The sequence below is a fragment of the Salvelinus fontinalis genome, chromosome 28, assembly GCF_029448725.1.
Source record: "Salvelinus fontinalis isolate EN_2023a chromosome 28, ASM2944872v1, whole genome shotgun sequence".
Classification (NCBI taxonomy): Eukaryota; Metazoa; Chordata; class Actinopteri; order Salmoniformes; family Salmonidae; genus Salvelinus; species Salvelinus fontinalis.
This window is the reverse complement of record NC_074692.1, coordinates 12,622,759-12,844,881: the sequence shown is the minus strand read 5'-3', so window position 1 is coordinate 12,844,881 and position 222,123 is coordinate 12,622,759. Positions and strand designations below refer to the sequence as shown.

The 222,123-nt window shown below is 43.5% G+C and overlaps 9 protein-coding genes and 1 pseudogene across 18 annotated transcripts; 6 read left to right on the top strand and 4 right to left on the bottom strand.

The window, feature by feature from the left end:
* Nucleotides 1-14,284: 14,284 nt before the first annotated feature.
* Nucleotides 14,285-19,745, top strand: LOC129826205 (4-hydroxyphenylpyruvate dioxygenase-like). Its single transcript, XM_055886661.1, has 15 exons — nucleotides 14,285-14,356; nucleotides 14,656-14,779; nucleotides 14,961-14,987; nucleotides 15,235-15,297; nucleotides 15,650-15,754; nucleotides 15,883-15,925; nucleotides 16,054-16,136; nucleotides 16,353-16,442; nucleotides 16,533-16,636; nucleotides 16,764-16,841; nucleotides 17,577-17,739; nucleotides 17,927-17,998; nucleotides 18,104-18,226; nucleotides 18,412-18,528; nucleotides 19,051-19,745. The coding sequence occupies exons 2-15, from the start codon at nucleotides 14,777-14,779 to the stop codon at nucleotides 19,159-19,161; spliced, it is 1,182 nt and encodes a 393-aa protein (XP_055742636.1). The 5' UTR covers nucleotides 14,285-14,356; nucleotides 14,656-14,776; the 3' UTR covers nucleotides 19,162-19,745.
* A 12,386-nt stretch (nucleotides 19,746-32,131) lies between these two features.
* Nucleotides 32,132-40,550, top strand: LOC129826204 (rho-related GTP-binding protein RhoF-like). The gene is made up of 6 exons (XM_055886660.1): nucleotides 32,132-32,221; nucleotides 38,351-38,486; nucleotides 38,738-38,825; nucleotides 39,168-39,277; nucleotides 39,570-39,704; nucleotides 40,170-40,550. Exons 2-6 carry the CDS (start codon nucleotides 38,364-38,366, stop codon nucleotides 40,323-40,325), a joined length of 612 nt encoding a protein of 203 aa, XP_055742635.1. The 5' UTR covers nucleotides 32,132-32,221; nucleotides 38,351-38,363; the 3' UTR covers nucleotides 40,326-40,550.
* Nucleotides 40,551-40,730: 180 nt separating this feature from the next.
* On the bottom strand, nucleotides 40,731-56,859 carry LOC129826203 (calcium release-activated calcium channel protein 1-like). Its single transcript, XM_055886659.1, has 2 exons — nucleotides 56,591-56,859; nucleotides 40,731-43,568 (listed from the first exon to the last, which is right to left on the bottom strand). The coding sequence occupies exons 1-2, from the start codon at nucleotides 56,702-56,704 to the stop codon at nucleotides 43,011-43,013; spliced, it is 672 nt and encodes a 223-aa protein (XP_055742634.1). The 5' UTR covers nucleotides 56,705-56,859; the 3' UTR covers nucleotides 40,731-43,010.
* A 1,270-nt stretch (nucleotides 56,860-58,129) lies between these two features.
* Nucleotides 58,130-82,096, top strand: LOC129826200 (lysine-specific demethylase 2B-like). Of its 3 annotated transcripts, none has more exons than XM_055886654.1 (10): nucleotides 58,130-58,951; nucleotides 73,907-74,131; nucleotides 74,677-74,820; nucleotides 75,644-75,732; nucleotides 76,154-76,439; nucleotides 78,185-78,981; nucleotides 79,135-79,298; nucleotides 79,428-79,589; nucleotides 79,845-80,063; nucleotides 80,327-82,096. In XM_055886654.1, exons 1-10 carry the CDS (start codon nucleotides 58,898-58,900, stop codon nucleotides 80,506-80,508), a joined length of 2,322 nt encoding a protein of 773 aa, XP_055742629.1. In that variant the 5' UTR covers nucleotides 58,130-58,897; the 3' UTR covers nucleotides 80,509-82,096. The 3 variants fall into 3 exon arrangements, with proteins under 3 accessions (XP_055742629.1, XP_055742628.1, XP_055742627.1); XM_055886653.1 differs by having other exon boundaries at nucleotides 58,131-58,951; nucleotides 75,644-75,730; nucleotides 76,161-76,451; XM_055886652.1 differs by having other exon boundaries at nucleotides 58,132-58,951; nucleotides 76,154-76,451.
* Nucleotides 82,097-82,499: 403 nt separating this feature from the next.
* Nucleotides 82,500-93,446, bottom strand: rnf34a (ring finger protein 34a). 4 transcript variants are annotated; one of them, XM_055886657.1, is made up of 8 exons: nucleotides 93,385-93,446; nucleotides 90,508-90,726; nucleotides 88,371-88,748; nucleotides 85,704-85,766; nucleotides 85,329-85,530; nucleotides 85,164-85,193; nucleotides 84,840-84,884; nucleotides 82,500-84,115 (listed from the first exon to the last, which is right to left on the bottom strand). In XM_055886657.1, the coding sequence occupies exons 1-8, from the start codon at nucleotides 93,385-93,387 to the stop codon at nucleotides 83,928-83,930; spliced, it is 1,128 nt and encodes a 375-aa protein (XP_055742632.1). In that variant the 5' UTR covers nucleotides 93,388-93,446; the 3' UTR covers nucleotides 82,500-83,927. The 4 variants fall into 4 exon arrangements, with proteins under 4 accessions (XP_055742632.1, XP_055742631.1, XP_055742630.1 ...); XM_055886656.1 differs by lacking the exon at nucleotides 93,385-93,446 and adding an exon at nucleotides 93,093-93,260; XM_055886655.1 differs by lacking the exon at nucleotides 93,385-93,446 and adding an exon at nucleotides 93,110-93,260.
* Nucleotides 93,447-98,568: 5,122 nt separating this feature from the next.
* On the top strand, nucleotides 98,569-108,654 carry anapc5 (anaphase promoting complex subunit 5). The gene is made up of 16 exons (XM_055886651.1): nucleotides 98,569-99,138; nucleotides 99,227-99,306; nucleotides 99,413-99,522; nucleotides 99,662-99,908; nucleotides 100,398-100,566; nucleotides 100,705-100,895; nucleotides 101,005-101,086; nucleotides 101,239-101,331; nucleotides 105,266-105,447; nucleotides 105,687-105,822; nucleotides 106,025-106,099; nucleotides 106,289-106,410; nucleotides 107,356-107,463; nucleotides 107,555-107,702; nucleotides 107,923-108,085; nucleotides 108,221-108,654. The coding sequence occupies exons 1-16, from the start codon at nucleotides 98,938-98,940 to the stop codon at nucleotides 108,430-108,432; spliced, it is 2,319 nt and encodes a 772-aa protein (XP_055742626.1). The 5' UTR covers nucleotides 98,569-98,937; the 3' UTR covers nucleotides 108,433-108,654.
* A 3,997-nt stretch (nucleotides 108,655-112,651) lies between these two features.
* On the bottom strand, nucleotides 112,652-119,462 carry LOC129825814 (glutathione hydrolase 1 proenzyme-like). Its single transcript, XM_055885953.1, has 12 exons — nucleotides 119,290-119,462; nucleotides 119,033-119,163; nucleotides 118,856-118,945; nucleotides 118,309-118,501; nucleotides 116,982-117,142; nucleotides 116,687-116,836; nucleotides 115,812-115,948; nucleotides 113,843-114,030; nucleotides 113,464-113,591; nucleotides 113,204-113,316; nucleotides 112,952-113,065; nucleotides 112,652-112,798 (listed from the first exon to the last, which is right to left on the bottom strand). Exons 1-12 carry the CDS (start codon nucleotides 119,460-119,462, stop codon nucleotides 112,652-112,654), a joined length of 1,725 nt encoding a protein of 574 aa, XP_055741928.1.
* A 2,619-nt stretch (nucleotides 119,463-122,081) lies between these two features.
* Nucleotides 122,082-153,599, top strand: LOC129826198 (leucine-rich repeat-containing protein 75B-like). Of its 2 annotated transcripts, XM_055886650.1 has the most exons (5): nucleotides 122,082-122,235; nucleotides 122,568-122,704; nucleotides 142,963-143,091; nucleotides 145,101-145,216; nucleotides 151,139-153,599. In XM_055886650.1, the coding sequence occupies exons 2-5, from the start codon at nucleotides 122,582-122,584 to the stop codon at nucleotides 151,716-151,718; spliced, it is 948 nt and encodes a 315-aa protein (XP_055742625.1). In that variant the 5' UTR covers nucleotides 122,082-122,235; nucleotides 122,568-122,581; the 3' UTR covers nucleotides 151,719-153,599. The 2 variants fall into 2 exon arrangements, with proteins under 2 accessions (XP_055742625.1, XP_055742623.1); XM_055886648.1 differs by having other exon boundaries at nucleotides 122,082-122,704.
* Nucleotides 153,600-167,458: 13,859 nt separating this feature from the next.
* LOC129825897 (glutathione hydrolase 5 proenzyme-like) lies at nucleotides 167,459-195,102 on the bottom strand (annotated as a pseudogene).
* A 21,267-nt stretch (nucleotides 195,103-216,369) lies between these two features.
* Nucleotides 216,370-221,295, top strand: LOC129826197 (aspartate beta-hydroxylase domain-containing protein 2-like). 4 transcript variants are annotated; one of them, XM_055886645.1, is made up of 4 exons: nucleotides 216,370-216,629; nucleotides 218,559-219,767; nucleotides 220,045-220,158; nucleotides 220,317-221,295. In XM_055886645.1, the coding sequence occupies exons 2-4, from the start codon at nucleotides 218,903-218,905 to the stop codon at nucleotides 220,424-220,426; spliced, it is 1,089 nt and encodes a 362-aa protein (XP_055742620.1). In that variant the 5' UTR covers nucleotides 216,370-216,629; nucleotides 218,559-218,902; the 3' UTR covers nucleotides 220,427-221,295. The 4 variants fall into 4 exon arrangements, with proteins under 4 accessions (XP_055742620.1, XP_055742622.1, XP_055742619.1 ...); XM_055886647.1 differs by lacking the exon at nucleotides 216,370-216,629 and adding an exon at nucleotides 216,667-217,099; XM_055886644.1 differs by lacking the exon at nucleotides 216,370-216,629 and adding an exon at nucleotides 216,667-217,131.
* Nucleotides 221,296-222,123: the final 828 nt, after the last annotated feature.

The window sequence follows — 222,123 nt, the reverse complement described above, 5'->3', positions numbered from 1 at the left end:
TAAATCAGGAGGGGTGGCACTTCTAGCAGAATTCTGATCATTGACATTCTACAGGAAATTAAAATACTCCACATTGTGAGTCGCATACTCTACATTTTAAGTAGTATCATAACCTGAGCAATAATACTACCTATTTCGGTCAAGCATGACAAGTACCAGACACAGCAGAGGGTACAACATGTGTATTCCTGAGAGACAGCTGTGTTGTAGCAGAGACTGATGTAAAAACAGAGGGCGTGACACTGACTGACCCCAAAATGGGTTGACTTCCTTCCTTATTGCCCTGCTAATGGTTGAGATGTAAAAATTGGACCTGATCATCCATTTGTGGTGTGTGGGTGTGATCATTAGTAATGTCCAAATTAGATATGCATTGAATAAAGCTTGATTTATTGATGATCTGTGTCCTTTATTGATAATCTGATATATTTGGCACCTTTCAGACATCATCAGGGGGATCTTATTGATGGGACAGCAACTATTTTATGAAGAAAACAACATTCAGTTAAAATGAATCTTACAAATGGCAGTGTTGGGCGATCTGAAAAGACATAGCCAATCAATAAATAATATAAGAATACTCGTAGGAAAGGTTTCCATCTTTAGATCACAATCTGTGGATAACAAACGATTAGAAAGATTCAAACATTTTGTAAAACATCACAGCACATTTGAAAAATATATGGAACATGGAAACCAAACAAGGGCGGTCTATGGTGATAGGTGGGATGGGCTGAGAGTGGCTGAAGGGTGGGATTAAAAAGTCTGCTTGGTAATGTATTGTTGTTATATATAAAAGTACCATGTATGTAAAATGTATAGTTAAAATGTACGTATATGTAAGAAAAAAGCTGTAAAAAAATAACTACAATATTTGTCGTCCGAAGAGGGGGGTGGTGGAGGGGTAAAAAGTAAATAAATAAATATATATATTTTATGAACAAAGGGAGCAGTAAAATAACTGTGCTCCCATGTCAACACCAAGACAACAACGATAACTTTGTCATCGGTTTTAACTGTGCAATAAACATCAATAAGCAGTTAGGCAGGTTCAAAAAGGAGGAAGTGCATATGTGTTTTGAAGGAAATGAACAACGGCAATGTGGGGTAAGATGGATAGACAGACAGACAGCCACCTGGATCCCTCATCCTGTCCGCTACTGACTATGTGTCGCAGAGCGTTGGGCCAGTAACCGACAGGTCGCTGGTTTGAATACCCAAGTCGACAAGGTAAAAAATGTGCCGATGTGCCCTTGAGCAAGGCACTTAGCCCTAATATTCTCCAGTGGCGCTGTACTACTATGGCTGACCCTGTAAAACAACACATTTCACTGCACCTATCCGGTGTATGTGACAATAAAACAACCTGGTTTTCAGAATCATTGGGCAAGGATGGATGGGCATGTGAAAAATAAACCTGGCCCTGATGACTTTTACTAAACTAAACTGAACTGAATGATGACTAGATTCCTTATAATATTGAGGAATTTCAAAACAACCTATCACAGGAGAAACCAAGGCATATTAGCAGTGCTTTTGGGTGGACATCGTTATGTGATGCTTCCGATGACAGTGTGCCTTGGCCAGAGCTGAATGTGCTTCGTTCGTGGCCCTCCGGATTTGGGCGCTCAAGGCTCATCCTCCCTGGGGTACAAAGCTCCTCTTCACAACATCCTCTATCCCATCCATTGTGAGAGAGTGGTGCCTCTGGGCACACTGCCCCCATGCCCATTACAGACCTAAATGCATCTCCTGTCATTGCCCATACCCAGTGCCAGTTCAGCTGGATGCATATACAGGTGCTCAGATCCTGCAAAAAATAAAAACTAATAAAAACAATGACCAAAAGGGCACGTTGTATTGAATCAATTATCACCAAACTCAAATAATATGTTCTGACATGATAAGAATTTGACTCATTCAGGTGATCTGACATGACTTAGATAGTCCCAGCTCATTGATGTGAGAAGCCTGGGCTTCCAAGGCTATGACTTAGTGATGCTCACACAGGAACATTTGCATTATAATATCAGTGATGTTCTTCCATATTTCTCACCATGTCTCACCCTGTAGACCTCAGCAACGCCATCAAACATTACTGCCCCTAACCCTTGCCAGGTGCCATTGACAGCTTCCTCGATTTGAGCACACATATCAATAGGGGCCATTGCTGCACATATAACAGAACAAAGCTGCCTCAGTGATTACTTGGTGTGATGCTGTGCTCTGTCTGCACCTCCTTCCTGTCACATACCCCTCCCATTCTCCGGCATCGTGAATCCTAGGGCCTGTAGAGACCCCCCCCCCCCCCCCCCCCGTTCTTCCTGACAGGTGCCCCCAGTGTTAGTTGGCTTGCCTTAGCTTTGCACTGGAATCTTTCAAAGCCTGGCTGGGCTACGAGGGCAAGCAGGGATCTTGGGACAGATGCTGGTGACGATCAAGAGATGCCTGGCTGTTTTAAAAGTTGCAGTTGTGTATTCTATTGTTGTAATATAGAAACAATTGTTAAAGTTGCAAATACAAAGAACAAATTGCAAGCACCTACTCCAATTAAATTTCCAGCACAAACGTTTGCTGTTGATGAGAAACCAAAAAGCCAAACCATGGTTGACCAAAACGGTGACCTTTAACTCCGTCATAAGAAGGTTCATAACCATTCTTGTTCATGCCCATTCTAGGATCTCTATGGTTGTGCAGAAGGGTCTCTCTCGCTCTCTCTTCTACTTCTTTATGAAGCTGCCATCTGCTGACCAAAAAGAGGTAACATTCATCACTTTGCAATTTCTCAGTTTGGTCAGCAGATGGCAGCTTCATAAAGAAGTAAAAATCTGGTGGGAAGTGAGCTGGCAACGAGGGTTGCAGGTATCAAATCCTAGATGTCATTGCCTGCTGTTGTGCCATTGAGCAAGGCACGTAAACAGCTCTCTAGGTGCCCAGTGTGGCAGCCCCCCGCACCTCTCCAAAACCTGTGTGTCTCCAAAACCTGTCTTTCAAGAGGTTTGGTTTAAAGCGGAACAAAAATTTTGGTTGGCAATTGACCAATAAATTGATCTTAATATTTGCAAGTTAAATTGTCATGGCCATTGGGATGCAAAGTGAAAGTTTGACATCTTTGGTGTAAGATCCTGCCATGTATCATGTTGTTTATTTTCTTTTCAGTGTCTTCCACTGACTTCTGTTATAGTGATAACTATCGAAGTAAGTACTATTTGTGATATTTATTTTTCAAGTCGTTTGTATGACATTTTATGGAATCGTTGACATTTAAATACCTCCATTATCTATTGCAGGTATATACTATACTACTTGCCCTCAGAGCCAACAACATGGCCAGACACATTTCTGACTTGTTTGCAGAAGGTTGGTGGGTTCCACTCTCCTATAAACTTGGATACAAAAATGAAAAGAGATGAGAATCTGGAAAGTTTCACTTTTGAGGGCTATGACATTGCTCAAGCTGATCCAAGGACCATTGCAAACACTCGAGATAGCATTTTAAATTGGGAGAGAATAAGTCAATTGTTATGGAATTTGTGTAGCTTTTTATAGCAGTAAAATCATTAGGTAGATAATGTACTGTGGTTATCCCTTTGATTATGTGTTTGATATAATGTGACTTATGCTTATAAACTTACCTATAGACTTATAAAAACATACTGTACATACAGATGGTATTGCACGTAGCTAAGTAGATTATGTCCTGTAGAAATGTCCGGTAGACAGTTTCTGTTTGCCGGGTGACACTAGTGTTTGTAGGTTGTTGTCCTCAGATCCTCAAAAGGTTCGACAGCTGCACCATCGAGAGCATCCTGACTGGTTGCATCACTGCCTGGTATGGCAACTGCTCAGCCGACCGCAAGGCACTACAGAGGGTAGTGCGAACGGCCCAGTACATCACTGGGGCCAAGCTTCCTGCCACCCAGGACCTTTATACCAGGCGGTGTCAGAGGAAGGCCCTAAAAATTGTCAAAGACTCCAGCCACCCTAGTCATAGACTGTTCTCTCTGCTACCGCACGGCAAGCGGTACCGGAGCGCCACGTCTAGGTCCAAAGGCTTCTAAACAGCTTCTACCCCCAAGCCATAAGACTCCTGAACACCTAATCAAATGGCTACCTAGACTATTTGCATAGCCCCCCCCCTCCCTCTCTTTTACACCGCTGCTACTCTCTGTCACTTTAATAGCTCTACCTACATGTACATATTACCTCAACTAACCGGTGCCACCGCACATTGGCTCTGTACCGGAACCCCCCTGTATATAGTCTTGCTATTGTTATTTTACTGCTGCTCTTTAATTACTTGTTACTTTTATTTCTTATTCTTATCCATATTTTTTAAACTGTATTTTGGTTAGGGGCTCGTAAGTAAGCATTTCACTGTAAGGTCTACACCTGTTGTTCTGCTGATTGTTCTCAACATTTTACATCAATAACTAGGGTATGGGTAGGGCTCGGGTATCACTAAATTGATCATTAACATTTTGAAGCTGAGCCATTTGTTTGTGCTCAGCTGTGCAATACATATCAAGGTGTCAGAAGTGCTTCGACCTCATCAAATATAAGACCAGAACATTGTCCAAAATGCACATTGACAAGTTGCACAGTGAAAGAAGGCCGGCCCAGCGTTATCCAATGAGGTTGCAGGGCGGGCCCAAGAGAGATCAATGACATACTGCACATATATGACATAGTACATCATTTCAGGGACCCATTTCTCTCTTGAGCGCTACTTTCAGAACTACTGTCTAAAAAGTATGCAATCTTCCGAAAAGTCTCTTTAACTATCCACAAGTGACTGTTTGAGATGGATTAAAGCTGCTTAACAATCTATACATTTTTTTGTGGAGTACTGCACTTTAGAACAGAGACATTCAGAAAATGGAACAATGAGCTTCAGAACAGTGGATTGAAAGGTGACTGCACTCTTTACATGCAATACGCCACACAGCTTCCAGAAAACAATCACTTTCAAACTAGGGATTTCGTGTCCAATTGAGGTAAGACAGTAATTCTGCATGTATGAACTACACATTGACACCCGGTGTCACGTTCTTTGGAATAAATGGACCAAGGCGCAGCGTGCATAGAGTTCCACATGTTTTAATAAATGAAACTCACCAAAAACAATACAGAACAAACGAAACGTGAAGTAAATGCGGTGATCACAGGCACTACACAACAACAAGATCCCACAAACAACAGGTGGGAAAAGGCTGCCTAAATATGATCCCCAATCAGAGACAACGATAAACAGCTGCCTCTGATTGGGAACCATACCAGGCCAACATAGAAAAGGAAAAACAAGACTACCCACCCTAGTCACACCCTGACCTAACCAAAAGAGAAATAAAAGGTCTCTAAGGTCAAGGCGTGATAGTGGCGGTGGCGGCTCCGGTGCGGGATGTAGACCCCGCTCCACACGCGGATCCGCCAGCTTTGGTGGCGCCTCTGGTGCGGGTATCGGCGCCGGAAGCGCTGGACCGTGGATCGTCGTCGGAGGGTCCAGACCGTAGATCGTCGCCGGGGACTCCGGACCTTGGATCGTCGCCGGAGGAACCGGACCGTGGATCGTCGCCGGAAGCTCCGGCCCGTAGATCGTCGACGGAGGAACCGGACCGTGGATCGTCGCCGGAGGAACCAGACCATATATCATCGCCGGGGACTCCGGACTGTAGATCGTCGCCGGGAACGCCGGACTGGGAACCCTCACTGAAGGCTCCGGACCGGGAACCGTCGCTGGAGGCTCCAGACCGGGAACCGTCGCTGGAGGCTCCGGACCGTGGATCGTCCCTGGAGGCTCCGGGCCGTGGATTGTCACTGGAGGCTTCGGGCCATGGATCTTCACTGGAGGCCTCGGGTCGCAGACCGTCGCTGGAGGCTCTGGACTGCAGACCGTCGCTGGAGGCCTGGTACGTGGAGCTGGCACAGGACGTACCGGGCTGGGGAGATGCACTGGGTCCAGATTGTCTAGCCCAGCTGATTTGTATGGATCCAGATTTTGCAGGTCTTTCAGAACATCAGCTATCTGGATTTGGCTGAGGGAGAAGAAGGGGGGGGGCTTGGGCAAGTTGCAGCGGGGGTGCAGAGCTGTTGGCCAGAGTAGGGTGAGCCAGGTGGAAAGCATGGCCAGCCATAGAAAAATGCTTATTGAAATTCTTGATTATCGTAGATTTATCGGTAGTGACAGTGTTTCCTAGCCTCAGTGCAGTGAGCAGCTGGGAGGAGGTGCTCTTATTCTCCACGGACTTTACAGTGTCCCAAAACTTTTTGGAATTAGTGCTACAAGATGTCAACTTCTGTTTGATAAAGCTAGCCTTAGCTTTCCTAACTGACTGTATATTGGTTCCTGACTTCCCTGAAAAGTTGCATATCGCGGGGGCTATTCGATGCTAATGCAGTACACCGCAGAATGTTTTAGTGCTGGTTAAGGGCAGGCAAGTCTGGAGTGAACCAAGGGCTATATCTGTTCTTAGTTCTACATTTTATGAACGGGGCATGCTTATTTAAGATGGTGGGGAAAGCACTTTTAAAGAACAAGCAGGCATCCAGGAGTTTCTGCCAGAATATTGATCTTGTTTTTTTGGAAGCAGGGTTATTATCTTCACATGCTTTTTTTTCAATGCTGCTCTTATTAATTTATTAATGTAAACCCAATAAATCATATTGTCACGTTCCTGACCTATTTCTGTTAGTTTGTTGTATGTGTTAGTTGGTCAGGACGTGAGTTTGGGTGGGCATTCTATGTTTTCTGTTTCTATGTTGGTTTAAGGGTTGCCTGGTATGGCTCTTAATTAGAGGCAGGTGTTTGGCGTTCCTCTAATTGAGAGTCATATTTAGGTAGGTTGTTTCACAGTGTTCGTTGTGGGTGGTTGTCTCCTGTGTCAGTCGCACCATACGGGACTGTTCGGTTTGTTTTTACATCGTCATTTTGTGTAGTCTATTTTCCCTGTTCGTGCGTTCTTTGTGTTTAATGTAAGTTCGTCGTCCAGGTCTGTCTACTCCGTTTGTTGTTTTGTTAGTTTATAGTGAAGTTCGTGTTTTCGTTTTTTTTAAATAAATTATGTATTCACAACCCGCTGCGCCTTGGTTCAATCACTACTCCTCCTTTTCGGTTGAAGAGGAGGACTACCGTTACAGAACCACCCACCAATCCAGAATCAAGCAGTGGTGTAATCGGAGGAAGGGACAGCGCAAGAAGGAGGAATGGACTTGGGACGATGTTTTGGACGGTAAAGGTTGCTACACATGGGAGGAGATCCTGGCTGGAAGGGATCGCCTCCCATGGGAACAGCTGGAGGCACTGAGGAGAGCAGAGGCAACCGGAGAAGGGAACCGGCATTATGAGGGGACGCGTCTAGCACGGAAGCCCGAAAAGCCCGTGAGTACCACCCAAAAATTTCTTGGGGGTGGCTAAGAGGTAGTGGGCCAAGGGCAGGTAGGAGACCTGCGCCCACTTCCCAGGCTAACCGTGGAGAGCGGGAGTACGGGCAGACGCCGTGTTACGCAGTAGAGCGCACGGTGTCTCCTGTACGTGTGCATAGCCCAGTGCGGGTTATTCCACCTCCCCGCAATGGTAGGGCTAGATGGAGCATTGAGCCAAGCGCCATGAAGCCGGCTCTACATATCTGGCCACCAGTACGTCTCCTTGGGCCGGCTTACATGGCACCAGCCTTACGCATGGTGTCCCCGGTTCGCCTACATAGCCCGGTGCGGGTTATTCCACCTCCCCGCACTGGTCGGGCGACGGGGAGCATTCAGCCAGGTAAGGTTGGGCAGGCTCAGTGCTCAAGGGAGCCAATACGCCTGCACGGTCCGGTATTTCCGGCGCTACCTCCCCGCCCCAGCCCAGTACCACCAGTGCCTACACCACGCACCAGGCTTCCAGTGCGTTTTCAGAGCACTGTTCCTCCTCCACGCACTCTCTCTATGGTGCGTGTCTCCAGTCCGGTGCCTCCAGTTCCGGCACCACGCACTAAGCCACCTGTGCGTCTCCAGAGCCCTGTACACACTGTTCCTTCTCCCCGTACTCGTCCTGATGTGCGTGCACTCAGCCCGGTGCCACCAGTGCCGGTACCACGCACCAGGCATATAGTATGCTTTGAGAGTCCAGTGTGCCCTGTCCCTGCTCCCCGCACTAGGCTTGAAGTGCGTGTCTCCAGTCCGGTGCCTCCAGTTCCGGCACCACGCACCAGGCCTACAGTGCGTCTCAGCCGGCAAGAGTCTGCCGTCTGCCCAACGGCGCCTGAACTGTCCGTCTGCCAAGCGCCGCATGAACTGCCCGTCTGCCATGAGCCTACAGAGCCTTCCGCCAGACAGGAGCAGCCAAAGCCTTCCGCCAGACAGGATCAGTCTGAGCCATCCGTCTCTGCAGCGCCATCTGAGCCATCCATCTCCGCAGCGCCATCTGAGCCATCCGTCTCCGCAGCGCCATCTGAGCCATCCGTCTCCTCAGCGCCATCTGAGCCATCCGTCTCCCCAGCGCCATCTGAGCCATCCGTCTCCCCAGCGCCGTCTGAGCCATCCGTCTGTCCCGAGCCATTAGAGCCGCCCGTCTGTCCCGAGCCGTCAGAGCCGTTAGTCAGTCAGGAGCCGCTAGAGCCATTCGTCAGTCAGGATCTGCCAGAGCCGCCAACCAGACAGGATCTGCCAGGGCCGCCAACCAGACAGGATCTGCCAGGGCCGCCAACCAGACAGGATCTGCCAGCGCCGCCAACCAGACAGGATCTGCCAGAGCCGCCAACCAGACATGAGCGTCCAGAGCCGTCAGCCAGCCATGAGCGTCCAGAACCGTCAGCCAGCCATGAGCGTCCAGAGCCGTCAGCCAGCCATGAGCGTCCAGAGCCGTCAGCCAGCCATGAGCGTCCAGAGCCGTCAGCCAGCCATGAGCGTCCAGAGCCGTCAGCCAGCCATGAGCGTCCAGAGCCGTCAGCCAGCCATGAGCGTCCAGAGCCGTCAGCCAGTCATGAGATGTCCCTCAGCCCAGAGCGGCTATTTATCCAGAACTGCCCCTCTATCCTGAGCTATCCCTCTGTCCTGAGCTATCCCTCTGTCCTGAGCTATCCCTCTGTCCTGAGCTATCCCTCTATCCCGGTGCTGCCCCGTGTCTCGATGTTACCCAAAGGATTAAGTGGGTGTAATATGAGGGTGGTCATTTGTAGGGGGAGATGTAAGCTGGGATTGACTATGGTGGGATGGGGACCTCGCCCTGAGCCTGAGCCACCACCGTGGTCAGATGCCCACCCAGACCCTCCCCTAGACTTTGTGCTGGTGTGCCCGGAGTTCGCACCTTAAGGGGGAGGTTATGTCACGATCCTGACCTATTTCTGTTAGTTTGTTGTATGTGTTAGTTGGTCAGGACGTGAGTTTGGGTGGGCATTCTATGTTTTCTGTTTCTATGTTGGTTTAAGGGTTGCCTGGTATGGCTCTTAATTAGAGGCAGGTGTTTGGCGTTCCTTTAATTGAGAGTCATATTTAGGTAGGTTGTTTCACAGTGTTCGTTGTGGGTGGTTGTCTCCTGTGTCAGTGTTTGTCGCACCATACGGGACTGTTCGGTTTGTTTTTACATCGTCATTTTGTGTAGTCTATTTTCCCTGTTCGTGCGTTCTTCGTGTTTAATGTAAGTTCGTCGTCCAGGTCTGTCTACTCCGTTTGTTGTTTTGTTAGTTTATAGTGAAGTTCGTGTTTTCGTCTTTTTTAAATAAATTATGTATTCACAACCCGCTGCGCCTTGGTTCAATCACTACTCCTCCTTTTCGGTTGAAGAGGAGGAGGACTACCGTTACACATATTTTAAATGACATGTTATGTTTTTTTGGTGTTTTCTGGGTTTCTTTTGGAAAATCGTCCACCATCAGTCCTTTACCACTGATGAACCTTCTACCTAAAAACAACCTGACTCAATTGATCAATACCTCTGAGGTGTGACGCCCCCTTGTGCTACAGTTGTTGATTGGTCTATGTTTGAAGTAGCCATTGTCATCTCTCATGATCAGGTATTTGTATAAATATATTTAAACAATGATCATACACAACATAATTTACAAAACCCCTGCAATTCACAGCACCTGTTAATCACTTATAGATTGCATCAGTCATTTCATGCTGTCATATGAACCTTTATTAATTTGTGTTCGTCTTTATTACATGTTTCTTGTTGTAGTACAATATGTTCACTACGGCCCTACGACCCGATCATCCAGTGCCATCCCCTCATTTGTACGTCTTCTTTTCCCTCTGACATCTGTTGCAGCCTAAAAACTCCATCAATCAAGTATGCTCAGTTGTTACTCAAAATTCTAAATGTGACGTGTAGCTGCACTTGAACACAAGGATGCAAAGCAGTGAGGGAGCAACGGGTATCCCTGTTTATTATTCACCTTGTGAAGTGTATTGTTCTAATGATATTGAAGTGTTACAGTCTTATTTGACTCATTTTGAGGTTCAACCCAGACCCCTGAGGAGTAGAGTTTGAGTTCACATCCAGTTCTCTAGTCTCACTCAATTATGCAGATATTTCATTTTGTCATTTACATTTTAGTAATTTAGCAGACACTCTTATCCAAATCAAATCACATTTTATTGGTCACATACACGTGTTTTAGCAGATTTGATTGTGGTTCTAGCGAACTGCTTGTGTTTCTAGCTCCGACAGTGCAGTAATAACAAGTAATATCTAACAATTTCACAACATTACCCAATACACAGAAATCTAAGTAAAGGAATGGAATTAAGAATATATAAATATATGGATGAGCAATGTCAGAGTGGCATAGACTAAGATACAGTAGAATAGGATAGAATACAGTATAAACACATGAGTACAGTATAAACATATGAGATGAGTAATGCAAGACATGTAAACATTATTAAAGTGACTAGTGTTCCACTTATTAAAGTGGCCAGTGATTTCAAGTCTATGTATATAGGCAGCAGCCTCTAATGTGCTAGTGATGGCTATTTAACAGTCTGATGACCTTGAGATAGAAGCTGATTTTCAGTCTCTCGGTCCCAGCTTTGATGCACCTGTACTGACCTCGCCTTCTGGATGATAGCGAGGTGGACAGGCAGTGGCTCGGGTGGTTGTTGTCCTTGATGATCCTTTTGGCCTTCCTGTGACATTGGGTGCCCTGGAGGGCAGGTAGTTTGGCGACCGCAACACCCTACAGGAGCAATTAGGGTTAAGTGCCTTGCTCAAGGGCACATCGACACATTTTTCACCTAATCGGCTTGGGATTCAAACCAGTGACCTTTCGGTTACTGGCCCAATGTTCTTAACTGCTAGGCTACCTGCCGCCCACTATTTAACATTCTGTATCACTTTTTAAAGTTACATTTCACTGTATCCTTCGCAATAATACAATTGTTTACTGCAATCTTGAGCATGGTTCTTTGGAGGCTCTAGACTAGAGAGAAGTTTTCAGTGTGATTTGTGAAGCATATTGTAAATCTCAGCTGTGATCCTAGTGCAGGGTTGTTTTATTTATGTTATCTTTCCATACAATCATATACCATGTGAACTATTTATATGATTGAAACATGGGTTTTTGAAACAAAGTAGTTAGAAATTCACCCCGTTTCTATTAGCTGATTTTATTGGCCAAACCGAGGGGGATTAAATTGTTGCAGCCCTTTCAGGAGGTACCTCTTAAAACAAGTTAAGAATTAGAAATAAAAAAGACTGAAAATATTAACAGATCTAACATAGCCATATAGTTAATATGGAACAGAAGTAAAAGTAGTATTTCACTTAATGTGAAAATATCATGTAAACAACAGCATCCCACCTGATTTTGAGCCTCCAACTCAGCATGTCTGTGTGGCTGGCTGCACTGACTTCAGATAAGGCATCTTATGAGAAGGTAACATGTAGCCTATGACAACTCCCCAAATTCCTTTTGGGTCAATCTATTATCTCGGTGTCAGCAATTACATTTGATCCAATTCAATGCAATTAACTGTTTGAGTTTCCTGTCTGAGCTTTGGTGCGGAGAGGCTTTTTGCAATTGAGACGTGGGGGGCAGCTAGGTGGCAGAGGTCCACAGGACTGATGGTACTTGGGGCTCCGAAAAGAGAGAACATGGAAGTGTGGATCCTTGAAGTGAGGCAGAGAACTGTTATCCCTCGAGGAGCTCAAGGTCTCTGATTTAGAGCGAGGCCCGAGGACTATAGGGGGACATGTCTTCGGGGTGAGAGTTGTCATGGTTCGGCTTAGAACTCTGGTCTTACCAGAGCCCAGTAAGGGTGCTGCTGGAGACTTCTTCTTCTTCTCAAGATTCCTGGTCTCTGACTGCTCTGCTTGATACATCCGCTGGAGTATACTGTGGGAGTATGTTTGCCTGTTCGGCACCTTGGACTCAAGACTCTTCAGAGCCTGGTCTGTGTAGGCTTGCATTTCTATCTGCAGTTGGGTGATCTGCTCTTTAAACTCCTCCCTCAGTGCCTCATTACTGGCCTCCAGCTCATGTTGAAAAACCGCTATAAGCTCCTCCCTTTTGACATCCATCTCACCGGTAAGCTTGTCTTCCAAAATCTCTGCACCTGCTTTCTCTGTGTTTTTTGGGACGTTCACCGTTGCCATCTCCAGCTCTCTGCTTTTGACCATCTGAACTATTTCCAGAATGCCGTTCCTTGGGACGTTCATGCCCACCTGTGATTTGACTTGCTTGCGCACCTGCTGGAAAACAGACTGCATCTTTGTTTGAGTTGTCCTCTCTGCAGGGATGCGGTCCTCCGCGCTTTCGTCACTGAGACTGACAGAATTAATCAGGAGAGAGATGGGTTGAGAAATGTCCACTGCTTTGTCAAGAGACTCTTTTCCATCCTGTTCTCCTGGTGTCCCTGCATCCAGTTGCTGTGGTGGTTTATATAAAGATAACTCACTCATTGTTATCCCTCAACTTTCTGCTTGGTCCGTGCTGCTGTATTGTTTTTCCGCACTGAGTAGTGATCTGTAAACTCTGTGACTATACACTGTTCTGTAAGCCCTGCAACTAGGAGGGTCTTAATTGCCTGAGGTGTTGCTTTTTTCCCCTAAGGGTGCTATTTGTCATGGGAATACACTGCAATCTGCCTCATATTCAGTTATATGAATAGTTCTTACAAACCGTTTTCACAGGCCTTTGTGTTTATAGTGTACAATCACTTTTGTATTTTCTAATAGCTTGTGTCTAGACCATGAATAATCATACTTTCTTTTAATATACAGAATGTAAAGATCAACCGTCTACCACTCCAACATCACACTGTTGTATAAGCAGCACCATCTTCATTTATTGTCTCTAATTGCGTCTCTTGACAGCAAAAAGTCCCCTGGTAACAGCGAGATAAACAAACCTCATCAGGGACAGTTGCTGAAGGAGGGTGTCAAATGCTCATTACTGTGACATTGCACTTTCATTAGTCTGTGGTGCTAAAAGAGAGTTGATAGAACAATATCTGTTCTACAAACAGTATCTGTGTTTTACAGAATATCTGGGTATATATTGTTACACCAGAGAGCGTTCATGTGATAGTCTTGCATGGTAAAGTGTCACTTATGAATACAGGGGGTCAGTCAGTGTAAAGACCCTGTGTTTGAGGGAAATTACAGGGTTATGAAATGCATTGCGTTCGTTGATTGATTTCATCTTATTCACTCCCATTGGAACATAAGGACACACACATATCTAATGACCACTGTGACAAGGTACAACCTATTGTTGTGTTGATGCTGTTGAGGCTGTCAAACTTAAGCCGCTTAAAATCTAAGAAGCAAAGAATAGCTCGAGAGGTGTTTCTTTCTGCAGTACAATCTGTCAAATATCTTCTTCTTTAGGAATAATTAGCTTTTCGGCAGCCTTTCTGTTCCATTTCCACACTAGGGACACATGCTTTACTCATTTATGCAGGAATTTAACCAATTTGTTGACATCACTTTCATAAGACACAGACTACTAGTTCAATTGAGGAAATGAGCTCTAGTGTAGTAATGTATCATATTCACTACTATGTAAATCAGTCGGGAGGGCTGTCAATATTGTCACATTGGGCAAAAGTACATCAGGCAACATTGTCATTCACACACAACAATAGATCAATTAAAAACCTCTGGAATAACCATGCTCATACAAATGTTGATGATGAAGGATTTGTAAAGAATGATACAGAAGGTATAAAATATTGTCATACATTAACAGATGACTAATTATGAAGAGGGGGAGGGGAGACTATTGAAGCCTACCAATAGTTTGTTTCTACAATTTCAAAATTGTGGCGAATGCTCCATACATATGTCCAAATAAACAGCCAATAGGAAACCTGCACGAGCGAACCTCCTCTCGAGACTAAATACAAACACATGGCCTGACTAGAAAAGATTGTGAGTGCATTTTCTGTCTTTGCATAGTTTCATTTTAAAAATAAATAACAATTTAGTTTTTAATATAACTTTTCCGGTATTTGAGAAGAGATGTTAAGTGTATTTTTTTTCGCATATCACTTTTTGTTATATGTGATGTATGCACCTAATTTATGTGATGCACCTTAGATAAACTTATAGTATGAAATGTATTCCAAGCGTAGAGTCAAGCGTACCATTACTTGTATTTTTTTAACATATATATTTGGATGATAAATTATTGTGTAACCTCTCTCTCTATATATCTCCGTATACTTCAGTGTACTCTCCTCCTCGAACAGCGGCGGGGCGTGGAACTTCGAACTTCATTCTGAACGTTTAAATGCTTTCCTTTATTGTACTGAGTTTATTTTCAAGCAGTTGAAAGCCTAAGGGTACAAGATGGTAAGAGAAAATATATATTCATTCGAAAATTGTTACATTTTTATTATTTAGATACATTTGTCAGTTGTGATTTGTCAGTTGTTATTCAATTTATAATTACAATTTCACATTCCAAGATTTATTAGCCATTGGAATGATGATCTTAAACGTTATGCTGATGTGTAGTTTTGTATCTATTTAGACTACCTACACAGACAGAGGTGAACATGTAAGTCCTTCAATTAATACTCTTCGTGAATAGATATTTTAATGAACACACAATTATTTTTTATGGATATGTCTTTTAACTAGTTCAAAGTATGATTTAAAAAGTGTAACTAGACTACCAATATGTTTAAATATGCATAATCGTTCTCTTACATTTAATATTTTCTAATTGCTGTCATATGGACTGATGTATGCTAGATGTATCCCCCTCACATACCAGTATTAAATTGTTCTGGTTTTGTTCGAAGCACGACCATGGCAAGTTCATCTGTTTCGACCACATCACATTCTGGGTTGGAAATGCCAAACAGGTATGAAGCTCATATGCTGATTTTCAATTGTTTTGCATGTTGTTACATTTTTCCTGAACAATCTCAAAGTTAGAGGACTATTCACTGAGGGGGATGGCTATTGGCTCTTTTAAGGGGTGGAGGGGCAATAGGCATGAAACCTCAGAGTAGACCCCATCATCCTCTAATTTGATCCAGACGCTTTTCCACTCCATCACCAGGGGGTGGCGCTCCCAGCACACCAGTCTTTTACAGTACAACAACACACTGTATAGAAATTGTAATTATGAAATTATGGTTATGTGCCTAAACAGTAAATGTACAAGTGTTTGGTTGTGAGTGCCAAAAGGTGTTTTTTCTTCTGTTTCAACAGGCAGCATCTTACTATTGTAACAAGCTTGGATTTGAACCGTTGGCCTACCAGGGTTTAGAGACAGGCTGCCGTGATGTGGTGTCTCATGTGGTCAAACAAGGCAAGGTGAGCAGAGCATTGCAGCATTCCGAATTAATTATGGCACATGTTAATAATAGATCGTAACTTGTTACAAGTGATGGAAGTTCCGTGGTTGTCCATCATGTAACTTTTGGGCTTTTTGTCTTTCCCAGATTATGTATGTTTTCGCGTCCGCCCTCAATCCTGGAAACAAAGGTACAGTATGACAAAAACGTCACTGTTCATATGGTTAAATATGATGAGATTGGTTGTCACTGACTAGTGTGCTACTTCACTCACTTTGATTTTAATATACTGCACTTTTGTCCATCTCCCTTATTCAGAAATGGGGGAGCACTTGGTGAAGCATGGGGATGGAGCCAGGGACATTGCATTCACTGTGGAGAACTGTGATTACCTTGTGCAGGTACCAAAGCATGCTTGCTATTTAAACCAAAATATCAGCTTTTTCTGGAATGAGGAGAATGCTTCTTTCCTAATGAGATGGGTTGAAAATATTATTAAGGATTGCAATATTTTTCTTGGATTTATTGAAAAGACACATAGCCATAGGATAATTATTTGAATCTTCCTGGATCTTTATCATATGTGCATATGTTTATCTGTTTATTATACTCTTTAGAAAGCCAGAGAGCGTGGTGCCATCATAGTGAAAGAGCCGTATGTATTGGAGGACAATTATGGCAGGGTAAAGCTAGCTGTTCTCCAGACGGTAAGTCAGTCAACATCTGCTGAAACTGAGCAGAGGAAAGTAGATTTACAGTATGCTCTAGATTTGGGATTTTCTCTTATATCACTATAGTATGGGGACACCACACACACATTTGTGGAGAGGACAGCCTACAAAGGGCTTTTCCTCCCAGGGTTCCATCCTCCTCTCCACCGGGACCCCTTGTTGGCCAAGCTGTGAGTACGAGCAATTTTACCTGGTGTTAGAGATGAGAGTAACTTTTATAGATCATTGTAAACGAGTTTGAATGACTGTTTCAGTTAAGCAGTTGGCGTCACTGTGAACCCTTATCTAACATTACAGACCCAGTGGATTACTGAACTTCATTGACCATGTTGTGGGGAACCAGCCGGATGATGAGATGGTGCCTGTGGTGGAATGGTAAGGCATTGTCTAGGTCTAGATTAGAGGATTTACAACATTTACATTTGAGTCATTTAGCAGATGGTCTTATCCAGAGTGACTTACAGGAGCAATTAGGGTTAAGTGCCTTGCTCCAGGACACATCAACAGATTTTTCACCTAGTCATGGATTTGTACCAGTGACCTTTCGGTTACTTGCCCAACGCTCTTAACCGCTAGGCTACCTGCTGCCCTACTATTACACATCCTGGCCAGTACATTTTGTTCCAGACAAAAACATCCATGGATATCAGTTTCCTCTTCGATTAAAAAAACTCTACCACACACTAATTGCAATATAAAAAAACAGCAGCCTATAGACAACATTTTAGGGATCACTTGACATTCTCTAGAATGTTTTCCATCCAATGCAAGTAAAGCCAAATTGACTGCTCTTCACGTTTCTCCATACAGCAGTGGTTAGGTTGGTGGTTAGATGGGTGGATGGGGATGTGTCAGTATTACGTAACCCAGGCTGTTTGGCATAGGTCAGGGACTAATATTACTTAGCAGTTTTTGAGCTGGGTCCCTGGGGCTCCCCACATCTGGAGTCAATTAGAGGTCCACCATGCAGCTCTGAGATGAAAAACAGGGATGGGTTTGATCTCTAAAGGGAAGGCCCAGGGATTAGGGCCGAGGGATAGATAAAGTGTAGTCTCTCACCTATCCATTCAACACACAAAGATTCCTGAGTAGTAGGTTCTGTTTCCATAGGTACCAGAAGAACCTGCTCTTCCACCGGTTCTGGTCGGTGGATGACAAGCAGCTGCAGACAGATTTCAGTGCACTGCGCTCCATCGTTGTGGCCAATTATGAAGAGACAGTGAAAATGCCCATTAATGAGCCAGCCATGGGCAAACGCAAGTCCCAGATCCAGGCAAGTCATATGCCTTGTTATTCAATATATAATATATTAAGTATATCAAGAGGTATTTACTTATGTAACAAATACATACCAATGTCCTCCATACACATATATTTAGTACTGTACCATTAAGAAACTTAGCATTACAAAAAAGTCAAGTGTAGAGCTTGTACCTTGCTAAACTCACTGGATTTAACAGGAGTATGTGGAATACTACGGTGGCCCAGGTGTCCAGCACATTGCCATGAACACATCAGACATCATCACTGCAGTAAGTCTTTTCACAAATAAAGGCTAAGCTCAACCTGGTCACTATTATATACACATCAATGGAAGATGAAAGCTTGGTGTGGTTAGTGTATTCTCCTTGTTGTAGATCCGTAACCTGAAGGAGCGTGGCATGGAGTTCATGTGTGTGCCAGACACCTACTACCAGCTGCTGAGAAAGAATCTCCAACACTCCCAAGTCAGGATCACTGAGGACCTGGACATTCTGGAGGTCAGAGACACAACTTTCCCTGCTGTTTGAATACATTTTCCAATTATTTATTATATTTAATTTATCCAAATACCTGATAGTTAAATGCATAATGATGGCAATTACAATCAGTTAATTTGAAGTTCCATGCTCGGTTCTTAGCTATTCAGCCTGATAAGCACTTTTATGTCCTGTTGCTTTGACAGGAGCTGAAGATCTTAGTGGATTTTGATGACAATGGCTACCTGCTCCAGATCTTCACCAAGCCTGTTCAGGACCGTCCCACGGTGTTCCTGGAGGTCATTCAGAGACACAACCATCAGGTGAGAGTAGCAAATAAAATAAAATAACATTTTATTTGTCACATACACATGGTTAGCAGATGTTAATGCGAGTGTAGCGAAATGCTTGTGCTTCTAGTTCCGACAATGCAGTAATAACCAACAAGTAATCTAACCTAACAATTCCACAACTACTACCTTATACACACAAGTGTAAAGGGATAAAGAATATGTACATAAAGATATATAAAGGAGTGATGGTACAGAACGGCATAGGCAAGATGCAGTAGATGGTATAGTGTACAGTCTATACATATGAGATGAGTAATGTAGGGTATGTAAACAGAAAGTGGCATAGTTTAAAGTGGCTAGTGATACCATTCGCATGAGATATCATAGAGCATTACCAATGAAATGATATAAAACCATTATGATTTTAAGAATATGAGATTTCTTAGTTTATTGAAAAATCTATTTGCAGTATGTAGTGATGATAAAGGTGGATGTGCAGGTCTACATTTAGACTGAAAACGATGTAAAAACATGTCTTTGTACTCTTCCAAGGGCTTTGGTGCAGGAAACTTCAAGGCTCTTTTCGAAGCCATCGAGGCAGACCAGAATGCTAGAGGGAACTTGACTATCCTGACCCCTAATGATGTGTCTAACCATATTTGAGCTTGCATATAATTTGTTCAATGATTTATTGGAGAGCTGTATCTACACACTATATATAAATGGAGTTATGATTGATATGGCTTGTGGAGTCAAACATAAGGAACGATTGTTCATTGTTAGAATAATATAGTGATGCTAAAAGAACATACTAAATATATTTGGCTTGAAGCCACATTTTTATATTTGTTTTTGTGACTGATCAGAATCAGATTTGTTGATGTACAATACATAGCAACAGCAACAAAGCAGACATCATTATACAATTTTAGCCAGCTCTATAATCTAGCATTCTGGCTTTATTATTTTTTTATGTGACCTCACTCTGTAGTCTTAGCTTTATATTGTCTTATTTGCTTTACTTCTGAAAAAATAATAACAAATGAACCACAACCTAACCAGGAGGGAGGTAATAAACCACAACTGAAAATAATGCATAATAAGAACACACAAATGTCAGTTTATTGTATCCTTTCACTTCAAACTGTTACTTTTAGCATTAATATTTAAGAGCATGTAATAAAACAATAGAACTGCATTGAGACTCATTCATCAATCACAGTGTTTGTTTGTGTGTGAGAGTGAACTTATCAAAAATATGTAATAAATCAATTATAAATATACAGTTCCACTCTGTCTTAAAAAAAACTACCTGAGAAAACAATTACCATAAGAACCCAGTAAAAGGCTTGACACAAACTGAATACATCGCCATTAGCTCTCATGTACACATAACTCATCATGTACATGTTTGCACAACAAACCATCTTTCCAGGTCAAGGTATTTTCATACCCCACCCGGTACTTTTAAATGCTAAAGGAGAGGAACACAGAGCCCACCCCTGGTGCAGGTAATGTGTGTGGTTATGTCAGGAACTCTTTTAAATTATTATTATTTTAAAGTTAGCATTTTGTATTGCTTGTCATAGCGCCACCATGTGGCCAATTGTCATGCTATTCCACGAGAGGGTGTGGCCTTTGGCCCTTTACCATCATGCAAGGTTGCAAACTCCTAGGCCTTACCATCTCATGGGAATTTGCTTTTTCTTTGCTGCTTGAACCCCTAATAACAGTCCCACCCCAGTGACAGTATGTTAATAACAGCTCTTTAGTAAAGGATATGCCAGGCGGTGTCAGAGGAGGGCCCAAAATGTTGTCGAGGACTCCTGCCACCATGGTCGTGGACTGTTGTCTCTGTTACCGCACGGCAAGCGATACCAGAGGGCCACGTCTAGGTCCAAGAGGCTTCTGAGTAGCTTCTACCCCCAAGCCATAAGACTACTGAACATCTAATAAAATGGCTACCCAGACTACTTGCACCACCCCCCCTCTCTCTTTCACGCTGCTGCTACTGTCTGTAATTATCTATGCATAGTCACTTTAACTCTACCTACATGTACATATTGCCTCAATTACCTCAACTAACCGGTGCCCCCGCACATTGACTCTGTATTGGTACCCCCTGTATATAGCCTCACTATTGTTATTATACTGCTGCTCTTTAATTATTTGTTACTTTATTTCTTAGTTTTTTAGGTATTTTTCTTAACTGCATTGTTGGTTAAGGGCTTGTGAGTAAGCATTTCACTGTAAGGTCTACACCTGTTGTATTCGGCGCATGTGACAAATAACATTTCATTTGATGTGTTATGAGGGGGAACCCAGAGAGTGTCACTGAGACAGCTGAAGCCATTGTCCTGCAGCAGCAGCCTGTCATAGGTGGCATGCAGCAGCTTGGCGTCCCCCTCACCCAGGCCCTCCCTCCAGACACTGAGGAGGACAGCCAACTCCTCATGGTGAGAACGATGACAGAGGCAGGGACTGACCGAGGAGACAGGGGAGGGCGTGGCTCTCTGCAGTGACCTCATCCCTTGTAATCGCTTCACTTTTTATTCATTTTTTAATTTCACCTTTATTTAACCAGGTAGGCTATTTGAGAACAAGTTCTCATTTACAACTGTGACCTGGCCAAGATAAATCAAAGCAGTGCGACACAAACAACACAGAGTTACACATGGAATAACAAACATATAGTCAATAATACAATAGAAAAAGTCTACATACAGTGTGTGCAAATGAGGTAGGATAAGGTAGGTAAGGCAATAAATAGGCCACAGTGGCTAAATAATTACAATATAGCAATTAAACACTGGAGTGATAAATGTGCAGAAGATGAGTGTGCAAGTAGAGATACTGGGGTGCAAAGGAGCAAAATAAATAAAATAACAATATGGGGATGAGGTAGTTGGATGAACTATTCACAGATGGGCTACGTACAGGTGCAGTGATCTGTGAGCTGCTCTGACAGCTGGTGCTTAAAGCTAGTGAGGGAGATATGAGTCTCGAGCTTCAGTGATTTTTGCAGTTTGTTCCTGTCATTGGCAGCAGAGAACTGGAAGGAAAGGCGGCCAAAGGAGCAATTGGCTTTGGGGATGACCAGTGAAATATACCTGCTGGAGCGCGTGCTACAGGTGGGTGCTGCTATGGTGTCAAGTGAGCTGAGATAAGGCGGAGCTTTACCTAGCAAAGACTAATAGATGACCTGGAGCCAGGGGTTTGGCGACAAATATGTAACGAGGGCCAGCCAACGAGAGCATACAGGTCGCAGTGGTGGGTAGTATATGGGGCTTTGGTGACAAAACGGATTGCACTGTGACAGACTGCATCCAATTTGCTGAGTAGAGTGTTGGAGGCTATTTTGTAAATGACATCGCCAAAGTCAAGAATTGGTAGGATAGTCAGTTTTACGAGGGTATGTTTGGCAGCATGATTGAAGGAGGCTTTGTTGCGAAATTTTAGATTGGAGATGCTTCATTTGAGTCAGAAAGGAGAGTTTAATGTCAAACCAGACACCTAGGTATTTGTAGTTGTCCACATATTCTAAGTCAGAACCGTCCAGAGTAGTGATGCTGGACGGGCAGGCAGGTGTGGGTAGCGATCGGTTGAAGATCATGCATTTAGTTTTACTTGCATTTAAGAGCAGTTGGAGGCCACTAAAAGAGAGTTGTATGGCATTGAAGCTCGTCTGGAGGTTAGTTGACACAGTGTCCAAAGAAGGGCCAGAAGAATACAGAATGTTGTTGTCTGCGTAGTGGTGGATCAGAGAATTACCAGCAGCAAGAGCAACACCGTTGATGTATACAGAAAAAAGAGTCGGCCCGAGGATTGAACCCTGTGGCACCACCATAGAGACTGCCAGAGGTCTGGATAACAGGGCCCTCCGATTTGACACACTGAACTCTATCTGAGAAGTAGTTGGTGAACCAGACGAGGCAATCATTTGACAAACCATCTTCCGCCTCATTCTCCACCTCATTCTCCATTGTACCCTCCTCCAGGAGCACTTCCCCATCTCTCTCTGGTTCTCCACATCTACCAGCCCTGGCTGGTTCTCCAGGCCATACAAGGACATCTTCCTGTGGTACCCAGGATTAGGATTAAGCCAAACATCCGCACGGTTAGGAGTCTCTGCTGATGATAGACAGGCTTCTAGGAGAGGAAGCTAGAATAGAGGAGCACCATTGTCCTCTGTGAAGAGGCCACACTAAGAAAGAATGGGTCCAAAAGGGTTCTTCGGCTGTCCTCATAGGAGAACCCCTTTGGGTTTCATATAGAACCCTTCTTAGCTCCAAGTAGAACCCCTTTGGGTTTCATGTATAACCCTCTGTGGAAAAGGTTCTACATGGAACCCCAAAGAATTATTTTTGAAATTATTTTTGATAATTTTACCCCTTTGTCTCCCCAATTTCGTGATATCCAATTGATTGTTACAGTCTTGTCCCATTGCTGAAACTCCCATGCGGACTCGGGAGAGGCGAAGGTTGAGAGCCATGAGTCCTCAGACAATGGCCCTGCCAAGCCGCACTGCTCACTTAACCTGTAAGCCAGCCGCACCAATGGGTCGGAGGAAACACTGTACAACTGACAAACGAAGTCATCTTGCAGGCTCCCGGCCCGCCTCAAGGAGTAACTAGAGCGCGATGGGACAAGAAAATCCTGACCGGCCAAACCCTCCCCTAACCCGGACAATTCTCCCGGCCGGCTGTGACACAGTCTGGGATCGAACCCAGGGTTGTAGTGACGCCTCAAGCACTGTGATGCAGTGCCGCAGACCGCTGTGCCACTCGGGAGGCCTAACCCCAAAGAGTTCTACCTGAAATCAAAAGGGTTCTCCCTGGAACCCAAAAGGGTTCTTCAAATGGTTCTCCTTTGGGGAAAGCCAAAGAACTCTTTTAGGTTCTAGATAGCACCTTTTTTTCTAAAGTGCTATCTAGCGGGAATTTCCTGTGTTCTCTTAGTCGGGATTAAGTCCCTCTCGGGTATCCGTGGGGTCCAGGGAGCGGGAAGGATATCAAAACATTTCTGCAGCATTGAAGGTCCCCAAGAACACAGAGGAACTCTGGAGCTTTTTAAGAGTGAGCATCGGGTTCTTTGTCACCTCCCTGACAAAGGCTCTTCTCCCCCGATTGCTCAGTTTGGCCGTGCGACCAGCTCTATGAAGAGACTTGGTGGTTCCAAACTTCTTCCATTTAAGAGTGATGAAGGCTAATGTGTTCTTGGGAACCTTCAATGTTTTGGTACCCTTCCCCAGATCTGTCAACTGTGTGACCTTGGATAGACAGGTGTGTGCCTTTCCAAATCATGTCCAATCAATTGAATTTACCACAGGTGGACTCCAATCAAGTTGTAGAAAAATCTCAAGGCTGATCAATGGGAAACAGGATGCACCTAAGCTCAATTTCAAGCAAAGTGTCTGAATACTTATGTACGTAAGGTATTTCTGTTTAATTTTTTATAAATGTGCAACAAAAAAAATAAAAGTTTTCACTTTGTCAGATGGTACACGTGAAAGCCCCTCCTCCGGCCTCCCTGAGCGCAGCACCTCCCAGCTCCATAGGCACCGGAGCAGTGGTGCTCGGAGGGGGAATTAATAGAGCCCTCTCTGGACGTCCGCGGGTGACCAGCAGATTATCCAACCGAATGGACAGGTCCACCAGCTGGTCGAAGGTGAGGGTGGTATCCCTGCAGGCCAACTCCCGACGGACATCCTCGCGCAGGGTGCAGCGGTAGTGGTCGATAAGGGCCCTGTCGTTCCATCCCGCTCCTGCGGCTAGGGCCCGAAATTCCAGGGCGAACTCCTGGGTGCTCCTCGTCCCCTGCCTCAGGTGGAAGAGACGTTCACCCGCCGCTCTACCCTCGGGAGGGTGGTCGAAGAAGCGGCGGGTGAACACCTCGAAGTCGTCCAACGCCGCATCTCCTTCTTTCCACACGGCGTTAGCCCACTCCAGAGCTCTCCCCGAGAGGCACGAGGCGAGGACGGACACCCTCTCCCTTCCCGAGGGAGCCGGGTAATCGGTGCCCAGGAATAAGTCCAGCTGTAGCAGGAAACCCCGTGCCGCCGTCCCATCATACTCCCTAGGAAGGGCGAGACGCATCCCACTGGGACCGGGTACAAGTAGTGGTAACCCCTGTTGTGCTGGTGGAGGCGCAGGAGGTACTCTCTGTCTCTCCCAGCGGTCCATGGTCTGAACGACGCGGTCCATCGCAACGGCGAGATGTTGTAGCATCACCGCGTGTTCTCTGACGTGCTCCTCGACTCCTATAACCGGGGTACCTGCTCCTACTGACTCCATGGTCAGGTGTGCAATTTTGTTAGGTATGCATAACTGGCTGTAAGGGAGTCAGGCGCAGGAGAGCAGAAGTTGGGTAGCCAAAGGAGCCTTTTATTTCGGCGAACAAAACACATGGCACTAAGAACACTAAACACAATATGGATTGACATAACCCAGCACAAACCAGTCTAGCGTGCACATACATGAAACAACAAAAATTCCACACACAGACATGGGGGGGGACAGAGGGTTAAATACACGTCTAATACTGAGGGAATTGAAACCAGGTGTGTAGGAAAAATCAAAGGTGGATCGGCGATGGCTAGAAAGCCGAACGCCGCCCGAACAAGGAGAGGCACCGACTTCGGAGGAAGTCGTGACACAAAGTGCCATACTGACACCCATTCTAAAATCCCAAACAGCAAGCAATGCAGATGTATAAACATGGTGGCTAGGAAAAACTCCTTAGAAAGGCAGGAACTTAGGAAGAAACCCAGAGAGGAACCAGGCTCTGAGGGGTGGCCAGCCCTCTTCTGATTGTGCCCGGGTGGAGATTATAAGAGTACATGGCCAGATTGTTCTTCGAGATGTTCAAACGTTCATAGATGACCAGCAGGGTCTAATAATAATCTAAGTGGTTGTTGAGGGTTCAACAGGTGGGTGCAACCTCAGGAGTAAATGTAAGTTAGCTTTTCATAGCCGAGTATTCAGAGGTCGAGACAGAAGGTGCGGTAGAGAGAGTGAGGTCCACTTCTGATTCCCGGGATCGTCCCTGTGGTTGGCGTCCGGCGGCTGGAGCCGCGCGCTGGGGAGGGGGTAATGTCACGAATGCTCTCTCTCCAGTGCTCTAGGTCGCCATGCTCTCACGCCTCAGCCAGATCGACAGGTTCCTGCGCCTTAGGAGACGTGACCAGTCCTCTCCTGATCCCCGGGATTGTCCTTTTGGTCGGCGTCCTGCGGCTGGAACCGCGCGTCAGGGAGGGGGTACTGTCACGTGTGCTCCCTCTCTGGCTTCTAGGTCACCAGCCTGCTCGTTATGGCGCACACCTGTCACCATCGTTACGCGCATCAGTGCATAATGACACTCACCTGGACTCCATCACCTCCTTGATTACCTGCCCTATCTATGTCACTCCCTTTGGGTCCTTCCCCAGGCGTCATTGTTTCTGTTTTAATGTCTGTGTGTTGTTCGTGTTTCTTGTTTTGTATTATGTTTTCATTTTTTTATTTAATGATTCACTCCCTGAACTTGCTTCCCGACTCCCAGAGCACACATTACAGTAGACCTTTAAACTGGTTAACCGTCAGGAACCCTGAGGGCTTTCTAGGCCTTCAGAGAAGTTACTGTTCAATCAGTCAATTTAAATAAATAAATTAGGCCCTAATCTATGGATTTCACATGACTGAGAATTCAGATATGTATCTGTTGGTCACATATGCCTTAAAAAAAAGGCAGGGGTCTGGATCAGAAAACCAGTCTGTACCTGGTGTAACCACCATTTACCTCATGCAGCGCAACACATCTCCTTTTCATATAGTTGATCAGGCTGTTGATCGTGACCGTGGAATGTTGTCCCACTCCTCTTCAATGGCTGTGCAAAGTTGCTGGATATTGGCGGGAACTGGAACACGCTGTCGTACACGTAGATCCAGAGCATCCCAAACATGCTCAATGGATGGCATGTCTGTTGAGTATACAGGCTATGGAAGAACTGGGACATTTTCAGCTTCCAGGAATTGTGTACAGATCCTTGCAAAATAGAGCTGTGCATTATTATGCTGAAACATGAGGTGATGTTGACAGATGAATGGCACGACAATGGGCCTCAGGATCTCGTCACGGTATCTTTACCATCCACCTATCCAAGGACACCGGAGTAGAAGAATTGGTTAACTACCTAACTGAGGATATTAATTTAACCTTGAGTAATACCAGTGGTGTAAAGTACTTAAGTAAAAATAGTTTAAAGTACTACTTAAGTAGTTTTTTTAGGTATCTGTACTTTACCTTACTATTGATATTTCTGCCAACTTCTACTTTTACTTCATCGCATTCCTAAAGAAAATAATGTACATTTTACTCCAAACATTTTCCCTGACACCCAAAAGTACTCGTAAAATTTTGACAGGAAAATGGTCCAATTCACACACTATCAAGAGAAAATCCCTGGTCATCCCTACTGCCTCTAATCTGGCGGACTCTCTAAACACAAATGCTTCGTTTTTAAATTATGTCTCAGTGTTGGAGTGTACCCCTGGCTATCCGTCAATAAAAATTTAATACAAATTGTGCCGTCTGGTTTGCTTAATATAAGGAATTTGAAATGATTTATACGTTTACTTTTACTTTTGATACTTAAGTACATTTGAGCAATTCCATCTACTTTTGATATATTTAAAACCAAATACTTTTAGACTTTTACTCAAGTAGTATTTTACTGGGTGACTTTCACTTTTACTTTTCTATTTTGACAATTGAGTACCTTTTCCACCACTGCATAATAACCTAGATGCAGTCGCACCCCTAAAAACAAAAAACATTTGTCACAAGAAATTTGCTCCCTGGTATACAGAAAATATCAGAGCCCTGAAGAAAGCTTCCAGAAAATTGGAACGGAAATGGCGTTACACCAAACTGGAAAGAACTGAAAAGATGTGGAAAGACAGCTTGGAAAGACAGTACCGTGCAATATCGAAGAGCCCTCACTGCTGCTCGATTATCCTATTTTTCCAACCTAATTGAGGAGAATAAGAACAATCCAACATTTATTTTTGATACTGTCGCGAAGCTAACTAAAAAGCAGCATTCAACAAGAGAGGATAGCTTTCACTTCAGCAGTGATAAATTCATGAACTTCTGAGATGAAAAGATCATGATCATTAGAAAGCAAATTACAGACTCCACTTTGAATATATGTATTTCTCCAAAGCTCAGTTGTCCTGAGTCTGCACAGAACTGCCAAGGCCTAGGATCAATGGAGACACTCAAGTTTTTTAAAATCCTGTATCTCTTGACACATTCATGAAAATAGTAATGACCTCTAAACCATCAAGCTGCATACTGGACCCTATTCCAAATAAACCACTGAAAGAGCTACTTCCTCTGCTTGGCCCTCCTATGTTGAACATAATAAATGGCTCCCTGTCCACCGGATGTGTACCAAACTCACTAAAAGGGGCAGTAACAAAGCCTCTCTTGAAAAAGCCAAACCTTGACCATGAAAATATAAAAAACTATCGGCCTATATCAAATCTCCCATTCCTCTCAATTTTTTTTGAAAAAGCTGTTGCGCAGCAACTCACTGCCTTCCTGAAGACAAATAATGTATACGAAATGCTTGTCTGATTTTAGACCCCATCATAGCACTGAGACTGCACTCGTGAAGGTGGTAAATTACCTTTTAATGGTGTCAGACCAAGGCTCTGCATCTGTCCTCGTACTCCTAGACCTTAGTGCTGATTTTGACGCCATCGATCACCACATTCTTTTGGAGAGATTAGAAACCCTAATCAGTCTACATAGACATGTTCTTGCCTGGTTTAGACCTTATCTGTCGGAAAGATATCAATTAATCTCTGTGGATGATTTGTCCTCAAGGTTCCGTTTTAGGACCACTATTGTTTTCACTATATAGTCTACGTCTTGGTTATGTCATTCGGCAACACAATGTCAACTTTCACCGCTATGCGGATGACACACAGCTGTACATTTCGATAAAACATGGTGAAGCCCCAACATTTCCTACCCTGGAAGCATGTGTTTCAGACATAAGACAGTGGATGGCGGCACATTTTTTAGATGCTAGAGATGCTAGTTCTAGGTCCCAAGAAACAAAGAGATCTGCTGTTGGATCTGACAATTAATCTTGATGGTTGTGCAGTTGTCTCAAATAATACTGTGAAGGACATTGGCGTTACTCTGGACCCTGATCTCTGTTTTGACGAGAATCTGAAGAATCTGAAACTTTTTGTCCAAAAATTATGTAGAAAAGCGAATCCATGCTTTTGTCACTTCTCGATTAGACTACTGCAATGTTCTACTCTCAGGCTACCTGGATAAAGCACTAAATAAACTTCAGAGAATCCCCTCTCTCCACTGGGATTCTCTGCCTCTGACCCTATTACAGGGGCAGAGTCATTGGCTTACTAGTGCTCTTCCATGCCATCCCTAGGAGGAGAGCGTCACTTGAGTGGGTTGAGTCACAGACGTGATCTTCCTGTCCAGTTTTGCGCCTCTTCGGGCTCCTGCGGTGGAGAAGATCTTTGTGAGCTATACTCAGCCTTGTCTCAGGGTAGTAAGTTGGTGGTCTGTTGATATCCCTCTAGTGGTGTGGGGGCTGTGGTTTGTAATATGGCTTTTTTTCCTGACTTGGTTCCCCGGTGATCTGCACGCACCGCTACTGTTGATGTGTCACTGTTGTGTCTGTGTGAGCTGCAGCCCGAAGTACAGCTCAGGCCTGTTTGATTTTGTCATCAAAAAGCATTGTTTCTAACCTGAAGGCCAAGGTCGAATAGTCACAGTTTGCCACTGCAGGTTAACATTCACAAGGCCGCTGCGCCAGACGGATTACCAGGACAAAATACTCGGAGCATGCACTGATCAGCTGGCAACTGTTCTCACTGACATTTTCAACCTCTCCCTGAGCCAGTATGTAATACCTACATGTTTCAACCAGACCACCACAGTCCCTGTACCCAAGAACACCTAGGTAACCTGTCTAAATGAATATCCCCCCGTAGCACTCTGTACACATCTGTAGCCATGAAATGCTTTGAAAGGCTGTTCATGGCTCACATCAACACCATCACCCCAGACACCCTGGACCCACTCCAATTTGCATACCACCCCAACAGATCCACAGAAGACGCAATCTCTATTGTACTCCACACTGCAAACTTCCAACTGGACAAGAGGAACACCTACGTGAGAATACTGTTCATTGACTATAGCTCAGCATTCAACACCATAGTGCCCTCCAAGCTCATCACTAAGCTCAGGACCCTGGGACTGAACACCTCCCTCTGCAACTGGATCCTGGACTTCCTGACGGGCCGGCCCCAGGTGTTGAGGGTAGGCAACAACACATCCACCACACTGACCCTCAACACGGGGGCCCCTCCGAGTTGTGTACTTAGTCCCCTCCTGTACTCCCTGTTCACCCACTACTGCATGACTCCAACACCATCATTACGTTTGCTGACGACACGACGGTGGTTGGCCTGATCCCCGAAGATGATAACATAGCCTATAGGAAGGAAGTCAGTGACCTGGCAGTGTGGTGCCAGGGCTACAACCTCTCCCTCAACTCAGCAAGACAAAGGAGCTAATTGTGGACTAATGGAAATGGAGGGCGGAGCACGCCCCCATCCACAATCGACAGGGCTGTAGTGGTGCGGGTCGAGAGCTCTTTTGACTCATCACATACGCTGCTGCTACTGTTTATTATCTATCCTGTTGCCTAGTCACTTTAACCCTATCTATACAGTGCCCTCAGAAAGTATTTACACCCCTTTACTTTTTCCACATTTAGTTGTGTTACAGCCTGAATTTAAAATGTATTAAATTGAGATGTTTTTGTCACTGGCCTACACACAATACCCCATAATGTCAAAGTGGAATTATGTTTTTAGAAATGTTTGCTAATTAAATAAAAAGGAAACGCTGAAATGTCTTGAGTCAATAAGTACTCAACACCTTTGTTATGGCGAGCATAAAAAAGTTTGGGGGTGAAAATGTGCTTAACAAATCATATAAGTTGCATGGACTCTGTGTGCAATAATAGTATTGAACATGATTTTTGGAGGTCTACCTCATCTCTGTATCCCAAACATACAATTATCTGTAAGTTTCCTTAATCGAGCATTGAATTTCAAACACAGAGACCAGGGAGGTTTTCCAACCAATGCCTTGCAAAGAAGGGCATCTATTGGTAGATGGGTAAAAATATAATACCATTCCACTTATACCAGTCCATCTATTACCACAAGCCTGTTCTCCCCAATTAAGGTGCCACTAGCCTCCTGTGGCAATACACCCAGTCACTACAAAGATACAGGCGTCCTTCCTAACTCAGTTGCCGGGGAGGAAAGAAACCGTTGAGGGATTTCACCATGAGGCCAATGGACTTTAAAACAGTTAGAGTTTAATGGCTACTTGTAATTACAGGAGGCCTGTACAGAATAAAACATATTCCAAATCCAGCACAACACATCCATATTTTCAAGCATAGCGGTGGTTACATCATATTATGGGTATGCTTGTAATCGTTAAGGACTGGGGAGTTTTTCAGAATAAAGCTAAGACACAAGGCCAAATCTACACTGGAGATTCTTACCAAGAAGACAGTGAATGTTCCTGAGTTGCCAAGTTACAGTTTGATTTAAATCTACTTGTAAATCTATGGCAAGACCTGAAAACAGTTGTCTAGAAATGATCAACAATCAATTTGATTGGCAAGCGTTGCACAATCCAGGTGTGGAAAGCTTTTAGAGACTTACCCAGAAAGACTCACAGCTGTATTCGCTGCCAAAAAGTGTTTCTACAAAGTATTGGGAGTGTGAATATTTATGTAAATGAGATCTTTCTGTATTTCATTTTCAATACATTTTCCAACATTTCTAACAACAAATTCACACTCCCAGCACTTTGTCATTATGGGCTATGGAGTGTACATGGGTGAGAAAAATGTCTCCCATTTTATATTCAGGCTGTAACACAACAAAATGTGGAGTAAGTCAAGCACAGGAGGTTGGTGGCACCTTAATTGGGGAGGATGGGCTCATGGTAGTGGCTGAAGCGGAATGGTATTGTAACAAGTGCGCTAAGAGTCTGGAAGATAGTTCAGAGAGTTTTAATAAATTAAATACAAAACAAGAAACACAAACAACGCACAGACATGACACTGGAACAGAAACAATGACACCTGGGGAAGGAACCAAAGGGAGTGATATATATATAGGGAAGGTAATCAGGGAAGTGATGGAGTCCAGGTGAGTCTGATTTTTTTTTCTTTTTTCCCCCACCTTTATTTAACCAGGTAGGCCAGTTGAGAACAAGTTCTCATTTACAACTGCGACCTGGCCAAGATAAAGCAACGCAGTGCGACAATAACAACAGAGTTACACATGGAATAAAGACATGTACAGTCAATAACACAATAGAAAAGTCTATATACAGTGTGTGCAAATGAGGTAAGATTAGGGAGGTAAGGCAATAACGTAGTGGCGAAGTAATTACAATTTAGCAATTAACCACTGGAGTGATAGACGGTGATGATGACGCGCAGGTGCGCGTAACGATGATGACAGGTGTGGGCCATAACGAGCAGCCTGGTGACATAGAGGCCGGAGAGGGAGCACATGTGACAGGTATCAAATACATTCCATTCGCTCCGTTCCAGCATTTTATTATGAGCCGTTCTCCCCTCAGCAGCCTCCACTGAAGTCTAGGGGTAAGAATACTTTCTGAGGCACTGTATTTACCTCAATTACCTCGTACCCCTGCACATCGACTTGGTACTGCTAACCCGTGTATACTGCTAACCCGTGTATAAACAAGTTATCATTACTCATTGTGTATTTATTCCTTGCGTTATTATTTTTCTCTTTTTTTCTCTCTCTCTGTAATGTTGGGTAGGGCCAAGTAAGGATTCCCCTGTTGTCTACACCTGTTTACGAAGCATGTGACAAATAACATTTGGTTGTCAACACTACCAAATATCAACATTTGTGGGCTATGTACTGTATCTTCTGCTTCCATCTGTGCCACTGACTTAGTCTGGCATTAATTCCATTTTGTCTACGAAGGAATATTTAATAGCCCCTTATACTCATGGGAATTGGATATATGGATAGGGCTAAATTGAAATGTTTCTTACAGAAATAAATATGAAATGCATAAGCATGGTAGCAATTGAAAAATAAGTTTGAAGATTATGGGAAAATTATTAGACAAGTTCAGTACACAACAGTTCACCTGAATCCAAACATTACACTGTTGATTTTATGTGCATTTGAAATGTACTGTACTTTTTTGCCACATTTGTTGATTTACAAAGTTTTTAAATATTCTGGATACATTCTGTAACATGATAAGAATATTCTTGGAAAATAGGGGATAAGTGCAACACGAGACACAAAATGTTTCAGTGAGGTCGAACTGGTGTATTCAAGTGGTCACACACCTCTTCAAAGTGTTCACAGTTCCTAAATAATTTTAATGCACTTTTATGACTCAAAGAAGCGTCTTCAACTATTAGGTGGTTTTCTGAGCTCTCCTAGATGTGCCGTTGAGGAACTAAAGAAAACACTTTTCTTTAAACACAGCTCTGCATCCCCGCCTTTACACAATTATTGTTGAAAAAACAGGGCCATTTAGAAATCGCAATCTGGATCAGGTGGGCATAGTTTGAAAGCTGGTTCTATTGCCAACATCCCAGAAAACAGGGGATGTCCTGAGGACCCTTAAAGGTTTTGACGCGAAGTTATCCCACTGACGTTCTGAGAACATTCTAAGAACGTTGCGAAATGATCCCAAGGGAATGTTTTCTGGGACACCTTAGTGCAGTTCCCTGTAAATTACCAGGATGTCACTGAGGACCCTGTCATGACCTTTTAAAGGACGTTCTCGGGACTTTAATTTTACTAGTCCTTAGGACGTCGCGTGATGGTCCCAAGGGAACGTTCACTGTAAGTTACCAGGCCGTCACTGAGGACCATGTCAGGATGTTCTCAAGACTTTCATTTTACTAGTAGGAAGTCATGTGATGGTCCGAAGGGAATGTTCTCTGGGAGACCTTTTTATAGTTCCCACTTTGTCCCCTGAACATTCTTGTGATGTTGTGTCATGGTCCCCTGGCGGTTTTGTCTCGTTCCTGGTTTGTCCCGGGGACGACTAGAGGACGTTTTTTAATGGTCCCTTGGAGGTCACCTAAACAGTCTTGGGACTTTGTCATGGTCACCTTGAGGTTTTGTGTAGTTCACGGTTTGTCACGGTGACGTCCCCAAGGATGTTTTTAGGACGTTGTGTAATGTTCCCCTGGAGGTTGTTGTCATGTGATGGTCCTAGGTGTCCCCTACCATCACAAGTAATGAAATGGTATGGGGGGTTTAACGTAAGTGGTACGCTGTTCAGCTAAAATAGTGTAGAAACCTTTCATCAATGACAGTATGAATACATGATCACTTAGTACTGATTTTTCAATATGACCACACCTGGGATTTGAACTCACAACCTGTGGATTTGGGTTATGCTTTTCGTAGTTCTGTGCCACAAAGTCTGTAGAATTTCAGAAGTCTCCTACACATTCATTACCTATAATGCCTCTCTGCACTTAGCTTTGCAGCTTGCACTCTTTTGCTACACTACATGACCAAAGGTATGTGGAAACCTGCTTGTCGAACATCTCATTCCAAAATCATTGACATATGGAGTTGGTCCCCCCCTTTGCTACTATAACATATAACACCCTCCACTCTTCTGGGAAGACTTTCCACTACATGTTGGAACATTGCTGCGGGGACTCACTTCCATTCAGCCACAAGAGCATTAGTGAGGTCTGATGTTGGGTGATTAGGCCTGGCTCGCGTTCATAATTATTCCAAACTTGTTCGATGGAGTTGAGGTCAGGGCTCTGTGCATTTCAGTCAAGTTCTTCCACACCGATCTTGACAAACCATTTCTGTATTCCTCGCTTTGTGCATTGTCATCCTGAAATAGGAAAAGGCCTTCCCCAAACTGTTGCCACAAAGTTAGAAGCACAGAATTGTTAAGAATGTAACTGTATGCTGTAGCATTAAGATTTGTCTTCACTGGAACTAAGGGGTCTAGCCCGAACCATGGAAAAACAGCCCCAGACCATTATTCCTCCTCCACCAAACTTTACATTAGGCACTATGCATTCGAGCAGGTAGCATTCTCTTGGCATCCGCCAAACCCAAATTCGTCCGTCGGACTGCCAGATGGTGAAGCGTGATTCATCACTCCAGAGAATGGGTTTCCACTGCTCCAGAGTCCAATGGTGGTGAGCTTTATACCACTCCAGTCAAAGCTTGGCATTGTGCATGGTGATCTTAGGCTGCTCGGCCATGGAAAACCATTTCATAAAGCTCCCGATGAACAGTTATTGTGCTGATGTTGCTTCTAGAGGCAGTTTGGAACTTGGTTGTGAGTGTTGTGTAGCCTACAACTTCGTGGCTGAGCCGTTGTTGCTTCTAGAAGTTTCCACTTCACAGGGCAGAAATTTAACGAACTGTTGGAAAGGTGGCATCCTATGACGGTGCCACGTTGAAAGTCACTAAGCTCTTCAGTAAGGCCATTCTACTGCCAATGTTTGTCTATGGAGATTCATGGCGGTGTGCTCGATTTTATACACCTGTAAGCAACAATGTTGCTGAAATAGCCAAATCCACAAATATAAGGGGTGTCCACATACGTGTGTATTTAAGTTATCTGTTAATCTGACACTCATCTCATTGATTTAATTTACTTATTTCAGCAGTGGTGTAAAGTACTTCAGGACAAATACTTTAAAGTACTACTTATGCAGTTTTTTTGGGGTTATCTGTACTTTACTATTTTATATTTTTGACAACTTTTACTTCACTACATTCTGAAAGAAAATAGTGTACTTTTTACTCCATACATTTTCCCTGACACCCAAAAGTACTCGTTACATTTTGAATGGCTAGCAGGACAGGAAAATGGTCAAATGCATGTACTTATCAAGAGAACATCCCTGGTCATCCCTATTGCCTCTGATCTGGTGGATTCACTAAACACAAATGCTTTGTTTGTAAATTATGTTGGAGTGTGCCCTTGGCTATCCATAAATAGAAAATGGTGCCATCTGGTTTGCTTAATATAGAGAATTTTAAATTATTTATACTTTTACTTTAAATACTTAAGTATATTTTAGCTATTACATTTACTTTTGATACTTAAGTATATTTAAAACCAAATACTTAGACTTTTACTCAAGTAGTATATTACTGGGTGACTTTCACTTTTACTTGAGTCATTTTCTATTAAGGTATCTTTTACTCAAATATGACAATTGGGTACTTTTTCCACCACTGCATTTCAGTTAGATATATTCAGTTAGATATATTCGTTTTTATTCAGTGTATTTTAAGAGCTGAGATGTACTTTGAAGTGCAAAGTATAGGAAAATGCCTACAGATGAAATCAGTCAATGATACAGACATGGTGGTGTAGCAGGAAGATTGACATGCTGTGAACCAAGAGGTTGTGAGGTTGAATCCCAGGCAAGGACATGTAAACATACACAATGTAATCATGTGTGTCAAATATGTAAGCAGAAAACACTATGTTAAAAGCTGGATCAGTGGTTCACCAATCAGGGCCTTGATAGACTTGGTGACAGTAACGAGGGGTGATGTCTAATGAAACTAGAATGTGCGTGCCCTGGGTAAAACTTTTTTTTTTTGGTGGGGGGAGAACGTTTCTTTGCAACCATCAGGGGACGTCCCTGGGACAAACCGGGAACTAGGACAAAAACCTCCAGGGGGTTATGACACAACATCCCAAGAATGTTCTAAAAACCTCCCCAAGACAAACCGGGAACTAGACAAAACCTCCAGGGGACACAACATCCTGATGACTTTAGGTGACCATTTAGTGACGTCCCGGGGACACCCTAATGATTCATTATTTTTTGCAGGGAGGACGAGCTAAATAAAATAAAAATATGATTTTACAGTGCTAGGCTTTCACAAGGCAATTCAGAGAAGCAGTTCTGAAGAGAATTCAGATGCGTGGGAGCGACATAGGCGCGTGTCAGTGTCCAAGTCTGACATTTTCAATCCACATATGGGTACGAGTGTAAAGGGCTACAGAATAGGACTAAATCAAATTTTCTTCACCATACTACAAACACAGGATCATTCTGTTCAGGACAACTCAGTGTATAACCCCATGTCATCTTGTAACTGTACATCAAACAGAGATCATAAATGTTGACGCTGTATACTAGATGAGTTTTATGATGTGGAAATGTAAAGTGCAGATTTGGACTCACAGGGGTTTGGCTTGCTTGTATGACATCAAAGTGGTATTTATTGTAATCCTCAACGTCTCATCTTTCAAAATACATTGATTCCTCATAATTTACAAAAATTTTCCTCACTCAGACAGCAAACATTTTGCAAAAGTTGACCAATTAGCGGCAGGGATGGTAGCAACTTCTTGTCATGAACGGTGCTCAAATTCAGAACTGCTGTCAGTCAAAACCCATACAGAGCTGTGAAGCGCAGAGCCTGAGCTCTGGTGTTTATATATATAGCATGTTACTGTGCAGCCACTGCACTCCAATTTAGGCGCGTATTAGTGTCCAAGTCTGCCATTTTCAACCCATATATGGGTACGAGTGTAAAGGGCTACAGAATAGGACTAAATGAAGTTTGATTTGATCCGGTCCTATTCTTTGATTCTAGGTTGATCATTTGTAGACAAACTGGAAATTGTTGACAACCAAACACAATTCAAAATCACTTTTACAATTATTTGTCACATGCACCGAATAGAACTAGTGTGGACTTTACCGTGAAATGCTTACTTACAAGCCCTTATCCAACAGTGCAGTTCAAGAAGAGTAAAGAAAATATTTACCAAATAAACTAACACCATAAAATAACAAGGCTATATACAGGGGGTACCTGTACCAAGTCAATGTGTGGGTGTACAGGTTAGTCGAGGGAATTTGTACATGTTGGTGGGGTGAAGTAACTATGCATAGATAATAAACAGCGAGTTGCAGCAGTGTACAAAACAAATGGGGGGGGGGGTCAATTTGATTAATTGTTCAGCAGTCTTAAGGCTTGGGGGCGGAAGCTGTTAAGGACCTTTTTGGTCCTAGAATTGGCGCTCCGTGTGGTAGTAGAGGAAAACAGTCATTCATCAGGTGGCAAAATGAGAACAAACATCTTACAGTGAGGTGGGATCACTGTTTTTTTATTCGATTTTATATAAGATAGAAATGATTGGATTCTACAAACAAGTACACTATGCATTAGACATTAGCACATAAAGGATCTACTATCTGAATAATGTACATCATCCCTTAACATTTGATCCACTAGGTGACATATGATTTCAATCTGTTTTGAAAGGGAGGAACAGTGCCAATTCTACCATATAGCCATAATGCTACTTGGCTGGTTTCCAGGACATAGATTAAGTGTTTCCACTTGTTCACTCTCCTGCTAACAGTTGATTTAGTTCTGCAGCTAATGAACAAGAGATTGTCAGGTAGATAGGTTAATCTTCCTTTTGATTAAATCTTTTCTGGCTGTTGTGTTCCTTGATGAGGCGTTGGTAATGTGTCCATTCAGGAATGGAAAGAAGGGGGGTTTTTTTCATAGGAGGGGTAGGTACTCAATCAAGAGGAGCCTCCTTAAAACCACTGGTAGAAGGTGACAATGGACCGGTAGTCCAGTGCTATTAACTCACTAGGTTAAGCTAGTTTTCTTACTCAGGTTTTTCTGCCATTTATTGTTCTCAAGTGTCTGCCTCCATTATCTCCTTCAACAAGTGGAGGCTTTTTTGCCACATTTTCATCTAGCTTCTCAGAGAAGATGTCAGGGGGGAGCAGTGGGCATACCAGGACGCGAGAGGAATTTAAGGTTGTGATAGTAGGTGATGGTGGATGTGGGAAAACCTCTCTACTCCAGGTTTGCACTAAAGGAGACTTTCCAGAGGTAAGACAACTGACAAAGCTGACTGCTTCTCTTCTCTTATTACACTTTTCAGGGAAAAGGGTATCTATTTACATTATTTATTCAGGTACTATTATTACTCTGCATGTAGACAAATTACTGTGAGGAATGTAAGTGACAACACAATTTTATATATGCACATGAAATGACCAAAAGAGCAAATTTAACTTCAACCTTTTTAGCTACCATCTCTGAAATAACTGGCCTTAACTCAATTTGTCTATATCTTTCAGAAATATGTTCCATCTGTGTTCGAAAAATGTGTCGCCAACGTGAGGTACAGAGGCGCTGAGTTTCGTCTGAACATCTACGATACTGCAGGTTAGGTCTTACATATCCATGCTTTTGAGAGCACCAGTGCACTAACACTTGGCTGAACAGGTATCCTGAGTTTTTAGTGGGCGTGTTGTGCTCATAAGTAGTCAGATCTACAGTATCTTAGAAATGCAATAACAGACACCCTCTGGTTGATAAAGAATTATAATAATGTACTGTACTTTAAGTGAGGGTGACTGAGTCATAGTAGATTTTAAAAAAAGATAAAGGAATAACAGATAAGGCTGGCATTGATTTAAGTAGCCAACTAGTCTTGAGTTTCTATTTTTTTTGCTATGCGATTTTCGTGACAGATTAATAATACACATCTATTTCTGTGTATTCCAGGTCAAGAGGACTACGACCGATTACGCCCTCTGTCCTATCAGAGTGCCAACCTGATATTGATCTGCTATGATGTCACTTGCCCCTCAAGTTATGACAATTTGCTAATCAAGGTACTGCACTCACTTCTCTTCATACTTTACTACTCATCTGTCTGTTTCAGTCCACAGGAGGAAGAAACTTGAACATAGTGCCATAAATTTCATGACATCTACAACATAATTAATGTACCTGAAGATAGGTGACAATGTCAGCTGACAATCAGACATGTATTTGAAGTAGATGCAGTCACCCTCACAGGGATTATTCTATGGACTGTACAAAGATCCCACTGACTATACATGTATTTTCACTGCATGACATAGAATGTTTTGAATATCTAACTCTGTTTAGCATATCTTTCAGTGGTTCCCCGAGGTGCATCACTTCTGCCGTGGCGTGCCCATTATCCTGGTAGGATGTAAAACAGACCTGCGGAAAGACAAGGTCTTGGAAAAGAAACTGTGGTCTTCAGGCGAGAACCCCATCACATACATTCAGGTAGATCTCCTACATAGCCTTATGTATAATTTATACAGTATATTCAATGTCTATCTGCCGTACAATTTACATATGTCATTAGTATTGAGTTTATTGAAAATGCAATACAAGTGGTTTGTTGGGAAAGGTAGACTTTGAGCAGAAGGATTGAATCAAAAACACCTTCAAAAGATCAATAGCAGTAATGGGATGATGTTAATGACAATGCAAATCCCCACTCACCCCAAATCTGTGAGTGATAATCAAAATTCTGAATCACCCTTTCTCCTGGACTAAATTTATTTCTGACATTTTATTTTTGGCTAGTTCGTGTCAGGCAGGGAACCTTTATGTCATGCAATATTTTCCATTTGAAATCAGATGAAAAACTCAACAGGAAGAGTTAGCTCAGAATAGTCATGTAATGTTTTGTTGGCCTCTCTCAATTAAAAATATCACTTTTTTTTCTTCCCTCCATCTGAGCAGGGTGAAGAGACCAAAAGGAAGATCAACGCTGACCTCTACTTGGAGTGTTCAGCCAAATACAAGGAGAATGTGGAGGACATATTCAGAGAGGCTATCAAACGAGCCATTGCAGTAACAAGGAAGACAAAATGGAAAAGATTCTGTGCCTTTCTGTGACCCAAGAGATAATGCTATCCACCACCGTGAGCTCCTGATAGACAGTGCTCTAGGCCTATACTCTCAGGGAAAACACAGATGACTCCTCCCTACGACAAGTCCTCTTACACTTTTGATGCTGCCTGTCCACTGCATTTTCCCCTCTGCTAACCCACTTCCTTTGTGTGGTTTTCCTTCCTGCTATTTCTTGACATATCTTCAAAATGTATTTCTTTAAAAGAAACGGACACTGCCCTCAAGTTATAGACCCACAAATGAGGAAATTGGGTCTTCAACAATTTGAGCATACATGAGCAGGACATTGCAAATAATTGAAGGTACCATTGTTTTCCATATTGATGCATCCAATATTTTTCATTCAAAAGAAGGTTGACTCAAACAGTAATTCAAAGTACATCTCATAAGTATTTTTTTAAAACTTTAATATGAATAAATGAAGCAACATAAGATGGATTTTCAGTAGGCATAGGGTTGTTATGCATAACGTAATCAAATATACAAAATGTATAATGATTGTCTAATAAAGAGGTCATTCCAATCCTCTGCCCTTTGGAGTCTCACCACAATGTAACAGATTTACAGTATAAGACAATGATTTGGCACCAGACAATGCAGTGTATTCATATGGTAAACATAACTGTGTGGGGTTTCATAAGCCCCAGGCACTCAAAGACCTCTTACAAATCTTGGCCTCAAATGGCATTTAAGGGGGATGTTACAATCATAATACAGTATACACTGAGTACAAAATATTAAGGACACCTTCCTAATATTGAATAGCACCCCCCCCCTTTTTCCCTCAGAACAGCCTCAATTTGTCGGGGCATGGACTCTACAAGGTGTTGAAAGCGTTCCGGGTTGACTCCAATATTTCCCACAGTTGTGTCAAGTTGGCTGGATGTCCTTTGGTTAGTGGACCATATGAAATAGAGAACACTTATTCACAATTGACTCATAAATAATAAAAACAGAAGATCATGTGCCGTTATTTGATGAAAGTAAATATGTGCACTTGGATCACATTAAAAGGTCGAAGACAAAGATCTGAATATTTTGCCTCCATAAAAATGCATTTATTAATTTGACCTCTAGTTTTAAGTATTTTCTCTAGAAGCTACTTGTAATTTGTCATAAATGCAAAACAAACAGAGCTTTACAATATCTTTAAGAAAAGTACTTCACATTGAAGATGGTATTTCAACCTGACATGAGGAACTGGGAACCATATCCCAACCAGTCTAATAATTACATAATGTCGGGGAAAAGGATAAACAAATACACTACCATTCAAAAGTTTAAGGTTACTTAGAAATGCCCTTGTTTTTGTGAGGCATCGGTTTCTCAAACTTGACACTAATGTACTTGTCCTCTTGCTCAGTTGTGCACCGGGGCCTCCTACTCTTCTTTCTATTCTGGTTAGAGACAGTTTGCGCTGTTCTGTGAAGGGAGTAGTACACAGCATTGTACAAGATCTTCAGTTCCTTGGCAATTTCTCACATGGAATAGCCTTACGAGTTTCAGAAGAAAGTTCTTTGTTTCTAGCCATTTTGAGCCTGTAATCGAACCCACAAATGCTGATGCTCCAGATACTCAACTAGTCTAAAGGGCAGTTTTATTGCTTCTTTAATTAGCACAACAGTTTTCAGCTGTGCTAACATAATTGCAAAAGGGTTTTCTAATGATCAATTAGCCTTTTAAAATGATAAACTTGGATTAGCTAACACAACGTGCCATTGGAGCACAGGAGTGATGGTTGCTGATAATGGGCAGATGTTCCATAAAAAATCTGACGTTTCCAAGTCATCTGACGTCAATCTGACGTTTTCTGATCAATTTGATGTTATGTTAAATGGACAAAAAATTGGCTTTTCTTTCAAAAATAAGGACATTTCTAAATGACCCCAAACTTTTGAACGGTAGTGTACATTTCAAATTCCACACTTGTATTTGTCTATCGTGTAACAGTAGCGTGCTTAAAATACATTAACTCATCAAATGACCATCAGAGCAAATCTGATCAATTGTACTGACTTTAAAATATTAAAATATATAAGGTATATATTCCAGACTGACTAAAAATCTAAATTCTGCTCTTCCCTTGCACCAGCAGTATTACAGCAGTTATTACATATTATGCTCCCCTGACCAGTTTTCCTTTCATGAAAATTGGCCGGTTATCATTTTGTTAAATTAAAATCCAACTACTTCACAAAATGTTATCTTACAGTATGTTCATCCCACACTTTGTGTTCCCCAGCCACCATAGACAGAACTTAGTGTAGTTGTGTATGTGACATAACTACAAATATCATCTATGTAATGAAGATTACAAAACATTTAAAAACCAATTTCACACAGATGCTCACTCACATTCAGCTATTCAGATCTGTTTCTGAAGCCATAAGGAAGACAATAGACATGCAGCAAAGTAAAAAAAAAAGTGGCTTGAGTCCAAACTAGTGAACAATACAAAGCAAATTCTTCTGACCTCTCCCCAACTATTTACACAAGTAGAAAAAAGCCTAGAGCAGAGTCCAAATCCCAATACAAAACATCTGAAGAAATATATTACTATATAAAGTATCCTTTCATGGTGCTCATGCAAATAGATACAAAAAAAACGAGTCAATAATACATTTCTTACAGCTGTGTACTGCTCCAACTCCCTACTTGTGTGTGCTCCCGTTAGGGGAAGTCGGCGGAGGAGGGCTGCAGACTGGTCGTCTCTGCCCTGTAGTCCAGCTGGTTCTGCAGCCGGGTGATATTGGACAGCTCCTCCAGCTCCTGAAACTGACGGTCAGTTTTGTGACTGACCAGAGAGCGGTAGAAGTGCACAGCGAACACAATAAAAACCAGTCCAAACGGCACCATAATGGAGGTGGAGACAATGGCTGCCTGCCTCCCATAATTGTCGGTGCTATTTTTAACAGTTGAGGGACTGAGAGGCAGGAACTTGACCCAGCACAGCAGAACCACCTCAGCCAGGAAGAGAAGGGTGCCGATGACAGTGGAGAAGGCCCAGGCCAGCTCAATGTAGCAGTGCATGCGCTCATGGGGCGACTCGTTGATTGAGTTCAAGTTGTGAACGTTGCTGACGGCCTCCAGGTTTGGCAGGATGCAGGTGCTGATCATCAGGGCGAAAAGGTGCACTGCCACAAGGACAGTGGTGCAGGCGCTGAAGGCTATCAGCAGCCCTTTGGGATACACATGATCTTCTTCCAGCTGCACCTCCACCATAGCCACCTGAAAGAGACATGATTTCACACAGTTACAGCTTGACTGAAAGAGCAACGTGCAAACAGAATGAGGAATCAGAACAATCTGAACACAATGAAGACAATGATGTAATTTAAAGCTCAACAACTGCATGTGACAATTCCATGTTTTTTCTCTATATGAGGGGTTGCAGTTGTGTTACAAATCACCTAGCAACCACACCGGGCGCCATGTTGGAAGACCAGTCAGTCTGGTGGAACTTTTGCCCTGTGTCCCCCAATTGTCCACATGGCTGGCTGTGTTTTGCTACCACTGAAAAACAACTCAGGAAGATTTCCCATTATTTAGTTTTTTTCCTAAGCACCCAGAATACAGAGGCAGTGGAAGAACCTATTCAAGTTAGTAAATATATTTCGAAAATTATAAAAAATGATGTACTGTATTATTAGCTAGTTAACTTATCATACTGAATAGCTAGCTAGTTAAGTGAATTAAATGTCACCACTCAGCTAGCTAAATTCGTATTAGCTAGCTAGCTGTCTTGTAGCCAACCGTTGCCTTGATGACAGCTTTGCACACTCTTGGCATTCTCTCAGCCAGCTCAACCAATGCTTTTTCAACAGTCTTGAAGGAGTTCCCACATATGCTGAGGACTTGTTGGCTGCTTTTCCTTCACTCCGCGGTCCAACTCATCCCAAACCCACTCAATTGGGTTGAGGTCAGGTGATTGTGGAGGCCAGGTCATCTGATGCAGCACTCAATCACTCTCCTTCTAGGTCAAATAGCCCTTACACAGCCTGGTGGTGTGTTTTGGGTCATTGTCCTGTTGAAAAACAAATTATTGTCCCACTAAACGCAAACCAGATGGGATGGCATATCGCTGCAGAATGTTGTGGTAGCCATGCTGGTTAAGTGTGCCTTGAATTCTAAATAAATCACAGGCAGTGTCACCAGCAAAGCTTCAAGTGGGAACCACACATGTGGAGATCATCAACTCACCTACTCTGCGTCTCACAAAGACACGACGGTTGGAATCAAAAATCTCAAATTTGGACTCATCAGACCAAAGGACAGATTTTCACCATTCTAAATGTCCATTGCTTGTGTTCTTGGCCCAAGCAAGTCTCTTCTTCTTATTGATGTCCTTTAGTAGTGGTTTCTTTGCAGCAATTCGACCATTAAGGCCTGCTTCACGCAGTCTCCTCTGAACAGTTGATGTTGAGATGTGTCTGTTATTTAACTCTGAAGCATTTATTTGGGCTGCAGCAGAGGTAACTGGGTCTTCCTTTCCTGTCGAGGTCCTCATGAGAGCCAGTTTCATCATAGCGCTTGACTGGTTTTGCGACTGCACTTGAAGAAACTTTCAACGTTTTTGAAATTTTCCGGATTGACTGACCTTCATGTCTTAAAGTAATGGACTGTCGTCTCTTTGCTTATTTGAGATGTTCTTGCCATAATATGGACTTGGTCTTTTACCAAATAGGGCTATCTTCTGTATTCCTCCCCTACACAACCGATTGACTGAAATGCATTAAGGAAAGAAATTCCACAAATGTGACTCACCACCTGGTTTCGGTCTTACGTAGCAAAATTTGATGTTTTTTTTAATTTTTTTTTTTTACATTGGATAAAAGTAGACTCAGAGATACAAAATGGTATATTATACACAGCATGCATTTTGGAACAATGGGAAAGTAATTTGCTTTTAAAGTTGATACATTTGTAAACTCACTTTTGAGAAAAGGGCCCTTGAATGTTTTGGTACCTACTGGAGAGCTCTCATTTGTCTACGCCCATTCAGCATTGTTCACACCCTCTTAAGCAAGCCCCACCCATCTCTTTAAGGATTCACATGAGGTCATGCGCTAAACAGTGAGTAGTGTAGTAAAGATTAAGACTAAAAGTGTTAGTAGCCTACAAGAAAAAATTCCAGGTAAACAGAAAGTGTCCAGATAAAAACAGTTTATAAATATTAGATGACGCTTACCCAGACACACTTGTCTGAATTGATGGGTCATGTGAAATAAATGCTATAACCCCCCAGCCACATCATGTTGTGGAAAAGTACAAAAATTGTCATACTTGAGTAAAAGTATAAATCATTTCAAATTCCTTATCTTAAAACAAGACGGCACAATTTATTATTATTTTTTTATTGAAGGATAGCCAGGGGCACACTCCAAAAATGTACAAACAAAGCATGTGTTTAGTGAGTCTGCCAGATCAGATGCAGTAGGGATGTTCTCTAAGTGTGTGAGAATTGAACAATTTTCCTGTCAAAATGTAACAAGTACTTTCGGGTGTCAGAGAAAATATATGGTGTAAAAAGTACATTTTCTTTCTGAATGTAGTGAAGTAAAATTTTCCAAAAATATTAATAATGTACAGATAACCTCAAAAAATACTTTAAAGTATGCCCAAATGCCTTCACACCAGTACATTAGCATACTTTATACTGTTGCACATATCACATAGTATTCCATACATAAGTTAAGGCAAACTGAGTTGAAACCAGAGTGAGGTGCACATGTACAGTACATAAACAGATGCATGCGCCATATATGTGGATGCGCCATATGTTTGTGTGGTGGACACTTGATACCGCAACGATATCATGTGACCGTATGTCACAAAATGTTACGACCACATATCAAGATTCATTTTTATATATACAGTTGAAGTCGGAAGTTTACATAAACTAGTTTTAATGACTCTAACTTAAGTGTTTCAACCACACCACCAATTTCTTGTTAACAAACTATAGTTTTGGCAAGTCGGTTAAGACATCTACTTTGTGCATGACAAGACATTTTTCCAACAATTGTTTACAGACAGATTATGTCACGTATAATTCACTGTATCGCAATTCCAGTGAGTCAGAAGTTTACATACACTAAGTTGACTGTGCCTTTAAACCTGCTTGGAAAATTTCAGAAAATTATGTCATGGCTTTAGGAGATTCTATTAGGCTAATTGACATCATTTAAGTCAATTGGCGGTGTACCTGTGGATGTATTTCAAGGCCTACCTTCAAACCAAGTGCCTCTTTGCTTGACATCATGGGAAAATCAAAAGAAAATCAGCCAAGACCTCAGAATTGTTTTTATGTAGACCTCCACAAGTCTGCTTCATCCTTGGGAAAAAAATCAAAACTCCTGAAGGTACCACGTTCATCTGTACAAACAATACTACGCAAGTATGAACACCATGGGACCACGCAGCCGCCATCCCGCTCAGGAAGGAGATGCGTTGTCTCAGAGATGAATGTACTTTTGTGCGAAAAGTGAAAATCAATCCCAGAACAACAGCAAAGGACCCTGTGAAGATGCTGGAGGAAACAGGTACAAAAGTATCTATATCCACAGTAAAACGAGTCCTATATCAACATAACCTGAAAGGCCGCTCAGCAAGGAAGAAGCCACTGCTCCAAAACCGCCATAAAAAAAGCCAGACTACGGTTTGCAACTGCACATGGAGACAAACATCGTACTTTTTGGAGAAATGTCCTCCAGTCTGATGAAACAAAAAAATAACTGTTTGCCCATAATGACCATCATTATATGTTTGGAGGAAAAAGGGGGGGGGCTTGCAGGCTGAAGAACACCATCCCGACCGTGAAGCACAGGGGTGGTAGAATCATGTTGTGGGGGTCTTTTGCTGCAGGAGGGACTGATACGCTTCACAACATAGATGGCATCATGAGGAAAGGAACATTATGTGGATATATTGAAGCAACATCTCAAGACATCAGTCAGGAAGTTAAAGCTTGGTCACAAATGGGTCTTCCAAATGGACAATGACCCCAAGCATACTTCCAAAGTTTTTGCAAAATGGCTTAAGGACAACAAAGTCAAGGTATTGAGTGGCCATCACAAAGCTCTTACCTCAATCCTATGGGAAAATTGTGGGCAGAACTGAAAAAGTGTGTGCGAGCAAGGAGGCCTACAAAGCTGACTCAGTTACACCACCTCTGTCAGGAGGAATGGGCCAAAATTTACCCAACTTATTGTGGGAAGCTTGTGGAAGGCTACCTGAAACGTTTGACCCAAGTTAAATAATTTAAAGGCAATGCTACCAAATACTAAGTGATTGTATGTAAACTTCTGACCCACTGGGAATGTGATGAAATAAATAAAAGCTGAAATAAAGCATTCTCTCCTATTATTCTGAAATTTCACATTCTTAAAATAAAGTGGTGATCCTAAGACAGGGAATTTTTACTAGCATTAAATGTCAGGAATTGTGAAAAACTGAGTTTAAACGTATTTGGCTGAGGTGTATGTAAACTTCCGACTTCAACTGTATATCAAAGTCTTGCTAAGTGGATGGGTCTCAACAGAAGGTGTAAACGGTACAGCCAAATGGTTACTTGCATAGTAGCAATATCAGAAATAGATAGTCAAAATAAAATATACAGTATGTACAAGAACAATATCAATAACGATATCAGTGATAGACGAGGTAGTTACACGCATACAATCAGGGGTAAAGTGGTGGAGCAGCAGGATAAAAAAAATAGCAGCAACGTATGCGTGTGTGTTAGGAGAGTGTCATGTGAATAGAGGCACTGCAGATAGTGCTGATGACTGGTCCGCCCGAACCACGCCATGAACAAGGGAATCTATAGTCGGAGAGGCCGTTTCTGTTCTGCCCTTGACTTTGGTGAAGGTCATGTGATGTCCATAGCCTCTTCGTCACAAAACTCCTTGATCTTCTCAAAAAGATAAGTTTGTCTAGCTGTGTCCAGTCCAGGTGGTGCTTGTACAGGCAGACCTACGGGAGGAAGGATGTCAGCGTTGCGCAGCAGTTGAAACGTGGTCGTGACAGTCTGAATGCTCCTTATCGACAACACCAGGCTCCAGAGCATCGAAGCTGTAAAACGGGGAATACTAAAAAAAAAAAAAAAAAACAGAAGACATTACAACATCAATTAACCTCCCAAGAAGAGCAACCTCATGCAATACAATGAAAATGACATTCACCTGAAGTGCTGGTACTGCTTGATCTGTGGCAGCGACCTGAAGTATGGAGTCAGGTGTTGTTGTCAGACATAGCTTTCCACCAACACCGTACCGTCCTCCAGTCCAACCAGCTGTTGGATGTTGACCCGTGTCACAGTGCTGTCCTTCACAACACCAGCAAAGTGTTCACTCTAGTCTTTCTGAAGCCCTGCTTGATGAGGCCGAAGCACCAGTCGGGGGCAAACTAGGTGTGGCCCGTGATCAGGAAGTGAAGGTCCAGACTGTGATGGAGTTCGTGCATGGTCTGCCAGGCACAATACCAGAGCACAAATGTGTTCATGGTTTGGCCACTGCAGTTATCACAATTCAGGTCCACCCGTGTTTCCCCAACTCTGTAGTTGGTGAAGAAATGGTGCATGTAGTTGATGACTGCGCTGCTGCCTTTGCTTGCTTGGGCCAGCTCTCTTTTTGATGGGAGGCATTAGACCATTCTCCTTGTATGACTGGTGGAGGAGAGGCAGTCGTGTTCTACTTATGCTTAAAGACAAATTCCCGAAAAAAATATTTTTGCATTATTATACAATAGATGCGAAATGGCATTCTGAGAACATCACTACACACACATCATACACGTAATGTTAGCTAGCTAGCCAGCCATCTAACATTAGCTAGCTAGCTAACAGCAAGCTTTAACTAGCAATACAAACAGATTGTCATAGCTACCTAATGTTAACCAAATAGGTTCAATGTTAGCTAGCTAACATTAGGCTATAATTAGCAATGCGAAATGGCATTCTGAGAAAACACACACAGTTCATACACATAAATTAATATTAGCTAGCAAGCCAGCCAGCTAATGTTAGCTAGCTAAAAATGTAACTATAATCCCAATCCATAGAGTAACATTACTAGCAATACAAACTGATTGTCATAGCTAAAGTTACCCGAATAAACTAGGTTCAACGTTAACATCAGCCATCAAAGCCAGCTGGCTAGCTAACAGCAAGCCTTAACTTGCAATAAAAACAACTTTCTGACAAAATTAGAAATGTATAATAGCTGAAACTGTAGCTAGATTCTTACCCATATACATGGATGAAAGCTTCATGGCAGACTGCAACCCCTTTCATTAAATAAGACATCCTGTGTTGTTTCTGTTTAGTTTGCACAGCTTGTTTGGCCCGTTGTGTTCCACGGATTTCAAAACTTGGTCAACTTCTTCCGTGACAAAAACACTGTTGATCGCCGTTTCGTCCCCATCACCGTCATCAGAAGACTCTACAATGTCTTCTTCAAATGAAAATGTTTTTACCTAAAATCAGGGATTTCCTCGTCGTCTGATTCATTTTCAGAGTCAGCATGGCACAATCGTCCTCCAGGAAGTAGTCCATCACAACTTTTTCCCACTGACCTTTGTCGATAGCGCCTGATAAATTCAGGGCAGCAATGTTATTGAGAGCAGTAGCAACATATTTGCAGTTCTCCATTGCTAACATTATCTCTTTATGAAAAACTGCAGTAGAAAGAATTATCTACGCATAACGAGCAGCTCATTTTATAGACACAAGATGCTACACCGCTGAACAATCTGAAACTTCTCTCGGCATGTCCAACCCACTCATTATCTCAGCCAATCATGGCTAGCGAGAAGGTTACTGGCTTTTTCTTTGGCTTACCCAACTAGGATCGTAATTTAAATTCTTTATTTGTATTTACAGATGGCATAAAAATTGTTAAGGCACCTGAATGTTCACATGTTCGAGAAGGCATTTCTGCCAAAAAACACATTTTGATAAGAAAATATTTTTTACGCTCAAACAGCTCTCCTGTGAAGTCGTGACTTGCGACATACACCTAGTTTCCTGAAATCAGGTCACAAATTAACTTAAGGCACACCTGTTGATTGAAATGCATTCCGGGTGACTACCTCATGAAGCTGGTTGACAGAATGCCAAGAGTGTGCAAAGCTGTCATCAAGACAAAGTGTGCCTACTTTGAAGAATCACTGATATATTTTGATTTGTTTAACACTTTTTTGGTTACTACATGATTCCATGTGTTAATTCATAGTTATGTCTTCACTATTATTCTCCAATGTAGAAAATAGGAAAAATAAAGAAACCCTAGAATGAGTAGGTGTGTCCAAACTTTTGACTGGTACTGTAAGTATTCCGACCCTTTGCTTATGAGACTTGAAATTGAGCTCCGGTGCATTCTGTTTCAATTGATCATCCTTGAGATGTTTCTACAACTTGACTGGAGTCCACCTGCGGTAAAGTCAATTGATTGGCCATGATTTGGAAAGGAACACAAAATTAAATAAAAGCACATTTTATTTGTCACATACACAAATTTAGCAGATGTTATTGCGGGTGTAACAAAATACTTGTGTTCCTAGCTCCAACAGTGCAGTAGTATCTATCAATTCACAACAATACACATAAATCTAAAATTAAAATAATGGAATTAAGAAATGTATAAATATTAGATTGAGCAATGTTGGGAGTGGCATTGACTAAAATACAGTAGAATACAGTATTTAGTTGTGAGATGTGTAAAGCAGTATGTAAACATTATTAAAGTGACTAGTGTTCCATTAATAAAAAGTAGCAGTGATTCCAAATCTATGTATATAGGGCAGCAGCCTCTAAGGTCCAGGGTTGCGTAACCGGGTGGTAGCCGGCTAGTGATGTCCATTTAACAGTCACCTTGAGATTAGAAAAAAAAGCTTATGTCTCTCAGTCCCGGGTTTGATGCACCTGTACTGACCTTGCCTTCTGGAAGATAGCGGTGTAAACAGGCCGTGGCTCAGGTTGTTGATGTCGTTTTTGACCTTCCTGTGACATCGGGTGCAGTAGGTGTCATACAGAGCAGGTAGTTTGCCCTGTCTATACACGGTCCCACAGTTGACAGTGCATGTCAGACCAAAACCAAGCCATGAGGTCGAAGGAATTGTCCGTAGAGCTCCGAGACAGGATTGTACTGAGGCACAGATCTGGGGAAAGGTACCAAAACATTTCTGCAGCATTGAAGGTCCCCAAGGACACAGTGGCCTCCATTCTTAAATGGAAGAAGTTTGGAACCACCAAGACTCTTACTAGAGCTGGCCGCCTGGCCAGACCGAGCAATCGGGGGAGAAGGGCCTTGGTCAGGGAGGTGACCAAGAACCCGATGGTCGCTGACAGAGCTCCAGAGTTCCTCTGTGGAGATGGCAGAATCTTCCAGAAGGACAACCATCTCCGCAGCACTCCACCAATCAGACCTTATGGTAGTGGCTAGACAGAAGCCACTCCTCAGTAAAAGGCACATTACAGACCACTTGGAGTTTGCCAAAAAGCACCTAAAAAGACTCTCAGACCATGAGAAACAAGATTCTCTGGTCTGATGAAACCAAGATTGAACTCTTTGGCCTGGATGCCAAGCGTTCACATCTGGAGGACACCTGGCACCATCCCTACGGTGAAGCATGGTGGTGGCAGCATCATGCTGTGGGGATGATTTTCAGAGGCAGGGACTGGGAGACTAGTCAGAATTGAGGGAAAGATGAACAGACCAAAGTACAGAGAAATTCTTGATGAAAACCTGCTCCAGAACGCTCAGGACTTCAGACTGGGGTGAAGGTTCACCTTCCAACAGAACAGCAACCCTAAGCACACAGCAAAGACAACGCAGAAGTGGCTTCGGGACAAGTCTCTGAATGTCCTTCAGTGGCCCAGCCAGAGCCCGGACTTGAACATGATCAAACAGCTCTGGAGAGACCTGAAAATAGATGTGCAGCGATGCTCCCCATCCAACATGAGGGAGCTTGAGGGGATCTGCAGAGAAGAATGGGAGAAACTCCCCAAATACAGGTGTGCCAAGCTTGTAGTGTCATACCCACGAAGACCTGAGGCTGTAATCGCTTCCAAAGGTGCTTCAACAAAACACGGACTAAAAAAGGGGTGGGCAATTCCAGTCCTCGGGGGGCCTGATTGATTATTGGAGCAAAACTGTGATACCAATCACCTGACTCAAATAATCACCTAATCATGCTCTTCACTTTAGAATACAATTTGATTAATCAGCTGCGTTTGCTAGAGATGGAGAAAAAGTGTGACACCAATCAGGCCCTCGAGGACTGACGTTGCCCACCCCTGGACTAAAGGGTCTGAATACTTATGTAAATTAGATTTCCGTTTTTTTTATTTTCATAAATTTGCAAAAATTTCTAAAAAACTGTTTTTGCTTTGTCATTATGGGGGTATTGTGTGTAGATTGTTGAGGGGGGGGGGGGGGACAATTGAATCAATTTTAGAATAAGGATGTATCGTAATAAAATGTGGAAAAAGTCAAGGGGTCTGAATACTTTCCGAACACACTGTATTTATCATCATCATCATCATCGTCGTAAATTAAAAACAAACTCGAAAGCCATTTGTAGCTAGCTAGCTAACAGCCATGGCATGGAAGAGGATGAAAGGATTAACAGCACCAGTTGTCAAAGGGATAGAATAGGCTACTCTGGATAGGGTATGTACTGTTGTAGGAGGACATTATGAAAAGATTCTCCAGCTCCAGTCCCTAGCGAGAGAAACTATGAGGAAAGAGAGATATAGAAACATAATATTCAGTACCGTCTTATTTGAGTATGATTAAGCCTGTTTCTTTGTGATGTTTTCTGTCGTCAGATAAAGCAAGCTGCGAAACCCTGTATGCAGATGAAGAGGTCCCAATGAATGTCCCAAGAGAATAACGGTACATCCTTGTATACCATGTGTTGTGTGTAAATGTTGAAAATAAAAATAGTTTCAAAAAAGTCAAACACGAATAAACCTATTACAATTGGAGCAGCCAACCCTTCTATTCCAGCCCAGCACTAATACACCTGATTCAACTTCTCAAAACAAATTAGTTGATAATCAAGTGCGCTATTGCTGGGCTGGAATAGAAGTCTGCTCACCAAGTAGATTGGGGATCAGTGGTGTGAGGTTGGCTACCTCTGGTATTGACTTTTTTGTAAAGATGAAATTATGCTTTCATAATAATAGCCTAGGTACTTGTTACTAAAATGTCTAAACCTTTACATACGAGTTAGCTTACCTGTACACTTTTTATTTCATATAGTCAAAGTATTGATTCTTCGAAGTGAAGTGTTTAAATTTAACTTAAAACTATTATACAAGATGAACTAGTGTCAGTGTTGATTAATCACAGATCACAATCCTGCAATAAAGAGGGGAAGGGAATCTGTCTCTGATTTGTCTGTTGCTGTGTTGTATTCTCAAATGAACATGACCTTTTTGATCAGTTGTAAGTGCCCCAAATAGTTTTATTTGATTGATATCCAGAGAGAGTGTCAGCCATGTGAACCCATTTTGCAGCTGATGATAATGGCTATGTCATTGCAGCCATAGGCCTACAGCAGTGTTTCCCAACTCCAGTCCTCGAGTGCAACCCTACAGCACACATACCTGATTCGGACAAACATACTTGATTCAACTCATTGAGGGCCTGACGATTAGTTGACAAGTTGAATCCGGTGTGCTTGTTCAGGACATCAATAAAAAGGTGTACTTTTGGGGTTACTTGAGGACTGGAGTTGGGAACCACTGGACCATCAGTATGATGACATTAGCCTTATGGGCATTTACAAAGGCCCCTTGGCATTGTGGAACTGAAGCAGAGATTAGCTTCTTCCAATGATGAAATGATCAGAGCAGCTCCTGTACTAACAGCTGTCTGAGTTCAGGTCTTGACGGGAAAAAGGGGTCTTTGCTTTTTGACAGTTCTTGAGTCTTATCTCCTTTGTTTCCTGATCTGTAAAAATATTTTTTCACGTCGTCTTTCCGGCCTTGTTAGAGCAGCCATACTGCACAAAAATTTACCATGGTGATGAATGAAGTAGTTTTAGGCACTGTTATCATGCAGCTTGGGGTAGCCACTCAGCTGTTATTGTCAGAAGAACTGATGCGGTGGTCTTCCAAACATGGCCGCCAGGAGGCGTCGTACATCACCTAGCAACCCTCTATTGGGTGCAGGACTGTACAGGAAGATGTAGCCTAGCGTTTGTGACCAGCTGACAACTGTACTGGGTCTAACTTTCTGGTGGGTGAGTGACTGTCAGATTTGCTGCAGTTTATTTGTGGTAGGTTAAGTTTTAGATATGACTCACTAATGCCATCCTTAATTTGCATCTGGCCTTGCATAGTGGTTTAACTTGCAGAGACATTTAAATGCACTCAACTATGCATATGCAAATCTATGCATCAAAATTGCAATGTAACCAGCTTCATACAGAACTACATTTAATTGTAGGCCTAATGCATATCGTTAAATATGTTTGCCGGTTATTTTCAATCAAAACAGTCTTGGTTTATCCAGCATTGTAGTCAAATACTGGTAGGATGCTGCAACCTGGACTCAGGGGTAGACATTACATAGTAAATGTAAATTGAGGACTCTCCAATTAGTATGGTATGTATTCATTTGTGGCTGTCCATCATATGATATGATACAAATTACAATTGCAAACTTATGATATGTTAAGAATTCAAATTTGTTATGCTAACGTTAGCCACAGCGAATTGGAATAGGTGCTAATGTTAGTTAGGTGGCTAATGTTTGCTAAGTTAGGGGTTAGGGTTAAGTTTAGGTGTTAGGTTAAAGGGTTAGGGTTAGCTAAAAGGGTAAGGTTAGGGGATGGGTGAGTTAACTTCTCTAGGACAGGGGGCAGCATTTTCACGTTTGGATGAAAAGCATACCCAAATTCAACTGCCAGCTACTCATCCCCAGAAGATAAGATATGCATATTGTTAGGATATTTGGATAGAAAACACTCTGAAGTTTAAAACTTTTTGAATAATGTCTGAGTATAACAGAACTTATTTAGCAGGCGAAACCCCGAGGACAAACCATTCAGATTTTTTTTTTTTTGAGGTCACTCTCTTTTCAATGGATTTTCATTGGGAATACAGATTTCTAATTGACCTTCTTGCAGTTCCTACCGCTTCCACTGGATGTCAACAGTCTTTAGAAATTCGTTGAGGGTTTTTCCTTTGTGTAATGAAGAAGTACAGCCATTTTGAATCAGGGTCACTTAATGTGTCCTGTTTGTTAGAGGCGCATGACCAGAAGGCTAGCTACAGTTTGTTTTAATCCTGTAATATACACAGATCATCCAGTCTTCAATTTTATTGATTATTTACGTTAAAAAATACCTAAAGTTGTATTACAAAAGTAGTTTGAAATGTTTTGGCAAAGTTTACAGGTAACTTTTGAGATATTTTGTAGTGACGTTTCACAAGTTGGAACCGGTGTTTTTCTGGATCAAACGCGACAAATAGACATTTTGGATATATATCGACGGAATTAATCGAACAAAAGGACCATTTGTGATGTTTATGGGACATATTGGAGTGCCAACAACAGAAGCTCGTCAAAGGTAAAGCATGAATTATATTTTTATTTCTGCGTTTTGTGCAGGGTTGCTATCCTCAGATAATAGCATCGTTTGCTTTCGCCGAAAAGCCTATTTGAATTCTGACATGTTGGCTGGATTCACAACCAGTTTAGCTTTAATTTGGTGTCTTTCATGTGTGATTTCATGAAGGTTTGATTTTTATAGTAGTTTATTTGAATTTGGCGCTCTGCATTTTTACTGGCTTTTGGCCAAGTGGGACGTTAGCGTCCCACATATCCCAGAGGAGTTAACATGCTAAGTAGTTGCAAAGTAGTTCAAAAGTTCCTAATTGACTAAAATGCTAAAGTTGTCCGTAATAAGATTTAAACTTGCACCCACCCATCCAACAACCCTACTTTCATTTTTGCCTTAGGTAACCAGCTGTCTTATAACTATACCAAACATAAAATATCATACTATTTTGAATGTCTCTGATTTATTTGACTATATTACATCTAATCTGAGACCAGGTTACAAATCATACTAATTTCAGTTTCTAGAATTTACGTTTACTATGTTACGTCGTCTATGAGACCGGGCTGGTAGGATAGTCTACCGGTGGGTGTAGTTTTAAGAAATAGTGCGTCATAACTACATTTTGTCAAAGTTGTCATCCGCTCCAACCCATATGACTGGGTCCTGGTACTCACCATTGCGAAACCCGACAGGAGAGCTGAAGTTCTGCTCGTAGCCTTCAGCTTTGCTCGACTCAAGTAAAGTTTTCTCCAAGACAGAGCTTGCAAAGAATGCTCGTTCAAACTCATTGCTGGCTACTGGTAATAACTTTTCAAGCAGTCAACCTGTAGTTCTTCCAAGTGGAAGAGTCGACTAAAAATACACGAGCTGCGGACTCATGCGACTTGACATACAACTGTACTTCTAAACGAATTCAGGAAATGACACGATACTACCCACAATCCAATGCTGTTTCTGTTTGCCTTCTTGCGGAAGTTGTAGTGCGCCTATGAACATTTCTTTGTGGATTGTGTGTCTAGTCTAGATCTGTATGGGTGCATGTTTGAATAGCCCACGTCAACTTCGTCTAAATAATGCATACAATGTGTTAAATACCATGGGATGATTATATTTGTTTGTCCATCCATAGTCTATAGAATTGCACAAATGTATAACATACTTTTTCACTTCTTGCATTTCAGCCATAGAAGATTGACAAGATTCTAGTACCAGAATTCCATCTGCAACAGTTCGATGCATCTGTGACTTTGGACGTGTTGTAAACTGTCTCAATGTGCTATTGGCTTGGTCGTGTTCATTAGTGCACATTTTATTAATGTTTTATTCAATTACTGGATTCGATTGGAAACATGCTATTGAGCAGCCATCTTTGACTCCCACCTAGTGGAGGCCATATCCTATATTATGACAAATCAATGAAGCCTGAGAATGAAGGCTTAGAAATAATTCTGTAAGGACTGCTTTTTTATCAAATAGTTTAATGTGTTTAACTTATCTTTATTGGTCTCCCTTTTTAAGCTAGTTGGTGTGCACATTTATACTAGTGCAATGTGTTCTTCCATTTTATATTGCTTTGATTGTATGTGCGCTCTCACACTCATCTCTCACCTCACACAAGTGCTGCTGCTGCTGCTGCTGAGCATATCTGCCAGTTAAAATTATTCTAATTGGTTTTGGTGACAGGTTTATGCACTGACCAAGTACTCAAGACAAGGTGGGTGAGGACACACTCATGTACTATTTCCCTGATGTCAGAGAAGACAAGGCTCAATTAGGTATGCAGAACAATCTTATTGTATCTGTTAATGCCAGTTGTTGGGGGCAGTCTGCAGCCAGTCAAACTCGGTGTCGAACTAAATGTCCTGGCAAAGCTCCTAGAAACAGAAAGTAGATGAAGTCCCTTGTGACCAGAAAAGGACAACAGCATATACTGCCTCATTTTCAAGAGTTTCATATGGACGTATTTAAAGAGTGTGACTGATGGCTATGGCAGTAAATGCGTCATTTCAGTCTCCTATGACAATAAATGTTTCTGAACAAGCAGATGAGAAAATCAAAGGCTCGTGAGTCTTTCTCACCTAAACAAACTCTTCAGAGGTTTGTAGAATCGTTTTCCAGTATAATGCGCATTGCGCAGTAGTTTCTATTTTGTGGGGTACTCGGTGGGATGGGGGGGGGGGGCGTGTGCAGCTATCTCTTTTAATCTAACAATTGTATTGTAATATTCCATTTCATTTGTTCATATGCACAGATGCAAGAAATGAATTGAACAACAACAAAATAAGGTTATTGACATTATTAGAACAGACTTACAGTATAACGTTGATGATGACACACTTTTGTGAAATTGGCAATACTTTTGCAGCAATTCATTTAATTATTCCAAAGAAAGTACTCAATGTCCTACATTAGTACTTACTGGAACACCAAGAAATCACGAGATAGTCAGAGGAGCAAATGGCCTATCCGTAGACATTAAGAAAGAGCAATCAAACCCAGAGCAGCTGATGGCTTCCTGTATCTGTCACCAAGTAAAATACATCCTCAATCATTATAAAAAATATTGTCTTAGAACATGCAACCGCCCTCATCATTCCCAACGACCAGGATGTCGTACCCTTGCCCCTGTCTTCTCTAATGACCCTCGGTCTGTGCTATTCCTGACCATTCCCTCCCTACACCCTCCAGTTCCACCACCATTTCTGACTCTGGTCGTCCTTTCTGGTCGCCCTTATAACCGAATGCCATCTGTCTCTCCATTGGCTTGGCCTGTTCCCCCTGACCTTCCCAACGCATATTCATGAGGCTTCCTGCCGCCTTGTGTATGCCTATGCAGCTGCCTGTTCCTGTGTGTGAAGAGAGGGAGAGGGGGGCGACAAAGAGAGAGCGGTGAACAGAGAACAGAACAGCAGCCGGGCTGGAGGCTTCAGCCATGTCAGTTTTCTCTACAACGCTGGACAGACGATGAGAAGAGAGGAACCATGGCCTTGTCACTGAGTGCAGATGAAGAGGATTATGAATCAGAATCTGAACAGGTTAGACAACAGAACATTAACACATTGGGTTTCTAATCGGCACGCTGTTGTTTTTCTTCAAGAAGGGCTTTACTTTAGAGCTGTAATCGTGAGTAGAACGTATTTTCTCTCCCCCCACCGTCCTCTTTTTCTCTCGATCTCCGCTCACTTGGCATCATGAGCAGGAATAGGGTAGTAATTTGATTAGGGGAATGGAGGGAAAATGAAAACATATTTTGTTTCGGTAACTAATCCACTGGGCAAGAGCTAGCTTAGCTATTTCACAGGTTTTAGACATAGGCCTTCTCCTGTCCCTGGCTATTGTATCCAGACGACTTATGTCAGACAGACCCAAGAAAGAAAGGAATGAGCTACCCACCAAAGTAGTTCTTTGATCTCCATACTTGATTTTCTTATGTGTTTCAGTATCCTAAGAGCTCAGTTTTTGTGTTTTGAATAAAACCTGAAGAGGACACAGTGGATATATACATGGTCTCTCTGACTACTAGATGTTTTTGTCACACACTGATCTGTCAGATTGTGTTCTTGGTCAAGCGACTGTGATTATGGAAAATGATGGGCCATTGTGACTGGTATTTTTGTGTGAACAGTGAGGGTGTGGGAGAGTAGTGTAGGAGGCAGCATGACTACATTTGGGGCCTTTCACTCCACTTAACCTCAGGCTTGGTTTGTTACTTAAACTAAAGTAAATCGATTACATTTCCTCAGACCATGCCTGCTGTAGCTCCATTATGTCACATTCAGGTTTAGCTTGCTTTACACACATACATATTTCTTCCATGTCTCAACTATTTGGATCACTAAGAAAATACTTTATATCCTGTGAATTGTTCTCACATAAGATGATTTTCTTGACCCTCATTGCTCAAATAACTCAGGCCTCACCATGTTCTGTGCCTTTAAAAAGGGGGTTTGGGAGAGGGAACAATGAGGAGTCAGTGTTTACCCTGTATTCATTTAGCAGAGGCGCACCGCACATAAACAAAATATACATTTTCGGGACAGAAAAATGTTTTCAGTGTAAACTTGAACGACTCAAACCACACAAAGAATGTAGAAAATATCATTCTCAAAGTGTATTCACACCCCTTCACCTTTTCAGCATTTTGTTATGTTACAGCCTTATTCTAAATTGTATTAAATTGTTTTTTTCCTCAACAATCTACACACAATACCCTATAATTACATAGCAAAAAACTGGTTTTTAGAAATGTTAGCAAATTTATTAAAAAAAATAATAAAGGAAATATCACATTTACATAAGTAATCATATCCTTTACTTAGTACTTTGTTGAAGCACTTTTGGAGCGATTACAGCCTAGTCTTCTTCGGTGTGACGCTACAAGCTTGGCACGCCTGTATTTGTGGAGTTTCTCCCATTCTTCTCTACAGATCCTCTCAAGCTCTTGTCAGGTTGGATGGGAGGTGTTGCTGCACACCTAATTTCAGGTCTCTCCTGAGATGTTAGATTGGGTTCAAGTCCGGGCTCTGGCTGGGCTACTCAAGGACATTCAGAGACTTGTCCCGAAGCCACTCATGTATTGACTTGGCTGTGTGCATAGGGTTGTTGTCCTGTTGGAAGGTTAACCTTTGCCCCAGTCTGAGGTCCTGAGCACTCTGGAGCAGGTTTTCATCAAGGATCTCTGACTAGTCTCACAGTCCCTGCTGCTGAAAATCATCCCCACAGCATGATGCTGCCACCACCATGCTTCACCGTAGGGGTGGTATTGGCCAGGTGATGAGGGGTGCCTGGTTTCCTCCAGACGTGACGCTTAGCATTCAGGCCAAATAGTTCAATCTTGGTTTCATCAGACCAGAGAATCTTGTTTCTCATGGTCTGAGAGTTCTTTAGGTGCCTTTTGGCAAACTCCAAGCAGGCTGTCATGTGCCTTTTTACTTTGTAGTTGCTTCCATCTGGCAACTCTACCATAAATGCCTGATTGATGGAGTGCTGCAGAGATTGTTATCCTTCTGGAAGGTTCTCCCATCTCCACAGAGGAACTCTGGAGCTCTGTCAGAGTGACCATCGGGTTCTTGGTCACCTCCCAGACCAAGGACTGCCCTTCTCCCCTGATTGCTCAGTTTGGCTGGGTGGCCAGCTCTAGGAAGAGTCTTGGTGGTTCCAAACTTCATCCATTTAAAAACGATGGAGGCCACCGTGTACTTGGGGACCTTCAATGCTGCAGAAATATTTTTGTACCTTTCCCCAGATCTGTGCCTCGACACAATCCTGTCTCGGAGCTCTACGGACAATTCTTTCGACCTCATGGCTTGTTTCTTTTGCTCTGACATGCACTAACAACCGTGGGACCTTTTATATAGACCAGTGTGGGTCTTTCCAAATCATGTCCAATCAATTGAATTTACCACCGGTGGACTCCAATCAAGTTGTAGAAACATGTCAAGGATGATCAATGGCAACAGGATACACCTGAGCTCAATTTCTAGTCTCATAGCAAAGGGTCTGAATACTTGTGTAAATAAGGTATTTGCATTTATTATTATTTTTATACATTTGCTAAAATGTCTAAACCCGTTTTCACTTTGTTATAATGGGGTAGTGTGTGTAGATTGAGGAAAACAACATGTATTTTAGAATAAGGCTGTAACGTAACAAATTGTGGAAAAAGTGAAGGTCTGAATACTTTACAAATGCACTGTATTTGTGTGTACAATCTTTGAGAATTAGAAATCACGAAAATAAAAGCTTAACAGTCAGGGAGAATAGACGTTTCTAAAAATGTTTGCATTTGTTTCATTGACTACTGATTCAAACACAACCCAGCTTCTAACTGCTTGCTCTCTCAGCTTGAATTGAAAGACAAATGCTGTTTTCCTGGGGGGATATGAGCTAGGAAGCACAATACATTAAAGGGAAATGTAAATAACATGGAACTTCATATTCATCATCTCCAGCACAACGCCAACATTAACATATGTGATGTAGTAAAAAAGATGAGTGACATCCAATTCCAATGACCTCAACCAATTAGTAGGCAATGCCTACTTATAATTGGTTAAAATCACATGATGCCCACCGACATCATTGGAAACATTTCTCTTCCTCCATCTTTTTTAAAACACACAGAAACGCACCATTTTCACATTGGTGATTTTGGGGTGGTGCTGAAGATGATGATGAATATGAAGTAGAACAATTTTGACATTTTCCCTTTAAACACCCACTCACACAGTCATTGTTCATGAAGGAGATGATTTCAATCTTATTCTTTTGGTACAGTTGTAAAGATGTCCTAGACGTTCCTCCCCTTTGTGGCGTCCTGGGGTCCACTGGAGCTAGGCAGATGGTGAACCATGTGACTTCCTACCATAGCACTGATATCCACAGTGAAACTGTGAGTCAGAGGGCCTTACTCAGATCAGGCCCCCATCTAGGCCAAGTGTTTGAGGGCCTCAAAACAAACCTACCTAACATTCCTAGCACATTAGTCAGCCAAGTTACAGTAAGTGCTGGTCAGTTGTTTTGTTTCTGTTCCTTGTCTGGAACTATTAATGGTCAAGACTCTGTAGACAAACACATTAGTCTTTGAACTTTTGACTAGATTCTGTAATATTTCATACCAGCGAGAAAAAATACTATACAAATGTCTTAAAGTCCAAATGCAATAAAATAATTATGTTATTTTGTTTCTTGAATTAGTGGTCAAAAGGAAACAAAAATAGCTTCTTAGCCAAGAGCAATTTCTCAAGCAAGAATTTTGCTAGGACTGTCTAGCAGTGGTCTGAGTGAGGGGCCTAATTGGATGAGGGAGTGGGATCTGTAACCTGAAAACTAGCTATTATTGGCAGAGAGGAATGAAACTCTTTAATTAAACCTTCAGTCTAAGCCGGTGGGAGGGGGGGGTCAACTAAGCTTTATGGAATTGTTGTAAGAAGGTTATACCAATGGTAATTTAGTTATTTGATTTATAATTTTAATTCTCCATGATGAAAAATATATAGAATTATTTGATGAATATTATTTTGGAAAGTATTCAGACTCTTTGATTTTTTTACATTAGACTTATTCTAAAATTGATTTAACAAAAATTGATTTAACAAAAATCCCTCAATCTACACACAATACCCCATAAAGCGAGAACAGGTTTTCAGACATTTTTGCAAATGTATTAAAAATTAACAGAAATGCCTTATCTGCATAAGTATTCAGACCCTTTGCTATGAGACTCAAAATTGAGCTCAGGTGCATCCTGTTTCCATTGATTATCCTTCAGATTTTTCTACAACTTGATTGGGGTCCACCTGATTTGGAAAGGCACACACCTGTCTAGTTGGTACCTCAGTTGTTAGTGCATGTCAGAGCAAAAACCAAGCCATGAGGTCGAACGAATTGTCCGTAGAGCTGAGAGACAGGATTGTGTCGAGGCACAGATCTGAGGAAGGGTACCAAAAAATGTCTGTAGCATTGAAGGTCCCCAAGAACACCGTGACCGCCATCATTCTTAAATGGAAGAAGTTTGGAACCACCAAGACTCTTACTAGAGCTGGGCACCCGGCAAAACTGAGAAATCAGGGGAGAAGGGCAACACCCACCCGTAGCACGCGCTCCAGCAGGTATAGCCACCTTTCCTTCCAGTTCTCTGCTGCCAACGACTGGAACGAATTGCAAAAATCACTGAAGCTGGAGACTTTTATATCTCCCGTTCTAACTTTAAGCATCAGCTGTCAGAGCAGCTTACCGATCACTGTACCTGTACACAGCCAATCTGTAAATAGCACACCCAACTACCTCATCCCCATATTATTACTTACTGGGGTGCAAAAGAGCAAGAGGGTATCTCTACTTGCACATCATCATCTGCACATCTATCACTCCAGTATTAATGCTAAATTGTAATTATTTTGCCTCTATGGCCTATTTATTGCCTACCTTCCTACTCTTCTACATTTGCACACAATATACAAAGATGTTTTTTCAATTTTTCTTTTCTATTGTGTTATTGACTGTACGTTTTGTTTACGTGTAACTCGGTGTTGTTTTTGTCGCACTGCTTTGCTTTATCTTGGCCAGGTCGCAATTGTAAATGAGAACTTGTTCTCAACTGGCCTACCTGGTTAAATAAAGGTGAAATAAAAAAAGGGCCTTGGTCAGGGTGGACAACTATCTCTGCAGCACTCCACCAATCAGGACATTATGGTAGAGTGGCCAGACGGAAGCCACTCCTCATTAAAAGGCACGTGACAGCCCGCTTGGTGTTTGCCAAAAGGCACCTGAAGGACTCTCAGACCATGAGAAACAAGATTCTCTGGTCTGATGAAACCAATATTGAACTCTTTGGCCTGAATGCCAAGTGTCACGTCTAGAGGAAACCAGGCACCGCTCATCACCTGGCAAATACCATCCCAACGGTGAAGCATGGTGGTGGCAACATCAAGCTGTGGGGATATTTTTCAGCTGCAGGGACTGGGAGACTAGTCAGGATCGAGGGAAAGATGAACGGACCAAAGTACAGAGAAATCCTCGATGATAAACCTGCTCCAGAGCGCTCAGGACTTCAGACTAGGGTGAAGGTTCAGCTTGCAACAGGACAACAACCCTAAGCACACAGCGAAGACAACGCAGAAGTGGCTTGGGGACAAGTCTCTGAATGTCCTTGAGTGGCCCAGCCACAGCCCGGACTTGAACATAATCGAACATCTCAGGAGTGACCTAAAAATAGCTCTGCAGCGACACTCCCCATCCAACCTGACAGACCTTGACAGGATCTGCAGAGAAGAATAGGAGAAACTCTCTAAATACAGGTGTGCCAAGCTTATAGCGTAATACCCAAGAAGACTCAAGGCTGTAATTGCTGCCAAAGGTGCTTCAACTGAGTAAAGGGTCTGAATACTTATGTAAATGTGAGATTTCAGTTTTTTATTTTTAATACATTTGCAAACATTTCTAAAATCCTGTTTTTGCTTTGTCATTATGGGGTATTGTGTGTAGATTTTGATGATGGGGGGGGGACAGTTTAATCAATTTTAGAATACAATGTGTAAAAAGTCAAGGGGTCTGAATACTTGTCGAATGCACTGTATTAGCCAATATAAACACATTGAAGAACAGATTCACTACATGGAACAGATAGTCTCAAAAGGAAGTTTGTTCTGAAGTGTCTCTCCAATATCAGAGAGATATATGAAAGACCAGAAAGAATTTGTTGCAAAACAACCGACATGTTCATGAGCGTCTCATCTTTCCATAATACTTTGTGCGCCAAACCGTTCGGACTCTACAAATCAAATCAAAGTTTATTTGTCACGTGCGCCGAATACAACAGGTGTCGATCTTACAGTGAAATGCTTACTTATAGGCTCTAACCAATAGTGCAAAAAAAGGTATTAGGTGAACAATAGGTAAGTAAAGTTATAAAAACAACAGTGAAAAACAGTAGCGAGGCTACATACAGACACCGGTTAGTCCGGCTGATTGAGGTAGTATGTACAGTCGTGGCCAAAAGTTTTCAGAATGACACATATTAATTTTCACAAAGTCTGCTGCCTCAGTTTGTATGATGGCAATTTGCATATACTCCAGAATGTTATGAAGAGTGATCAGATGAATTGCAATTAACTGCAAAGTCCCTCTTTGCCATGCAAATGAACTGAATCCCCAAAAACATTTCCAACTTTCAGCCCTGCCACAAAAGGACCAGTTGACATGTCAGTGATTCTCTCGTTAACACAGGTGTGAGTGTTGATGAGGACAAGGCTGGAGATCACTCTGTCATGCTGATTGAGTTCGAATAACAGACTGGAAGCTTCAAAAGGAGGGTGGTGCTTGGAATCATTGTTCTTCCTCTGTCAACCATGGTTACCTGCAAGGAAACACGTGCCGTCGTCATTGCTTTACACAAAAAGGGTCTTCACAGGCAAGGATATTGCTGCCAGTAAGATTGCACCTAAATCAACCATTTATCGGATCATCAAATAATTTCAAGGAGAGCGGTCCCATTGTTGTGAAGAGGGCTTCAGGGCGCCCAAGAAAGTCCAGGAAGCACCAGGACCCTCTCCTAAAGTTAATTCAGCTGCGGGATCAGGGCACCACCATTACAGAGCTTGCTCAGGAATGGCAGCAGGCAAGTGTGAGTGCATCTGCACGCACAGTGAGGCAAAGACTTTTGGAGGATGGCCTGGTGTCAAGAAGGGCAGCAAAGAAGACACTTCCCTCCAGGAAAAACATCAGGGACAGACTGATATTCTGCAAAAGGTACAGGGATTGGACTGCTGAGGACTTGGGTAAAGTATTTTTCTCTGATGAATCCCGTTTCCAATTGTTTGGGGCATCCGAAAAAAAGCTTGTCCGGAGAAGACGAGGTGAGCGCTACCTTCAGTCCTGTGTCATGCCAACAGTAAAGCATCCTGAGACCATTCACGTGTGGGGTTGCTTCTCAGCCAAGGGAGTGGGCTCACTCACAATTTTGCCTAAGAACACAGCCATGAATAAAGAATGGTACCAACACATCCTCCGAGAGCAACTTCTCCCAACCATCCAGGAACAGTTTGGTGATGAACAATGCCTTTTCCAGCATGATGGAGCACCTTGCCATAAGGCAAAATTGATAACTAAGTGGCTCGGGGAACAAAACATAGATATTTTGGGTCCATGGCCAGGAAACTCCCCAGACCTTAATCCCATTGAGAACTTGTGGTCAATCGTCAAGAGGCGGGTGAACAAACAAAAACCCACAAATTCTGACATATTCCAAGCATTGATTATGCAAGAATGGCCTGCCATCAGTCAGGATGTGGCCCAGATGTTAATTGACAGCATGTCAGGGTGGATTGCAGAGGTCTTGAAAAAGAGGGTCAACACTGCAAATATTGACTCTTTGCATCAACTTCATGTAATTGTCAATAAAAGCCTTTGACACTTATGAAATGCTTCTAATTATACTTCAGTATTCCATAGTAACATCTGAAAAAAATAACCAAAGACACTGAAGCAGCAAACTTTGTGGAAATTAATATTTGTGTCATTCTCAACTTTTGGCCATGACTGTACATGTAGATATGGTTAAAGTGACTATGCATATATGATGAACAGAGAGTAGCAGTAGCGTAAAATAGGGGGTAGTGGGTGGCGGGACACAATGCAGATAGCCCGGTTAGCCAATGTGCGGGAGCACTGGTTGGTCGGGCCAATTGAGGTAGTATATACATATGTACATGAATGTATAGTTAGTGACTAGTGACTATGCATATATGATAAACAGAGAGTAGCAGCAGCAGCGTAAATGACGGATTTGGGGGAGGTGGGCACACAATGCCCATCATCGTGGCAGATGTGTTGCTACCTACCCTCATCACCTGGGGGCAGCCCGTCAGGAAGTCCAGGATCCAGTTGCAGAGGGAGGTGTTTAGTCCCAGGATCCTTAGATTAGTGATGAGCTTTGAGGGTACTATGGTGTTGAACGCTGAGCTGTAGTCAATGAATAGCATTCTCACGTAGTTGTTCCTTTGTCCTGGTTTGGAAAGGGTGTGGAGTGGAGTGCAATAGAGATTGTATCATCTGTGGATCTCTTTGGGCGGTATGCAAATTGGAGTGGGTTTAGGGTTTCTGGGATAATGGTGTTGATGTGAGCCATTACCAGCTTTTGAAAGCACTTCATGGCTACGGATGTGAATGCTACAGGTCTGTAGTCATTTAGGCAGGTTGCCTGTGTGTTCTTGGGCACAGGGACTATGGTGGTCTGCTTGAAACATGTTGGTATTACAGACTCAATCAGGGACATGTTGAACATTTCAGTGAAGACACCTGCCAGTTGGTCAGCGCATGCCCGGAGCACAAGTCCTGGTAATCCGTCTAACCCTGCAGCCTTGTGTATGTTAACCTGTTTAAAGGTCTTACTCACGTCGGCTACGGAGAGCGTGATCACACAGTCGTCCGGAACAGCCGATGCTCTCCTGCATGTCTCCGTGTTGCTTGCCTCGAAGCGAGCATAGATCACTGAACAAAAATATAAACGCAACATGTAAAGTGTTGGTCCCATGTTTTTAAGAGCTGACATAAAAGATCCCAGAAATTTTCCAGATGCACAAAAAGCTTGTTTGTCTCAAATGTTGTGCACAAATTTGTTTACATCCCTGTTAGTGAGCATTTCTCCTTTGCCAAGATAATCCATCCATCTAACAGGTGTGGCATCTCAAGAAGCTAATTAAACAACATTATCATTACACAGGTGCACCTTATGCAGGGGACAATTATAGGCCACTCTAAAATGTGCGTTGTCTGAAGTTTGAGGGAGTGTGCGACCGTCCTTGCATCCGCAGACCACACGTTTGGCGTTGTGTGGGCGAGCAGTTTGCTGATGTCAACGTTGTCAACAGTGCCCCATGGTGGGGTTATGGTATGTGCAGGCATAAGCTACGGACAATGAACACAGTTGCATCTTATCAATGGCAATTTGAATGCACAGAGATACTGTGATGAGGTCCTGAGGCCCATCTGTGACCAACTGATGCATATCTGTATTCCCAGTCATGTGAAATGCATAAATTAGGGCCTAATGAATTTATTTCAATTATTTGTTTTCTTTATATGAACTGTAACTCAGTAAAATCGTTGAAATTGTTGCATGTTATTTGGTGTGTGTGTGTGTACAGGTGAAGTCGGAAGTTTACATACACCTTAGCCAAATACATTTAAACTCAGTTTTTCACAATTCCTGACATTTAATCCTAGTAAAAATTCCCTCTCTCAGGTCAGTTAGGATCACCACTTTATTTTAAGAATGTGAAATGTCAGAATAATTGTAGAGAGAATGATTTATTTCAGCTTTTATTTCTTTCATCACATTCCCAGTGGTTCAGAAGTTTACATGCACTCAATTAGTATTTGGTAGCATTGCCTTTAAATTATTTAACTTGGGTCAAATGTTTCGGGTAGCCTTCCACAAGCTTCCCACAATAAGTTGGGTGAATTTTGGCCCATTTCTCCTGACAGAGCTAGTGTAACTGAGTCAGGTTTGTAAGCCTCCTTGCTCGCACATTCTTTTTCAGTTCTGCCAACACGTTTTCTATAGGATTGAGGTCAGGGCTTTGAGATGGCCACTCCAATAAGGACTTTGTTGTCCTTAAGCCATTTTGCCACAACTTTGGAATTATGCTTGGGGTCGGTGTCCATTTGGAAGACCCTTTGCGACCAAGCTTTAACTTCCTGACTGATGTCTTGATGTTGCTTCAATATATCCACATCATTTTGCTTTCCTCATGATGTCATCTATTGTGAAGTGCACCAGTCCCTCTGAATCTGGGTTTAGCGGATGCCAGGAGAACGCTACCGGCCCGACTGCATAATGTCAACTGTAAAGTTTGGTGGAGGAATAATGGTCTGGGGCTGTTTTTTCATGGTTCCTGCTAGACCCCTTAGTTCCAGTGAAGGGAAATCTTAACGCTACAGCATACAATGACATTCTAAAAAATGTTGTGCTTCCAACATCTAGTGGAAAGCCTTCCCAGAAGAGTGGAGGCTGTTCTAGCAGCAAAGGGTGGCCCAACTTCATATTAACCTGTCTAGGATGAGGGTGCCGCTAGCGGCACTCCCCCCCCACCCCCACTGAAAAACCAGTGCCGCGAAATTCAAAAAAAATATTTTTTTTAAATATTTAACTTTCACACATTAAAGTCCAATACAGCTAATGAAAGACACAGATCTTGTGAATCCAGCCAACATGTCCGATTTTTAAAATGTTTTACAGGGAAGACACAATATGTAAAGATGTACATCTATTACCTAAAAACACATTAGCATAATCCACCATCTTTTATTTGTCCACCAACACCAGTAGCTATCACCAATTCGGCTAAACTAAGATATTTATAGCCCCTAACCAAGAAAAAAACTAATCAGATGACAGTCTGATAACATATTTATGGTATGGGATAGGTTTTGTTAGAAAAAAGTGCATATTTCAGGTAGATGGCATAGGTTACAATTGCACCCACCGTCACAAATGGACTAGAAAAACTACATAGAGCAACGTGTTTACCTACTTACTAATCATCAAACATTTCGTAAAAATACACAGCATACACTAATCGAAAGACACAGATCCTGTGAATACAGACAATATTTCAGATTTTCTAAGTGTCTTACAGCGAAAACACAATAAATCGTTATATTAGCATAGCACATAGCAGCCCAGCATTGATTGTAGCCAAAGTGAGCGATAACGTCAACATCGCCAAAATATATAAATTTTTTCACTAACCTTCTCAGAATTCTTCAGATGACACTCCTGTAACATCATATTACACAATCCATATAGAGTTTGATCGAAAATGTTTATATTTAGCCACCAAAATCATGGTTAGACAATGTGAAATGTAGCCCAGCTGGTGAGAAAATGTCCGTGCGCCATATTAGACAGTGATCTACTCTTATACATAAATACTCATAAACGTGACTAAAAAATATAGGGTGGACAGGGATTGATAGACAATTTAATTCTTAATACAATCGCGGAATTACATTTTTTAAATTATCCTTACTTTTCAATACAGTTTGCGCCAAGCGAAGCTACGTCAAAAAACATGGCGTCCTAACCCACTAACATTTTTCGACAGAAACACGATTTATCATAATAAAAATGTCCTACTTTGAGCTGTTCTTCCATCAGTATCTTGGGCAAAGGATCCTTTCTTGGGTCTAATCGTCTTTTGGTGGAAAGCTGTCCTCTTGCCATGTGGAAATGCCAACTGCGTTCGGGATGAACTGGAAGCGTGCCCAGCAATTCACAGCGTTTCAGAAATAAATGTCCCAAAATCGCACTAAACGGATATAAATTGCTATAAAACGCTTTAAATTAACTACCTTATGATGTTTTTAACTCCCATAACGAGTAGAAACATGACCAGAGTAATATTACTCCCTCCACTAATGCTTGGAACAAGTGCGGGTCGATGTCCTCCAGGCGCATTACGCAGCAAGAAATGAGTTCCTAGCTACAGGGTTTTTTAATTTTTAGTGCCTGTGAACGCGCAATCGACCCCATTCAAATCGTCATCACGTAAAGGCATCCAGGGGAAGACGTAAGCAGTGTCCGTATACTCATAGCAATAACTGCGGCCTTTTAACTGACTCCAGATCAGGGGCCAAAATTTCTGAAATCTGACTCCATGTCAGGGAAATTGCTGTAGAATGACTTCTGTTCCACTTAGAGACAAAATTTCAACTCCTATAGAAACTATAGACTGTTTTCTATCCAATAATAATAATAATATGCATATTGTACGATCAAGAATTTTGTGGGAAGCCGTTTCAAAAATTACACGATTAGCATAAATAGTGACAACAGCGCCCCCATCCTCAACAGGTTAACGCCCGTGATTTTGGAATGAGATGTTCGACAAGCAGGTGTCCACATACCTTTGGCAATTGTGTGTGTGTGTGTGTCATAAACACAGCAAAATCACGTTGGATGGCATTAGGTCGTTAAAGATTAAAATTACACTTGTGTTTCTTGGAAGAGGGTCAAATGAGAAGGAGAATAACTTGGCTCAGGGAATACCAGTTCCCCTGACTCTTGGATGTGTCATCCAGAGAGGATCACTCGTCATTTAGCCACACTGTTTGCTGCTTTCACTTGTAATTTAGATGTTTTACATAACATGGCTTATATAGACTATACTCACCCACTTGTTAGGTAAGTACTCATTTTATTTGTTTTAACCAACACAAACTCATGTCCCCTTGGTCGAACAGAATTGTGAAGAAAGTTGTTTATTTACATCAAACACAGAAGACTTTGTCAAGCATTTTGTCATGCTGACGCTGTTGCACACATCGCTTGAATATTTGGAGTAAGAGAGTATCAGATACTTTACTCAAGGACTCTGTCAGGGTGGAGATGAGGGTGTCCCAGGGGAAAAGAGGCCATGCAGCACACATGGGATTCTAGTGGGCCTACACGTTGATCCTGTGGCTCTATTAGTGCCGTTTGATGTTAAGGATCTGTTGTGTTGGATACCATTTTGTGGAGTTCTGCTCAAAGGTCTCAAATGATCTGTTCTAGGAAGTTCAACAGTTCAAGACAATGCCAGGAAAATGTTGCAATCACACTTGAATCTTGTGCAATCCTGATAGTCACAGCGTTTTTCTGATGTCTTCACATACACTTATTGGTCAATCCTATTTATTCTGAAAAGCATTGTAGTCTGTGTTTCCCAATCCCTGTTCGATGTTGTGTTGTCAACAACGGTATACGTTTGAGAATCTGTTTGGATCTGGAAATATGCTTGAGGATGGCCAAAGATGAAATGTCATCAAAACAACTCTCTCTCCAAACCTGAAGAAAAGCTTCCTGATAAAGAATGTTCTTGTGGTATGTCTCCCGTCCCCGGTGAAATGTTATTTTGGTATTCATGAAGGAACACTTTGTTCTCAATGACCCCGTTGTAGGGTTTTTGTTTGTTTTTCTCTCTCTCTTTAAGCCCTCAGCAAGAATTCCATCTGCTTTTATAAAACGGAGGTTTTTGTCCTTATTAGCCAGGATAGTCCAGGAGGATGATTATGTAAGGGCTGTGACGTGTTTAGTTCAGGGGTGGAAGGTTTTCACTGTTGTGGATTCATCCTTAATTGAGGAGCATTGCTAGGTGGTAAGATGTTTTCGGTGAACCTGTGTGTGTTGCTGTCTTGTGATTCATATTTATTTTCATTGATGGACTTACTGGCTAATACAGTAGCAGATATTCTTGGGCCATAAATACACAAGCATGCAGTGTTGACATGTGTGCTTAAGCCTAACAGGAGTGTGATAGCCTTCTGATTTTGCAGTGCTTGATAATAGATTGTGGTTGTTTTGGATTTCTGCAGTCAACTGTCCTCCCACCCCTCCCTGTGCCTTGAAGTTCTTGTTACTGAGCTTGTGCTATTTCATTATTTGTGTTTTCTAATTGAAAAGCATTGATTATGTCATCAAGAGTCATGTTCTGTATGTTCAACAGAATATATTTCCTCCAAACCTCTAGATAAAAACTGATTTGGTGTCTATTGATTTTAAAGCTGTCATATTTGACACCATGCAATTGGTAGGTTGTTTTAAACGTTGTATAGGCCTTATAGATGAGCTGTGCTGGTCACTGATGTCCTTTGCAGGAGATAGTAGGCAGGACACCATGCTCGACTGGGACTGCGGGCTCTTTGTGACAACCAGCAGATTCTACTTGAGGTGTATTTCTATTTGGTTTAGTTTCCCTTCAGGGATCACTATAGGTCCATATCCACCACTCCCGATGCTATAGCCTGCCAGGGAAGGAGAATGGTCCTTTCTTAGGATCTACCTGCTCTTTCACTCATCGATCCCACAACAAAGTGTTTTTAGTGCCAGTAAGATCAGCCACCAGGGGAATGAATAACCCAATCTACAACACATTCATCTCTAACTTTTTTTCCCCAGCATATCTCCCACGGCCTCCAGATGTGTACTTTACTGCTGCAAGAGGAGTCATGAAAATGATCGATTTCAAAATAATCCTAACCCCCCCCCCCCTCCCTCCTGTTAAAGTATAGTATGTCTCTGCTAGTTTCCACCTTCTCTCATTATTCTATTCAAATGGTTAGGAAAAGCAGGGGGACTGTGTTTCCAAGGAAACACTCACCTCTGCAGCACAAAAATTCTTCTCAGTAATTGCATAGGGAATCTCTCATTTGGATGGTTTTATTGTTCTGGTGGCTCTAGGCTTGGGTGAAGAGCATTGGGAGAATCTTTTTTGTTGGGGGGGACAAACGCTGATTTACAGATTTGGCATTGTCATTTAGAAACGTTTGTGGCTCACAGCCGGTGGCCTCTGCACTACTGTCTCACTAGCTTTATGAATGTCAGAATTAGACCATACGGTACTAGATGTTTTGTGTTCAGTAATGAAGTCGAAGGTAGTTTACTGTCTTAGGCAACAGTGTCCATTAAATTGCCCACCTCAACTTGAATTGTATAATTTTTCTCTCTGCAGCAGCATGCAGCCAACCGGCCAAAGCCCAAGATGGGGACGTCAGCAGCCGTCAAGCTGCCGTCCAATCGCAGTGCGTCTGGCGCCAGACGCAGGAGAACACGCTGCCGAAAGTGTGAGGCGTGCCTCCGAACCGAGTGTGGAGACTGTCACTTCTGTAAAGACATGAAGAAGTTTGGAGGACCAGGGCGCATGAAGCAGTCCTGTATCATGAGGCAGTGCATTGCAGTGAGTAAAGCCAAAGAAACCACACAGGCTTTTCATTATCCATACTATTTAGCAGAGAGTTCAGTTAGCCAATATTGTCTTATTCAATGATGCAGTGCAGGCCTGCACAACAGGCCTGAGCCAGTTATCACTTTTGTTTTCTATTCTTTTTAAAAACGTTTTTTACATGCAAGACTGTGCATTTGACATACAAACCATAATGATAGGTTCAGGGTTTAAAACAAGGGTCAGCGTAAGAGAACCAACCAGAAGTACAATGATACAGAGTGAGACAACAGGAAGTGAGAGCTAACATTTTTATTTGGCACAGTATGACTCATTCATGTGTCTACTGTCTCTAGATTCTGTTGAGTCCAATCAGTGGATATTTGTCTACGGCTTGGCGTCGTCGCCGATGTCTGTTAATGATTCTCCTAAAACAGGAAACATAGAATGACCAGTTGCAACTTATGGACACCATTTCTGAATTCTATTGCACACTGGCATAGTAGACCCAATGTGTCTGACTCAATGAGTTTCACTGAATGTGTGTTTGTTCCCTGCAGCCTGTCCTGCCCCACACGGCTGTGTGTGTTGTGTGTGGAGAAGCAGGTAAGGAGGACTCCCTGGAGGAAGAGGAGGACAAGTTCAATATCATGCTCATGGAGTGCTCCATCTGCAGTGAGATTGTTCACCCCAACTGCTTAAAGGTGAGCTAGGATGAGCATGTCTAGTCATGACTGAACACGAGGCCAAGCCTCCACTTGATGAGTTTGATGACTCATCATTTGTGTGAGTGAGATTCACCTGAATGTTTTATATGCTTTGTGACTGAAATGAGGGCAATACTATATCCTGGAATGTTTGCTGCTGTACCAGTGGTAGGTGATTCACTGTGTTTGACTTTCAGACAGTTTTACAAGGCAGATTGAGGCGTTGGTGTGGTGGGGACTTCCTGTTGTTGTTTGACACTGACTGAACCAGCTCATCAATTTCCTTCCTCCAAATTGACTTACAGAAGGCTAATATAGTCTCTGGGAAGGAGAAGTGTCCAGCTGAAATCACATGGCATAAGAATACAACTTTGCAGTGTTGTTGACATTGCCAGGTCGAGCCGGATGCAAATAAAATGCAAAGTGACTCATGCACTCTTAGGAACCATTCTGCCAAACCATAGCATGATCTTGCTCAAACCTGTTCTAATGAAGGGAAGTTGTGACTGCCTTTGGTATTCCATGCACATAATACTCTAAGTGATAGGTAAAGTATTCCTGAAGAAAATACATTTTTCATTTTGATAATAGGAATTTGTGTGAAGGTCTTTATATCAGATGTTGGAGGTTGTCGGTTGTCCAGAGATTCTCACTTTAATTGTCTGAGGGAAAAATTACTTGTTTTTCACCGCCTCACATTAAGTGGACACGGTCATGCTTTCAGTTCCCGCTTTCTCTCTGTGGTGAAAACATTGTACTTTAGTCTTGACTCCCTGTCTGCCCTTCTTGTCAACTAGCTCTTTTACTTCATGGTTTTCAGGTTAAAGATGCGTCTGGCGTGGTGAATGATGAACTTCCCAACTGTTGGGAATGTCCCAAATGCAACTCAGCTGGGAAAACAGGAAAAGTGAGTACCTATATGAATTCATAATTTCTCCTCAAGTATATGCAGAAATATAAAATGTACATGTTACTGCGTATATTACTGATTTCAGTTGCCACAACATATTTTGTAGTGTGGTGTTGGATTTGCATTAACTTAATAAACAGCGCTGTGAACTTTGGAAAACATTCCCCAAAGAGTTAAATTCTTTCAAGTCTGAGGTATTTCATAATGCATTTACTTTGTGGTTTTTACTTCCTGTTCATTTACTTACTGTGCTACTTACCAATTCCCTTTCTGTTACAGGGGAAACCAACACCTAATTCTCTAGAAGTGGTAGTCACAGTCTATCTAGTTTAACTCTTGTGAAACAGTAGCTCAGTTTGTTGACAACGTTGTGATAAGCAAAAGGTATAAAGTTCTCTCCTGTTTTTTCCTCCTTTTGGTCTGCAAGCAAAAAAGGGGACCAGGGTTCAAGTACGCGTCCAACCTCCCTGGCTCTCTGCTGAGGGAGCAGAAGGCGGTCAAGGAGGAGGGCGAGTCCACCTCTACGTCTACAGTCAAGAGGAAGCCTGAGAGGGATGAGACTCCCAGACACAGACCTGAGGAATGGGAGACCCTTCACAGACAACCCCCTGTCCTGACCCCCAGCACCCTGCCTCGGCCCAGACCTGAGGACAAACTGAGGAAGAAGAGAAAGCTCTTCGACGATGACTACGAAGAGGACTTTGATGTGAGGAAGAAGGTAGAGATACTCCGATTTCATCATGTGGTTTGTGTTTGTTAGTACACTGCTCAAAAAAATAAAGGGAACACTTAAACAACACAATGTAACTCCAAGTCAATCACACTTCTGTGAAATCAAACTGTCCACTTGGGAAGCAACACTGATTGACAATAAATTTCACATGCTGTTGTGCAAATGGAATAGATAAAAGGTGGAAATTATAGGCAATTAGCAAGACACCCCCAATAAAGGAGTGGTTCTGCAGGTGGTGACCACAGACCACTTCTCAGTTCCTATGCTTCCTGGCTGATGTTTTGGTCACTTTTGAATGCTGGCGGTGCTTTCACTCTAGTGGTAGCATGAGACGGAGTCTACAACCCACACAAGTGGCTCAGGTAGTGCAGCTCATCCAGGATGGCACATCAATGCGATCTGTGGCAAGAAGGTTTGCTGTGTCTGTCAGCGTAGTGTCCAGAGCATGGAGGCGCTACCAGGAGACAGGCCAGTACATCAGGAGACGTGGAGGAGGCCGTAGGAGGGCAACAACCCAGCAGCAGGACCGCTACCTCCGCCTTTGTGCAAGGAGGAGCACTGCCAGAGCCCTGCAAAATGACCTCCAGCAGGCCACAAATGTGCATGTGTCTGCTCAAACGGTCAGAAACAGACTCCATGAGGGTGGTATGAGGGCCCGACGTCCACAGGTGGGGGTTGTGCTTACAGCCCAACACCGTGCAGGACGTTTGGCATTTGCCAGAGAACACCAAGATTGGCAAATTCGCCACTGGCGCCCTGTGCTCTTCACAGATGAAAGCAGGTTCACACTGAGCACATGAGCACATGTGACAGACGTGACAGAACGTTTTGCTGCCTGCAACATCCTCCAGCATGACCGGTTTGGCGGTGGGTCAGTCATGGTGTGGGGTGGCATTTCTTTGTGGGGCCGCACAGCCCTCCATGTGCTCGCCAGAGGTAGCCTGACTGCCATTAGGTACCAAGATGAGATCCTCAGACCCCTTGTGAGACCATATGCTGACACATGCACATTTTGTGGCCTGCTGGAGGTCATTTTGCAGGGCTCTGGCAGTGCTCCTCCTTGCACAAAGGCGGAGGTAGCGGTCCTGCTGCTGGGTTGTTGCCCTCCTACGGCCTCCTCCACGTCTCCCGATGTACTGGCCTGTCTCCTGGTAGCGCCGCCATGCTCTGGACACTACGCTGACAGACACAGCAAACCTTCTTGCCACAGTTCGCATTGATGTGCTATCCTGGATGAGCTGCACTACCTGAGCCACTTGTGTGGGTTGTAGACTCCGTCTCATGCTACCACTAGAGTGAAAGCACCGCCAGCATTCAAAAGTGACCAAAACATCAGCCAGGAAGCATAGGAACTGAGAAGTGGTCTGTGGTCACCACCTGCAGAACCACTCCTTTATTGGGGGTGTCTTGCTAATTGCCTATAATTTCCACCTTTTGTCTATTCCATTTTCACAACAGCATGTGAAATTTATTGTCAATCAGTGTTGCTTCCTAAGTGGACAGTTTGATTTCACAGAAGTGTGATTGACTTGGAGTTACATTGTGTTGTTTAAGTGTTTCCTTTATTTTTTTGAGCAGTGTATAACGTTACACTCTCACTATGGGTGGCAATTTTCATGCTATGCCAAGCAACTCCTTTTGTTAAATGTCTGGATGCTATGTGCTCTGGTATACATAGTTGAACATACTCTATAACTAAACCTTCCTATCTCCCACAGGGAAAGTCAGATGGACATCTGTTCATTAATCAGATCAAGACTGAAGAGGAGGTAGATGAAGAGGAGAAGGCCTCTCTGTACCGGCGAGGCCTGGAGAGGAGAGGGCGTTTAAGAGATACTGAGGAGGAGGCAGAGGACGGGGATGACGAGGACACAAAGACAAGCCTGCCCAGGCCTCCTCTCAAAACTTCTGTTCTAGACAGTGACCAGTCTCACTGCAGCTCTCCATGGGCTGGCCCCAGTAGCGAGGGGGGCAGTGAACCCCAGGAGAAGGGCCCACGTCCCAAAGCGTGCCGCAAACGCCGATTACCAAACAAAGAGCTGAGCAAAGAGCTGAGCAAAGCACTGAACCAGGAGATCCAGAAGACCGAGGACTGCCTTGCCAATGAGAACCGCCAGCCCCTGAAGGTGGAGCCAGAGAGTGAGAATGAAGAGCCAAAGAGGAGCTTCCGCAATGGCAGTGACCTAGGAGGGGAGCGGCCACACCTCTGGACCAAGGAAATTAACGGCACTCCCTGGGAGCTGCGCCACTTCTACCCCAGCCAAATCACCCCTCTGGGCTTCAACAGGAGCTCCCCTGGCACCCGGCCCCTGCCCCCACGCTCCCCACCCAAGTGTGTCCAAATGGAGCGCCACGTCATCCGGCCGCCCCCCATCAGCCCCCCACCGGATAGACTGCCCCTGGTGGACGGGAAAACCCACGCGGTGCAGCGAGAGGTCTGGGTGAAGATCTTCGGACACGTCACACACAAGGAGCTGTGTGTCTGCATGCGTGTCTGCAAGACATGGAACCGATGGTAAGAGCTCCATTCTACTCAAACTGTGTTACTTCACATTGCAGGCCTTTTAAAAACATAAACACTTGGTATATTTGAATCTAGGTATCTAAAACCTTCATCTGTCCATTACAAATAGTGAGTGTGTGTCTCCATTGTCTCTATCTCTGACAGGTGCTGTGATAAAAGACTGTGGACCATAATTGATCTGAACCGCTGTAAATCTATCACTCCCCTTATGCTGAGTGGCATCATCCGCAGACAGCCCCTCTCACTGGACCTCAGCTGGACCAACATCTCCAAGAAGCAACTAAGCTGGCTTATAAACCGCTTACCGGGTATGTACCATGGCCATGTCACACTGATCTATGGGAGCGAAATATGGTTTGGGTCGAGATTAGAGACTGTCCACCCCTCTCTGTCTCGGCGTTGAAACTCTTCTGACGTTACTCCACTCTGTCCTGCAGGTCTGCGGGTGTTGCTGCTCTCAGGTTGCTCATGGGTGGCTGTGTCTGCCCTCTGCACCTCTAGCTGCCCTCTGCTGCGCACCCTTGATGTGCAGTGGGTGGAGGGGCTCAAGGATGCCCAGATGAGGGACCTGCTCTCGCCTCCGACCGACAACAGACCAGGTAACCACCGGCAACAGGAGGGGGGAGTTATATGAAATTGACGCGGCTACCTTATAACCACCCCCTGGTGGTTATCCTGGGTGTGACAGGACTGTGTGGCTCCTCTTTTTAAAACCCATTAGGAAGAAAATGTGAGGGGATCTTTAGATAGTTCACATGTGTTTATTAAAAGGACCAAAATTAAGGCCATTACTTGCCATGTTTGACTGCGAGACAGGAAATCACTCATATTTTATTCCTCCTCTCCACCCTCAGGCCAGTTGGACAACCGCTGTAAGCTGAGGAACGTTGTGGACTTGCGTCTGGCCGGACTGGACATCACAGACGCCTCTCTGCGTCTGATTATCAGACATATGCCGGTACTTTCACAACTGGACCTGAGCTACTGCAACCACGTCAACGACCAGTCGGTCAACCTGCTGACGGCCGCAGGGACCACAACCAGAGACTCCCTCACAGAGATCAACCTGTCAGGTAGGAACCGTCAGCCAGTCAGTATGAGCAATGGGGGCGAAGACAACAGCACAGAGGATGCTTTTAGTTACTCTGCTATTTCCATTTTTATAATGTCTGTTAATATTAGAGGGTATACAAAAGGTATTTATTCTTAAACTGTTATCTCGATTTTATATTAAGAGTTTAACTGTAGTCTTTGTTGCATTTTAGAGTACATAATATTCAATCCGGCTCTGTACACGTTTCCTCATGCCTGGCTCTGTTTTTGTCTCCGCCTCCAGTTTGTAATAGGGTGACAGACCATTCCCTTACCTTCTTCAAGCGCTGTGGGAGCATCTGTCACATTGACCTACGCTACTGCAAACAGGTGACCAAGACGGCCTGTGAACAGTTCATAGCAGAGATGTCCGTGAGTGTACAGTTTGGCCTCAAAGAGGACAAATTACTGCAGAAACTCGGCTAGTTCATTGAGGGACACTTACACGGGCCAAAATGTACACAACATAATAACTACCGTTTGCACTAAATGGAGCAAGACAAGGTTTCCCCATCAAGCCTGGACTGGTTGGTTTTGTATGTTTATTTCCTCTTCATGGAGAATATACCGTGTTAGATTTCTGAACGAACAATGTCACATGAGTCGATGAGAGAAGCAGAGGTGTGTAAATGGACTGGGCAGATTTTTGCATCGATCTTTCTGGATGTTGTAGAATCCTTGTACTGAAAGGGGAAGATGTAAAGCTACTGGACAGAAGGAGATGGTGAAGGAAAACATCCTGCGGGAGTGTTTCTTTTTGTGTTTGTAAAAACAAAAATATTTTAAAGGTTTGTTATATTGAATTTGTTGGGGAATTTTTCTATTATTTAGGTTTGTTTTATACAACAATTCATTCATTGGGCAAAACATTTTTAAGTTAGTGAAAGTTTATGTATGCAGTACGAGATACACTCCAGATTTCAACCTAATGAACAGACCCCAGATGACATGTCATAGAACTGAATATTGACCTACAGTTCCTTTATATCATTTTGCCTTGACACCGATGGTAATATATATTTTTGGATGCTGTGTTTTACCTGATATGTGCCAATTTCTGAAGTTGACATTACAGTTTAACGGTAGTTACTGACTTGGACTGGATTTACTTTACATAAAACATGGAAATAAGACCATGATAAAATACATGTTATAAAAGTCTAAAGCTGCAAAATGTAACTTTTGGGGTGACCTGACCAATTTCACATAGAAATGTGAGTTATAGACCTGTCATTGAAAGCAAGTCTAAGAAGCGGTAGAGTTCAATTCTTTCTATGCTTCCCGTTCTTAAGTTTTGTTTTTGTCTTTTGCTTTCGGTTTTGTGCACCAGCCTTAAACAGCTGAAAATACAATATTTTTGGTTATGGAAAATATATTTCACAGTGGTTTAGATGGTATTCTAGACTATACTTGCTTATTTTGTCACAAACTAAAATTTGTGTGAACTATTAGAATTTTTGCAACCAGGAAATGGCGGGGCGATTTCTGCATCTTTAAATAAATGTTGCACAAGTGATTAAATTAATACAGCTTGAAATTAATCAGTCAATCAATATTGACATAAGGAAAGTTAGTCAAATGTATTTTTAAATCTCTGTGATACATTTTGAAATTTGTTTGAAACAGGAAAATGCAATCTCGTGTTTAACATGTTTTAGCAAGAGCCCATAATGTGAGTGTGTAAATTAATTGAATCCTTTTTCACCCATGCATACAATAAGTGGCCTCCAGACTTGGTGTGCAGTACGTTTCTTTTGAAAGAGCATTTGCTCATCCAATCATTAATTCCAAGATTGACAGATCTACTCATTGTTTTAAATTTTCTTTATTTATATTTGAGTAATCATCCATAATCATATCTGTGGTTTTGTGCAAATAATATAATTGTCATTATTTATGTGTTGTGATTGTGGCATACAATGTCAAGTAAATGCTATTGGCCACACAGATGCACATGATGTAGTTTTATATTTGTAATGATTGTCATTAAAAGTATATTTCTCTGTATAAAATCTGACTTTTCATACTATGACATTTTTGACCATAAGTTGTGACCTTTTTGATAGGGCACAGCAGAGTATTTCCTAAATGCCAGGGTCACTGGTGACCTCGGGTGGCTTCGCTTTCAATGAGCAGGAAATAACATTGGCATGTGGACATATTTTTGGAACCCCCTCACCCAACTCTGAGATCATATATCAACCATGCTTGTATTTTTCCATTCAGCATTTGTCACATGGAAGCTGCTCTCTGCAGCTGTCTTCTCCTAGGCAACGGAATAATCTAGCACTCAGCACTAGTTCACCCTACAGGATTGCATTAATTTTCCCATTTATCAAATTGTTAATTGCATTTTTCAAAGGCCTGCCAAGAACAGGTGGTCTGGGCATCACAACATACCAGACAAGTAGATGAAGTCAAACTAATATAATTCATCTTTAATTACCAAAATAAAAGGTTAAACATTCCCAAATACAAAGACCAGACCTTGCACAATTTATTTAGCATACCCTTCCAAAGGGTAGTTGACTGTGTGATACAGGAAACCTCTCCACCCAATCTCAGTGTCTATGTCCAAAATGGAACCCTATATAGTGCACTACTGTTCAAAGCCCCATAGGGCGCCATTTTGGACGCAACCATAGACTGTCATCATGCTCTGCTTCTCATTTGAGAACAGACCACTCAAGCAAACCAATGTAGTAACACATTTCAATCCACCTGACAGTGAAACCTTACTCTTTAATAAACTAATCTGAGGGAAATCTTCAATTCAATTACACATTCAAATCAAATGGAAAAAAATAGATATCTACATCTTATACTGATATGAAACATTATATGCAACTGTACAGCAAGTCACTTTTCCTCAATATACTTTATATTCCACAAGTGGCAGTTAACTTGCAGCTATATATTTGATTAGTTAACTACAACAATGTATTAATTAAAAAGACAATATTCCCTCCACTTCCAAGAAAAGATAACAGAAAATATTCTATGCATATTTTTGCTGTCTGATGGAATTACATGCTCATAATGCATAAAAAAATAAAGTGTTATGTTTTTCATCTATTGAAAGCAGTAACTCCCCTCAATGTTGTACTCTAGGACCAAGAAAATGTATTCGAAATAGCTTCTGAAGTTTCATAATGGTATGTTCGTTAATGGGAAAATATGGTCATTTCCTGAAGTTTGTTTTGGAGGTAAGGTTTTCAGACAGTGACGACATCCACAATTTAAGTTGGTATACTAACAAACGGAAAACAGGAAAAACATTTGAACCTATTTAGCACCCGTTTTCTTATCTTAACATTCAGTGCTAAGACGTTATGACAGAATTAAAACAAATGTGAGACTTCCTTCCAAATCAAAACAGACCTCTATATGGGCAGACTTTACATGATACGGTTTGTTCATTGGGACAGGGAGTTAGTTACCAGTCACAATTAGTGGTTCACTCTGTAGGTACCTGGGAACGATGGTACGCACACACAGCTCACATTCTTGTTTAAAAGTCAACATAAGTAAGCAAAAGCATAACATCAAATACGGTAGATGAGAAAACGTCAAGGATGTGTTTAGAAATGGAATGGGTTAATATAAAGGGTAGACTGCTGCCCTTCTTTTCATTGGTCAAACAGTGATTAGTCCCAAGAAAAAAATTAAGTGGGAAAAAATGAACACACTGCATTTCTCAAATTCATGATCAAGTTTACAAATAATGTAAGCGTTTCAGGGGATGACAACAGAACACCCACAACTAGGACAGAACAACACAGATCTGTTTCTCTGGAGGTGAATGTTTTGAAGATGGGACATGGTGGAAGTGGTGGGTTGAGACATTAAGACTTGAAGACGTGCACGGCTCTCACGACGTACTGCCTGCAGATGGGACACTCGCTCATCCGCTTGCCGCACTTGGTGCAGGTGACCATGTGACCACACTCCAGGAGGACGCAGTCGATCACGGAGTCCATGCAGATCCTGCACAGGTTGTCATCCACGTTGGTCAGCTGGGCCTTCTCCACATCTGAAGGAAGACAGAGGGGAGGAATCAGAGAAGAAAGCAAAAGAACAGGACATTCCATACAGATCAGAGTGGAGGAGAGCAATGATGATGTCAAGCCCTGAAGAGGTAGAAGAGACTGGCACTGTCAGTGAGAGAGCTCACTAAAATATCTCCTCGCTCTTGTATCCAGAGTGCCTTATCTTAGGAAGGTCTGGTATAAACCAGAGGGCAAGCATCATACAGGGTCCTGGAAATGTTCGCTATGAGGGGTTTCCATGACAATGAGACCCCCTTCATCACCTGACGGTGTATCAGTGAATTCAGACCCCAGACTTCTTGCAGCTGTATAGATTTAGCTTTATTAGAAATGTGTGTGTGAAGTTATTAACAGACATCATGGCTTTCTAGGTAATAAACTTAAAGATGCCACTTGGGTGACTGGTTCTTACTTGGCAATGAATAGGGGCAATGAGAACCTCCAACAACTAGACACGCTCAGATGGCATGAAGGTACCTTTGGTATGGATGAGATACAAAGACAGCACGATGGATGTGCAGTAGTAGTAGTGGGACCACATGTAATAAGTAACGTGATACTTCCTGCATGCATGGCTGAGGGCTGAGGGCTGTGTATGAGGTTGGATGCCGGTGTTACATGCAGGCTGAGGGGCCATGAGATGGTAGGAGTGACCAGGTCAACAGTAAGAGAGACCAGGGGAAAATGTGCCCTTTTCAGATACCTTACCTCCAATCCCTCCATTGCAGATGGGAGGAGGGGGCAAGGCCACCACTTGTGTGGAAGGAGTAAAGCAACAGTCAGTAAATACTGATGTTATTTTTGTACTAAAGAAATCAACTCAGCATCTACCCCTGGTACAAAGCATTGATGGGATACAGGAACTCTGATGGTACAATTTTACAATACAGTAATGAAGATACTGTACATCCTGAGCTAGAATATCATTGACGAGGACTGAAGGGTTTACATGTCAAGTAGCTGTACTTTCCATTCCTGTTCCACAGACTATACATATCATCACAAAAGACAGACAGAGGAGTGACATTTTACCTGCAGTTATAGCTGTGTTCACGTTTTCCACTAAAGGAAAGAAAGAAACATTTAGATAAAAGAACTACTGCACACCATTTTGATGGGCAAACATGGTGTGGTAGTGACCATAGCAGTTGGCAAGCCAGCTCAAACGGATCTGGGACCAGGCTCACTGCTACTCACATGACTTCATGTTCTCCTCAGTCTCTCTGTACAGGCGGCTGACGCGCTCTACCAGCTCCCACTTCTCACAGCAGCCTGAATAGTTGACAAAGTTCCTGGCCAGGATCTCCTTCAGCTGTCTCACGGACAGGCCCTCGATGTCCCTCAGGCTGGAGATGTCTGAGAGAGAGGCCCGCGCTCGCGGCCGCGTCTGAGGGCTCACCTGCAGGAGAGAGAGGAGAGTCATAAGCCATTCCATACATGACACATACTGCACTGGAGAGAAGGGGCAAATAGGACAGGAGAATGTCGCACCCCTCTGAATAAGCTCCAGATGCTGTGAGAGGACATTTGTCTACAGTTAGCAGCCTACTAGGAGTGAGGTTTATCATTTACCTCTGGTGTGTGCTCACTGGGTGCCAGGTTCAGGAGGGAGAGAGACGTGGCGTCGCCTATATCCTGTACAGACAAAACAAGCACATGACTCAGATGGAGGGCTGTGGCGGTCCTTACATTTTGTCAGCCAGTTATCGTCATGCAATAGACTACCAGTCTCACGGTAATTGACCGTCAATTAGCCTAAACATGTTTAGCATCTCCAGGCATACAAGTCACTGATGCGTGCCTTTGGAACATCTACATTTTAAAAAGTCAAATAAATCTATTTAATATACACCATCACAATAAATCCAGTATTTTAGGCAGGCCTAAAAAAACATGTTTTTTACAAGAACAGAATACGAGTTGGCCTACTGTATGTTATCTGGCTATGCTCCATGCCATAGGCTTGATCATTTATCAGACAAGATATGCTTATAACTTCTGTGCCATTATTTTATATGACTTTATAGTAGTAAGAATATAATTGAACTTAGCTGAATAAAATAGGAAGGATATTTTTCCCATTCTGGAGAGAGTGTGCATTTGAAGTGGCTATGTTGAGCGTAAAAGTCATCATTTGAAACAGGTCCTTTATATGCTAGATTTAGAGTTATTTGGCAACTCTAGTTGAGAATGATACAAATGTATTAGAAATCAAAACATATATTGGCTGCATGATGCGACTATAGTCTATTGATGATTTGAGAAAGTCGCAAAAAAAGCTTGCTCTCTGTTCCTTGCCTCGGGCTACACACGCTGTTCTCTCATCAACTGATCATATGTTCACCCATCAGACTATTCTCTATTTAATTTTGTCTTCAATATTATGTTAAATTTGTTTCAATTTACAATGGCCCATTATCAAATGGGCAGGAACACGAGCAGGTGAACAAATAGATGTAACCTGTATGCACTCAAATTCATTTCCCACTCATCCCGGGTAACATACTCCGGTTATCTCACCAACCACTGTTTGAGGAGCACGCAGCCTCTCGCTGCATGACAGGTGATATTCCGCCCAAACTCTATGCCATGGGCTCTCTAACACTGTTCGTGCAGTTACCCAGTGCTTAAATTTGGGAAACCAAGTGAAATCTGTTCGGGAACATCAATAGTAACAAAACATATTTCATTAAACTGTTGAGACCCTGACTCTCTGCTCGCTCAAGAAAGGAATGAAGGAGAGAGGGGAGGGGATTGTATAAAGGAGAGAAGGTCATGGCTTGTATAAACCGGAGAGCAAGCTCCATACAGGCTCCTGGAAATGTCCCAGTCTGATAAAAGGCTTCGCTGTGAGGCATTTCCATGACAATGAGACCCCCTTCATCACCTGATGGTATATCAGTGGAGGTTTGAGATATTCTGTAGCTAAAGGTAATAGGTCAGCCTATTGATTATAAAAATCCCTAATACTAAGCTATTCAAAATCAAATCCAAATCCTCTACACTTGTAGGCTAAATTCGTAAACTGCCCTGCACAATCAATGAACCAACGGCATCGCCTAGGCCTATATGTTCCCTCCCAGACTCATGGATAGAAAGATTGGAGTATAGCATGAGGTAACCAGTCTATCCAGTATGCATGATAATACAGTCCACACTCAAAGGTGATTACTAATTCTGGAGTATAGGCTGGACCAATTACATCTTAAAATCATTTTGTTTTTCTGCAATGCGTAATATGCGGTACGCTATTAGGCTATGTATTATATAATGGCACAATCATTTTTTAAATTCAGCGTTTTTTTTCAGGCTTGATCTCATACAGTATATAGGCCTATGAGTATGCATCAGCTCTAATATGCGTATGGGTGTTTTGAATCAATCGTCACCTTAGAAAGCACTGTCCATTTCGTTGGCTTTGAAACAACATCCACAACGACCATGTTTTCCACTCAGTTTCAACAGGTTGTTGAACTTCTTTCTTCAAATTGATCAATCATAGTGAGGTGAGTTCTAAAATCGCAATAATGTTTTGATGATAAGAGTATTTGCATTGACGTCAGAGTGGTTAGAGGAACAATAGAGCCCTGAGTACCAGGCCATTAGGACCTGATGGAGGGACAATAGAGCCCTGAGTACCAGACCATTAGTGACCTGATGAAGGGACAATAGAGCCCTGAGTACCAGGCCATTAGGACCTGATGTAGGGACAATAGATCCCTGAGTACCAGGCCATTAGGACCTGATCCCAGGAGGTTGGTGGCTCCTTAATATAGGGAGAATGGGCTCGTTGTAATGGCTGGAGAAGAATCAGTGGAATGTTACATCAGCAGCCTCCAGTGGACCTCATGGTCGTTAGTGAGTTGGGTACTACCAATGCATGTCCTGAGAGCATAAGAGGAGATTACCATGACTCAACGGTCACGTGGAATATTACTGCGGTCATGTCTGCCGGTAATATGGTCACCGCAACAGGCCTACTCAGACAGAAACCTCCACAGAGCACTAGAAATCCTTCCAGTCCAGGCAGGGATTAGGATGAATCACCTGCTGTTTAGTCCACTGATACCTTGGGGACTACTATGTTACCAGTCAAAGTAAAGCTTCTACTGCTCTCTGCACCAGCTGAGCAGGCAAAGTACAGGTATTTGTAGCAGTCATCTCTTAATTTAGACCTCAGTCACTTTCAGAGCAGACGTAACACCTTTTACACTCACTCTCTACCTGCATCACATGTACCTGGTTGGTTGTCCCTGAGCTGTCGCTCCTACTGAGAGCTTCCCCCTGAGAGGCGGAGACTGAGAGAGCAGACAGCTCAGAGGTGGAACGTGCGGCTGGGGGGGGCGGGGTATAGAGGGGGTTGTCTGGGTCCTCCTCCCCCTCTGTCCTCTGGTGACACAGCACCAGGTCCACCAGGTCCTCCTTCTCCCTGCAGGTGTCTGTGGGGACGTTGCGTAGCAGCAGGTACTGCCGCAGGTCTTTGACCCTCAGCCGCATCAGCTGTGGTCTCTGGAAGGCCGTCCCCTTCAGCAGGTGACATGTGGCACATATACGCAGGTTCTCCTGAAGCACAGAGCACAGAGTGCAGAAACTCTTCTTACAGTCGCAGCAGATATGCTGGGGGAGAGAGAGATAAGAGTGTGCGCATTAAGCAGGTGGAGAGACAGGCTAAGTGACATGGACACAGAGTAATGTAGGCACCAGGGCACACTGTGCCTTAATAGGATCCACAAAGCCTGCCCAGTACTCCAGGCTAACAATATCCTGCATATAGAACTTGTCTCCACTAAAACATTCATGCACATGGAAGATTAAATCATGTCTCATTCAATTATTAAATGGTGCAAACATCTCCCTCTATACACCTTGAACGGTCGTTTGTTCTGAACAAAGCAACACAGATTCTGAAATCATCAATTGAACCTTCACAGGCTATGTTGGACAGATGAGGAATGTGGGGTATTGGAGCCCAAAATAAGCCATGAGGAAGCAGAAGGTCGATGTCTTTTTTCCGTTACTGCATTTTTTCAGTCATGTGCATCTGTTTCCCTCAATCTCCAGACAGTCGGACGGGAGGCAGGCAGTTCTTTATTTCATGTCACAAACATCAAACAGTAATAACACGCACGCGGCATGATTAAGCGCTGTGTTGGCATGGTGACGCAGAGCAGCAGAGGGACAGACAGAGTAAAGGAATTCAACCCAGCAATATGGAGATGTCGTCTCCCTCTGTCATCACAACAGACCCCCTTCCCCCTGCCATTTGATTAATTCTGGCTAGACCTTTAATGAGGCACAGTGCTTACCTAGAAATTCATCTAACAAACTTTAGACCATAGCATTAGCATGCATCAGCCACAAAACCTCACACTGATCTAAATCTACACTAAAGAAGTAGCCTAAGGCCTTGTCTATTTTTTTTTTTTACCACAGACTACATTAGAACAAAAACATGTGGTTTTCTCAACATAGCTTAACAGCTTCTACCCCAAAGCCATAAGACTGCTGAACAGTTAATCAAATGGCTACCCAGATTATTTGCATTGACCCCCTCCCTTTTTTTACACTGCTGCTACTTGCTGTTTATTATCTATGCATAGTCACTTTACCCCTACGTACATGTACATATTACCTCAATTACCTCGACTAACTTGTACCCCCGCACATTGACTTGGTACCGATACATTTACATTTACATATACAGGGGGTATACAGATACCCCCTGTATATAGCCTCGTTATTTTATTGTGTAACTTTTTTTTCCCTCTTCAGTTTATTTAGTAAATATTTTATTATTTTTCTTAAAACTGCATTGTTGGTTAAGGGCTTGTAGTAAGCATTTCACGGTAAGGTCTACACCGGTTTTATTCGGCTCATGTGACAAATTCAATTTGATTTGGAGTGTAGCAATTACCACTGCTGTGCCATGGGCTTGTAAGTGCAGTCTCATGACGTAACTGGCTGTATTCAGCATCTCTTATCTTGGCTCTCTCGGAGGACACATCAGATTACGTCTAAGGACGGATCTAATCAACACTGGCCCTTACTTAACATGTAGGCCTATTGTAGTAGGGTGTGTATGTTTGAATAAACATATGAGGGCTACTCTGATCAGATCTAATAAAATATCTAAGAATATCAGTGCATTAAATGTTATAGTGTCTCCTCAGTCAATACCAATTATAAACTATTCTATGGCTCAAACACCCAAACAGGTTCCTTCTTGATTACCCCAAAGCCTATCAAACACACACTAGCCATCACCCCAAAGCTTATAAAACACCCTCTAACCATCTGGGACTGGCCTACAATCACATAGGCCATTCACACAGTAAGTCTACTAGCTACCCCAATGGTCCCCAAACCCAACACCTACCTTCCTCCTGAAGACAGAGAAGGCCTGGCCACAAGCCTTACATACGAGGCTGGGGCTCCCTGAGGTTGTGGGTGGATATGTGGAATATCCTGCGCTGGGGGCAAACCGGAAGGGTCCGGCACCGGCTCCGAACCCAGGCTGCTGGCCTCTCACTGCCCCTGTGCCCATGACTTCATTCAGCAGACCACAGCATGAAGCCCACATGGACGAGGCCCCCGCCTGGAGAACATAGACAGCAGTGTTAAGAGACTGCAGAGCACCACAGACATGAGAAGAAGTTATCCCTGTCAAACATCACCAGCCCTGTAGTGTCGACAAGCCTCCTCTCCTTGAGCTAGGACCCATCTGTGCAACACCAGACACCCTATAGTCATTATCACAGTGATACCTACAAACAGATTGGCTTGATGCCGCAATGTATTGCACACAGGTTATTGCAAGTGTGAAAACATCTAAAAATAGAGTGGTCAAGGAAACACAAGCTATTATACTCTTAATATTGCAGCCACAGGAGAGGCTGGAGGCATCACTTTGTTATGGCTGAGGAAATGAAAAGCATAGCCCGTAGCTTTGTGGTGACTGACGACAGCACAATAGACTAGACATGCCCAGGGACTGCATGATGACCAGCCCTAATAGACCTACATCCAACACATCCTATCAAAGTTTCCCTAAATAGGATACTTTTGTCTGCAGGGGAGAATGTGTGAGAAAGCGAAGGTGTGTAGCGGAGAAATGATTCATGCATCGGATAAACTAACTAACTGACTAATTACCTCGATGAGTGGCTGCAAATGATAACTCCATATCTGTTCCCTGGCAATTTAATACTAGAGAATGCATTCCCCTGTATTAACATGGGAAGATAATTCCACAAAATCAATTTCAGTTCAACTCCCATCTCTATCAATGAGGTAATCCGTTTCCAAACGTAGGCCCTATCATTTGCCCATTACTTTTTATACTAGTCTCTGTTACATGAACAATAGTACTGTACAGTAGTCAAATATAGGAATATGTTTACTCAGGCAACAGGTCAATTTGTGCATAAATTGGTGTACTACTATTGTTACTACTGTTGTAATTCTGTTGTCACGACTTCCGCCGAAGTTGGTCCCTCTCCTTGTTCGGGCGGTGTTCGGCGGTCGACGTCACCGACCTTCTAGCCATCACTGATCCATTTTTCATTTTCCATTGGTTTTGTCTTGTCTTCCATCACACCTGGTTTCAATCCCATCAATTACATGTTGTGTATTTAACCCTCTGTTTCCCCTCATGTCCTTGTCGGTGATTGTTTGTTGTATGTATGTGTTCTAGTTATGTTCTGGTGTGCGACGGGTTTTGCACCCTCTTATTTTATTTTGTATATTTTGGTTTTCGTAGGTTTTGAATACTTATTAAACAGCTCCGTTTATACCAAGTTCATTCTCCTACGCCTGACTTCCCTGCCACCAGCACGCACCCCATTACAACTGTTGTAATACTGTTGTAATAATGTTCCATTTTCTGCTGCTGTTAGTCTAAATATATTCATATTTACATTTTTTGGATGTGTTGTGGGGGTGTTTCTCTTGAAGGTGCAGTTTCTCCTGGTAAATCAGCTTGTGTACATTGACTTGTACCTGCATTGAGTCCCCTACTGATCTGAATTACACAAGGTTCTACCAATCATCATCCATTAATATCTGCAAAATATCACAGCTGTCTACGTTTGAGATTGTATGATGATTAAATGAAATAAAGTATGTGTTTGTATCCTTACTAATGCATATTCATTTTAGAGAGATGGTAGAACGTTAAAAAAAATGCATTAAGTGGGTAACAATCTGATAATAGTATATGAACATTAGAACTCCCACTGTAAAGGCTAAATATTATGCCCAATGAGCGTTAGGATTTCTACAGATGTGGAACCAAACAGCCTACAGACAACTAACATGCATTCCAAAAATCAATAATTGACCAGAACATTTCTTCCTAGGAGGGAGGATTTGAACTATCCATACAAATCACAAATATCAGTCACAAACAAGGCAAGACAAACAGTCAATCTACTGACCGTGCTAGCTAGTAGCCTAGCGTTAGTCACAGATGCAAAACATCAAGCTATTACTGTGCTACTCTCCCTTGGTGGTGGTGACAATCAGCAATACTACTGACATTGAACATGAATACTGGTTATCGAGAATTTGCCTGAATAAACTATTTAATCTAGCTAGCTAACTCATATACAGTTAGATAATAAAATCTAGCCAAGTAGCTAGCTAGCTAGCCTATTTCGGCAACATGTAGCCGTACCTAGCTTCATACTGACAGTAGCTAATAGCTAGCTACATTAGTTACTAAGCATCAATGCTACATATAGAGATGATTGAACTCAGCTCACTCAACATAGCTAACGTTAGCTGGATATATAAAGCTAGTTGGCTATTTATTTATTGTTCGCTACCTAGCTTGTGAACAAAAAACGAACAAAAATAAACTGTGAGCAAGCTAACGTCAGCTAGCATATTTGCTGACAGTCAACTACAGCTAGCTAGCTTGACAGCAATAACCTACTGAGAATTGAGGAAAGTAGAATTAACCTTCATAGCAATTGTACCTTCATAGCAACTCCGGGTTGTGGAATTTGTGGCAATAAACTGATAATCTGACTGTAGTATCTGGGATCTACATCTGTTTATATTAGTTACTATGCTGTTACTAAGCAGTGATGTATTACGACAGTGTACCTTACTACACCTAATAGGAAATGCACATGCGCACTAGTGTGCCCGGGAGAACTGTAGAGCACGAGGAGGTTTTGACTAAACGAAAACTAACTGTACTCCCGTCTCTTGCCTTGTTATTTCTCCACAACACAAATATTACACTGACCATTGCAACAACCCAAAGATCCTCACTTCATTACGTCTTCCTTCTTCCCACCAGCATCTCGAGCTTAAGCGAGACCGCGGGGGCGTTCGAGCTGATCTATTTTGTCAAGTACAGTCGTGGCCACAAATATTAATTTCCACAAAGTTTGCTGCGTCAGTGTCTTAGATATTTTTGTCAGGTGTTACTATGGAATACTGAAGTATAATTACAAGCATTTCATAAGTGTCAAAGGTTTTATTGACAATTACATGAAGTTGATGCAAAGAGTCAATATTTGCAGTGTTGACCCTTCTTTTTCAAGACCTCTGCAAACCGCCCTGGCATGCTGTCAATTAACATCTGGGCCACATCCTGACTGATGGCAGCCCATTCTTGCATAATCAATGCTTGGAGTTTGTCAGAATTTGTGGGTTTTTGTTTGCCCACCCGCCTCTTGAGGGTTGACCACAAGTTCTCAATGGGATTAAGGTCTGGGCAGTTTCCTGGCCATGGACCCAAAATATCGATGTTTGGTTCACCGAGCCACTTAGTTATGACTTTTGCCTTATGGCAAGGTGCTCCATCATGCTGGAAAAGGCATTGTTTGTCACCAAACTGTTCCTGGATGGTTGGGAGAAGTTGCTCTCTGAGAATGTGTTGGTACCATTCTTTAATCATGGCTGTGTTCATAGGCAAAATTGTGAGTGAGCCCACTCCCTTGGCTGAGAAGCAACCCCACACATGAATGGTCTCAGGATGCTTTACTGTTGGCATGACACAGGACTGATGGTAGCGCTCACCTTGTCTTCTCCGGACAAGCTTTTTTTCCGGATGCCCCAAACAATCGGAAAGGGGATTCATCAGAAAAAATGACTTTACCCCAGTCCTCAACAGTCCAATCCCTATACCTTTTGCAGAATATCAGTCTGTCCCTGATGTTTTTCCTGGAGAGAAGTGGTTTCTTTGCTGCCCTTCTTGACACCAGGCCATGCTCCAAAAGTCTTTGCCTCACTGTGTGTGCAGATGCACTCACACCTGCCTCCTGCCATTCCTGAGCAAGCTCTGTACTGGTGGTGCCCCGATCCCGCAGCTGATTCAACTTTAGGAGACGGTCCTGGCGCTTGCTGGACTTTCTTGGGCGCCCTGAGGCCTTCTTCACAACAATTGAACCGCTCTCCTTGAAGTTCTTGATGTTCCGATAAATGGTTGATTTAGGTGCAATCTTACTGGCAGCAATATCCTTGCCTGTGTGCCTACATGACTGACTGCATGAACTTTACAAAAACCATGTGATTAAAGGTCATGAAGTTTTGACTGCAGTCAACTTAATGTAGTTGCTCTTTACCAACTTCTGCTGCATTCATGCGCTAGTCAGGAACTAGGAAACTCTGAAATTGATTGAACACAGAACGTGTATAGAGTACTACAGTATGACTCATAATACATTGGCTATATTTCTTTAAATTGACAATTCTGTGAACTGTCTTGTGTACGTTTTAAACTGACACAATACCTGTTAGCAAGGTGTCAGCTAGAGATGACGTGCAGTAGCTTGCAGGGACTTGTGGTTTTGCATGATGTCTACTTTTATGCACCACCCTATGGGACTCCCAATCACATCTGGTTGTGATACAGCCTGTAATCATACCAGGGACTGTAGTGACACCTCTGGCACCGAGAAGCAGTGCCTTCGACCACTGCGCCACTCTGGAGCCCAAGTGCTTTGTGCTTGGTTATTAGAGAGAGCCCAGTCATTATTTTAAGCTTGATTTGTATAGGTATTTCTTAAAGTAAATATCTTCTATGTAATCCACTCTTGCTAGTAGTAATCTGAAATAGTCCAATTAAATTCATATCTGCTAACATTAGTGTATGTGGTCTATAGTGCGTCCACTACCACTCTATAGACAGAGCCGCACCTAGCACTGTTGTTCCCCCATAGAAAAATAATGACATACTGTCACGTTCCTGACCTATTTATGTTAGTTGTTATGTGTGTTAGTTGGTCAGGACGTGAGGTTGGGTGGGCATTCTATGTTTTCTGTTTCTGTGTTGGTTTTGGGTTGCCTGGTATGGCTCTTAATTAGAGGCAGGTGTTTGGCGTTCCTCTAATTAGGAGTCATATTTAGGTAGGCGTTGTCACAGTGTTCGTTGTGGGTGATTGTCTTCCGTGTTTGTGTTATGTTTGCACCATACGGAACTGTATACGGTTTGTTCGGTTTATGTAGTCTGTTTCCTATTCGTGCGTTCTTCGTGTCTATGTAAGTTCTCATGTTTAGGTCAGTCTACGTCGTTTGTTATTTTGTATCATTTCAAGTGTAGTTCGTGTTCGTTTTTCGTCTTGTCATTAAATTCATTATGTATTCACAACCTGCTGCGCCTTGGCTCCCTCAATACACCTCCTCTTCTTATGAAGAGAGAGAGGACCGCCGTTACACATACATACCCCAACATAAATAATTTATTTGGATTCAATTGATTTTAATTGAATGTTTTTCTTAGAGGCCCTGAATGTTGATTTGTAGGGCCTGTGCACCCACCTGGGAAATAATATGGGAAATAGTGGATGAAAGCAGATCATTCTTGTAGTATGTTCTTGAACAGAATGACAATCAGGGATGTCATTGCAGCTGTTTTTAAAAAGACACTAATATAATGCATTACCAATGGATTTGGGGGCCCTCTGCTGACTACAGTTCACCTAAAACGACATAATGTTTATATCGAGAGTAGGCTACATACAAAGAGGGAAGTTGTCCATTTTCATTTTTATTGGTTACTCAATTTATGGCTCTTCATATCAAGAATGGGAATTTTCAATGTATTTCAGCACTTGGCATGGAATTAGAATTATGTCAACTGGCTGATGATACCACCATATTTTTGAGAAACAGGAATGAGGTCTCCAAAGCAGTTTCTTGTATTGAACAGTTTTCCCTTGGTATCATTTTTGGAAATGAATATAAGTCAGTCTTATTTCCACTCAAGGACTGTGTTTTACAGGAAGTATATGGTATCCCAATTAATAGACATTGACTCAAGTAAAAGTGAAAGTCATCCAGTAAAATACTACTTGAGTAAAAGTCTAAAAGTATTTGGTTTTAAATATACTTAAGTATTTTTTTTTTATGGATAGCCAGGGGCACACTCCAACACTCAGACATCATTTATAAATAATGCATGTGTGTTTTGTTAGTCCGCCAGATCAGAGGCAGCAGGGATGACCGTGGATGTTCTCTTGATAAGTGTGTGAATTGGATCGTTTTCCTGTTCTGCTAAGCATTCAAAATGTAACACGTACTTTTGGGTGTCAGGGGAAATGTATTGAATGTAGTGTAGTAAAAGTTTTCAAAAATATAAATAGTAAATTACAGATACCCATAAAAACTACTTAAGTTATAGTTAAAAAATATTTGTACTTAAGTACTTTACACTAATGACTACATTCCTAAAGGTGTCTTTACTTTTACTAAAGTATGACAATTGGGTACTTTTTCCACCACTGAAATGTAGTAATAAACAGAATAGGAATATTGTTTGTGATCCTGCATTTCCCTCAGTAAGATTTTTTTGGTTGAATATCTATGGTGATATACTGTAAGAGGAAATGCATGGACGATTCCTGAAAATATTGTATCAGTAACAAGGTAAAAGACGTTCATTTAAAAAGAATTTATCCCGTGAAATGTTTTGGAAAGATTGAAACGGAATATTGATTATATTTCTGAATTCTATAGAATGGAGGAGACCATTTTTCACTTGTTTTTTCCCCCTGTGTTTATAGTAGGACATGTTGTACAATTGAATGGTTTTGATATAATGATTTATTTCAGAAAATATTATTTTGATAAGGATGTAGTATATTTAATTCAACAGCTAATAATAACAAGTAAATGTCAGATCATAAAATGCAAATGGTCTGATTTAAAACCTAACTTTTTTTACTTTATAAATTAATTTTAACAATATGCAGTGGTGGAAAAAGTACCCAATTCATACTTGAGTAAAAGTAAAGATACCTTCATAAAAAATTACTCAAGTAAAAGTGAAAGTCAACCAGTAAAATACTACTTGAGTAAAAGTGTAAAAGTATTTGGTTTTAAAGCTACTTAATAAGTATCAAAAGTAAATGTAATTGCTAAAATATACTTAAGTATCAAAAGTAAAAGTATATATCATTTCAAATTCCTTATATTACACAAACCAGACTGCACGGTTTTCATGTTTTGAAATTGATGGATAGCCAGTGGCACACTCAAACACTCACACATCATTTACAAACCAAGCATTTGTGTTTGGGTGAGTCCGCCAGATCAGAGGCAGTAGGGATGACCAGGCATGTTCTCTTGATAAGTGCGTGAATTTGAAAAATGTTCTGTCTTGCTAAGCATTCAAAATGTAACAAGTACTTTTGGGTGTCAGGGAAAATGTAAGAAGTAAAAAGTACATAATTTTATTTAGGAATGTAGTGAAGTAAAAGTTGTCCAAAATATAAATAGTAAAGTATAGATACCCCCAAAAACGACTTAAGTAGTACATTAACGTATTTTTACTTAAGTATTTTACAACACTTACAATATGGCACTACTTTATTTAAAAAACTAAAAGGCAATTAAAACCTCTAGTATTATTGATGAACATGATTTGTTTGTAGGATTCCTGGCAATGTAAAAGGTTTGTATGTATGCTTTTTTGTGTGTGACTATTCCTCTTTTGGTTGTTGATGTTTGTTGTTTGTTAATAAAAATACAAATATATGTCAAGAGGTGAGTTCTGTGTATTTCAGTTGGTAGACCATGGTGCTTGCAATGTCAGGGTTGTGGGTTCGAGTCTCATGGGATACCAGTACGACTAAGTATGAAAATGTATGCTCTCACTACTGTGAGTCGCTCTGGTTAAGAGCGTCTGCTAAGTAAAATGTACGTCTAAATTGTGTGAGGTATGTTTAAAATGAGATATGTACAATTAGGATATAAAAATGGTGTCCTGGATTAAGTAGGTCTGACCTACATGAAGGGAACTGATGGTACTATGGAAAACCTAACATTTTATGGAGAAGACGATATCCATCATATTAAAATAATGTATTCGAAAATACATTTGTGTGAGTTTTTTATTGTGCTGATGGGACCAATCGATGACTCTGCAATCCACTCTATGTTGTGACATTTAGGGGCGTGGCCATGTAGGAACGTCATTAAATAGGGACAGAGGAGGGCAGTTTGAAGCAAAAGCGACGGGGTGGTAAACCATGTTCTAAAATTTATGCAGTTTGTTGCCAAAATACTACTGGCAATATTTCTTTATGTGGCAGACTTGAAATAACATTAGTCAGCCTGGCTACAAAATTGCTCACAAAAATATAAGATAGTTAGCTACTCAAGGAGTTAGATAGCAAGCTAGCGTGTTTAGCTAGCAAGGAATATCAGCTTAGCTAACGTTAGCTAGCTCGGTAACATGGTTTGCGAATTGTTGCATGTTTTTCTTGATTATTTGACTTCACACAACGCTGTTGAAATGTAGCTTTATAATATTTAGAAAGCTAGCTAGCGAGTTAACTTTCCAATTCAAACAATGGCGAGCGTACATGAAAGTTTGTATTTCAACCCAATGATGACCAATGGGGTGGTCCATGCCAATGTGTTTGGCATCAAAGATTGGGTGACTCCGTATAAAATCTCTGTGCTGGCCTTGCTGTACGAGATGACCACGTCAAAACCAATTGCTCTTCAGGAAAGAAGGCGCTTGAACAAACTCATCCTGCCTCTACAACAGGTTGGAATAGCTATTGATCACCTTACAACTTCTACTTTCCACTGTCAATTGCTTGCTTTTCTTTATCAAAGGTTTGTCTGTCTATCAGGGTCCAGACTTGACTCTTGACCAATTCCTGAAGACTGTGGAAGAATGTTGCCCTCAAACAGCATATGCTGTGAAACTCCGGTATGGATGCGTCCTTGACCCAATTGCTGTGGCCTAGGCCTATGTCTAGTGTAGAAGGTCAGTGATGCATGTTTGCTCTTTCATCACACACATTTTCTCTTACCAGGTTACATGAAATGGCTGATGGAGAGCTGAAGGACATGGAATATTTCTTTGCCACCCTCCCCACTCCTTTCAGTGCTATTGATTCTGAGGCGTATAAGACCAGTGTTGTTGGTGAGTAATAGTAAGCATTATTTGATTCAGAAGTCAAAAGATTGGATCAACGGAGCATCGTGTTTAGTTAGTCGTGCTATATGAATTTATTGCACAGATTTTAGGTTTTATCATCATGACCATGTCTTTGTTTTCTCAGGCCTGTTCATGAGACACATGCTCCTGGCCTACAACAAGCTGTCCTTCAGCCAGGTGTACAAACTGTACAAATCCCTGCAGCAGTACTACCACAGTCACTACGCCCAGCCAGGTGATGTCCAGGTGGGGCTGCCTGCCCTGGCTGCAGACGACTCTGACATGGACCTCACCAGCACAGAGGACAACGTAGGGGAGAGGATGGAGAAGGAGGAGCTGGATACTGCACCGCTGCATGAGTCTGAGCTAAGGTTTGTATAATTCACTTGTATAAGTAAAATAAGGTGGTAGTAGAGGGAATAGTGTGTAAGTATTGGAAGATGGGCAGGGACTCTGCTTTTCTAGCTTCAGGGGGAAGCTGGTTCCTCCATTGGGGTGCCAGGAAGAGAAGCGCTTTGACTGGGCTAGTGGGAGCTGACCCCCATATAGGTTGAACAGCCAAGAGACCTGAGGTTGTAGAGCGGAGTACTCGGTTTGGGGTGTAGGGTTTGAGTATAGTCTGAAGGTAGGAAGGGGCAGTTCCCCTTGCTGCTCTGTAGGCAAGCACCATGGTCTTGTAGTGGATACAAGCTTCGACTGGAAGCCAGTGGAGTGTGCGGAGGAGCAGGGTGACATGGGAGATCTTGGGAAGGTTGAACACCAGGCATGACATGTAGTAATCATTCTCATCAGTGTGATGGTCATCAGTTTATCCTTTGCATATTGTTATTTTTCCTTATTTGCTACTTTTCTTTCAATAGAAATGAGGATGCCCCAAGCAAAGGCCCACTCTCGCAGAAGCAAGCAGAGTACTTTCTTGCTAGACAAGCGTACCTTCTAAAGAATGACGAGAACAAAGCCCTGAAGCCATCTGCCCTGCAGGACGAGCTGAACAACATGCTCAAGTTCAACCCTGACTTTGCTGAGGCGGTGAGGTTCTACTATCAGTTAATATTATGGAATCAAACAAACCTGACAGGAAATGTGTGTGGAGCATAAAGAAAGTGAGCGTTTGAGTGATTTTTGGTCAACCTGATTGTGTTTGAGGCAGCTGTTTTGTGTCTGCAGCATTACCTGAGCTACCTGAACAGCATGCGAGTCCAGGACATCTTCATCTCCACCCACAGTCTGTTACATTACTTTGACCGCCTCATCCTGTCGGGGAGCGAGGGAAAGAGCAACGGGGACGAAGGCTATGGGAGAAGTCTCCGCTACGCTGCCCTCAACCTGGCAGCACTGCATTGTCGCTTTGGACACTAGTGAGTAGTAGTGGGCATAAATATGGAAAGTCTGTGTCAATATCAGTTGCAATTTATCTATGCAATATTGATTCTTGTCAAATGAAATCAACTCAAACTCTTAAATCAGTCAACAGGCTGACCTGGCTCTACAGGAAGCTATCCGCATTGCCCAGGAGTCCAACGATCACGTGTGCCTGCAGCATTGCCTGGTAGGAGCTTTTACTTTCGTGTTCTATGCTCAACATAGTATTTACACAATATGGCTAGTCAAGGTTGGTCCGTGTCTATACCTTGTACCACTTTCTCAGCACCAATACGTTATCTGTGTAATCATCTATTAATGTATTTGTATCTCTTTCAGAGTTGGCTTTATACCCTTGAACAGATGAAAGGATCTGACAGTTCTGTGCTAACTGAGGACTCAGTGAAAATGGCTGCCCACTTCTGTCTACCGGTAAGAATAGCATGAGCGTGCAGACTGGCGCACTCCAGGTTCTCGTACGGTTATATGCAATAGATTCAGATAATAGGCAGAATCTACGGCATACCCAAAGCTGATTTGTGAAGGTGCTGGAGGCGAAACGTAAATGTCTATGCACACTTCCAGCCAGAAGCTAATTTATTTAAATTATAGCATAGCTTTTGGTCAGTCGACCTTCATCAGAGCATATCTCCACAGACAATAGTGGGACATAAGGGCACACAGCGAGCCAGAAGTAATTGCAGACACCTGTGGGTACTCAAAACACCTAAAGTACCCACAACGGCCACAAGTTGTCATAATATCAGATAGAAATACAGGATAGAACAGACAATGTTAGATGTATTTCTATTAGAACAAAAACATACACAGGGAATGTGGTGTTAGCATAAGGAACCCATACTCTCAGAGAGCAATAAAGCTGAAAAACGTCATAAGAAAAGGAAAATGTATAATACTATGTAAGTATTCAGACCCCTTGACTTTTCCCACATTTTGTTATGTTACAGGCTTATTCTAAAATGGATCAATCTACACACATTACCCCATAACGACAAGGCAAAACATGTTTAAATATATATTTTTTTAAATTAAAACACATTTATATATTTTTATATGGAAATATCACATTTACATAACTATTCAGACCCTTTATTACTCAGTACTTTGGCAGCGATTACAGCCTTGAGTCTTCTTGGGTATGACTCTACAAGCTTGGCACACCTGTATTTGAGAGTTTCTCCCATTCTTCTCAGCAGATCCTCTCAAGCTCTATCAGGGTGAGCGTTGCTTCACAGCTAAGGCCGGGCTCTGGCTGGGTCACTCAAGGACATTCAGAGACTTGTCCCGAAGCCACTCCTGCGTTGTCTTGGCTGTGTGCTTAGGGTCGTTTTCCTGTTGGAAGGTGAACCTTCACCCCAGTCTGAGGTCTTGAGCTCTATGGAGCAGGTTTTCATCAAGGATCTCTCTGTACTTTGCTCCGTTTCTCTTTCCCTCAATTGTGACTAGTCTCCCAGTCCCTGCCATTGAAAAATATCCCCACAGCATGATGCTGCCATCCATGCTTCACCGTAGGAGTGGTGCCAGGTTTCCTCCAGATGTGACGCTTGGCATTCAGGCCAAAGAGTTCAATCTTGGTTTCATCAGACCAGAGAATCTTGTTTCTCATGGTCAGAGTCCTTTAGTTGCCTTTTGGCAAACTCCAAGTGGGCTGTCATGTGTCTTTTACTGAGTGGCGGCTTCCGTCTGGCCACTCTACCATAAAGGCCTGATTGGTGGAGTGCTACAGAGAGGGTTGTCTTTCTGGAAGTTTCTCCCATCTCCACAGAGGAACTCTGGAGCTCTGTCAGTGACCATCGGGTTCTTGGTCACCTCCCTGACCAAGGCCCTTCTCCCCCGATTGGTCAGTTTGGCCGGGCGGCCAGTTCTAGGAAGAGTCTTGGTGGTTCCAAACTTCAGTGACCTTCAGTGCTGCAGAAATGTTTTTGTACTTTCCTCCAGATCTGTGCCTCGACACAATCCTGTCCTTCAACCTCATGGTTTGGTTTTTGCTCTGACATGCACCAACAACTGTGGGACCTTATATAGACAGATCAAGGATGATCAATGGAAACAGGAGCTCAATTTTGAGTCTCATAGCAAAGTGTCTGAATACTTATGTAAATAAGGTATTTAAAAATATATATTTTTATAATTTAGTAAACATTTCTAACCTTTTTTCGCCTTGTCGTTGTGGGGTATTGTGTGTAGATTGTAATTTAGTACATTTTTGATTCAGGATGTAAAGGGAAGTTGTCTGATTACTTTCCGAATGCACTATACATATGTAGAACCAGAAGAAATCTAGAAAACAAGTAGATACAATTTACGGTAACTTGTTGGTTAAGTATTGGGCCACGAGCCATCTTGAATACAGCACACCCTAATACCAGTGAAGGGGGTGTGTGAAGCTAGGATGACAATAATAATTGCAACATGACACTCCTATCAAAATCCTCATTGTGTCATAACGGCTACAGGGTGCCTAAAGTATGAATCCAGAGGAGTTCTCTCTAGCATAGTTAACGGTCATTATCTCCTCCTCTTGGTGACACACCTCTACAATTCCAGGGCATTGAGAAGACCCACTGAGCACTGGATAAAGTGAAAAGCAACAGGGTCATTTTCATCCTTGCGTCTTATAGAATTATTTTTGTTCACTTATTCTATGTTTCAAGCTTCTGGATGTCTTGCCCATGTACATGGTATCACAAACAGTGTAGGATATAAATCACATGTTTTGTGTTGCGTATGATCGCCCCTTTAACACTACATATTTTTCCAGACCTAGGGTGTTGAAACAGTTCTTTTTTTGGTGTTGCACTGAGCATTTCCACAGAGGTAATTTCCTTCTCTCAGGGGAGTAAGGAGGGTTTGTTTAGAACCTGTGTAGAGGCTGGCTTGGACTAGTCTACTGTGAAGATTGGGGCCTCGTTTGTAGATGAAAAAGATGTGGCTGGGTTTTTGATCGCCGTTTTTAATCATAAAGGCTTTGGGTGGGAATTTACACTGAACAAAAAAATAAACACAACTTGTGAAGTGTTGGTCCCATGTTTCATGAGCTGAAATATAAAACGGATAGGAAAACGCTGCTCAGGTGATTTAAAAAAATATGTATATATTTATAATGTTTCGACCCTTAGGTCTTCATCAGACGGTGTTAGACATAATCACCTAGGAGCATGAGCAGCAGTGTTTTTCCTTTTTATTTTCCAAGAGTTTGTCTACAACTCCAGCACCTGCAGAAGTACCTGGATGTGTGTTCTTCAGCTTTTGTACTGAAATAGAAAACCCCAGAAATGTTCCATACGCACAAAAAATGTATTTCTCAGATTCTGTGCACAAATTTGTGTACTTCCCTGTTAGTGAGCATCCCTTAGCCTATATAATTCATCCACCTGACAAGTGTGGCATATCAATAAGCTGATTAAACAGCATGGTCATTACACAGGTGCACCTTGTGTTGGGGACAATAAAGGCCACTTTAAAATGTGCAGTTTTGTCACACAACACAATGCCACAGATGTGTCAAGTTTTGCAGGAGCGTGCCATTTGCATGCTGACTGCAGGAATGTCCACTTGAGCTGTTGCCAGATAATTGAATGTTCACTTCTCTACCATAAGCTGCATCCAACGTAGTTTGAGAATTTGGCAGTATGTCCAACCGGCCTCACAACCGCAGACCACATGTAACCACGTCAGCACAGGACCTCCACATCTGGCTTCATCTGGGGGGGGGGGTTCTGTCTCAAGTCCTTTTGTGGGGAAAAATGGACCACTCATGGCTGCACCCCTGGACCACTCATGGCTGGACCACCATGGACCACTCATGGCTGCACCCCTGCCCAGTCATGTGAAATCCATAGATTAGGGCCTAATGAATTTATTTCAATTGACTGATTTCCTTACATGAACTCTAACTCAGTAATATCTTTGAAATTGTTGCATTTACATTTTTGTTCAGTATAGTTGTGCTTGAACTAGAGAAGCTGTGCACAGATTAATTCATTAGGTGGTGACATTTCTCCTTCACGGTCCTGTAATATCCCAGTGCATCTGGGGTTTTTTCATGAGAGATATTTGTGTAGACCCTCTCGATCAAATGTAGCCAATATGATGTCAGGGAGATTAGACTGTTCTGATATTTTATTATTCACATCTGTAGAATCTTTGACAAATGCTGGGAGTTTTTCCACAATTAGGCTCAATGAAAGAATCAACAAAGTTGGAGAGTGGCTCTAGAAGAGTCAATACTGGCAACGATCGGTCTGCCCTTAGGTTTGAAACTGAGAGGTCAGGCTATGAGTTCAGAAGAGCCAGGTGTTTACTAAGCCTCACATTACCTTCACACTCTCTCTCCCCTTCTCAGTACCTGGTGTCTCTTGGCATTCAGTCCCTGGTCCAGCAGGGGGCGGTCCAGGGTAAGACAGCCCATGAGCTGATGGACGCTCTGAAGGACACAGACATCCTGCACTGGAAGCACAGCCTGTCAGAGCTCATAGACATCAGCCTGGCTCAGACAACGTCCATATGGAGGATGTATGGCAAGAGGTGGGTCTCCTTCATGCATCCTGATCCTCCCTGACAATCAGAATCCACACTGAACATAAACAATCCTAACCAGTAAGTTTATCTTTCAGTATGAAACCTGTTTTTTACTCGATTGGTAAGAAAAAAAGAGTGACTGTCAATTATTGATATCCAGTCTAGACTAATTTAATTAATCCAACACATTCACTGACTGCACGTCTCCAACATTCATGTCCTGTTGAACGTATGTGTTCTTCCAGCACCATGGCTCAGCAGCAGGCCCAGCTCCTCCTCAACATGAATAGCCTGGAGCAGGTTAACTTTGGGGTCCAGCAGAACAACACAGAGGCCTTTGCTGTGGCCCTCTGCCACCTGGCTGAGCTTCATGCTGAACAGGTACTGTAGTTGGTACACCTCATCCCACCTCTGTCTCTCCGGCTTCAGTCCCTCTGTCACGTCTCCCTCGGTGCTCATTTAGTCACTCAGGGCCGTTTCATAACCGTTGATGTGATCCAGATTAAAGCTCAGGAGATGTGCACTTGTGTAGGGTGTGAGTGAGGCCTGCACCAGTTACATGTTCCTGTCTCCCTCCATCCAGGGCCTGTATGGGGCTGTGTCTGAGGTCCTGAAGCATCTGAAGGAGCAGTTTCCACCTCACACCCAACATGCCAAGGTGAGCCATTCTGAACTCCTGCTCTTCTCTATCCATCAACTATAGACTTGGTCTCAATCCCCATGTGTATCACTTTCCTATTGCTGCGGTACACAGAAATGCCATTGTCTTCTTTTCAAAGGCGATGACACTGACATGGCTGGTATGAAGTGGGCTGTTCATTCTAATGTTTTGTGTTCGGTCACCCAGCTGTGGATGCTCTGTGACCTCAAGATCCAGTTTGACAGAGCTATGAATGATGGGAAATACCACTTGGCGGAGCCCCATGTCACAGCCATTGCTGCCTTGAATAAAACTGAGGGTCTTTATAGGTAAGGAAGGGTCATGACTCAGAACATAGAACACCTTTACACAGTCTTCCAGTGCTTTAGCTGTATGTATGTGGGGCGTTCCACTAATTCAGTGGCTTTTGAGGTGTGTAACTTGGTCCCCAAAAACGTTTTGATTTCACATAATTTGAACATTGTCATAAAGAGCACATTTTCAACTAGATGAAAAACACATTTTCCCATCTCGAGATACAAATAAATAAGACTATACGAAGTGGCAGATAAAGGAACAGGGTTGACTGTAACAGGGTTGATTTCATATTAAATCAGCCATAAATCCTCTTGTGACAGGCAGAATGAAAGCTTGTTGTGTACCTCAGGGAGGGGCAACTGAATGCAAGCTTCACAAAAAAAAATTACATTGCTAAAACGTTTCAAGCCTGTCTATCTATGGGTAACAGTGGTTGACATGTTATTCTCGACATGCTCAGTTTTACACCACAGAACACCAGAAAATTGAACCAGATCACCTGCTTTTTTACACTATGATTTAACTATTAATGTTACATTTTTCTTTTGAAACCAAATCTTTTAAAATGGAGTAGTTTCACCAGATTAAAATTTGAGTTCAATTAATGTAACAGGGTTGACCTTAAAACGAATGGCAGACGTAAATGAATCACTAATCACATTAAATAATCATCTTCAGAAATAACTTTGTCAAAGTAACAAAATAACCAGGGTTTTACAATGATGGGGAAACTAGGATACATTTTGGGTGTATGTGGGTTGAAATCTTCCTAGAAGTGACACGGTGTTGACGAAGGGACAGATTTATTGAAGGTGGTCTATATTGAAGGGCACCTCATTTCATAGAACAGGCTTTTAAAATGCAATATTGGTCCACAATTTCTACTTAAAATATTAAAGGGAAGCAAACCGCACTCTTTTCGTGGAACGACCCATGTGTATATCTGTCGTTAACAGGAAAGCTCAAGTACTGAAGGCCTTGAACCGGACCACTGAAGCATACAGTATCCTGCAGAGGCTGCAGCTGTACTGCGAGAAGACCAAGTACACAGAGATGATCATCAGGTAGACTAAATGAAACAACAGACTCCATATTTTGGGGGTAAGGGTTGTTTATCAGATATGTGTTTTAGACATATTTGTATGCCTTGTGCAGGGTGATGCTGGTCACAGCTGAGTTGCATTGGGAGTCGTCAGGTTTTGCCACAGCCCTTCCTCTCCTGCTACAGGCCCTGGCCCTGGCCAGACAGCACCACCTACAGGCCCTGGCCTCCGAGACCATCCTTCACCTGGCTTTCACTCAGGTCAGCACAACATGCAATATGTAACCCTGTTATGGCAAACACTACCGTATACTCTCGCAAACCCCTACACATACTAACACACACATCTTCAAACCCCTTAACTTAGACAGAACTGCATATTGTATGCAAAGTAAACTCCCACATTTAGGCACAACAAGGAAATTTATACTGGGTTATATTTAAAAAGTCCAATTTGTGTTCTTCTCCTTCCCTTGTCCAGTTGATGCTGGGGGTGCCGGAGCAGGCTCTGGGTGTCCTTCATGAGGCGATGGAGCCCATCCTGGCCCACGGAGCGGTCATGGATAAGGGCAGAGCTCTGCTGCTGGCAGCCCGCTGTCAGATGGCCATAGCTGGGACCCGGTCCAATGGCCAGAGGCATGCAGGTAGCACACATCCTCAACACAAACTTAATATCACTCACTACCTCACATGTACATGTTTGTGGATACAATCACTTTGTCATGTAAGTACACAGACAGGAGTCGTTCAGAGTCTTCCTCCCTGTTGTCTCCCTCCAGCTTTAGGCCTGGCTGTGCAATCGCTGGGAGAGGCTGCAGCCTACTTCTCCATGCTGGACTGTAAGGAGCGTCTCCGTGACGTCCACTACCTGCAGGCCCGGCTGCACCACACCCTGGGACAAACCCCCCAGCGCAACAAATGTGCCATGCTGTTCCGCCTCCTGGACCAGGAGCTGCAGGCGCCGGGGGCAGCTGTTGCCATGCGACTCTGAACAGTCATTACCACCCTGCCTTCTCCAACACAGACCAGAACATATACTGGTGTACTCTGTCATTGTCATGGACTTCGCATTCTATCCTATCTTTTGGTTCAAATTGCAAAATTGCTTGTGTGTTAAAGAGTAGAGAAACAACTGGTTTAGGGCACTCCAAATTTACATTGCAAACTTGTATCGTCTACAATATAAAGATCAGACTTCAAGTCTCTAATCTTTTCTAATGTTTGTTGTGCTTTTTTTGGCAAAATGGAGAACAAGAAAATCACAAATTTGTTCCACCTGAAAATGTTTGTCTGACTACCACTAGATGTCAAGCACAGCTGTTGGCGAGAGAGTGCATCCTGGTTGGGCCTCCCCACAATTTTAACGTTTATTTGCAGTATAAACAGTACCAACAAATGTAGGTGTTTCCATCAGGAAGTGATGGATAGCTGTGCAGGATCCAGAGACCTCGATATGGAAACCTAGATGCTGCCACACCACCTCTGAGTAGCACCCACATAGTATTTGAATTTCAGCATACATACTGTTATACAACAGTTTATCCTTTATTCAGGACCAGAGAGATCTGATTCATTAGAGGTAGTCATAGCCTCTGTTGTAGGATGTCGATAGAATAGATCTGGACTATAGAGGACTTGTCTTTGCATCTGCAATTATAACGTCTGTGACGGTATGGGCAGCTCTATTGAGGATCTCTTCATTTTTAAGTAGTACATTTTCTTCACGATAGGCTAATCCCTCCTGATGACCCGGTTGGACATGACTCCAACAGGAGGGATCAGCCAATGAATTTGGAAGTCTCACCCAGTTGACACATTAAAATGGTGGAAGTCCTCAATGACACTGCCTATGCTAATTTTGCCCTTTGGCCACTATCATTCTCTATGATATGTACTTGTATTTTATCATTTATCATCATGTTCTTCAAAGTCCCAGTGGTGGGATCCCATCATAGGTCAAAGATAAATATACAGAGATATCTAGCATAGAGGATCCACGTTCTCATCTATGCTTAGAGAATGAGGAATGCTTTAGTGTTTCTCAGCTGTCGGAGTTACCACGATATGATGAGTGAGAGTAATATCAAATCAGAGCCGGGCAGAAGATGAGTATTTTTTAGAGAGAGCAGTGAGATTTTTCTTCAACTGGAAGCATGCCAATGGAAAAAAGTGAACATTTTAGCAAAGGAAAAGATTTCCCAGAGATATGCGCACATCAATGTAATAGTCCTGAGATGATTTGAAATATCTTTGTGTGTGTGCCATAACATGACAATCTGTGAGAACTGAGCTGAACAATGACACTGCACATTGTTTTTGTTAGTCTGGTGTAGAATTATGCGACCTGTGAGTGATCATTTTTTTATTGGGTTAAGTTATTCAGCATCCTCAGTCAGTGCCAGTCATGAGTGCCATTACATTTACATTATCTCTTCATAATGGCATTGATCCAAGATCACGTCTTGTGAAATATTTGGATATGTTCAATATCCTGAATTGCCCTTTGGTTTGTATACAGAAGAAGCTTAGCCTAATAGCATTTAAAACATTACCTAACATTGGTATGAAAACACTGAAGTTTTATTACTGAAACAAAGCATTGACACGGTGATATAGCCCTGAGCCTTCAAATATTACATTCTGGGTATCTACGCATTTGAGGTACAAAGCAGAACCAATTTAGTTGAAAGCCAATGTAATATTTAACATTTGAGTGGGCTGGTTTTTGAGAATGTTCTGCATGTCCCTCTCACATGAAAAAAGCATTGTTATATTACTTGAGCCTTTTTTGGTTGACATCAACGGCTTACATTAGACAAAAAGAAAGTATGTTCCATTGCCCTATCAGTCTTAACTTTACCATGTTGGTTTGTTCCAGATGTTTATTGGTATGTTTGCACAAGAAGTACTCTAAGACTGTGTACGGGGTCTGAAATACGCTACATGTCACTTCGCTCTATAAACAAATACAGTAGATAATGGGCCTCCATGGAACAGGAGATGGCACAGAGACTGTCTGTGTAAATACACAGACTCACACTGCATAATTCACTCTGCTCTTGTGTGCGTGTGTTTATATATCTAGAGTGAGATGGAGAGGGTGAGCTGCAGCCGTGGGATGTCTTTTTATCAGACAACACTAGATGGGGCATGTGCCTAGTGACGCTAAATGTCCTCTGAACCAGTGGCCTGCCCTGTATGTGAGCACTGTGCATCAACACTGACACTATACTCTGTTCAGGCCTGTGCTGTCAAGAGGATCACATTAGTCGGGGGCATGGGATATGTTCTATTAGCACAGTTAGATGAGCTGCATCAAAGGATTGAAATACCCTTGCTTTGCTATTTTTGTATGTAATATACAACTTCATTAGCCATCATTTCCCATCTGCCCACAGGCTGAATTCTGTCTGAATGAATATGGATCTTCTTGCTCATACAGGGAAGCAGAGAGTAGAGAGTACGCAGATAGTGTCTCAGGCCACATTCAATAAAACCAACCAGGTTGTAGCCTAGACAACAGGATACTACCATAGATGGACTTTAGTTGGCAGTCACATCTCTGTGCACAGTAGAGTTGACCTACTCAGCAGCTACAGGTAACTGCCAAAATGAAGGAAACATCAACATAAAGTGTCTTAATAAAGGAGAAGAGCACACTTTGATAGAGAGGAAGTATTTAGCCTGAGTCGACTATGTAGCTTCCTATGCATCACTGGTCCATGGAAGCAATTGCTTCAGTGAATAATCCATTTGGAGGCTTATGTAAAAGCCCCAGCTGGCGCCAAATGCCACATCTTGCTAAATTTGTCAGAAGGAAGCTGCTGTGTATTTTGTTCTTCAGACTATTGAAGGAAGTCGAGCCCAATTTTTAGGTTGTAGGTGTAAAATTGTACTTCAGTCAGTTGTTTAGACATAATGTAGCTGTTATTAATCTATTGTGTACATTTGTCATCAGTTCTTAGGTTACAGGTATCGATGCAGAGAAATAAGCCTCTAAGAATATTGGGAACAGGCTGACTAATGTAAAATGTATATTATTTAAAAAATAATAATAACAAGCATGGCATGAGAACAATGCATATTTAAAAATATATATATGCAAATGTAAAATACACTATACATTCACTGTACTGCTATGGTCTTACTACATATTAAACATGAACAATTTATGTGTTTTTTTCAACATTCTGCATCACAAAAAATGTAAAAATACCATTTGAGTAGTTAAATGGCAGCCATATTTGAGCCCTTGTTAACAATTGGCCCCCATGGGCAACGGTCAGAGTTGAGATGAAATCGGAAAAACAGAAATCACAGTTTTCAGTTAACAGATCAGAATATGCTTCCTCATGAAAGGAAAAATGTAGCTACCTGTGACCAACATCTTCACAAGGCAGATAGTAGACCTGTAGCCTGGTTGCCAAATCTGTTTGTGATTTAGCCAACCTATAAAGCACCAACAGATATAGCAACCTGACAGGTTAAGACCTGAGGTTAAGGCCTGAGGTTAAAACATACAGACCATTTTTCCTTGATGGAGAGATAAAACAGTCATTTCTCTACATTTGATTTGTTCAATGGACAAACAAACTACTTTGACAACCTTCCATATTGGTGTTCATATTCTCCCCTAAAACATTGCTTTCCTTAAATCTCAGATAAATGGCTATTTTTCTGTCAAACAGAATGATCGCTCATCATCACAGAGTAATTTGACTAATATGTTGGCTAATATTTCCTAGGCAAACTATTTCATAATGTATATCAGAAGATTCATGGCGTCCATAAAGTTCTGGCCCATTGGTATTTACATCCAGCAGGAATCGAAAGTTGCAGTCCAGCTTTCTGCTACCCCACTGCATTAATAAACTTCCATCTTCAGGATAATCGATAATGATGATCTCTTGATACAGCTAGGATTTAAAAAATGCCACTTTCAGAGTTGCAACCTCACTTCTTTTCAAAACACAAAAATAAATAATGAATAAAAAGCAGAAATGCCGCCGATTATTTGGTGTGAAGGGAGGAGGTATTGATGTGGAGTAAAGTCATTTTCCACATCTTGAAATGAATTTCAGCTGAAGAAAGAGAGTGGCTGTGTCACCTTGAGGAGGCATTGTTTTTGTGTCTTTCCAGATACTTTGCTCTATCCCTGCCTCTTTATGGAGGTACACTCCAGGTTTGGGAAGGAAGAGGTGAGGTAAGACTCAGTAGCCCGCTGGATAGCCCCCTTTCCTGGGGTCGGACTCGGCACAGAGCCGCTCCCCCTGTCTCACCACCGCCTGCACCACTGAATCAGGAGTCATCAGCAGCTCTGTTACATGGTTCTTCTTTACCAGGCCATCTAATACACTCTTTTACACAACACACACAAACATAAACACAGAAATAAACACACACACACACACACACACACACACACACACACACAGATTAAAGTCCAGAGTTACGAAACCATTTTTTAAAATTCAACAATATACGATGCGATATTGTTCAGAATTACCCACCTTTTCAAAGCCGTCCTCCACTACAGTCATACTTGGGTTGAGTTGATTGTGAATTCGAGGTAGTGTCACAGCTTTTTTGAGGTCGTAGTCAAAGAACAAGGTATTCAGAATCACCTATGTAAATGAGAAAAGGAAGCTTCTTGTACTCTGATTCATCACAATATCACTATGTAAGGATAGATGGATATCATGTGTTAGTATAGGCTATATCAGTTTTAGAGAGGACATTTATGTGTATGGATCAAAACCTACTAGGGCAGTTGCTGTGGTGATCTTTGTGCCACCAGAGGCTCCCACCACCATTTTCACTCTATTGTCTTTGTCAGAGATAATAGTTGGGCACATAGAAGAGAGAGGCCTTTTACCTAAAAAAATGAGAGAGATAAATCTTCAGACCAAAAGGTATTCTCAGAAAACAAACCAGCGAAGGTTCAAACTGGAGCCATGTGTAAATTGAGAACTTTCAGTAGTCTACCAGCAATAAGGATATTGATTTCAGTTCCTATTCTCACCAGGCTGGATGAAGTTGTTAGGAGATGGAGGGATTCCAAAGTCGTTGGTGATGTGTGGAGAGCTGAAGTCATCCATCTCATCATTAAAAATGATGCCAGTTGATCGGGACATGACATTTGAGCCAAAACTGAAGATAGGAATGATAGTTAAGTAGTTATAGTTAAGTAATTATAGGAGTTAAGTAACCTATACATGTTATTTTTGGGTTAAATGCAAATAGAAGATTCTTAGTAAGACCATCGGCAACAAAGTTTGTTTAGAGTGCACATGTATACTATATTAAGGATCTGTCTCTGGATATCTATAATCTACCCTGTAGCATTATGTATTCATCAGTCCTATTGTCTCAGAGGAGGTCTTGCCTTGTAGGACTCTTACTATAGATTGATTGTGCTGGTGGCAGCCACAGCACTTCCATCCTCAGCTATGACGGACAGGTGTGCTGTCCCATGATTGTCTGGGACAAAATAATCTTGCTCGTAGTAGCTGTCGGGATGAGTGGTGTCATCTGTGATCTTGCTCCTGATCCCGTCAGCAAAGTAGTCTGAGGTCATGTTGTGGATGAGCTGGAGAGAAGATAAAATCATCAAATAGGAATTCAATTAGTTTCTCCTGGCAATGTTGAACAGCAGTCAACAGCATGTGATTATAGAGCATGTTCAGTAAACAACTGCAAACCATTTTTATTTTAAAGTCAAATACAGTGCATTCGGAAAGTATTCAGACCCCTTCCCTTTTTCCACATTTTGTTACATTACAGCCTTATTAAAAAAGAAAATCCTCATCAATCTACACACAACACCACATAATGACAAAGCGATAACAGATTTTTAAGAAATGTTTGCAAATGTATAAAAAATTAAATGTACATAAAGTAAGTATTCAGACCCTTTGCTATGAGACTCAAAATTGAGATCAGGTGCATCCTGTTTCTGTTTATCATCCTTGAGATGTTTCTACAACTTGATTGGAGTCCACCTGTGGTAAATTCAATTGATTGGACATGATTTGGAAAGGCATACACCTGCCTATATAAGGTCCCACAGTTGACAGTCACAACAAAAACCAGGCCATGAGGACAAAGGAATTGTACGTGGAGCTCTGAGACAGGATTGTGTCAAGGCACAGATCTGGGGAAGGATACCAAAACATTTCTGCAGCATTGAAGGTCCCCAAGAACACAGTGGACTACATCATTCTTAAATGGAAGAAGTTTGGAACCACCAAGACTCTTCCTAGAGCTGCCCGCCCGGCCAAACTGACCAATCGGCGGAAAAGACCCTTGATCATAGAAGTGCCCAAGAACCCGATGGTCACTCTGATAGAGCTCCAGAGTTCCTCTGTGGAGATGGGAGAACCTTCCAGATGGACAACCATCTCTATAGCACTCCACCAATCAGGCCTTTATTGTAGAGTGGCCAGATGGAAGCCACTCCTCAGTAAAAGGCACATGACAGCCCGCTTGGAGTTTTCCAAAAGGCACCTAAAGGACTCTGAGACCATGAGAAACAAGATTCTCTGGTCTGGTGAAACCAAGATTGAACTCTTTGGCCTGAATGCCAAGCGTCACGTCTGGAGAAAACGTGGCACCATCCCTACGTTGAATCATGGTGTTGGCAGCATCATGCCGTGGGGATGCAGCCGCAGGGACTGGGAGACTAGTCAGGACTGAGGGAAATATGAATGGAGAAAAGTACAGAGACATCCTTAATAAAAACCTGCTCCAGAGCACTCAGGACCTCAGACTGGGGTGAAGGTTCACCTTCCAGCAGGACAACGACCCTAAGCACAAAGCCAAGACAGTGCAAGAGTGGCTTCAGGACAAGTTTCTGAATGTCCTTGAGTGGCCCAGCCAGAGATCGGACTTGAACCCAATCAAACATCTCTGGAGAGACCTGAAAATAGCTGTACAGCGATGCTCCTCATCCAACCTGACAGAGCTTGAGAGTATCTGCAGAGAAGAATGTGAGAAACTCCCCATTACAGGTGTGCCAAGCTTGTAGCGTCATACCTAAGACTCAAGGCTGTAATCACTGCCAAAGGTGCTTCAACAAAGTACTGCGTTAAGGGTCTGAATACTTATGTAAATGTGATGTTCCAGTTTTTTATTTGTAATACATTATATTTGTAATAAATTTACAAAAAAATCTAACCTGTTTTTGCTTTGTCATTATGATGTAACGTGTGTAGATTGAGGGGTGGGGACAATTTAATTAATTTTAGATTTAGGCTGTTCGGTAACAAAATGTGGAAAAAGTCAAGAGGTCTGAATACTTTCCGAATGCACTGTGCATATATATTTGAGAGTGAAACTTTTTATTTGAAAGCTGTGTATCAGGGTTCTCACATCAGTGATATTGAGATAACGTGGATCCCCTAGTTTGCTCCTCTTGGCATAAGCAAACCGGAAAGCCTCCACGATGCGGTGATATGTCAGAGTCTTTTTCTCGGCCGTTGAAACACTTGTGCCAGTGAAGTTATAACCTGTAGAAAAAGCACACAAAAATGTTGATCTAATACACGGGCGAGTAAACTTTTTGACTCTAAGGCCCCATCGGGGATTTCAGAATTCAACGGATGGCCGCACTGATTTTTTGGCGACCGATTTGTTCGTCAAAATGAATTTGTGGGCAGAAAAGGGGGAGTTATTTGAAAATGTATCGATTCATTATCATTATCCCCCCAAAAAGCTTAGAAAATCCCTCACGGGCCACATTTAATCGATCTAATATGTCAGCCCAAAAAAAAAACTGTGTTCATTTATCAATGATACAGTTTTAATGTAATTCGATGTTTCCATCACAGGGTCATTTCCGTCTATTTCCGTCCTTGTTTTTACACAAACACGAGCAGCTATGGTTGATGTCAAGATGTAGAGGACTAGTGCAGTTTAGTTCATTTCCAGTGAGATAATGTCCAGAGAGCATACAGCAAGTCTCTCTTAAGATGAGATGACAAACTGGGAGGCCTGAGCTGTTTGTTTACAGTCAATTAGTGGTGGATGATGATGCCCCTCTGTGTCTAAAGCACGACTAATCATCTTCTCCATGACCACACTCTCTGCATCTGGTGAATTAGCTGTGGCTGGATTCATGTAGAGGGGCGGTGGTGGTTATGGAGGGGGCGGAAACACTGTCCAAGGTGGTACAGTGGAAGGAAACCTGACATCCTCTGGTCCGCATGGCTGAGTTCAGACTCAGAGTTATCTAGGCTGCTGCTCACCGTCCACTATGTTGAGTATGAGTGCCAGGACTGGGCCGCTGGAGGGGGCGTCTGGGACGTGCATGGTGTACTCGCCCACGGTCAGCTTCAGTGGGTTCTCATTCAACACAGGCCAGTAGTCCAACAGGTCCTCCAGGGTGATAATACCACCTGAGAAGTGAAAATAATAACTGCTGAAGAAGCACATCCACCAACTGCCTATCAGATCTGTCTTGTCTAATCATCATAATAGTGGTTACAGCAAGAATGATGAGCTTTAATAGAATATTATAATGCACAAGAAATAGAGAAAGACCTGCTGCCTGGATGTCATCAACAATTGTCTGTGCCATTGTCCCATTGTAAAACACATCAGGTCCTTCCTCCGCTATCCTCTTGTAGGTGTCTGCTAGTTTGGGAAATTTAATGATATCATTTTCCTTCAGGATGTTTTTCTGGGAGTCACAGAACACTTCACTGGAATACAAAAACAGGAGCAGAAAACTTATCAGGAGTTATTCAAATAAATCTGTAGAGTAAAAAGACCAGCATTCCCATGGCATTGTCATCATAGGTTTTACAGCGGCCAATCAAATCATCAATGGTCATAATAAATCACAGAGGAAGCCATAAATTTTGGACATCAATGTAATCACATTTTATTGGTTGCAATATATCAATGTGGTACTCTGTGATAAAATCCAACTAATAATCCAATTACAGTACTTTATTGAGCAGGGATGGCCTCAGTCGGGGTCTGAACTTAATGTTGAGAGTTAGAATAGTAGATCACACAAGGTGACATTTCAAAATGTTGTTGTACATCAGTAGTTTTTATCTCGTGTCCGTCACTCAACTAGCCTATGTCAGCTAAACATTTTTTGATTGGTAAATTAGTCTAGCCAGCTATCTAAACGTGTAGTAATCATGGTCAAATTACCGACCAGGGGACCCCATTGATTTTGTTATTAGATATCATATTCAAAAGTGAAAAAACAATTCTCCACCCTATGGCAAAATGTGTAGAATTTCAGGAAATTAGCTGTAAAACTGCACATTTTTCTCTCAGTCCCATGGCAAAATTAATAGAATTGCATGAAATGAGTTATGCAATTGCTAAATCTTCTCTCTACCCCATGGCAAAATGTGTAGAATTGCAGCAAACTTGCTTTTAAACGGCAGCACCCCCTCTATGCCACATGAAAAAATGTGTAGAATTGCAACAAATTAACTCTAGAACTTCAATTTTTCTATCCGCTGTCAAGGGGGGGCTGCTAAAATGTTCTGCTCGCAAGGTGGGGGCCCCCCAACAAAATGTCACTTAGGGCCCCCAAAAGGTTGGGGCCGACACTGACTGCATGTGTGTGTATGGATGTTGGTACACAGACCCGAGAGCCACTGCGACCCCTCATAACGAGTTCAGATTTTTTGTGGCCCCCACCCCCATCAAAGTTGCCCATCCCTGTTATAGAACATTTCATTTACACTCTCATTAAAGGGTAGCTATTATCAACCATCCATATCACTTAAGTCTATCTTTGTCAATATTATTAGATTTGTAGAAGTGGTTGTAGTAGTAATATAGCAATTACAGAATTTTTTTTTCCATATTTGTTTTCTTTGATCTCCTGTCCTATCCTCACCACATATTGGCATCTCCTTGAATAGCGTCCTTGTTGCTGGCGATGGCCTTGGCCAGGGCTTTGCCTATATGGAATCCTACGCGTGCCAACTCAATGCTTGGCTCAAACAGCTCCTTCCATGGCAGCCTGCCGTGTCTCCTGTGTGCCATCTCGTAACCACGGATCTCCCCAGGAATGGCTATAGACAATCCACCTGTTATGCAAAGAAGTCTTTACCACATTTTGCACAAAGTTGGAACCCTGCCCAGAAAGGATTTAAAATGCATATCATTCCATTTCCCCATTTTGACAGGTCAAACTGTTGCCCCCTTAGCAATGCATATGATGCAGAAGGTTAGAGCTAATTTTCCTTAGAATGATGGAAGATCAGGAAAGAGGCTGCCAGAAGGTTCAAACACAGTGTTATCTTCTCTCCATCCCTACCCCACTGTGATACATGACAGCTACGATATTACTATTCAACTGTTATCTCAGGATGGTTTGAACTACAGAACCTGCCTAGCCTACCCTGTGCCTGACATACATTCCAGAACAGTAAAAATGGTACCTTTCCGAGAAAGCTGGGTGTTTTCGCCAAACATGTCTTCCGTCGCGTTCATGGGTGCTGTCTCCCTCGCGTCAATGGTTTCTACCTTCCCTGTCGAACAGTGATACAAAATACAGACAAATGGATGTGTTTGTTAGCTTTTTTAATTTGTGGTGTCTTGAGGACTCACTGACTCACCTGTGGAAGCGTTGTAGATGTTGAAGAAGAGCCCCCCTCCAATGCCCATGCTGTGAGCGTTCAGGAGGCCAACACACAGCAGGGCGGCGATAGATGCATCCACCGCTGAGCCGTTCCTCTTCAGGATGTCCCTAGGTACGCACACACACACACTTAATGCTCCTTGTAGAGCTTAATCGTGTCCTGTCATTTGTCTAAGCTTGTACCATGAATCATTGTATCAAAGGGAATTAGTTGGCTAGTGTTACATTACTTACCTCCCCACCTCAGAGCATATCCCAGCATCTGTAGCCACGGCAGCTTTTGAGTAGAAATGGTCTGAGGGTGAGATGGGGTTCTTGTTTCCCACCCCCATGAACACCCCCACGAACACTCCTACTGCAGCCACCAGCAAAACCACCAGGCCAGCCACCAGGGACTTCCTGACCATTTTCCTGCCCAGGGGAACCAACACACCAACACATCTTACAGTTAGACAGGAGCCTTGCAGATACTGTATCTTCCTGATTGAATGTATTATATAGTTAGAAGTAGTAGGCTTTTTTAGCATGTCTAATGATGATACACTTTATTTCAAGTGAATATATACTTTCACCCTTGAAAAATTATAGTATTCCTCTCCCCTCAATGTTTTGTGATCCTGGCCTGAATTTACCATGTGTATGACCTCTCCTATAGAGGACACACATTTGTATCTTGAAATTATCACACAGCCCTGTGACAAACACTGTGACAACCAACCCCGTTCTCCCTTACATAGGAAGCATAAAATTAAGAGTAAGATACAAGAAATTGAACATATACACCGAGTGTACAAACCATTAAGAACACCTTCCTAATATTGAGTTAAACCCCCTCATGCCCCAGACTCAATTCATCAGGGCATGGATTCTACAAGGTTTCGAAAGCATTCCACAGGGATGCTGGCCCATGTTGTGTCAAGTTGGCTGGATGTCCTTTGGGTGGTGGACCGTTTTTGATACACACAGGAAACTGTTGAGTGTGAAAATCCTAGCAGCGTTGCAGTTCTTGACACAAACTGGTGCGCCTGGCACCTACTACTATACCCCATTCAAAGGCACTTTAATATTTTGTCTTGCCCATTCACCCTCTGAATGGCACACATACACAATCCATGTCTCAATTGTCTCAAGGCTTAAAATCCTTCTTTAATCTGTCTCCTCCCCTTTATCTACACTTATTGAAGTGGATTTAACAAGTGGCATCAACAAGGGATCATAGCTTTCACCTGGATTCACCTGGTCAGTCTATGTTATGGTATGTAAACTCAACTTATACCAAACAAAATCCATTGATTTCAAAATTTAACATCTCAAATGACGGTTTCTGCTATTGGTTAAACTTTGAAATATATTTAATAGTGAAAAATCTGAGTCTCATAGTAATTCCATTTCTGAGGAATTGCCCTCGGGCTACACAGAAAACATGGCAACCACACCAATGTACTCTTCACCATAAAGTACATTGTGTTATAAAATAACAATTTATTATACTAAGAGTTTGTCTTATCAACCATTTGGCAACACTTACATAATAGATGTAACCCTGATATCTGATATTTGGCCTATACTAAGCTGTTCAGAAGGAAACAAAAATACACTGTAATGAGTTAGTGAACACTGTAATGAGTTACTGAACACTGTATTGAGTTACTGAACACTGAAATGAGTTACTGAACACTGTAATGATTTACTGAACACTGTAATGAGTTACTGAACACTGTATTGAGTTACTGAACACTGTAATGAGTTAGTTACTGAACAATGTAATGAGTTACTGAACACTGTAATGAGTTACTGAACACTGTAATGAGTTACTCAGTAACATTTAGCCTAGTCCTGTGGTGTCCAGCAGCACAACTGATTTACAGCATTAAAAACTCCTTACTTTCAGCCTTAACCACATGTTCTGTCTCTGTAATTGACCGGTAATCAACATAGCCTAATCAGCATGTGTAATAATTTTTATAACCACACTAAATTGCCATAACTAGCTTTGGTACACACAACAGCATGTTGCCTCAATCAAATGACGTGTTCAGTGTTCAGTAATGTTGATTTGGCCAGACATACCATATTTTGCCAGACAAACACTGGAGACATACGAGGTAGTTGGATAGGACTTGATGGGAATTGGGGTAGCCATGTCATTCTAGACAGAACAGATGGTTAAAACCCCCGTAACGAGTTAACAAGCAGTTAACAAATAGTTAACAAACCAAGGTTTTTGAGACAAAAATCTTTTTCACATTGCATTTTAAACTTGTAAAGTTCCTTTTAATCCTTTATTAGATGTATAATATGCTCTTTGAAGGAGTCCAGAAGTGATTATAATTGAATCACACAATAGCCTATTTCACAATGAATTACACAGTATTTCATCCTTGCCAACCATGTCAGAACACTTGACAGAATTCCAATTCCCCCCAAAATGGATCCCAATATCAAACAATGACATCCTAATCAATTTGATAGTATAAATCACACAGCTTATAGTTGATGATGAACTTACTTCCATAGATTGCTCAATGCACAGCACAGCATGGGCTCCCTTATGGATTTAACAGCAGCTCACCCATAGATATAAGGTTCCAAATAGTAGGATTCTATTTCTATGCACTTACCATTGTCTATTATTGCTGCATACTGTTCTGAACCCCTGATGGCCCCTGTGACTACATTTGGCCTTATCTAGGGAATGAATGTAAGACAATAAAGCACTGTGGCCCCAACCCAAACTGGTCTCACTGATCATTTTTATAACAAACAACCCCCATGCCATCCATATGATTGCTGCAAAAGGTTTAATGCAAATACAGCGCAATGTCACAGTAGCCTAAATAAAGGTGGTAGAGTTTATTCACAACAGGTGTTTCTTAATAAAGGCTGTGCACTCAGTGGCCATACCATGCACCTTCCTAAATTGAAGTCGTGAGAAGGGCGTGTCGTAACTTCGTAGAGCGCGCAATGGCAGAAGAAGGCTATGATTGGTTATGCGCGCCACGTGTCTGGTGTCTGCCGTGCAACACTGCACAAACCTAAACAACAGCGTAAAGGCACGAGCATCCACCGAGCATACTGGCACACGTAGACCTTCAGAGATCATAAAATTAACAGAGCATTCGTCTGTCCTCGTAAATGTGTCACGGGCGCAATAGACAGTCGTTGAATATCCGGTAACAGGTAAATTAGGAATATTGTGCTGTGTTGCTGTCAGTATTGAATGTTGTCTTCTGATAACAATAATAGGCAATAGGCTACAGATAACATATGGGCTATTGAACTGGGGGATATTTCTGAGTTTAGACAGGGTTATGTATTATGGTTGCATTTTGCAATTGTAAAATACTGTCGATATAAACACTTAAATATGGGTTCTAGATTAAGCAGACAGAGTAGTTTGGACAATGAGAATTTTACGAAAAGGCGTTGCAAGCATCTTAACAGCACAGGAGAAGGCGACAGAGGTAGAATTCAAGGCGGCGACTTTCTGTTTACAATGATGCTGAAATCAGATAAACTGCCGGGGATGCTGAGGCGGTCCAATCACAGTCCCTACGTGAGGCGAGTGGCATGGATCCGAGAGATACAAAAGCTGCTCCGTGATCGCAGGATAGATCAGGCAACCGACGTGCTTAAACTATTGAGGAAGGTAAGGACGAACTATCTACATTGGAATTATTGCGTATGAATCGATCAAAATTGCGCACAGTAGGCCTACATCGCGCAAATGTGCATCGATCTGGTTTCATGGCAAATGCCTGTCATCACTGCGCTGCTTGTCGCCATGTGTATTGTCAGTCCCATTCCAACAATTTTGATTATAATTTTTCGAACAGATATATAAACCTTGCATCATATGCAGCATGGGTAATTTAGACTGTCATGGATAAGTCCCAATATTTCCGTTTATGCAGGAGCTCCTCTACATTATTGCACCTACATTTGAAGTAGCCTACCCACCCATACAGTGGCCACAGGTGCTCCTACTATTGACCTGTTTTTGAAGGAGGTGTTTGTAAACTACTAGGCCCGCTACTCTCACTGTCATCCCTGGCATCTGGTCATTTCCATGGCACCACAGGTGCTGCTGCTATTTCAAATAGACCTTGAACAATATCACAATTACTATTCACAATATGATAGACATAACATATTGCACAGATTTGTCTGAGTGCATGCACTTTTCAGAGTTTCTAATAATACCAGAAACAGGATGCTGGACCAGCTTGTGGGAATAGAGGGATTCTGCTATTTATTCTCATAAATACGGAATTCTATGTGCAACAGCAAAGGTGTAACACATGGGACTACAAGTGTCTGTCTGTAGAATGAATGCTGATTTCTTTCATTAATAAAATGTTCCTATTTCGTTACATTATCTTATGCCATTCCACCCATAATGATGTAATGATAATAGAATGTGTTTAGTATTCACATTTGTTGGAAAACCTGCATTTGATTTGGTCAATTTAATCGACTGTGTTTTGTCCAGAAATGGCTTAAAATAAGGTTAATTTCCACTACAATTTCTTGCATTGGGTTGAAACGAAGCACAAATGGCAATTCTCAGTTATTAGTCTAAGTGCACTTTGGATGTCTGCACAGCCCAGATCAATACCCCCACCACAGTCCACCTAACTCACGGTACAGTCTTTTCTACTGACAGGTCACCGGATGACTACTCTTCTGCTCCTATTGTCTTATGGGACTGTGGGTGTGAGTGCTGCCCCCCTTCCTCCCCGTCATCCCACCCCTTTATCCCCTGGTATGGACAGGGCAGGATCTCACCTCCACTCTCTGCTGTCTAATGCACCCATTAGAGCTACACATTCACCATCTCTCTGCCCCTAATGTCTTCCTCCCTACTGCCAGCCCATTCTCTGTAATGGACCTCGGCTGTTACAGCAGGAGAGTGAGCAGCTGACGGTTCCAGAAATACAGAAATTGCCCCATTTCATATTGGTTCATTCAAGTTTTGCCTCAGTATTTTAAAAAGATATACAGGGGAAATGTGTTACGTAGATTCACACAGGTGAAGTACAGCATTGACATAATATCTGTATAGATTTAATCGAGCCTTCCTATTGGTAATGATTGCTACCTGTGTTGGGGAAGCTCCTCTGAAAAGATAGTTTACCAAGCTACCAATTACTTCACACTGAAGGAAGTTAAGCTACACTAAAGCTATCCTTATGAAAAATATAATTTATTTAACTAATGTTACTTTGAAAAAGTAGTTATAAAACGGAGTCTGGTACTCTCTAATGTGTGGATAGGCCACTCGCAGTAGAATGATTCCGGACTGCACTCTGGTCAAAGAGTGACGACAGACACAGAAGCGCAGTCTAGGAGTTTTAATGACGAAACAGGTTATACATGAAAGAGAAAATTACTACAATGTAAATCCAATAAATAATATGACAGTAATGTCAGCTATCTCTATACACAATTTACAATTAGAGAAAAATAACCTGTAATTCCTCTCGGGAGAATTAACTTTACAGTTACAACAACTGGTAGGGTAATCACATAATTGTACAAAATGGTAAAAGAACTGGTGAAGAAAGTTACCCATCCAAATCAAATTGTATTGGTCGCATTCACATATTTAGCAGGTGTAGCGAAATGCTTGTGTTCCTAGCTCCAAAAGTGTGGTAATATCTAACAATACACAACAATACACACCAATCTAAAAGTAAAATAATGGAATTAAGAAATATAGAAATATTAAGACGAGCAATGTCGTAGTCCGAGAATATACAGTGCATTTGGAAAGTATTCAGACCCCTTGACTATTTCCACATGTTGTTACTTTACAGCCTTATTCTAAAATAGATTAAATAGTTTTTCCCCCTCATCAATCTACAAGCAATACCCCACAATGACAAAGCAAAAACAGGTTTTTAGACATTTTAGAAAATGTATAAAAAATAATAAACTGAAATATCACATTTACATAACTATTCAGACCCTTTGCTTTGTTGAAGCACCTTTGGCAGTGATTACAGCCTCGAGTCCTCTTGGGTATAACGTTACAAGCTTGACACACCTGTATTTGGGGAGTTTCTCACATTATTCTCTGCAGATCCTCTCAAGCTCTGTCAGGTTGGATGGGGAGCGTTGCTACACAGTTATTTTCAGTTCTCTCCAGAGATGTTTGATCAGGTTGAAGTCCGGGCTCTGGCTGGGCCACTCAAGGACATTCAGAGACTTGTCCCGAAGCCACTCCTGCGTTGTCTTGGCTGTGTGCTTAGGGTCGTTGTCCTGTTGGAAGGTGAACCTTCGCCCCAGTCTAAAGTCCTGAGCGCTCTGGAGCAGGACTCTGTACTTTTCTCCGTTCATCTTTCCCTTGATCTTGACTACTCTTCCAGTCCCTGCCACTGAAAACATCCACACAGCATGATGCTGCCACCACCACGCTTCACCATAGGGATGGTGCCAGGTTTCCTACAGATGTGACGCTTTGTATTCAGGCCAAAGAGTTCAATCTTGGTTTCATCAGACCAGAGAATCTTGTTTCTCATGGTCTGAGAGTCTTTATGTGCCTTTTGGCAAACTCCAAGTGGGCTGTCATGTGCCTTTTACTGAGGAGTGGCTTCCGTCTGGCCACTCTACCATACAGGTCTGAGTGGTGGCGTGCTGCAGAGATGGTTTTCCTTCTGGGAGGTTATCCCATCTCCACAGATGAACTCTGGCGCTCTGCCAGAGTGACCATTGGGTTCTTGGTCACCTCCCTGACCAAGACCCTTCTCCCCCAATTGCTCAGTTTGGCCGGGCGGCCAGCTCTAGGAAGAGTCTTGGTGGTTCCAAAATTCTTCCATTTAAGAATGGTGGAGGCTTCTGAGTTCCTGGGGACCTTCAATGCTGCAGAAATGTTTTGGTACCCTTCCCCAGATCTTTGCCTTGACACAATCCTGTCTCGGAGCTCTACGGACAATTCCTTCGACCTCATGGCTTGGTTTTTGCTCTGACATGCACTGTCAATTGTGGGACCTTATATAGACAGGTGTGTGTGCCTTTCCAAATCCTCAGGATATGCGGTTTCCAGTTTGCACAAGGTCCAGTGTACAGTAATTCCTTGAGATCCGTCGTGGTATCGGCTTGAGGGGGATTGTGAGGTATTCTAGGTCAGGTGCACAATAGGATTTGAGTTCCTGTATGTTACCACAATAGCACCATGAGTAATTAATCATGAAACATACAGTACACCTCCACCTTTCTTCTTTCTGGAGGGTTCTTTATTGCTATCTGTGCAATGTACTGAGAACCCAGCTGGCTGTATGGACGGGGACAGTATATCTGGAGAGAGCCATGATTCCGTAGAGCAGAGTATGTTGCAGTCCCTGATGTCTCTCTGGAACGAGATCCTTGCCCTGAGCTTGTCTGCTTTATTGTCCGGGACTGAACATTAGCGAGTAATATACTCTGAAGCGGTGGATGGTGTGCATGCCTCCTGAGTCTAACTAAAAGTCCACTCCGAAAACCTCTTCTCCACTGGCAGTGTTTTGAAGCAGCCTCTAGGATAAGTTCAATCGCCTTGAGTGGTACGAACAAAGGATCTAATTCAGGAAAGTCGTATTACTGCCACTCTGATATCCCAAAGTTATTTCCGGCTGTATGTAATAACACAATAATGTGCTAAAAATGTGAGAAATAACACAAAAAAAATACAAAATACTGCAAAGTTGCTCAGGTGCTAGAAACAGAGTGGCCATCTATCGACGCCAACCCGTTCTCTACATACGAATTACTTGTATTTACATATAACAATAGCAACAGGAATATTCTAAAAGTGAAATAAATATTTGTTCTGACTTACATTTGGTAGAAAATGCACAAATATCCCTGCAAAGGAAAAACAGTCTGGTATCCACTAAAGCCAACTGGAAGTTCAATAAAATGTCCATTTAGATCTACTTAAATCTAGCGAGATTCTTAATTCAAATCTAACAGGCTTTTATACAACCACCCCAGAATTAGTGTAAATAATTAGAATTTAGTAAAAGCCTCCATCTTCCTTTCTACGAAGGTAGGTCTGCATTGTCTAACAAGGCAGGAAACTCCACCAATCGGGCAACAAGACGCAGGTAGGTTCGTTACTTGACCTTGACCTCCACAGTCCGGATCCTTCCATCTGCACCTGGGATCGTCTTCACTATCCGTATGATGAGCAACGAGGCTCCACTATCATGGCCACTTGTCCAACCTTCAAGTCTGGTGTGTTCTTCCACCACTTCTGTGTTTGCTGAAGACTTGGCAAGTAGTTCCACATGAAGTGGGTCCAAAGTGGTAAGCCAGGACCTTACTATGCTTCCAATGGTGTTGTCCAAGAAGGTCTTTGTCTGCATATACAGCATGTGGGAGTGAAGCTTCATGTCGCCCCATCGAGAGCAGATAGGGCGTGACTGGATCGGGGTCTGCTACATCTGCTGAAACATAGCCAAGGGGCTTGGAGCCTAGTATGCCTTCCACCTCCGTAAGGATCGTTAGGAGGACATCTTCATGTTGAGTTACACAAAGAGCATTCTGCACAGACCTTATCTCCCTCTCCCATGTGGGGGTTGAACCAAAAACGGATCTTCAAATCAAATCAAATTTTATTGGTCACATAAACGTGATTAGCAGATGTTATTGTATGTGTAGCGAAATGCTTGTGCTTCTAGCTCCGACAGTGCAGTAATATCTAACAAATTACACAACAAATACCCAATACACACAAATCTAAGTAGGAATGAATTAAGACTATATACATATGGATGATTGATGTCAGAGCGGAACAGACTAAGATACAGTAGAATAGTACAGGAAACAGTATATACAGTTGAAGTCTGAAGTTTACATACACCTTAGCCAAATAAATTTAAACTCAGCTTTTCACAATTCCTGACATTTAATCCTAGTAAAATTTCCCTGTTTTAGGTCAGTTAGGATCACCACTTTATTTTAAGAATGTGAAACGTCAGAATAATAGCAGAGAGAATGATGTATTTTAGCTTTTATTTTATTCATCACATTCCCAGTGGGTCAGAAGTTTACATATAGTCAATTAGTATTTGGTAGCATTGCCTTTAAATGGTTTAACTTGGGTCAAACGTTTCGGGTAGCCTTCCACAAGCTTCCCACAATAAGTTGGGTGAATTTTGGCCCTTTCCTCCTGATAGAGCTGGTGTGACTGAGTCAGGTTTGTAGGCCTCCTTGCTCGCACACACTTTTTCAGTTCTGCCCACAAATTTTCCATATGATTGAGGTCAGGGCTTTGTGATGGCCACTCCAATACTTTGACTTTGTTGTCCTTAAGTCGTTTTGCCACAACTTTGGAAGAATGCTTGGGGTCATTGTCCATTTGGAAGACCCTTTGCGACCAAGCTTTAACTTCCTGACTGATGTCTTGAGATGTTGTTTCAATATATCCACATAATTTTCCTTTCCTCATGATGCCATCTATTTTGTGAAGCGCACCAATCCCTCCTGCAGCAAAGCACCCCCACAACATGATGCTGCCACCCCCGTGCTTCACGGTTGGAATGGTGTTCTTCGGCTTGCAAGCCTCCCACTTTTTCCTCCAAACATAACGATGGTCATTATGGCTAAACAATTCTATTTTTGTTTCATCAGACCAGAGGACATTTCTCCAAAAAGTACAATATTTGGCCCCATGTGCAGTTGCAAACCGTAGTCTGGCTTTTTTATGGCAGTTTTGGAGCAGTGGCTTCTTCCTTGCTGAGCGGCCTTTCAGGTTATGTCGATATAGGACTTGTTTTACTGTGGATAAAACTAGATACTTTTGTACCTGTTTCTTCCAGCATCTTCACAAGGTCCTTTGCTGTTGTTTTGGGATTGATTTGCACTTTTCGCACCAAAGTATGTTCATCTCAAGGAGACAGAACGCGTCTCCTTCCTGAGTGGTATGACGGCTGCGTGGTCCCATGGTGTATATACTTGTGTACTATTGTTTGTACAGATGAACGTGGTACCTTCAGGCGTTTGGAAATTTCTCCCAAGGATGAATCAGACTTGTGGAGGTCTACAATTCTTTTTCTGAGGTCTTGGATGATTTCGATTTTGATTTTCCCATGATGTCAAGCAAAGAGGCACTGAGTTTGAAGGTAGGCCTTGAAATACATCCACAGGTACACCTCCAATTGACAAATTATGTCAATTAACCTATCAGAAGCTTCTAAAGCCATGACATAATTTTCTGGAATTACCAAGCTGTTTACAGACACAGTCAACTCAGTACATTTCTAACCCACTGTAATTGTGATACAGTGAATTGTAAGTGAAATAATCTGTCTGTAAACAATTTTTGGAAAAATTACTTGTGTAATGCACAAAGTAGATGTCCTAACCGACTTGCCAAAACTATGGTTTGTTAACAAGAAATTTGTGGAGTGGTTGAAAAACTAATTTTAATGAATCCAACCTATGTGTATGTAAACTTCCGACATCAACTGTACATGTGGTCTGTGTACAGAGGGAAACCCAATAAAAGCATTGCCGCGGGAAGTAAAGGTGCTGAGGGTGCTGCACCACCCCCTGAAAAATTTGAATTAAACCAAAATATTAATAAAAAAAATATTCAGTACCAGTCAAAAGTTTGGACACACCTGCTCATTCAAGGGTTTTTCTTTATTTTTACTATTTTTTACATTGTAGAATAATAGTGAAGACATCAAAACTATGAAATAACACATATGGAATCATGTAGTAACCAAAAAAGTATTAATCAAATCAAAATATATTTTATATTTAAGATTCTTCAAACCAAAAATCTCAAATTTGGACTCATCAGACCAAAGGAGAGATTTCCACTGGTGTAATGTCCATTGCTCTTGTTTCTTGGCCCAAGCAAGTCTCTTCTTCTTATTGGTGTCCTTTAGTAGTGGTTTCTTTGCAGCATTTCAACCATGAAGGCCTGATTCAGGCCGTCACCTCTGAACAATTGATGTTGAGATGTGACTGTTACTTGAACCCTGTGAAGCATTTATTAGGGCTGCAATTTCTGAGGCTGGTAACTCCAGTGAACGTATCCTCTGCAGCAGAGGTACTGTAACTCTGGGTCTTCCTTTCCTGTGACGGTCCTCATGAGAGCCACTTTCATCATAGCGCTTGATGGTTTTTGCGACTGCACTTGAAGAAACGTTCAAAGTTTTTGAAATGTTCCTCATTGACTTTCTTTCTTGTCTTAAAGTAATGATGGACTGTAGTTTCTCTTTGCTTATTTGTCTTGCCACAATATGGTCTTGGTCTTTTAAAAATAGGGCTATGTTCTGTATACCCCCCTACCTTGTCACAACACAACTGATTGGCTCAACTGCATTAAGAAGGAAAGAAATTCCACAAATGAACTTTTAACAAGACACACCGTTTAATTGAAATGCATTCCTGGTGACTACCTCATGAATCTGGTTGAGAGAATGACAAGAGTATGCAGAGCTGTCATCAAGTCAAAGGGTGGCAACTTTGAAGAATCTCAGAAGCAAACAAACAGCAAATGCATCCCAAAAATGTGTCGAGTCAGATGCTTGATGTAGTAATTGCCTGCTTTGAATATGGGACCAAATAACTTACTTTTTACTACTTTAATACACATATAAGTGAATTTGTCTCAATACTTTTGGAACAATCTGCACTCTGACCTCATAGTCATTGTATCATTTCAAATCCAAAGTGCTAGAGTACAGAGGAGAAACAATACACAATGTGTCACTGTCTAAATGCTTTTGGAGCTCACTGTAAGTTCAGGAGTAAAAATGTGCTTAACAAATCGCATAATAAGTTGCATTCCTTGTTCAATAATTTTTGAATGACTACCCCACCTCTGTACCCCACACATACAAGTATCTGTAAGGTACCTCAATTGAGTACTACATTTCAAGCACAGATTCAACCACAAAGACCAGGGAGGTTTTTCAATGCCTCGCAAAGAAGGGCACCTATTGGTAGATGTGTAACAATAAAAAGCGCAGACGCTGAATATCCCTTTGAGCATAGTGAAGTTATTAATTAGGCTTTGGATGGTGTATCAATACATCCAGTCACTACAAAGATACGGGCGTCCTTCCTAACAGTTCCCAGAGAAGAAGGAAATTGCTCAGGGATTTCACCATGAGGCCAGTGGTGATAACAGTTACAGAGTGTAATGGTTGTGATAGGAGAAAACTGAAGATGGATCAACAACAGTGTAGTTACTCCACAATACTAATGTAAATGACAGAGTGAAAAAAGGAAGCCTGTACAGAATAGAAATATTACAAAACATGCAACCTGTTTGTAATAAGGCAGCTAAGTATTACTGCAAAAAAAAAGGTAAATAAATGAACTTTTTGTCCTGAATACAAAGTGTTCTGTGGGGCAAATCCAATACAACACATTACTGAGTACCACTCTCCATATTTTCAAGCATCGTGGTGGATGTATCATGTTATAGGTATTTTTGTCATCGGCAAGGACTAGCAAGTTTTTTAGGATACAAAGAAACGGAGTAAAGCAATAAGCACAGGAAAAATCAGAGAGAAAAACCTGGTTCAGTCTGCTTTCCACCAGACGCTGGGAGATGAATTCACCTTTCAGCAGGACAATAACCTAAAACACAAGGCCAAATGTTCCTGAGGGGCCTAGTTACAGTTTTAACTTAAATCTACTTGAAAATCTATGGCAAGACTTGAAAATGGCTGTCTAGCAATAATCAACAATCAACTTGACAGAGCTTGAAGAATAAACAAATGTATAATGGGCAAATATTTTACAATCCAGGTGTGCAAAGCTCTTAGAGACTTACCCAAAACGATTCACAGCTGTAATCGCTGCCAAAGTGTTTCTACAAGCATTGACTCAGGTGTGTGCAGGGCTGTTATGGGGTCCATACCACGGTCACGAGTCGTGAGGCAGTCAAATTCCACGTGACCGTTTAGCCATGGTAATTAGGCTTCTCCAACTCTGATGCTTCTGATTTCTATAAGCAATGCAATTGTGTGAGAAAACAGAGTGATGGTCTCTATTAAAAAGAGGAGGATCCCATCAGCTTTCTATAGGCTAGGCCTACTATATTTATTCTCAACTTTCCTAATATTAAGCACATTGCTTCTCTTTATAACAGGAGTATAGCCTACCTGGCTGGCATGAAAATGAACTACGGGATAAGCGTCCTCCATTTGCTATTTAAGTGCATAGATGACATGTATTGTTTTCCACTGCCCCTGTTTTGAGACAGGTACATGATAATGGTCCATTCTAAATCAAAACAAATTTGACACATATTATTTAGTATATGTAAAGACAAGATTAAATCAAGAATAGTGTGATGGGTTACAGTATTAGCCTATCACTTGTGGATGATATATTATCACTTGTGAATGATGCCCAGCATAAGGCAAGAAACACCACATGCTTTGTTTTGTGACTTTTTCAAATCAAAGTCGCACACCTCATGTAGCCTAGTCCATAGGCCTATATGTTTTGATAAGGTTTGTATCACAACTACAGTGGCCAAATAACTTCTTAAAATTAAGCACATTAATCCGCTTTACAACGGGTATAGAGCCTAACTGGCATAGATATGCAGCGCAGAGTTTCAAGTTTGGGGAAGTTCATTTTCACCATAAAAATGCACCTTTATATTAAAACCATTACATGTGTAATCGCATTTGTGGTCACTTTTGAGAATGCTGTTTACTTGCTAATGGAACATTCGCGCTGCCGTGTTTTAATGTGAAGAAATAGCTTAATAGTTTAGCTACATTTTAAGCTAAATGTTCTCATCTGTTGGGTCAGGCCCATTGCTTAAAACAGTTTTCTTTTCATGCTAGTGGTTGTATTAATTTGGGATCTATCGCATCCCTCAATTATCCCAGAATATGTTTGGAATATTTATTTCTTGCACAGAATATAATAGGTCAACTTTTGTACTATGGGGGATAGTAGATTGACATAGGCTAGTGCTTTTGCTGTTACTTACTCATCTTGTTGGCTGACGAAATGTAAATGTTGACAGTATCTTCAATATGCGCCTCGGAATTGGATAAGGACACGCACAATTGCGTCCCCGATATGTCCACTACTGGCTTGCTTCTGAAGCTAAGCAGGGTTGGTCCTGGTCAGGCCCTGGATGGGAGACCAGATGCTGCTGGAAGTGGTGTTGGAGGGCCAGTAGGAGGCACTCTTTCCTCTGGTCTAAAAAAAATATCCCAATGCCCCAGGGCAGTGATTGGGGACACTGCCCTGTGTAGGGTGCCGTCTTTCGGATGGGACGTTAAACGGGTGTCCTGACTCTCTGAGGTTATTAAAGATCCCATGGCACTTATCGTAAGTGTAGGGGTGTTAACCCCGGTGTCCTGGCTAAATTCCCAATCTGGCCCTCAAACCATCATGGTCACCTAATAATCCCCAGTTTACAATTGGCTCATTCATCCCCCTCCTCTCCCCTGTAACTATTCCCCAGGTCGTTGCTGCAAATGAGAACGTGTTCTCAGTCAACTTACCTGGTAAAATAACAGTAAAATAAAAAATAAAATAAAAATGTCTTTCTTCACTTGTAGCCTGTGAGAAAGACCCGATCACGTGACGGAGAGCCATATCAGTGAGAGGTGCTTCGGCACCGAGCCGGGATAAGGGAATTATAATTATTACATTCAGCCTAAAGGCACAATGGCCACTGGCTGCAAAAGGCATGGATTTTTTTAGGGGGCATTATGGACACACAAAGGGGATGCAGCCGGGAAATTATAGGCATTATCAAGTGCTTGTCGAATTGTGAATGAGAGTCTAATGAAGTGTGTACAGCCTGTGCAAAAAACTAAGCAGAGCTAATGCCTTTCATGCAACTTTTTTTCAAATCATCATTAGAGTTGCATTGTGCAGCCTTAGAATGTATTAAATATCAAAACTTATCTCCCAACATTTTTATCACAACTAAAATTACATAAATAGCTAAATTAAGCATATCGGAGTACCTGTTACTTTGTTAACTGCTCAAAACAGAATAGCCGCATGTGTGCACTCCCTCAAATTGTTTGGAGAAAATATCCTTTTTATTTTATTGAGCTATGTTCAATTGTATTCTTCATACTATAAAATAATATAGCATACTGTCATGTAGTTCTAAGCAAATCTTGTCTGCTAAATGAACTAGTGTAGCACACAGCCATATGGCATAGCCAGATCAGGGCCTAACATAAGGACATAACATAACTCAGAGTAAGCTTTTCTGTTCTTCTGAAATAGACTACATTTTCTTCATATCATGCTTCTTTAGACCTGTCTAAAATAAATAATTAATTTATTGTGATGGTGTAAGCTATTTTACATGGCTTTATTAGACTTTTTAAATGTAAATGTTCCAAAGGTCTGGAAACCAGGAGATGCTAAGTGTGTTTATATTAATTAATGGTCAGTTACCGTGACTGGCGCAGACAGAGATGGCCGCCTCGCTTCGCGTTCTTAGGAAACTATGCAGTATTTTGCTTTTTTATGTATTATTTCTTACACTGTTACCCCAGGAAATATTAAGTCTTATTACATACAGCTTGGAGGAACTATTGGATATAAGAGCAACTTACCAACATTATGACCAGGAATACGACTTTCCCGAAGCGGATCCTCTGTTTGGTCCACCTCCCAGGACAATGGATTGGATCCCAACAGGCGACCCAAAGCAACGGCGCCGCAGAAGGGACAGAGGGGTGGTCTTCTGGTCAGGCTCCGTAGACGGGCACATCGCCCACCGCTCCCGAGTATACTACTAGCCAATGTCCATTCTCTTGAGAACAAGGTAGACGAAATCCGAGCAAGGGTTGCCTTCCAGAGAGACATCGGAGATTGTAACATTCTCTGTTTCACGGAAACACGCCAGCAGCATACCACCCTGCATATCACTACTGGCTTGCTTCTGAAGCTAAGCAGGGTTGGTCCTGGTCAGTCCCTGGATGGGAGACCAGATGCTGCTGGAAGTGGTGTTGGAGGGCCAGTAGGAGGCACTCTTTCCTCTGGTCTAAAAAATATCCCAATGCCCCAGGGCAGTGATTGGGGACACTGCCCTGTGTAGGGTGCCGTCTTTCGGATGGGACGTTAAACGGGTGTCCTGACTCTCTGAGGTCATTAAAGATCCCATGGCACTTATCGTAAGAGTAGGGGTGTTAACCCCGGTGTCCTGGCTAAATTCCCAATCTGGCCCTCAAACCATCATGGTCACCTAATAATCCCCAGTTTACAATTGGCTCATTCATCCCCCTCCTCTCCCCTGTAACTATTCCCCAGGTCGTTGCTGCAAATGAGAACGTGTTCTCAGTCAACTTATCTGGTAAAATAACGGTAAATAAATAATAAATTATACGGGATACGTTATCAGAGTTGATACAGCCACCTGGTTTCTTCACGTATCGCGTTGACAGAAACAAACAACTCTCTGGTAAGAAGAAGGGCGGGGGTGTATGCCTTATAATTAACGAGTCGTGGTGTGATCATAACAACATACAGGAAATCAAGTCCTTTTGTTCACCTGACCTAGAATTCCTTACAATCAAATGCCGACCGCATTATCTACCAAGAGAATTCTTTTCGATTATAATCACAGTCATGTACATCCCCCCAAGCAGACACCTCGACGGCCCTGAAAGAACTTCATTGGACTCTATGTAAACTGGAAACCACATATCCTGAGGCTGCATTTATTGTAGCTGAGGATTTTAACAAGGCTAATCTGAAAACAAGGCTCCCTAAATTTTATCAGCATGTTGAATGCGCGACCCGGGCTGGAAAAATTCTGGATCATTGTTACTCTAACTTCTGCGATGCATACAAAGCCCTCCCTCGCCCTCCTTTTGGCAAATCTGATCATGACTCCATTTTGTTGCTCCCAGCCTATAAACAGAAACTAAAACAGGAAATGCCCGTGCTCAGGTCTGTTCAACACTGGTCAATCATTGAACATCACCGACCAATCTGATTCCACGCTTCAAGATTGCTTCGATCACGTGGACTGGGATATGTTCCGGATAGAGTTGAACAAAAACATTGATCTATACGCTGATTCGGTGAGCGAGTTTATTAGCAAGTGCATCGGTGATGTTGTACCCACGGCGACAATTAAAACCTTCCCCAACCAAAACCCGTGGATTGATGGCAGCAGTCGCGCAAAACTGAAAGCGCAAACCACTTTTAATCAGGGCAAGGTGACCGGAACATGACCGAATACAAACAGTGTAGCTATTCCCTCCGAAATGGCAATCAAAAAAACTAAGCGTCAGTATAGAGACAAAGTAGAGTCGCAATTCAACGGCTCAGACACGAGAGGTATGTGGCAGGGTCTACAGTCAATCTCGAACTACAAAAAGAAAACCAGCCTCGTCACGGACCCTGATGTCTTGCTCCCAGAGAAACAACTTCTTTGCTCGCTTTGAGGACAATACAGTGCCACCGACACAGCCCGCTACCAAAACCTGCGGGCTCTCCTTCATCACAGCCAATGTGAGTAAAACATTTAAACGTGTTAACCCTCGCAAGGCTGTCGGCCCAGATGGCATCCCTAGCCGCGTCCTCAGAGCATGCTCAGACCAGCTGGCTGGTGTGTTTACGGACATATTCAATCAATCCCTATCCCAGTCTGCTGTTCCCACATGCTTCAAGATGGCCACCATTGTTCCTGTTCCCAAGAAAGCTAAGGTTACTGAGCTAAACGACTATCGCCCCGTAGCACTCACTTCCGTCATCATGAAGTGCTTTGAGAGACTAGTCAAGGATCAAATCACCTCCACCCTGCCTGACACCCTAGACCCACTCCAATTTGCTTACTGCCCCAATAGGTCCACAGACGACGCAATCGCAATAACACTGCACACTGCCCTAACCCATCTGGACAAGAGGAATACCTATGTAAGAATGCTGTTCATCGACTACAGCTCAGCATTTAACACCATAATAACCTCCAAACTTGTCATCAAGCTCGAGAACCTGGGCTTTGACCCCGCCCTGTGCAACTGGGTCCTGGACTTTCTGACGGGCCGTCCCCAGGTGGTGAGGGTAGGAAACAAGATCTCCACCCGCTGATCCTCAACACTGGGGCCCCACAAGGGTGCGTTCTCAGCCCTCTCCTGTACTCCCTGTTACCTATGACTGCGTGGCCATGCATGCCTCCAACTCAATCATCAAGTTTGCAGACGACACTACAGTGGTAGGCTTGATTACCAATAACGACGAGACCGCCTTCATGGAGGAGGTGAGGGCCCTCAGAGTGTGGTGTCAGGAAAATAACCTCACACTCAACGTCAACAAAACAAAGGAGATTATTGTGGACTTCAGGAAACAGCAGAGGGAGCACCCCCCTATCCACATCGACGGGACAGTAGTGGACAAGGTGGAAAGTATTAAGTTCCTCGGCGTACACATCACGGACAAACTGAAATGGTCCACCCACACAGACATCGTGGTGCAACACTGCCTCTTCAACCTCAGGAGGCTGAAGAAATGTGGCTTGTCACCAAAAACACTCACAAACTTTTACAGGTGCACAATCAAGAGCATCCTGTCGGGCTGTATCACCGCCGGGTACGGCAACTGCTCCGCCCACAACCGTAAGGCTCTCCAGAGGGTAGTGAGGTCTGCACAACGCATCACCGGGGGCACCTGCCCTCCAGGACACCTACACCACTCGATGTCAAAGGAAGGCCAAAAATATCATCAAGGACAGCAACCACCCAAGCCACTGGCTGTTCACCCCGCTATCATCCAGAAGGCGAGGTCAGTACAGGGGCATCAAAGCTGGGACCGAGAGACTGAAAAACAGCTTCTATCTCAAGGCCATCACTAACATTGAGTGGCTGCTGCAAACATACTGACTCAAATCTCTAGCCACTTTAATAATAAAAAATTGTATGTAATAAATGAATCACCAGTCACTTTAAACAATGCCACTTTATATCATGTTTACCTACCCTACATTACTCATCTCATATGTATATACTGTGCTCTATACCATCTACTGCATCTTGCCTATGACGTTCGGCCATCGCTCATATATATATTTATATGTACATATTCTTATTCATTCCTTTACACTTGTGTGTAAAAGGTAGTTGTTGTGAAATTGTTAGATTACTTGTTAGATATTACTGCATGGTCAGAACTAGTGTGTGAATACTTATGTAAATTAAATATTTCTGTATTTCAGCTTCAATCAATGTGCAAAAATGTCTATACTGAACAAAAATATAAACAAAACATGTAAAGTGTTTCCCAATGTTTCATGAGCTGAAATAAAAGATCCCAGAAATATTCCACATGCACAAAAAGCTAATTTCTCAAAAATGTTGGGCGCAAATTTGTTAGTGAGCATTTCTCCTTTGCCGAGATAATCCATTCACATGACAGGTGTGGCATAAGAAGCTGACTACTTTATTTACCACCACAGTCAGATGCTGGCACCAAGACCACACTCAGTCACCTGTATTAGGAAATAAGCAAACAGGAAACCACTCACCCAGAGGCGGCGCTCCTAGTGGCCAGAGACTTTAATGCAGGGAAACTTAAATCAGTTCTACCAAATTTCTATCAACATGTTCAATGTGCAACCAGAGGGAAAAAAATTCTAGATCACCTGTACTCCACACACAGAGACGCGTACAAAGCTCTCCCTCGCCCTCCATTTGGTAAATCCGACCACAACTCTATCCTCCTGATCCCTGCTTACAAGCAAAGATTCAAGTAGGAAGCACCAGTGACTCGGTCTATAAAAAAGTGGTCTGATGAAGCAGATGCTAAACTACAGGACTGTTTTACTATCACAGACTGGAACATGTTCCGGGATTCTTCCGATGGCATTGAGGAGTACACCACATCAGTCACTGGCATTATCAATAAGTGCATCGAGGACGTCGTCCCAACCATGACTGTACGTACATACTCCAACCAGAAGCCACGGATTACAGGCAACAATCGCACTGAGCTAAAGGGTAGAGCTGCCGCTTTCCAGGTGCAGGACTCTAACCCGGAAGCTAACAAGAAATCCTGCTATGCCCTGCGACGAACCATCAAACAAGCAAAGCGTCAATACAGTGCAAAGATTGAATCATACTACACCGGCTCCGACGCTCGTCTTATGTGGCAGGGCTTGCAAGCTATTACAGACTATAAAGGGAAGCACAGCCGCGAGCTGCCCAGTGACACGAGCCTACCAGATGAGCTAAATCACTTCTATGCTTGCTTCGAGGCAAGTAACACTGAGGCATGCATGAGAGCATTAGCTGTTCTGGACGACTGTGTGATCACGCTCTCCATAGCCGACGTGAGTAAGACCTTTAAACAGGTTAACATACACAAGGCTGCAGGGCTAGACGGATTACCAGGACTTGTGCTCCGGGCATGTGCTGACCAACTGGCAGGTGATTCACTGACATTTTCAGCATGTCCCTAAGTGAGTCTGTAATACCAACATGTTTCAAGCAGACCACCATAGTCCCTGTGCCCAAGAACACACAGGCAACCTGCCTAAATGACTGATCCTCAACACTGGAGCCCCCCAGGGGTGCGTGCTCAGTCCCCTCCTGTACTCCCTGTTCACCAACGACTGCATGGCCAGGCACGACTCCAACACCATCATTAAGTTTGCAGACGACACATCAGTGGTAGGCCTGATCACCAACAACGATGAGACAGCCTATAGGGAGGAGGTCAGAGACCTGTCCGGGTGGTGCCAGAATAGCAACCTATTCCTCCACGTGAATAAGGAGATGAATATGGACTACAAGAAAAGGAGTACCGAGCACGCCCCCATTCTCATCGACGAGGCTGTAGTGGAGCAGGTCGAGAGCTTCAAGTTCCTTGGTGTCCACATCAACAACAAACTAGAAAGGTCCAAACACACCAAGACAGTCGTGAAGAGGGCAGGACAAAGCCTATTCCCCCTCAGGAAACTATAAATATTTGGCATGGGTCCTGAGATCCTCAAAAGGTTCTACAGCTGCAACATCGAGAGCATCCTGACTGGTTGCATCACTGCCTGGTACGGCAATTGCTCTGCATCTGACCACAAGGCACTACAGAGTGTAGTGCGTACGGCCCAGTACATCACTGCGGCTAAGCTGCCTGCCATCCAGGACCTCTACACCAGGTGGTGTCAGAGGAAGGCCCTAAAAATTGTCAAAGACCCCAGCCACCCCAGTCATAAACTGTTCTCTCTACTACCGCATGGCAAGCGGTACCGGAGTGCCAAGTCTAGGGCAAAAAGGCTTCTTAACAGTTTTTACCCCCAAGCCATAAGACTCCTGAACAGGTAATCAAATGGCTACCCAGACTATTTGCATTGTGTGCCACCCCCCCACAACCACTCTTTTTATGCTGCTGCTACTCTCTGTTTTATCATATATGCATAGTCACTTTAACTATACATTCATGTACATACTACCTCAATTGGGCTGACCAACCAGTGCTCCCGCACGTTGGCTAACCGGGCTATCTGCATTGTGTCCCAGCACCCGCCACCCGCCACCCACCACCCACCAACCCCTCTTTTACACTACTGCGACTCTCTGTTCATCATATATGCATAATCACGTTAACTATATCTGCATGTACATACTCCCTCAATCAGCCTGACTATCCGGTGTCTATATGTAGCCTCACTACTTTTATAGCCTCGCTACTGTATATAGCCTGTCTTTTTACTGTTGTTTTATTTCTTTACTTACCTATTGTTCACCTAATACCTTTTTTGCACTAATGGTTAGAGCCTGTAAGTAAACATTTCACTGTAAAGTCTACACCTGTTGTATTCTGCGCACGTGACAAATAAACTTTGATTTGATTTGAAGTTAGTTCCAGTACCACCAAGCTGCTGCAAAATGTAGTTAAATTACTAGTTGAACTACAAGTAGTTCACTGATTGCTACACAACATGCTTAGTCATGGTTAGTATCACGCTAAAACACAGGAATGCAAGATGTCTTGAAAATTCTCAAGCATAATCCATTCTGTCAAGTTTGGATTTGGCTCTATTTATTCACTATCTATGCATCATGTTTCTCGGGACGGATCAGGATTTCAAAGCATGTTATCAGCTGAAAATGAGTCATTTCTATAAGAATACCAGCAGTATGATAACACAACTATTAACGCGCTATAACAGTACATCTGATAGTCCTGTTTGTTAGCTCAATCGTAAGCTCCTCTCTCTTTCAGAGGTTGTCCAATCTGTAGTTAATTATGCTGAAGACTTGACAGAGGAGATTGTAGAATCTCTTTAATCAAGGCAAGGAGATAACCCAGAGTGCCAAAGCTGCATGACAGCCACATCACAGGGGACCCACTTTTAAATTAGTTCTGGTTTAATTGAATAAGACTCACGTTATCAGCATTCAGGCTATTGCAAATCGGCACGTGTCTCAATTATATTTTGGTTTGTAACTCAATTAAAAGAGGTGATCCATCATCCACTGTATAGTTAGTAGACATGCTATGGTTTGGTTAGAGTTACTGTAACAACTGAAAATGAAAAGGTACCTATATAGGCAACTGAGTTCATAATGTTGCGTCTGCAGTAAGGTAGTAAAGTCTATTCTTCACAATATCCCATTAAAAAGGACTCCTGGTTGCTTCAGACGTGGTGCGGTTTTATCTGTATTGATCCTATTTCAATGTCTGCCTCTGAGATGATCAGATGTGGGCCACAAGCACGAACAACACAGAATGGAAGTATTTTTAGACCTTTGCTCTCGATAAAAGAGAAGGAACTTCCCACCCATTTGTTGTCTTGTTTGTGTTAACTGGTGCCCTTGTTAAAAGGGAAGTCAATAATGGGTTGCTGCTAGCCTCCCACACAAACTGTCCATTGCAATCAATACTTTTTGTTGTGTGTGTGTGTGTGTGTGTGTGTGTGTGTGTGTGTGTGTGTGTGTGTGTGTGTGTGTGTGTGTGTGTGTGTGTGTGTGTGTGTGTGTGTGTGTGTGTGTGTGTGTGTGTGTGTGTGTGTGTGTTCCCATCCTCCATGTCTTTCATTTCTCAGCTCTCTCTATGTGCACGTCCAATCTCTACCCCTCACATACACAGCCTAATAAGGCCTTTGTAGAGGACTCAGGAACAGCTATTCTATGCAGCCTGTGAAAATCTTTCATTTTCAGTTCGCTATCTACTCTCCTTACTTACTTCTTCATTTGCGGCTTAAAAGGTGTATGCAAATAATTTATTTCAATTGGCTCTGATCTGTAGTTTGTTACAGACATCATTCTCACCTTAAAAACATTCTCTCTACCCGTCATGTACTGTAGCAACTCTTTTGTGTGTGTCTGCCCTCACAAATGTGTCTGCGCCATTCATAGATTAGTTGTTTTTAGTCTAATGTTTAGAATGTATTGCGCAATGGCAGACCTAAACAGAATGCTACATTAAACATCAAAATAAGAACCAAATGCTCATCCATCATATAATGTTTATTGAACTCTCATATACTGCAGGACTCATCAGAAGGACACCATAGTACTAAAGTTAGAGATGCAGACTGTGCAATGCTGTGGCATGGTAAAGCTCTCTGAAACTTTAAATCACAGAGGTGTAGGTGAATATCCTAAAAGTAATGCTTCTGCCTGGTGCAAGGCACATTAAGCACATTACAGTATTCAGGTATAGCTCTTTTCAGATGAAAGCCTTCACCCCTTAAATGAATACAGTTTTCTATCTGTGTCTCATCTACAGTAGCATTACATTATTGGTGCTGGAACATCCTCTTTATACCGTATATATCCAGCTAGTCCTGCACTTAAAACAGATTTGTCAATTTCATCATTTCATAATATATCATCAGTCAGGTGTGTCTGTGATAATGCTGCTCGTGTTACACAATTCATTGTTTTCAAATAGTACAAAGAGTAAAAAATGTGACCTTAAGGCACTTTGAGTAATACTGTCTCTTGTCTGATTTGGCAGGATCTGGGCTTGGAAGGAACATCCCTAAATGACATCTTATATAAGAATGCTGCTTTTCTCAACCTGGTGGATCCCATCTCCCATGAGCTGCTGCTAAGCCTGGCTCGCGAGATGCAGTGTCCCAAGAAGGTAAGATCTCCAAAACACTTATCTCAAGGTATATTGTCTGCTTAGCTTGGAATCAAACTTCCAGAAATCAAGATGTCGACAGAATAATTATCATCATGAATAGAATGATATGCTGTTCCAATACAATCACTAATGAGGAAAGTCTTCCACATTTGCCAGGCAAAAGGTTTGGCTTTATAATGATTGGTGCTATATAGGGTTGCAAAGCTACCGGTAATTTACCAAAGTTACCGGAATCTTCTGTAATTTTGGTAATTACCAGAAAATATATGGCAATCTATAAAAACTTTTCTAATTTATCCTTGGATAACTCATATATAGTATTAATTTTTATATCTGTGTCCATATTGTCCATGAGTTTCTAGTAGATAGACCATATGGTTCAATAGAAAATATGTGGAGTGTGGAGAAAAAATATATAAAGAATTCATTCTGAAACCCTCATATTAAACACCAATGGTATTCACTAAATTGGTGGTTTATATTTAGGATAATGTTTTACAGATTTGTCATTATATAATTGTTTTATTTAAATCATTTTATTTGTGATAAGGCCACATAGAGGGTTCAGAGATAATTACAGACACCTGTCATATTCTGAAGTACCCAAAAAGGCCACTAGATGTAATCTTCTAAAATTCAAAATAAATCTTGAAAGTTACCAAAATTCTGGTAGTTTACTGGTATACTTCGGAGGTTTCCAGTAATATACCCTCCCTTTGCAACCCTAATGCTATAATACTGTCAGTGTATTATTTCCAGGAAAGAAGACGAATAGGCGGCCAGTACGTTGCAATAAACTTTAGTGAAATATTAACAATTCCTATATGTATGATTTTGTAAATATTTTCTGTTAATAGTTTACTAAAGTTTATTACAACGTACTGGCCGCCTACTCATCTTCTTTTTTGGATTATCTGCCATTTAGAGGCCTACCTTCCCACTGCCCTCTTCTCGCCAGTGTATTATTACCATACTATCACGTTTAGGTTAGACCCAGATGCAGACGTAACAAGAGTTTATTACAACCACAGGGGCAGGCAAACAACAGGTTAAGACAGGCAGGGTTCAATAATCCAGAAAGGGTGTAAAGGGTCCAGAACGGCAGGCAGGCTCAGGGCAGGCAGAACAGTCAAAACCGGGAAGGACTAGAAAACAGGAGCAAGAAACAGACAGGAGCAGGGGAACAAACGCTGGTAGGTTTCACAAACAAAACGAACTGGCAATAGACAAACAGAGAACACAGGTATAAATACACAGGGGATAATGGGGAAGATGGGCAACACCTGGAGGGGGGTAGATACAATCACAAAGACAAGTGAAACCGATCAGTGTGACACATACAGAGGAGCTGGATGTTGTTTGCATAGAAAGATTGCTAAAACAATTACATGATCATTTTTCAGTTTTGCGACAGTTACACATTGAGTTGAAATGGGATGTGGATGCAAAAGTAACAGACTTTACATAATGTTGATTAATGTGCACTGCCCCTGTAAAAATAAAAGAAACTCAATAAACAGACAACGGATAGAAATAACAAGAATTAAGTGTTCACTAGATTTTGTATTTAATCTGGCCTCTTTATTTCCTCAACATGACTCCTGTTTTCCACACTGTTGCACACCAGCTCTGATTAAATTTACTCCAGCAAGGCACCTAAATTGTTTTGATCAGGAACAGCTCAAGGCAACAGTCTCAAAGTAAGACACAATAACAGAACCTCTTTCCTGTTCTTATGAACGGTTTTGAATGGCAGAGATTGACAACTACTTAAAACGAAAGGAACACTGAGCTGGAAATGTCCTTCTATGATCTTCTACGATCAAGAAAGCTCTGGTACAATGTACCTCAAAAGTTGAGCTGTTATATAATGCGCTGTATTTTGCTTATACGTGGTCTCAAAAAGTAACAACCATATTTAGAACTAAGCAAAAAAGAGGGCATCTGGTATTATTTTGTTGTTACACTTCACTTTTTTCTGAATCTTTGAGCCTTTCTTCCCCCAGAAAGATGCTGACACCATCAAGTCATCAGATAAGATCTGCAGACAGCTGATCTACCACCTGACACCTCATTCTAAGTGGCTCAGACAGAGCATGTCCAGGAGGAAGTCCCAGGCCTGGTAAGCTCCTCCATCTAGCCATCAGTCTTTCACACATAAAACTCTCTAAACTGCCCAAATGCTAACACCGCCATCTAAAATGGTGCCAATGCCACAGCCAGACTTATGACAAGCACCCTAAGTGGGTTTTGAGTGGGTTTGTCTGACATTCAATAGGGCTGGGACACAGCAGCCTCTGGGCTAGCCAAGCAGGTCAGGACCACAGAGGCAACCAGAAGTGTCAATCATTCCTCTGTGTGGTGCTGTTGACACCACAGCAATGGTTTGTGCAATGGCATCAGTCCTCTTTGACTCAGAACATGCCACTCTCCATACAGACAGTAGCCTGCCTACAAACGTGGCCAGTTTGGATGGGATGAAATAGAGGGGTTGTATAGGAATAAGATCCATTGGCTCCTTAGATGAAAACATTATTTGTACCAGCCATTTTTGTAATCATTGATGTCCAAATCATGAAAATGGAAATTGCTTCCAAATGAATTGACAGGTTATTCTGTTTCTGAGTCTTTAGTAATTATGTTGATGAAAAATAAGCAGGATATGATTACGCTGTTTCCAGTATTTGCATTTTTTACATTTTTACAGATGGATAGACAGTAGAAACAATGCATTTTCTAAAGAGGAAATTATCACTGATAGAAAATAAGCGGAAGAGAACACTCAGTATCTGATGAGTCAGGCTCATTGTGCTTCAGTCTGAGGTAACAGAAAGAGACAGAGAATAATAAGGAAGTAACAAAAGGATAGTAACAAAAGGGTCAATTGAAACAATACATTGATTCCCACTTCGCCTTGTCTTGCTGTACAACTACATTTAAACTCACGTAAGGCTTTGATGTGCCTGCGGACTTTGAAGTTTAAGGAGAACTTGAGAAAGTAAGAAGCTATATACAGGGTCAGTTCCAGTACCATATTTACAATATGCAGGGATACTGGAGTGATCGAGGTAGATATCTATAAGGGTAAGGTGACTAGGCATCAGGATATATGATAAACAGAGTAGCAGCAGTGTAAATTATGATTTTATGTGAGTGTGTGAGCGTGTGTGTAAAGTCAGCATAAATGTGTGTGCATGTTATCTGTGTGTTGAAGTGTCAGTGTGCGTGCGTGTGTAGAGTCCTGTGAGTGTGTAGAGTCCTGTGAGTGTGTAGAGTCCTGTGAGTGTGTAGAGTCCTGTGAGTGTGTAGAGTCCTGTGAGTGTGTAGAGTCCTGTGAGTGTGTAGAGTCCTGTGAGTGTGTAGAGTCCTGTGAGTGTGTAGAGTCCTGTGAGTGTGTAGAGTCCTGTGAGTGTGTAGAGTCCTGTGAGTGTGCATAGAGACAATAAAATAATCAAATAATAGAAGGGTCAACTCAGAAGTCACCCTGATTAAGGTTGAGACTGGCTCACTCACAGTGAGTAATGTGAGGACATGTTCCCATATTGAACTTGTAGTTGAAGTTGTTATCTGACACAGTCTGAGGCAGGCAGCAGGACAAGCATTAGTCATCACCTCCCATCGCTTTTATATTCAGCTCTAAGGAAACTATACCCATCCGTATTCAACACGTAATGGCACTTTGTAAAGGGTTCCTGTATTCAGAGTTAATTGAGTTGTAGCAAAACATAAAATAAAGGATTGCTGGTTCTGGGCAAATATTCTTGAACCCAGATATTATCAGCGGAGCTCATTTAACCGTCACAAATCTAATGCTATGCAATGCACACGATTATACCACACTGCTAAACTAATGCATAATAACGACCGACTATGAAGTTTCATTACAATACATTTAGCTGCTATACATATTTAATGGCATATTCTATTTTTTATTTATTTATTCTCACCCGGCTAATTTGCAAATTCCTCTTCATAGGTTTAGACATACTCGTTATTTGTATACTACTGTATATGAGATGAATGAGAATACAGTATCTCAGGACCATCATCATTTGTATTTGTATTTTTTTTATTTAACCTTTATTTAACTAGGCAAGTCAGTTAAGAACAAATTCTTATTTACAATGACGGCCTAGACCGGCCAAACTGAGACGACACTGGGCCAATTGTGCGCCGCCCTATGGGACTCCAAATCACGGCCGGTTGTGATACAGCCTGGAATCGAACCAGGGTGTCAGTAGTGACACCTCTAGCACTGAGATGCAGTGCCTTAGACCGCTGTGCTGCTCGGCAGCTCAATCCACAGGGAACCTGTACACACAGGAGTCAGCTAAGGATGATGACAGTTGGCAACCTGGCATGGCCACTTCCTCTCTGTCTGTCTGTCACATGTTGAAATGTCACACCTGCAGCCAGCCAGCAGGAGTGCAGCAGACACCTGGGGTGAGGAGGGGGAAATAAGGGGCGGTAACCTGGCTATTCAGTCTGACTCGACTTGACATTCTGCTCCTGTCCCTCTGCTCTGAGATTTACTGTGGTTGTGAAGGGAAAAGATGAATGACATGTTAACTGTTTAAAGAGCAATGCTTTAAACATGAATGACTTTGCAAAAACAAAATGATGTGAGCTGTGCAGTAGCTCAGGGGAGATATGGGGAGAAAATGGACTCCTTGAAGAAATTATTCTCATCTACAGTGCATAGCAGTATTACTTTTTTATGGCCATCTGCCTCTGTAGGGGCTCTTCATTTCGACAGTCACTATATTTAGCAGTTTCCCCTGACTAGGTAATTAAAAACAGTATTTTTGTGTTCATTCTGCATAATTTATGACTGAGTCCTGGTATCCACTTATATTTGTTCCAATTACATTTATGAACGCTCAAGTAGCCTAGTTTGAATGATTTCAGATTCCTGGAAATGTCAGACCCAGATTGGAACACAATGAGCCTTCTAATTTACAGTGACCCTCAAACCCTTGTAAGAAATTCCTCTGGATTTAATGACCACAATATCAATTCCTCTGGATTTAATGACCACAATATAAATTCTTTGAAAGGGCCGTAAAGGAGTGCAGGGCTCAATTAAGATCCTGTTTCTACACTCTTAGAAAAAAAGGTGCTATCTAGAACCTAAAAGCCTTCTTCGGCTGTCCCCATAGGAGAACCCTTTGAAGAACCCTTTTTGGTTCCAGTTAGAACCCTATTGGGTTCCATGTAGAACCATTTCCCCAGAGGGTTCTACATGGTACCCAAAAGAGTTCTACCTGGAACCAAAGAGGGTTCTACCTGGAACTAAAAAGGGTTCCTTTAGAGAGAGAGGGTGACATTGAGAGAGAGAGAGAGAGAGAGAGAGTAGACCCAACCAAATCATGAGATAACAAAAATATAATTACTTGACACATTGGAAATAATTAACAAAAAAACAGCACAAACTAGAATGCTATTTGGCCCTAAACAGAGAGTACACAGTGGCAGAACACCTGACCCCTGTGACTGACCCAAACTTAAGGAAAGTTTTGACTATGTACAGACTCAGTGAGCATGGCCTTGCTATTGAGAGAGGCTGCCGTAGGCAGACCTGGCTCTCAGGAGAAGACAGCCTATGTGCACACTGCCCACAAAATGAGTTGGAAATTGAACTGCAGTTCCTAACCTCCTGCCAAATATATGACCATATTAGAGATGCATATTTCCCTCAGATTACACAAACCCACAAAGAATTAAAAAACAAATCCAGTTTTGATTAACTCCCATATCTGTTGGGTGAAATACCACAGTGTGACATCACAGCAACAAGATTTGTGACCTGTTGCCACAAGAAAAGGGCAACCAGTGAAAAACAAACACCATTGTAAATACAACCCAAATTTATGTTTATTTATTTTCCCTTTTGTATTTTAACTATTTGCAGATCGTTACAACACTGTATATAGACATACGACATTTGAAATGTCTTTATTATTTTGGAACTTTTGTGAGTGTAATGTTTACTGTTCATGTTTTACATTTTTTATTAATGAATGTTTATTTTTTATTGTTTATTTCACTTTTGTTTATTATCTATTTCACTTGCTCACTTGCTTTGGCAATGTAAACATATGTTTCCCATGCCAATAAAGCCCTTTAAATTGAATTGAGAGAGAGAGAGAGAGAGAGAGAGAGAGAGAGAGAGAGAGAGAGAGAGAGAGAGAGAGAGAGAGAGAGAGAGAGAGAGAGAGAGAGAGAAGAGTGAAATATAGGCTCTTTATTCAGGGAGCTGTTTCTTTTCTTGTTTCCAGAGCACAGTGAGTATGTGTCTGAGGAGCAGGGAATGGGCAGGCATAACCCCATTCACACATTCAGCCATTAGACTTTTTTTATGTGCTCCTGAGAAGATGAGATTTTGGCCAAATTAAAAGCAGTGAGAGGATTAATATACAGATTTAGGGTCTTAATTTGAGCCAATAATCCTGCAGCAACAGGAAATGTGAATTATTATGCGGATTGTAATTAATGGACATTTGTTGTAGGGGCTGATACATTTTTCATTAGGGCAAATCAAGTCTGACATTTTAAAGTGGAAATGACTAACTTTAGAAGCCTTTTTAAACCTTGAATACACTACAAGTTTGCTTTTCCTGTATTTCCTGCAGGAAAATTCTCAGCAACAAAAGAGTGATCAAATTAAGATCCTACATCTATGAAGGGAACAAAATGAATAAGGAGTGGAGGGGAGGGGGAGAGCAGGCTCCAGAGACAGGACTTATTAAACTCATATTAGAGAGTCATTTTCCACCATTGTGTCACAGCACTGCTGTAACACTTACATGTGAGGTGAGCCTTTGGATATTACATTTCTACGGCTGATTTCTATTTCCGTCAGGTCCAGAAGTATTACTCAGAGGACAGAAAGGATGAATGTCTGGGGGAAGCTGTAATTCAAACCCATACTACATCAGAGACTCAGGGCTCTTCTGTCAGCTCTAGTGGAACATATTATTACCAAACAGGCTGGAGAATGGGGATTGGTTAAGCACTGAAGTCCTCAAACAGTATGGAATATTTGCCATGTGGAAAAGTTGTTATAGGGTGGTATGCAGATGATATACAAATGTAATGTGTATTTATGAAGCAGAACAGTGCAGTAGATCAGTGGTTGTTGCCCTTGTCTCTCTTCCTCATTGCGCAGAATGAGTCACTGATATGATATGCCAACTCCTGGAAGTCAGCGTTAAAGCAACATCAAAGTGCAATACCGTTAATATAAATACAGCCATGGATTCCAACATCACACAAATGTCATCTTTCAAAAGGCAGGAGGATTTGCCTATGATACTCTCATGCTGTGAGGCTATACACTGAGACAGATATCCAGCCATAAGAATACATTTTGTCACATGGAAAATGTGTTTCATTTCAGTCTAATATCAAATGGAACCCACAACTGCCATTTACAGAAAAGTAGTTAAATCCACTGAAGCAACACAACTTATGCAATCAAATACATTTTCTATGCCAGCAACTTTAGTTGATTCAAATTTATGCCATTTCTGTCTGTCTAGACATGTTTTGTTTCATCTCGTTTCAATCATTGATTCAGGATTACAATTTCATGGTTTGACTTTTGAATTAAGCCAATAAATGTTTTTATTTAACCTTTATTTTGAGTCATGTTGAGACCAAGGTCTCTTTTATAAATGAGCTCTGTAATGTTTTGTGTCATATAATCAGATGGTAAATGTTTTGGGCTTTTGGTAATAAGGAACGCAATGGTTTTCACTCTCTGAATGAGGAGGTTGTTTCGTATGTTTTGGCCCTTCACAGTGTACATTGCTAAATCCTCATGCTGGAGAATCTATGTCAGCCTTCCACTCCAAGCGTACCCAACCCCCTTCCTTTATACAACACAGGAAACACAATATGGCACGAAGGCCATGTTCCTAGGTCACATATATAGATGATACAATTGATTTCAGCACTCAGCCCCTCTATATCCCTCATTCCTGTTACTTAAGTTCTGAGATATCTTAACTTTTTTCAATATATATTTTTTATCCCTTTACAGTCTCAAGACAACCCTGCAGAGAAAGGTATCCACTGACAGAGTCGACTTGTCTGGTATCCCTCTCTCCAGTCGAGACGTACGCCACGTGGCCTTCTACCTCCAGAACAGTGGGGATGCAGTGGTGGCTGTAGACATCAGTTTCACAGAGCTCCAGGACGAGAACCTTCGTATCCTGCTACCCCACCTGGGGTCTCTGCCCAAACTCAACACCCTGGCCCTCAATGGCAACCGGCTGACCCTGGCCATAGTCAAAGACCTGACTGAGATCCTAAAGGACCCCAAGAAGTTCTCCAGCTTGGTTTGGATCGACTTGAGCAACAACTTGGACATTTTCACCATGCCCCAGCCTCTGTTAGTGGCCCTACGACGCCGCTGCAGCCTGAAGAGCAGCCTGCCCACCATCTACGAGTACACAGAGGGTCAGCCCTACTGCTACCACATGGAAACCTCCATCGAGGAGCCCAGCCACTACGAGGAGGAGGCAGAGGAAGAGGAGGAAGATGAAGATGAGCTGGAGCCGTGGGGTATTGGGGGTGGAAAGGTTTCGAAGGACTTCACCCTACACTACTGTGAGAGGTGATGAGGTGACCTCCCCCTGGCTTGGCCCTGCTGTATTTAGAAGGCCTTCCCACAGCTCCCAGTTCCTACCTTTCCCCTGTTGCCCCTCACACCATGAGCCCAGTCACCCATTGTGGCACGAGGGATGTTCAGCGCCACACATTCAGAGACCTTTATCCCAACACAGCCACCAAATAATCTCTCACCATCTATGAGTTAACCCACACAAGACCACCACAGTAACTGACGATTATGTTAGTGACTTACTGTGTTGGCGGATGGTGCTCCTGGGAACGAGGTGTGGTTTCATTGGAGGGGGGCTGAACGAATTTAGGAAAAGGTGCTCTCTCTCTCGCTCTCTTAAAGTTGCAGCTGTGGAGCAAATCCCAAGGACTTCGGATCAGACGGCTTGACGGAGGAGCGGCATAACGCTGGTGGTCTAATGAGCTGCTGTTGGTTTGGAAGCTGCAGGTCCCAACCGGGTTCTCTACCAGGACTGTCACTGAGACTATCCCTGGCAGGCAGGGCCTAGCTCCACATTGTGTGTTCTCTGTTAATCTCTCAACAAAGGCTATGAAACAAGTTCAACAGACTATACAGCCGACGACCAGTCACGTGACGCCCAGCAAAACTGCTAAGTCAAGACTTTTTGCTTTTTCCCCCCCTTTCGAAATGTCCACTTGTGAATACCTACGTAGATGTAAATGATGACACAAAACATGTCTCTGTTGTATTTCCACAGGCTATTTTAGTGCGCTGCAGATGAACAAAGGCATCTTATAAGACAACAGGTAGCACTCAACAATAGACAGATTTTTTTCACTGATTGTTTGCGGTGTCCAAAACTCTGATATTCACGGCTCCATTTAGCAATTTGAGTCACTATCATAGCCACTACATTTCAGGATACATGTGGGATCAATGACAGTACAGCCAACCCCCAAGAGTGGACCCATTCATCTCTTTGTAGAAAGGGTACCCAAAATGTAAACACATACTGACCACCCGTTATACCAATATGTCATTATTTATGTGCTTACTTGTTTGTTTGTTTTAAGGGAGGAACATGACTGTTACATTTCCGTTGTAGGCTATATTGCCAGGGCTGATAATCAGCATGGTGGGCTGAGTATAGTGTAGTGCTGAATAGAGGTGGTCTTTAAAATAACACGTGGTAGTCAAGTTGGGTTTACCAGCTGCAGCTCTATGCTGCATTGCACTTAAAGAATTGTAAGAAATGTATTGACTACAGATCCATTTCAAACTCATTGATGCGTTGACCTGTTTTCTCCAAGTCATCTAATATTTTTTCGCAATAATATGTAAGAAGCTTAACCACACTGAAACCATAATATACATAAGGGTCATTCAGCAAACTGATATTAATGAAGTCAATGTATTGAATAACAATAATTGAATAACAAAGTAATATACTTGTGTCATCTGATTGAATATGCGTGAGGGTGTTTAATCTGTGTTTGCTGTTGTGTATTGTCTGATTACTGTCGTAACTGTTTGTATTCTTGCTTTGACGTTGTGTCCTTTGTCGAACCATGCAATTACCGTAATTATTCTGATTGTGAAAAGGAGCACACTAACCTACTCTGCTGGAACAATTAGGGGACACACAAGAGGAAGGTATTAATATAGTAATGACATACCACTACTGTCATGTTCACTGAAATGTAGCACAGGAAAGTGCTTTGTATGTGTATGTTTAAAAAATACAAGATCAAAGATGTTGTAATGGGAGAGATCTATGACAGGAAAATATTTTTCTCACGCTGTATATATGTTAGCGTTGTGTGTCATTGTTATACTATTTGTCAACTGGGTCGTTGTATGTATATCTCATGCCATATCTTGAATGACATTTTACTGCAAATAAAAACGGTGAATCTAAGCAACTGTTTGGAGGCTGAAGTTAATCAATGAAATGTATTTATATAGCCCTTCTTACATCAGCTGATATATCAAAGTGCTGTACAGAAACCCTGCCTAAAACCCCAAACAGCAAGCATTGCAGGTGTAGAAGCACGGTGGCTAGGAAAAACTCCCTAGAAAGGCCAGGTGTTGCCAGTCCTGAACCAGGCTATCCTGGTAGTGGGATAGTGGGATCGAGGGGCAAGTGTTTAAATTGTGCAGTATTCATTATAAGGGTCTTGTAGCAGCAGCAGTTGTGTTGTTTGTTTAGTGTGTGTGTGTGTGTGTGTGTGTGTGTGTGTGTGTGTGTGTGTGTGTGTGTGTGTGTGTGTGTGTGTGTGTGTGTGTGTGTGTGTGTGTGTGTGTGTGTGTGTGTGTGTGTGTGTGTGTGTGTGTGTTTGTTTGTAAAGGTGCAGAGAATCAGAGCAGGTGGTCAGTCCAGTTTAACTGTTCAGCAGTCTGATGGCTTGTAGATAGAAACTGTTTCTGAGCCTTTTAGTATCAGACCTCATGATCTGATACCATCTGCCCGATGGTAAGTGAGTAAACAGCTCATGGCTGGAGTGTGTGGGGTCCTTGATGATGCCGCGGGCCTTCCTCAGGCTGAATTTCGAGTACATGTCCTGGATGGGTGGAAGTACGGTCTCAGTAATGTGCTGGGCCGTCTTCACCACCTGCTGGAGGGCCTTGCGGTCGTGAATGGAGCAATTCCCGTACCAGGCCGTGATGCAAATGGTCAGGACGCTCTCGATGGTGCAGCGATAGTATTAGGAGTGGACCCGGGGTGGCATGATGAATTTCTTCAGCCGCCTTAGGAAGTAGAGACGCTGTTGCTTCCTCTTGACAAGAGTGGTGGTGTTGTTGGTCCATGTCAAGCCCTCGATGATGTGGACGCAGAGGAACTTCAAACTGTTTGCTCTCTACTGCAGTCCTGTTGATGTGGATTGGGCCATGTTCCCTCCTCTGCCTCCTGAGGTCAATAATAAACTCCTTTGTTTTGCTGACATGAGAGAGGTTGTTGTCCTGGCACCACAATGCCAGGTCACTTACCTTCTCCCAATAGGCTGACTCGTTGTTGTTATAAGGCCTAGAACCGTGGTGTCGTCAGAAAACTTGATAATAGACTTGGTGTTGTGACAAAGCCACGCGTCGTGGGTGAACAGGGAGTACAGCACAGGGCTGAGGACACACCCTTGGGGGGCCCCTGTGTTAATTAAGAGTCATTGTAGAGAAGGCGTTGTTACCAATCCTCACAGCCTGTGGTCTGCCCGTCTGGATGTCCAGGATCCAGTTGCAGAGAGTGGTGTCCAGACCCAGGGTTCTGAGCTTGGTGTCGAGTAACAATAGTTGAATGCTGAACTGTTGTCAATTAATAGCATTCTCACATAGGTGTTCCTCTTATCCAGATGTGTTGCGGCCGTGTGAATAGCAATGGAAATGGTATCTTCCGTGTATCTGATCTTGTTGGCACAAACAGGAGGATGTATAGAAGAGTCAATAAACAACAGAGCAGCACTATAAGCTTCAGAGGTGATGGATGCGGGTGGCTAGGCTAGAGTTTTTGGAGTTGGGGGTTACTGTGTGGCTGTGTGCAAGGGCACGGGGTCATCTGCGTTGTTGCATTCCACTAGTAAAAACCCGAAGCTCCCATCATGCACCAGCGCGAGGCAGGGGCAGGGAGTCAGTCACGAGGTTAGGGTTAACTCTGTCCCTCGTCCTCTCCTCCCAGTCCTTTTGTTCCTGCTGCCACAGATGGTCACGGCCCCGTGTGACTGTCACATCCCCCATGTCGCAAATGCCATGGTCTAGGTCAGACATACACACTGTAACAGTCCTCAGGAAAGCCACTCTGTAACTTCATCACATCTTGTAGATTTTGTCTTACTTACATAGCATATGTAAGTCAAGCATCATACATGTAGAAGTCTTAGTTCGCTTGTTATTAATATTTTAAGAAGAGCAGATTTGCTGTATCTCTTATGTTCACACAGCTCATGACTAGAGGCTTCCTGGGGTATTCTTTGAAGAGAGAATCACAAAATGTATCTGAAGGTCATAAAATACAGTGTGTTGTGGTACTCATTCAGATAGAGCCTCATCCTTTCTGAATCCTCTTCCTTTGTCCAGTGAATAGTTGAACTGATCTGAAATTCTGAGAATGTAGTTACCCATCCTTCTTGTCTGATAGAGCAATAATGTTTGCATAATGGGTTAGGCGAAGCACACTTGAATAGATTATAGAATCAAACCTGCTTCTGCTAAAACAAGGGGAATTTCTTTTGTTAGATTTTTTCTTTTCTGTATAGTGTAGCTACAGTCCCTTCAGAAATTATTCATACCCCTTGACTTATTCCACATTGTGTTGTGTTACAGCATGAATTCAAAATTGATTAAAAAATAAATAATTCTCAACCATTTACACACACTTCCCCATAATGAGAAAGTGAAAACATGTTTTTAGAAATGTTTCAAATGTATTGAAAATTAAATATGGAAATATCTCATTTACATACTTATTTACACCCCTGAGTCAATACTTTGTAGAAGCACCTTTGGCAGTGATTATAGCTGTGAGTCTTTCTGGGTAAGTCTCTAAGGGCCTGATTCTGACCCCAGTTAAGCGGGCGTAAATGGAACGTAATTCCCTTTTTTTGCACTTTTTTCTCTATGCGTATTCTGACGATTAACTTAAGCATGAGAATACCGTGCTATTCACCTGCTATTCGTTTTGGGTGGAGATTGAATAAATGAAGGTGTCACGATCGTGTGGAGGATTGACGGACCAAAACGCAGCTTTAGGAAAATAAGCCATCTCCTTTTTATTAACGAAGAAGGCAAACGAAACAAAAACACTTAAACACTAAACAAAACAAGAAAACGATCGTGAAGCTAAACAACGATGTGCACACACTGGCTACAAACGTATCACATAGACAACTACTCACAACAAATGAAAGCCTATGGCTACCCTAAATAAGGCTCCCAATCAGAGACAACCGAAATCAGCTGTCTCTAATTGGGAACTCATTCAGGTAACCATAGACTCTCCTAGACAACTAAACATACATAGACAACGCTAGACACATGTACTCAACACAAACCCATATACTACACCCAACAACCCCTTTACCATAGAAACACCTAAAACCAACAAAACACAAACATTCCCCATGTCACACCCTGACCTAACAAAAATAATAAAGAAAGCAAAGAATACTAAGGCCAGGGCGTGACATAACCCCCCCCTTAAGGTGCGAACTCCGGGCGCACCAATAACCAGTCTAGGGGAGGGTCTGGGTGGGCTTCCATCCACGGTGGCGGCTCCGGCTCTGGTCGTGGTCCCCACGTCACCACAGTCCCTAACCGCCTCCTTAGCTTCCTCCAAAAGACCCCCCTCCACATTAACCCCACTGCATTAAGGGGCAGTTCCGGACTAAGGGGCAGCTCCGGACTAAGGGGCAGTACCAGGGTAAGGGGCAGTACCAGGGTCAGGGGCAGCTCCGAACTAAGGGGCAGTACCAGGGTAAGGGATAGCACCAGGATAAGGGGCAGCACCAGGCTGAGGGACTGCAGCTCCGGACTGAGGGACTGCAGCTCCGGACTGAGGGACGGCCCATGGCTGGCTGACGGATCTGGCTGCTCATGGCTAGCTGACGGATCTGGCTGCTCATGGCTAGCTGACGGATCTGGCTGCTCATGGCTAGCTGACGGATCTGGCTGCTCATGGCTGGCTGACGGATCTGGCTGCTCATGGCTGGCTGACGGATCTGGCTGCTCATGGCTGGCTGACGGATCTGGCTGCTCATGGCTGGCTGACGGATCTGGCTGCTCATGGCTAGCTGACGGATCTGGCTGCTCATGGCTAGCTGACGGATCTGGCTGCTCATGGCTAGCTGACGGATCTGGCTGCTCATGGCTAGCTGACGGATCTGGCTGCTCATGGCTAGCTGACGGATCTGGCTGCTCATGGCTGGCTGACGGATCTGGCTGCTCATGGCTAGCTGACGGATCTGGCTGCTCATGGCTGGCTGACGGATCTGGCTGCTCATGGCTAGCTGACGGATCTGGCTGCTCATGGCTAGCTGACGGATCTGGCTGCTCATGGCTAGCTGACGGATCTGGCTGCTCATGGCTAGCTGACGGATCTGGCTGCTCATGGCTAGCTGACTGATCTGGCTGCTCATGGCTAGCTGACTGATCTGGCTGCTCATGGCTAGCTGACTGATCTGGCTGCTCATGGCTGACTGACGGATCTGGCTGCTCATGGCTGGCTGACGGATCTGGCTGCTCATGGCTAGCTGACAGCTCTGGCAGATCCTGTCTGGTTGGCGGCTCTGGCAGATCCTGTCTGGTTGGCGGCTCTGGCAGATCCTGTCTGGTTGGCGGCTCTGGCAGATCCTGTCTGGTTGGCGGCTCTGGCAGATCCTGTCTGGCGGGCGGCTCTAGCGGCTCCTGTCTGGCGGGCGGCTCTAGCGGCTCCTGTCTGGCGGACGGCTCTAGCGGCTCCTGTCTGGCGGACGGCTCTAGCGGCTCCTGTCTGGCGGGCGGCTCTGCAGGCTCATGGCAGACGGGCGGCTTTGCAGGCTCATGGCAGACGGGCGGCTTTGCAGGCTCATGGCAGACGGGCGGCTTTGCAGGCTCATGGCAGACGGGCGGCTTTGCAGGCTCATGGCAGACGGATGGCTCAGACGGCGCTGGGGAGACGGATGGCTCAGATGGCGCTGGGGAGACGGATGGCTCAGATGGCGCTGGGGAGACGGATGGCTCAGATGGCGCTTGGCAGACGGGCAGTTCAGGCATCGCTGTGCAGACGGCAGACTCCTGCCGGCTGAGGCGCACTGTAGGCCTGGTGCGTGGTGCCGGGACTGGTGGTACCGGGCTGGGGACACGCATCTCAGGGCTAGTGCGGGGAGCAGCAACAGGACGCACAGGACTCTGGGGACACACACACGAGGCTTGGTGCGTGGTTTAGGCACTGGTGGTAAAGGGCTGGAGACACGCACCATATGGCTAGTGCGTGGAGGAGGCACTGGTGCTACTGGGTTGGGGCGGGGAGGTGGCGCCGGAAATACCGGACCGTGCAGGCGTACTGGCTCCCTTGAGCGCCGAGCCTGCCCAACCTTACCTGGTTGTATGCTCCCCGTCGCCTGACCGGTGCGGGGAGGTGGAATAACCCGCACCGGCCTATGTAGGCGAACCGGGGACACCATGCGTAAGGCTGGTGCCATGTACGCCGGCCCGAGGAGACGCACTGGTGACCAGATGCGTTGGGCCGGCTTCATGACATACGGCTCAACGCTCAGTCTAGCCCGGCCGATACGTGGAGCTGAAATGTACCGAACCGGGCTATGCACGCGTACAGGAGACACCGTGCGCTCTACTGCGTAACACGGTGTCTGCCCGTACTCTCGCTCTCCACGGTAAGTACAGGGAGTAGGCGCAGGTTTCCTACCTGACTTCGCCACACTCCCTTTAAGGCCCCCCCCAAGAAATTTTTGGGTTGTACTCGCGGGCTTCCAGCCTTGTCTCCGTGCTGCCTCCTCATATCGCCTCCTCTCGGCTTTAGCTGCCTCCAGCTCTTCACGAGGAAGGCGATATTCTCCCGGTTGTGCCCACGGCCCCTTACCATCCAGTATCTCCTCCCATGTCCACGAATCCTGTGTAGGTGGGTCCTGTTGCCGCTTTCCATGCCGCTTGGTCCTGTATTGGTGAGTAGTTCTGTCACGATCGTGTGGAGGATTGACGGACCAAAACGCAGCTTTAGGAAAATAAGCCATCTCCTTTTTATTAACGAAGAAGGCAAACGAAACAAAAACACTTAAACACTAAACAAAACAAGAAAACGATCGTGAAGCTAAACAACGATGTGCACACACTGGCTACAAACGTATCACATAGACAACTACTCACAACAAATGAAAGCCTATGGCTACCCTAAATAAGGCTCCCAATCAGAGACAACCGAAATCAGCTGTCTCTAATTGGGAACTCATTCAGGTAACCATAGACTCTCCTAGACAACTAAACATACATAGACAACGCTAGACACATGTACTCAACACAAACCCATATACTACACCCAACAACCCCTTTACCATAGAAACACCCAAAACCAACAAAACACAAACATTCCCCATGTCACACCCTGACCTAACTAAAATAATAAAGAAAACAAAGAATACTAAGGCCAGGGCGTGACAGAAGGTGTGGCGGAGGTGTGTTCACAGATACGTTGTATTCTGACCTTGACTTAATTCCCTAATAATTCCACCACCGTTACATGTGAGGAAACCATAAATAAGGTCTAGCGAACCTACCGGTTCCAAGTGGAAACAGCATCTACTTTATTTTTTCAGATAGAAATAACACCACTCTCCATAAACGGGTTGGTTGTTTAAATCAAATCAAATGTTATTTGTCACATGTGCCGAATACAACAGGTGTAGACCTTACCGTGAAATGCTTACTTATAAGCCATTAACCAACAATGCAGTTCTAAGAAAGTAGAGTTAATTAAGAAAATATTTACTAAATCAATCAAAGTAAAAAAAGAAAAACAAAGTAACACAATAAAAAAGCGAGGCTATATACAGGGGGTACCGGTACTGAGTCAATGTGCGGGGGTAGTCGAGGTAATTTGTGCATGTAGGTAGGGGTAAAGGGACTATGCATAGATAATAAACAACGAGTAGCATCAGTGTAAAAACAAAAGGGGGGGAGGGGTCAATGCAAATAGTTTGGGTGGCCATTTGATTAATTGTTCAACAGTCTTATGGCTTGGGGGTAGACTTGGCTTTGGACCTAGACTTGACACTCCCTGGTACCGCTTGCCGTGTGATAGCAGAGAGAACAGTCTATGACTTGGGTGACTGGAGCCTTTGAAATTGTTTTGGGCATTCCGCTGACACCGCCTGGTACAGGGGTGGGCAACACCAGTCCTCGGGAGCCTGATTGGTGTCACACTTTTTCTCCATCCCTAGCAAACAAAGCTGATTAATCAAATTGCATTCTAAACTGAAGTTCATGATTAGGTGATTATTGGAGTCAGGTGTGTTAGCTGGAGCTGGGGCAAAACTGTGTCACCAATCTGGCCCTCGAGGACTGGAATTGCCCACCCCTGGCCTAGTATATAGGTCCTGGATGGCAGGAAGCTTGGCTCTACTGGGCTGTACGCACTACTCTCTGTAGCGCCTTACGGTCGGATGCCGAGCAGTTGCCATTGTGAATAAAATTTTACAGTCATGAAAATGTTAATCTTGTCTTTGGTGTCATAAACAAACCTTGGTTCCTGCCTGTGCCTGGTAAAAATATGAGGGGGGGGGGGGGGGGGGGGTGCATCATGACCTCCTCCTTTGGACCATCTGGCAGAACGCTGTTATTTAGGTTAAGAAAGGAGATGTGCCAGACAAATACCGGAACCAACCCTATGAACTATGCCTATGCAACGTGTCTGTAACCAGTATATAAGGGAACTAACAGGACTGCCCCGGTTGAGCTCCTGATCGACATGTGTACTTGGTGCATTGAGTTGTTTGAAACCTCTCCAGCGCGCTGAAAATAAACAATGTGTTGAGGATCAGTGTGGCAGATGTGTTGTTGCCTACCCTTACCACCTGGGGGCGGCCCTTCAGTAAGTCAATGATCCAGTTGCAGAGGGAGATGTTTAGTCCCAGGGTCCTTAGCTTAGTGATGAGCTTTGTACTCAATTAACAGCATTCTCACATAGGTGTTCTTTTTGTCCAGGTGGGAAAGGACAGTGTGGAGTACAATTGAGATTGCATAATCTGTGGATCTGTTAGAGCAGTATGCAAATTGGAGTGGGTCTAGAGTTCCGGGATGATGGTGTTGACGTGAGTGCTACTGGGCAGTAGTCATTTAGGCAGGTTACCTTTGCTTTCTTGGCCACAAGGATTATGGTGGTCTACTTGAAACATGTAGGTATTACAGACTCAGTCAGGGAGAGGTTGAAAATGTCAGTGAAGACACTTGCTAGTTGGACCACGCATGCTGTGAGTACACGTCCTGGTAATCCGTCTGGCCCCACGGCCATGTGAATGTTGAACTGTTTAAAGGTCTTGCTCACATCGGCTACGGAGGGTGCGATCACGCAGTCATCCAGAACAGCTGGTGCTCTCATGCATGCTTCAGTGTTGCTTGCCTCAAAGCGAGCATAAAAGGCATTTAGCCCGTCTGGTAGGCGCATGACGGGGTTGGTGTAGATTGTAAACTATATTTAGTCTCCAATGTTTATTGATATCATAAATACATTTGCACAATGAGCACTTGTTGTCTCTTGAATAAATCGTTAAAGTTATTGGTTAGCTAGCTAGCAAATTTTTGCCATATTAAAATTGACATGGCTCCCGAGTGGCGCGGTGGTCTAAGGCACTGCATCTCAGTGCAGTGCCTTAGACCACTGCCTTAGAGGTGACACTACAGACCCTGGTTCGATTCCAGGTTGTATCACAACCTGCAGCGATTGGGAGTCCCATAGGGCGGCGTCGTCCGGGTTAGGTTTTGGCCAGCATTGTAAATAAGAATTTGTTCTTAGCTGACTATCAACTTTCCCACAGTAAAGTTTATGAAATGCTGTGCCATTATGCAGAATTTAAATTGTACGACCTTTTAACTTGCAGGGATGGGCACTCTCGAATGTCTTAATTAAAGGCTACCCTGACTTTCTCTGTTTCCTATTTCTATCATGTTAAATATTATCCACTATCAGTATCGACGGTCAGTAGGCCTAATAACAACACATATTCAACTGCCAATTTACTGTTAGTTCCCTTCAGCTGGTAAAGCCTACATTATCATTCCATTTAATTCCATTGTTGCATTTACCTTAATTTGTTACGTTTATCTAAATATACATACATTTAGATGGCTTTCTTTCATTGATCCCTAATATTCTGAACCCGTTCTCTCGATATATTCTATTGAGTCTGTTGACAAATTTCAAACTAAAAGGTACACCAAATGTACTGAAAATATTGAAAGAAAACTCCACAAGAAAATCAGTTGGCCAGCAAGTGGGAGGGTTTTCAGCAGTTGAATTACATTTATTCAGCACTTGCCAGGGAACCACGCCAAATACTGAGAAGTGCATAGGAAAGGCGTGTGTAAGAAAGGCGTAATTACCTGAGTTGGAATCGTCCCCTAAGAGCTTTCCAAACCTAGATTGTGCAACACTTGCGCATTATTCTTTTTTAAATTCTTCAAGCTCTGTCAAATTGGTTGCTGATCATTGCTAGACAACCATTTTCAGGTCTTGCTATAGATTTTCAAGTAGATGTCACTGTCTTCTTGGTAAGCAACTCCAGTGCATATTTGGCCTTGTGTTTTAGGTTATTGTCCTACTGAACGGTGAATTCATTTCCCAGGGACTGGTAGAAAGCAGACTGAACCAGATTTTCCTCTAGGATTCTGCCTGTGCTTAGCTCCATTCCGTTTCTTTTTTATCCTGAAAACTCCCCAGTCCTTAACGATTACAAGCGCACCCATAACATTATGCAGCCACCTCTATGCTTGAGAATATGGAGAGTGGTACTCAGTAATGTGTTTTATTGGATTTGACCCAAGCATTACATTTTGTATTCAGAACAAAAAGTTAAATTGCTTTGCCACATGTTTTGCAGTATTACTTTAGTGCCTTGTTGCAAACAGGATGAATGTTTTGGAATATTTGTATTCATTCTGTCAATTAGGTAAGTATTGTGGAGTAACTACAATGTTGTTGATCCATCATTAGTTTTCTCCTATCCGAGTTAGGAAGAACACCGAACGGCAACTGAGTTAGGAAGGGCACCTTTATCTTTGTAGTGACTGGATGTATTGATACACCATCCAGTGTAATTAATAATTTCACCATGCTCAAATGGATATTTATTGTCTGTAAACAATTTTTTGCACATTTACCACTAGGTGCATGGACTCTTCTTTGCGAGGCATTGGAAAACCTTCCTGATCTTCGTGGTTTGAAATTCATTGCTTGACTGAGGGACTTTACAGATAATTGTAGAGATGAGGTAGTCATTCAAAAATTATGTTAACCATTATTATTGCACACAGAGTCCATGCAACTTATTATGTGACTTGTTAAGCAAATATTTACTCCTGAACTTATTTAGGCTTGCCATAACATAGGGGTTGAATACTTATTGACTCCAGACATTTCAGCTTTTCCTTTTTTTTGTTGTCAACAAATCGAAAAACATAATAGCACTTTGGCATTCTGGGGTATTGTGTGTAAGCCAGTGACACAAAGTATCAATATAACCCATTTTAAATTCAGGCTGTAACACAACGTTGAACAGGTCAAGGGGTGTGAATGATTTCTGAAGGCACAATGAAAGTTTCTACCATTGACATAGAAGTCCCTTCAATCTTCCGGCGACGCAATAAATATGTTTACTACGCTAACAGCTTCTGGACTGGCAATGATAATCATACCAACAGATCAGATTACATTTACAGTATTGAAGTAAAAAGAGTATATATGAACAGCACTTGCTATGATCAGACAATTAAAAGAGCATGAAAACAAAAGAGCAGTTTAATCCCTCAGAAACTTTGATCCAGGAAAGAGCGTGTATCTGCAATTAATCATTTACTGATTTGATTATCTTGCTCTGTAAAAAAGGGAAACCCCAAGAGGTCAAACAGACAGCTCCTAATACAATATGGTAGAGAGCAATGGAATTATCCAGCAGATTTCAATAGGGATGAGCTCTGCTTATGAAACATCACTCATTCCCCAAGGGGGATTTTTTTTTTATGGCCCCATAGCAACACAACAGCTCTCAGTTTCTCACATTTGGAGCAGACAAGCTCTTCCCTCTGCACCTCCTGACAGACAGAAGACCAAATTGATGATATGAGGAGCTGTTCTGTTAGGGGTGTCAACAGTAGGATGCTCTCATAATCTGCGATGCCCGATATTAACTTTCAGAATTACCTCAACATTTTTCTATCATCAACATGATAGACCACAGCTAATATAACACCACTCCCATGACAAATCAGATATTACATATGCCTATCCAACAGTGATCTGTATTTATGAGTTAGTGAATGTTTTCATAAGGTGTCACGCAGCTAATGAATAAATGATAAAGGCCATGTGGCTGTAGGCCTGTTAATATGCTTGTGGCCACCAAATATGAAATTTTCATTAACTCAGAGAACATATAGGTAAAATAAACAGAGCTATCTTATAATACAGATATTAAAATAACAACTATACTATTAAAATGAAGAAAGGATCAATATAAATAATTTCAGCATTCATTTTAGAAATGATGATAACATTAATGATGTTATGTACTAAAATAGGATAAAAATATATATATTGCATAGACATATTGTATAGATACATATTAACAGATATTAAAAGTCTCCTTCCATATACAGTACCAGTCCAAAGTTTGGACACACCTACTCATTCAAGGGTTTTTCTTTATTTTTACTACTTTCTACATTGTAGAATAATAGTAAAGACATCAAAACTATGAAATAACACATATGGAATCATGTAGTAACCAAACAAATCAAAATATATTTGATATTTGATATTCTTCAAAGTAGCCACCCTTCACCTTGATGACAGCTTTGCACACTCTTGGCATTCTCTCAACCAGCTTCATGAGATGTGCCTCACAAGGTGTGCCTTGTTAAAAGTTAATTTGTAGAATTACTTTCCTTCTTAATGCATTTGAGCCAATCAGTTGTGTTGTGACAGGGTAAATGTGGTGTACAGAAGATAGCCCTACTTGGTGAAAGATCAAGTCCATATTATGGCAAGAACAGCTCAAATAAGCAAAGAGAACGACAGTCTGTCATTACTTTAAAACATGAAGGTCAGTCAATACGGAACATTTCAAGAACTTTGAAAGTTTTTTCAAGTGCAGTCGCAAAGCCATCAAACACTATGATGAAACTGGCACTCATGAGGACTGCCATAGGAAAGGAAGACCCAGAGTTATCTCTGCTGCAGAGGATAAATTCATTAGAGTTAACTGCACCTCAGAATGCAGCCCAAATAAATGCTTCACAGAGTTCAAGTAACAGATACATCTCAACATCAACTGTTCAGAGGAGTGTGTGAATCAGGCCTTCCTTCATGGTCGAATTGCTGCAAAGAAACCACTACTAATTTGTATTTTTTTATTTCACCTTTATTTAACCAGGTAGGCCGGTAGAGAACAAGTTCTCATTTACAACTGCGACCTGGCCAAAATAAAGTAAAGCGACACAAACAACAACACAGAGTTACACATGGAATAAACAAACGTACAGTCAATAACACAATAGAAAAGTCTATATACAGTGTGTGCAAATGAAGTAAGATTAGGGAGGTAAGTGAATACGGCTGCACAGTATTGTCTTTTATCGATGGCGGTTATGATATCGTTTAGGACCTTGAGGGTGGCTGAGGTGCACCCATGGCCAGCTCGGAAAACAGATTGCATAGCGGAGAAGGTACGGTGGGATTCAAAATGGTCAGTGATCTGTTTGTTAACTTGACTTTTGAAGACCTTAGAAAGGCAGGGTAGGATAGATATAGGTCTGTAACAGTTTGGGTCTAGAGTGTTTCCCCCTTTGAAGAGGGGGATGACCGTGGCAGCTTTCCAATCTTTGGGGATCTCAGACGATACAAAAGAGAGGTTGAACAGGCTAGTAATAGGGGCTGCAACAATTGCGGCGGATAATTTTAGAAAGAGAAGGTCCAGATTGTCTAGCCCAGCTGATTTGAAGGGGTCCAGATTTTGCCGCTCTTTCAGAACATCAGCTATCTGGATTTGGGTGAAGGAGAAATGGGAAGGCTTGGGCAAGTTGCTGTGGGGGGTGCAGATATGTTGTGGGGTAGCTAGGTAGAAAGCATGACCAGCTGTAGAAAAATTCTTATTGAAATGCTTGATTATCATAGATTTATCGGTGGTTACAAAGGACACCAATAAGAAGAAGAGACTTGCTTGTACCAAGAAACACGAGCAATGGACATTAGATCAGTGGAAATCTGTCCAAATTAGACATTTTTGGTTCCAACCGCGGTGTCTTTGTGAGATGCAGAGTAGAGGAACGGATGATCTCCACATGTGTGGTTCCCACCGTGACGCATGGAGGAGGAGGTGTGATGGTGTGAGGGTGCTTTGCTGGTGACACTGTCAGTGATTTATTTAAAATTCAAGGCACACTAAACCAGCATGGCTACCACAGCATTCTGCAGCGATACGCCATCCCATCTGGTTTGCACTTACTGGGACTATCATTTGTTTTTGAACAGTACAATGACCCAAAAGTCACCTCCAGGCTGTGTAAGGGCTATTTGACCACGAAGGAGAGAGACTCAGTGCTGCAAGGGATGACCTGGCCTCCACAATCACCCGACCTCAACTCAATTGAGATGGTTTGGGTTGGATCGCAGAGTGAAGGAAAAGCAGCCAACAAGTGCTCAGCATATGTCGAAACTCCTTCAAAACTGTTGGAAAAGCATTCCTCATGAAGCTGGTTGAGAGAATGCCCAGAGTGTGCAAAGCTGTCATGAATGAGATGGTGTGTCCAAACTTTTGACTGTTACTGTATATTATTTAGTACATACATTCCAGTACTGGAATAATATCCAATAAGTTATAGAAAAGGGGATGGGGAAGAGAAGAAAAGACAGATCTAGCATTGGGCACTTACTCAATCATCCAATACATTACAATGAAATGTGCTCCTATTTATGACTTAATATCACAGGTTGCTGCTCTACACCTTGCCTGTTGATGATGTAATAAATGGGATGAGAAGCATATGCTTTATGCACAATCCATTAAAGGCAAAACTAAAAATGCGCATCTCACACTTTGCCGGAGGTATAATCAGATCCATGTCCATGCTACAGTTGCTCTATATTGACAGTTGGAAGACTGTCCATATCCACTGACAATGACCAACGGTCTGGCAGATTAATACCCAGCTGCCTTGCCCATCCTTCTGGCATGTGAAACTACTTAGATACAACCATTGTCCTTCTCCACTGTATTGACCACGTTGTAAAAGTACTTTGGAACTTTCACCGTGGGCCCTAGAGCCTTCAGATCTTCCACAATAGTCTTATGGAGAGAGGAAGACAGTTATAGGAACAGGAGGCTGTACACACTGAACTATGAGCACAATACATACAGAAATGACTGAAACCCCTGGGAATACTAACCCCTCACATGTGTAAAGCTGTGATGGACCATCATTTATTAGAAACATCACTGAATACTTCTTTAATCTTTGAGTTCCATGATGTGTGCTCTTACTTGGTCAAAGTCAAGTTCAAACTTTAGCGCGTTCTTGCAATCCACAAACACAACATTGACAGCGATAGCCTTTTCCAGACTCTTTCCAAACAACAGGTGGGTCTAGGAGAGAAATAGACAAACGAGACCATGAGGAGACAGACTACTGCCAGGGAGCTGATACTGCATGTAGACTGAAAGTGAATGTTACGATGACAGTGTGTTTAAGGTACAGAGTGTTTTAGAACATACAGTGAAATATTGGCCACACAGTGGAGTATGTGGGTCTTCCACGAAATGAGTGCCTTTTGCGTCCCTGTTAAGTAGAAGTTGTCTACCAATATTACGTTTTACAAGCCTGTTATATTAAAATAAGTTCCCTTTAATATAGACCACATGGATAATTCGATAAATCTAATAAAGACTTGCTAAAGTGCTTAAATTCAGCATTTTGATATGTCCATCAGTGCACCATCTGTGACTTCTATGAAGATTTTAACCCACTTAACCACAAGATTCCAAGTTTTCACCATCATTGTAATGCCCTAGCTGTTATGTTGCTTTAACAAAGTCATTTCTGAAGATGATAATTAATCTCATGTGATTAGTGATTCACATACTGTATGTACTGTATGTCCCTCATTTTAAGGTCAACCCTGTTTCGTGAACTGAACTCTGAACTCTTTTAATATGGTGAAACTGTTCCTTTAAAAAAAAAATATTAATAAAAGAAAGTGTAAAATCAGGTGAGCGGGTTCTACTCTTTTTGGCCATTTTCTGGTGTTTTGTGATGGAAAACTGAGAGGGTCGAGCATAACACATCAACCCTGAAAAATGTTTTCAATAATTAAACCAAAATTGTGAAGCGTGAATTCAACTGCCATACCCTGTTGCACACAACAAGCTTCCATTCCCCCTGTCACAATGGAATTTATCGCTGGTTTAAGATGAAATCGTCAACCCTGTTATGGTCAACCCTGTTACTTTATTTGGCACTTAATAGGCACTTCATATAATCATTTTTTTATTTTACTTCTTGGCATAGGTAAACATGTTTTTATGAAGTTGAACATGTGCTCTTTAGGACAGCGATTCTCAACTGGTGGGGGAGGTTTTGAATGGGCAGCGAGTGTCTGAGTAATTAAAAAAAAAAAAAAATCATATATATATTTTTTTTAAATCACAAATACTCCAGTTTGAACTTAAATGACTAAAACCAGATAGAAAGTGTGTAGAAATTATAATGAACCTATAATTTAACCTCTGAACTATTTTTCTTTATTACAGTATTTTCAATATACAATTATTAGTGCTGCTATTTAGCGGATTTCGTTGATTTTGTGTTCTCAGGTTAACATTCTTCATCAAGAATATGGGCAACATTTAATTATTGACAATGAAAAAAGTGGGACTGTTGTTCCCTTGTCATATAACTGACACACATACTATCAATATTAAAAATAGTTTTCAGATATTGGAAGGAAAAGAATGTGCAATGTGAATATTGGATCGCCACTGAGACAACCTGGTTCAATTTGGGAACCGAAGCAAAACCAGTTGAGAACCACTGCTTTATGACATAATGTTAAAATTAGGTGAAATGTAACATTTCTTTAAACCAAGTTACACTTCACAAAAGGACCCATGTTCAGTAGTTGAGTGTTACACAGATATTTGTTATTGTGTGTCTCAATGTATCTGCATATATACGAAGTGTATGTTGATCCGATATAGTTAATACCATGGTCAATTACCAAGGCCATCCCTGTGGTGATCAGGCTGCCACTCGACCCGCCAATCACCAAGGTTTTGTACTTGGACTGCAAAACAACAGCGGACATGGAGGAGGGAGGCTGCTCACTTGCAAGCCAAACCATAAAACCCATCATTGAGGTGGCATTATGATCTGCATTCCCACAGACATCTGACAACTCATTGTTGAAAACGACACTGGTTATAGGGGAGAACACTCTGGATCCAAACCTGTGTGAAGGAAAAGATATTTGACAAGTCATTGACAATTATACATCTATGACATAACCCCAATGATGGTTGTTGTAAGGATTCTACACAGTGAATTACTCACATGTGGTTGATAGTGCAGATAACAGACACAGCAGTTCCATCCTCAGCCATCACAGATACATGTGTGGTGCCCATGGTGTCCAGGTATGGAGTGACTATGTTGTACTGGGCATCATGGGTCTCATCACCACTAAACATGGCCCTGAAGTGGTCAGCAAACCGCTGCTCAGTGAACTTAAGTGCTCTCTGGTCAAAGGAAGGAAATGGACCTTGATCAGGGATGTTGGAGTTACACTATATGTTGCATTACAGTAGCAACAGTATACTGTATGTTGAACCACTAGCCACTTCTTGTTTCACCCTCTTGGATGGTTTGCTGTTCAGTTTGGAATAAACTGTACACAGTTCTTAAGATCTGAATTAAATATATTGAGGGCTGGCTTTGTGTGTGAGTGACATATAGATCCTATTAAGTTACTATTCTAATTCCTAATTCTATAGTGAGTGATTTGAAAAGGTGTTTAGCCCTGAGGCATGGCTGCAGAATCCTGTGATGCCATAGTCAGATGCCTACGAGTATACAGCCATGTCTCAGGGCTAGCAGGTGTGCAGTGATAAGACATTTTGTGAACAATCTGTGAAAGAAACCTAGGAATATCTGATCACAGTAGTTTAATAGATTCTGCTTCAGCACATAAGATTGTAATAATCCTTTGCTGTTCCTGGCTGACGACAGCTGAGCATAAAGGAGAGAACTCAATAAATCCGTAGCTCAGTCTCAGTGCTGGTGGCAGGCCTCTGGTAAATGCCTTCAACAACAGGCCCCCAAACAACATTTGGAGTTACTGTGATAGCAAATGGCATTAAAACAAACATGAATTCTAGTGAGGTTAGCTGCTCATGTTCCACATTGCAATTTATGGATCAAAGCGCTCAGTTTCCACAAAAGCCAGTAACACAGGCTTATGACTTCACTAACTTCACTAGAGTAAATGACCCACACAGAAATGTGATATTGGCTAAATGGGGTCTTTTCTCACATTTCGTGACCACTCCACTCTGTCAAAATGAGCAGGGATGGATAGTAATTTAAGACTGGAGCACAGCAAAGCTTGCAGCAGTGCCTTAGACTCCCGAGTGCCACAGTGGTCTAAGACACTGCATCTCAATGCTAGAGGTGTCAATACTGATCCTGGTTCGATTCCAGGCTGTATCACAACCGGCTGTGATTGGGAGTCCCATAGGGCGGTGCACAATTTGCCCAGCGTCGTCCGGGTTAGGTCTTGGCCGGGGTAGGCCGTCATTGTAAATAAGAATTTGACCTTAACTGACTTACCTAGTTAAATAAAGGTCAAAAATAGCTGATGCTGTATATAATGCTCCCTTGTCACTCAACATGAGCCTGAGAGTACCCTGTTGGGGTTAAACAGCACTTAGATCATTAGATTTACGAAGCGTCTTGGTCTTGACCTATACTGTATCATTCCTTAATGACTTCCTATGCCTGGAGTCTTGTGGAACTTACTCATGAGTTAGTGTGGATCACGGGTGTACTTCCTTAGTCCGTTGGAAAACTTACAAGCTTCGATGTAGCGTTGATAGGTTAATAAAGAGTATTTGCTCTCCCATCAGAGAAGCTGAGTTTAGGGTGTATTCTATAGACAAAAGTCAAATGTAATAAGGAGGTGGGAATGCATGTTTTCTGGTCTCCACGAGGCTTTCAATCTTCACATTCTTATAATCAATGTCAGTTATGCGTCAGTTTAACCAAATATCAATAAGCTAATGATGATTGTTTATGCTCTACATAAGAGCATATCTTTTATGTTGCAGATTGAATCCTCTGCTACTTTTCCAGTGTAAAAAGCATCTGCCCCTTGGTTTGCAATTTTCTCCAATGTGTCAGCAATTTTTTCGAACTTCACAGTGTCTCCAACCTTCAGCAGGATTCCATCCTTATCTATAAACATCTGACTAGAGGACAGGTCAAATGTCATTTTCTTGCAATGTGATGACAGAATGATGGGTTGACAGTTGCTCTCTTGAAATACTTTTAAACAAAATATCAGCTTGTTTTACGACTTTTTAATAAACAATGTAAATGTAAACACTGTATAGCCCCAAAACATGGTTCAAACTATAATGTTGATATCATGAATGGTAAGTCCTTATATCCATAGCTTTGTCCATGAATTTCAGAGTGGTACAATTTTTCCAGCCCCGTCCCTCAGTTGTTGACCAAATCATTGGGAGGATGGCGCTTTGTTATTGTTTGAACTGCAGATTGGCGCTGCAGGTCCGGGTGTTTCTTACCGTAATGTTAGGGTGGTTCTCATCCCTGTTGATCAGTGGGATAAAGCAGCCCAGGACAGCAGACTTCTCTCTCTCTCTCTACAACGGTCTTCGGTCACGGCATCTATCTATCTCCATATCCCTGAGATTGTTATTATTTACTGATTGTAGCTTAGTTGATGTTTGTCTGGTTTCATACGCACCGTAATGGTAGGGTCTCATCCCAGCGGGATGAAGTGGCTCAGGACCTGGGGTACATGGAAACCCTCTCTGGCCAGCTTGATGTGGGTATGGAAGAAGCTGGCCCAGGGGAGTTTCCCAAACAGCCAGTCTGCCTGCTCATACCCATGGATCTCTCCAGGGACACCAATCCATTGGCTGGCTGGAATCAGGGGTGGGGGAAAACAGACTTTTTACACACCATTTATCTCTCTCTCTCTATCTGAAATGGTCTTCAGTCATGGTATCTATCTCCATATCCCTGAGATTGCTATCACTTACTGATTGTAGCTTAGTTTGTTTGTCCGCAACATGTTTAAAAGCCCAGTGCAGTCAATTTTCCTCTGTTTAATATATTTTTCCACATTATGAGGTTGGAATAATACTGTGAAATTGTGAAAATCATGATGTAATTTTAATGTAAGAGCTTTTTGAAAAGACAGCTTGAAATGTCAGCCTGTTTTGGTGGGATAGAGTTTTGGCCTGCCTGGTGACATCACCTCCTCCCCACTCCCAGCAGGACCGGTTCCAGGCATGAGCGACATAAGCGATTGCTTAGGGCCCCCGGCTGCAAGTGGCCCCAACCAAACATTATTATTTTATTTTATTTTTTTACCAAAATACAGGTATCGGGTCTAATTTGAAATGCAAACAGCCCCCATGGTTTAACAACAACCCCACCCCTCCCAATTTGCCAGTTACCCACTGATATGTATAAAAGGGTTATACCTGCAAGAAAGTGGTAAATCATATTCTTTTGACCATTTTAATTGAAAACAATGACAGTAAGGTACTTAATTGTTACCATTGAGATAAAACATGTTTTTAAACGTCTGCATTGGACCTTTAAGCCTATCAGGAGTGGATTTATTTTAGAGATTTTGCCAAGCCATTCAAGGCTCTTCCAAGACGGCGTAGCAGTGTAGACGTCTTTGTCCTGTCGTGTCCCGTGTCCCTTGTATATATCTTTTTACATCTTTTTTCTTCGCATATCTTTTAAAAATACTTTCTTAAACCTCAACTTCTAAATACTCTCCTGCAACCCGCCTCACCCAATGTGGCGTGGATCTGCTTTTTTTCTAAAGTATTTCTATTTACTTCTGATCTGGAATCCATCTACTGAAGATAGCCAGCTAACTGCCTACCAGCTATCAGTTAGCAAACCATTGCTAGCGGTCATCAGCTAACCTTTAGCTCGGAAAGCTCTCGCTAGTTCGAACAACGTGACTAAAACCAGAGCATAACGGACCTATTTCTCTCCATATCCCCGGATTCCTACCGCAAACTCTGAACATTTTCATCTGGATCTTCGCAACTAGCTAACCACAATCCCGGGTGACCACTCCTGGCTAGCGTTTCCATCCCGCAGCAGGCACCGGAGCAGGCACCAATTAGCCTGAAGCTAATTGGCTAGGGCTCCTGTGCTACCACTGAAGCCCACTCCTGGGCTACAAGACCCGGACCCATTTACTGCCGGTACGGAGCACGGAACCCCGCCTATCCTCTACGACTGGAATACCGACATAATCTGCCCGGGGACTCCAACGGGCCCCTCAGGCGTGACGCCCGCTGAAGGCCCATTCTGCTAACCTACTAGGCCTGTTAGCTACCTAGAGCTACCTGGAACCCTACTAATTCCACGACTGGTCTATCGACGTCACCGCACGAAGAGGCAAAAACAGACTTCCCCCCCATCGCGACGTCCCCCAAAGGCTAACTTGCCTGCCCCGGTCTGCTAACTGCTAGCTTATCTTGCAGCTAGCGCAGCCAGGAAGCTAGCACCAGTTAGCAAACACAATTCTACAATTCACAACCTCTCTTTCGCCATCGCTATCCGGCTTGGATTCTCTGTCGACACGACCACGTCTGGTTTGCAGACGTGCCCTCAACCGGTGCCCTCAACCGGCCTCCGTCTGAGCAGACCCCCTCCGTCTGAGCAGACCACCCCCCCGGGCTACTAACTTTAAACGCGTGCTAGCTTAGTGGAGGCCTCACTACTCCATCTACGGCTGCCCCCTGGACACTATGATCACTTGGCTACATAGCTGATGCCTGCTTGACTGTCCATTAATTCATGGTACTCCATTCTGTTTATTTGTGTTTTATCTGTCGGCTCTGTGCCTTAACTCAGGATCTGTGTGTAGTTAATCCGACCCTCTCTGCCCAGTCGTCGCCATTTTTACCTTCTGTTGCTGTGTTAGCTGACTAGCTGCTGTTATTTCACCTGCTGTTTTAGCTAGCTCTCCCAATCATGACCTGCAATCACTTTATGCCTTATTGTATGTCTCTCTCAAATATCAATATACCTTGCATACTGTTGTTCAGGCTAGTTATCATTGTTTAGGTTTGCAATGGACCCCGTAGTTCCACTCTCCGTACCTCTGATACCTCCTTTGTCCCACCCCCCACACATGCGGTGACCTCACCCATTGAGACCAGCATGTCCAGAGATACAACCTCTCTTATCATCACCCAGTGCCTGGGCTTGCCTCCGCTGTACCCGTGCCCCACCATACCCTGGTCTGCACATTATGCCCAGAATCTATTCTACCACGCCCATAAATCTGCTCCTTTTATTCCTTGTCCCCAACGCTCTAGGCGACCAGTTTTGATAGCCTTTAGCCGCACCCTCATCCTACTACTCCTCTGTTCCTCGGGTGATGTGGAGGTAAACCCAGGCCCTGCATGTCCCCAGTCACCCTCATTTGTTGACTTCTGTGATCGAAAAAGCCTTGGCCTCATGCATGTCAACATCAGAAGCCTCCTCCCCAAGTTTGCCTTACTCACCGCTTTAGCACACTCTGCCAACCCTGATGTCCTTGCCGTGTCTGAATCCTGGCTTAGGAAAACCACCAAAAACTCTGAGATTTCCATACCCAACTATAACACTTTCCGTCAAGATAGAACTGCCAAAGGGGGAGGAGTTGCAATCTACTGCAGAGATAGCCTGCAAAGTTCTGTCATACTTTCCAAGTCTATGCCCAAACAGTTCGAACTTCTAATTTTAAAAATTAATCTCTCCAGAAATAAGTCTCTCACTGTTGCCGCCTGCTACCGACCCCCCTCAGCTCCCAGCTGTGCCCTGGACACCATCTGTGAATTGATCGTTCCCCATCTAGCTTCAGAGTTTGTTCTGTTAGGTGACCTAAACTGGGATATGCTTAACACCCCGGCAGTCCTACAATCTAAGCTTGATGCCCTCAATCTCACACAAATCATCAAGGAACCCACCAGGTACAACCCTAAATCCGTAAACATGGGCACCCTAATAGACATTATCCTGACCAACTTGCCCTCCAAATACACCTCTGCTGTCTTCAATCAAGATCTCAGCGATCACTGCCTCATTGCCTGTATCCACCACGGGTCCACGGTCAAACGACCACCCCTCATCACTGTCAAACGCTCCCTGAAACACTTCTGCGAGCAGGCCTTTCTAATCGACCTGGCCCGGGTACCCTGGAAGGATATTGACCTCATCCCGTCAGTTGAGGATGCCTGGTCATTCTTTAAAAGTTACTTCCTCACCATATTAGACAAGCATGCTCCGTTCAAAAAATGCAGAACCAAGAACAGATATAGCCCTTGGTTCACTCCAGACCTGACTGCCCTCGACCAGCACAAAAACATCCTGTGGCGAACTGCAATAGCATCGAAGAGCCCCCGAAATATGCAACTGTTCAGGGAAGTCAGGAACCAATACACGCAGTCAGTCAGGAAAGCAAAGGCCAGCTTTTTCAAGCAGAAATTTGCATCCTGTAGCTCTAACTCCAAAAAGTTCTGGGATACTGTAAAGTCCATGGAAAACAAGAGCACCTCCTCCCAGCTGCCCACTGCACTGAGGCTAGATAACACGGTCACCACTGATAAGTCCGTGATAATCGAAAACTTCAACAAACATTTCTCAATGGCTGGCCATGCCTTCCACCTGGCGACTCCAACCTTGGCCAACAGCCCCGCCCCCCCCGCTGCTACTCGCCCAAGCCTCCCCAGCTTCTCCTTTACCCATATCCAGATAGCAGATGTTCTGAAAGAGCTGGAAAACCTGGACCCATACAAATCAGCTGGGCTTGACAATCTGGGCCCCCTATTTCTGAAACTGTCCGCTGCCATTGTCGCACCCCCTATTACCAGCCTGTTCAACCTCTCCTTCGTATCATCTGAGATCCCCAAGGATTGGAAAGCTGCCGCTGTCATCCCCCTCTTCAAAGGGGGAGACACCCTGGACCCAAACTGTTACAGACCTATATCCATCCTGCCCTGCCTAGCTAAGGTCTTCGAAAGCCAAGTCAACAAACAGATCACTGACCATCTCGAATCCCACCGTACCTTCTCCGCTGTGCAATCCGGTTTCCGAGCCGGTCACGGGTGCACCTCAGCCACGCTCAAGGTACTAAACGATATCATAACCGCCATCGATAAAAGACATTACTGTGCAGCCGTCTTCATCGACCTGGCCAAGGCTTTCGACTCTGTCAATCACCATATTCTTATCGGCAGACTCAATAGCCTCGGTTTTTCTAATGACTGCCTTGCCTGGTTCACCAACTACTTTGCAGACAGAGTTCAGTGTGTCAAATCGGAGGGCATGTTGTCCGGTCCTCTGGCAGTCTCTATGGGGGTACCACAGGGTTCAATTCTCGGGCCGACTCTTTTCTCTGTATACATCAATGATGTTGCTCTTGCTGCGGGCGATTCCCTGATCCACCTCTACGCAGACGACACCATTCTGTATACTTCCGGCCCTTCCCTGGACACTGTGCTATCTAACCTCCAAACGAGCTTCAATGCCATACAACACTCCTTCCGTGGCCTCCAACTGCTCTTAAACGCTACTAAAACCAAATGCATGCTTTTCAACCGTTCACTGCCTGCACCCGCACGCCCGACTAGCATCACCACCCTGGACGTTCCGACCTAGAATATGTGGACATCTATAAGTACCTAGGTGTCTGGCTAGACTGCAAACTCTCCTTCCAGACTCATATCAAACATCTCCAATCCAAAATCAAATCTAGAGTCGGCTTTCTATTCCGGAACAAAGCCTCCTTCACTCACGCCGCCAAACTTACCCTAGTAAAACTGACTATCCTACCGATCCTCGACTTCGGCGATGTCATCTACAAAATAGCTTCCAATACTCTACTCAGCAAACTGGATGCAGTTTATCACAGTGCCATCCGTTTTGTTACTAAAGCACCTTATACGACCCACCACTGCGACCTGTATGCCCTAGTCGGCTGGCCCTCGCTACATGTTCGTCGTCAGACCCACTGGCTCCAGGTCATCTACAAGGCTATGCTAGGCAAAGTGCCGCATTATCTCAGTTCACTGGTCACGATGGCTACACCCACCCGTAGCACGCGCTCCAGCAGGTGTATCTCACTGATCATCCCTAAAGCCAAAACCTCATTTGGACGCCTTTCCTTCCAGTTCTCTGCTGCCTGCGACTGGAACGAATTGCAAAAATCTCTGAAGTTGGAGACTTTTATCTCCCTCAACAACTTTAAAAATCTGCTATCCGAGCAGCTAACCGATCGCTGCAGCTGTACATAGTCCATCTGTAAACTACCCACCCAATTTACCTACCTCACCCCCATACTGCTTTTATTTATTTACTTTTCTGCTCTTTTGCACACCAGTATCTCTTCTTGCACATGATCATCTGATGATTTATCACTCCAGTGTTAATCTGCTAAATTGTAATTATTCGATTTATTGCCTACCTCATGCCTTTTGCACACATTGTATATAGATTCTCTTTTTTCTACCATGTTATTGACTTGTTTATTGTTTACTCCATGTGTAACTCTGTGTTGTTGTCTGTTCACACTGCTATGCTTTATCTTGGCCAGGTCGCAGTTGCAAATGAGAACTTGTTCTCAACTAGCCTACCTGGTTAAATAAAGGTGAAAAAAATAAATAATAATAAATAAATTCGACTAGTATAGTAATTTCTCAAATTTTCTGTGGAAGTTTGCCCTATTATGTTTACAAATGAAGATGATGTTGGTTTATAGTCTGTATAACAACCTGACTAGTGGTATTAAAAACAAAGCCAACTGACTGGCTGTTCACTGTGTGTGGTCTTGGCTCACAGCGCAGCACATGGCATTTTTGGCCATTTGTCCAGTTTAGTGCGTTTATAATCCCATTTTATTGAAAAGTGGAGAAGTCAAAAGGAAGCCGCAAAACCATCTGCCTCTTGCAGTGAGAGGAGAACCAGAAGCAGGCTGACATTAGCAGACAGCTTGTCAGAACGGAGGCAGGAGTTTTGAGGTCTGGAGAGGAAAGGTAATTTATGGAAATTAATCATATATATGACTGTAGTGGCTCTAAATGTCATCATTAAATAATGATTTTAAACCACAAATGAAAATCCTTGCCTATAAACCAGCATAGTGTGTTTGTCACTTGACATACTGCCTTAATCAGTAAGATATAGCTGCCCCAGGATTACTGAAGTTCCACAGAATTCCCACCACGATGCCAACATGAAGGAAAGCTTGAGTAACTAGAAAAACAGCTCACACTGCGCTGAGAAAGGACATGCTTGTCAGCAACAGAAACAAGTCAAGCCATGTTCATGTTTAGTCATTTTCACTCCAAATACCTGTCATCAGTTGAAAGATCTGTGGGCATCAGCTCAGTAGATCAGGATTAAACTCCTGAGGGACGGACCGTGCCTTTGAAATAAACAAAGGTACATGGCATGAAAAGTGTTTATCCCCCCTCTGAGATTTCAATAGTTGAATGTCTGTGTGGTATCTTGTAGTAGGGGGATGAAGTGTCCTTACCACCGCTGTCCATCACCGTGAATATGGACCCCCGCCAATGCCCATACTTTGTGGGTTGATGACAGAGGTGCACAGTAACGCAGCAATGGCTCCATCTACTGCCGATCCTCCTTTCTGCAGGATGTCCCCTGATAGGGGTTTACATGTAGTGAGCCTGGCTATCTGTCTGTCTGTGTCCAGTATAGTCCACCAAAATAACGCAAAAGCCAACAAAGAGCTCAACATCTACTGTTGATGAACAACCACAAGCTACAGCACCACCCCACCCCCATATACCTCAGGGTGACCTGGACAGGTCACTCACCTTCCAGGAGCACATGAGGACAACAGCAGCCAAGGTCAAAACCAGGAACAAACTCATCTCCAAATTAGCTTGCTCAACATGAGGTGCCGCTACCACCCCTCTTTGTACCACAGCACGAGCACTCTCATTCTCAGCAGCAGAATAGACTTTAAAACTGGAGGAGAGGGTATCACTTTTTGAGTGTAAAGCTCTGATAGAGGAAAATGTTGTTGACCATAGGGATTGTTTTTATTGTATTGTGCTCTACTATGTACACACTGACCTCTTACATTTAAGTCATTTAGCAAACACTCTTTACCAGAGCAACTTACAGGAGGAATTAGGGTTAAGTGCCTTGCTCAAGGGCACAGGCAAAATTTTCACATAGTTGGCTCAGGGATTCAAACCAGGAACCTTCAGTTACTGGCCCAATGCTCTTAACTGCTAGGCTACCTGCCGCCCTCTTGGCAACGTTCTAGGAAATTAACTTTAAAACTGGAACATTTTCTCTCAGCCTCGCGTAGAATAGCAGGAAATTAGCTCAGGGATTCTTGAAAGTCGGGACAATCCTTTTGCTCTTGCATTCTTTTAGCTTAAAATATACATTTAGGGGAATTTTATAAGGGTAAAGTTTTGTTTTTGGGATTTTTAAAAACTTTCAATTTTATGAATTTCCATGCTGGCTCTAAGCCTGGAAATGCCCTTGTCCGGAGCAAAGGATCCCAATTTCAAACTGTCCAAAAAATTGTTTCATTTTGTTTTAAAGAAACTGGCAAAAATGTATATTATCTGAACATTTTTCGTATGTAGTTTCTTGCAATAGCCCTCTTTGACTTCAAATAATGTTTCTCTCAAAACTTTGATTCCCAAAACATGTGTCCAGAGATTTGGTCAACTCCGTCAGATTTGTATAAAATCCTAAATTAATCAGGAATGAGCAGGGTCAGTTCTACAATAAAGACCCCTTATTCATGTCCTCATTACATGTAGTGCAACAGGACCACTCATGGTCTGTAAAGTTCTCTACATTTGATAGATTTAACCTGTTGAGGCTGGGGGCGCTGTTGTCACTATTTATGGTAATCTTGTAATTTTTGAAACGGCTTCCTACAAAATTCTTGATCGTACAATATGCATATTATTATTATTATTGGATAGAAAACAGTCTATAGTTTCTATAGGAGTTGAAATTTTGTCTCTAAGTGGAACAGAACCCATTCTACAGCAATTTCCCTGACATGGAGTCAGATTTCAGAAATGTTGGCCCCTGATCTGGAGTCAGTTAAAAGGCCACTGTTATTGCTATGAGTATACGGACACTGCTTACGTCTTCCCCTGGATGCCTTTACGTGATGACGATTTGAATGGGGTCGATTGCGCGTTCACAGGCACTACAAATTAAAAAAACCTGTAGCTAGTCACTCTTTTGGAGCTGCGTCATGCGCCTGGAGGACACCGACCCGCACCTGTTCCAAGCATTAGTGTTGGGAGTAATCTTTCTCCGGTCATGTTAAGACTCGTTATAGGAGTTAAAAACATCATAAGGTAGTTAATTTAAAGCGTTTTATAGCAATTTATATCCGTTTAGTGCGATTTTGGGACATTTATTTCTGAAACGCTGTGAATCGCTGGGCACGCTTCCAGTTCATGCTGAACGCAGTTGGCATTTCCACATGGCAAGAGGACAGCTTTCCACCAAAAGACGATTAGACCCAAGAAAGGATCCCAAGAAAGGATGCCCAAGATACTGATGGAAGAACAGCTCAAAGTAGGACATTTTTATTATGATAAATCGTGTTTCTGTCGAAAAATGTTAGTGGCTTAGGACGCCATGTTTTTTGACGTAGCTTCGCTTGGCGCAAACTGTATTGAAAAGTAAGGATAATTTAAAAAATGTAATTCCGCGATTGTATTAAGAATTAAATTGTCTATCAATCGCTGTCCACCCTATATTTTTTAGTCACGTTTATGAGTATTTATGTATACGAGTAGATCACTGTCTAATATGGCGCACGGACATTTTCTCACCAGCTGGGCTACTTTCCCCATTGTCTAACCATGATTTTGGTGGCTAAATATGCACATTTTCGAACAAACTGTATATGCATGTTGTAATGTGATGTTACAGGGGTGTCATCTGAAGAATTCTGAGAAGGTTAGTGAAAAAATAATATATTTTGGCGATGTTTACGTTATCGCTCACTTTGGCTAGAATTAATGCTGGGGTTGTAACAGTCCTGACCTATTTATGTTAGTTTTTATGTGTTTATGGTCAGGGCATGTGTTTTGGGTGGGCAGTCTATGTTACCTGTTTCTATGTTGGTTTCGGTTTGCCTGGTATGGCTCTTGATTAGAGGCAGGTGGTTTGCATTTTCCTCTAATCAAGAGTCATATTTAGGTAGGGCATTATCACTGTGTGTTTGTGGGTGATTGTCTCCTGTGTCTGTGTTATGTCTTACACCATACGGGATTGTTTCGGTTGTTCGTTTCGTTTTCGGTTTATGTAGTCTGTTCCTGTGTCAGCGTGCTTCGTGTATATGTAAGTTCGGTTGTTCAGGTCTGTCTACATCGTTTTGTTATTTTGTTAGTTATATCCAGTATAGTTCGTTTTCGTCTTTGTCTATTTTGTTTATTTAATAAATCATTATGTGTTCAAACTTCGCTGCGCCTTGGTTCCCTCAATACTCCTCCTTCTCCGAAAATGGAGAGGAGGAGGAAAATCGTAACAGAATCACCCACCAACCCAGAGCCAAGCAGCGGAGTCAAAGGAGAAAGGGACAGGAAAAGAAGGAGCAATGGACATGGGACGATGTTTTGGACGGAAAGGGTTGCTACACTTGGGAGGAGATCCTGGCTGGGAGGGATCGCCTCCCATGGGAACAGCTGGAGGCACTGAGGAGAGCGGAGGCTACCGGAGAGAGGAACCGGAGCTATGAGGGAACGCGTCTGGCACGGAAGCCGAAAAAGCCCGTGAGTAACTCCCAAAAATTTCTTGGGGGGGGGCTAAAGGGTAGTGGGCCAAGGGCAGGTAGGAGACCTGCGCCCACTTCCCAGGCTTACCGTGGAGAGCGGGAGTACGGGCAGGCGCCGTGTTACGCAGTAGAGCGCACGGTGTCTCCTGTACGAGTGCATAGCACAGTGCGGGTTATTCCACCTCCCCGCTCTGGGAGGGCTAGATTGGGTATTGAGCCAGGTGTCATGAGGCCGGCTCAACGTGTCTGGTCTCCAGTGCGTCTCCTCGGGCCGGCATACATGGCACCTGCCTTACGCATGGTTTCCCCGGTTCGCCTACATAGGCCGGTGCGGGTTATTCCACCTCCCCGCACTGGTCGGGCAACCGGGAGTATTCAACCAGGTAAGGTTGGGCAAGCTCAATGCTCAAGAGTGCCAGTACGCCTCCACGGTCCGGTATTTCCGGCACCACCTCCCCGCCCCAGCCTAGTACCTACAGTGTCTACACTATGCACTAGGCTACCAGTGCGTATCCTGAGCCCTGTTCCTCCTCCACGCACTCTCCCTGTAGTGCGTGTATCTAGCCCGGTGCCTCCAGTTCCGGCCCCACGCACTAAGCTACCAGTGCGTCTCCAGAGCCCTGAACCCACTGTATCTTCTCCCCCTACTAATCCTGATGTGCTTGTCCTCAGCCCGGCGTCACCAGTGCCGGTACCACGCATCAGGGATAGAGTAGGCTTTGAGAATACAGTGTGCCCTGTCCCTGCTCCCCGCACTAGTAGGAAGGTGCTTGTCATTAGCACGGTGCCTCCAGTTCCGGCACCACGCACCAGGTCTACAGTGCGCCATATCCGGCCAGAGCCATCCGTCTCTCCAGCGCCATCTGAGCCATCCGTCTCTCCAGCGCCATCTGAGCCATCCGTCTCCCCAGCGCCATCTGAGCCATCCGTCTCCCCAGCGCCATCTGAGCCATCCGTCTCCCCAGCGCCATCTGAGCCATCCGTCTGCCATGAGCCTGCAAAGCCGCCCGTCTGCCATGAGCCTGCAAAGCCGCCCGTCTGCCATGAGCCTACAGAGCCGTCAGCCAGACAGGAGCCGCTAGAGCCATCAGCCAGACAGGAGCCGCTAGAGCCGTCAGCCAGACAGGATCTGCCAGAGCCGCCAACCAGACAGGATCTGCCAGAGCCGCCAACCAGACAGGATCTGCCAGAGCCGCCAACCAGACAGGATCTGCCAGAGCCGCCAACCAGACAGGATCTGCCAGAGCCGCCAACCAGACAGGATCTGCCAGAGCCGCCAACCAGACAGGATCTGCCAGAGCCGCTAACCAGACAGGATCTGCCAGAGCCGCCAACCAGACAGGATCTGCCAGAGCCGCCAACCAGACAGGATCTGCCAGAGCCGCCAACCAGACAGGATCTGCCAGAGCCGCCAACCAGACAGGATCTGCCAGAGCCGCCAGCGAGCCATGAGCAGCCAGAGCCGTCAGAGAGCCATGAGCAGCCAGAGCCGTCAGAGAGCCATGAGCAGCCAGAGCCGTCAGAGAGCCATGAGCAGCCAGAGCCGTCAGAGAGCCATGAGCAGCCAGAGCCGTCAAAGAGCCATGAGCAGCCAGAGCCGTCAGTGAGCCATGAGCAGCCAGAGCCGTCAGAGAGCCATGAGCAGCCAGAGCCGTCAGAGCGCCATGAGCGTCGAGAGCCGTCAGCCTGCCATGAGCGTCGAGAGCCGTCAGCCTGCCATGAGCGTCGAGAGCCGTCAGCCTGCCATGAGCGTCGAGAGCCGTCAGCCTGCCATGAGCGTCGAGAGCCGTCAGCCTGCCATGAGCGTCGAGAGCCGTCAGCCTGCCATGAGCGTCGAGAGCCGTCAGCCTGCCATGAGCGTAGAGAGCCGTCAGTCTGCCATGAGCGTAGAGAGCCGTCAGTCTGCCATGAGCGTCGAGAGCCGTCAGCCAGCATGGACCTGCCAGAGCCGTCCAAACAGGACCTGCCAGAGTCCTTCAGCCGGGATCTGCCCCTTGTCCCGGTGTTGCCCCTTGTCCCGGTGCTGCCCCTTGTCCCGGTGCTGCCCCTTGTCCCGGTGCTGCCCCTTGTCCCGGTGCTGCCCCTTGTCCCGGTGCTGCCCCTTGTCCCGGTGCTGCCCCTTGTCCCGGTGCTACCCCTTGTCCCGGTGCTGCCCCTTGTCCTGGTGCTAGCTGTTTATTTAGGGGAAGGTAGTGTTAGGGTGGGCATTAGAAGGGGTAGAAAGAAGAGGGGAGTGACTATGGTGGTACGGGGACAGCGTCCTGAACCGGAACCACCACCGTGGTCAACTGCCCACCCGGACCCCCCCCTGGACTTTGTGCTGGTGCGCCCGGCGTTCGCACCTTGGGGGGGGGGTACTGTAACAGTCCTGACCTATTTATGTTAGTTTTTATGTGTTTATGGTCAGGGCATGTGTTTTGGGTGGGCAGTCTATGTTACCTGTTTCTATGTTGGTTTCGGTTTGCCTGGTATGGCTCTTGATTAGAGGCAGGTGGTTTGCATTTTCCTCTAATCAAGAGTCATATTTAGGTAGGGCATTATCACTGTGTGTTTGTGGGTGATTGTCTCCTGTGTCTGTGTTATGTCTTACACCATACGGGATTGTTTCGGTTGTTCGTTTCGTTTTCGGTTTATGTAGTCTGTTCCTGTGTCAGCGTGCTTCGTGTATATGTAAGTTCGGTTGTTCAGGTCTGTCTACATCGTTTTGTTATTTTGTTAGTTATATCCAGTATAGTTCGTTTTCGTCTTTGTCTATTTTGTTTATTTAATAAATCATTATGTGTTCAAACTTCGCTGCGCCTTGGTTCCCTCAATACTCCTCCTTTTCCGAAAATGGAGAGGAGGAGGAACGCCTTAACAGGGGTAATGTTTGCACATGTGCTATGCTAATATAACGATTTATTGTGTTTTCGCTGTAAGACACTTAGAAAATCTGAAATATTGTCTGTATTCACAGGATCTGTGTCTTTCGATTAGTGTATGCTGTGTATTTTTACGAAATGTTTGATGATTAGTAAGTAGGTAAACACGTTGCTCTATGTAGTTATTCTAGTCCATTTGTGACGGTGGGTGCAATTGTAACCTATGCCATCTACCTGAAATATGCAAATTTTTCTAACAAAACCTATCCCATACCATAAATAGGTTTTCAGACTGTCATCTGAGTTTTTTTCTTGGTTAGGGGCTATAAATATCTTAGTTTAGCCGAATTAGTGATAGCTACTGTTGTTGGTGGACAAATAAAAGATGGTGGATTATGCTAATGTGTTTTTAGCTAATAGATTTACATCTTTACATATTGTGTCTTCCCTGTAAAACATTTTAAAAATCGGACATGTTGGCTGGATTCACAAGATCTGTGTCTTTCATTAGCTGTATTGGACTTTAATGTGTGAAAGTTAAATATTTAAAAAAAAAAAAAATTTGGAATTTCGCGGCTCTGCCTTTTCAGTGGGGGTGGGGGGGGAGTGCCGCTAGCGGCACCCTCATCCTAGACAGGTTAAACAAACAGTTGTCTATCAACAATGACAAGCCACCGGGGTCTGACAATCTGGATGGAAAATTACTGAGGATAATAGCAGACGATATTGCCTCTCCTATTTGCCACATCTTCAATTTAAGCCTACTAGAAAGTGTGTGCCCTCAGGCCTGGAGGGAAGCTAAAGTCATTCCGCTACACAAGAATAGTAAAGCCCTCTTTACTGGCTCAAATAGCCAACCAATCAGCCTGTTACCAACCCTTAGTAAACTTTTGGAAAAAAATGGTGTTTGACCAGATACAATGCTATTTCACAGAAAACAAATTGACAACACACTGTCAGTACTCTTATAGGAAAGGACACTCAACAAGCACAGCACTTCCACAAATGACTGATGATTGACTGAGAGAAATATGATAAAATGATTGTGGTGGGTGTCTTGTTAGACTTCAGTGCAGCTTTTGACATTATCGATCACAGTCTGCTGCTGGAAAAACGTATGTGTTATGGCTTTACACCCCCTGCTATAATGTGGATAAAGAGTTACTTGTCTAACAGTGTAACGGTTTTTGTTGTCTGAAGAAGAGTAGTTGGACCAAAGCACAGCGTGGTAAGTGTTCATGTTTTTTATTTACACTGAACACTAAACAAAATAACAAGAGAATAAATAAAAACCGAAACAGTTCTGTAAGGTGCAAAACACTAAACAGAAAATAACTACCCACAAAAACCATATGGGAAAAAGCTACCTAAGTATGGTTCCCAATCAGAGCCAACGATAGACAGCTGCCTCTGATTGAGAACCATACCCGGCCAAAACAAAGAAATACAAAACATAGAAAAAAGAACATAGAATGCCCACCCAAATCACACCCTGACCAAACCAAAATAGAGACATAAAAAGCTCTCTACGGTCAGGGCATGACAAACAGACAGTAGCGGATTTAGGTATGGGCGACATGGGCAGCCGCCTAGGGTGGCATCTTGCCGGGGGTGGCACGGGACGCCCGCACAAAACAATTGGAATGGTGACATTTGCGCAATCGGTTTTCTATCGCTCATTTGCACGTCAGGTCAATGAAGCTTGTCGGAGTGGACGCCCTGATCCTAGTTTGTGAGCTAGGCAGGCTACTGCCTGGGAAGGTCTCCCACTCAGAAGTACGGGATGGGGAGGGGGGCGGGGGTAGGTTGACCTCAGGTCTCCCCACGTGAAGCCCGAGGTAGGGGGAGCGGGGGAATCTAACAAATAGTGCACCTCTAACTTTGTACAGTACTAATGCAATTAGTAAAATCAGTCACACTGAAATGCTGCCAAATAAACCACCATTCATTCATAATACTGTGAGTATATTGTTTCACAAGCATATTGTTGTATTTTTTTCTGGTTTGTGTACGAAATCGTTAAGAATAATATAAAACCAGTCTGCACACCACCAAGGTGAATTGGTTTAGTCTTGACTCTTGGTTGACAGTGTTGAGGGATGGGTAATGTATCGATGCCAAATCAACACAAATGTTTGGTTTGGTCGAGACAAGTAGAAATGTGTGTGTGTGTGACTAAGAAGATACTGAGAACAATTAAACTGTGTATGACCTGACCTGGCTAGAACTCTGAGAAACTTACGATAGGACAGGGAGTCCTTTCAAGGTTCCTCTAATCTCGGGGGAATGGAACTGCTAGCTTGGTAGTGATAAACAGTGGTGAGAACCATGGGGAAGGATACAACCCACCTACTGTTCGTGTGTATGTACAGTGGGGCAAAAAAGTATTTAGTCAGCCACCAATTGTGCAAGTTCTCCCACTTAAAAAGATGAGAGAGGCCTGTAATTTTCATCATAGGTACACTTCAACTATGACAGACAAAATGCCCAAACACACCGCCAAACACACCGCCCGGGCAACGAAGGAGTGGCTTCGTAAGAAGCATTTCAAGGTCCTGGAGTGGCCTAGCCAGTCTCTAGATCTCAACCCCATAGAAAATCTTTGGAGGGAGTTGAAAGTCCGTGTTGCCCAGCAACAGCCCCAAAACATCACTGCTCTAGAGGAGATCTGCATGGAGGAATGGGCCAAAATACCAGCAACAGTGTGTGAAAACCTTGTGAAGACTTACAGAAAACATTTGACCTCTGTCATTGCCAACAAAGGGTATATAACAAAGTATTGAGATAAACTTTTGTTATTGACCAAATACTTATTTTCTACCATAATTTGCAAATAAATTCATAAAAAATCCTACAATGTGATTTTCTGGATTTTTTTTTCTCATTTTGTCTGTCATAGTTGAAGTGTACCTATGATGAAAATTACAGGCCTCTCTCATCTTTTTAAGTGGGAGAACTTGCACAATTGGTGGCTGACTAAATACTTTTTTGCCCCACTGTATGTGTGTAGGCATTCTACTGTTTGTGTGGAGGTATGTGCGTAAGTAGGGAGTGAGTTATAAAATGGATGTCTTTGTATTGTGGACTTGAGAACGTTCTCGTGAATAAACTGTACGAACCTTTTGCAGAAGCTGAGTCTTTGCCTAATTTTTATTATACCCAGGGTCTTATAAACCTCAGGGATTGGTCAAAGCTTATTGATTGTTAGTTATTATCATTGGGATTGAAAATTCTCGTGACAGCTTTATGAGTATAATATTATGCATGTAATGAAATAGGCTAGTATAACACTTATGTTTGTTAGCCTATGTTACTATGTTGCTTGCTATGCTATTACACATAGGGCAACAATATTCCGTTTTCTGTCCAACTAGCTTACATAACATTGAATATAATTTCACACAGTTTCATCATGATAATGTGTGTAGCCTGCAGCAAAACAATTACAACCTAACTAGCACATGATTTATTTGGTTGACTTTCATTGAGGTGACATCATAAAGGTTTTGTGTGATTGTATTGACTAGGTCCTGAGCTCAGTAAGGGGAATTTCCGATGCTGTAGGCTAACTTCAAATATGTCTATATTATGCAGATATTTTGTATCTTTTGTGATATATTTAGTCTTTTGGGGTGTCTTATGCCTAGAATTAGCCTAGGAGGTTGTATGGTTCATTTGGTTCCTATTCTGAAAGTTTGATAAATTGTGCATAATGACATGTATATTTAAGTGTGCAAGAAATGTATTTAGGGTGTCAGACTCATATACTGTATTTCAATGCAAATTCAGAAATATTTTGGAGCACCCTCTGGCATTGGCCAGGATGAGGAGCCATCTACCTCCTCAGCCTCACAGGTGTCTTCACAATGTTGTCTAAACCTGAGGATGAGGATGATGTCACGTTCCTGACCTGTTTTATGTTATTTTTGTATGTGTTTAGTTGGTCAGGGCGTGAGTTGGGGTGGGCATTCTATGTTTTGTGTTTCTATGTTTAGGTCACTTGTAATTAGCCTTATATGGTTCTCAATCAGGGACAGGTGTTTGACGTTTTCCTCTGATTGAGAACCATATATAGGTTGGCTGTTCACACTGTTTGTTTGTGGGTGATTGTCTTCCGTGTCTGTGTCTGTGCACCACACGGGACTGTTTCGGTTTGTTCGTTCATGTATGTAGTCTGTTTCCTGTTCGTGCGTTCTTCGTCTATTGTAAGTTCTCATAGTCAGGTCTATCTACATCGTTTATTTGTTTTGTAGTTTATTCAAGTGTTTTTCGTGTTTTCGTTTTCGTCTGTCAAGAAATCTATATGGATTCCACATACTCTGCGTTTTGGTCATCCGATCCTTCTCTCCTCTCCTCGTCCGAGGAGGAGGAAGAACTATACACCCGTTACAGAATCACCCACCAACCAAAGACCAAGCGGCGTGGGAGAGTGCAACAAAGAAACCAGGACTCGTGGACATGGGAAGAAATATTGGATGGAAAAGGACCCTGGGCACAACCAGGAGAATATCGCCGCCCCAAAGCTGAGCTGGAGGCAGCGAAAGCAGAGAGGCGGCGATATGAGGAGGCAGCACGGAAGCAAGGCTGGAAGCCCGTGAGTACTACCCAAAAATTTCTTGGGGGGGGGGCTTAAAGGGAGAGTGGCGAAGTCAGGTAGGAGACCTGCGCCCACTCCCTGTACTTACCGTGGAGAGCGAGAGTACGGGCAGACACCGTGTTACGCAGTAGAGCGCATGGTGTCTCCTGTACGCGTGCATAGCCCGGTTCAGTACATTCCAGCTCCACGTATCGGCCGGGCTAGATTGAGTATTGAGCCGGATGTCATGAAGCCGGTCTCCTCGGGCCGGCTTACATGGCACCAGCCTTACGCATGGTGTCCCCGGTTCGCCTACATAGCCCGGTGCGGGTTATTCCACCTCCCCGCACTGGTCAGGCGACGGGGAGCATACAACCAGGTAAGGTTGGGCAGGCTCAGTGCTCAAGGGAGCCAGTACGCCTGCACGGTCCGGTATTTCCGGCGCCACCTCCCCGCTCCAGCCCAGTACCACCAGTGCCTCCTCCCCGCACTAGCCCTATGGTGCGTGTCTCCAGCCCAGTGCCTCCAGTCCCGGCACCACGCATCAAGCCTCCTGTGCGTATCCAGAGCCCTGTACGCACTGATCTTTCTCCCCGCACTCGTTCTGAGGTGCGTGCCCTCAGCCCGGTACCACCAGTCCCGGTACCACGCACCAGTCCTATAGTGCGCTTTGAGAACTCAGTGTGTCCTGTTCCCGCTCCCCGCACTAGCCTTGAGGTGCGTGTCTCCAGTCCGGTACCACCAGTTCCGGCACCACGCACCAAGCCTCATGTGCGTCTCCAGAGCCCTGTACGCACTGTTCCTTCTCCCCGTACTTGCCCTGATGTGCGTGCCCTCAGCCCGGTACCACCAGTTCCGGTACCACGCACCAGGCTTATAGTACGCTTTGAGAGTCCAGTGTGCCCTGTTGTTGTTCCCTGCACTAGCCTGAAGGTGCGTAGCTTTAGCCCGGTACCTCCAGTTCCGGCACCACGCACCAGGCCTACAGTGCGTCTCAGCCGGCCAGAGTCTGCCGTCTGCCCAACAGCGCCTGAACTGCCCGTCTGCCCAACGGCACCTGAACTGCCCGTCTGCCCAACGCCGTCTGAACTGTCCGTCTGCCAAGCGCCGCATGAACTGCCCGTCTGTACTGAGCCTTCAAAGCCGCCCGCCTGTACTGAGCCTGCAAAGCCGCCCGTCTGCCATGAGCCTTCAGAGCCGTCCGCCAGAGAGGAGCCGCTAGAGCCTTCCGCCAGACAGGAGCCGCTAGAGCCTTCCGCCAGACAGGAGCAGCCAAAGCCTTCCGCCAGACAGGAGCAGCCAGAGCCTTCCGCCAGACAGGATCAGCCAGAGCCGTCAGCGAGCCATGACCAGCCAGAGCCGTCATCCAGCCATGACCAGCCAGAGCCGTCATCCAGCCATGACCAGCAAGAGCCGTCATCCAGCCATGACCAGCCAGAGCCGTCATCCAGCCATGACCAGCCAGAGCCGTCATCCAGCCATGACCAACCAGAGCCAGCCTGCCAGGATCCGCCAGAACCAGCCTGCCAGGATCCGCCAGAACCAGCCAGCCAGGATCCGCCAGAACCAGCCAGCCAGGATCCGCCAGAACCAGCCAGCCAGGATCCGGCAGAGCCAGCCAGCCAGGATCCGCCCCTCAGTCTGGTGTTGCCCCTCATTCTGGTGTTGCCCCTCATTCTGGTGTTGCCCCTCATTCCGGTGTTACCCCTCATTCCGGTGCTGCTCCTTATCCTGGTGATGCCCCTTAATTTAGGTGGGGTTATTTGGAGGGTGGTCATTGTGAGGTGGATAAAGAATGAGCCTTCAGAGCCGTCCGCCAGACAGGAGCCGCTAGAGCCTTCCGCCAGACAGGAGCCGCTAGAGCCTTCCGCCAGACAGGAGCAGCCAAAGCCTTCCGCCAGACAGGAGCAGCCAAAGCCTTCCGCCAGACAGGAGCAGCCAGAGCCTTCCGCAAGACAGGATCAGCCAGAGCCTTCCGCCAGACAGGATCAGCCAGAGCCTTCCGCCAGACAGGATCAGCCAGAGCCATCCGCCAGACAGGATCAGCCAGAGCCGTCAGCGAGCCATGACCAGCCAGAGCCGTCATCCAGCCATGACCAGCCAGAGCCGTCATCCAGCCATGACCAGCAAGAGCCGTCATCCAGCCATGACCAGCCAGAGCCGTCATCCAGCCATGACCAGCCAGAGCCGTCATCCAGCCATGACCAGCCAGAGCCAGCCTGCCAGGATCCGCCAGAACCAGCCTGCCAGGATCCGCCAGAACCAGCCAGCCAGGATCCGCCAGAACCAGCCAGCCAGGATCCGCCAGAACCAGCCAGCCAGGATCCGGCAGAGCCAGCCAGCCAGGATCCGCCCCTCAGTCTGGTGTTGCCCCTCATTCTGGTGTTGCCCCTCATTCTGGTGTTGCCCCTCATTCCGGTGTTACCCCTCATTCCGGTGCTGCTCCTTATCCTGGTGATGCCCCTTAATTTAGGTGGGGTTATTTGGAGGGTGGTCATTGTGAGGTGGATAAAGAAGCGGGGATTTATTATGGTGGGATGGGAACCACGCCCAGAGCCTGAGCCACCACCGTGGACAGATGCCCACCCAGACCCTCCCCTAGACTTTTGGTGGTGCGTCCGGAGTTCGCACCTTGAGGGGGGGGGGGGGGGGGGTTCTGTCACGTTCCTGACCTGTTTTATGTTATTTTTGTATGTGTTTAGTTGGTCAGGGCGTGAGTTGGGGTGGGCATTCTATGTTTTGTGTTTCTATGTTTAGGTCACTTGTAATTAGCCTTATATGGTTCTCAATCAGGGACAGGTGTTTGACGTTTTCCTCTGATTGAGAACCATATATAGGTTGGCTGTTCACACTGTTTGTTTGTGGGTGATTGTCTTCCGTGTCTGTGTCTGTGCACCACACGGGACTGTTTCGGTTTGTTCGTTCATGTATGTAGTCTGTTTCCTGTTCGTGCGTTCTTCGTCTATTGTAAGTTCTCATAGTCAGGTCTATCTACATCGTTTATTTGTTTTGTAGTTTATTCAAGTGTTTTTCGTGTTTTTGTTTTCGTCTGTCAATAAATCTATATGGATTCCACATACGCTGCGTTTTGGTCATCCGATCCTTCTCTCCTCTCCTCGTCCGAGGAGGAGGAAGAACTAGACACCCTTTACAGATGAAGACCCATTTGCTTCCACTTCTCCCCAGCAGGATTCTTCAGGTGTGTTTGTGCACATGCACATGTGTGTGTGTGTGGGTGTGTGGGTTCACCTACATGTGTTTATGTGTGCATCCCTGCATTACATAAACAAAACAAATAATTTCCCTTTTTCAAAGTTTTAAGTTTCCACATTGTAGGTAACAATGATGATTTTATTATTACTGGGTATGTATGTGGGTTGTTCCACCTCCATAAATTCTGTGACGTGTGAAACTAATGCCCATCTGCTCTCCATTAGAAATACTTGTAGTGGCATCCCCACCAAATCCTGCTGCTGAGGATGAACCACTGTCTACAGACCCTGCTGACTGGCCTTCAGTTCTGACAGAATTCGGACACAACTAGTGGTTCAAGTGAGGTACCACCTAAATTTGTTTTCCCAAGGAATGAGAGTAATGGAAGAAGACCTTGGTGAGTGGTGAAAAAATCCCTAGAAGTTGGTTGGTGTATTCTGAAAGAAACAACAGCCTCTTCTACTTCTGCTGCAAACTCTTTTCTAAGAAGAAAATTAATTTAGCAAACTCAGGACTGACAGACTGGAAACATGCAAGTTCTTTGCTGACTTCACACGACAGCAGCCCAGAACACCAAAGCTGCATGAAAACATGGAATGAACTGGCAATGAGGATCAAAAAAGGGGAAAAAATTGATAAGCATGAGATGGCACTTGTGGAGGCTGAGAGGATAAGATGGAGAGAGGTGTTGACACGTCTGTGTAACGGCTGTCTTCAGGTGAAAGAGAGGAGGACCAAAATGCAGCGTGATGACAATCCATATTTTAATTAGGATATTTAAACGACGAACAAAAACAACAAACTAACAGAAGGAACCGAAAACGCTGCAGTCCGCCCCCCCCCCAGTTGTCAGTTGTGACTAGAATTGTGTCACTGAAGGAGGAGCCCCACATAAAGGAACATTTTATGGGGGTTTTGGAGGCAGAGGAGTCCACAGACCAACATTTGGCATGCCTGGTTCTCAAAAGATGACAGGAGCTAAAAATTCATTTTGAGGACTGCAGAGGACAGTCTTATGATAATGAGCTAACATGAGAGGCAAAAACAAAGGTGTCCAAGCCAGACTCCTGGAAATGAATCCACAAGCTCTATTTATGCCATGTGAGGCTCACACATTGAACCTGTTTGTGACTGATGCTGCTAAAAGTTCTGTCGATGCCACAGGTTACTTTGGCATCTTACACAAACTGTACACCTTGTTCTCAGCCTCCACACAGTGATGGGCCATCTTGAAAAAAAACATGTGGATATGACTTTGAAGATGTGGACTGAGACAAGGTGGGAGAGTAAAGTTAAGGGCGTCGAGTCGTTGAGGTATCATGCAGCAGCGGTGAGAGAGGCACTGATTGAGGTGAGTGATCAAACCAAAGACCCTATGATAAAGATTGAGGCCCAGTCCTTGTCAGAGGAGGTGGGATCATACCGCTTCATCATCTGTACAGTGGTGTGGTATGACATCTTGAGCCAGATACAACATGTGAGAAAGCTGATGGAGTCTCCCAGTATGCATGTGGATGTTGCAGTCAGTCTTCTCAGAAGGACAGAGAGAGGTCTCAGCAACTACAGGGCAACAGGCTTTATGACTGCACAAACGTCAGCCAAGGATATTTGCGAGGGTATGAATGTAAAGGCCATTATTCAGTACAACAAAAAAAGGCTGAGGTCCACAAAGCGCACTTTCATAGGATTCATTTGATGAGCCTTTGAGTGATGCCCTGAAGATGTTGGAGGTGACATTTTTCAGTGTCGTTGCTGATGCTGCAACCTCAGACCTTCAGGAAAGATTTTCCACATTGTAAAATGTGGGAGAGAAGTTTGGAGTGCTGCCAACCTTCCAAAGTCTCTCAAATGAGAAGCTGACAGAACAATGTGAGGCCCTTAGTATGACACTGCACTATAAAGAACACTCAGACTTGGATGGCAGAGAGCTTGCACAGGAACTGAAGAACTTACCTGACTTGCCATCGAAGACCATGACCCTGCTTGAGCTGCTGATATTTATACACGAAAGGGCGCTCTCAGAAATGCATCCAAATTTGTGGACCACTCTCAGAATTAGTCTTACTCTTCCAGTGACCCTAGCTGAAGCAGAGAGGAGTTTTTCAAAGCTGAAGCTCATCAAATCCTACCTGAGGTCCATGTCCCAGGAACGCCTTAGTGGCCTTTCTGTCATCAGTATTAACCAAGCAATTGTTGGGCAAATTTCTTATGATGATGTAATTGATAACTTTGCATCAAGTAAGTCAAGAAAGGTCAGGGTTTAGATGGCAGTTGTGCAATTAAGTTTGTGTATTTATTGTTTGAAGTGCACTAGTGTAATAATCAGGTTCTCTTCTTTAAAAGTGTGTTATTCTATTTGTGTATTTGTGTGATATTGTAGCGCTTGTCGTCTGGAGGAGAAGAAGAGGACCAAGGTGCAGCGTGGTAAGTGTTCATACCATTTAATAAAATATGCAAGGGGGGATCACGTGACCCTTGAACGAGATGGCCGCATGAACTAGGAGCTCCGCACAAGTAGTTTCCAATTCCTAATCTTACCTCCACTTCAAGTTTAAACTCATTTAGCTTTAGTCAAAAAGTCATGGCGGCTTCAAAAGGCAACACTACAGGTGACATTTTTACCCGGACTCGAGTACTAGCGACGGAAAAAGCCTCCAAGAAGCAGCTAGCTTCAGAAAAAGCTAGCGCCATTAGCCAGGAGAAAGAGGACCCGTTCCCCCCCGAGGCCCAACGAATGCCAACCTCGCACTCTGTCGAAGACATCTTTTCTGAGCTGAGATCCCAACGTACAGAACTCAACACTAAACTAGATGCCATGAACGCTCAGCTCAGTGCGATAGGGGGCAAGGTGACAATCCTGGAAAATGCTTTGCCTGACATAAACAACAAGATAACCGTAAACGCGGGGCGCCTGGACGAGGCAGAGGGGCAAATCCTATCCACGGAAAACTTATTGACAGACGCCATGGAAACAATAGCATATGCTAAAAAAAAAATAGAGCAGCTGGAAGAGAAAACAGAGGACCTGGAAAACAGGGGGCGAAGGAATAATTGTGTTCTATTAAATCTGGGCGAAAAAGAAGAGGGAAACATGCCACTGATCCGCTACCTGCAAGACAAACTTCCCGAGTGGCTCCACCTGTCCACCGACAGGCCCATAGAACTCGAGAGAGCTCACCGAGCACTGAGGCCCCCACCAGCAGCCAGACAACCACCGCGCCCAATCACCATACGTTTCCTGAGATTCACCGACAAGGAACGAGTCCTACAGGCGGCGAAAACCAACACCATTACAGTGGGAAACGCCAAACTCACCTTACTTCAGGACCTGTCAGCTGGAATACGCCGAAAGCGCCGAGAGTTTGACGAGGTGAAGAAATGCTCCATTGACCGAGGCATCTTTAGGGGATTCAAATACCCAAACGAGCTCAGGATTCTTCACCAAGGAGCCCTGCGACACTTCAAAACTCCCGAAGAGGCAAAACGTTTTTTGAAAGACAACCCCGGTCAATGAGAAATGGACCATTGACTAAATGCGATTACTGTTATTACTAAAGGAGGTAAGACAACATATAGCCGATATCCAAAGACCCACCGCCCTGCTAAATTTCATTATAGCCGTCCAATCTATATTTATGTTCCTTTAGCTGAGAGGGATAGGCCCCATATTATCTAGGCCATGCAATAAAACGGAAAAAGATACTATGTGCTCTAAAAAAGGAAAAAGCAGACATCGCGCTATTGCAAGAGACACACCTCTGGGATGCTGAACATGCCAAACTCCGCAGAGCTTGGGTGGGACAGGTGTATTTTTCATCTTTCAAATCCAACAGTAGAGGTACAGCAATACTTATCCATAAGAATGTTCCATTCATAATTGACAAAAACATATCTGATCCGGAGGGGAGATTTATTTTGATAACTGGGTCACTGTATGGGCAACCAATTACTATCTTAAACATATACGCCCCTAACACAGATACTCCTGCTTTTATGTCGAAAATGATAACTCTGTTCAATGAGCATTGTGTTTCCTTTGTAATGTTGGCCGGAGATTTTAATTGTACCCTGAACCCAACCCTAGACAAATCATCTCAAGTCCCCACCACAAATCCTAGATCTGCAAAGATGTTGAACTCTCTTACTAAAGAGATGGGACTGATAGATATCTGGAGAGAGACTAATAGCTCAACTATGGACTATACATACTACTCTAATGTCCATAACACCTACTCCCCTATAGATTACATTTTTATCCCAAAGAGTTTCATAAATTCAGCCACGTGTACAATCGGACCCATAGCGCTTTCGGATCACGCCTTTGTCCACCTCCGCTTTGACCTCTGCAAAAACATCCCGAGATCAAAGAGCTGGAAATTCAACACCTCCATGCTATCAAATGAAGCATTCCATACATTGGTAACTACATGGATAGACAACTACACACAAGACAACAAAGATTCTCCTGTTTCTCCGGCCACAATGTGGGACGCTGCTAAAGCCCCACTAAGAGGTCATCTAATTGCATATGCTTCCTCTAAGAAAAAAGCAATGGAAGCACACAGGCTAGATCTGGAGAGGGAGCTGGAACGCTGTGAAAAAGTACATAAACAATCCCCAGACAGCACCTCCTGGAGTCAACTTAAAGCAGCCAAAGCCAAACTGAATTTGGACTATACTCGGGAGATTAAAAAAAAAGTTTTCTTTACTAAACAGAAATACCATGAGTATAGCAATAGGCCTAGTAGATTGCTTGCTTATCAATTAAAAAAAGAGCAGTCAGAGCGTACAATTATGGCTATCTGAACAGCAGAGGATAAGGTCACATATGATCCAAAATAGATCAATTTAACTTTTCATGATTTTTACTGCAAACTATATACCTCTGAGAGAAAACACACGGAGGCAGAACTCCACTCCTTCCTAGAGGGAATCTCGCTACCTAAACTATCAGAGACCGACCAAGAAGATCTCAACTCCCCCTTCACTCCTGAGGAGATCCTGGAGGCAATTACCTCCATGCCACCTAACAAGTCCCCAGGCCCAGATGGATTCCCCATAGAGTTCTACAAAGCTTTTTGGCCCCAGCTTAGCCCTATTTTCATGCCAATGCTGGAGGATTTTTGCAAAAACGGAGTTCTCCCAGACTCAATGCACACAGCTCGCATTACAGTGTTGCTCAAAAAAGACAAGGACCCCCTATCCTGCTCCTCCTTCCGGCCCATAAGCTTGTTGGATTTCGACTACAAAATAATTACCAAACTGCTCGCCAAAAGACAAAACACTCTTCTTCCCAAAATAATAAAAGCGGACCAGACGGGATTTATTAGAGACAGATACTCTTCTGATAACATTCGCCATCTTTTTGATATTATTGATCAAGTAAACGCACAGAAGACCCCTGTCCTGCTGGCTTCACTGGATGCTGAGAAGGCGTTCGACAGGATGGAGTGGAGCTTTCTGTTCTCAGTCTTAGAGAAGTTCAACATGGGCCCAAACTATTAAATGGATCAAATCACTATACTCTCATCCAAATGCCATGGTGACTACTAACGGACTGAACTCTGACAGATTCCCTTTGGGACGGGGCACAAGACAAGGGTGCTCGCTGTCCCCCCTGCTCTACTTGTTGGGGGCGGAGCCTCTGGCAGAGTTGATAAGGAGCAATCTAAGTATTATGGGTGTTCATGCAGGCGACCGGCAGCACAAGATTTCGCTTTACGCGGATGATGTCTTGCTCTACATATCCAACCCTGAGAAATCCCTTCCTCCCATTTTAGACACAATTGCTCAGTATGGCACGTTTTCAGGTTATAAGATTAATTTTAACAAATCCACTGTCTGCCCTCTCAATATTACACTCACCAGTTCTATGAAGACACTATGCCCATTCCAATGGAAGACACAGGGGTTTCAATACCTTGGGATATTCATAACACCAGATCTGAATAGGCTTTTCAAGGAGAATTATCTTCCACTCCTGGATCGAATCAAGAACAACCTCCAAACCTGGATCTCCCTCCCAATTAGCTTAGTAGGAAGAATTAATGTAATCCGTATGAACATCCTCCCTAGACTGAACTATTTATTTCAGATGATCCCATGCTATCTCCCAGCTTCCTTTTTCAAAAAAATTAACCAAAGCATCACCAAATTTATATGGGACAATAAAAAACCTAGGATCAAGCTCTCCACTCTATCGAAACCTGAATCTAAGGGTGGTCTTGCCCTTCCCTCCCTTCAATTGTACTACTGGTCTGCCCAAATCCGCAACATGCTAACATGGATCACAAACAGACAAGAGTCAACGTGGATCCAGATAGAAGCCCAATCTTGTGGTTCATTGCCACTAAGCTCAACTATATTCATTGATAACTTTAGTGAAGTGGGCAACATAGCCAAAACATTTGTGATTTACAGTACCCTACGAGCGTGGAGGGACTGTAAGAAATACCTGGGCATCTCCTCCCAAATATGTTCTCACTCGCCTATAGTAGGCAACCCAGACTTGTCAAAAGCCCTGAGAGATGCCAACTTTAATCTTTGGCATACTCTAGGAATCAGGACCTTTTCAGACCTATTTCATCAGAAGACCACTACACTGAAATCCTTTCAAGAGCTCTGCAATGAATTCAATGTGCCAAGATCCCATTTTTTAAATATCTACAAATTAGACATGTCATCTCCTCATTTACTTCCAAGAGGAGGTTGAGAACTCAGTTGAATGAAGTTGAAACCCTTCTTGTCACAGCACAATCCATTAAAGGCAAAATATCCTATATCTATAGACTCCTTTCTGAGAAAGGAGGCTCCTCCTTTACTCCTTTGAAAATAATATGGGAAAAGGACCTTGGTCTGACTATCAGTGATGAGTTATGGGCGGAGGTTTGCGACAGGGTATACTGCTCCTCTACTAATGTAAAAATGAAAGAATCTAATTACAAATTTTTGTACAAATGTTATTACACTCCCCCGAGACTCCATAAAATGAAAACAGACATTTCTCCTAACTGTAATAGATGTACCTCTGAAAGTGGAACCTATATGCATGTATTTTGGAGCTGTAGAGAGATTGCCAGATTTTGGCAATCTATACATACTGCTGCACAGAAAATACTAGATGTACAGTTTGATATGACCCCGTGTCTCTACCTTCTTAATGCCCAGCAGGACTTTGTTCTTGATCCTGACAGAGAAAATTTGCTCATGACCATTACATACTTTGCTAAGAAATGTATTCTTCTATTGTGGGCCTCTAATACTTCTCCTACATTTAAAATGTGGATTGACCAGATTGTTGACTTTCTCCCTCTTGAAAAGCTCACTTATGACCTCCACAAGAGACAGCCCAAGTTTGATAGACTCTGGTCTCCACTACTCAACTATATTTCAAATTGGACAGAGTGAATAGGGGAATCAGGGAGATGAGCAGATGCGTGTTGTGTAAGGTGCTGTAAAATCTAAAAACTAATTATTGGCTCATCATCTCAGCTAACGCTGGAAATAGCTAATAAGAACCTTGATAGTGCTGCTGCAAGTTCTATAATTAAAATTTTGTTATAATTATTAATTATTATTTGTGTGTGTATGTATGTATGTATATATATATATATATATATATATATATGTATATATATATATATATATATATATATATATATATATATATATATAAAACAATTTTTTATTATTATTATTTTATTTTATTTTTTTAAGTCACATCTGTGAATGTGGAATGTGTTTGGTTGGTTGATTGAAAACTTAATAAAACTTTAAATTGAAAAAATAAAATATGCAACACTAAACAAAATAACAAACACGACAAACGCACAGTCCTGAAAGGTGACACAAACACTAAACCGGAAACAACAACCCACAAATACAGGTGGGAACAGGCTACCTAAATACGATTCTCAATCAGAGACAATGATAGACAGCTGCCTCTGATTGAGAACCATATCAGGCCAAACACATAGAAATACAACACAAGGACAACATAGAACACCAGACATAGAATGCCCACCCAAACTCACGCCCTGCCCAACCAAAACAGAGACATAAAAAGGATCTCTAAGGTCAGGGCGTGACAGTAACCCCCCCCCCCCCCCCCCCCAAGGTGCGGACTCCGGCCGCAAAACCTGAACCTATAGGGGAGTGGTGGGCATTTCACCGTGGTGGCGGCTCCCCACTTAGAGCGGGGACCCTTACCGCTGGGGATCCTTGCAGCGTGCCCCAAATAGATGGGCGACTCCGGCAGCGCCGGACCGGCGGGAGACTCCGGCAGCGCCGGAGTGAAGGGCGGCTCCGGCAGCGCCGGAGTGACGGGCGGCTCCGGCAGCTCCTGACTGACGGGCGGCTCCAGCAGCTCCGGACAGAAGGGAGACTCCGGCTGCCCCGGACAGGAGGGAGACTCCGGCTGCTCCGGACAGGAGGGAGACGCTGGAGGCTCCGGACTAGAGGGCGACGCTGGAGGCTCCGGACTAGAGGGCGTCGCTGGAGGCTCCGGACTAGAGGGCGTCGCTGGAGGCTCCGGACTAGAGGGCGCCGCTGGAGGCTCCGGACTAGAGGGCGACGCTGGAGGGTCCGGACTAGAGGGCGACGCTGGAGGCTCCGGACTAACGTCCTTCGTTGCAGGCCTCATGCCATGGATCCTCACCTGAGGCTTCGTGCCCTGGATCCTCACTGGAGGCTTCGTGCCATGGATCATCACTGGAGGCTTCGTGCCATGGATTATCACTGGAGGCTTCTTGCCATGGTACATCACTGGAGGCTCTTGCCATGGATCATCACTGGAGGCTTCGTGCCATGGATCATCACTGGAGGCTTCGTGACATGGATTATCACTGGAGGCTTCTTGCCATGGATCATCACTGGAGGCTTCGTGCCATGGATCATCACTGGAGGCTTCGTGCCATGGATTATCACTGGAGGCTTCTTGCCATGGATCATCACTGGAGGCTTCGTGACATTGATCATCACTGGAGGCTTCGTGCCATGGATTATCACTGGAGGCTTCTTGCCATGGTACATCACTGGAGGCTCTTGCCATGGATCATCACTGGAGGCTTCGTGCCATGGATCATCACTGGAGGCTTCGTGCCATGGATTATCACTGGAGGCTTCTTGCCATGGATCATCACTGGAGGCTTCGTGCCATGGATCATCACTGGAGGCTTCGTGCCATGGATTATCACTGGAGGCTTCTTGCCATGGATCATCACTGGAGGCTTCGTGACATTGATCATCACTGGAGGCTTCGTGCCATGGATTATCACTGGAGGCTTCTTGCCATGGATTGTCACTGGAGTGGAGAGACACACAGGAGGCCTGGCTCTGGGAGAAGGCACAGGACTCACCAGGCTGGGGTGACATGCAGGAGGGTTAGTGCTTAGCACAGGCATAGAACTCACCAGGCTGGGGAGACATGCAGGAGGCCTTGTCCTTGGCCGAGGCACCGGATGCATTGGACCGCGGAGGCGCAGTGGCGGTCTCGAGTGCAGAGCTAGCACCACTCGTCCTGGCTGGATCCCCCCCTGTAGCCCGGCAACTGTGGGGAGTTGGAATAGGCCGCACTGGGCTGTGCTGTCGAACTGGAGACACCGTGCGTAGGGCTGGTGTCGTATACCCCGGGCCGAGGAGACGCACAGGAGACCAGATGCTCTGAGCCGGCATCATCCTTCCTGGCTTGATGCCCACTCTAGCCCGGCCGATCCGAGGAGCTGCGATATAACGCACCGGGCTATGTGTGCGCACTGGGGACACCGTGCGCTTCACCGCATAACACGGTGCCTGCCCAGTCACTCTCTCGCCACGGTAAGCACGGGGAGTTGGCTCAGGTCTCCTACCTGAGTCCGCCAATCTCCCCGTGTCCCTCCCCCGAAAAACATTCTGGGGCTGCCTCTCGTGCACTTTTCCTAGCGCCAATTCCTCATAGCGTCGCCGCTCTGCTTTTGCTTTTGTGCCCATGGTCCTTTGCCGTCCAAGATTTCCTCCCATGTCCAGGAGTCCATTCTACCACGCTGCTTGGTCCTTTGGTGGTGGGTGGTTCTGTAACACTTGTCGTCTGGAGGAGAAGAAGAGGACCAAGGTGCAGCGTGGTAAGTGTTCATATCATTTAATAAAATTTGCAACACTAAACAAAACAACAAACACGACAAACGCACAGTCCTGAAAGGTGACACAAACACTAAACCAGAAACAACCACCCACAAACACAGGTGGGAACAGGCTACCTAAATATGATTCTCAATCAGAGACAATGATAGATACCTGCCTCTGATTGAGAACCATATCAGGCCAAACACACAGAAATACAACATTTTTACAACATTTTTACAACATGCGCATCATCACTAGCACACTACGATCCACCCCGCTTCCCTGGCTCCTTGTCCTAGCAAACATCACCACCGCACATATCCGAAGACTTGAAACTACCCACAAAATGATTGGAAAAGTCTGCAACGCCCCACACCTGCCACTCCATGTGGAGCTCTTCAACCCACCAAAGAAAAGTCTCCCCTCAAGAAAGCCAATTTGGAAAGACCCACCCACTGACGAATTCAACAAAAATCTTACCTGGACACACGAATGATAGTCACTGGACCGGACAAATAAGCACCTCATCACTACCCCACACAACAGCCCCCTGGTTTCAACCTCCCCAGGAAGGAGTGGTCCACCCTCAATGGGTTCAAAACTGGCCACCTCCCATGCCTCGCCAACCTCCACCGATGGGGCAAAAATGAAGCCCCTTATGTGCTTGTGGGGTGGAGCAAACTATAAACCACATTCTTGAAGTCCCAGTGGAGACCTACTCCCCCTCAACACAGCAGGAACGGAAGCAACCGCTTGGCTCTGGGATTTTGTATTTGCGAAATGAATAAATAACATCTGTCTCAATGATGTGAATTGTGTAGTACGAAGCACCATTAGGTTATAATTAACTTAATCTGATAGCTTCAAGCCCAACTGTAGATTTATAGCTGTGTTTTTCGTCTTTCTGTTTTTTGTTCTAGTCTCCCAGTTACGACCTGTTTTGCCTGTCCTGACCCTGAGCCTGCTTGCCGTCTACGTCTGCCAACTATTATATGTATATATGTATATATATTTAATTTTTATTTTTTCCCCTTTTTTCACCCCAATTTCGTGGTATCCAATTGGTAGTAGTTACAGTCTTGTCGCATCGCTGCAACTCCCGTATGGACTCGGGAGAGGTGAAGGTCAAGAGCCATGCGTCCTCCGAAACACAACCCAACCAAGCCGCACTACTTCTTGACACAATGCACCTCCAACCCAGAAGCCAGCCGCACCAATGTGTTGGAGGAAACACCGTACACCTGGCAACCTGGTCAGCGTGCACTGCGCCAGGCCCGCCACAGGAGTCGCTAGTGCGCGATGAGACAAGGATATCCCTGCAGGCCAAACCCTCCCTAACCCGGACGACGCTGGGCCAATTGTACGCCGCCCCGTGGGCCTCCCGGTGGCGGCCGGGCCGAGACAGAGCCTGGGCTCGAACCCAGAATCTCTGGTGGCCTTAGACCACTGCGCCACCCGGGAGGCCCTACGTCTGCCAACTATTAACAGAATTACTAACCCCTGCCTGTCCCCGACTTGCCTTTTCCCTGCCCCTGTATATTCAATAAATCTCTGAGACTTGAACCATCTGCATCACGTGTCTGCAACTGCGTCTCATCCTGATAGTACGAACTGGCCATGACTGAACCTGCAGACTCGGACCAGCTCTGCAACACTGTCTCCTCACAAGGAGCCACCATTGGAAGACACAAGGAGTTACTACATAACCTTATGGAAGGATTCCACACCTTGGCGGAATACCATGATGATGCCGTCAGTGCATTGTTGGAACTACTCCGCGGACTATCTATTAGGCAGCCAGCCACAACGGAAACCTCCCAGACTCTCAGTAACCCCACTACCAGTGTTGCTTCTCCCCAACCTGGCTTCCTGAGAATCCTGATTACCTCCTCCGGAGCGATTCTCTTCCAGTGCTCCCTCATTTTCGAGCTGCAGCCCTCTTTGTTTCTGTCGGTCCGTTCAAAGATATCATATCTTACAAAGCTGATGTTCGGGAGGGCACTCACCTGGGCTACGATGGTGTGGGAGAAACAATTCACTGTTTGCCTTAATCTGCAGTATTTCGTGGCGGAAGTAAGGAAGGTGTTTGATTCTCCATTGTCTGGGAGAGAGACGGCTCGGAAGCTACTTCAACTGCGTCAAGACTCCCGTAGTGTTGCAGATTACGTGGTAGACTCTCGCACTATAGCCGCCAAGTGTCCCTGGGACCTGGAATCCCTGTTCAACTCGTTCTTTAATGGATTATCGGAGGGAATTAAGGACAAGATTGCAGCCCGGGAGCTGCCCTTGGACCTCGACTCTCTCATAGACTTGACCATAAGGATCGATGGGCAACTACGGGAACGCAGTAGGGAGAGGAGATCTGTTCCCGGGCACACATGCCCCTCCACAGTGTTCCCCTCACCGCCGAAAGAACCCCAGAAATCCCCGACGCCTGCATTCCCGAGACAATCCGATGTCGACCGAGTTCCCTCAGAAATGATTGAGGACTGTTGACTCTCCTCCTCCTCCTGCAACTGGGCAGGGCTAGATTGTACCCTGAGGAACATTTACGCAGACTGAGCTCTAAAAGCTGTACAGGGAGTCCCTCATCTCCCATTACTCATACTCCTCTCCATGCTATCCTGTTGTGGGGTGACGGGTCTAAATCTCTCCGGGTGCTCATGGACTCTGGGGCCGACGAGAACTTTATGGACAATACCATGGTGTCAGAGCTGGTTATCTCCACACAACTCCTCTCTGTTCCCATGTATGCCAGAGCGTTGGACGGACGCTCAATTGGCAGGGTCACTCACAGTACGATTCCTATCAACCTATGAGTGTCAGGGAATCACAGTGAGTCCACGCAATTCCTGCTCATTGAATCTCCTCTTGCACCCGTGGTTTTGGGATTGTCATTGCTCCACAGGCACAACCCCCTGATTACCTGGGCTAAGGGGTTCAATCCTCGTTTGGAACCCATTCTGCCACCCACATTGCCTCAAGGCTGCACAGTCTGCCCCTGGACGTCCTCCTGCGGGCTTTGGTAAAGCCGTTCCCGCGGAGTATCAGGACCTCCAGGGAGGTTTTCAACAAGGCCCGAGCCACATCTCTTCCTCCGCATCGACCCTATGACTGCCCCATTGACCTCCTCCCTGGCACTACACCGCCTCGGGGGTGGCTTTATTCCCTGTCTGGTGTGGAGACCAAGACCATGGAGGGGTACACTGAGGACTCTGTGTGGGCAGGGATCATTTGTCCTTCTTTCTCCCCTGCCGGCACAGGTTACTTCTTCGTGGAGAAGAAGGACAAAACCCTGCGCCCGTGTATCGACTACCGGGGCGTTAATTACATCACGGTAAAGAACCGTTACCCGCTACTACTCCTCTCCTCAGCTTTCGAGCCTCCCCAGGATGCGACCGTATTCTCGAAGTTGGACCTTCGGAACGTCTACCATCTGGTTTGGATATGGGAAGGAGACAAATGGAAGCCTTTAACACAGCTAGCAGGCACTAAGAGTATCTGGTTATGCCATTCGGACTGACCAACACTCCTGCAGTGTTCCAGGCTCTGGTCAATGATGTGCTCTGTGACAGGTTGAACCGGTTCATATTTGTCTACCCTGACGACATCATTGTCTTTTCCTGTTCGGTTCAGGAGCATGTTCTCCCTCCGACAAGTCCTCCAGCGCCTCCTGGAGAACCAGTTGTTTGTCAAGGCTGAGAAGTGTGAATTTCATCTCTCCATTATCTCCTTTCTGGGATACGTCATCGCTGCCGGGAACATTCAGATGGATCTGGACAAGGTGAGAGCGGGGTGGAGTGGCCCCAACCCACATCCAGAGTGCAGCTGCAACGTTTACTGGGATTTTCTCATTTCTACCTCCACTTCATCTGGGGCTACAGCACCCTGGCTTCCCTCCCTCTCTGCACTCAACCAAGGTTCCGTTCACGTGGTCCCCAGCTGCTGACCGGGCGTTTTCGGATCTCAAGCATCGGTTCACTACAGCCCCCATCTTAATCCATCTGGACCCGTCCCGTCAGTTCGTGATGGAGGTCAACGCCTCGGACGTTGGCGTGGAGGCCGTCCTGTCCCAGCGTTTTGCCCAGGACCAAAAGCTGCATCCCTGCACTTTCCTTTCCCATCGTCTTAATCCCGCGGAGAGGAAATATGACGTTGGTGACTCGTTGGGCTATGTTGTTCACTCTATTTAATTTCAACATCTTCTACCGCCCTGGGTCCAAGAATGTGAAGCATGACGCCCTCTCTTGCTTGCATAGCTCTGCAGCTACATCGTCTGACCCAGAGACCATCCTCCCTACCTCCTGTCTGGCAGCAACACTCATCTGGGGGCATCGAGGGCCTGGTCCGCAAGGCGCAGCATTCCCAGCTGGACCCCGGGGGGGAATCGGGTAACCGGTTGTTCTTCCCGGATTCTGCCCGGTCCCCGGTCTTGGAATGGGCTCATTCCTCTAATCCAACCTGCCATCCCGGCTCCCGCCGGACTCTGGCCTTCCTCCGACAACGTTTTTGGTGGCCCGCTATGGTTTCTCCGCATTCGTCGCCACATTCGTCGCCGCATGCACGGTGTGTGCTCAGAATAAGCTAGCTCCGGTCGGCGTGTGTGTGTTCTTATTTTCCTCAATTAAGTTGGAAACATAGGATGATCGAGCAGCAGTGAGGGCTCTTTGATAGTGCACGGTACTGTCTTTCCAAGCTAGTCGGAAGACTTCCAGTTTGGTGTAGCGCCATTTCCGTTCCAATTTTCTGGAATCTTGCTTCAGAGCTCGGGTATTTTCTGTATACCAGGGAGCTAGTTTCTTATGACAAATGTTTTTTGTTTTTAGGGGTGCGACTGCATCTAGGGTATTGCGCAAGGTTAAATTGAGTTCCTCAGTTAGGTTGTTAACTGATTTTTGTACTCTGACTTCCTTGGGTAGGCGGAGGGAGTCTGGAAGGGTATCTAGGAATCTTTGGGTTGTCCGAGAATTTATAGCACGACTTTTGATGATCCTTGGTTGGGGTCTGAGCAGATTATTTGTTGCGATTGCAAACATAATAAAATGATGGTCTGATAGTCCAGGAATATTGAGGAAAAACATTAAGATCCACAACATTTATTCCACGTGACAAAACTAGGTCCAGAGTATGACTGTGGCAGTGAGTAGGTCCAGAGACATGTTGGACAAAACCCACTGAGTCGATGATGGCTCCGTAAGCCTTTTGCAGTGGGTCTGTGGACTTTTCCATGTGAATATTAAAGTCACCAAAAATTTGAAAATTATCTGCTATGACTACAAGGTCCGATAGGAATTCCGTGAACTCAGTGAAGAACGCTGTATATGGCTCAGGAGGCCTGTGAACAGTAGCTATAAAAAGTGACTGAGTAGGCTGCATAGATTTCATGACTAGATGCTCAAAAGACAAAAACGTTGTTGTTTTTTTTTGTAAATTAAAATTTGCTATCATAAATGTTAGCAACACCTCCTCCTTTGCGGGATGCGCGGGGGATATGGTCACTAGTGTATCCAGGAGGTGAAGCCTCATTTAACACAGTAAATTCATCAGGCTTAAGCCATGTTTCAGTCAGGCCAATCACATCAAGATTATGATCAGTGATTGGTTCATTGACTATAACTGCCTTGGAAGTGAGGGATCTAACATTAAGTAGCCCTATTTTGAGATGTGAGGTATCACAATATCTTTCAATAATGGCAGGAATGGAGGAGGTCTTTATTCCAGTGAGATTGTTAAGGTGAACACCGCCATGTTGAGTTTTGCCCAAAATAGGTCGAGGCACAGACACGGGGATAGTGTCTCAACACGTCTCAATGGGGATAGCTAAGCTGACTTCACTGACTGTGCTAGTGGCAGACTCCACTAAGCTGGCAGGGTGGCTAACAGCCTGCTGCCTGGCCTGCACCCTATCTCATTGTGGAGCTAGAGGAGTTTGAGCCATGTCTATGTTCCTAGATAAGATGAGAGCACCCCTCCAGCTAGGATGGAGTCTGTCACTCCTCAGCAGGCCAGGCTTGGTCCTGTTTGTGGGTGAGTCCCAGAAATCAGGCCAATTATCTACAAATTCTATCTTTTGGGAGGGGCAGAAAACAGTTTTCAACCAGCGATTGAGTTGTGAGACTCTGCTGTAGAGCTCATCACTCCCCCTAACTGGGAGGGGGCCAGAGACAATTACTCGATGCCGACACATCTTTCTAGCTGATTTACACGCTGAAGCTATGTTGCGCTTGGTGACCTCTGACTGTTTCATCCTAACATCATTGATAACAATATCCCTATACGCTCTACACTCGCCAGTTTTAGCTTTAGCCAGCACCATCTTCAGATTAGCCTTAACGTCAGTAGCCCTGCCCCCTGGTAAACAGTGTGTGATCTCTGGATGATTCGTTTTAAGTCTAATACTGCGGGTAATGGAGTCGCCAATGACTAGGGTTTTCAATTTGTCTGAGCTAATGGTGGGAGGCTTCGGCATCTCAGACCCCGTAACAGGAGGAGTAGAGACAAGAGAAGACTCAGCCTCTGACTCCGACTCCCTGCTTAATGGGGAAAGTTTCTGTCGGCTGAATAAGCGACACTGGTTGAGCATTCCTACAGCATTTCCTTCCAGAAGCCATGAGAAAGTTGTCCAGCTGCGGGGACCGTGCGAGGGGATTTATACTACTATCTGTACTTACTGGTGGCACAGACGCTGTTTCATCCTTTCCTACACTGAAATGACCCTTGCCTAACGATTGCGTCTGAAGCTGTCCTCGCCGGAAGGCGATCGTTCTCCTGTATATTATGAGTACAGCAACTGCAATTAGAAGGCATCATGTTAATGTTACTACTTAGCTTCGACTGGTGGAGGTCCTGACGAACAACGTCCAGATAAAGCATCCAAAGTGAAAAAGTTGAGTGAAAAAAGTTGAGTGAGGGAAAAACTAAAAATATAAACGGTAATTAAAAAGTAAAAACCATGAAGTTGGCAGGTAACAAAGTAAGGTTAGCAACAAAACGCACAGCAGCAACTAAACAAGTCTACAAGTTGTGACCAGAAATGACCGGAAGCTCTGAGAAACCTTCACTGGTCGTGGAGGCTCTATTACAATCACCATCACTGGTCGTGATGCTCCAGATTTTAGGCCAGTTTTATTGCCTCTTTAATCAGAACAACAGTTTTCAGCTGTGTTAACATAATTGCAAAAAGGTTTTCTAATGATCAATTGGCCTTTTAAAATTAAAAACATGGATTAGCTAACACAACGTGCCATTGGAACACAGGAGTGACGGTTGCTGATAATGGGCCTCTGTACGCCTATGTAGATATTTCATAAAAAAATCTGCCGTTTCCAGCTGCAATAGTCATTTATAACATTAACAATGTCCACACTTATGATCGGGCAGAATCGGGCAGAATATCTACTGTCAAAATGAATGTATTGCCACTGCTGAACATCTGTAGTTCAATGATGCACTTATCTCCCCCTTCTGGCTATTGGGATAAAATCCATGGTGCAGTTTCAAAATGGATATGGCAAGGTGAGCAAGCACGGATAAAAATGAACACATTTTCGAAGAGGGAAAGATGTAGGAGGGCTATCCGTACCAAACTTTAAATTGTATTTTCAGGCACTAGTATTTCGTCATGAATTAGTTTAGATATGATTCTTCTCTCTCTGGCTGAGTATAGAGATAAATATGGTGTCTCCTATTACCCTTCACTGATATACCCCTTAAACAATGTAAACTACGCTTTGGTCCTATTATTGCTTACACAATTTCCATTTGGAGCAAAATTGAAAAACAATGCAACTGGGAATCAAAATGGGATGCCCATGTTGCAATATTTCACAATAATGCCTTACGATCTGGAGGGCAGCCTTTTGCTTCCCCCCAATGGTCCAAATGAGGAATCTGTACCCTTGCCGATATCACGGGCAGTAATCCTTTGAGATTATTCCAAGACTTGAAAGACACATACATTACCAGGCAAATCCTTTTTTCTATATTTACAACTTAGTCAGCTTTGCTGGCCTATGGAGTCCCTTGGGAAACCCAACTACCGAACCATCCAAGGACTCATCTCTACAATATATATACAGTTTTTGGAATGCTCATATTCTGAGCTAGCCATTAAAACAGTATGGTCCACAGATCTAATTGAATCTGAACAACCCTTTAACTGGAACAGAATATGGGAGAATATTACCTTGGCATCCCGTAAATCGAACAATCAATTTATAAATTTTAAGTTTGTTCACAGACTATATTTAACATCAAGGAAACGTTTTACGATGAAATTGGCCCCATCTCCCAACTGTTCACTGTGTCCCCTTTCAGAGACGATTACTTCTTGCAGGCAGCACTGCCACAAAAATATGTTGGCTCTTGGAAGGCAATCACCTCACTCTCTCCCAATTCACCAGTGGATACAATTACTATTAGAAGTTATAACATTATAATTATCAACAGAGGGAATTAATGGTGCTAGTCAAGGAACAATTGAGACCTGGACAAATATACTTAACTCTGTAATGAATCATCTCAGCTAAAACTCAACACGTACAAATAAACAATCCATAAAGTTCAACACATACATACAAATCAAATAAAATGTTATTAGTCACATGCGCCGAATACAACAGGTGTAAACCTTACAGTGAAATGCTTACTTACGAGCCCCTAACCAACAATGCAGTTTAAAAAAAATACGAGTAAGAATAAGAAAAAAATAACAAGTGATTAAAGAGCAGCAGTAAAATACCAATAACGAAACTATACACAGGGGGGGTACCGGTACAGACTCAATGTGCGGGGGCACCGGTTAATTGAGGTAATATGTACATGTAGGTAGAGTCATTAAAGTGACTATGCATAGATGATAACAACAGAGAGTAGCAGCACTGTAAAAGAGGGGGAGAGGTGGGGGGGAAATGCAAATAGTTGGTGTAGCCATTTGATTAGGTGTTCAGGAGTCTCATGGCTTGGGGGTAGAAGCTGTTAAGAAGCCTCTTGGACCTAGACTTGGCGCTTGCCGTGCGGTAGCAGAGAGAACAGTCTATGACTAGGGTGGCTGGAGTCTTTGACAATTTTTAGGGCCTTCCTCTGACACCGCCTGTGTAGAGGTCCTGGATGGCAGAAAGCTTGGCTCCAGTGATGTACTGGGCCGTACCCTCTGTAGTGCTTTGCGGTCAGAGGCCAAGCAGTTGCCATACCAGTCAGGATGCTCTCGATGGTGCAGCTGTAGAACCTTTTGAGGATCTGAGGACCATTGCAAAATATTTTCAGTCTCCTGAGGGGAATAGGTTTTGTCGTGCCCTCTTTACAACTGTCTTGGTGTGCTTGGACCATGTTAGTTTGTTGGGCATGTGGACACCAAGGAACTTCAAGCTCTTAACCTGCTTCCCTACAGCCCCGTCGATGAGAATGGGGGCGTGCTCGGTCCTCTTTTTCCTGTAGTCCACAATCATCTCCTTTGTCTTGATCACGTTAAGGGAGAGGTTGTTGTCCTGGCACCACATGGCCAGATCTCTGACCTCCTCCCTATAGGCTGTATATATAACAATATGTATACAGTGCATTCAGAAATTATTCAGACCCTTTCACTTTTTCCACATTTTGTTAAGTTACAGCCTTATTCTAAAATGGATGAAATTGTTTTTTCCCCCCTCATCAGTCTACACACAATACTCCATAATGACAAAGCAAAAACAGGTATTTTATTACAAATAAAAACCTGAAATATCACATTTACATAAGTATTCAGAACATTTACCAGTACTTTATTGAAGCACCTTTGGCAGCGATTACAGCCACAAGTTTTCTTGGGTATGGCGCTATAAGCTTGGCACACCTGTATTTGGGGAGCTTTTTCAATTCTTCTCTGCATATTCTCTTAAACTCTGTCAGGTAGGATGGGGAGCGACGCTGCATAGCAATTTTCAGGTCTCTCCAGAGATGTTCGATTGGGTTTAAGTCTGGACTCTGGCTGGGCCACTCAAGGACATTCAGAGACTTGTCCCGAAGCCACTCCTGCATTGTCTTGGCTGTGTGCTTAGTGCCATTGTCCTGTTGGAAGGTGAACCTTCACCCCAGTCTGAGGTCCTAAGCGCTCTGGAGCAGGTGCCTTCTGGCAAACTCCAAGCAGAATGTCATGTGCCTTTTACTGAGGAGTGGCTTCCGTCTGTCCACTCTACCATAAAGCCCTGATTGGTGGAATGCTGCAGTGATGGTTTTCCTTCTGGAAGGTTCTCCCATCTCTACAGAAGAACTCTGGAGCTCTGTCAGAGTGGCCATTGGGTTCTTGTTCACCTCCCTGACTAAGGCCCTTCTCCTCCGATTGCTCAGTTTGCTCAGTTTGGCCGGGCGGCCAGCTCTAGGAATAGTCTTGGTGGTTCCAAACTTTTTCCAAACTTCAATGCTGAAGAAATGTTTTGGTACCCTTCCCCAGGTCTGTGCCTCGACACAATCCTTTCGGAGCTCTACGGACAATTCCTTCAACCTAATGGCTTGGTTTTTGCTCTGACGTCCACTGTGAACTGTGGGACCTTATATAGACAGGTGTGTTCCTTTCCAAATTATGTCCAGTCAATTGAATTTACCACAGGTGGACTCCAAACAAGTTGTAGAAACATCTCAAGGATGCACCTGAATTAAATTTCTAGTCTCATAGAAAAGGGTCTGAACACTTTTGTAATAAGGTATTTATGTTTTTTTATATATATAATTTAATAATTTTTAGAATGAGGCTGTACTGTAACAAAATGTGGAAAAAGGGAATGGGTCTGAATACTTTCCGAAGGCACTGTATACAGTGCCTTCAGAAAGTATTCACACCCCTTGGCTTTTTTCACATTCTGTTGTGTTACAGCCTGAATTTAAACTGATTAAATTGCGATTTTTTTGTCACTGGCCTACATGCAATACCCCGTAATGTCAAAGCAATTAAAAATGAAAAGCTGAAATGTCTTGATTCAATAAGTATTCAACCCCTTTGTTATGGCATGCCTAAAACAGTTCAGGAGTAACAATTTGCTTAACAAGTCACATAAGAAATTGCATGGACTCTGTGTGCAATAATAGTGTTTAACATGATTTTTTATTTTTATTTTTTATTTTTTTAAAATAATTTTACCCCCTTTTCTCCCCAATTTTCGTGGTTTCCAATTGCTAGTAATTACTATCTTGTCTCATCGCTACAACTCCCGTACGGGCTCGGGAGAGACGAAGGTCGAAAGCCATGCGTCCTCCGAAGCACAACCCAACCAAGCCGCACTGCTTGGTTGGGTTGTGCCTCCAACCCGGAAGCCAGCCGCACCAATGTGTTGGAGGAAACACCGTGTACCTGGCCCCCTTGGTTAGCGCGCACTGCGCCCGGCCCCGCCACAGGAGTCGCTGGAGCGCGATGAGACAAGGATATCCCTACCGGTCAAACCCTCAAACCCTCCCTAACCCGGACGACGCTATGCCAATTGTGCGTCGCCCCACGGACCTCCCGGTCGCGGCCGGCTGCAACATAGCCTGGGCACGAACCCAGAGACTCTGGTGGCGCAGCTAGCACTGTGATGCAGTTCCCTAGACCACTGCGCCACCCGGGAGGCCCCCGTGTTTAACATGATTTTTGAATGACTACCTCCCCACACATACAATTATCTGTAAGGTCCCTCAGTTGAGCAGTGAATTTCAAACACCGATTCAACCACAAAGACCAGGGAAGTTTTCATTTAATAACTCGCAAAGAAGGGCCCCTATTGGAAGATGGGTAAAAAAAAGACTTTGAATATCCCTTTGAGCATGGTGAATTTATTAATTATACTTTGGGTGGTGTATCAATACACCCAGTCACTACAAAGATACAGGCATCCTTCCGAACAGTTATCGGAGAGGAAGGAAACAGCTCAGGGATTTCACCATGAGGCCAATGGGGACTTTAAAACAGTTACAGAGTTTATTGGCTGTGATTGGAGAAACCTGAGGATGGATCAACAGCATTGTAGTTACTCCACAATACTAACCTAATTGTCAGAGTGAAAGAAGAAAGCCTGTACAGAACACAAATATTCCAAAACATGCATCCTTTTTTCAACAAGGGACTAAAGTAATACTGCAAGAAAAATGTGGGAGGTTTTGTTTTCTTTTCCTGTTTATACAGAATTGTTATCACTTAAACTTTGTATGTAGTTCTTACATTTCTGGGGGGGGGGGGGGGGGATTGGTAACCTACGGGTACATGTTTTATAAACGTATCATTTGAAATGGATAATGTACTTGTAACTCCCCGCAACAAAAAGTAACAAACTAAAATCTAGAAAAACATGCCAAAATGCTATACGAAATTAACCCTGGAGCATTTAATAGTGCCATTAAAAAAAACAAAAAGAGGTTGGAGATTTGTATTGCATATTTGAATAACCTAATGTTAGAATTAAACAGTTAAGGCCTTGCTCTGACCTTGTGGGGGCCCCGCAAAACTGTGCTATGCCACTGATGAGAAAGTGTTGAATTACGTGAGGTATATTTAATGGAATATACGTTTTGTAATGTTTAGGCTGTTACAAATGTACTGTTATAAGTGGATACACGTGGCATTCAGGCAACTTTGAGAAAAATGGCTTGCAGTGCATTTCAACATAACACGTTGGAGGCGATGAAACAACAGACCCCCATTCATTTTCAATTTAAGGAAGTGAGGATCAAAGTTGGGGAAAGCTGAACTTTATGCAAATACTCTGCGATATTGCAAGCTATTGACCAATCAAAGTTCAATATAGCTTCCAGCCCCTACTGGATTGGCTGTTGATACCTAGCACTACCTAGCCTGTTTGCTAGCACCCACATGATAGTGAAGCAAGAGTGACTATCCGAATTACAGTGCATTTCCACATAACACATTAGGAGAGATGAAAAAATGGAGCCCCATTCATTTTCAATGGAGGGAAGTCAAGTGGGTGGGGGAACTCTGGGCGATGCGAGTTTAAGATTAAGGTAATTCATAAGGTTAGCAGTGTTGTTAAGGTTAGGGTTAAAGTTAAGGTTAATTGTAGAAATAGGCGGGGTTTAGCCATAATTATGACTTTGTGGCTGTGGTAACTAATGACGACCCTCTGAGTTGTGCCTGTTGTTCACACGATTATCTGCCGTCTCATTGGTTAGAAGGGTTCCACCTGATCTTTCCTACTCCTGCCTGCCTTCCATATTTGGGGACATGTTTTTCCATTGTTAGAGCGGTCACTTGACTATCTTGTCAATATAATAGAACATCTTTGCTGCTGTTAGTTTTTTACATTTTGCTAAATTGATTAGGGCCTAAATATGATTGACATGTAATAATAAACTTATAGCATACCTATTTAAAGAGTTCACTAGCTGCTTGGTGACATGGTAAATCTGTAGGCTAGTCTAGATATCTTTCAAAACCATGAAAATTGGGTGAGTTATTATTAATATTATTATCATCATCATTATTATTATTTCGAATATCATTATGTTGCATTTTTGTTTTTATGCGCTACAAGTGTAGCTGTTATTGGCAGATTGTTAATACACAGTGTGAATCCTTGAACATCTGTCGTGGTTTTATGCGAGTGAATCATGATACGATGGCGGACTAACTACAGCTTTATGTATGAAGGTTTAAGGGCATTAGAGGCAGGAATATTGGAGAAATTGAGAGTGGGAGGGAGGGAGAGAGACCGACAGACGAGTGTTATGGATGGTTGTCCCCATTCAGGGTTTGTTCAGTTACGACAGTTCCTCAATTCAAGGCAGCGAGCGAACTGTGTATTTGTGCTAGAGAGGTTCTATGGGGGCGTGCGTCTCGGTTGACTGTCATCTGGGCTGTGTTCACGAGAGGAGATGGCTGTTCTGTCTTTCCAAGCAGGTTTGCTGAACCATTTTTGGTGAGATGGTTGTGCAGGAGAAGCATAGGAAGGTCTGTACAGTGGGAGCTCTGCTTATGTGTGTTTATGTTTACTGCATAGTTTGCTTGTTACAGTGCATCTTTTCGTCTGTGTGAGTGCTTAATACTGCAGTTAGTATGTTAATGTATCTATGCTGCTTATCCTTCCTACAATAAATGTACAAAGCGCTATTCTAGAAAACCCTAAGGAATTTAGTTTTGTATACATGGCCTTAGAGCCACACTCATACATTTCACAGGAGGTTAAGAAGTGCAGCTCCGTTTCCACCTCATTTTGTAGGCTGTGCACATAGCCTGTCTTCTCTTGAGAGCCAGGTCTGCCTACAGTGGCATTTCTCAATAGCAGGGCTATGCTCACTGAGTCTGTACATAGCCAAAGCTTTTATTAAGTTTGGGTCAGTCACAGTGGTCAGGTATTCTACCACATTGTACTTTCTGTTTAGGGCTAAATAGCATTCTAATATTCTCTTTTTTTTGTTAATTCTTTCCAATGTGTCAAGTAATTATCTTTTTGTTTTCTCATGATTTGGTTGGGTGTAATTGTGTTGCTGTCCTGGGGCTCTGTGGGGTCTGTTTTTGAACAGAGTCCCATGACCAGCTTGCTTAGGGAACTCTTCTCCAGGTTCATCTCTCTGTAGGTGATGGCTTTGTTATGGAAGGTTTGGGAATCACTTTCTTTTAGGTGGTTGTAGAATTTAATGTCTCTTTTCTGGATTTGGATAATTAGCAGGTATCGGCCTAATTCTGCTCTGCATGCATTATTTGGTGTTTTACGTTATATACTGAGGATATTGGTGTTTGTCTCATTTTGTGAATTCTTGGTTGATGAGCAGACCGCAGACCTCACAACCATAAAGGGCAATGGGTTCTATAACTGATTCAAGTATTTTTAGATCGTTCACAGCTTTGTGGAAGTTACCTGTGGCGCTGATGTTTAGGCCGAGGTATGTATCGTTTTTGTGTGCTCTAGGGCAACGGTGTCTAGATGGAATTTATATTTGTGGACCTGGCAAATTGACCATTTTTGGAACACCATTATTTTTGTCTTACTGAGATTTACTGTGTGTGTGTGTGATAGACAGACTGATTTTGGTGTTTGAATGCAGCAATGTGACTCATGGCTTTCTACAGTGCAGTGCGGAGGTGTGTGGAGAACTGAATTTTAAATGCCATCTGTGTGTGAGTGTGTGCGCATGGTGCACTGTGTGTGTCCAGAGCTGAGTGTGGGGGTGGGAGTTTGTGTAAAGGGTGGCGCAGAGGGTGGGAGTTAGTTCCGTATTAAACCAGCTAAGTGGGGGAGGTAATGTGGAAAACTGAGCTTGCAATGAGATCTGCATGTTGGTACTCTGCTTCTTTATTAGATGCTGTGTGTATCTGGTTGTGCAGTGCCTATGTCTAATGACCTTTTCCCTGTCTTCCCCCCCCTCTCTCCGATGCAGAGACCAGATACCCTGAGGTGTGTTGTCTGTCTGCATTTGTCGAAAATGAACAAGGGAGGGAGCAGCACAAATATCACACAGCCAGGCACCATGCAGGGGGAACCCTCCCCTCATCCCTGAGTACTGAAATTTCAGGACTGGAGCCTGAGTGTGTCATATCAGATAGTGTCAGACTGCATCCAGAAGGGGGGATGATAAGAGCTTCCTGAAAGTAGCCTTTGAGAAACCCTGTGGAAAATTTTCCTCTAATAGCCATTTTCAAGCAGTGTCAGACAGGGTTGGTTATTGACCTTCTCAACGGTATTTCTTCAGACCAAACTCAGTGGTTTTAGCGAAGAGCCAGAATGGAGTGGTCACTAGAGAGGGTGAGGGAGATGGTGGCTGGAGGGATGCAGTCTATGAGGGACTGTGAGTCCAGTGCCTTTGGCACAGCCATGTGCCTGCTGCTGCTCTTTGTGTGGTACTGTTACAGGGTAGGTCGTGAGCACAGTTCCTCTCCCCTGCGTGGGGGGTACAGCAATGAGCCCAGTCGAGTAGGAGGGGGTGGGGGGGCCTTGATCAGCACAGAGAGAGATGGCAAGGCTAAAGGCAGGCCAGTGTCAGGGGTGGAGGAGCAGAACGGCTTTGCTTACTGTCAGTCCGCTGAGTCCTTTCGCTGCACCAACACAGGGGACGGTCTCAATCAGAAGCTGTACCACAGCCTGCAAGATTACGCCAAACGCTACACCTGGTCGGGCATGGGCAGGGTACACAAAGGGGTACGAGACCAGGGTCGCTACCTCACCAGCCGGCCCACCATCCAGAGGCCAGAGGTGTTCTTCCTCCCTGACCTGCCCTCAGCACCCTTCTTCTCCCGGGACGCACAGAAGCACGACGTGGAGCTGCTGGAGAGGAGCTTCCCTGCTCTGCTGGCTGAGTTTGAGAGCATCTACCACTCCCCCCCAGCAAGGGCTGGCTCCTCCCTTCCTTTGGGCTGGAAGTCCAACAGCACCCCCCATGGTCAGTGGTGGACCTTCTACTTGTTGAACCAGGGCACTCCGCTGGCCCTCAATGCCAGGAGGTGCCCCCGGGCCTGGAGGGTGCTGGGTCAGCTGCGCACCTTTATCGCCAACAACGTGTTTGGAAACGCCTGCTTCTCTGTGCTAACCCCGGGAGCCCTGATCACTGAGCATTACGGCCCAACCAACGTCAGGCTACGCTGCCACCTGGGTAAGAGGGGGAGAGAGCTGCCTGGAGGGCTACAACACTGTTAAATATAGCGATGCACCTGGCTCCCTGTGTGTATTCACCTGTGTCTCTGAAATTATTACAATGATAATAATGATGTTTACTATTGTAGGGTTGATTTAAAGCTTTCTTTGCATGACAACATATACAGCTGACATTTTAGAATATATTCATACAGTATGTGTTTGTCATGTAATACTTTCCCTGGTTTCCTTGGTAATTACTGTATATAGACTGACTTGCTGCCTGTCTTCCGTAGGTCTTAGAGTGCCCTCTTCCTGTGAGCTGGTGGTTGGCGGGGAGCCACAGTGCTGGTCTGAGGGGAGCTGTCTGCTGTTTGATGACTCCTTCCTCCACAGGGCCTTCCATGAGGGTGAGAGGGAGACGGCTGTGTGTGTGGAGGGGGTGAAAGGGGTCACCTTTTTCTACCCGGGTTGTGTGTGTGTGTTTACTGTTGTGAGAAAGTGTTATTAAGCTGTTATAAAGGGATGATTGGAGGAAAACATGGATCTGTGTTTTTTCTATGTTCAGGTGGCCCAGAGGACGGCCCCAGGGTTGTCTTCATGGTGGACCTCTGGCACCCTAATGTGGCAGCTGCTGAGAGACAGGCTCTGGACTATATCTTCACCCCCGGGCGCTAAGAAGACAAGGAGTTTGTTGGGGGGGGGGGGGGGGGTGAAGAGAAACAGAGCTACAGAGAGAAAAACAGAGGTAAAGGGCGACGGAGAGAATGTCTTTCAGAATGTAAGAGGGTTGGTGAAAAAAGTAGAGAAGAACAGTGTGAGTGGGGTGGGAGGGAGCGTTTCTCTTGTCCCGTTCCCATACTCACTGTGTACATATTCTCTGTCCTGTTCGAATCTGCTTTCTCCCTGTAACTCTTAGCACCTGCTGACTTTGACCAAACAGCCATAATGTAAAATGTTACATTTGAATGTTTACAGCCCCAATCCTTATCCTGTGATTATCCCTGCCAATGTGTGATACTTTACTGTGCTCTCCTATAGAAATCAATACAGCTTTCACAGAAACATGGTTGGATAAGCACATAGAAACATTTTTTTTAGAGATCAAATGATTTGCTTGAAACTGTCTGTGTTGTTGCTACACAGAAGAAAGGCTTGTATTTGGTAAATGATCTAATTAAATAATGGTTGTAATATGGTTGTATTTGATATCTTTGTATTTCTGTAAATAGAGTTGGAGTACAAAACATATCAGAGGTTTTGAAGTATAATTGTCTTACAATCAATAGTTAAGTTATTGTGTGGTCTTAATATACTGGTACTGTAATGTCATCTTCTCTTCTGAGCATTTGTCATTTTGATACATTCAGTTTTAGATATCTGAAATGTTTGGTGGTTTGGCTATTGTTCAGTGACATTTTATATAATTCTGTGTTTTTTTTCCAGCTGTATATCAAATTTATGGTGATATTCTACCCCAATAGATTCATATTTGTGGCATTTGTACTCATTTTGAACAGTATTTAATAAATGGCAAATTATCTGAATCAGCCTACTTCTGTCTTAAATTCAGAATCTCATTTGTGCATGGTAACACTGTTGTAACAGCTTGTGTATTCAGTGGGTATGTATGTCAATTCCCTTGGGTATGATGTTCTGCAGTTTCATATTAGTGGCACCAGGAGGCGTAGGTGTGCCATATTTCAGTATGAGCAGATGGAGAGGAGGTAAATATGGATCAGCAACCTGCTGTTAGGGCAAATGCGTTACCTCCTGTGCCACAAAGGTTAGTTGTACAACTGAATGCCTTCAACTGAAAAGTGTCTTCCCATTTAACCCAGCCCCTCTGAATCAGAGAGGTGCCTTAATTGACATCCACGTCTTCTGCGCCTGGGGAACAGTGGGTTAACTGCCTAACTCGGGCAGAACGACAGATTTTTACCTTGTCATCTCGGGGATTCGATCCAGCAACCTTTCGGTTATTAGCCCAACGCTCTAACCACTAGGCTACCTGCCGTGAATTTGAGCACCACTTTGGCAAGATAATCGAATCAATATTTGCATAGAAATATCAGTATTCATGAGAGTAGACAATTATTATCTACATTCATTTTGGAGCTTTGACGTCTTGTTAAATCAATAGAGATGTACAGTAGAAATTTACTGCGGCATTATGACCCATTCCATTTGATGACATCATAGCCTACCACCAGTGGTGGAAAAAGTACCCAGTTGTCCTACTTGAGTAAAAGTAAAGATAACTTAATAGAAAATGACTCAAGTGAAAGTCACCCAGTAAAATCCTACCTGAGTAAAAGTCTAAAAGTATTTGGTTTTAAATATACTTAAGTAAAATGAATGTAGATAATTGTCTA

Coding starts and splice junctions, on each gene's coding strand:
- LOC129826205 (XM_055886661.1), top strand. Junction 15,298..15,649: donor GGGTTGGAAATGCCAAACAG/GTATGAAGCTCA, acceptor CTGTTTCAACAG/GCAGCATCTTACTATTGTAA. Junction 18,227..18,411: donor AGGACCTGGACATTCTGGAG/GTCAGAGACACA, acceptor TTGCTTTGACAG/GAGCTGAAGATCTTAGTGGA.
- LOC129826204 (XM_055886660.1), top strand. CDS start 38,364: ATGTCAGGGGGGAGCAGTGGGCATACCAGGACGCGAGAGGAATTTAAG. Junction 38,826..39,167: donor GAACATCTACGATACTGCAG/GTTAGGTCTTAC, acceptor TGTGTATTCCAG/GTCAAGAGGACTACGACCGA. Junction 39,705..40,169: donor ACCCCATCACATACATTCAG/GTAGATCTCCTA, acceptor CCATCTGAGCAG/GGTGAAGAGACCAAAAGGAA.
- LOC129826203 (XM_055886659.1), bottom strand. CDS start 56,704: ATGAGTTTGAACGAGCATTCTTTGCAAGCTCTGTCTTGGAGAAAACTT. Junction 43,569..56,590: donor TCCTGTCGGGTTTCGCAATG/GTGAGTACCAGG, acceptor TGTCTCTTTCAG/GTGGCTATGGTGGAGGTGCA.
- LOC129826200 (XM_055886652.1), top strand. CDS start 58,898: ATGGCCTTGTCACTGAGTGCAGATGAAGAGGATTATGAATCAGAATCT. Junction 58,952..73,906: donor ATGAATCAGAATCTGAACAG/GTTAGACAACAG, acceptor TTCTCTCTGCAG/CAGCATGCAGCCAACCGGCC. Junction 78,982..79,134: donor TGCAAGACATGGAACCGATG/GTAAGAGCTCCA, acceptor TATCTCTGACAG/GTGCTGTGATAAAAGACTGT.
- rnf34a (XM_055886656.1), bottom strand. Junction 88,749..90,507: donor TCTCTGTCTTCAGGAGGAAG/GTAGGTGTTGGG, acceptor TCTCTCCCCCAG/CATATCTGCTGCGACTGTAA. Junction 85,194..85,328: donor TGAGGAGAACATGAAGTCAT/GTGAGTAGCAGT, acceptor TCTTTCCTTTAG/TGGAAAACGTGAACACAGCT.
- anapc5 (XM_055886651.1), top strand. CDS start 98,938: ATGGCGAGCGTACATGAAAGTTTGTATTTCAACCCAATGATGACCAAT. Junction 100,896..101,004: donor CATTGTCGCTTTGGACACTA/GTGAGTAGTAGT, acceptor CTCTTAAATCAG/TCAACAGGCTGACCTGGCTC. Junction 101,332..105,265: donor CTGCCCACTTCTGTCTACCG/GTAAGAATAGCA, acceptor TCCCCTTCTCAG/TACCTGGTGTCTCTTGGCAT.
- LOC129825814 (XM_055885953.1), bottom strand. CDS start 119,462: ATGGTCAGGAAGTCCCTGGTGGCTGGCCTGGTGGTTTTGCTGGTGGCT. Junction 118,946..119,032: donor CATCTACAACGCTTCCACAG/GTGAGTCAGTGA, acceptor ACTGTTCGACAG/GGAAGGTAGAAACCATTGAC. Junction 116,837..116,981: donor TGATGACATCCAGGCAGCAG/GTCTTTCTCTAT, acceptor TTCACTTCTCAG/GTGGTATTATCACCCTGGAG.
- LOC129826198 (XM_055886648.1), top strand. CDS start 122,423: ATGGGTTCTAGATTAAGCAGACAGAGTAGTTTGGACAATGAGAATTTT. Junction 122,705..142,962: donor TGCTTAAACTATTGAGGAAG/GTAAGGACGAAC, acceptor CTGATTTGGCAG/GATCTGGGCTTGGAAGGAAC. Junction 143,092..145,100: donor AGATGCAGTGTCCCAAGAAG/GTAAGATCTCCA, acceptor TTCTTCCCCCAG/AAAGATGCTGACACCATCAA.
- LOC129826197 (XM_055886645.1), top strand. CDS start 218,903: ATGGAGTGGTCACTAGAGAGGGTGAGGGAGATGGTGGCTGGAGGGATG. Junction 219,768..220,044: donor CAGGCTACGCTGCCACCTGG/GTAAGAGGGGGA, acceptor TGTCTTCCGTAG/GTCTTAGAGTGCCCTCTTCC. Junction 220,159..220,316: donor CCACAGGGCCTTCCATGAGG/GTGAGAGGGAGA, acceptor TTCTATGTTCAG/GTGGCCCAGAGGACGGCCCC.